The sequence below is a fragment of the Zosterops lateralis genome (genome assembly GCF_965231275.1).
Source record: "Zosterops lateralis genome assembly, chromosome: 3".
NCBI classification, from domain to species: Eukaryota; Metazoa; Chordata; class Aves; order Passeriformes; family Zosteropidae; genus Zosterops; species Zosterops lateralis.
The window spans coordinates 10,565,966-10,827,805 of NC_139764.1; the positions used below are offsets into that span (position 1 = coordinate 10,565,966).

The following is a 261,840-nucleotide window of genomic DNA, read 5'->3' on the forward strand; positions in this document are numbered from 1 at the left end:
TATTTTCTAGCCACACTTGAAAAAACCCATGCAACCTTATTCCCCTGAAAATTATGGTAACACATTTATTTTGGCATTTCTTCTCCCGCTTCTCTTTGCTCCACACCCAAATGTCAATATTAGAATTTACAACCTTTGCAAAACAAGGATTTCCCAGTGTTTTGCTGCTCTCTTAAACGAGCTTTTCAACCATGCATTGGCCTAAATACACCCTGATGGCTTTACAAAAGGATAGGGAAAAAACTAACTTTCTCTCATCTCTACCTACACATTTTTTGCTTAAACCAGCCAACAGCTTGAATGAAAAATGATGGCACATGAAATTATGAAAATAAGTGAAGTTCATATCAATTAACCTCAGGAGCAGGGAGAGGGAAAGAGAGAGAGAGAGAGAGTGTGTGTGTGTGTGTGTGTGTGTGTGTGTGTGTGCATGTTTTGGTGCACAGGCAGTGTTACAGTGAACAATTTCATTGCAACAGTAAAGTGGCACCAGGAGGTGTCCAAGGCAGGGTCACCTGGGCAAAAACTATTTGCCTTCCCTGCACATTTACTCTACAGCAGAGCTTCACATCCCAAACCATGTGCCATTTTTTCCAAACCAGATCATCCAGTGCTTAGCAGCAGTGTCACCTACTGAATAAAATGTTTATTAAACAGATTAAACTTTCCCTGTAACATCTAGAATGTTTTTTAGCGGGATGCAGGGTTCTAGTCAGAGCTGTGGACTGATAGAACTGAGATTTAACAGAGGATGATAGAGAGAAAGTGATATGAAGCCCTTTGCTCCCAGGGAAAAAGAGACCTCTGTTTCTTGAGGTGAAGATGATTTTGGAGATAGAGGAAAAAAAATCTTTGTTTTATATTAGAAGAGGCATCCTTAAATGGTACCCTGAAGAAGCTGATAAACCCATGAGTGCAGCTAGGGGGAAAGCTGCTAAATGGGAGGGATTTCCCAGTTTGCAGAGTTTTTATTTCTATTATTTTTATTTTGCCTGGTGCTGAGGTGGCTGTTCCCTCTCAGGAGCTGATTATCTCTGCCCCTGCATGGTCACCTCAGCCTGGGCTGCATCCAGCCACCCCTGTTAGCACAGCACATGGATGAGGGACAGCAGGCTGCACTTGCACTCCAGGCTCTGCCTTGGCTGCCAGTTTATTTATTTATGGATGAAATTCAGAATGATAATCTCAATCCACAAAGCCATTGCTCTGGGGTCAATTAGCTCTGCAGCTGCTTTGACCTGGATGCCCCAGAGCTTGGAAAACACTCGCCTGCCCCTGCCACAGATTTCCTGGGAGCAGGAGAATAAGCTCCTTTGCCCTCGGACTTGACTTCAGCTGAACTTCATTGCCTTTAGAGAGCCCTGGCAGAGCTGGCTCATCTCCAAACACCACTGAAATCAGCAGTCCCACTTCTTTTTCCCATGAATTTTGAGTCATGTTCCAATGTGGCCTTTCCCTTTGCCACCATATCCCATTCCTCACTAAGACATTCCAGGTGGAAGTTCAGCTGGGATGGAGCAGGCCATGCTGCTCCTGGGCTGGCACGAAACAACAGTCCCTAGACATTATCATGACGGACGTGTCGACACGGGGAAACGTATGGCACCAATTAAGACAGTATCAACAATTATGCAGAACACAGCTGAGTGGATTAATTTGTTGCCTGGAGTAAAGGCTGCCAGTACCAAGCTGGCTGTCAAGAGACACGCTTTCATCTTGCCTGCTGCCTCATGCCAAATATTACGAAGCCCATGTGCACTAAGGATGATCACTGGGTTTCTTTTTCCACCAGCACTCCTGGAGCAAGGAGAGCACAACCAATTAATGTCTCTACATGCTGACTTCTTTCTTCTTTGTAAGGGAAAAAAAAAAAAAACAAACCACCAAAACCAAACTCACACTTTAAAAGAAGTCCCCAAATGACCATTATTCCCAAAAGACTAAAGTAAGAACTACAAAGTAACTGGGATAGTTCTTTTCTTGCTCAGAAAGGTTTTCTTTCGCTGAGGGGCTGATGTGATAACTCATTTGTCAAACACACTTTTCCTCGGTTCTCTAAGCAGAGAGATGAAAAATGGTTAAATCATCTGTGGGACATTTTTTTTTCCAACTAGCTATTTCTACACTGACCAGAAGGATCCTGACACCCTCTCTGTCTCTTTCTTCCCAAGATCCAAGATTGCCTCTAGCAAGTTGTGACTAAGTTCTCCTGCCTTGCCAAACGCTGTAAGAACAAGCAGCTGATTTTTCCTAAAAATCCTTATGTTTGCAACATGCTACCTAGCTCTGTGGCTGTCAGAGTATTAAACAGCAAAGAAAAAACTAGGACTTGTAAATAATAATATATTATTATATTACATATAGTAAATAAGCTAGGGGTTGTAAATAATCACTTACTGCATTAATAAGCAGCAGCATTTCAATTTGTGCTAAAGCTTTGTACCAGCTGTGTTTGTCCCAAAATCAAATTTTAAAAAACCCAATTGCTTATGCTTGTTCCTGCAATATGAAGGATATTCACCTATTCTCCATAAACTCTGCTGTTGCTTCCAGTGTATCTGCTCCCACATCAGGCTTCCATTTGTCCATATTTAGCCTTGTTTAACTACAGCATGCCTACCTGAGACATAAATTACCTTGAGGCTTGGAGTGATGCCATCCCAAGTCAGGAAACTATTCTTAACACTGCACTCCTTAATTTAATGCAGGCAGAAGTCCCCTGCCCACTTCCAACACAGCACATGCTGATGACAGTTGTTGACGGAGAAATTCAGTTTTAATCCAACACTCCCAGTAAACACATTGTTCTTGGAGTAGCAGAGCCATGAAATCTTTTCTTTTTCAGACAGTTTATATCCTGTGTGCCTCAGTCCCTGGGACATTTATAGCATATTTGCAGCTTGGCAATATTCCCATCACAAAACCTTCCAGATCCTTTCTATTATCTACTTCCAACACCTCCACTGAACGCTAATGTATTTTTGGGTGCTTTGCCCCATTTTTCTAACTTAGTGCTCATTTTTCTTCACTTCAAGAGCCATGTATCCAGAGTTGTTCTCTTCAGGGATTTGCATAGCTCCAACATTCTCCAAACAAACAAACAAACAAACAAAGATAAAATCTCAAAAAGGGGCTTAGTGAAGAGTTATTTCTGCAGCCAGCAATCCTCCTGTGCTGCCAGGCACACCATCATGCTTGGAAACACCAGCCTGGATCTGTGCTGGATGGGTGATATCCCCTTCCATGGCCAAGAGAGGGGGGGAAAAATGTATTCTCTCATCTTTTTCCTCCTGCTAGCAACTTCAATAGGAACATTTCCTCCTAAACATCTTTTCACTGCCACCTTTTCCCTTTTCCACCGTTTTCTTTCATTTTGATTATTTTTGAGGTCTCACAACAGGAAATGTTTTCAGAAATGTCAAGATAATTAAACATCCACAAAACAATAAAAAATATGAGAGGAATAATAATAGCAAGACTTACTTTGGGACTTTAATTTCACTGTTTTTCTCCTCTAAATTATCTATAGATCACCTCCCTTTAAAGAAACTCCTAAATTTTATGTGAAAAAGTACTTCTCAATACACAGAGTTGGGCACCTTCTGAAAGAGAAGTCGGGTTTCAGTTTCTGCAGGAGTTAAGAAAAGGCCAGCTTATTATAATGTCATCAGCACCACATGATCAGTGATTAAGAGGAGCATGATTCCATGCAGACTGCTTCCCCAAGTCAGGGCACAGGGCAGCTTCAGGTGGCCTTGGATGATGGATGAAGATACAGGACAGTAAGGGCACTGCTAAAATTCTCATGAGCTTCTCACCCGCCCACAAGGAAGGAGAGGGTAGGGAGGAGTCTGTGACTTCTGCAGGGGTGGGAATAAGAGACAGCAAAACAATCTGATCCAGCCTGCTTTGAAAGAAATTACTCGGCCATTCAAACCTACTGAAATATTAAACATCATTTCTGTATTGAAGGACTCAAAAATTAAAAGTTTTCTTCACAAGGACTGGGAAGGGTGAGCTCAAAAACAAAGACTGTGAAGCTCCTCATGGGCACCTCCTGAGACGTTTCATCCTGCTCTGCACCTGCAGCTCCCACATCCAAAGGGAAGCCACCTCTCCATCCCCAAGTCTTCCCGAGCAGCGAGTCCCCTCGGGGAGCACTCACAGCCTCAGACTGCACTTCACAAGCCAAAAATCTGCAAATCCATGGCGCTCTCTAGTGTTTTGGTTCTGCTCGGGAGAAACTCGAGCATCCCAAGGCACTGACATCATTCCATAGAGTGTGGGAAAAACATCCAGGCAGAGGGATGCCCCAGGGCTGCCGTTCATTCGGATGAGTTTGCCAAGGTTCAGGTTTGTTGGGGTTGGACTGCACCTTCTGCTAGATGCTGCTCCACCTGCCTGGCTGTGGTCCCCACCTGCAGTGCCTCATCTAAGCAAAACCAGGATTTTAAGGCACATTGCTGATGGACAGAGCTATTTCAGGAAAGTCTCTGATTCCAGGATTAGGTCCCTGCAGACCTTCAGTGTGATCCTGTCAGCTCCCAAACTGGCCAGCAGTGATGTGTAACACAGGTTGTTGTCTCGGGCTGCAAACTCAGAGCAAAAACCCACATGGAAGAGCTGCCCCAGCGACAGGGACAGGCACAAGGCAGGCTGAGGGCTCCTCTGGGACCTGCAGGTGCCATCAGCCATGAAGAGCAGCAGCCTCCATGGACACACCAGTCCTTCCCTGATGTCTCACCTTACCCCATCACCACTCCATGGCAGAGGAGACGAGGACAAAGCACATTTGTAGCTCAGGAAGGCAAGCACAATCCAAAAATGCAACTGCTCTCTCTGATCTGCCATTAAACAGCTTGCTGGTCCCTTTGTAAATGGTTTTCTACTCTGATACCACGTCTCTCTTTCTCCTGAGCTTCTCTGAGGCTGACAATTCATGACAGAAATACAGCACATCCCACAGCCTCACAGCCTCACAGCCTCAGGTCCAACTGTGTCTGCCAAGTGACAAGATCGATGTGGCAATTTGCTGCAGAACATACGAGATTCCCTCTCCTCTCCCTCTTTCTCTTTCTCTCTCTCTCTCTCTCTCTCTCTCTCTTCCCTAATATACATTTCAAATTAAATCAGCATCCAAAGGGAGGAGTGCCCAGGAGAACATATTTCCTCTCAGCACTGGCTGGTGACAGGGGGAATACGCTCTCACCGTGTAATTGATTTGATGTGTGCCACGTTTCAGTGGGATAAACATCACCCTCTGGACTCCCAGCATCTCCAGCCTAAGCTCCTTGTTCCTGGCGTGCTGCGAGTCCAGGGAAGACACTGAGGAGTTTTGACACGGAGATAAATGCTCTTATCTTCAGCTCCCAACGTTGCTTCTTTGAATAAACGCTCTCGACAGTTTGCACTGTTCAAGCTGCTCTTCAGCAAGGGACATCAATAGGGGGAAGCTTTTTTAACCCAACTTATTTCAGCAAACTTCTCTGCTGGGAGAATAAGTCGGGCTTGCCATCAAACCAGAGCACTTTCAGTGGCACACATCATCACAATTCACTGGGAATAAATTAGGGCCCCCTCCAGGCAACACATTTAAGCACCTGAAAAAACCCCTCAGTTTAGATTTAACTGTTGCTTTGTGGGCTTAGCAAATCCCAGAGAGAGATTCATCTCCAGAACCCCACATACAACTGCAATATACCAGCAAAACTGCATTCAAACTGTGCTGTGCCACTGAGAAACCACCTTATTTTACAGCCAAAATGGGAGAACGTGAATTTTAAAGTATCTTTTACCAGAAGAAAACTTGGTCCTTCAAGTCCCTCACCTCTTGCTGTAGCACAGTGCCAGAATGTGGGAGTGAAAATCCTGCTTTGTGCTTCCTCTCTCCCCTTGCTGCAAGGCTGACTACAGACCACAAACCTGATCATTAAGCCACGACTCAGCTGGAGCTCAGGAAAAGCCCCACTGATTTCAATAGATTTAGGATTTTGCTCTCTGCTTCTCTACACAGGGATTAAACAAATATTCTCCTGCTAAAAAAGCACCACACATCTGCCTGAGCTCAATGGGTTCTTTACAGTAAAGGCACAGAAAAGTTGCAATAATTTCCAATGGTGTGGCAAAGAGTGAGTTCTAGGGCCAAAACAATATTTCAGGCATTGTAAATCCAGTTCATCTGTCTTTAATAGATGGAATGGACTGCGACAAAAGGAAAAATGAGAAACATATAATAAAGAAAAAATCCAGGACAATAAATTGCCAGAAGAAATATTTTAAAAATGCCTGAAATATATCAGGAGAGAGAAACAGTAGGTCCCTGATGGTCCCAGCAAGCAGAGGAAGCAATCAAATAGAGAGGTTATTTTACAACCAAGCCAAACAATGTCTTTGCAATCAGTATTCACACTGAAGGATGACTGGGGTTAGAAAAAGGCAGAAGAAAAATTATGTAGGTCACTGTCTATGCTGAGACACCACCTGACATACAGAAATAAAGTAATAAGAGCAGCACTGGAAAAAAAAAATCAAGATGTTCTGTGGAATTGAATCAGCCAGACTGACAGCAGCTTTCTAAATGCACTGGCCCAACAAAGTAAATGAGGTTCTGAACAGAATATGGAACTCATCTTCACACAGCTGTTACTGCAGAGGGACCTCAAGAAGGCCAAGATCACTGTGGGATGAGCCTAACAATTCTAAAATACCCATCCTAAGAAAAAACATCTGAGAAAAGTCATAGAGCTTGAAATGAAAGCCCCTCAGGCTAACTGCAGTTGTAATTTTTTTCTTGTAAGTCAGTGAAGTTACTCTGAATTTTTAGTGGAGGAATCCAGTTTTGGGTTACTGGCCAGAGCATTCTGGAAGAGTCTTAGAACTCTGGCAATGAAATATTCACCTGCACAAATCATAAAGCCTCCATCTATATCCAGTTCCTAGGGTGTAAGAGGGAAGAGTTTCAGAGCTGTCTAAAACAAACAATATTTTTGAATACTATCTGCTAAAATTACCAGAGAGGAAATAAACTCTGGGGGGGGGGGTTTGGGCTGAGTTGAAAAGCCACCTAGGCTATGTATGCACTTATATTTCAGGATGAAGTTTGCAATGCATCCCCTCTTTACCACACAAAATGCCAATCACAAAGGAATCCTGTGTCTGGATAACACAGGATTGCACACTAACCACGAAATTACCACCACAAGAGTGAGCACCCTGTGGATCCACATGGACTATTAGTGTTGCAAGTGAAGAAGAATAGACACAAACAGTAACCACAGCTGGTGCTCAAAGGCTCATTCAAGCTCCAGCTGTATAAATCACAACCTCTCACTGAGGAAGCTCGGTGATATATTCAAAAAGCAAAATAAGAAGGATGTTGCAATTGAAAGAAATCAACCAAATACCTGACTCCCACCAACCAAACTTTTCTCGCTCTCAGCAGGATCAGGATTTTAACTTAGAACAAACAATTGCTCCTAATTTGGCTTGAGTATGACAGAGATGTGTTAAGGCACCTTCTGGGAGATACCTGGGAAAAAAGACATAGATATCTTACAGATGTTAGATATAAATGTATCAGTCTTGACTTCTGGAGATATCCTACTATGTCACAAATTCTCAACTGTACAAATTATCTGAGAATCTGTGTTTCTATCAATTTAATAGCTGCAGAGACATTTCAGAAGGTGGGAACATGCAGAAAAGCCAGATCTTTTTAATGCATCTCTACTTGGGAGCCCCAAAGCAGCTGGATCACTTGCCATTTTCCATATGCTGGGGCAGAATTTGTCTGTGAAATGGACTATTGCAGTTTCCAGAGATCAGTGTGTGAAATTAATCAGCCCAAATATCAGCCAACGTTTACAAATCAAATAGCACTTAAATCTGATGAAAGTCATGATGAAAATTCAGAGGCAGTTAGAAAAGGATTTTTAAATTACAATTTCTCTGAAGTATTTGAGTCTAGAAAGACACACATAGGCAAAAAGGGACAAAACCCAAGTCAAAGAAATCTGATTAAAGATTCTACTTCAACTAAAGTCTACATCTCAACATCCTATTAATGTCAAAGCAATATGAGCTGAGGCTCACAAGGAGCAGGCTGAATGAAGCCTTTGCTAATTGTCATCATTATCCTTTCTGCAGCATTCCCACATGAAAAGTTATTTTTTCAGCCTAGACTCAGCAGAGCTCTTAAGCACATGCTGAACCCAGTCAAATCAAGAGTGGACACGAAATAAGTTCTCATTCCATCACGCCTTATGAAGCTCACTGCAGAAGTGCCCTAGTGAAGTTATATGGCTTGTTTCTCACGTGAGGTTAAAGCTCTTCCTTATCCAAAAAACCTCCAAACCATGTATTTAACCCACTCCAGCAGTACCTGGTGCTGTCAGGACCCTGACTGCACACAGGACTGAAGACAGGCCCACACTGCCTGTCTACTCTTAGCAGAACCAAGGAATTACAGCTTTTTACCCATTGCACTGAAAACCTCTCACAGATAACCTGGCATTCTAAAGCTCACTTTTACTGGGCACTGGTCCTTCTCTCTGCTCTGAAAGACACAGAATAAAAACAAAACTGCTCTAAGATATTCACCAGTGAAGTTCACTGTGGAATAGTAAAGGAACATTGAGATCAGAATGGAAATAACAGAAGGACAGGGTTTTTTTTTTTCATTGACTGACTCCACCCTTTGCCAGAATGAGATTTTGGGACATAATGGCTGAAATAAAGGGCTGTCAGTGCAGGCTCTGAGGCCACCCACTGCTGGCACAAGGCAGTTTGAAGACAGCTCTGTGCTCCTCTAACCTGATTTCACACTGGGGCAATGCATGAGCTCCTCTGTGCCATGTCTGCTGCCAAGAGATGCTCCTGCAAGCAAGGGATTCAGGAATAACTCATCCCCTTCTGCCAGGACACACCAACAAGAAGGGACTGTCTAGGAAAATTTTTTCAGTGGCTCTTACACGAGGATTTCTTGAGGCAAGGCTGAACACCATATATATATATGTGCTGGAAATACCAGCAGCTTTCAGGCTAATTTGCAAACTCAAGCAGCTAACCCAGATGTGATGTTAAAGGCCCTCCATGTCTGACAAGTGAGACTTTATTATAAACAGTCTTTATGAGGACTGCTTGAATTCACTCCCAGGGTTCTTTGGTCTCACAGTTTTATAGAAAAAAAATTATCTCCTTTATATTCTAACACTCAGAAATCCACTTTCAGCACAGGAGCAAATACTGACTTATACTCATGCTGTCTCAAGTAGGTGCTTGCCTTTTTATAAACAAATTCACCTGCAGTGACTTTAAAGCAGTAACAAGGCTCCCAGGGAATGCTGTATATGCATGTCATACATGCCAGTGCATTTTAGGAAAGTGATACAGATTTTGGAGATTAGAGGATAATAAAATGAAGAGAAATAACTCCTCATCTGAGTCTTCAAAGGAAAAGACTACTGAGGAAAAAAAAAAAAAGTGGATAGACTCCAGCCTCATAGTAACTCCCTTCCATTCTGCATTTGGCATCAAGTTCTTTCTGATTTCTTTGCTCAGGCATATTTTCCCTCAGGGGGAATTCATTACAGTTAGAACACTGCCCATGATTTCATAATACGTATTTATGGAGTTAATCATACTCACATCTCTCAAGGCATCTGTTGCTCTGCTTTGGTAAATTCCTAATTATCCCTGCAGGACAACAGTGTCAATCCTGAGCCCTCCTGCAGTGGGTTGCCACGTTTCATACCCAAGGAAAGGAGATGTTCTTTAGGTGTGATCAGCACAGGCTGCCTGGTACTACGGTGGGCAATTTGTAGTGTACAGCAGAACTCTTCTGGTGTATTCATCTCCTGAATCTTTTCCTCTGTGTGCCTGCTGGATTTCCTCACAAGGGAAGCAGGGGAGCCTTACTGTGAGAAACATCCAGCATCAGTCCACTTTAATTCCATTTTAATTACTCTTTACTGGCCACAGTGGCAAACTGAGCACACTGTAACACAAAGCTGAAGCTTTTAGCCTTGGTCTTCCCTCCCCACTAAACTGCTGCAACTCAGTAATGCCACCCAGGCAAAACTCTGTCTCAAACTGAGCTAATTCAAATTAAAGAAGTAAGAAACCACAGCACAGCAGCACTTCACAGCAGACTCCAGGGTTTTTTCCCACAGGTATCTCTGTTTGTCCATCCAACATGTATAAACTTGCCTCCTGATGTGGATGCTGCAATTTGGAAACAACACTTGGCCTGCACAGTGAGCTCAGGGCATTTCTAATTAGAGCTGCAGCAGCAGCAGAAGCAGCATGTGTTTTAAAATACTGTTGTAATAAATCCTACAGCTGCAGATTCAATATTTTATGAAGGCAGGCATGACCTTGTAAGACAGAGTTTGAGGGGGAAATTTACTATTAATTGAGTTCTGTAATAAAGCATTTCAGGGAGAAAAAGGACAAGCCTGCAAGCTGGATTTGATCCTTCAGTCCTGCCCTCCACTATGACTGGGAATAATTCAGCATGCAGGAAAGGAATTCCTTGATTTTAAGCAACATCTTTATAGTAAGAATTCCTCTAGACTTTCTCCAGTCTTAAGCACCACTTTATAGATTCTGGTACCATGAGGAACTCCATCTACAGAAGAAACATATAAATTTTACATTTCAAAGAGAACAGCTGGGGAATTCAAAATGATAATTTGTACTAGAGGGACTTTGTACTATTTGTACTGTAGGGACCTGTCAGCAGTGTGCAGCAGCAAAATCAATCCTGCCTTTGCACAGCTGATACAGATTGGAGGTAAATGTTTAAATACCATTCTGCAATAAAGAGAGAAAGCACTGGAACTTCCAGGATCCACATCCCAGGAAAGCCTTTTTGCAAGAGTTACACAGACTGCAGGTGAAGCATCTGGTGTGGTACCCAGGGAACACAAACAGCCTGACCATCTGGAGAAGCTCAGACACACGAAGCAACATCTGGGAGAGCTTACACCTCCGTGAAGAATCAAATTTTAAAACCTGTGTGCACCTTGAGTTAGCAAAACATGAGACTCCACCAGCAACCAGCAGAGAAGGACAGACACATTCAGCAAGCACATTGCTCCTTCCCATGAACAGCTTTCTGGGGGAACCCACCAGGAGGGAAGAGTTTGGACTGTACAAGTAATACTTAGTTAAAATTACTGCATGAAAGATCAGCTTGCCTATCCATGCAAAGATGAGACTAAGGCTGAAGCTCCATCAAGGATCTGTACTAAGAACCTGGCTCAAAATCCATCCACTCTCAGTAACCTTCTCTTGTACCATGAAAACCTTGAACACTTTTGCAACACAAACAGTAAAACTTGTTTAATTTCCATGCCAGCTTTCAGACTTTCCCAGCATGCTTGACAAAACTAGGAATCAATAAAATAAAACAAGCTAGGGAGTGGCTCTAACTAAATGCCAATTACAGCAAGAAGAAATTCAATCTGCAGGAGCAAGTAACTAAGTAACTGCCCTTTCTTCTTCTTCTTTTTTTTTTTTTAATTTTTTTTTTTATTATTTTTTTTATTTTATTTTATTTTATTTCCTGCTGGCTTTATGTTTAAGACTAAAACAGCCAATATATATTTAATGCATGGAATTCCTGCAGTGATATATACTTCATAATACTTGACACCAAGGGCCTGGACTGAGTCTCATCAGCAATAATAATTGTTTACTAGACAGAAATATCCCATAGGTGTGAAATTAAAACCTGCACAAGTGACACAGGAAAAACAAAAAACAAAAAACAAAAAAAAAAAAAAAAAAAAAAAAAAAAAAAAAAAAAAAAAAAAAAAAAAAAAAAAAACACCACTGACCTGGGGTATCACAAGGCAGAAGCACAACTGTGAAATCACTCTGGCAGACCCTGGCACAGCTAATAACATGATCCTTTCAATCACACATATTAGAGTCTTCGTGGCATCTGTAATTTGTTAAAACTCCCAATCTACCACTTCATTCTGAGGACACGAGGAGGAAGCAAGCCTGTACTCTGCCTGCCTGCACATACCTTGGCTCAGCAGCATTTTCCACATCTTTTCCAGCATTTTAGCTAAAATACCAGGCAGGTATTAGGGAACAAGCAAGGAGGAGAGTAATTTCTGTTGCTCACACACATCAGGGGACAGCAGCACAAGCATGCCAGGGAAAATAGCTTTTGTGAGATTCCACACCAACACCTCCAGAAATACAGCAATTGTGATTCAGGTGCAAAGGTAAACCACTGGAACCATTTAAATGAACCCTGCATTGCTGAAATGCCAGTTGTGCAAAACTGCTGATATTTCATTTCCATAGATACACTGCATCTGGTGTTTATGGCTTTGTGTTGTTGCCAGAGAGCCCCAGGAGCTTTGGTCTGGGAGCCAGGCCAGTGTCTACCAAGTTAGAGAGACTGCTGTGGATACACAAAGATCCAATATTTCTCTGATTTAAAGCTTTCAGGCAGATTTTTCAGAGGCTTTTGTTTTATTTATAGCTAGCACGTGTGGAAAGAAATAAAGCAATCCTTTAAAATGCTATGCCACTGTCAGCCTATTTCTTCCAGTTTCCTCTTTCAGTATCTTATTTTGAAGCAGAGAGAATTGGAAATCTGGTTATTTCTACATAAACATCCATTTGTGGATAGACAGAAGTTCAGTAAGGGAATGCCTCTCCATTAAGAAGGGAAAAGGCCAGATAGAGTTTTGTCACAAAAACGTGACACTGTTTATGCAGATTGGTCATTGTCTCTGTTACAGCCATGTAACATTTAAGTGTTTTTCCTTCTCCCATTTCTTATGGCACAGATTCTTGCCCTTCTGTTACAGAAAGCTCTGATGTGTCAATGGGGATGCCCCAGCTATTCTGATCCTTCAAGTTTTAAGGTTTTCTTCCGCTGGAAGGGATGCTCTCCATCCCTCCCTACAGAAAATCAAAAGAATTCTGATCATTAAATTGCTGAAAGAGATGAATTTTAAACTAGGAGACTGTAGTCTAACAAAAATCAAACAGAATTAGTAAAAACAAAGAGTTTTTCTTCAGGGAATATTTTAAGTGTCTGCTCAGAAAAAAATATTAAACAAAAGCATGCACAACTTCATTTTGTGGGGACATGCAGGATGCTGGGCCATCTGTTGAAAATGGAAGGCTGCCAAATATCACAGAGTCACACCTTGAGTCTGGAAGCTGAGCCTACATGGCAAATCCATACATTTCTTGTGATGCCTGCATGCCATCAGATCAGCCTTTCCTTTCCCTGCTCCTCGGTTTTACACTTTCCTGGCTGCTAAGCTGGATTGCTTCAGCTTTTACAAGGGCAGAGCCCAATTCTGCAAAATAGCTTTGGCTGCTGCAGAGCTGCTGGCAGGATACCTGGCTGCACGTTTGAAAGTTTTCATAACTGGGGAACAAGTAGTATTTGGAAGATCAGGGTCCCCACTCAAAGCCACTGGCATCAGGAAAAGGCATAACATTTTGTAGTTCAGAAAAAAATTCTTCCATCTTTCATTCAGAAAAAGTAAATCAAAAGGAAAATCCTTAAAGGCTGGACTTTTACATGCCACCAACTTATACCATGAAAAAAGCCTTGAGACTTCCATGAATATCTGACTTAATCAAAACCCTGCCATACTTTTAGTTCATATTTTAATTCATATGTGTCTAAGTAGTTGAGAGTATGGGATGAGTTTCCCTAACTTGAAGAGTGGCTAATCAGGTCAGGACCAAGGCAACAACAGTAAACCAAAATTCCTGGCAATCTCACTGAAAAATCTCATCCAGATTCCTCACCTTGCCTCTGTTTATATCAGAGAACTTTATGAAGAGATTGGCTAAACTGTGCAAAAGTCACCATTACAGTTGTTGAGCCCAAAAGGAAATAATTTCCAGCACCTACTGGCAATTGACAAGATAACTGATACAGACTGCACTTTTTTAAGTTCAGAAACCCATCCAACATTAATGCTGGCTTTCATAAAGTTTCCTCAAATATAAAAATGATCCTTAAACTCTTCCATAATTTCAGAGGGTTTTTTTAATGCAGATTCCTGCTGGCATACCCATGTTTGGCGAGGTCCGTAAGAAAACATCTGTTGTCAATACCACACCATTCATCATTTCAAAAGCCAAACGGATTTCTCAGAACTCCTGCCTGTTTAGCCATCTTTCTCTGTAGTCCTCCCAGCGGGATAGAATGAAATTAAATTTAAACTAGGAGGCTTTAAATTATTTAGTTGGAGATAATTGAGTTTGGAAAGTCACACTGGAGCATGGTCACCCCGGGAAGAAGCTGAACGTGATTTGAGGTGGGGGAGCAGGAGAAGTGAGCTGGCAACCCCGGCCCAGTGAAGGTGTCCCTGCCCATGGCAGGGGGCTTGGAACTCTGTGATCTTTGGGCTCCCTTCCCACCCAAATCATCCTATAATTCTATTTCTATTCTATTTACATTAAGTGCAGAAATTTTCTCCTAGTAAAAGGCTCTCTTTCATTCTGGTTGTGCAGAAAATAATTTCCTGCCCGCCTAAGGATAGCATTCCTTTTTTTTTTTCTCGAAGGAATGAGGCCCTAAGGTGATGGAAAAGGGGGCCTATATTTTCCAAATAAAAGAAGCACAAGAAGAAGCTGGGTTTACATTATTAACTTATTGTGATTCTATGAAACCTCCACTAAGGGACAAAGCTGACTTGGTTAGAACGGCTGCGCTGGTCTCACCACAGCTTTTAACTTCAGAGCAGCACAGAGAGATTTCCTTGAGGAAAAGGCATTTCCTGGCTCAGTTACACCTGCATCTCTGGTCAAATGAGTCATTCATACCCACTCTAAGGGGCAGCATTCTTTCACTCCCCCCTCACTCTCTGGCTGCCATCGAGGACCATCCTTCTCCCGCATTTATCTACATGGAAGCACAGCGGTTTTACAGCAGCTTCGCGGAAAATCACACCCTGCCCTCGCAGAGTAGAAGGAAAAAAAAAAAAAAATCCACTGTGACTGACCCAAAACTAAGCAAAGCGATGGCGGGTCTGAGAGGAGGCACTGGCAGCTCCGAGCACCGGGACTCGCTGCCGAGCGGGCTCCACCCTCAATGCCGCGTCCCGGAGTCTATTCCCGGGGCGGAGGCTCCGCTCCCCCCGCCCCAATCCCGGGATCTCCCCGGCCCCAATCCCGGGATCGCCCCCGCTCCAGTCCCGGGATCTCCCGGGCCCGTCCCGGCCGCTCTGCTCTGCTCTGCTCTCCCCGCGGGCCCAGCGCGCCTGCGCGGCTGGAGGCGCCATGGCGCGGGCGGAGGGGCCGCCGACGCTGCCCGAGCCCCTGAGGCGGCGCCTCGTCTCCTTCAGCAGCTCCGTCTTCAGCGACAGCGGCCGCTCCGCGCTCGGCGATGCTCCCCGAGCCCCCCCGGGCTTCCCGGGATACCGCGCAGGTACCGCAGGAGCGGGGCCGGGCCCGGGAGAGGCCGGAGCTTTGTGTTTATTCGGCTTTGTCTTTGTATCGAGCCGGCCTGTGGCGATGAGCGGCCGGTGGGACTCGCGCGCCCTTTTCCAGCCGGGAGTAGCCATGGAAATAAATGCGCCCACACAGAAAGGCCGCGTTGATTTCAGCCGATAAATCCATTCTAAGCCGGTCAAATCAATCAAAAAGACCTTCATATTTGAAAACAGGAGTTCCCACTTTGTGTAGTGACAATGCTAACGCTTACTAGTTCTTCATTTCATTTCATTTATCAAGCATTTCACAAATAGCTTTTATCTTTAGTCTTCTTTTTTTTCCCCTTCAGCTTCCTGTTTGGAGAATACTCCTATGTTAGTATCCAATCCACCAAATCCAATTGCAAATTATTGGACATCAGGATTTCAAAAATTAAGTTTTTACACGTACATATATATATATATTGGTGAGTTGCCATAGCAACTGGCCATTGCAGTACTGTCTGGCTTTTCCATTAATTTTAGCAATCCCAGAAAATAGGCGTTAATTTAATTTAGAGTTGGAAAAATTAATTAGAATTGGCTTGTGTTGCTTAAACATTCATCCAAACACGGCTTTAGAACTCGCACAGAATTTATAAATAGCAATGCCATACCTAAACATTGTGATCATGATTGAAATTAGACCTCTTGGCATCTCTGTTTTTAAGTAATTTTTTCCTTAAATCTGACCTTGTAAGTCTGTTATAATATCATAAGCACAGGATTTACTGCCCACATGTTGGAGTTTGAGACTTGCTTTCCTCTACACTGTGTGAATGCATTTTGTTCTCTACAGGCTTGAAAGGATGAGCTTTAGTTTGACACGTTTGAAATTGTTCTCTCTTAAGAATCAGACAAATTACTGGCTTCCATCCAAGTGCCTGTTTAAATAAAAGGTTGAAAATGAAGAGTGGGCCATGCAAGCCTGTTCTCTAGCAGCTCTCTTAGCTAACCTCAGTCAGAGATGGTGGATTTAGCCAAAAGCCACCAGGTAATCAACAATTGGACACTCAACTTGAATATATGACTAAATGATGAAAATGCTCAGTCCCAGGAACCAAAAGGTGCCTTCGATTCTAGGAAATTATGTAACTCCAGATAGGGTGTGAACATTTCCTCTGGACAAATAAAAATATTTTTCTTAACATTTAATTTGACTGGGAAGAGTGGAATTACTGCCCTGCACGAAGCTAAGATGGAGCTGTATCCTCCTGTCATATTTACAGCAGGCATGATAAAACCTTCTTTCTCTCTGTGCAGATTGTGAAATCCTTTCCAGTTTGCCACTGCAGATGTCCCTCTATTTCAATGTTTATTTCTTCCCGTTCTGGTGGCTCGTCACAGTCGCCATCCTCTACCTGAAGGTGAGAAGGAAGGAAAGTGCTGGGTTGTAAATGCACATTACATCAAACATGTCCTGGTGTGGGATACAGCTCACTGGAGCAAGAGGTTTTTACATTGATTTGGGAATTCATGGAAACTGGAGGCTCGGGAATGTTTGAATGCCACTGCTGTCAGCTGGCAGTAGCACAGAGTATCTTCATTTAATCACAGACAGCACAGCAGAAACTTTTCCATTCTTCTTCCCCTCCAGTATCCAGCCTTATCGGATTATTACAAGTTCATCCTGGTCACCATCATGATCCTGGTCTCTCTGACAGAGCTCATTCGACTCTACCTGGGATATGTGGGCAATCTCCTGGAGAAAGTAAGTTACCAGATGTACATAGCGATTGCTGCAAGAATTTCTGCTTTTGGGACTTGAACATTAACTGGCAGGCATTTTATTTCAGAGATTTAAGTTGGGGAGATGGTTATTTCTCTTCTGTAGCACTCTGCATCTTCTATTCCCTTGCCATTGGCTTCCACTTAATTTTGTGAATTCCAAGTAGTTTTCCCTCAGAAGAGCTCTCTCACTCCCTGAAATTGTTTTGTCAGAAAAAATAAATATTCTTAAAAACACAGGATATGAAAATACGAAGCCACCTCGCTTTGCCTTTCCACATTATCCGCTGGCTTTTGAAAAATTAATAAGAAATGTATTTTCTTCACAAGATTTTGAATTTTTTTCATCCCAGCTGTCGGGTTTTTAATAGCTGATGTCTCCCTGCTCTAGGTGCCTGAGCTGGCTGGGTTTTGGCTCCTGACTCTCCTCCCGCAGTTGCCTGTCATTCTCTTCTTGCTCTTTAACGAAGGGCTGAAAATCCACTCCCTGGAGCGAGCCGTGCACATCATCTTCGCCGCCTTCCTCTCCTTCCAAGTGGTGGCTGCCTTTTTCACCCTGAGGAGGATGGTGAACACTCTGGCCTCCCGATTCCGTCTGACGGAATTCCACCGCCTGGAGGAGCATCGGCCGGGGCTGGGTGTTCCCGGCCTGGCCACAGGGAGCGGCTCCCGGGACTGGTAGGGCCCCTGTGCCCGCCGGAGATCACACCCCGAGGGGCTTCGGGAGGGAACACGGCCCGGAACGATGTTGCCACACTTCTGTTGCCGTTTTGTTGGGTCATTCTTCGCCTTCTTGCCTCAGAGGTATTAAAAAAATGGATCTTGCTCAAGAGGCAACGTTAAACCTCAGAGGCTGGAGCTGCTTTCTGCAAGGAAAATCAAAGCCAGTTCCATAAGTGAATTAAGTGGACTGTTACTGAAAAAAACCCCTCGAAACTTCCATGAATATCTGACTTACTCAACACTTTGCCATACTTTTAGTTCATACTTTTAATTAATATGTTCCTTTCTGCGAGGAAAATCAAAGCCAGTTCCATAACTGACTTGAGTGGACTGGCTGTGGACTGTTACTGAAAAAAACCTTGAGACTTCCATGAATATCTGATTTAATCAAAACTCTGCCATACTTTTAGTTCATACTTTTAATTTATATGTGTCTAAGTAGTTGAGAGTATGGGATGAGTTTCCCTAACTTGAAGAGTGGTTAATCAGGTCAGGACCAAGGCAACAACAGTAAAACTAAATTCTGGCAATCTCACTGAAAATCTCATCCAGATTCCTCACCTTGCCCCTGTCTATAGCACAAACACCATTGGAGAGTTTTATGTGTTACAAAGTTGTGCCATTTTAAAAAAACAAGCCTTTTTTCCTCACTGTTTGCACAAAATTTCTTTTGTTTACAATAAATATTTTCTACACTTTTTTTGTGTTGGTACCAGTGTTGCCCATCTCCCAAGAGATCTTGAGGCTCAAAAAGTAGTTAGTGAACAAAGGCTACACTTTGAGACATGGTCTTCCAGGTAATTCCAGTACTTGGAAATTCCTTGCTGCTATATTAGTCATGTAATTTCAAAGGTATTCATTCCACAAAACTCTTAATGCTCATCTCTTTTGGCTTAGTTCCAGTTCTAGCTATCAAGTCAGTGTGGTATGATTTTCCCAGACAGAACAGAAACAAAATTATAGCCATTAAAAAAATAGGTTTACATCACTGAAAGGCAGAACTTTTTTTTTCCCCTCAAGCCAAGGCAAATACCAAGGTTCTGTCATTCCTGTTATGTGTATTAAATTCTAGACTATCTTCTGCATTTATGATAATGGCTAAAGTTCACTCCTTCTGTCAAGAAGTGATGGAAATCAAACATTAAAATAAATTTTTCATCCAAATCCTTGGAGTCCTTTGAGCAGGGCAAGAATTGTCACTTTTGAAAGCTGGCAAAACATGCAAACTGCTCAAAGGATTGGAAGGAAGATGAGTCTAACATGAAAAAGGCACATTATGCTTAAAGCTGTTGAATATTTAAAGTTTACAGAACCCCAAGTGAAAAAAAAAAGGCATTAGCTTTTGTTTTTACCAAAATGGTTCGTTTTCCTTTCAATCCATGAATGAATGGGAGAATGAATTACACTAAGTTTCCTTCTTCATTTAATTATTATACAGCATATGTTATCAGAGCACATACCCCTTTGTTTTTAAGCAAACAACCTTCTTGGATTGCCTTTTGCACAGAAAGAGAGGATTTATCTAAGAGTCTCTAAGAGTCTTTTAACAGTTAATATAAAACATTTAGAGCCCTGTAATCAGAGCCTAAGAGGGAGACAGGTTTAAGCAGAAGTTACATCAATTCAAAAATACTCTTCCAGCATTAGAAAATCCTTGACAAAACATTTTTAACTGATGCAAGGGGAATATTGGACATATTTTTAATGTCAACCACAGTTCCACTACCTGGAGAATGCTAAAAACAGGGCTGAAGGAAGGTTTTCAACACTAAGTACAGGTAATACAACATGAAGCTGAAAAAGTCAACCATGCACCAACGCTGGCTGCAAGGAACTGGCCTCCAGGCTAAATCCATAACTCAAAATCCTTACTTTAGTGGTAAGGAAATGATGCATTTGGAAGATCAAATTGCCATGCAAGACAACTGTCTGGAGCCAAAGGCACAAGGAAACACAGATCTTTGGGGATGGGGAGGAGGAGAGGAAAACAGAATTAAGAAAAACACTGTTAGAAGTGGAGTTGTCTGGAAATGCTAAAGGTAGAAACCAGCCTGTGAGGTAAATCTTCAGTAACATATTTGATAAACACAAGATTTCCACCTGCACTCTGCTCAGGCTTCCTAAAGATCTGCTAGTCTGTTTTTAATTTCATAATTATCAGTTTTAATTTCACAATGAAGCTTCCCTTCAGTTTCCAAATTTCTCAGGAACTAGTGAGGCATCAAGCAAGCAGAAAAAAAAAATACACAAGTAGAACATGAGAATTTAAGATTCAGCAGAGCAAGTATTTGGGCAGCGAGGGGCTTGGTGGTTTTCCTCTCCTCTGGAGAATAGATGGGAACCAAAATGAAAGGAAGGAACCCAAAACCACTGAGAGCACATGGGAGTTCAGAGCAGCATGCAGACAGTTCTGAACACAACCTGTACAACAGTGGCTTTCTGCCACGCTGCAGTTTGTGCCAAGAACATCCCAAAAAGTATTTTTTGATACTCTAGATTGCTACCAGCAGCTCTCCCTTCACAATCAAGATCTTTGAGTGGCTAAAGCCTAGGAACAGAAATCAGCTTCTTTCATTTCATGAAGTTTACTGTCAGGAAAGGCCAACAGCCAATTTTAAAGGAAACTTGTACCAATGTATTTCCTTTAACTGAATAAAAGAAATTAGGAATGGACACATTATCTTAAAATGCTCCATTTTAGGTTACTGATCAATTTGAAGATGAGAGGAGTATTTTGTGATCAAGGGCATAGTTGGCAAATGGGTAATACCTGAACTTGGCCTGTGTCCCTTGTCTGAAATAGACTTTGTAAAAGGATTTCTCTTTTTTTAATAGTTTCAAGACTTTCAAGAAATTAAATTTAGAAGAGGCTTCGACTGTGTACCTTACTTAAGCAGATCTGATAAAGCAGCCACAAGATAAGACTTAGATTTGATAGAAAACAGACAACTGATAAAAAAGAAGGTACAGCATTAACCTTTCCATATCAACAGCTCACTCTTTACAATTGCTGAAAGAATTACACCCACAGGAATAAGATCATGCATTTCACTCTTGCCTTTGTCTCTTACAAACTGGACTTGACTTAGTGTGGATCTTTAAAATAGTTGATGAAGCAGGGAGAATTGGCATCACTCCATAGTCTGATGAGATGGCTGATAGCTGGGAAAGGCTGCAGAGATCATTTATTTTGAAAACCAAATTTTGTTTCTCCAGGACAAAGGTCAGATAGCAACAATTAAAAAGAACTTTGTTCAGTGCTTCAAATAAAGCAAGGATAACAGAGGTTTGCTATAGGAGGCAGGCAGAGCTGTATGGAAGGGTCAGCTGATAAGAGCAAGAAGAATTTAAACTATAATGGAATAAATAGGTTCAAGAAGTGTAACGCTGAGAGAAAATGTGTATGTTGATGATTGGTGCCACCAAAGTTGCCCCCAGGGTACATGAAGGAGAGAATTTATTAAAAGAAAATAAATGTGAAAATTTACTAGCTTGAGATCTTTGGGGATTCAGCAGAAATGTTATTCCCCCAGCTAAGCAGCAGCCTAGAGCACACAGTTCCACATTCATTAAATACATGCAACTTTTGCAGTTTCTTATGGAAAAAAAAAAGGCACTTTTGCTTCTTGGGATGGCCCAAGGTTTGAAAGTAATATTGTCCCTGGGAAGCATTTACTGGCCAAGAGACAGGAGCACAACAGAGAAACTGCAGACAGAAATGAACAAATCTGCCAGGTAGCTGCAAGAACAGCCATTTCAAGGCTTGTGGCTTCCCTGGTGAATTTGGGAAGTATTAATGACTTCCTTGAGAGCTGCCTTGAGCATCCAGTATTAGGGCAGGAGTTCCTGCAGCCTGTGAAATAAGGCACTGTTGTTCTTTAAGGGATAGAAAAGAACCCCCTGTATTCACACTGGTAGCCCCCACGCTGTTCACAAATAAAATAATCAAGAAAAAAATGCCTGAGCACTCTTTAGTTACCACAATCCCAATGTGTTTAAAAATCTTTTAATAATAATTTAATTTAATAAATTTAATAATTTAATAAAAAATGTATTGAAAAATTGAAAATCAGCTGAATTCATGAAGGTGAGAAGAATATCAGAGATATTCTGATAATCACTTGTACTGCTGGAGCTTTGAACAGACTCTCTCAGCCCTGCCTATGTCAGTCCAGAGGAATTCCTACCCCTCAATGTGTTTGAGCTCCTGTTTCGATTCCAGAAAGGATTTTAGCATCTCTCCTCTCTTTGGCCTTTTGCACAGGAAATACAAAATCTGTCACAAGATTAAAGCTTGCAAAAGCAAGATGCTTGAGTACCCTCTGCAATATATAAATGTAATAGTCAACAATTAAAATATATAGCTAAAGGGCTCTGTATTTGATTTTTGTTGTTTGCTTTAAAAACACCTCAATTCAAAACAAATTCTTACCACAACCAGAAACCCAATGAAATCTTCCTTTTATAAAGAAGCTGGGAGTAGGTGAACAGCAAGTCTTTGAACATCTTCATTTTGCAAATCATGGAGGAACCTAAATCTGACTCCTTTTTTCTTTTTTTTTTTTTTTTTTTTTAATTTCCAAATGATTTGTCATGGTTAGCAGACCATGTAAAAAAACATGGGGTGGGGAAATATTTTGAAGCTGCTTCTTTTCCGTAAGTAAAACTGCATTAAAAAAAAAAATTCTCAAACCCCACCAGGCACTCAGGAGTGTCAAGGTGATAATAAAGGACAGTATCTTTTTTTAAGGACATACTGATAAGGCAGCAGCAAAAGGATTAGCCAGGCTGGCTGCAGTCAGGGACAGTGAAATGTGACACAATAAAAACTCAGTTATTGAGTTAAGGACAGCCCTTTGGACACAAAAGACTGAAATGAAGAAAAGCTGTGGGGTTGCTTTGTTCTTGAATATGACTTTTTATTTTGCAGAAGCATGAAATATTACAGTGATAACAGAGATTGGATAATAAGAATAAAAACCCAACCGAGGAAAATCCTCTGAGGGTTTATTTAGGATGCACTGAAAGAGTAATTTATTTCTAAACATAATCTGCTAATCTGCAACAAAGCAACCCCACAGGTGTGAGTAGGGTGGGGCACATTGGCCTGTGTTTGCATTTCTCAGTACAGCTTTCAATTAGAGAGTGACAAAATCACTGGGAAACACTGGAAAAGACCTCTGAGGTCATGGAGTCCAGCTGGCAACCCAGCACTGCCAGCCCCACCACTAACCCATGTCCCTAGGCAGCTTTTGTACCCTCCCAGGGACAATGACACCACCACTGTCCTGGGCAGCCTGTCCCACTGCCTGACCACCTTTTCAGGGAAGAGATTTGCCCCAATATCCGATCTGAACCTCCTCTGGCATCACCTGAGGCTTTTTCCTCTTGTCCTAACTCTTGCTACCTAGGAAAAGGGACTGACCCCCATCTCTTTCAGGCAAGAGCTTTGCCCATTGCCCTGCTGAACAAACCATTTGGGCTTGTAAAAGTAAAATAATCATTTCTTACTCTTCTTCAACTTATGAGTGGTCAGCATGTTCAGAGAAGCTGTGCAGTGCTTTAAGGACATGCAGAACAGAGATCTCACCACACTTTCTGGGAATCAGGCACTTCTCCAGACTCAGCCCTGCTGAAATCCCAGTGCTGTTTGTATGCAGAACAGGCACAAGCTGCTGGCTCAGTGCAGTGACAGCCCTGTTATTTACCACCCATTTAGTGTACATCATTAACACTCTCGAGCTCATTCCTGCTCTCCCTTCTGCGTGGCTTTGATGGGTTGGACACGGAAATGGTGCTTTTTGGGGCTGTGTTCACAGTTTGGTTTGTCTGCTGCTGCAGCAGTGGGAGCTGCAAACTAAGAAAAATGGAGGCACCGGCTTTGCTGACAGCAGCATGCACATGGATGCTGTTGCCTGGATCCTTTTAGGGGAAAAAAATTGAAAATATCCTCTGTGGTGTTTTCAGGCAGCAGAGGGGCAGGGCAGCTTTTCCCCTTTGCTAGCAATGCGAGAAATCCCCATTGTAATATCCAGTGCTTATTATCCTTGATAGCTTCCTGTTATCCCACATTTGTTGGCATAACCTAGTACATCTTTACTGCAATATATCTTTCACATGTGCAACCCACCCTTAAGAGAGCCATTTTGGCTGATCAAGTTCAAACTGCTGCACTTATTCAGTCATGTGCAGATATTTTTCTCCATCCCTTTCTCCTTCCACCTCTGAGCAAAGCCAGACCCATTTCCCAAAAAGCAGCTGAAAACACCCAAATGCACAATTACAGACCCCCACAGCCAACTGGTACCAGTCACACCAACAAGAACTAGGGGGAAAAGAATTAAAGTTCAAATGCCCAAAACAAACGAAGGCACAGCTAAGTTGAATAATTTCAAGGGCAAATCTAAAATACACATACCAGCACAAATATTTTGATGATCTCAGTTAAGAGACTCCACCTCTCTCCCTCTTCAGGGCCACAAACAAAGTTAGGTCACTGCAAAAACATTTTGGACTGAAGTACTCCAGCAGGAGAATGCACCCTTCCTTGGGGTTTTAACTGTTGAAGCCTTATAAAGCAAAAACACTTATAAACAAAACTGGGATGGGATCAGTGTGGGCAGCAGGAGGTTTTTTTTTAATATTCTCTTTTAAGGCTAACTATGAGAGCTTAACGTTTACTTCAGGGTGCTTTTAAGCCTGAGACACAGTTAATGCATAACTGAGGACAGATATAAACTTTTTTTTTCCTCCTATATATTGAATCCCAACATTCATTGGAAAACTGAAAGCAGGCTTGGAAGTGAGGAAAAAAGTGTCTGGTGGTGCACATCGCCCTGGCCCAAGTGCCCATGCCATGGCTGATGGACACACAAGAATTTGAGAGTGGAGGAGAGCTATAATTACATTTCTGTGACAGTAATTACATGTATTTCACACAGTTTAGCTGATGCCGCGTGGCACAATAGGTGTTGTGAAGAATACTCATTTATCAAGTAATTTATTGCATAATAATTAACAGCTAATCACTTGTGAGTTAAGATGCTCTGGGAACAGACCCAATTCACAGTCTGTGCTGCCTCCTTCCAGGAAATATGACTATTTAGAGAATGCTCCTCACCCCTCAAAAGCCTCCATCATCTCTGCAGAACCCCTGCTTGCATGCACAGACACCTGCAGGTGACAACTCTGTGTGTGGCAGCAGCTCCAGCAGAGAAATCAAACCCTCAGCTGATATCCTCTGGGATGGAGAACAGGCTTTTAGACCAGGCTAGAAGAAAAATGCCATCCCTGGGCCTCATTTCTCTGCTCTGCCTCATTAATTTGAAGCTGTCACAGATGTATCTCCACTTAATCACCAGTCACTCACTTGAGGAAGTATCACTGAGCCAGTCAACAAAATACTGCTAAAATTTTCTGCACTACGGCAAAACCCACTTTCTCCAGGGGTGATTGTCCCTGGTTTGTGGTTATATTACACATTAATGCCATTCAAACCACAGCATGGACCCACACTCCCACATTTTCACTCCAGTAGCCTGTGGCAGCACTCAGTTGGGGTGTCCTCCTAAACCCACCATTTCACACAAGGACATCTGAGCCCCTGGAGGACTCCCTCAGTGTGACAGTGACCTCAGCAATACCCCAGCTGCTGCCCACTGGCAGAGTTATGGGCAGGAAAGATAAAGGAGTGGTTGTGAGCACCCACATCCCTTTCCCAGCTCTCTTCTTGCTGTAGGAAAGAAAACCAAAGTTATGTCCACCATCTCCCATCACAGCCATTCTCCTCACACATTTTGTTGCTTTCTCTACTCAGGGTAAGGCACCAGCCACAGCCACCAGAGGTGGAATGAGATGTCTCCCATTTTTCTTGGCTTTTCTGATGAAGTGGGTGCAGAAAGAACAAGGGATCTCCCACAAGGAACTGCCTTCATATTTTCTGCCCTAGCTTGAGGGTTTGTGTCCAAGTGCTCTGGGGCCTGATGAGGTTTGCCCTGCCTGCTTCAAAATCAGTCAGATGAACTTGAAGGAGTTGGGGAGAATGTGTTCAACCAGGCTTAGTAAATGTATTTAAAAAGAAAAAAAAAAATAGCTGATGTACAAATACTGTTCTTCACCTGCAGTTCCTAGGGCCTGTCCTGATCTCCAAGTAAATCCTGGACCCTCTGAAACTTCTGCCCACACCTCAGTCACATAGCAATAATGCATGAGAGAACAGTTCCTACTGAAAAGAAAAAATAATTCGTGGTGGCCCATAAATCATCAGAGTGTGTCATTTCATATGGCCAAGGGCTGTGAGCAAGCAGAGCACTGCACAGCGAGGTGACACATTCATTTTAGATGTCAGAAACAGCAGAGCTTCCAGTCAATCTCTGGATTGACCAAATTCAGATTTACAGATCCAGCAGATTTGTCTCGCTTTATTGTCTATTAATTCATTCCACAGCAGATGAGAGAGAAGAGCAGATGCCAGTACCCTGACCTGCAGCAGAGGGAAGGAATTTTGTGACAGAGTCCTCAGCAAGTTCACTGGTGACACAAAGCTGGGACCAGTGGCTGACACCCCAGGATGCTGTGAGCCCTTCAGAGGCACCTGGACAGGCTGAGATGGGCAGGGAAGACCCTCCTGGAGTTCATCAAGGACAAGTTCAGGCTACTGCACCTGGGAAGGAACAAGCCCAGGCCCCAGCACAGGCTGGGGGTGCCCTGCTGGGCAGCAGCTCTGCAGAGAAGGACCTGGGGGTGCTGTGGACAAGGAGCTGTCCAGCTCTGCCCTGGGGGCAACAAGGCCAAAGGGATCCTGGGCTGCATCAGGAACTGCATTGGCAGCAGGGCAGGGAGGTGATGCTGCCCCTCTGCTCAGCCCTGGGGAGGCCAGTCTGGAGTGCTGTGTCCAGCTCTGGATCCTCAGGACAGGAGAGACAGGGAGCTCCTGCAGTGGGTCCAGCAGAGGGTGCAGATGGTGATGGAGGGCCTGGAGCAGCTCAGTTCTGGGGAAAGGCTGAGGGGGCTGGGGCTGTTCATCCTGGAGAAGAGACCCTGAGAGGGAACCTGCTCCATGTCTGTCAGTGCCTGCAGGGAGGGGTCACAGGAGGGACCAGGCTCTGCCCTGCGGGGCCGGGCAATGGGGCCAGAGTGAGAAACTGAGGCTCGGGAAGTTCCACATGGAGATGAGGAAGAGGCTCCTCACTGTGCAGTGCCCCAGCACTGGGACAGATTGCCAGGAGAGGGTGTGGAGTCTCCCTTGCTGGGGATATTCAAGAACCATCTGGACACCATCCTGTGCCGTGTGCTCTGCCATGACCCTGCCTGAGCAGGGAAGTTTGACCAGATGACCCCACTGTGATCCATTCCAACCTGACCTATCCTAGGATTCTAGGACATCAGCCCCTCTCAATTCAACTGAGAGAGCAGGAAAGAAGGGATGGGCTGTTGCTAAAGCCAGCCTGGAGCTCACAGGGCAAAAGTTTCTGTAGACACAGTGGAAAATAAAAAGCAACACTATTTGGGACTGAAATGGTGGATTTTTATAACAGGGGAAAGCCCTGCTAACTACTGTTCACAGTGGGCTCAGGCTCTGTCCTGCTGTTTCACACATAGGTCACACACATACCTTGGGCGCTTCCAGAGCATCCCTTCCAGGCACAGCCATGAGGGGCAGGTGCTGTCACTTCATGTATAAGGATAAGGAGGGGACAGCATGCCTTCACCTCCTGCATGCACCCAGAACCCAGATGGACCCAGGCACATCACTCCAGGCTTTCCTCTGTCCCCTGTGCATGAGCATCAGCAGGACATTCTGTCTGGATGAAAAGCTGCAGGGAAAGGTGATCCAATGGGAGGATCATCCATGGATGATGCATGGGTTACAGAGCAGACTACAGCTGTATTAAAGGAACTGGCTTTCAGCGAGGAGCACAGTGTGAGGCTCACCTTGCTCCTGGAAAAGATGGAAAGCAAGCAGAATCATCCATCTGCTTATCAGTTGCTTGGCTTTGGGATCCAAACCTTACCTAACTGGGAGGGAGAAGATTTGGCAACCTGAAGAGCCCCCAAGCCCTCTTTGTGGATCCAAGAAGGGAAAAGGGAGATGGTGACTGGCCAAATCCAAGGCCAGGATAATGACAGTATTATTTTAGCCCCTGCTGCCTTTCTTTTATCTCAGCGAGGAAACAAGCACACTCCGTGCAAACACATTAATGGTTTCCTTCTCTTCACAATGGAAAATTACACCCACTTATCTGCCTCCTAGGGAGATGTTTGCATTTAATTCTCTGCTATTTACAAAATACTTTGAAAGCCATGCATAGAAAATGGTTGGTAAGAGGTGATTGCTCCCCGTGTGTCAAAGGCAGTAATGATCAGGATGGCTTCGAGAGATCAATTTCTCTCTGTTTCGGTACCCAAAAGTGGATGGCACTGAACAGAGCAGAAGTGAGCTGCTGTCTGCCTCACCTATCTCTGCAGGCAGGAGAGCCCCATCAGCACCAGCTAATTTGGATGAGCCTGTTATGGGAGAGCAGCACAGCCACCCCTCGCCAGAGGGGCACGGCCGCTGCCAGCCAAGCGCGGAGGATGTTCGTTCCTTCATCACCTCAGTGCACACAACGTGCTCTCAACAACACCGGCATTTATAGTGCCCCAATCTGTGCTGAATCTCGCCAGTCACTCCTTTGGCAAATCCCCCTCCGCACTGCAAATGTTGCTTATTCGCCAGTTCGACAGCTGAGATAAAGGAACTGCCCCTTTCTTTTTTGGGAGGAGGACGGAAATGAGTTATTCTAAGGAAAGACCCCCAAATCCTCTTTTGACTTCTTCACCAGTATCCTCACCTGCAGCAAAACACAGCAGGGCATTCTCAGCCCCTCTAAGCTGACCCTGCAGAGCAAACCCTGAGCTGGGCACATCCACATGCAAAATCCGCTGCCTTCAGCCCTCACCCCCACAGCACATCCTGCCCAAAGCTGCTCGACAAGCGCCAGGAGACCATCCCCGAGCGGCACCGAGGGGACCTGCGGTATCCAGGGACCGCCAGCCCCACCTCGGGCAGCATCCCCGCATCCAGCGCCCTTCCCGGGCTTTTGGTGGCAGACAGCTCCCTCCAGTGGGGCATCCGCCACCGCACCGTGGAACTGCGCTGGAAACCCGCCTCAAAGAAAGACAAACGCAGAACTTACCAGGCTCCAGGAGAGGCTGGGAAGGCAGCTGTGCTTTACATCCGCGGTGATGGTGGATCTTTTTGCAGCCAGCATCCATGCAAGCAGCAAAAATGCTGTTCCCCATCCATTCACTGAGTGGGACCCCACCTGCCATAACCTGACCAGGCTTCTCACCAAAATTTTAAGTTGGATTCTGGAGATGTTTCCCAGCCTCCACAGATCCTCAAGTCATGCCAGGGCTTCCCATAGAACTCTGCCTCGGGGGCAGGAGAAAGCAGGCAGCACTGAGCAGGATGCAGAATAATTTTTAATTTCATATTAAGCACCAAAACATGTTATATCCTTTTTCCTTAAAATGAAAAAGAAAAGGTTTTTTAATTTTCCTGTGCAGATTTCAAGCATGGTAAATCAGATGTACAGTGGCATGGAGCAAACATTTTGTATGTTTGCTCAGCCCAAGCTGAGCAAGCATTAAAAAAATTAAATTATAACACGAGGAACACTGTCGTGGGATATTCACAGTCCATAAAACACAGCAGAGAAGGGTTGGCACAGCCAGAAACCCGGGGAAATGTGGGAGCAGAGATCACTGAGGCCTGGCACCCCCTCCGAGCTGGGGAAGCTGCTCTGGGCTGACCTGCCCTGCCTGGCCATGGGGGGCACGGACACTCCAGAGCCACTCCGGGGACCTGGCCCTCAGCTTCAGCTGGAAGGGGTCGAGCTGCAGGCACTCCCCCAGGCGGTGCAGCTCCATGGGCGGCTCCTCCACCGCCCTCACCGCCTCCTCCTGCTGCTCAAGGCTTGGGCTCCTCCTGCCGGGGGCCCGCCCGCACACCACAGTGACACACAGGACACCGAAGGCCACCAGCAGCACCAGGCCGGCCAGGAGGGCCGCCCCCACCAGCAGGTCGGCGTGCCGGAGGAAGGAGCTGATCCCTGCAAGAGAAAGACCAGGATAACCACAGTATTATTTTAGCGGCCCCATGCCGGTGCTTTTGCCCCAGGCAAAGCATCCCACAGATCCTTTGGGAAGTTCAGCGTCGCCCCTTGTTGGAGCCCTGGGCACTGGGAATTTCAGACTGTCTGTGCTGACAGGCACTGACCCCCAAGCAAACACTGCATTGGACCTGAGCCCGTGGAAAAGGCTTCCAAAATTGAGTGACAGCACTGGGATTGTGGGTGCGGAGTTTGAATAGAAGTGTGTGATGCCACAGGGTGGAAAACTTGGAGTTTAAGGGTTTAGAATATAGTAACATATACAAAAGTAGGATGGAGATTTTAGGGCATAGGCCAGTCCTTTTTCACCTTCTTCTCCATGGGTCTGGGTGGTGTTTTGTAATTGGGTAGAAAAATCCACATTGTGGGCTATGGGTGTTTGGTTATTGGGTTAAAAGTAAAAATAATTGAGGTGTCATTTCATAATTGGTTCATTTGGGCTTAAAAGACCTTGGAAAGAGATAGAGACAGAGCCATTTTCTACCTTTTTAGCCAGAACTCACAGCCTGTGAGACTGTAACATAGATAATAAACATAGACTTAATAAACATCTCAGTCCAAACACAAACCATGTCTCCTGAGCATTTAATCCCGGCTCTAACAGAAGAAAAGATAAAGCCACAGCCCCTTCCACCCTGCAGAAACCCTCACACCTGCCTCTAAGGCCAGAGCATGTCTCCCAAACTTCTGTCACAGAGAAATACTTAGATCAAGAGCCAGGAGCGGCACAAGGATGGTGCTACTGCAGAAGAACCCTGACAGAGCAAAGCCATTGCCCAACCTACATGCAGCTACACAGAGACTAAAAGATCTGCTGCTGTTCCCATCCAGGCTTGGAGGGACCCTCCCTATGGCCCAACAGATAAAGACTGATTTATAAAATTACCTGTATCACAATATAACAATAATCAGCTGATCTGTACAGGCTTAGACTGCTCAAGTTGTTAATTAACTTGGAGTTGAGAGGATGAGTGAGGAATTGTATTTGGCCATGAGCTCACATTAAGGTTGAAGCCATTGCAGGGATGTTAAAGTTGTTTAGGTAAAGCAGCCAAAGTGTTTGGAGCACATATTGCAGAATATTACTGTTTTCCAGCCTGTGAGGCCCCATTACTCTGCAAGATTGGATTAGCACCTCTGATTATAGTAAAGCACCACATGCCACCTGCTCAGCTGGGGTAAACACCAGGAACATCACTGTCCTTCTCACCAAGGTGCACACAGAGTGACAGGGGAACACAGTGCCCCTCACAGGAGCCACCAGGTTTGCTGATCACACCAGTTACAGCAGAGGTAGCTCATAAATCCCTCTTGGCCACACTTTGCTTATAACTTCAGGGCTCACATGTGCCAAGTTGTAACCCCAATGCAGAGAAAGCAGCAGACTGGGGGAAGGGAGGCTGAGACTCCTGGAGAGGTTGTATTCCCGGCTGGGAACTGCTTTTCAAAGACGCTACACATCCTTGCCACACCTGGCAGGGACACCTAAAGCCACTGCTGCGGTAATACCACACAGAACATGCATCAGCAGAGGTGCAGGGCCCCAGGCTAGGAGAGAGCCCCTTGTGCTGGCACCGGCAGCGACTCTCCTGCGCTCACACCGGGAAAACAGCAGACCGCGAGAGGGAGCAGGGCTGCAGCTCCGTCCTCTACCTGCTCGGGGAGTGCGGATGCAGAGCGTGCCGGCCTTGCTGGGAGAATGGTCCTCGTAGCCCTTCCTGCAGCGGCACAGGTAGGTGCCCACGCCGTTGAAGCACTCCGCCTCCTCCCCGCAGAGGCCAACCCCAGCCTGGCATTCATTCACGTCTGTAACGGGGAATCCGTGCCCTGAGTCAAGTCAGGTTTGGCATTAAAGGGTTTATACAAGGAAAAAAAAAATAAAATAGAGTGAAGTACCCACCTTCAACGAGCAGTGAGACAAGCTGCAGCTGCTCCACGCCCACCGAGGGGCTGAGCAGCTCCTTCAGCTGGGAGTGCAGGAGCACAGACACGTTCCTCTCCTCGGGCTCCAGGTGCAGCCAGAAGGTCAGCAGCAGGTTGGCATCACTCGTCCTGTGGGCAGGGGAGAGCCCAGGGTGGGGCAGGAGGAAAACACCACTGCAGGACCAGATCTGACAGCCCGTTTACACCCTCTGCCCTTGGCATGGGGTTTGGCTCCTGCAAAGATTGTCTGTGCCAACAGGCAGCTTTGGACTTGGGCCATGGGAAAAAGGAAAGCCCAGGGATGGCTCCTCATCTGGAGCCAGGCTGAAACGATCAGATATTTGTGTGGAGTGAATTGTAGTAGCAATCTGCAGTCCCACATCAGCCCCTGCTGACAGCTCCCAGCTTTCTCCAGCAGATGAGATTATCCTCCTTTTCCTCCAAAGTTTACATCTATCCTAGACCTGTATAGGCCCCAGATAATACTAAACATCAATTTTCACCATCTTTCCTCTAGGAAACAATTTTTTTTTCCACTTGTAGGACAAGTTACAGATCAAGGAAGAGGACAAGCATCTCTTCCTGGGGAAGGAAAGTGAGAAGACAAGACATTGCTAATCCAAGAAATATTACAGGTTATAGCAGTCACCTGCCAAACCAGCAGTACAGCATTAACCCTACCTTTTGAAATCCTTTAACTTTATTTCACTGACTCTACTGGCAGAAAGCTTCAGGTTCTTCTGGATCTGCAAAGGAACAGAGTGACCAGCACTGATTTGACATTCCACAAGCAGGACTATGGCAGCAAACAACTTCTTTTCTCACTGCAGCACCTCATCTTGCTCTCCCCCTTCACAAACCACCTGGCATGCAGAAGATGTCCCACAGCCCACTGCTCTGAGCCCTTTCTTTTGAGGAATATCAGTCATTCCCATCTGCTTAGCTCCAAGTCATCTCCCCCAAACACAAGAGCACAGTATGATGTCTTCTACAGGAAGGTTTGGGACATCCCATCTGTTTTTCTCCACCTCCCCATGCCCACACTTACATGATTCTTCAGAGACTCAAGGAGACCCTTCTGTAACTCACTTCCACCATGAGGAATCCAGTCCTTGGGTTTGATTTCAACAGTGACTTCAAACAGCACATCTACCCAGAAGACACAAGATCTTGGCATGTTCAAATGCACATAATACAAATAAGGCTCCCTAAATGAGTTAGCCCTTAAACATCAACACTAGAGCAGCTTGTTCAGGTCAGTGCCACATGGGTATTTCCAGGGGCTATGCATCAGGTAGGACAAGCTGTTGGGTAACTGGTGAACACAAACCTTAGTTAATGCTTGTTGATGAATACTAGAATTGATCTTTCAGTGAAAAACTGACACAAAGCAACACATCCAATACATATCCAATCACATTCACATGCCTTTAGCTCCTCTGTTTCCCAAAGGGGTTGTCATAATTATTGATGGAGTCTAAAAGCCAATTTCTCTTGGAATCCACACTGGCACAGATTTGCCAGTTGGCTGTTTAAAACCTACTTGTTCATCAATATTTCCCCTGTTCAGAGCTCAGGCTCCTTCTGTATTGACTCCTTTGTGCAGGCTGTTTCTGTGGCTTGCTGGGCCATACAAGCCCTGAATTTATATTGTTTAGTTGCTCTCCCATAAGAGCGTTTTCCTTCTCTCCCTGGTCTGAGAACAGGATTTCTGCACATTTATGATCCTGGTAGTCATGGGACATCCACTGGAGGAATTGAGGTTCATTCACCCCCATTCATCTTAGAAAAACCTTATTCAAATAGCCAACAAGTAATGCTTGGACTCAAGCCAGCATTTATATATTATTATTAATTTGTTCATTCAGAACAAACCTGAACTCAGGTTTCTCCAGGGGAGATACAAAGTGGCCAAAGCCAACTGTGGGATTGCAGTGACATCTTAAAAAAATAACATTTTCAGAGTGATAACTACTCAGAAACAACTCCCACTGCTTTCTAAAGGAGCAGGTGATGTCCAGCACAGCCTCAGGTGGGTCCCTGAGCTCAGGGCAGGGTTTTAAGACAAGCTTAGCTCTGCATGGCTCACCTCCAGGATGGTGCTGGGATTGCAGTCCTGTGCCATTCTCCACAGATGACATCAGACCTGCCAAAGCAAGGGAAAGCATCGGGCTGCTATCACTGATGCGCCAGGAATGGGGGAGGGAAAGTCTGTTAGGTCTGTGTCACTTTGCAAAAAGAGTGTCATGTGCCAGCTGCTTCCTCTGTTCTTCATGCTGAAATTAAATACCAGGCTCTGAAGACAATCTCTTCTCCTCTACAGTGGAAAGTGATCTTTAGAAAGAAATCACCCCAGTAAACCTCATTTCAATTCCTGGAAGCAGATCAACTGTTGTCCCTGTGAAGCCACCAGAGCTGCCTTGGATCCCAGTGGGGCAAAGCAGCTTGGGCATTACATGCCAGCAAATGCAAAAAATCTGAATAAAATCTACAGTGGAGGGGCAACAACAGTTTGGAGGTGAGGGAACACCAACTGATTTAATTTCTGCTTCCAGGCAGAAATTAAAACATATCAGTAGCTAAATATTGCATGTGTAAGTAATCTACCATCAACTCCTAAACTTTCTTAAGAGAGACAAAGGACTTTTTTAACCTTTATCCAGCTTCTGGAGCTCAGACTCAGTGATCATGCCTGGGAGCACTGACAGGCTACAGGGGAACCAATGCGAGACAAGGCTGTTTAAAACCAAGATAAGCATTCCCAGGCTGCTTTGGGGGTGAAGTCACAGCTGAGAAGTTGGCTCCTCCATGGATAACTCTAAACACCTCGATTAGAAACCAGCCTGTCCCTATTATGAGTATCATAATCCCATAGATGCCCATGTTACAACTGATAATCCTATTCTCAAATCTTCTCAAGTCCCTCCCTTCTTGGATACAGGAGTCAAGAGTGGCACCACAAGGCCCAGCTGAAGGTAACAGCCACGTCTACAAACAAAACCTCTTAAGAGAGTGCTGCACCACTGCAGGTGGATATTGCGCATGGCCAGGCATCAGTTCAGCCAGTAATAACCAAAAAAATCACCTTACCAAAGAGGTCTTCATTCCTTCCTCCCAGAGACGCCACATCAGCAGCAGTCACACCAGGAGAGGGGTAGAGAGGTGGTTTTGTGCTGGTGTTTAGTGGTGGCTCTGCCAGCACTGGTGTCTGTGTGTGATGTGCAGCAGCTGCCACTTCTGAGGGGCTGTCACTTGCCTGAGCCAGGACAGGTGATGTGTCAGAGACACCTGCACTGCTGCTGGGCATCTCTGAGCAAGGGGAACCAGCTGGGTGACATGGGACCCTGGTGACCAGAGCAGTCCTTCGCTCTGTGTCCTCTTTGGTCAGCCCCAAGGCAGATGGATCAGCTTTACCCCCAGTGCCTTGCCCAGCTGGAGCTGGCTCCACCAACATGTTATCCTCAGTTTTTCTGCCCTTGCTGCCACCATCCTTAAGGTTCCTTTCCAGCCTGGTTTCATCCTGACCACGCTCACTCAGGTTAGCACCAGACTGACCATCTTCTTCCATGGGATCAGGAGGACGTTGAGCCACTTCTTCTGGGATGACAATGTCAGGCTGGATCCTGCCCCCAGCAGGTGCAGGTGGTGGGCCTGGAGGAGCTGTCAGCATGGACAAGAAACCTTTGGTCACCGCTGTCCTCCAGCTCTCTTCTTTAGAGGTCTCCTGGGGAGCTGCTCTGCTATCACTTGAAGAGCCCACAGATTCAGGGTCTCTGAATACATAATACTGTCCTTTAAAATACCTGTATTCATGGCTTCTGGAACCCCTCCCTGACAGAAACAGCACCTGGACCTCTGTGGCTTGTGCAGCAAAGATCAGAGTGCCTCGGCTGTGGCAGGCAAACACCACTTGGGTTTCCACGCTCGACGAGACCCCCTGGAAGATGATCTTGTCCTGGTTGTTGCCACACCCATCACTGCCCTGGAACCCTTGGACATAGATGACAATGTGCTTCTGGGGGCCTGCCCAGATGGTCCAGTTGCACCAGATGTTGGGCTTGAGGTCAGCATGGGGCGGGAGGTGAAACACGCCAGACCCATCCCGGAAGATGCGGTGGCAGCTCCTGATGGGAAAGTACTCGGTTACCCAGGGAGGGCCCAGCTCTGACACATCAGGAACACCCGAAAGAAACATGTAATCAAAGGTTATTATATACACATATTATATCACATATTACAGTTTATATTACAGTATACATCAGGCTTTTAGGAGTGCTGCAAATTGCCATGGGAGAGGTGGAATTTCAGACCCTCTCCTGCTACAAGATTTCTGTAGTTTCAGGCCCTGGAGCCACATCTCCACACTTCAGCTGGAGCTAAGGCTCTGTGAGAGGCTGCATGAAGGAGAGCCAATGCCAGCCAGCTCCAAGATGGACCCAGCACTGGCCAGACCAGTGAGGAGTCCTCTCCTGAGAAGGGAGGAGTGGCAGACAGACAAGGTGTGATGAACTGACTGCAGGCCCCATTCCAGAGGCAGGGGAGGAGGTAGAGAAACCAGGAGTGAAGTTGAACCTGGGAAGAAGGGAGGAGTGGGGGGAGGTTGTTTTTAAGATTTGGGTTGATTTCTCATTATCCTGCTCTGATTTAATTGGCAAGAAATTAAACTGATTTCCCCAAGTCAAGTCTGTTTTGCCCATGATACTAGAGTGAGTGATCTCTCCCTGTCCTTATCTCACCTCACAAGCCTTTAATCACATTTTCTCTCCCCTGTCCTGCTGAGGAGCAGCTTTGGAGGGCACCTGGTGTCCAGCCAGGGTCACCCCAGCACAGTTCTCCTCATTCAGCAGGTTATGATTGCCAAGTGCAGACTGCAAGTGGAAGGCACAGCCTTGTCCTTGCCCCCACCAAGTACTTTGGACTTCTAAAGATGACTGATGCTGGGACACCTACCAGCATGTTTCCCTTGCTGTCCTTCTGGCTCTTGGATGTTCCTGGGTGCACCAGAGGGCTCCCAAGGCTTTTGGTCTCTTGGCAGTGTTTCTCCCCATGGAGCTGCAGGCAGAGCAGGGTGTGCAGGAGTGGTGCTGAAGGAGGCAGTTATCCTCTGTCCTGCACCCACTTGCACAGCTTCTGTGGTTCCCTGCATTTTAAATCCCCTGAGGTTGGAGACAGGAGCTGGTTTGTCACTGGCAGCACTGTCTTGGTGCTCCACAGGCACCGTGTGCTCATCTCTGGTGTCAGACAGGGGAGCTGGTGTCACCCCAGAGCCACTGCTGACATGGCCCTCAGGCTGGGGAAGCCTCACACCAGGCCCTGGGACAGTGGCAAACACTGGGGAGAGACTCCTGGCCATCAAGCCCACAGAGGCTGTGGTTTTGCCTCCCTGGCCACCTGCCTGTCCCAGCACCAACTTTTGCATCCTACATCTGGAGAATCTATCTGTGGCCACTTCAGAGGCTACTGATGGATGGCAAGGTGGTGAAGGGGAGCCCATCTCCTGTCCTCCTGGGCTAGCTGGGGAGGTGTCCCTTTGCCTGAGACTGACAGGGTCCCCATCCAGAGCAGCTGGTAGAGAGGACACCATGGACACAGACTCCACTTGTGGGGGAAGAGGTTCTTCAGGAATTAAATCCAGAGAGCCAAAGTCTGCAGGGACAAGTGCTGGGGAGGAGGTCACCAGCACAGGGATGGTTTCTGTCCCCAGGGCAGACACAGGTATAAGAGGATGCTCCAGCCCTGGTGCAGAGGGATGCAGCATTGTTCTCTTTCTGACAGCTCCCCTAAAACTTCCCAGCAGGAAAGTATCCATGAGTTTGGTATGTTGGAGGCCAGTTGTGCCTGGCTCAGGTTTAGGCATGGACAAATGCCCCAAACTGCTTTGGCTTCTCTCAGGTAGCAGCTGCAAGTGGTCCCTGGTGACCACCTCACTGGGGCTCCTCAGGCTGGGCATCAGGCCCTTGGCCAGGCCATCAGCTGGGACACTCAGCTGAGCATGGCTTCCATCCTTCTCCAGGCTGGCAGTGCTGAGCTGGCTGTCCCTGGTGCCACCTGTGCCCTCCTGGCTTTGTCCTGTGCCAGGGGACAGAGACTCAGAGTGTGCAGCCAAGTCCAGGCTCCCTGTGCCTGTTGGTTTAATGGTAAACTGCAGGTGGCTCAGACCTTTTGGCCTCAGGGTGGGGTTCAGGACAGGCTGGCTGCTCTCCAGGCTCACATCTGCTGGCTGCCAAAAATGTTCTGCTCCCTGGAAGGTACCAAGCAAAGGGGTTTCCAAAAGCACGCTCTGCACAGGACCAAGACTCCCAGCACTGTCCTCACCCGGGGAGGGATTCTGCCCCCAGATATCCTGTGCTGCAGTGGGGATTATTCCCTCAGGTGCTCCTATGCCTTGAGCTTCCTGAGCCCCCAGAGGCTCAGAGCCCAGCCCAAAATGAGCTTTTGTTTCCAGAGCCTGTGTCCTTGTACCTTCACACAGAATAAGCTCTGTAGGACTTCCCACAACTGTGGTGTCCAGGGAGATCCCTCTTCCCTTCATCGGCTCACTGGTGCTGCCATGTGTGTTTGCAAAGCCCAGTGCATCTCCAAGGTTTTCAACCCAGCCAGACTGAAAAACACCATCCTTCTTTGGCAGCTTTGGAGCAGAAATTCCAGAAATCACACCATCTTTGGAGGAAGATTCCCCTTGCTGGTCTTGGAAGATGTAGTACTTCCCTTTAAATCGTGCATCTCTCCGGTTTGGCAAGTGCCTCTTCAGCAGCACAACTTGGACAGCCTCAGCAAAGGTGGCAAAAACATGCATCTCCTTTTCCCAGCAGGCATAAACAACACTGTTCTCCACCAGGGAGGAGACTCCTTCAAACAGAATTTTGTCCTCATTTTTGTAGCAAGCCTCCTCAGTGGTAAATCCCCAGATATAAATCAGGATGTGCTTCCTGGAGCCTGCCCAGATTGTCCAGTTGCACCAAAAGGTTACAGGGAAATCAGCACGGAATGCTGGAGGAGAAAACTCCCCATATTTGTCCTTCAGCACTCTGTGGCAGCTTCTTATAGGCACATAGGCCAATAACCAAGGAGATTCTGGCTCTGGAAGACAGGAAGCAACAAACCAAGTTTTTCCTTAAAAAAACCCTCACATCCAAGCTAAACCACCAGAGTTGTTTATACACCTGCAGAGCTGGGAGACAAAGCTCTCCTGAAGGCATTTTCAATCTCTTTGGTTTAAAGGGCTCAGCCAAGCCCAAAGCCATTAGAGCCCCAACATTAATATCTCCCCATAGCCCTCAAAGTGGAAAGCAGCTTTCCTTAGGCAGGGAAAAGCGTTGTTTTCCAAAATCACTTTCTCAAAGCCAGGAGTGACAAGTTCACCATAGATTTACCCTACAGGAGCACAACTAAAGTTTGAGTTGAACTTTTGCCACTTGTTTTAATTGCTGCAGTGCTTTGCTCCTGCCTGCAGGACCTGCTCTGTGGCAGGGATTTGGCAGCCACAGGACAGTAGCACAGGTTATCTCCCACATCTGCACTGATTTTTTTCCCTATCCCAGCACTCAGGACTGATCAACCACATCCCACTCCCTCTCCACAGCCAGGCTGTCACTCCTGATTTTCCACACTACTTACTAGTGGCTTGAAGTACCTAGCCAATTCTAGGGAAAAAAAAATCATAATTAAAAAAAAAAAAAAAGCGGGGGGAAGTTTATCTCATCTGAGAGCTAATTCTTACCTGGTTTAACCGTCCAATATTCCTGAGAGGATCCCCTTGCCTATAAAAAGAGAAAATCATCCAATTGCAAGCCCAAATACCAATTCCCAGTATTTATAACACTGCTTAGAGAAATGCCAACACCAGCCCAGTGGGAAGGGAGAACCAAACCCAGCCTGGTGGATTGGGGTTTTGCCTGCACCTGGGCCAAATCCCAAGGTCATGTCACTTATTCCATTGTGATTATGTATTGTCTCTCCTCCCTAAATCCAGAAGCACTGCCCAGTTTGTGCTGTTGGACCACAACCAACAGCAAAACCAGCCCCCAAACACAGCAAGCAAAGTGCAGCCAGGTTTTAATCCCTCAGGGCTGTGCAGAAGAGAGAAGGATTTGTAAGCAGGCAGGACACTGCACCCAAGAGGAGGAGTTTCCTACAGGGAACCAAGTCCCCACTTCCCCTCACTCACCCCTGGAGCAGCAGCATCACAGCAGGGCCTCAGCATCACCCCAGGGCCCTGCCCAGCAGGAGCTGGCCCCAGCACCCAAGGCATCAAGAGCAGGGCCAGAATAAATGGGGAGGGTAAAGGCTTCATGGCAAAGGTCTACCACAGGCACAACATTAAATAAGACCAAAAAAAAAAAACCCCCAAAAAATCCAAAAGAGAAAACCTAACAAAACACACAAAAATTCCCTGTATCTCCCTAGAATAAACTCTCAGGCAGAGCAAATGCAGGATAACCACCTTTTCCCAACCCTCTCCAAAACACATCCCTACAGCAAAGGGGCTGGCCTAGCAGCCCAGCCACTCATATAGGGCCCTGCTTCACTGGTGAGAGCAATTAGCTAATGGCAATTAGTTAATCAATGAAATGAGGCCAGCTATAGCTTGTTAGGGACAGACTTGCCCTTTCAGTTTGCTGCCCAAGTGTTCAGTTTGCTGTGCTGGGTTTTTGGGTAAAAAGACATTTTTTCCATTTTTAACACACAATATTCTAACGTGAAATTCAAGTGGTGCTGATACCCTAATGTGACACAGAAGCAGAGCCCAAGCTGCTTGTTGTCTTCTAAAAGAAAAAGAAATATTGAACTACCAGAGTGGGGAAAGAGTCCTAATGCAAAAGTGAGTGTTTTCATCACATTTTAACCAGCTTCTGCTGAAGGCTGTGATTTCCCCCAGGGCTGCACCATCCTCAGACTGGACTGAGTGAAACAGGTGAAATTGCCTTGAAACACAAGCAGCTCCTCTCCTCATCTACATTTACTCAAGTGTGGAGAGCAAATAGCCCAGGTGATGATGTATAAATTATTAAATGCTTACAATTCTTTCAGCTGTAATAGTCTAACTTGTCATTAGGAGCCACACAGATTAGGCAATTAGGCTGTTTGACAGGCAGCTTTGACAACATTGCTTTTAAAATGTCAATCATTATTTAGAAAAATAAAATAATTTTTTTTTCTTTTTTCCAGCTCATTGCAGCCTGACAGGATGATGGGTGTTCAGGGGCAAACACCCCCATGGGTTTTTTGGGGGTCAAATCAAGCAATGCTTCAGACTGTCCCAGTTGCCTGGGTTTTCAGTGGTATTGGAGCGAGCAGCAGATCCCAGCTCCCAGTTTTTAAGCTTTTCCATCCACCCCATTGAGAGCCTGTAACTCTTGCAGCAGGACAAACCCCACCCTCCCACAGCCATCTGTCCATAACTCCACGTGTTCCAAGTGACCCCAAGCCCCCTCCTGCTGTCCAGGTGTGGACAGACCTGCAAAACCCCTTCCCCACTTACCACAGAAAGAGGGAATCATGGAAAATCCCTCTGAGAGGATGGAGTCCAACCATTAACCAAACACTGCCAGGCCCAACATGAAAGCCTGAGCACCACATCTTACATGACTGAAATCCCTCCAGATGGAGTCTTTGTCCTTATGGGAGACTTCAGGTTGCCAGATGTTGACAGGGTACATGGCACAGCTGGCACAAACAGGTTCAGAAGATTCCTAAAAGTCTTGGATGATGATTTCATGGTACAGGTACTAAAGAGAGCTGACTGGGCAAGATGCCCTCCTTGATTTGTTGCATGCTCACAAAGAGTGTGTCATGAGTGAAAGGGCCATTGGTGGCTGTCTTGGCCACGGTGATCACAAACCATCGAGTTTAAAGATCTCTGTGGACAGTGAGGAAAAGTGCCAGCAAAACTTCAACCCTGGACATGACTTCAGGCTGCTCAGGGAACTAGAGGGTAAGGTTCCCTGGGAAAATGTTTTACAGGTGCTGATGTCCATCAGTGCTGGTCACTTTCTAAGTATCACCTCCTAAAGGCACAGGAACAGGCAATTCCCAAATGTCAGAAGTCAGGCAGAGAAGATAAAAAGCTGGCTTGGCTGGGCAGGGATCTTCTTTTGGAACAATGGCAAAAAAGAAGGTGTATGCCCAGTGGAAGGTGAGATGGAAGGAATACAGAAATGCTATTCACCAGTGTAGGGAGAAAATTCATGTGGCTCAGCTGGAGCTGAAGCTGCCCAAAACTATGGGAGACCATGAAAACAGTTGTGGTTTTGTTGGGTTTTTTAAAATACATTAATAACAGAAGTTAGTGCAGCAATAGCATCAACCTGTTACAGGATGAGGATGGTCACCTCACAAACAGGGCAGTAAAGCAAAGATGTTTAATGCTTTCTTTGTCTCTGCCTTCAGCACCAGTGATGGGGTTGAGCCTTGAGGAGATTGAGGACAGATCTCGCTGCAGTTACAACTTCCTGTGAGGGGAAGCGGAGGGGCAGGCACTGAGCTCTTCTCTCTGGTGACAGTGACAGGACGTGAGGGAATGGCTCTGAAGCTGTATGAAGGGAGGTTTAGGTTGGATATGAGGAAAAGGTTCTTCATCCAGAGGGTGGTTGGGTGCTGGAACAGACTCTCCAGAGATCTGGTCACAGCCCTGAGCTGATGGGGTTCAGGAAGTGTTTGGACAACACTCACAGGCACTTGGTGGAATTTCTGGGGCTGTTCTGTGCAGGGCCAGGAGAGGGACTCTGATGATCCCTCTAAGTCCCTTCCAACTCAGGATATTCCATGGTGACTCCACCCCTCTTTTGGGCCCGGCCATGCAGTTTTTTACCCAGCAAAGAGTACCCCTGTCCGTACCAGGGGCAGCCAGTTCCTTCAAGGGAAAGCTCTGGGAAATGGAACCAAAGACTTTAATAAAGCTGAAGTAGACAACACCCATAGGTCCATAGACTGGTGTGTGTCCCAGTGGTGTAAACTCCATGTAAGGAGTTTACAGGTTTGCCCTCCTGAACATTGAACAGTATTGTGTTACCAGGCTGTAAACCCAAAAAGGGAACCCTGCTGCAAACAGGGAGGGCCCTAAGGTATCTTCTGGTTCCTGAAGGGAAGAGGAGCATTTGCTTCATTTGTGCTCAACAGGTGGTAGAGATGGTGAAATAAATCATAAAGACAACTTTATTTTTTATGTGCTGGTATGTAAATATTTGGGTAAGGAGTCTTAATGTGTTTGGTTGGTTTGTTTGTTTGGTGGCAAGTCTTTCTTTTCAGCCAATCTGCTCAACAACATACATTACCCATTAGGATGTTTGGCCCTTTTGACTAAATCTTCATGTTCAGCAGTTGCTGATTCTTATTTTAGGGTCACCTGGCCCAAGGGCATCTCTTGGAGATCTCGTGGACATGTCCACACTGGCCTGGGCCAAACTGCACAAATTCTACACCACATTTGGGCTAAAATCCCCACATGGAATGTCACAGCTTTTCCAGCAGCTCCTGCACCCCTGATTTCTCAGGAGGGGATTCAATCACCTCAGGATGAGCTGGGGAACCCAGTATGACCTTCAGAAGCCAAGCAGCTCCACAGCTGCTGAGCAGGACACAGCTGCCAGCGTGGACAGTCAACAAAATTAAGCTGATTTCAGCAAGTGTTCAAATTTCTCCCCCCGGGCAGCATGATATACCAGGAGCTCCTACTTACAACTGTTCTGCTGTCATTTATAAGGCACCACAGAGTGTCTGAGAGCTTAGGATGGATAAATTTACCATCTGCCTCCCTCTAGTGATTGCATGGCTGAATAAAGAGAAAGTGAAAATCACACTGGGCTGACATTCATAATTCTCTTATGCACCAAAAGCAAGCGGGAAGAGCTAAAGTAGGATGAGAAATTAGGATTTTGCTCATCACCTCACTAAATAGAATAGGGTCCAAAACAAGGGGTGACAACTAAAAGCTGTTTGCAAAACAAACATTTGTTTATCAAAGATGAGACTATTTTTTAGGGGAAATGGTAACATCACTGGTATTTTTTTTTAATAGGTTTCAAAAGCTGTGTTATTCTTTAGAGCTTAGCAATGTGCCCAGTGAAATTCCAGGGATAGATGCAGGGTGCTCCATCCCTCTGAGTGAGCTGGTGAGGGCTCTGCTTGCAGGGACTGCTCTATTATTTATATGTACATTATGTAGAACGAGATCCTGCATTCAGTGACCAGAGATAAGCATCAGTTTAGGTCCCATTTCTTTGTGTCACTCATTAAAGTCCTGTTTCCTTGTGTCATTCCTTAGCCAGATTGATTTTAGGTCTGTTGGGGACAAAGACACAATTACACTCTCAGACACAATTAAAGGTAAGGGATTTCTCAGGAGCTGATGTTTTCCTTAAATAGGGAGCTGGCTTTGCTTGATCACCAGTTGCTCTTCCTTGATGCAGCTGCTGATCCTCTGTTTTAATGTTTTAAATGAGTGATGCCATCATGCTCTGGTTTATCATGGGGAGTGTTTCACCCATGTTGATGGTGGGCTGTTAATATAACTGATATATCGTGTAAACTCTGCATTTTGTGGGATTTTTATAGATTAATAGCACAGATTGTACACCTGCAAGATTCGTGAAGTGACTAGTAGTGATTTTTCCCTGGGCTTTCAAGGCACCTATTTCTTCTTTATCCCAACATGGGCATCCTCAGGCACTATTATTTAACCTCAGTGAGAGAAGTTAGACCAACTGGTACATCCACAAACAAGAGCTGCTGGTCCTGATCCACTTCTGACCTCCCACCTCACCTTAAGGGATGCTCCTGCTCCCCAGAGAACCAAACTGATTGCAGCAACAGCCCCAGTCAACTCCCACTGCAGCTGGAAGGGAGAAATCTAGCTGAAAACAAGTATAAATAAAATAAAATAAAATAAAATAAAATAAAATAAAATAAAATAAAATAAAATAATAAAACCCACCAAGAAGTCCAAGTTCAACACCCAAGCTGCAATATCTTGTTTAGCCCATGAGGGCATCCTCAGATGTTGACAGGAATTCTTTTCCCAATGGGAAACCCAGGCTGCAGGCAGCTTTGTGTCCTGCAAAGCACTGCAGAACTGATTTCTATTAAAAATAAAGAGCACACAATGCTGAAGTGCTTGGGGTTTGTCTATTAATCTCTCAACAGTCAGCTGCAAAACTAACAAATCCTCTGAAATAGCAGCGGGGAGCCGCGTCCCAGCTCATTCCTCCCTGCCCCCTTTTCCAGCTAAAAATAATCAATGATGGCTCTCCAAAACAGGGAGACCAAAGGAATTTTACAGGCTGCGGGATCGTGACTCACGTCTTCACCACACACACACACACACACACACACACACACACACAAAAAAAAATCTTCGGGTCTGTGTCTCCCAGCAGCCACGGTGAAAATTCACCCCTGAACCACTGGCACCTGGATGGAGCTCCAGCATCCCCTCCTTTTGCCGTGCTGCTCTGCTGGGAAGAAATGAAAATAAAACTGATGCAGCCAGGGTGAGAGTGGTATTATCCTTCCCTGCTTTCTGCACCCAGGGCTAATTGAGCCCCCGGGAGGCAGCTGGGGTTGTTATTCTGCTGCTGATTGCTGTTTTCAGCACACGGGACTTGTGCAGGGTGGCCCGGGGTGATGGTGATGGGGGAGTTTTCCATCCTAGTCCCCATCCGAAGATGAGCAGCTCACCCTGCTCAGGAGGGTCCCTCCTCTCTCTCGTGCACATCTGCATGCAGCTGTTTCTCCTCAAAAAGCAGCAGCACTGAAGGAGAACGCAGCTGTTTCCCCCAAAAAAGCAGCAGCACTGAAGGAGAACCAGCAACACTCTGACCCATCCTAACAGTCTGACCATTCTCTCTGCAGCGACCACACTTCAGGATGACAAAACCCAGCATTTGCCACTTGGCTCCCATATCTGGGGGAGGGTATTTCCCCACCTTTTGGCTGTGGGAAAAGCTCTGGAGAACCTGAAGGACTTTCCCAGACTGGGGAAAAAAAAAAAAAAAAAAAAAAAAAAAAAAAAAAAAAAAAAAAGGCAGCCAGAAAACAGATAAAATAGATGCCACAAAGGCTGTGGGATTCCCACACTGATGGGATTTACTCCCTGTCTGCTCATGGACGAGGTGCTAAGGGGTCTGCTGCAGAGGGACTGAGCCAGCACAGCTTCACTGGGGCTGGGAGCCTGCCTGGTGCCATGGCAAACGTGCCAAGAGGCCCTAGAGGAGGGATTTTCCCAAAGGGCCTGGATAGATGAGCACAGCCCTGGTCAGACAAGCTCCCTGGGGTAACATTCCCCCCCATCCCCTCAGCAAGGGCTGGTACACACACTTTGGGGAGGTGGGGGTCTGATCCCATTGCTTTGATGTGTTTGGGATCCCAAACTTGGCCAGGTGTGTGCCCCAGGCTGGGGCTGGCACTGGCACTGGAGGCTGCTGGTGGTGACCAAGGGGTGGAGGTGAGCTCTGCCCGGGATGTTCACTGCTCCACACCAGACAGGCAGAGACACTGAGCCAACTGACTTCTTACCCACACCAGCTGCACTCAGACCTGCCTTATCTGGGCTGATAAGCCCAGATAAGGTTTATCTTCCCTTCTCCTTTAGCCTCACCACAGCCTCCAGGAGTCTGGTGGTGCCATAGCATTGCAACTCCCAGCCTGGGAAAAGGTTTCCATTCCAGTGTGCTGCTGCTGCCTTCACTGGGCACCCACCAAACCCGGAGTTGGAAGGCAGCAGGGATTGCTAGGGTATGAAAAGGGAAAAAACAAACAAACAAACAAACAAAAAAAACAACAAACAAACAAACAAAAAAACCAACCACCCTGATGTTTTCAGGATGGTACTGCAGTCAGGAAGTGGTTTAAGAACCAGTGCAGAAGCTCAAATCGAGAACGTGGCACCAGTTTTTCCTCTAGTGCTGTTAATTAATTACACGTGGCTCTGGAGCATGAGGATGGTGCAGAGCTATCACTTCCTGCTCTTGCTAGACTCTCACATAGAGGAGAAGTGAAGGCAAATGTTGAAAACACAACAAACAAATCATAAAAATGAGGACAGATCCCAGCTCTGAAAGGCTTCAGGAAGCTCTGCTCTGCACGCCCACGCCACGGAGCCGCTGGGAGACCACAGCAGCAAAGGTGATAAAAGAGATGGATTCTTCTTCCTGCTCTGTGCAGGCAGCAAATGGCTCCCAAACATTGTGCCTGGCAGCACGAAATCCTTCAAAATCACACAGCCAGACATGAGCCGTGGTGCCTCCAGCTCCAGACAGGAGTCAGGAGTTTTGATGGGAGCCCCTTGGGGAATGGGTTTTGCTCAGAAGCTGCTGCCTGTACTGAGGCTGTGCAACAAAGCCAGTGGAAAAGCCCTGCCTGAGTCCAGGGCAGACATGAGCTCAGCCTGAAAGGTCTAAATCCCAGCTGCTCTGTGCCTGCAGGGAGGATGACTGGGCCCATGCTGGCAGCTGCCATCACCCTCAACATCAGCTCTTGGAGGGAGAATCAGAAACACATCCAAGTCCCCCAGCAGGGTGTTCCAATGGCTGTGCCACAAACGTGAACATTCCCAAAGAACAGACTGAATGAGCTGTCCAAGGGGAATTTCCTCCCCCTTCAGCCTGAACTCTCTTTTACTTCTGTTAATGACTTCACATGAAGGAATCCAGATGTTAAAAACAGCAGCTAGGCCAAAAAGCTGGCCCATGTCTGTGTGTGACACTTCCCCTCTGTCCTGGCTGGCTGAGCTGGGAAGGAGCTTGGGAGCAAAAACCAACAGCTTGAATTGGCTGAACAACTGCCAGCAGCCACAGCAACTCACCAGCCAGAAAGAAAAATCCCACCTGGAATAAGCAAGAATTGTTGGTAAAAAAAAAAAAAAAAAAAAAAAAAAAAACAAACAAACAAACAAAAAAACTAAGCAAATATTGCAGCCCTTCGTGGCTCTGAAAATTAACATCAAATTTTTAATAAGGTAGTAAGAGGTGTGCTTGGAAAGGGGATTTGTAGAATGGTAACTTGGTCACTATTTCTTTGGGTCTCTGTCTAAAGCAATTGTGCTGTGAGTGCCACAAGGGAGTGCCACCCACAGTGAGCCAGGGAGGATCTTGTGCAATAGGTAATTCTGCAGGGCCCAGTTCATCTAGTAACACATTTATAGGGATTTTCAACAAATAGGTCTGTCTGCAGTGGAACAGGACCTTAATATCCCCTGGTGAGGCTGGTTGGTGGCTCTTAGCCACCAGCACCCATCAAAAACACTCCTGGCTGGAGTATCTGTGTTCAGCTGGGCTGATTTGTACAAGGTTTGAGGTGCCCAGCCCTGATTTGGATGGAAATGGTTCACCTGCTGCCACCCCTGCCCTGGCAGCCTGCTGGTCATAGAGCAGAGGGGCCGAGACAGTCATTCTTTAAATGCAGAAGTAATTTGGCAGCTGGGCTTATGGATAATGATCCTAATGAAAAACAGCTGCCTCATGCCTGTAAATAGGATTGTCTATGCAGCATTTTGCCCTAATAGAGTAAAATCAGAAGATAGGAATTTTATGTAGAAAAAGTCTTGCAGTCTCAAATCTAAGCTCTACTGACATGCCAGCATCATTGGTTAGAGGGGGAGGGTTTAGGGACAGCCAAAAAAAACCTCAGCAAAGAGAAGTCAGACTCCCTCAAACAGCTTTTAACACCCTCTCTTGCTTCCAGCCACTCTGTAAAACCCTCTAGCAAAAGAGAATTTTTATCCCACAAAACTCTCCAATCCCAACCTTCCCTTGCTCTCCCAGGCTGGTTTCTCTGCCAGGCCCTTGTTGGCCTCCCCAGGCTCTCACTGGTGGCTCATCCCCAGCTGGGTTTGTGCTGTGTGACGACAGAGGAACTCAGTTTAACTTTCCTTGTTGGAGCCCTGGGCACTGAGAATTTCAGACTGTCTGTGCTGACAGGCCCTGACCCCCAAGCAAACACTGCATTAGACCTGAGCCCGTGGAAAAGGCTTCCAAAATTGAGTGACAGCACTGGGATTGTGGGTGTGGAGTTTGAATAGAAGTGTGTGATATCACAGGGTGCAAAACTTAGAGTTGAAGGGTTTAGAATATAGTAATATATGTAAAGCAAGATGGAGGTTTTAGGGCATAGGCTGAATCCTTCTTTTTCACCTTCTTCTCCATGGGTCTGGGTGGTGTTTTGTAACTGGATAGAAAAATCCACATTGCAGGTGGTTGGTTATTGGGTTAAAAGTCAAAATAATTGAGGTGTCATTTCCTAATTGGACAGTTTATCCTTAAAAGGCCTTGTAGAGAGAGAGATATGGGCCATTTTTACCTTCTTAGCTAGAAGTGCTGTAGAACTCATGGTTTGTTAGACGGTAACACAGGTAAGAATTAATAAACACCTGAGTCTGATCACAAAATTCTGTCTGGAGCACTTAATCCCGACTCTGGCAGAAAAGAAGATAAAAAGCAACACTTGCTCACTGAGCAGGCACTGATCCAAATGAAAACCTGTCTGTGACACAAAGTGAGTGGAAGCTGGGGTGTCTCAGACTCTGCTGAGGGAAGGTGAAGGGTCTAGAGGAGAAGCTGTGTGAAGAGAAGCTGACATCCCTTGCTCTGATCAGCCTGGGGAAGAGGAGACTGAGGAGAAACTTCACTCTCAAGTGACAGTGACAGTGATCCCCAAATCTGCCAGAAAAGAAACCTTCCAACACAGTTTGAAGCATTAGAAAGCTGGCATTCTTTATCAGCACTGGACACACAGGATGTGTGACTTCCGTCTGAGGTGTGTGGTGAAACTTTGCAGCAGGGTTTATATTCCATCACAATCATACATATTCATTACAATGTGCCTCCTAGCCAATACATAAACATCCCTTTTCCTAGAACTCATTTGCATGCATCAGTCTCCTACTAGGAGGCCTTTTATGCTCCTGGGGGGGTCATCCAAAGGGGGCTCTGGTAGTTGTAGCCACTGAATCCTTCCATATTACAGGTGGTTTTTCCATGAACTTCTTCTTTGGGCAGGCACTGTTGCTTCTTGTTACATAACTTGCCAAAAACCTACTCTAGGCCTCATTATCTGTCTCTCCACACATACATTTCCAGCCACATTTATCACCCTGAGTGCTTACTTTTATATTTGTTCATCTTTTCTGCTAGTTAGTGTTTAGGCTCTGCCCAGCAACCTCAGGAGAACCGAAAATTTCTCTTCTCTCTGTTATTTATCAACAGGACCTGAGGAAATGGTATGAAGCTGTGCCAGGGGAGGTTTAGCTTGGTATCAGGAAGATCCAGTGCCTGCTGTGTGTAAAAAAAACTGTGAGCTTTTGCTGTGCTGCTGGCTCACTCCTGTTAAAAACCCTCATTTGCTTTTCCAGGCTACTCTTGATTGTGTAGCCCTCTCTCAGGCTTTTCTTCAGCCATTCCTTCCCAAATCCAAGACTCACACCTCACACAGACTGGAGCTGCCACGTGTGGGTCTCTGTGGTCTCCTGCACTTTCTGCAGTTCACCTCTGTCCTTTTGGGATGAGGAAACCCAAACAGTGTGCATTGAAAATATGGATGGACTGTGCCTTTACACTATGTCAGCCCAGTATGATATGACACAGCTGCTAAGAGCACTTTGAGCTCTTCTAACTCTTTATCCTTTATGCTTCTTGAATACCAAACTGTTTTTCCTCCAAGTGCATGTTTATTAAGATTTTCAGATCTTAACATGAACAAAAAATTCCCTGGAGTTGAGGTTGGCACCATGCCAAGCTATGTATCATTATAAAAGACACATTCCAGACCCTGGGATATTCAGAACAGACCAAAATAAAAGGAAAAGAAACTCGAGAGGAATTTAAAAAGAGGTAGGTGGGAGGAATGTTTAATGTAATGTTAAAGCAGCACCAGTTTATTCAAGCAGATGCCAGGTGACTAAATGAAATGCTGGTTGTTTTCTTCTGCAGTTTGAGCCCTTTCCTTTCACAGATCTCCCTTCTGGGGATAGAAACAATAACATCAGCTCTGGAGCACCATGTTTATCTGCTCACTCTCACAGAACTACACCCACATGGGTGATCTGGCATCTGTTTGCCCCCCCAGAGACATGCAAGGTGTAAACATGCATCTGGAAATAAGCTATCCACAGGTTTTTCCAAACCACCGTGCTTCATTTGAAATCACAGACAAGATACAGACACAGGGAAAGGAAAAAAAAGTCTCTTAGATATTTCTGTGCACCAGATACAGGCAGGTAGAGAAGGGCACCATTTACCACTTCAGCTGCTCCACAGGAGATTGGGCTTGGCACCATTCCTGCCCAGATTGCCAGGGAAGGGCACAACTGCTGGATCCCATGCATGATGCAGGTCTGGAATCACTGACCTCTGACACCTTTCTGCTGAAACTGGGACAGGTGATGACTTTATCACCTGTTTGCTGCAGTGCTCTGAGACACAGCCCTGCACATTCACCAGTTAGGAAGGTGTGGAGCAACCCGCCTGGGTTGTGCAGTGTTGGAGCCCTGGGCACTGAGAATTTCAGACTGTCTGTGCTCACAGGCACTGACCCCCAAGCAAACACTGCATTGAACCTGAGCCCGTGGAAAAGGCTTCCAAAATCGAGTGACAGCACTGGGATTGTGGGTGTGGAGTTTGAATAGAAGTGTGTGATATCACAGGGTGCAAAACTTAGAGTTGAAGGGTTTAGAATATAGTAATATATATAAAACAAGATGGAGGTTTCAGGGCAGAAGCTTAGTCCTCCTTTTTCACCTTTTTCTTTCTGGGTCTGGGTGATGTTTTGTAATTGGGTAGAAAAATCCATATTGTGGGCCACAGGTGGTTGGTTGCTGGGTTAAAAGTCAAAATAATTTAGGTGTCATTTTCTAATTGGACATTTTTTTCTTAAAGGGCCTTGTAGAAAGAGAGATAGGGGCCATTTTTACCTTCTTAGCTAGAAGTGCTGCAGAACTCATAGTTTGTTAGACTGTAATGTATTATCTAATAATTAACGAACATCTGAATCCCAACAAGAAACATGGTCTAGTGCATTTAATCCAACTCTGGCAGGAAAAAGAAGATGAAAAAGCAACAGTGCAGGAGCCTCCTCTCCAGACAGACACCATCCACAGGATGGAACACAAAGATGGATCTTCTCTAGCAGGCTTCCCCACTTAGCAAATGTGGCTTAAGGGTTTCCTGAGCAGAGCTGTGCTGAGAGTCTTCCTATCCTCATCTGACCTTGGCAACCTCCTACAGTTCATCCATATCCTGTTTGGATGAGTGACAATGGAGTGTCACTGGATTCAGCCACAGCTTTCTCCATGGAGAGATTAAACTGCAGCAGCTCCCTTTGCTTCTCCAGGCAGGAGGCACAGAGTTACCCAACACAAAATAAACAGGGAAGTAATTCCATCCAATGCCCTCGTTCTTTAAAGAAACACAAGGCAAAGGACTGAATCACAGACACAGGGAATGAAGGACACTTATAATTATTAAGTGCCATTAAAAATTCCAGTGCAAAACTCATCTGTGTAATTATGTCAGTATCAATTGCTCTAATAGAATGATTCAGGTCTCTCCAGCATTAAACACCAGCTACATACAACAAACATCCTCAAACAGGGAAAATCCAAAATGGACCAGCTGGGAACAAGCAAAAATAAATCTGGGAAAGGATGTCACACTCTTAACCACCCACACAGAGCAGCAGGTCCACATTCTCTCCTAAAGAGTATAGAAAAAGCACAGGCAGGCAGGAAGGACTCTCACAAGTGCTGGAACTGCCTGGAAAGTGTAATAAGGGACGAGGCATCATCTGAGATTCAGTGCATTGGCACTAGATGCCAAGTTCCTCCTCCCAAGACAGACACATATTTCACTTTCCAGCAGGCAGCTGCAGCTCCATCACACAGGATGGCTCAGGCAACGCAGAGGAGAGCTGGGAAATGTAACAAATTCTGGCACAAGCAAATGCTATTTCAGTGTAGTGAATGGAAGGATGTCAGTTCCAAACTTAGACTAAACGTGAATATTCTTGAAAAGTTTTGAGATGCTTTAATGAGAGGCCTAAAGACAACCCCTCCATAATGCCCCTACCATGGAATTCACTTTCTGGCAGCTCTGAACCCAATTTTCTCACATTTAGTATTATTCTACTTGTAGCTAAAATGGCTCATCTTGCTTTCCTGTGAGGAAGAAAGCACAGGAATGAAAAATTAGAAAGCTGGAGAAGAATAAATGGATCATCAGCATTAAGAACTGCTGACATGTATCACATAAAGATACACTCCGAGGAGGTAAAAAAACTCTGTTCAATGCATATTGAAGTAACCATTGCCTAGCTATAAACCTTCAATCTCTCCTGTCATACTTTGTTACTAAAAGATCACCAGGGCATCAGGTTGAAGTTCTATCACCGATGGCTGTACCAGCAACACTCCCTGGGGATGGTCCAGTCCAAAAAGATATTGAAGATATTCCCGGTGTTCACTGCAAACTGCAGTGCAGGGAGGAGGCAGCTGACTGACAATCTTCTCATTCTTGGAGCTCTGGATCCTGGATGTCCATAGGATTTGTTGTAGAGCTCTTTGCCAGTGAAAGTAAAAAACAAAACAAACCTGAATTCCTGGAAGATAATTTTGCTGCTTGTCACCAACCACTGTAGTCCAGAAGCAGCTTCTAACAATTAAAGGTTAAATTAAATGGTTAAAATCTCATGAGCTACCAGAAGTGTTTTGTTGTTCCTCTGAGGGGCTGGAGGGCCAATGGAACTCTGGGTAGGTCCAGCTCTTCCTTGAGTTTTTTTATCTTCTTTTTCCTGCTAGAGTTGGGATTAAAAGTTTGAGAGATGTTGTTTCATATTCCGACTCAGGTGTTTATTAATTCTTATCTATGTTACAGTCTCACAAGCTGTGAGTTCTAGCTAACAAAGTGAAAAATGGCTCTGTCTCTGTTTACAAGGCCTTTTAAGGACAAACTGTCCAATTATGAAATGACACCTCAATTATTTTGACTTTTAACCCAATAACCAACCACCCGTGGCCCACAATGCGGATTTTTCTACCCAATTACAAAACACCACCCAGACCCATGGAGAAGAAGGTGAAAAAGGACTCAGCCTCTGCCCTGAAACCTCCATCTTGCTTTGTATATATTACTATATTCTAAACCCTTCAACTCCAAGTTTTCCCCCCTGTGATATCACAGACTTCTATTCAAACTCCACACCCACAATCCCAGTGCTGTCACTCAATTTTGGAAGCCTTTTCCACGGGCTCAGGTCCAATGCAGTGTTTGCTTGGAGGTCAGTGCCTGTGAGCACAGACAGTCTGAAATTCCCAGTGCCCAGGGCTCCAACACTTGAGCACACATTAGAACAATCCAGGTTGTATTCATATAGAGAAGAGATGACAGCTCTAAGAACAAGGACAAATTCCCAGACCAGTTCCACAAGGAACCTCTCTGAAAAGTGAAGGGTACAAACAAAGCTCACCTCTCTTGAAAGTCATCCAGTTTTCCAGGTATCACAAAGCATGGCTTATGCTTCAACTTTCTTGATGGGGATACTCATCATTCTCTTCTGCTAAGCTTCATTGCTGCTGGTCACCTGGCACTGTATCAAAATCATGTAGGACAGGTCTAAGAAAAACAATTCACTGGCCTCTCTGGCATTTATGTTTTTATTTATCATCCTGCATCTCCAGGATGAAACTTTTAGGTCCCTTGGGCAGCAGCCAAACCTGCATCTAAAGCAGAAGTCTGTTTCCTCACATATTAGAAAGATTGAAAGGAAAGGAAAATGAGACAAATTTCTTTGGGTTTATATCTTTAAAAGATTTCTCCTACTTCCCACTGTGACTAAATAAGATACTCGCCAAAGTGAGGGTTCATTTTTTAGTTCATCTCAGCCTAGTACTTCCTACCCTGGCAAGATTTTGTAACATCTCTAAGTAGGGATTTCTTTCTACCCACTGCTGCCCTCCTCATTTGTTTCTCAAAAAGAATTTATATATGTTTGAATATAGAATGATAAGAAATGCAAACTGTTATGTAGATTTTGGAAAAGAAGAAAAGCACAAGGGGTCTCCAGGGACATAAACACACTTCTATTTTCTTCAATATTGCTGAAGAATAATTCAAATCTCAGTAAAATTTTGCTTTAATAGCAGGTGAGATTTCAAGTCTGATCTGCTAAAGACAGGTGAGAGCCTCCCCACTGGGCCAAGCAGTTCTGTAGACTGAACATAAACCACACAACTATTTCCAGCTCTATCACAATCTCATGTTAGAGGATACCAGGAAAACAAGAGCACACAATATTAAGACCCAGAATGATCCTGCAGGTAAGAAAACAGAGAAGTGACTTGAAGGATGAAGTTTTCTTCTTCTTTCTGAAGTCAAAACTCAAATTCCATGTAGGAATAAAGGGTCTGTGTTCTTAAAACTTGTGACTTTTAAATAATACTCATCACACACATAGGCATTCTGGCTGATCTGCCAGCACAGTGTGGATGCAATGTCACAAAAAGAGGCAAAATTTGGGCTGTCATGAGACACTGACTTTTCTGGAAGCAGGGGAGTATCAGTGATAGGAGTAGTGAGGAAAAAACATGACACGTTTAGGACAAATGAGGAAACACAAATGAATCATCTTTGCAGAACTCAGCCAAAATTTATCCAGAGGGATGGAGGAAGGGAAAAGGACACAAAAATACAGCCACAACAAATACTAAGCTGCAGCTCTAGTCTTAAAAATCTAACAGGGGATGTCTGGGGATTATTTCTAACCCCTGTAGAAACTCTCTCCAAATCTGTCCACAGCAGTTTTTCTTAAAGAAATCACAATGGTGGTGGCAGTAGAAAACCCAACTCCAAAATCAGGAAGTTTACAGCTTGTTTGGCAGCACAGCATTTTTCCTCCAGTTACTCTCATTTGAAACAGTTTGAAATCAGGCTCTGATAGAAGTGATTTTTGTAAATTTTTTGTGACTTTCTCAGAAAACCTTGAGGTTCACTGGAGAGGCAAGCACAGTGTCCACCAAGAGATGAGAGAGATGAGGGGACAGAGGGAACAAACACATAAGACATGGCAGGAAAAGTGGATTCATTTAGATGGAGAGCTCAGCAGGAATGACTGGAAATGACAGAGGTTGAACATGCAGAGGTAAATCTAGGAGCCTAGAAATTCGGAGACTGATTGGAATCCTCTCCATATAAAATTTGAGATTGTCAAATTTATCTTGATGTATTTCTGAGAGGAAACTCAGTGTGCACTCATCTGAAGCACATAAGCCACGTCTGAAGTCCTTAGGCTTAAAGACAACTTAAAAAAAATAATATATATATATATGTATATAACTGCAATAACATGAAAATACAGAAAACTTAGGTCACAGAGATTTGTTCCATATCTGCATAAATGTTAACAGAACCTGAAGTGATGACTGACACACCAAGACCAATCCAGCTCACCTGGTCCAGTCAGGTGTTATTAGACAGGATACAAATATTTTCATTGATAAATAGAAATGGACTCTCTTTTTCAAAAAGCTGGTGTGCAAACCCCACGAGGTGCTGCTCAGCCACCCCCAGCAGAATCCAGCCAGAGCTGTTTAAACACTACTTAGAGCAGGCTGAGCCAATATAAATAAAAATTGTGATAAGCAATCAAGTACCTGGTCTGAGCACAGCAACAGAAAAACTGACCTGCTCAGTATTTCATGACTCCTCACATCTTGAAAATTTGCTACCAGTTACTGCACTTTAATTCTCACTCCTTTATCCAGCAAGGAAGGGGGCAACAGCTTTTAAAAGTTAAGAGGAAGACAATGAAGAGAATTTGAGGAGTGTTTTGTGCTGAGGCTGATGGACAGACACTGCTCCATTCAGAACCACCTCTGTGATTACTGTCTGTGAAAGGGATCCATTAAGCAGCTCTCCCTGCCCTATTCGCTCGCTTGCCAGTCGGTGTCATGACTATTCTGAGAAGGAAATAGTTCAGCGCAGACATGAACTCCATTGGATTGGTGCCCTCGAGCAAAGGCAACTGGAGTGGAAACCTTACCCATATGAGGTGCAGTAAGGCAGAAGGGAAAGGAGGCCGCATTTCAGCGGGTGGATGGCTGATTATGGGCCAGATCACAACAGATAAGAGCTGGATCGCTCACTGCTGCATCACAAAGCCCCAAATTCAGCATCACCTGCATGAGGCTCCTTGCTGACTTGCATACCGAATGCAAACCTTCCACTGAATTCCAACCAGCCTCTTTCTTGTACTTTCCAGCCAAAACCCTTTTTGAAGTCTGGAGTTCTGTGCTCCCAACACTGAAAAGCAGAAAAGGACTGCCAGGAATTCTCTGATCATCAGCCCTGTTAAGTGCTACGTTTCACTCAATCCTACATAACAAAATAAAACTGGCTAGGGGAGGAAGGGATCCAAGTGTAAAATGCAGTCATGCCAAGCAATCAACCGGCAGAAAACAGGGACTCCATCCTCTGGAAGATAAACGTTAAAATTGGTGCATTAATTATAGCTCATTTTCACCTCCCTTATCCCGCATTTCCTCCTCCCAACTGGATTTCCCAACTGGAAGCAAGGGCCTGAGCCTTTAAACAAACAAGCTAATGGATTCTAATGGCTCACTCTGATGCAGTGTTATTTAATCACAGCAACACTTCATTTCCCCTGCTGTATTGAGGGAAGGAAAAAGAACAACGACTGCATCCACATTCAGCTGCCTCATCCAAACACATCCTTACTTCAGCTTTCATATTCCATTCTTTCCACTGTAGTCAAATATTGTCGTGCCTTCATCTTAGTAGAGTCTTTCCCTTTAATTTAAGAAAAAAAAAAAAAATACAACAGAAATTTAAGCATTTAACAGCATTTAAGAAAGATACAGTAGAATACAGCAGATACAGGTTGTTGCCCATACTTTTAAAAAGCCTTTTTATCTTCTGTGTCCCAACTGTCCCCAAATCCCATTCCCATGGTGCTTTTGGGATGCATTCTGTGCCTTTACCTCTGTAATTTATTTCCCTTACTCTTCACTCCGCACAGAATTGTCTTGGCAAATGATTTCCCCGTGGGAGTGGACCAGGCACGGGCACCAGAGCTCCTCCCCACTTGGAGTAAACAAAAGTGGGGTCTGTCACATTTCTCCCCCAGCACAGCCTGCTCAGCCCTGTCCTCCTCCCTTTCTGCTGACCCTTCAGAAGGTGAGAAAACGCTTTCTCACAGCATTTCTCCTCCCCAAGTGCCACCCAGCCTGTTTTTCCTTTCTACCAGGTGTGTCCCACGCAAGAGGCCTGGGTTTTATCTCATGATTGGAGGGAAGGGCATAAATTAAATAATTAATGCTGGCACTCCAATCACACCCGTTGTGTTCAAACAGCACATGGGCACTCCACCCTATCTTACTCACACCATTTAAGTCTTGGGCTCTTCTCCTGTCCTTTTTGCTGCAACCCTCCTGTTTGTGTTTGATCCTCCCGTGGACCTCAGCAGTTTGTCCAGTGCTCACTTGTCTCTGCCTCTCTTTCCCCTCCACGCCTCCCAGCACTCTCATTTTCATCTCTGCCTCACCTTTCCTCTCTCTCCCTTCCTCCTTCTCTCACACCAAAACTCTTAACATTTCATCTGTTCTTGCATCCCTCACCATCAGCCTAACTTATTTTCTTTCACTTGGCCCAAGTCATGAGGACAATTCCATGAATATTTAAAGGAACAGGGTAGGAAGTAACTCATGTAAAACTCAGAAAGGTGTCACCTCCCATGAGGAATGACAAAGCACAAGGGTCAAACCTCAGAGCACAACACCAGAGCACAGCCTGTCTTTTATCCAGGCTGGGGTCAACATGATCATCTACAGAACAAAGAGCTGGAAGACCAGAACAACTCACCTCTCTCTGAACAAATAAAGCACCACATTTGTTCCAGGTAAACGAAGCAAAAAGAAAGCAGGTGAAAAAGCAAAAAAAGAGGTGTTGCTGTCAAGTTGTTTCAATCAAAAATTCAAGTGCCAACCATTCAGTCCACTCCTCGACTCCTTTCAATTGCACCAGCAATGGTATTGTACAGACAATTATTTCTGCACATACTGTTTGTCCCAAGGCACTTAATGTCCCCCTTTCTTTCACCAGAGTTGTCCATCTATTCCAGCAACTAATAAATACAGATACAACTGTGACATTTTCTTGATAGTCTGCTACATAAGCTTGGAGAAATCTGTCAAATGAAACCTTTTGTTCCTGAACTTCTGAAACGTAGAATGCAACTCCTCTGCAAGTCAACCATGAAGCATTAACCGGAAATATTGAAATCACATTTTATTTTTCAAATTCAAAAATAACAATTAGCTTTATTTACCACGTTTACACATCTCAGATTTAAAATATCATGCTCTATTTAAATATCCGAGTGACAACACTATACAAATAAAATGTTACACAAAATATATATTTAAGAAAATGTTTTGGTCTTCCATCTGAACAATAAATAGACAGGCACTTCTACATATACAAAGAAAGCGACCACTATTTAGAGTAACTCTGATAAGCAAGATGTGGAAATAGAGGAGATCTGAGTTTTGAGGACACACATGTGACTCTACATGAGGCTTCATGCAAACTTCAGAGTTTGGTTGGGAATTCGAAGCTCTTGGGATCTGCACAGTTCTGGATTCAGGATACAGGAGACCCAAACCGTGCTCTCAAGAGGCAATGTGCAATTTCAGTCATTTCCATCAAAGCAAGATACCTGATCACTTCTAGTGCCCAAACCGAAACCAAGGATTGACCAGAGCAGCTTTCCACATGATTAACATGAGCAACAAATCAACCTCAATATGCAGGCTTGAGGCAGGGGCAGCCCTACCTGTCCAGCCCCGCAAAAAAAATATTTTTTTCCTTACACATTGATCTCTTAGGGGGCATTTCAACAAGAACTATGGAGGTTTTGTAAAAAACAAAACAAAAAAAAAGCTCCATCTAATAAAAAAAGTAAATCCTTCAGACACAGGTACACTTTGCACAAAGAATTGTAAGTAAAGGAAAAAAAAATACTGTTCCAGGGGGCAAAAGGACTGAAAACCATTTCAAATTAAAGTCTTGTCAACATATCATATCTAAAAGTAAAACTACCTTCCCCCAATTTGTGTACTTTCAATTTACAGTGGTTTCCACACACAAACATTGCTCAAGGGAAAATTATCTTCCACCATCACAATAAATGAAAGATGCACTGTGGTAGGCAATCCCTGTTTCCAGCACAGCTAACCAGTCACTGACAGCTAGTTATAGTTTCAAAGTCTTTTTTAAAATTAAGACCAATATTGAAACATAACGACCACCAAGACAGTGGAAAAGCCAGGACCAAGTCTTCAAGCCATCCCTTCAAATTTTAGTATTATTCTCATTTTCAGAAGTACAGGAAAAAGTTTACAGCGAAAATTCAGCTATTAAACAGAGCTTCAGTGATCCAAACTTGCCAAGTTTTTTGGACTTAAGACACTTATTTATGCACATTACCTTAACAATTTAAGTGTGGATCTTGCAAGCGTGTCCAAATCTTAATCATTTCTTGAGGTTTTCTACTATGCACTAACATTAAGTTTGTGTAGGAACAGATGTTATTCCTGTATTTCTCTTCGATATCAAATGTTTTGAAGCCTTTGTGTTTTTCTGGAGCAAGCCCAAGCTTCTGAAGGCACATTCCAGTATAAACATCATCAATGGGGTAGAGGAGTACCTGGTCAGATGCATTATTCAGTCTTAGTGCCAGATCACCAGAGTACAGGAACCCACCACCTCCTGCATATGGGGGATATGAACCTTCATAAACGCTTTCTGGGATATAGTACTTCAATTTTTTCTCTCTGTGAGGTCCAGCATCTTTGATCACATCACCTATAAATAAGTCTTTGGCTTTTTCCTTTGATAAGCTCTTCAAGTAATCCAGGATCTGATTGGTATTCACAAAAACATCATCATCACCCTTAAAAATAAACTGGGCGTTTGGGCAACTGCTGCTGACCCACTTCAGAAACAGCACCTCTTTCAGAGTCAGATTGAAGAAAGTGTCTCTGTAGTTCCAGAGGAGAATGTCTCCATGGGTGTCACTCTCAAATTTAATCATGTGTGAAAGGTCAGGAAAATTATCCTCTGGTGGGGTCTGCCCAAGTAAGAAGACCCTTCTGACTATCACATCCCCTGATTCTAGTTCCTTGCCCCAGGACTCCCTAATTGCTTGTCTTCTATCAAAATGGGGTATAAGTGACTTTATAGCCAACAGCAGGAAAGGTTTCTGTTCGCACTTGTTTGGCTGATCCATTAGCAATGAGTAATTTCTACACCTCAGATAGAGGAGGAAGTCTTTGAATCTGTCTGGCAGGTTTGCAAAGTCACTAACCTCTGAGTGCACCGAGGGGTCAGGGTCGCAGGAACTGAGAGCACTCAGGTTAGAAACTAAATTCTCTTCCACAGTCATATTGGAAAGCAAGGACAGAATGGGGTTGTAGAGCAGCTCAAGCTTCTGTTGCTGTTTGTTCCAATAAGCTTTGTGAGGAGTGTATTTCCTCCAGAATTTGCTACGTGGTATAACAACACGGCCCTTCGCATTCTTGTCTTGGCTGCCGCTCTTGGAGACTTCCACGATCACGTAAATAAAAATGTTTACCATCATCAGAATTCCCAGCAGCTTTAATCTTCTGCGTCCAACACTCATTTCTCATATCTAGAAATAAATAATAAAAAAAATTAGCTTTCTTCACAGCAAGTTTTCGATTTCAGTAAAAAATGCAAACTACTTTCAAATGCAAGTTAGTAGCCTAAAAAACCAAGGTTACTCACACCCCCGAAAGAGAAAAAGCTGATCTGTCTCTAATACACACACACAGATGGTTTGGGGTTTCATCAGCAAGCTGGTACAAATGGGAGGTTTCCATTTGCAGCTTAGGAAAGTTGCACAGCTTTTCGTGGTGAGTCTAAATTAGCCAGCAGTTTTTGCTTCTCATTTTGATCCCCTTTAAACACTTGACTGTATAATAATTAGAATGTGAGCCCTCAGCTTGGCAAAGGCAGGCTGAGAAACCTTTTTTTTTTCCTCCTGCTAGTAAGGTGAGCTGAAGGGTATAGAATAAATTGCTATATGATAAGGTCAGTTATTTTTAAATTAGGTTTCAAGCTTTTATACTTGCACTCTCACACCTGCCAAATAAGTAAGGAGCAGAGCCAAATTTTAAAGCACACAATCAGTTTCTGACAATTTCACTTGGCTGTTCCTTGGAAGAAAAGCTGACAAAACTTGCCAGCTGCATTGCTGATATTCGGACAGAAGAGAACATGAACTTGGAAATTTTTTCTCCACCAACTGGAAAAAGGAATTCAAACAGTAAATGAAAGCAGAAGTGTAATTATTACCAGGAAGGAAAAACCCTCGAAAATAAATAAAAAAAGGAGAGGTCTCCCATATATGCAAGACTTGGAACAGTATGTGTACATCTTTGTCATATGAAAAGTTCTATGATCCATTTTCAGTTTTTTACTGGGGGAGAAAATGTATCAATCCTGGGGGAGAAAATGGATCAATCCCTCTTTCTTCCACAGCTGTCAGAATGCAGGTACAAGGAGTACAGTACAAGGATCAAAAGGAAAACAGCGTGTTCCTCTGGAGCAGTGCTTGCCAAACTGTTTACTAGCCCTGGGCTACATCAGTGTCCAAGCTCCACAAATAATTCAGAATGAATAAGAAGGGTTACAAAGCTCACGCTGAAGTCACACACAGAACTCAGTGTCACAGACACTTTCATGCGCCAGGAGGACAAATGATTGTTGGAAGATCAGAAAAACCTAATGCAATAAAGAATTTGTCCTGACTGTTGAAAGCCCAGCTGTGAGCACTGCCTCAGGCCCTGAGGTCACAGAGCAACAGCAGCCAGGGAGGCAGACTGAGACGTACACCTTGTATTTGCTGCTCTTTTCTTCCTTTCAGCCATCCCCAGACACCCGAGCTACACTGACCCTTGGTCTCTTATGGTTTCATCAGTCTTACTTTTGTTTTACTCCTCAACAAGTTCAACACTAAACTACTAAAAATTTAGGAAGAAAGCAGCAAGTAAATAATCAGGGGTTTTTTTTCTCTTATTTGACCCATGACCATTATTAAATCCAAAAGGAGGTGTGTGGGTGTTTATCTGGACTGAAATCCAAAGCCACTCCTAGAAAAACGAACTTCTCAGAAAAATGACTGTGCCTCCTCATGTACCATCTGCATATTTATCTCTGGATATGCTCAAGCCAGATTTACTTTATCTCATATTCTACTCTCAGTCAGCTATGAAGTTTCTGTTCTAATTTCAAAGTAGTTTTCTTTTATATTTCAAAGACAAAACCACACTTGTCAGTGTCATCTTTAAAGATAAAGAGCTGAATTGTTAAGAAAAAACTGGGGTTGGTCACACAGACTTTAAAGAAACTTTATCTTCTTCTTTCAACTGCCACTAAAACCAGATAAATACACTGGTTTTCTACATTTCCCTTTCACTAGACACAAAAATACTGGAGAAGGAGCCAGCCCCTGGTTTGTGCCATTCCACAGAGCTCAGCATGAACGTCAGGGCTTATCCGCCCTGTCCTCTACAGCACTTCTCACTAAGCAACAAATGATGTGGAATCTGACCTGTGATCCCGGGGCTCCAGAGACAACAGGGTGACTGCTCCCTCCTAGGAACACCCAACAAACACGGGATTGTCAAGAGCTCAGCCAAAGCTTGATTTTTTCAGGATATACAGCACCACACAGCTCATCTGTCACAGCCCTCAGCTTACCAAGCTGAGAGCACTCAACACCTCTAAGGCATCTGGGTACTTGACCTGAGACTCTTCTGACACATTGGCAAAGACTTTATTTCAAACACTTCACAAAATCCTTCAATCCCCTGCAGCAAGTGAGACAGGAATCCTGAGCAGAAAAATCCTCATTTACTGTTAGATTAGGTAGAGCTTTGCAGCAGAAAAGGTGCAAGTCTGGTGAGTTGTCAGTGGTTGCATCTCCCAAAGCACATTAAACGGTATCATAGCACAAGCAAATACTCCCAACCCTGTTCCAGGCTGTAGATCCACAAACAGCTGGATCAATCTAATAATTCGTGCAGGCACAAGGTAAAACACCCAACTTTTCCACATCCTTCAAGCCTGACAGGAGCTTTCACTGTAAATACTTGTCTGAGAGCAGGAGTCAGGCTGTATTTTCTAAGTGGGCTGAGTACCACATCTTCATTATCTGACTGCCAAACCCAAAAATTAATAGTCCATTTACTTACTGGGGCTGACAAAAGATAAGATAATCCCTATTACCTGCAGCTACCACCCTGCTGGTCTAGGAACTAAACTATCAGGAACCTGGCAAAGCCAAGCTGTAATTCAGGTATCTGACAGACACAACCACCCTTCTCTCTTTGCTGAGACTGTATCTGGTGCTAGGGCAGACTTGGATGTTCCCACCTAACTTCAATTTAGGGCCTGGTATCCCTGTACACGCAGCACCACTGCTGACAGGGCCAGCAGCAGTGACACTGCTGCTTCTGAAATTAACTCTTTTAGCTCCTTAACACGCCAGAAGCCACACGGAGTCCTTCTGTGACTGTGAGATGCATCCTGTGAGTTGTCTTAACAGCTGGGCTCTGTTCAGTGAGTCAAGAGATTTCTGGACTGAGCAACAGCACAGTTTTGGAAGGAGAGGATGTTGAGAGCCCCGGGCTGCTGTAAGGAGCTGTTTCCAGCTTTAAGGAACTTGAATGCTGTTTATTTTCTCACTGCACACCGTCAAATCTCTTTCCCCCCCTCAGAATTTCACACAAATCCCCTTTCATATGACAGTAATTTAAAAAAATCTTAAGAACAGAATATTGGACAGATATCTGCATTGCCCCGCCCATCTCACAGTGGTTACCACTGGAAACAGACAATGTTTTCTGTGGTCTCCAACCAAGACAGCCGTTTTAAAACAATGTTTCAGCTGCAGGAAAGTAACCAGGATAACAACACCCTACCCAAAGCATCAACAACCGCACTCAAATTCAGAGCTGCTGATGTTTATTTCAACATTGCTTTTAATTATTTTTATATACCTGCTTTGGGATGTCTTTCAGCATATTATTTAGCTTTGGGAGAAATTCCAGTCTTGCAGTGTTTTAATACCAAAGGACACCAGTGAAACTCAGGCATGGAATTTCGAGATCTGAGTAAATATAGCAAGACTAGGGAAGGATGTGCATATATTTTCCTAAAACACAGCCCAAGGCATAAAGAACTATAAAGAGTTTGAATAACTGCCAAAGTAAACTCCACGTTCTGTCTCCCACTAGTTATCCTCAGCACATTTTTGCTCAAAAATGCCTCAAAAGCAACGCCAAAAAACCCAACAACTCCACCAAGACTCCCCCACAGCCAAGAGGCATTGTAGTGAGGCATTTGTCCAGAAATGCTCCCCTGGCTTTCTGTAATAAGGTTTTAGAGGGCCGAACCTGCATCTGAGCAATGTTTACTCATGTAGTTGAACTGAATCTCACTTTGTCCAATCATTTTTTGAATCTCTATATTTTCAATAATTCTGTGAATTATCCTGGTTCCTCAATTTTTCCCCACACCAAGAACTTGGAATGACTCATCATGCTATTAACACACAAGAGAGGAACTCTCTAAATTATTATTAAGAATAATATTAATAAAAACATTAATTAAAATAGACGACATTCTTGCTCTCTGACCTTATCCAAGTCACAACCACAGCCCAGCAGAGGAAACATGTCCCAGCAGGGCTCTTCTCCAGCACCAGCCACAAGTGACCACATTCCTGCTCTGGGTCTCACCTTTGTTAGGTTTCTACAAACCTGCAGAATTCCAGACTCTTCACAGTAAGTTTTACTGTGGTTCCTGTCACCGCTTGGACTAATTTCAGGTGTTCTCCTACCTCTAGCTCCTTCGGCAGTAAAGTGAAGCTACCAGAACCTTGCCTTTTAAGGTGTGCTATTTAAAATAACATCTAGGAAACAGAAGCTGACTTCATGTTGGTGCTTAGAAACACTGCAGCAACACCACAGAGTCTGCATCAAGTTATCTTTGCATCAAGTTATCTTTATAAAGTCATTCAACAGTAAAAACTTACTTTCAACTTCCTTAAAAAACCACCCTATGTGAAATTTCTGCTTGGCAGAACACTTAGAGAAGGAAGAGATAATCATCAGCTCACCACTGTCTCAAACTGAATACTTCCAACCCCAAACCAAACTGCTGAAATCCCCAAACCTCCAGCCAGAGAGTAATCTACTTCTTCAGCCTTTTTAAATAAGTCAGCTCACGGTAAATGACCAGATCATCCCAACCCTGTCTGTATTTTAAGTTATTTGCAGGTGTCTCTCACAAAAGCTCTGGGTTTGATTGAGAAAATATTTAAATATGGTGTATCTACTGAATTCACTGCAAGTTAGACCTAAATATTTTATTTTAGCTTGTTAAAATTAAATCCTTGGATTGGCTGAAAGAGTGTTCAGTTTCATATTTGAATTCTTTTGTTTCTATAGAAGATCAAGGCATATGCAAGAAAAGGCCATTATGAAAAATATTCTGTAAATTTAATCCTGAGTTTAAGGGATACTCCAATTTTTCTGCTGGTATAGACTACTTGAGTTTGGTCATGGTTTTCCACAGGGATGAACAAGCAGTGTAGCTGCACATGTACACCACACCTACACAAGTCAATTTAAACAATGGCAGTGTCTTAATAAATTAGTGCCTCATGCTAACATCACCATTCTACACTGGCATGCCTGCAGCCACACTAGACACCTGTGAAGGTGGTTCCTAACTGCTCATGACAAAAAAAAAAAAAAAAAAAAAAAAAAAAAAAAAAAAGTGATGAAAAAGGTTTTTTTGTTTAACAGTAAAAATGGTTTGGGGGTTGTGGTGGTTTTTTTTTTGGTTTTTTTTTGGTTTTTTTTTTTTTTTTGTTTTTTTTTTGTTGAGATTTCACACTGACAACAAAGGGTAAGAACTCAACTCACTATAAAAATGAATATTAAAGTTTAATATGCCAGTAGCTGAGGGCCTGTGGTAGCAGATGTTACTTGTTTTTTCCAATTTGTTAATACAAAAAACTCCTGTGTCATTCTAAGGTCAGTTCAAGCTTGAGAATGATGATGCTGTAAATTTGTTAGGAACAACCTGGAGCTGCCAGCTTCTGGTTTAAGAAGAACTTCAGTTTTCACTTGACAAGCTTCAGCTTGAATGAACAGTAAATTATAAAGAATCAAGAGAAGGGGGTTTAACTGAGTGTCAGCAGAGAAATATTTCCTGGAACAAAATTAATTGTCATTCATGACATCAATTAGAAGTTGGGGAGCAGAGTTCCATGGCAGTTTAAAAGAGTTTCAGTCAGAGCTGACTCATTCCTGTAATTTATTCCCTCCCTTGCATAAGCTGCACAGTCCCATCTACCTCTGCACAGATTTGATTGTGGTGAATCAGTTCAGGGAGCTGGAGGACGACAAAGAGCCTACAATAAAGCAGAATTAGCTTTCAGCCAGCTCACATCCCTCGATGATGTGCTGCAAGCAAACACCAGGAATGGTGCAGGAGAAGAGGGAATGCTCGCACAGCCCAGGCCACAGCAGAGCCCACGTGTCATCAGCCTCAGCTGCTGCTGCTGGTTCTGCTTTCATCCAGAGCTCCCTCGGCAGGGCCAGACACAACCAGCACTGCTCCAGCACAGGCAGGAGGAGTCTGGGACACCTATTCCAGGACAAGGGACACTCTGGGGCCCGAATTTCTCTGGCACTTTCTGTACCCAGGTCAGCGGGGCAGTGACTGACCCAGCGTGACCCACCCATGGCTGTTTGCTGTGAGGCCCCTTTCAGCTGCACTTTATCTGCCCAGAATTATTAGAAAGCCAAAGAATTGGATAAGGAACCACCTTCCCCTCAGACACCTCATAGGAGTGGTAGTTCTGGTGAGAAAGAATGGATAAAACACATTGCAGACCTGAGCAATGCCTTCAGCTGGCATGTAAAAAGAGAAAGTCTGCCAGACAGACACTGTTATTTCTTACTGTTGTGCTGTATTTGAAATAAAACTTATTGTTTAGAAAACCTATGCAAAATGCAGATAACCATAATTTCCACAAACGAGACAACTCACCTGCTCCTGCTATCTCTTCCAGTTTTATCTTAAAACCAGTAATTAATCCTGCCTCAACCATATTCCAACCATCTTTATGCCTGCATAGAGAGCAATCACCGTTTAGTCAACTAACAAAACCATCCTTCAAGCACCACACCTCAGGCCATCAACATTTTACCTCTGCTTTGTCCTCTTGCCCACGTTAGACACAAAACACACCACTAAAAACTATGATTCAAACACAAGAACACTGTAACTCGGCAGGGCTGATGAAGTCAACACCTAGCCCTGGTTACCACTGTCCCTTTGGGTTAAAAATTAACACTGGTTTTCAGTGTGACTTCCCCAAGCTGATGCCTCTGTGAGATGGGATACACAAGTGGGAGGGTGAAATTCCCAGCCATCTCAAGCCCTATGTCCCTGCCAGTGCTATGTGGTTACTCAGAAGTCAATTCAAACCAAATTCATGCCGTGAATATTCATGTCAGAATTCTGGGATCTGCCTCTGAACTCACAGTAATGAGCTAAACACTGCACAACCTACATTTTAAAATGCAAATGCATTAAAAATACTTTTGCCTTCAAACTGGTTTTTGTTTCAGGTGTAATTAACATTTACAGGAGAAGTTCTTCATCTTTCTGAATAATTCATTTAAAGTTCAGAAAAAATCAGTGGAGTTCATTGTCCTCCTTCAAAGTTGTAAAACCTAAGATACAGATCTCATTCCAGCCTATCAAGTTTATGGAAAAGGGAACATTTTCTCCAGCAGCTTTAGGCAGCTAAAGATGCATATAAGTACCAGGAGGATTTTGTAAAGGATCTTTAAGCCGGCTAGGCAGCTGACTCCCGTTTTTGTGAACGGCAGATAAGCATCTAACCCGATTAGAAACTTCTAAGTCCCAGTAGCACCTTCTGTACCTGTTACCTGCACACCAAAGCGAGCATCCACAAAGCTGGAGAGTGGTTTGAGTCATCAGCTCAAGGCTGTTCTGCATGGGGTTTGTTTTTATGCAAAAGCACATCAACAATAAGTTTGCAACAACAATTTCCACCCCAAAGGCAGCTTCCCATTAGCAGTTTCTAACTTTCAAACACCAGATTAAAAAATATAATTAATTGCTCGAGTAAGATAAACCAGCACTACATTCAGGATACAGTCGGGATTTCAGCAGCAGCTCTCCTCACACTCAATTACAAGAATTCCACCCTTTCCCAGGCCATAAATTCCCATATTTACATGGTTCACTTTGTGTTACATTATGTATAACCCTGAAGACAAGCAAACAGCAAAGGTTATTTCTCAACCCCCTTAGTTCCTCAATTCAGTTCACAATTCACAGTTCCAGCTGCACAAACAGCTACAGCAGCACCAGGCCGGGAGCACAGACACACATCCCAAAGTGCCCCAGGATACAGCAGGATGCTCCCGCAGGAATCTCGGGCAGGAGCCTGATCATCCCACAGCACACAAACCTTTAACACCACACCAAATTCTCCTGTAAATCCCACACCAACACGCCGGTAGTCTGCCGGTTCATAAACCACTGAGCCTCTGGGAATTACCCCTTTACGGGAAAATTCGTCATTCCCACCCACAAGTCAGGATTTCTTGCTCATTTGATCCAGATAGCTGGCGTACGATTGAAGGGATTCGGTCAATTCACTCTCACGACTTAACTCTTCTGAGTTAAAGAAGAGTTCAGCTGCTAAATTTCAGAAGTTATTTACAAAGACGAACAAATTAAATGCTTTTCAACCCTTACTGTTGTACTTCTCCCAAACAAAGCTTTCTTAACCAACCGCTGATGGAAATTGTTCCATCAATTCCCCCTTGAAAACTCTCAGCGCCACACCCATCACACACAGGGATTCTTTTCCTTGCTTAAATGCTAATTGCCTCTCACGGGGCACCAATTCAATCATTCTTCTGCGCAGTTTAAACCAGACAGTTCAATGAGCCAGCCTTTTCACTGGGTTTTACACGATCTGGAAACTGAGAGAGGTTTATACTCGGGCACCTTTGAAATCCCAAAAAGGGCAAGGAAATCAGCGAGAAAGATCCAGGCAAAGAGCAGGATCTAGTCCCAGGTACCTGTCAGTGCTTCTTATGTAAAAGCAAAATGTGACTGGACAGCTCTGACATTTATTCCCCAACTTCTGGTCGGTGACTTCTTCACTCTGTACTAAAACGACAGGAAGAGACTGTATTTCATTCTAGCATCGTCATCTTTTTTTTTTTTTTTTTTTTTTTTTTTTTTTTTTTTTTTGGCTGTTTCTAAGCACATCACAGTGCTTGGATACAACGGTGAACTGATGAAAACATTAAATATATCTCTGCGAGGTCAGACCATAGCAGAACAGGGATAACACATCAGGAATTTTTGTGAACCGCACTCACAGGCACAAATTCCTCTCCAAACCACATGAAGCGCTGTCCCGTGCAGGGCCAGGAGCTGGACTCCAATGATCCCTGTGGGGATTCCCTGGTCCAACTATGATTCCATAATAAGCACTCACATGAACACAGCCTGTGACACATCAGAAACACCGAACACTCATCCCGTGATTGCACATGCACCCAACCAGCCAACCCTCTTCCTAAATTAACTGTTAACATTTTGGTTAAAAAAGTATTAAGGACTAATATTGCATATACATGAAAAAAAATACATAAAGTTTGAGTTTAAAAAGTAAACAGATCCCTACTTGCTTCAAAATTACTGATGCATTTCTACCATAGAGTAATAGAAAATGTAATAAAGGGATATACTAAGAAAAAAATCCCAAACCAACAGCCCATGAGAGGACAAAGATGGTTTCAAGCTTTTGGAAGGCAATCAATTCTAATGGCCTTCAAGAAACATTAACATGAAACCCAGAAGTTAAAAATCTCATTATTTTGATTAAATACGTAAGGTTTTTCTATATTCTGTGCTTTCTAACGAAAACCTGTTGCCACAATAAGTTCACCCTTGCCAGTATCTTCCCTCCACGCTGCCTTTGGCCTACCCTTGACAAGTTTGAGAATTATACACTTTAAACTCCACCTACAAGGAACCTCCCAACCTCTCGTATGCAGACTGCAAATCCTCCAAAAAGAAGCAATTAATGGGTTCTTTACCGCAGGAAAGGTAACCAAATCCAGTGAAAGACGAGGAAGATCTGGAATGTCAGCCTTTGGAGCCTTCCCGACAGAGCCGCTTTAGTCACTCAGCAGCACAAGGCACAAGTGTGAGAGCACAGGAAGGAAAAGTCCACCGAGAAACCAACTCAGAGAAATTTCGCAACCCACACCAAGTCAAGATTTTGCAAGATCATCTGACACATTTGTCAAAAAGTCAGTGATCTGTTCAAGAAAGAACAAGTCACCGAAGAGCTTGGCTGAGGATTTTAATTGATACTGCTCAACCTTTTTTTCCCCTATCCTCTGGTTAATTTGGAGCAATATGACCATACATGTTTTTGGTGAAGTGCACAGACTGAGGACAAGCCAGCCCTGCTTCCTGACTGCCGTGATAAATAACAATATTGGCCGTGATAAATGACAGTCCTGGCTGTGGTAGGAGACACACAGTCACATCCGCTGTTTCAGACACGATCAGCACTGACACAGCCTTGTGTCACTACGGTTTTTTCCTCCTTCAGGTGGGTTTTACACGGCCGACAGGAAAAATCGCTGTCAGAGCTGGATCCGCTGTGGAAATAGCTGCACCAGGTGGCAGTAAAATGACAATTCCTCAGGGTCTCAGCGCTGACAAGTCACCATGGAGCAGCGCTCCTCTGAAAGACTTGATTCTCCAAGGAATCTTTGCCAGGGTAGGTAAGAAAATGAAGACTCACATTCTGCTTTTTCTTTTCCCCCCTTTATATACACCGTGACTTATTCATACAGACAATTGCTCATATTTGCCAGCACAGAATACGACACCACTTTTTCCATTCTCCTTTCTCATCAAACACTGCTGTTTCCCTGAGCAAACACCTCTTCTCCACTGATCTCCTCAGCACCATCATCCTTATCCAGAAGTATTTAAAAATTTCAGGAGCAGCTTCCAGGCAATAATAATAAATCTTTTGACTACCAGTGACACTGTGTTCATTAGGAGCATTCTCCGGAGAGATTAGTGAGTTTTACCTATTATGAAACAGGCCATCAGACAGTCAGCTAGCACTCCCTGCCATCTAAAGCACGACCTTCAAAAAAACCACAAGTCCCTTCAGCAGGGCTACCTTGCTGCATTTTCCTCATCGTGGGGAAAAGAAACGAGCACAAATCCAAGGAAAACCACTTTACAGGTGACAAGGGGACAGAATTACTTTAAATACATTCTATTTTTTATGCTCTATCCATAGCTTCCCTACGGCCATGCAGGTCAGTACTGCACAGAATCTCCTGGAGAAAGTCACACGTTGAAAGCAAGCAGCAAAACCAGGCTGGTTTCTTTTAAGCCAAAATATTTTCACTCTAGCTGACAGTATTACATTTTTAGGTACAAGACAAACATTCTGTATTATAATCCATCTCCAAGGTAGTATTGTTTGCTTAAAGATATCTATCTTCTCGAGTTGTTTACAGCCACGGGAAGAAGAAAAAAAAAAAAAAAAAAAAAAAAAACAACCAAAAAAGACCCCATAAAAACAAGAAAAAGCCCCAAACCATTACAAATTAAATCTGCCGAACGAGAAAAGCTGATTCTCCGTTTCGTTTCCTCCACGCATTTCGTAACAATTCAGTGCCCATTCAACTCCCCCGGTGGTTTATCAGGCATTTCACGGCCGGGTCACCGAGCAGCAGGGCAGGCTCTGCCAGCAGCCTTGGGCTCTCCATCCGAACCGAACCCCGAGTGTCACCTCCCTGAGTGTCACCTGCCACCCCTTCCCCCCCCAGTGTCACCTGCCCTCGGGGACAGCACCGGGAACTGCAACAAGAACACGAAACCGCTTTGAGCAGCCCGGGAAGAGAACCGGATTCCGGGCTGTTATGGGGGAATTCTCATTTATAACAGGGCTGTCTCCTCTCTTTAAGACGGTGAGCAATAATTTTACCAGAAATTTCCTCAAAGGACAAGGCTATAATCGTGTTTCCTCAGTAACTCGCAGATGACATGTCTAGTGTGTAATTTTGTGCACGCATCCTTCCACGGCCAGACTAAACTTCTTCTGTGCCCAAACTGAGTCTCTCTGTCCAAAATATATTAAAAAAAAAAGGAGGGGGGAGAGAATGGAAGGAGAAAACCCCACAAGGAAAATAAAAACAAACAACTGAACAACGCCAGCTCTTATTTTGCATAGTTAAAACTAACCGTGCGTATTTAATAATCAACCCCAACAGCACCGAGCATTTTGTGAAGCCGGATTAAAGGGTTACTCAAGTAACTTTCACCACAAATTTTTGCAGCATGACTAATGAGTCGCGAGCTGCAGTTCAGCCACAATCCCGGCGAGTAAACCCCAAGTCCCCCTCGCCTGACGGGGGGCACAGGGATGCATCGGGAAGTTTGAAGGACTACAAAGCATCACCTCGTGAAGGAGCACGTACATTCAGGCAAAACACACCATTTTCTCCCCTGTCAGGTCCACCCACACTTTAGCGCCACTGCCATAGCACTACGCTGCCTAGAATGCGGAGGCGGGTGTTAATGATTAACCCTGCGCGGGTTAATGAGGTGACCCCCATGAGGAGCGAGTGTCCCCGGCTCCCCCAGCCGTGTCCCTCCCTCCAGCCCAGGGGCGGATTGCAGCAGCTCCGCAGCCCCACGGCTGGGGCTGCCTCTGGGAAAACCCGCCGGCGCCAACACGCCGCCTTCCCCACCGTTAAATTCATTAAGATTTAAAAAAAAAAAATAGTTAAAAAGGGAGGACGAACATACGGAGGGCTGAGCTGGCCTGAGTTTCATCCCTGCCTCTTCTCCCCACTCGGGCTGCAACATGTGCCGGGGCAGGGAGCCGGCGGGGGCTGTGACCCCACCCCGCCCCGCCTGTCACCTCCCCGGCCGGGGAAAGGGAAAAACCCAGCCCAAAAAACCCCAGACATGTCATGTCTCCGGCTGCTCGCCCCCCGCGCCCGCCACGCAAATAAGCGAGAGGCGACGGGGAAGGGAAACCTCCTGAGGTGGAAGTGAAAATTAAGTTTAAAAAAATAGGTTTTTGGTTTTTTTTTTTTTTTTTTCCTCCCCGTCCCTCCTCAGCCGCCGGCAGCCGAGCCCCCCGCCCGTACCTTGCCCGGCTGCCGCGGGGCTCCGCCGGGGTTCCTGCTGCCGCCGCCTCCGCATCCACCATGCTTTGTCCGGCCGCGGGCTGCCCTCGCCGCGGGCTCCGGCCCACCGCCCCACCACGGCCCGAGCGGCCGCCGGAGCTCCGCACCTGAGGGCGATGCCGGGGCGGCGCCGAGGCGGCCGCGGGGAGGCTTGTCCCCTCGTCCCGCACCCCGCCGCTGTGTCCTCAGGGCCGGCCCGCGCCTGAGGTGCGCGGCTGCGGCGGGCGGGGAGGAGGATGAAGGGGAGGATGAGGAGGAGGGCTCAGAGGCGGCGGGGGCGGGAGCGCCTCTCACTTGTTGCCTGTGGCGGAGCCCCCGCGAGCGCGCACGCCGCGCTCCTCCCCGCCCGGCGCCGCCGCGCGCCGCAGGAGAGAGGCGGGGGCGAGGCGGGGGCGAGAGCGAGGCGGGCGGGGACGAGGCGCAGAGCGGGCCGGGCCGGGCCACGCCCCCCCCGCCCGGCCGCTGGCGCCGCGGGTTGGCGGGAGGCGCGGCGCGCGCCCCGCGGGGCCGGGCGGGGCGGCGGCGGGGGGTCCGCGCGCGCGCCGGGGCCGTCCCTACGGTTGGCGGAGCGCCGTGCCCCACCCGAGACCGCGCGGGCGGGCGGGGCCCCCTCCCTGTCCCCTTCTCTGTCCCCGTCCCCCCGTTCTCCCGGCGCCGCCTCCGAGCCCAGGCTGTAGAACTGGAAGGTATTTACCTCAGAAAAGGTGTCTGCGCTGTTGGAGGAGCGAGGGAAAGGGGGCGGGCACCCGCCGCGTTGCCGCCGTTCGCCTCCCTGGCGGGCCGGGTGCTGCTCCCTCGGTGTGGGGACGGCCCCAGAGCGGGCGGTGTCCTCCGGGGGTGGCCCGGGTGACAGCGGCTCCTGTGCTGTGCTGGCAGCGGGCGCCGTGTCCTCCGCCTGTGCGCGCCGGCCGTTCCCTCAGGACGGTTTTCCGTGGTTGTGGTGGGGTTGGTGTTTTTTTTTTTGTTTGTTTTGTTTGTTTTTTTTCCGCACGACATAAAGCGAAAGAGGAAACCCCCTCAGCCGTGCCGAGAAATGCTGCGCCACATCGCTTTTTAAAAATGTTTCTTCTTGGAAAGAGACGTTCTCCTTCGCACCTGGCTCAGCTTTTCGTGGAAATCTTCAAAGATTTTTGTTGCTGAGCCCGGCAGGGAGAAGCAAAGGGTTCCTTTAGGCTTCCCTTAGTAGTGAAGTTGGTGAGAAGTTCCGATTTTGGAAATCCGCCTCCCAGTGCTGACACTAAATCATGCATGACTCATTCATTAGTAACCCCTTTTGTTGTTGTTGTTTGCTTACTTGGTAGGCCGATGAGCCTACAAATCCTAGTCAGAAGTCCCTGTGGAAAACAAACCAAAGGAAACTCTCAGGATGCTTACTGGAATAAACCATTAAAAGAGAAAAGTGCTGCTGCAGCAAAGAGGGCACATCTTGTCGTGGACAGATCAATAGCAGCCAGCAGACAGATTTAGAGTTCCCACAGACTGTGAACCTCTCAGCTTTTCGTCCTACACAGGGTGAAAATGAACACAAGCCATTTGTTTCTATTTTTAGCACCTGCATTCTCAATCCAGTACAAGGAGAGGCCTGACCAAAGGAATTGTCTCAATGTCACCTGGAACAGTCACTTAAAAACTATTCTCATTGCGAAGGGAGGGGTAACTATGTCCCTGTGACCCTTGAAAACGCAGGTTATTCACTTCCATTTTACAGCACTCGTTTTTCACCAGTATTCAATAGCTGGTGTGCACAGCCCTAAACACAACTGGTTTGGGAAACAGCATCAATACCCACTGCACATCCCCAGCTCCCCATACTCCGTGTGTTAAATATTGGATTATTTCAATATTTCAATATTTAAATATTGGATTGCTTTCCCCCAGCAGACCTGAGGACTGTTGCCAATAGGAAACCTGCTGCAAGCGTCTTGGAGCTACCCTAAAATCTTCTCTCAGGAGTCTGGAAGAGATGTCCCCATTCACAGTGCATTGGTAGAGACGTTGCATATTTCATCCCTCTTGAAATATTTATATATGTACTTCACGTTTGAGTAAAGCTGTCCTTTTCATCAGAGCGGGAAGATTACAGCAAAGGGAGGAATTACCCTAAATCGGCAAACATCATTGCCCATTAAGTAAGACGAGGCTTTGAAAAGAGAATTGAGTGGCAGCCAGGAGCTTGGCTCCACTGCACAGGAGATTTCATAATGATATGTTTTGAGATCAACTGAAAAAGCAAAATAATAATAAATAAATAAAAAAAATCATCTAGAGCAGTGTGTCTCTTGACACTGGGTGCTAAGGAACTTGGAAAAAAACCGAAGGTAAAAGCGTTGGTCAATGGTGAAATGATCTGCTGTCTTTGGGGGAAAGGGAATTCTCCCTCCTCTCAGTCCCACACCCAGGCCGTGCCTGTTTTGTGACAGACAGAGCAGTAGATAATTGCACTTTTCTCCCCCGCCCCCCTTCCTGAGAAAGAGAGCAAGTCCTTTTGACTGCAGCAGCTTTAATTTGGTCTGAATCTGGAATAACATTTTTGGCTGCCTCTTCAAAAGCAGCACCTTCACTCGGCATCATGATGCAAATGATGAGCTGCAGTGTACAGCCCTTGTCAGGGAGTTGCAGAGCACCAAACATTTCCCAGGAGCTGGGTGCTGGGAAGTTGTGTGCTCAGGGCATCGGGGTCACATCACTCGATGGCACAAATTCTTGTTGAGTTCTTTTTCCATACGTAGCGTGGCATGCACGACAGCCAGAAAAGAGGATCTTTTAAAAAGATTCAACTCTCATTTTTATCAAGTTCAAAATAGTTTCTGGATTTTATTTCCCCCAGGCTATTTATTCACAGTATTTGGGTTCACTGTAATAAAAGCTGACCTGGGGACTGCTGCGTTTACATCAGTGGAAACGAGCTATGTACATTAGCCTTTTCTCTAGCATTTCGCCTGTTAATTAATAATTGGTACACTGCCAGGAGCAAAGGAGAGGTAGGAATGAGATTCAGGTTATAGAACCAGCAAGGTTATCTCGCTGTCCCTCAGCACAGGAGGAGCGAGAGGGGCGGGACAGGGCCGGGAGAAGGGGACGGACTTGGGGCCACTGGCCGCGGGGACCATGTGCTGCATTCCCGGGGGAGCCACACCCCAGCACTCGCGGTGGCTGCCGGCACGTCCTCCCCCAGTGCCGGGAAAGCAGCAGGAAATTCCCAGGAATTTGCTTGTCCCAGGATTCCTGGCTGGCTCATCTCCTCTCCCCCACTGCAGCTCAGCACGACACCCAGCCCTGCAGAAACACGGAGCACCTCCTGTCACCAGAGGACACGAAAGAACTGCACTCACCCGTCGGGTTGTGAGACGAGAAAGAAGAAGAAGGTTTATTTTGGGATTTCGGCTTATATAGTCTTTGGAATTTGATTAGGGATTGGGGGATGAGGGTTACATCTCTCTCACTCCAGTGGTCAACCTAAAAGTCCATAATTTTTTCCTTCCCCCTGGAAAGGAATGTATTATTTACCAAACATCGCTCTTTGTTTTTCTTACAATTCATGAGAAAGCTCTAGTAGAAATGTAAACTATCAGAAGGCTGAAGAATCAGGGGGACACGTTTCCCTGAGTGTGGCATGGCTGGCAGTCTGATATTATGGAAATACTTGTCCCAGAGCCCTCAAACTGCATCCAGACCATGCACCCACATCTCTCAACCCTTGCTCCAAAATGTGCATCCAGTCCCCTATGCTGAAAAGGCTGCAGGCACACAGGGACTGAAACATCTCCTCACCTGTGAACACTCCCATGGCTCTCCTGAATCAAAAAAAAACTGCTTCCATAAGGCCAGGACAGGTGGAATTCATTTTCTGTGCTGGACCAAAGCTTATCCAGCATAGATCTGCCTGATTTTTGTGGACAGTTTGGTGTGGCTAGAGGACACCTGGAAAGCACACTGTGCTTCTGTGACCAAACAGGATAAGAACAGGAGATAAGAGGTTAAAATGTAAATAATGACAAGAGACTAAAGATTTCTCCCGGGGCATGCAAGCACTTCAGCAGTAAGAAAAAAATTAGAAAGTAAAGATGACATGCAATGCAATTCAAGCTGGAGCACCTCAGCTCCTCCAGGAATAAACCTGTTTTTACCCACCCTAATGTTTGAGCCTGGAATTCAGACAGGCAAGGGTAGGCAGGGTCTGTCAGCAAGGCTTGCCAGCAACACCAGCACAACATTTAGTGCTCTCCTCGCACAGTCATTTCCCCACAGAGGTCTTCTGCTCCACTTCCCTTTGCTTTTGTACCTTGGTGATGTGGGGGAGCTGTGGCTGGCAGGTTCAGCTTTGACAAAACCACTCAAGTTGAAGAGATTGAGATTGGCCCATGTGCTTCAGAACACCACTTTTTTTTTTTCTTGTCTCTGGAACATTGCAGCTTTGCTCTTGCAGGCAAAGCAGGACAGGACAGAGACAGTGGAAAGAGAGTTGTCCCTGTCGTGTTGTGTGCTGCCATTTGCAAGCTGTGGGCAGAGCTGCACTGTGCTGGTATTGATTTGCATTTGCCAAGAATAATTATTCCCTGAGCTGCTTGGATTAAAATCAGTTTCCCTGCCCTGGAAGGACGTACCTGCCTATTTCAGACACAGGCTGCAGTAACTAACACTCTCTGCCTCCATGTGGGGCTCCTTTTCCTTGCAGACACAAGGCAGGCACAGCAATGCAGAGTGCAGGACCCAAGAGGATGGAGAAAAATCCACTTGAAATTCAATTTCTATAGTAACAGAAACTGGACTATAATTATTTTGCAAAAAACCCAAGAAGGCACCTGCTCTATACATCTTTTTTTGTCCCAGAAACATGAGCTCCTTGCACATCCCCTTACCTCTGTCCACAGGCATCTCACAGCATTTTGCAGCAAGACCTGAAGAGCTGCAAAACTGAAGAAGCTGCAGCCAAGACTCTTCAAAGGTGAAGAGTCAGAGTCACTTTTCTCCTTTCAAAGAAGAAAAACGTTTACACCAAGGGAAAATTGTACTGGACCCACTTCAACTAAACCCCTTCTGCTTGGCTTTTGCTTTTTAGCAGATGCAGTTTTAAGCACCAGCAAAATCCCAGCTGAGGGAAAACTGCCAGTCCTCACATGTCACTTAGATTTTTCCAAGCCATCTTGATTTCAGGCACCCCCTGGATGAGGCTCCCTTGGACTGTCACAGTGCCAGCTTGAGTAACTCCAGTTAAAACCAGTCCTCTGTCTTGGAGGGTGCTGGCTGATTCTGGGTGGCAAAGGAAACTGAGCCAACTCTGTGTGCAGGAGGTTTTCCAAGACACTCCCAACCTTGGGCAAAGCTCTCAGCTTTGAGCACAGCTGCTCCCACACAGTGAAATCCTGCTCAGCCCATGCACAGGCCTAGTGTGTTTTGCCACCAGGGCCTGGTGCTCCTGGCTCCTGAGGGCTCCTTCTTTGGGTGGCAGGAGCAGAAGGGTCACCAAAACCAGGGTGAAGAGAGTGGCCCTGGATTTTGGGCTCATTTTAATGGCAGCAGCATTGGGGTGGGACCTACCCGGGCTTCAAGGCACTCATGAATCCAGAAGGGGATTTGTGCCAGCTCTCTGGGCTCTGTCAGGACAGCAGTCACAAGCCCTGGGGACCTGCAGGGACCTGTCCAGCACTGTTGGTGCCCAGCTTGCAGACCCCCCAGGGGCCTCACCAGCTCCTGTCAGGCTGCTGGTGGCTTCCCCCAGGCGCTCACCTGGTTTCCCCCAGGACCTGCCCATTCTCCTGTAACCACTTCAGGTGGATTTGTGCTCGTAAAAGCCACCCCAGAGGCCGGGGCTGTTTGTCATGCCTCAGTGCTGACTTATACTCATTACTGCCCAGCCCAGCCCAGCCCATCAGAATTCCAACAGATCAAAGAAGGAGATCGCACAGCTTTTCTCCTGTTATTGTAGGATCTGCAGATAAACTGCAGAAATAAAAAAAAAAAAAAACAAAACAGGGCAGAGGGAAATTAAATAATCCACATATCAGGTTTTAATATCCAGTCATAGCTACAGGTTACTGAAGAATGCCATGGAGAGAAGATATCTCCTGATTAGGGACTGGGATCAGCAACATGATGGGAGTAGATGAAGGGTTTTCCTTGTTTTCCTTATGCTGCCTGAGGGAGAAATCCCCGTGATATGGATGTGCTCACCATAAAGAAGTAAAACTTCAGGAACCAGCAGAGATGAGATCTAGCCTTGTAAATCAGTAAACCACTGCCCTACGTTTGGAATCTCTGCAGGTTTTGTGCCTGTTCCTGTACACATTTAACCTCCCCCATGTAAACAGTCCTCTGGAGTTAATGGAGCTGTACTAATTTGCAGTGGCTGCAGATGAAGCCGTTGGGGTTAAGCATTTCAGGCAGCTCTGATTGCAGCACCCTGCAGTTACAGGGCTGTTGGATGGCTCCAAGGTGCTCCCGTGCTCGGGAATAAAAGCATCCTTGGCCATTACCCCACGTCTCCAGCAGCCCTGAAGCTACAGCACTGATCCTTCACAGGTTGTGTCTTCAGACAGAGAAATCCTGTCCTGCCCTACAGGGAATGGTGCAGACACTTTGCCCAGTGCTGCAATGTAAAGCTAATTTATTTCTTTCGTTCTCCCTGGGTATGTACCAATGTTTTCCAGACACTATTTCACTACTGTTGCACTGCTTGCAAGCATCTTAATTTAAATCCTATTATAGATGCACTAGGGAAAAATGATCTGTCCACAGCTGAAATAATAAACTGGGGTGAAAACATCCTTGGGCTGTGAAGAGGGTAGAACATGCTCTATCTGAAATGTATAAGCTTACATAACATTATTTACAGAAAGGAGCCCAATTGTCAAAGGCCCTAAGAGAGCTGGAACATGGGAATGTTTGTTCTCCTTGCAAAGAATAATTAATTATGCAAGTTTATAAATTCCAGTTGCTTTGCTTGCTCATCTCCTGATCTGCCTAAGGACTGCCTGGAAGGTATTTATGGTTCCCAGCCACTGGTTCTGGAGGCATTTTTTTAACCTTGTACTTCTGCATGCCATTGCCTCGCAGGATTATCTTTACACACCGCGTTCCTCGGCCACAGAAAAATGCAGATTTGTTCTGAGGTCCTGCAGGAATGAGTTTATTTCAGGGAGATGCCTGGAGGAGGCCACCAGAGGTTTTTCAGAGGGTGGTGGGGTGGCTGCTGCATTCTGTGAGTGCAGAGAGAGGCCCTGAGCCACGCACAGGTGGCTGGGACCAAGCAGACACCTCTCTCTGTGCCTGAGCCACCCATCCCCTCCTGACATGGCTTTGCTTATTTGTTCCTTTTGCTGCCAAGAGCAGAGATGCTGTGAAGGCTCTAATGCCCTCTGTGGTCTGATGTGCCAGGCAGGAGAAGTGCCACTAATTACTAAAATGCACTATATAGTTTCCCAGCAGTGCAGTGTTCAGCCAGGGCTGCCAACTGGCCAGAAAACTCAGGAAACGATTGTTGCCTCAGGAACACTATGGATTTGGATTTTGTGCTGCGATTGCTGTTTTTCTCCCATCCACTCCTGTAAAATGTCACTCCTCAAGGGTCTGAGGCACTTGCTGGCATCCAAAAATGCCATTTATGCAATTACCTGTTTTTATGTATTCTCCAATACCTTCCCATTACAAGAGCTAATGGCTGAGTGCTGGAGGTCCAGTGATGCTGACCACTAAGGGAATTAAAATCCAAGTGCCAAGTCACCTGTGTGCAGAGAAAATAATAAACAGGAAAACATCTTGGGGGAAACCTCTCTGGTGCCTCCTTGCTGACAGATGCCCTCTGACAGCTCTGCATTTCAGGGACCTCCCGTTGTTGCTGCAATAACCCTGCAAAATGCCCCAGGCTCAAAACCCCCAGGTGGGCTCTCCACCCTGACATGCCTTCAAACCTGTTCTCCTGCAAATTCTTGCACTGCAAGATCTGCTTTCCTACCACGAAAAGGAAGGAGGAAGGGCAGAGCGTTTGGGGGCTTGAGCTCGAGGCTGGGTCAGCCCCATCACACTGTGCTCCACAGCACCAAAATTTTGTGCTTGGAGAACAAGCTCAGGTGATATCCCAAAATAACCCTTCCCAAGTGGCACTGGCAGTTCACAGGTGAGGCTGCAGCTGCATCCCCCTGGCCACCTGTCCATGGGAGGTGACAAATCGTGTCCTCTGGGACTTCTTGTGGCCCTGGGGAATCACCACGGGATTCACTCTACTGGAAAAAGGCACCTTTGGTGCTGTGTGTCCTTTTTGAGGAGAGGGGATCTCTTCCACAGCTTTGGCAAAGATTGGCTAAACCAGTGTGACCTGGATGGATGGAAACAGCTCGATTTTGGTGCACTGAGGGGAGAAGGCACTGATGGTGATGGCTGCTTGTCTGGGCACAGTGAGGGAGACCATGGATTCACACTGGATTAAATGACAGACACCCCCAGCCACACTTCCCTGGGCTTTGGGAATCATTTTTTGAGGAGGATTTTAACAGGCCCACCTTCAAGGCAAGAAGCCCTGGCCTGTTTTTCCAGCCTCAAGCCACATGAAACACAACACATTAAAAAGTCATCGGTGGCTATTGCTGCAGGGCCACTGCCTTCCCCTTTTTCAAAAGGCTCCCTCTGTCCCCAGCACTGAGGACCTCTTCATAAATACTTGGAATGAATGAATAAACTGTTGAAACTCCCCAGAAGGAGAAAAAAACATTTCTGTGAGCAATCTATGGCCAGCGTGAGCCTTGGGGTAAAACTTCTCAGATGCTTGTTCACCCAAAAACCGTCAGCAAATACCTGAATCAGGAAAACTCCTCAGAAAAATGGTGAGCAATTTGTTTTATCAATAGGTGGCAAAGAATTGGCACACAGAAAAGAAAATCTCTCAAAATATCCATCAATTTATTAAAAAACTCCAGGCACAGTAAGATGTGGAGATTATGGACTCCTTCCCATTGTGTGAAACACAATGAGAGCACAAACACTACTATTTACACTTGCAAAAAGGGCCTGTAAGAAAGAAAGATTAAAAAAAAAAGTAAAATAAAATGAGACTAAGCAACCTGAATAATTGGAAAGTAAATCAACACCAACTTAAAATAAGTATATTGTAATCTACTGCTTTCCATGGCCCAGAACATTCTGAAATATAGCACTTGCTTGGCTTAGATTTGGAAAAACTGGTGTGCCTAAGCCTTTTTAATTATTATTTTTCAAGTACAGATATTCTAGAAGAACAGTTTAAAACCTTAGGAGTTCTGGGGATATGCAGAGCAAGAAAACAGAAACTTGCCCTAAGAGGAGGGGACTTGCCAAGCAGAGAGCGAGTGCGGGGCTTGCCAGCTGTGCAATGAGTGATTGAAGGCGGCAGCACTCGCAGGTGTGTCAGGGAGCTCCTGAGATCATCCAGCGAGCAGTAGCTCGGAAGAATCCCCAGCAAAAGCAGGAATAAAGCGCGGGGCATTACGGCAGAGCAGAGGGTGACACGGAAAGGAAGCTGGAGGCTGCAACAACGCGGGCGCTGCTTGTGCGCGTTCCGTGAGAGGCGGCGGGGCCGGGCCGGGCGCCACCAGCGGGCTGAGTCACCGGGACGGGGGCCAGGGCTGCGGCAGCTGCCTCTGCTCACCGCGGGGACTGTGCCCCTGGCCTCCGCAGCTGTCACCCGGGAAACGCCACCAAACTGGGCCAGCAGCGAAGGGCCCGGGCCGCCGGGGCCTCAGCAGCAGCCGCCCTGTCCCGCTCTCCTCTCCTCTCTCCTCTTTCCTCCTTCTTCCCCTGCTGTGAAGTGACACCTGCCTGCTTCCCTGAAGGAAGGTGGAGGAGGAGGAGGAGGAGGAGGAGGAGGAGGAGGAGGAGGAGGAGGAGGAGGCAGCCCTGGTGCCACACTGCTCGCCTGCCTTAGCACATGGACACAGGAGCTGGGGCCATGGCAGGAACCACACTGGTCTCCAAAGCTGGATGAGGACACTCACCAAGAAGAAAATGAGGACTGTTAGGTATCTGAGGAGGGAAGATTAGGGGAGAGAGAGATGTATCCAGCCATAAAAACACACCCTTCAGACCTCAACTGAGAAAGTATTCAATTATTTCTTAAATGTCCCCTAGACTGTTTGCCTCAGCTTCCTTGCCTTGTTAGCCATTCTACATATTTATTATTCTTTGCATGAAATAATACTTCCTGACATCTGTTCCCAGTTTGTTTCTCTTTAATTTCCATTTATAGCACATTTTCCTATCCTCTGACCATGTTAAAATGAAACAATAAGTATGTTTGACACAGTGCAAGTTACTTAAGATCATGATCCTTCCCTGACCTTGATTTTTCTTTAAATATGTCCTAAAACACAGAAAGCACTTGAATGAACTTAGTTGAAAAAGGCAACAGAAAGCTCAGAGAATCACAAAGCACTCATTTCACAGCAGTGCTGCAGCCAGTGACTCAGGAAGCAGCACGAGGAGCAGTTTGTGCTCACAGCCCAGTTCCTCTCTGACAAGGATCAGCTGAAGGCATCTGGGGAAACAGAAGTGCTGGGGGCTCCATGAGATGAGAGGTAGTAAGAGAAAAGGCAGCAATGGGACAGGCACGGCAAAGGAAATGTTAATTCCCTGTGCAGTGACACAAATTGGCTTGAGGGATGTTTTCCCTTCTGACCAGGCAGATGGGAAAAAGTGCCCTTCCCTTGCTCTGAAGAGATTTCTCATCCAAGTGCAATCTGGCAACTCCACAAGCAATAAATCCTCAAGGAGAAGCGATGAGGAGTGCTTTAGTTATGGCACGGGAACATTTGATGTTGTCATCTCTATATTGGGACAAGCCCTCAGTGTAATTTTAGCTCAGGGGGAGGTTGCTTATGAAGCAAATATAAAATGGCAAAGAGGCAATGTAGCCTCCAACCAAATGTGTGCAATGTAGCCTCCAACAAATGTGTGTATACCTTCCAGTCAAGTGACAGGGCAAAGCAGGATTGTCACCTCTTTCTGGAGCAGCTCTCCTCCAAGGAGAGCTTTCCATCCTGCTCTGTACAAGTGCTGGCCTGCTCCAGCTCCTGCTGAGCCACTTCAGTGTGCTGGGACATCCTGGGCAAGGTGACAGCTCTGAAGGGAAACACAGGGAGCTGGAAACCCTCCTGGGAGCCTCTGTCAGGGCAGGGGCAGCAGCTGCTCTGCACTTGAGTGTTCCAGCACAGATATGGGGCTCTGCAACAGCCAGGAGCCATCCCCTGCCCCTGAGCTGCCTCTGGCAGATTCCTTCACTCACACAAGGGTTTTCTGATAAGGGCTCAGCCAAGGACATTTTCTTTTACCACATTCTGAGCTGAGTGTGTACACACTTACAAACCTTGGATTCCTGTGGAGAGAGCCAGACCTGGCCTGGCATTGCTTCTAAGTGCAGCTAACAAGTAATCTTTAAGTTCTCATGTAAAACTATTTTAAAAATGAGAAGTTCCTTTAACACAAGGTTATTCTGAGGGTGAACAATAAACACACCTGTAAATAACAAGGCATTTGTCCCATGAGAATCAGTAAATATATAAACAATCCAAGGATAGATAGATTTGATAGACAAGTAAAATGTCTTTTACTACCCAATAGAATAATTAGCAAGAAAGCTGTTAACCAGTTAGAAGTTACCCTCGGGGTTTGTAAAGACTGTATAAAAGACAGCATGCCTTCCTACCACTAAAATAATAATGGTAGAATAATAATAATAAAGAATGGTATAATAATAGTAGTAAAGAGAAGCCTTTTGAACTTTTACTGAGAACCTCTGTGTCATGGCCACCTCAACAACGACAGGTTCCATGTGAGGCTTTCTCAGGTCAAACCAAAGCAGGAAAACCAGAACTAGGAGCAGCCAAGTTCAGCTGAGCTCTGACAAAGCACTGGCCCCTCCAACACACAAACCACTCCAGCCCAAGAGCCAGAGGGGATGAGGTGTTTGGGGAACCAGATGAGAGGTGGCTTTGAAGCAAATAGCTGGATCAGGTGCTCTGCACATGCAGGACTCTCCTTTTGGAAAACCAGCACCAGGAGATGCTCCCCTGATTGTCCCCTGGCTCCTGCAGCCCTTGGGAACCACCGAATCCTTGGCAGCTCACAGGTACAGAGAGGTGTGTTTGTGCCTCTGCACTGTATCTGCTTTCCTGGGCTTTAACTCCAAGCACACAGAGCTCACAGAGATGGATTTGTCCTATAAAGTCCATGGTTTGGAAGCATGAACATGAGTTCCACCTAATCAGCAACAATTGGCCAATTTACCTTTGCTGTTCATCCAGCCCAGCATTCACAGCACCTGGAAGACTCCAGAAATGACTGAGGGGGAAAAAGAAACGCTGTGCTACACTCCAAGGCCTGATTATGCAAAGCTTTGTGGAAACAGTGTTGCTGCTGCCTTGGAAAACAGGTTGGGAGGAGGGGATGAGAAAGCTTCACAGCGTGATTCAGCCCATTCTCGGGGTTATAATCTGGATTTAACCAGCACCACCTATTTTATGAGCTGAAATAGGAATTATGAAAAGGTACCAAGGGTCATTTGTTTGTAAGTTGCAATCTCTTTATTTGATTAAGTAGTCTGAGTCAACAAAGTCATACTTTCCTCTATTTCTGACAGTTTTTTCAGCATCTGGCTCACCTTGGCCTCATCAAACTCCAGGCAGAGAAACTCGGATTCCTACAAAAGAAGAGAGAACAATATTTGAGAAAAATGATTACATTTGATCCCTGTGCAGAAAGAAACATTTGGCGAGGAATTTGACAACTCAACTCCATTTGACAATGGATTTTCTTGCATTTTCCTGTCTGATTAGGAGTGCTAATTGGTATCAGTGATAAAAACGCGGGTGGGATCTGCCTGAAGCTGATGTGTTTGCAGGAGACTCATAAGAAAGTGCACAAGAAAATCTCTCACAGCATTCCTTGATTAGGAAGCACTGGAAAAGTCAGATCTGAAGCAATCTGAGTTAACTCCTGAGGCTTTGAGGAGCAGCATGCAGAAGACAGAGCACAGTTAACCTGAGTTAACTGTTAATTAAAGCTGAATTAACCATTCTCCATGGATACCAGCAGACCTGGACAGCAGCATCAGCCTACCCTGAGCAACTGCTGCAAACTGGGACTGCAAAGCCAATGCCTCTGCAGCTCTGCAGCTCCTGATGAATTTCCTCAGTTTTAGCATCCTGGCTTTTTTTCCAGACCTGACTAGGAAAGTCCTGAGCAGGTTTTCTCAGCAGCCCAAAACAATCCCGGTATCTGTAACAGGTTTCAATCGTTTCACAGACAAGGTGTGACAAGATCTCTCTGTAACCGGAGCTCTCACTGCTCCCGGTGTGTTCAGCCATGGGCTGGTTCTCTCTGTCCTCTGGGGAAGGAGTGGCAGTGCCATCCATGCAGGGACCTGGTTCTTCACACGGTCTTCACAGGCTCCAAGGCCAAGCTGCTGTTGACATCTCAGGGTTTCCAGCCTCTGCACCCCGAGCCGTGTGAGCCCATGCACAGATTTCACCAGGCCAGAGCTGCCTGGGCACTCCTGGAGATGTGCTGGAGCTGATTTCATGGCTAAATCACACGGGGAATGTGAGGGGACAGGAGGAGATGGAGGTGCCTACTTCTGGAGGAGATGTTTTTGCCTGAGCCTAATGCATAAAGACTTTGTTGTTCTGTTTTGGGTTGTGGGTTTTTTTTTTTTTTTTTTCTCCTCTCTTCAGGTTTTGTCAGTCCAAAGGAATGTAAGTTGATCAAAACAAAACTCTTTGATTACACAAAACTCTTTGATTACACAAAGACACTGCCACTTCATACAAGTGTAAGTGCACTCACCAAACATTCTTTTAAGCTATAAAGCAGCTAAAACTCTCCCATGTGGGCTGGATGGTGCCTGCTTATCCATTCTCATGAGGACCAACCTAAAACCTGAGCCAAGAGGGCTGCAAATCAGGCTGAGCTTCCATTTTATTTAATGCTTTGCTAGTTTATCGCCCCCATGAAAACTGGAACAAAAATTAAGATGGAATCATGAAATACAGAAATCCTTATTCCTTCCCTAAGGTGTCCTCCAGGAGCAGCACAAATGTGGTATCCCTGCTCATCCTCAGCAGGAAACAAGGCATCCCTTCTGATCCTTCCTGCTGCTAAAAAACAATTCAGCCCCCTTGGAGTAAAGCAAACCCAAAACCAGGCAGGGAAGCCGAGCTGGATGCCCTCAGGAAGGGGTGGGAATGGACGCCCTGCAGCAAAGTATCTGAATAATTCAGAATAAATACAAAACGTTCCAGCCAAACTACCACCTGTAAGTATTGGTTATTATTATCATCAGCACTTTGAGAATGTATCAAAGTTACAGGAACACAAACTGTTCTAAAAATAAGAAGAAGAGCCTGAGAAACTAAATACCAAGACAACAAAAGTGAGATAAAGGAGGCCGTAAAAGCTCAGGACAATCGAATTCCCTGAAAGACACGTGTTGAGCTCATAGACAAAGCAGAAGAGCCAATGTAGAAATGCGTGAACGCCTTAACAGGAGTCTTAAACTTTATAAATTAAATATAATGTCAACAATAAATGACTTCTGCTGAAATCGTATTCGTTCTGTCATTCCGAAGTCCTGAGCTCCCACAACACCCGTTTCCTGCAGCCGCCTTGGGTTTGTCCCTACACATTTTCCCACCCCTCCTCCCCTTTCACTCCCAAGCCCGGGCTATAAAAAGGACCTGCAAAACAAAACATCCAAGAAACACAAACTGCCCCAGCCTCGAATCGGGTTTTCTAGGAGCTGCAACAACACAGTGCTGCAAAAATATTTATATGAGACACTAAGAGAAGCACGACTTTTTCTGTCTCAGTAACTATACTTAAAAACCCCGTGTATTTTTAGAAAACCAACCCTCACAAATTGAAAACTTAAAAAAATTACAATTGTTCTCTATTGCACCCATTCGGCCAGTTACTTAAAACGCTTTCTAGCAACTCTGACACACGTCGTATTTTTAAGTTTTAGCCCCTACATTGAACAACAGAAAGGAACTCCTCAGAATTCTCGTCTCATTTTATTCCTGTTCCTTTCCCCTCGGTTTGGAGGCCTCTTACAACAACACTGAGCATTTCAAAGCCACCAGCCAAGGCGCCAGAGCCACTCTGAGAGTCTCAACTCCACAAGCGACAAGCGGTGCTTGTAAGATCATTAGTGCCGCTTTGTCAAGGAATTATCCCAGCTTGAATTACCAGGAAAAAGCTCTTCAGACAGCGCAAAACATCGGCTTGGGATGCCCGCGAGTGCAAACACAGCCAGCCAAGAGCTGCTGGAATAAACACCCTTTAAATAGTTTTTTTTTCCCTATCAGCCTGTTGCATATTCATAGACCATCATGCGTTATTCAGACATTCCTTTGAGTTTAGATGTTCTTCTGCTTGGTTTTAATCTTTGACTCGTCTTAGATTAAATCAATATATTTTATTTCTCCTCGTGGTTCCAGCCTGTTGTTTTTACTCTCCCTGATAATGGAGAGTCAATAAATGCTTCAAAAAGTTGCCACAAACCAACGCAGAACGACAGAAAGCACGAGATGCTGCATCGATTCTTCTCTCACATTGCATCAATTGTGATCCCAAACTACTTTTATATTCATTAATGTTCTGCAAGATATACTGGGGCATATGACAATGACAGCGAAATCTAGATAATTCCACAAAAAATGCAATGGATGGCAATCCATTGATTGCATACTCCCACATTTCTGACAATACTAAGTTCATTAGTTTTAATTCAATTCAGAGCTATTTTTGCTACATATCCACAATCTGCCCTTCAAAAATTCGAATATAAAGTGCAATTCATTTTCATAATACTGTATCAAATAAAGCACAAATATTTGTATCTGCAAGTGCCTTTTAATTCTCCATTATTCTGGTATTACATGAACCAGGAACCTCTTAAGCAAATTATTATTACATCCCCTTAAAAAAAAAAAGTTAACTTGATTGCAGATTTTTTAATACTTTTAATGTAACATCAAGCCTGTAATATCACAGATTAAGCAGATTAAGGATTGCAGAAAATGGAACAATTCCAGGGGATAAAAATAGGTCCCTGATACTGCACAGCAAATGTAATGTCATTCCTTTTACATTATCAGCCTCCTGAAAACAATCTATCTCATATTTTATATCCTCCATGAAAAATGAGCATTTCTGGATGCAGCTTTAACCTGCTGCTCTCTGTGCCTTTTGGAGGTGCAGCTTTCTTTTCAGGAAGTGCTGAAGAAAACACAAAGCCAAGCCATAATTAAATCAGTGTAACTAATTAGAAGGCAGCAAACTCTGTAGCTTTAATACATTTCATTTGAATTCCAGCATCTTTGAAAGCACAGCTGAGCTCCAGCTCTTTCCAACCCTAAAACAGTGAGTGTGGAATGTTTAATTTTTAACAGGAGCATTTTTTTCCTCTGCTGCCTGACTGGTTTGAGGTAAATAGGTGTAATGGCATGCCAAAATAAATCAATTAACCTGCTTAGGCTAATGACACTGTCTTAGGGACCCTGGGAGGCAACTCTGGTTGGGTCTTGAGTCAGCTGCTACTTGAACAAAGGTGTAAACAGAGCTAAAATCATTAACTGAGAAATGCATGAAGAAGTTTGAAAAGTTGAGTTTTTTCCCCTTTTTGAAAAAAGGAAACTTTGAATTGTATTAGAAATGCTCAGAATTGAATTAAAAATAATGAACTTAGTATTGTCAGAAATACGAGGAGTATGAAATCAATGGATTGCAATCCATTGAATTTTTTTTGTGGGATTATCTAGATTTTGCTGTCATTATCATATGCCCCAGAAAAAAACCCGAAAAACCTAAAAAACCCAGTGATATCTGCAAACTTCACCAAATCATACACGGAAGCACATAAAACCAGCATTAAAAAAAAAAAAATTAAATTACCTTTGTATCGCTGGAAGATTTGAAACAAAACACGTATTAAAAATTAAAATCTAAAATCAAAACTAAATTTAAAATAAAAACTACATATAACTATGTAAGAATATACATATATGTAGTTTATATAGTTATATCTATATTTTATTTATATCTATAAATCTATCTATCTATCTATCTATCATGGAAAACTATATAAAAACTATTTCAAAACTCCATTTCTGGCAGGGCACCAGGCTCTCTCTCTCACAAGGGTGATGAGACAGCTCCATCATCACTTATTCCAGGCCTGTTTGCTGTGTCAGCTCTGCACTTCCAGAGTCTCTCAGTGCAAGGTGAGGTGTTCTCCTCTCCCAGATCTCTGCAGGGACTTCAGAGGGTAAATGCCCTTCCTCATTTATCAGCTGCATTTTTCCACCTTGTTTGACAGCTGTCCTTGTTTTCTCAAGGCTAGGTTTGGTTTGGTTCGGGTTTTTAAGGCTGCTCATGAAGCTGGAATATTAATCTACAGCTTTCCCTGGATGTATTTTATCTCCCAATACCCAGGCTAACCTTTGTTTTCTCAATCTTGTAACAATTGCAGTGTGAAATTAATCTAAGAAAAAGAGTCCTCACTGATGCATCTTCTGCTTTTACACCAAATCCGGCTTTTCTAGTGAGAACATTCTTTAGATCTGGAATTAAGTTTCATTACACTTTAATCTACCTAGTACCTAACATGGGAATCATTCAGCAAGGCAAAAAAAAAATTTAAATCAAACATCACTCATTATCATAACTCCCCTCACACACTTTCTCAGAATTAAGTTTCAACGACTTTATGTTATTATTTAAAATATTTTGGGAAGTACCCTATGAGAGCATCAAACCCCCCTTGCCCCTGAGACATGTTTTTGTAACAGGGTATCAATCACCAAGACCATGCACTTGGTCCACTCCTAAGGACACAAGGAAATTTCTGTGCTTTTAATGTAACTTTTTATTTAAACAAATCAGTGCCAACCACATTCCTCTCTGTGACTGCAACATACAACACCAGGACAACAGGAATGAACTCTGGAGGTAAGAATTACTTTTACACCAAACCAATCAACACAGTTAAAATAATCTGCATTTAGAAATAGTCCCGCAGTTAAAGAATGCACTAAAAACCTGAGCAGAGGATTCCTGACCTTTAGGAGGCTGTGTGACCTGGGATTCTGGCATATTCTGGTTTGCAGGCTGAATAATTTGGTTAGCAGCCCCAAAACACATCAGTCTTGCTCCCCCACAGCTCCTTCATGTTTATGTGTTGCATAAATGGCTCAGGAATCCTGCCTCAAAGTATTATACCAAATATAAAAGCTGAGTAGAGATGAATATCCTCTTCCAACCCAAAGCATTCCATGGTTCTGTACCCCTAAAACAGTTTATTTTCCATGAGAGCAGACAATGCTGGCTCCTGCAGATGGCAAAGGCCAGAGGATCTTGGCTTTTCCACTCCAATCAGTCTCCAGTCTAGGCCATAAATGGTTTTCTCAGAGAGACCAAAGATTAGAATTACTCTGAGACAGCATTTTGGAGTAAGATGCGTCTAAAATCCCCTTTTCTGCTCCTTTCTGAACTCTGCACATTTGCCCTGTGGCCTGGATTGCCTGAAACAAGAGCACATGAGGAGTAAGCAGGTCCTGTTGCTGAAATGCTTCAACACCCAGAGCTGAACTAAAAGTACAAAGGTGTTTATTTTGGTTGCTGCAAGTTTTGCAAGCAGTGAGTTAAGCCCATGCAAATCCTCTGCTGATTTATGTCTCTTAATGGCACCTCAAAAAGCCTCATCTCAGAAAGTCCTTCTATTCTTCACCTAAGCTCTGAGATCAGCACGACCCAGCTGCAGCAAATACCTTTTGTGCCCACAAAATGGCATTTTTCAGAGCTAATTTTGGAAGGGCAGCTGTTTGAGCCCTTCCTTCTCTCCTGGCCACGTTCACAATGCCAGGCATCCATTTGCTCCAGGGCATTTTAGCATCAGAGGAGGGAGAGCACAAGGCTGGCAGGACAGACAGGCACACCCACACACCAGCAGCAGCATCCCCATCTCCTCCTAGAAACACTGACCCCCTGTCCCTGGCACACTGATCCCACACATCTGCAATTACAAGCAAATCCACCTTGAAATGGATGGGGAAAAGTCACTGGCATTTGGGCAGAACTGCTCATCTAAAAATACATAAACAGGGAACCAAAGGCTTGAAAATATGCCTGCAGTCCAGCATGCATTCAGCTGGGCTTTCCTTCTTAAAATATTTAACAAGACAAAGCAGTCAGACCAAACAGGCTTTTTCTTTTTGCTGCTTTTGTGGCATTTATCCATAACCTTTTTGATCTGAAAATACAACTTATCAAGACAAAAAAACCTACTCAGAGTTGTGTGGCCACTGCAAACACATCTCCTCAGTGAGACCAAAATAACTATAAATTGTTTCTTTTCTGCAATTTTAGTGTGTGAACTTACAAGGGAAAAAAAAAAAAAAAAAAAAAAAAAAAAAACCAAAAAAAAAAAAAACCAACCACAAAAACCTGGTCTAAATAATTTTGGGTTTTTTTTCCACATGACTTTTAGAATGCAAACTTTGCTGTCTTTCAATTCACCATGAGAAAACTCCCACAGAAAAAGGGGCAGCCACGTGTTCAGAGTCCAGCCTGGTTTACAGCCCCTCCAACACTGCTGCTCTTGCTGTTCCAGCCTCAGGACAAGCATCACACTCGGATTTATCAGCAAAAACAGCAGCTCCTGCTCAGTGTGGTGCAAAGTCCACTGAAGAGACTGAGAATCTCTGCACTGACCTCAGTGACCTTGGGATCAAATGCACAGAAATATCAGCATTTTGTGCCAGCAGGGAGACACCAGAGGAATACAGCTCTCTTCTGGAAATAAAGGAGAAGCTCCAGATTTGCATTTTTCTTTGCCTTTTTTTTTTAAACCACAGAACACGTCCTTGGTAATATTTGCTGCATAATACCCAAGTCCTTTTTCTTTTTTTTTTCAGCCTCTTTTCTCGTGTGAGGTGAAAAGCAAAGGCTCACAGTGAAAGCTGGAGGTGCAACCCTGAAGAGATGAGCGTGGGAGGACATTTCTGCCTGACAAAAATCTCACTGAAGCCAAGAGACTGCCCACACAGCTCTCCTTGCCTCAGTTAAAACTACAACTTTGTTTTATTCAATCTGGGATTTCATATTTCATTCTGGAAATGAATGTGGGCAATAGAATAGCAGCTCTGCACTACAGTCAACACCACACCTGGATTAATCTATTTAAAGGTCTCATCAGGACAGATCAGGACACCAGTTCTCAACATGATTCCCAAACCAGCTTGGCCACAAAGATTATTTTAAGGTTAGAACTTCACAGGCATCATGTTGAAGTGTATTTTTCTCCAGAAAGATAAAAGGTTTGAAGAGAAGTTATCTAATTTTGGTTGACCTCCATTCTCTAGTCAAGGGCAAGTGGTACTGAAGTACAAATCATTTCCATAACTGAATTGCAGAGCAGTCATTTAACAATTAATAAGCAATCCACTCAGCATATGGAAACTGAATAGGAAAATAAAGAGAATCAGAGAATCAGAGAAATCTCTGCACAAAGAAAGGCTTCTGCTCTTCCACATCAGATATTTCATTGGTTGTCTCTTTCTTTTTCTCATTGTGAACAAGGGGAGAAGAAGGCAATTAAATATAAAAGACCTGAAACAGTTCTCCGTAGGAAAATGGAGATGATGTGAATTGCTCATTTAGCTTTCTGTGCCTTCAAAGCAGAGGAGAAATCTCTTTATTTTTTTAATTCTCCACAACAGCAACCTGTCTTTTTCAGCCTGCACCCAGAGTTTGGACACCAGCCTTTAGCAGAGTGGGCAGGTGTAAATCGGGGGTAAATCTGCAATGCCACAGCCCATTTCTCCTGCGTCAGAAAAATGGCAGGTTTGTGACTGGCTCCCTTGGCTGATGGAAGGTCACTGCTCTCTCTGTAGGACTGTGAGAAATAGGAAGTATTTCACCTCCTCCCCATTCCTGGGACCAGGCTGAAGATGTCCTCCTGGGAGACCAACCTAAGCACCAAAGACTTTGCCTCATGGACATCATGGTGGCCTGGCACCTCATGAGGGCACTGGGACACCACTCCTGCAGCTCCTGAGGGGGAAAAGTCACAGAGCAGCTCTCAGATAAAGGAAACCTGACTGCTGCTGTGATTGCAGGCATGGAGATGAGCTGGAGAACAGCATCACAGAGCTCAAAGCCAGCCCTCCCTAAAGAAACAGGGAAGGGGAGGACGATGTGCAATGCCAAATGCTGTACCCTGGTTTAACACATCTGTCCTGAAGTGGGACTACAGTAAAATCTGTGTCCCTAAAATGCATCTGCTTCTTCTCTTTACAAGCATCAAAACACTGCACAGGATTTTTAATCCTGGAAATCTTTGGGATTTGTATCCATGGCTGTTCTTCCTGCTGCCCTCTTGACCAAAAGGTGCTAATAAAGGACTAAGTGCAGCATTGTGACAAAATATAATAAAATTGTGATAAATAACTGGGTTTGGTTTGAATATCTTGCTTTTCAAACACCCTGCCTCCTGGGAACGCTAAGCCCTTACCTGGCTGGGAGGCAGTGCATGGAAAGATTTGGATTATTTTGAGGGCTAGCAGGAAAAAAGGCATAGAAAGGCAAAGATACCAGTGAGAACAGGGAATGTCTGTCTGCCTTCCCTTCCTGCCTCCAGGATTTTCATGTTTCTCCTAACCATAGAGACAGGAGTTAGCACTTAAGTTGCAGCAGCAATAAATAATTCAATTTTCAGGTTTATTTCCTCCCATTCTTTAAGCTTGCTTTTATCTGCCCCCCTGCTGAATGCCCTACAGGGAGTTTCACTGACCAGCCAACAATTGCACCTGATTTTCCCTTCCTTCTCAAGCCTTTACAACATCCAGGGAGCTCAGGGTTTACAAAACCCAAATGACTTTGCTCCAAAGCATCATTTCATCTCCCTTCTGGAGACTTTTTTATTTAAAATCATACATTAATTAGCAAAGCTGGGTTCAAGTCATGTTAGTTGTTGTCATAAATATATATATATAAATAATTTGTAGGTATAATATATCATACTATATATTAGAGTGCTGGATGTTATAAAGTGTGCCTTAATTTCCGTGGAAAAAAAAAAAGGATTATCCTGAGATAAAGAGTGCTGGGAAGCAGTTTTACATTTGGAATGGCCTTTCAACCCACAAGCCCAATTAACATTTCTGGAAACAAGTTGTAGATATGTAAAGATATTTCTAAAATATCAGCCTGAATTATGAAAAAGGTATTGGTATTATGGAGCTCCTGAAATAACCAGGGAGAGAATTTGGCATTTCTGACCTCCTTTGACTGGATCTCCCAATAAACAAGTTCCTGAAGAGAACTCAGCATCACCATTGAATGGCTTTGTGCTACTTCTGTATGCAGCCACTTAAAGGACTGTAATTAAAAGCTGATAAAATACCTTAAATTGACATTACAGACCTCAGCTTCTCATTTTAAACCAATGCAGTGGCAGTGTTTGGTTGTGGTTTGGGATTTTTGTGGTTGTGCAGCACCAGAGCAGGGGAGGCACCACAAGCACCCCCTGCATCAAAAAAGCAACAAAAAAAGAGAAATTTTCGAAACAGGAACTCCCACTGTACCTTTTAAGAAAGCCAGCCAGCCACACAAAGAAATCAAATACATCTTTGGTGTGCTATAAAAGCAGAACAACACACCCTGGCTGCAAAACGTCCCAGAGGTGCTTCCCAGAAGAACACTGAGTCCACCCTCGGGATCCTGTGCTACTGCAAAGGGATTAATGCAACTTTCAGGCTGAATTTTAAACAAGAAAACAGGGACCGACAACAACAGATTTGGATTTTTGACCAAACCTCACTGTGTTTTTCCTATCACACCATCTTCCCAAGGGGAATGCAGTCACAGACCTCGGGCTGGAAAGAGTCAGTGGTGAATCCTCAGCAGCAGCCTCAGAGATGCACCTGCAGTTCCCTGCAGACACTGAGGGGCCCTGCATCACTTGTCCTCAGAAGAAAAAAAACAATACTTATGCATTTTCCCTGACCCAGTGAAGAGAGTTATAGCACTCAGAGGTTCTTCACTGATGGGTCAGGGAAAACACATCGATCAGTAATAGTATGGTTAAATCAAACAACTAAAACATGGGAATCAGACATCCATGAGAATGGAGCTGCCTGTGAACCACCTGAGAGGAGCCATGAGGGATTTCCCTTGCTGGAACCTCTCCTGAGGTTACTCCAGGTGGATAATGCACCCCCCTCCCCACCACTGTCCTCCAGAGCTCGCTTCAAGAACGTGTCTGATGAAATTTCCATCATGAGATCTCCAAGAAAGCCAAAGTCTTCCAGAACAGGGGATTAATTTTAGTGCTCTCACTGCAGATGAACCTCAAAAATATCAAGTGGTTCTTGCACTGCATTTCTCTGTAGAGGAGTTAAGGAGGAGGCAAGAGAGTCATTGGCCATGTCAAAAAAAAACCACCCCACAATATTTTTTATCTGCACCAGACCTATAATGCAACTCCTCTTTTTTTGCTAGTTTTTGGTTGCCTTGGATTCCATGCCTCAAAATGGTCATGAATAGAAAATGATAAGGAAATACATCTCCACTCACTCCCACCACACATTACATTGCTTCCTTTGTAAGCAAAACTTACCAGGACTTTTTCAAAGTGTGGAAAAACATATTTTTAACGGCTGCTGAAGATACAGTGAGTCATTAATGAGCTCAGTGCCAGGAGACCGTGCTTTGTGAAGTCACTAATGCTCATTATTTCAAGAAAACAATTAGTCAAAATGAAAAACTAAGCTCTAGAGCTTTCAGGAACTGGATACTGTTCTTTGGATCATTCATGAAGAGGATGAAGACAGTAACAGCTGTCTGGACCATCCCCTCACCCCTTTAAAATGGGTATAATAACTTGAGAGAACCTCATCCATAAGGGATAATAAAAATAGAGATCCCCTTCAGGAGCTCTGTATAGAGAAGATGGAGGGATAGAAATGCTGAAAAATTATTCTTATTTACTGACCTGGCTGCATTCAACTCCAAGCTACCTACTTTTTATTTTTAAACAAGAGCCTTAAGCATGTAAAAATAATAGCCTGGGAAGGATACTCATGGTGGAAATAAGTTCAAATAACAAACCCCACAGTGGTTAGAATTGGGATTAGACTTTCAAAAGACACCACGTTGCATAGAGACTGTATTACCAGAAACAGAACGTTTGAAACCCATTTTCTTGTCATTAAAAAAATGAATCACCATATTTTCCCCCAGCTAGCACCCATTTATCTGCCTATAATGAGGGGCTGGCATTTGATCTTTTATTTGATGTCTACAGATTCACCTACCAGGACATAACTACTGCAGGAGCAAAAAAAGGAGCCTGGCACCTAGGTCTGAAGCACCAGCAGCACTGTGAAAAGTTCTTTAGTCTCAGAATAGCCACATCCATATGGACAGATGCACTCAGCTCAATGAGATTTATTGCTATTAGATAAAGTGCTCAGAAAAGCAGCTTTCCTAATTTTTTGTCTTAGGTAAAAGCTCTAGTCACTGTCCTCTTAGTTTCCAGCTTTGAAGGGCAAAACAGAGTTGTTGGGTTGTTTTTCTCCCCTAAAAAAACCAAAACCAACAAAACCCAAACAAACCCCCAAAACCACAAACCCTTATTTTATTTTGGAGCCACCTCTGTGTGACACAGCCAGTGTCCAGCACTTCCAGCAAAATATTTCAGGCTTCACAACTCCAAAAAGATGATCCCATGCTACAGGCACTGTCCCAAGGCTGTATTAAATAGAAGGGGGTTTAATGTCCTTTCTCTCCTTAATTCTGCTGTACATTTTTTTGGGCCCATTATCCATGGGTTGAGCATCCTAAAGCGTGCAGCAACACACTCCTACCCCGCCCCAGCTGCAAATCTGGGGCATTTAATAGCAGCAGTATTTATCAAGTGGTGTCCCACAGGTACTGGTGGATGTGCTGCTCAGCTAAAAGCAGCTTTAAAAAGGCTATTTTTCAGCCACATGTACAAATGTTACTGATGAATGTGCTTTTGCACAAAGTGGGAAAGAGGAACAGATGCAGCAAAAAGAAAACAATAGCAGGGAAGTTTGTTGGGAAAGAATACGGTGTAGAAGGTGAGGAGGGGAGGAGTGGTCCATCCCTGGAGTTACCAAGTGTAGCAGCTCACAGTTTCATTTTAAGCAGAAGTTACCCTCAGTACAAATGCCTTCACAGGTGACACAACAGGCCAGCACTCTTTAAAGTGAATACAGAAATGTTTATTGCTGAGGGAGAAGAAACCCCTTCAAAACCTTTACAACAGACATAATCACCCAACACACACCATTTTTTCTGGCTGAAGAAATCAAAATTAGCTGTATTTTCTTACCTTTCCTTTCAGCAAACAATCAGATGTGCCAAGGCACATAACTAAGCACTCCGAAACTGAATTCCTGTGAAGCACAACACAACTCAGGATGGGAAAGTAAAATTTGAAGCAGCCTTTAAAGAAAATCTGTCTCAGAAATTGCTTCAATACTTTAGCATGATTTTGATGGTTTGCTCTTAGAAAAAGCCTGAAACACAATCAGACCTTTCAGGAGTTTGGCTCCCATGGTAATTAAAACACCACATCTGGCTGGGGAGCAGAGGGCTTCCTTTCCTGGGAAAGGGCCACCAGGAAGCTGCCACCTCTGACTGCATGAGGAGAGCCATGGCAATGAATTACTCTGCTTGAGATCCTTCTCACTCACCTGCTTCTTGGAAGTTTCCTCTTCCTCACCCTAACCAGTTGTTTCAATTACCCTGTCAAGTGCCTGAAGGGCTTAGGGAAAGCACACTCAGGAAGGCTGTAAAAGGACCCCACTCACATAAGGAGAACAGTAAGACAACCAGATATTTTAAATATCGGATCAAGGACTGGGTTTATTACCAGAATTTGATGTTCTGCAGTGTCTGTGTGGTCTGCACAAGAGAGCAAACAATCCCAATTCAATAATGGGAATCCCCTTGCAGCAAGGAAGTCCTCGCAAAGGTTTTCCTTTAATGCCTGAGCCAGGCTGGTTATCTGAAAGAGATGCCAGTTCACAGGGCAAGAGACCACACTGAGAGCTTCAAACCCTGAAATTCAGTAATCCATCAGTAGTCATTAGTCTCCATTTAGCCTCTAATGCCCTTACTGTTCTGTTGGATTACCCAGTTCTGCTTTAAAAATTGCAGAGATGACATAAGACTCCTGTTACACAAAGCTGTATCACATTCAGCATGGGAACAGTTTGTGTAAGGCTGCAAACCTGTTGCATAAGCTTTACAGAGAACCAGGTTGTATGTGGATTTTATCTTGCTCAATGTGTCTGGTCTATAATCTAGTTTCCAGAAATATCTTTATAGTTCCTTCTTGAAAGAAAAGAGACCTTGAAAAGGTTTGAGATGAGATGATGCTACCTATGGATCTTTATATTGGTGATGCTTTAATGTTTGCACAAATGCTCATGGGACACTTGCTTTTTATCCTTCAAAGTGAGCTTTACATGAATTCTAGATGTATTTACCTTCCATTAATGACAGTACCCATAAATCCAGACTGTTTTCCTTTGAAATAAAAAAAGGATTTTAAAGAAGCAGGAAAGAACCCCACAAATCAATTGCCTCTCACACAAATCAATTGCCTCTGTCAGATGACAACAACTGGACTTGTTTTTAAGTAAATGGACTTGTTTTTAAGCCATTGCTGAAAAAGAGATCAATACAAGCAGGAAGCTCACAGCCAAACTCAAGCTTGGATGAATTTTCAGAGCTGCAAGACAGGCTTTGTATCCTCAAACTTAGAGGAAGGTGATGGGATGTGAAAGACTCAAGATTATGACCAAGGAGTGTTTCAATCCTCAAATTCACAGAAAAAACCCCTGCATTGGAGACTTGCCACCTCAGAAACTGAAGCCTTGGCAGCAAGCAGTCCTACCTAGTCCTCCTCCCATCCAAAATGAGGAAAAAACAGTGTCTTTTGAAGACCTTTGAAGCTCCTTATGCTGGGAGAGGGCTGATAATTAATGAGCAGAGGAAACACCAGGCAGAACTAAAAACAATGGGACTGTCTCCTGTCTGCAACTCCAGACATTATTCCAGGAGCCTGAAGGATTTTTTCATCTGTATTTCAATTTTTTGTGTTTTTTAAAGGGATACTATCCAGGCATCCATCAAGAACTGAGGAAAGCATCTCACCTGACAAAGGCTTTTCTCCTGGTTTTCAGTTTTTTACAGTGTGTGCTTTGGAAATCACAGCTCTTAATCAGAGTTCCTTCCACATCCATAAAAGGCCAAACTACAACCCAAACCTGAGACTGCAAACTTCTGCTGTTACATCCAGCAACCTTGATTAATTCAAGGCTTGAATATTCTCAGTAGAGCAAAAGTGAGTGTAATGCCCTGTGCTGATGTCAAAGTGCCTTACTCAGCTGAATGCAGCTCCCATTTGAAGGTTTCATTAGCAATAATTACTTGTTTTTCTTAAGCCTTTACTTTGACATCTTGGAAAATCTAATGGGTTAAAGATGGACACAGCAAAACACTCAATACCCTTAATCAATACAGCATTCAGTGTGTTAACTTTCTAAAGGCTGGTAGTAAATTTATCTATAAAGAATCATTGGGGAATCTCAGTGCATGGGTTAAGAAGTGCAGCGGGAAGGGAGGGGTGGGGAAGAGAGAAGGGAAGGGAAGGGAAGGGAAGGGAAGGGAAGGGAAGGGAAGGGAAGGGAAGGGAAGGGAAGGGAAGGGAAGGGAAGGGAAGGGAAGGGAAGGGAAGGGAAGGGAAGGGAAGGGAAGGGAAGGGAAGGGAAGGGAAGGGAAGGGAAGAGAAATCTCCTGCTTTCATCTGAGGAGAGCACTTGTACTCCAGCCCACTGGCCCCTCCTGGTCCCAGCTGAGGACTTCATCCCTCTGCCAGTAAGAAATTAGCTTTGGATCACCAGAAAGTGTCAGCCTTTGCCTCTCATGACTTTGTTTATTGATATCCCTTATGAAGTTTGTCTCAAAAACTGCAAGAAAGGAAGGTCTGTGGAATCTGCTAATGAAAGGTTTAATTGAGGCTGATGCTGCATCTGGGTTGGGTTTATTAGTTTTTGCTGCTGAACACTGATGAGCTCATCAGCCAGTTATGTAAAACAATCCACATTCTGTGACATGAAAAGCAGTTATTTTCAGCAATCCATGTGAAAAAAAGCAAAATGGATCTCCAAAACTCTCTCAGTTTTGCTCCCTGGGTGCATTTGTTTCAGCAGCCTTGCTCCCTATCTATATCCTGAATCTTCTCACAACTGTGATCCACAAAAAAACCCCAACAAAACCACAAAAAAAAAAAAAAATCCCAACAAAAAAACAGGGACAGAGGAACTAAACACTGATTTCAACTTACAAAACAAAGTAGATCACATCTGCTGGTAAAACAATCCCTATTCCTGTTGGACTGAACTTCAAAACACCTTAACTCAGAGCACAGATAAAGCTCTAAAAATAGCTTGTTGCCCTTAAGACCAAAACAAATGATCCAGTTTAAAAGGCATCATCCCCTCCTTATCCCCTGAACCTTATGCATGCCAAAAGAATTAGGAAAAAAATAGAAAAAAATAGGGAAAAAAAAAAAGAAAATTAGTGCCTTTATCCTCTGTTTTCCTCAGAAGTACCAAACTTACAGGCTCCTGCTGGAGCTCCAGTGCACAGGAGTGCAAGAGCCTCAGCTCAGTCTCAGGAAAGAAAGCCAGAAAATGGTTACTCAGCTCTGCAGGTATGTGGAAGTGTAGGATGTGTTACAGTCAGCAACTCCCCAGGTTCAGCCTGAACTCCTGGTCCTGGATTAGCAGTTGTTGACACTCTCCCCAGGCCCCAGGATTACAAATATTCCCTCTGAAGCTTGTCATTAGGCATTCCAAATAAACTCCAGAACAACCTCAAACATGAATATATTTTAAGTAACAGATGACTGTGAAAAATACAAAGTGAAAGTCGGAAAAGACCATGACCTTCAACGAGGCTTTTTCTTAAACCATCCTTTTTTTGAACAAGCTGTTTTTCTCCCAAGTGTTTCTAAAAGTTCAATGAAAAGTTTAAAAAGTTAATAAAACCTGATGGTTTATTCATGCCAAAGAAAAACTTTAGTTATAGGTGGTTTTTCTAAGAGAAATTACAGGGGAAGCAGAGATGGCTTTAATTAAAACAATGTAAAATGGACTGTAAGTGATTATTTACATACGGTTTAAAGGACTTATGGGAGGAGTAGGAAGACAGCTGGACAAATACTGAACACTCTCAGCTTCTCCCTCCTTTAGGACAAAGAGTACTCACTCTTAGCTAATTCTAAGAACAACTATTATTTGAAGAATTACCAATTATTTCTGGAGCAAAGCTTAGTCATCAACTAAGAACAAAATACCAGAGTATTTTTCTATATGTATAATGAATTCCAGATTTCCTGAACAACAGCAATAATTAAGTATTTTTGTATTTTATGAGATTTAGCACTAAAATAACAAACAGTATTCTTAGAAATAGGCACTTTCATTTAGAATAAAACACAAATTCATTAAAATCCCCTCTTAGAAAATGAAGCTGAGCAGCTCAGGGATGGGTGATGGACATTTCACAGGGGTAATCTGAGGAGACAGCAGTATGTGTCTGCCCAATAAACTGGTCTCTTAAACCAAAGGACTCAGTGCATAAGTAACTTTATGAGGGAAAAGCAAATATGTAATTGCCAATAAAAGCCTCACCACACAATTGATGTGTATTGTCCACAAAACAAAGTCCAAACCAATTATGTTTATTTGAACAGCAGCTGATGTAAACCTTCCACCCTCAGCAGTGAACTTGGTGAACCTGACGGGGTGAGGGGCTGGGTTCGCACTCTGAGCACAGCTCCAGGTCACAAAGTGTCCCTAAAGATTTCCAGGTGACCTGGATATGCTGTGACTGAGGAGCTGTTGGTTTTCTTATCTTCTTTTCGTCTGTTACAGCCAGGATTTATTGCTCGGGAGACGCTGTTTCCGTGTCCGGACTCAGATGTTTATTAATTCTTATCTATGGGACAGTTTCGCAGGCTGTGAGCTCTAGCTAACAAGGTAGAAAATGGCTCTGTCTCTAACACTTTCCAAGGTCTTTTAAGCACAAATTGTCCAATTATGAGATGACACCTAAATTATTTTTACTTTTAACCCAATAACCAAACACCCATAGCCCACAATGCGGACTTTTCTATCCAATTACAAAACACCACCCAGACCCATGGAGAAGAAGGTGAAAAAGGAGGACTCAGCCTCTGCCCTAAATCCTCCATCTTGCTTTACATATATTATTGTATTCTAAACCCTTAAACTCTAAGTTTTCCCCCCTGTGATATCACACACTTCTATTCAAACTCCACACCCACAATCCCAGTGCTGTCACTCAATTTTGGAAGCCTTTTCCACGGGCTCAGGTCCAATGCAGTGTTTGCTTGGGGGTCAGTGCCTGTCAGCACTGAAAGTCTGAAATTCTCAGTGCCCAGGGTTCCACCAAGGAGGCACAGGGTGTTCTGACACAGGGATGTGTTCATCATCTTGAGGCATCGTCCAGAGCTCTGGTGCAACAGGATGGCAGGACACACCTTGGGTAAACAAGTCCTGTCCCTGGGAAAACATCCCCTGCCCCAAAAGCTTTTTCAAGCACCTATTTGTGAACAGTCAGGCATCAGCATCTTGGTGGTTAATGCCCTCCATCAGATCCCATTCCAGCCCAGCAGCAGAGCTGTGACAGTCCAAGTGCTGCCCAGCTGGGCAGACAGCGCCACTCGCCAACACTTGGCCACCAGCACTTCAGCCAGACAAAAACGCCTTTCTTGGGAGATGTGACTTTACAATCCTGCAACAAGGACTGCAATTCAGTGCCCAGAGAACAACAGAAGATTTGATCCTCCCCACATGAACAGGCCAAACAGCGATCTGAAGAAATAAAGCCTAAGGCAAGCTAAGCTTTAGCCGTGTTTTTTCATGGAGAAAAGCCTAAAGGTGCTAAACTGAAACACTGCTAATAAAGGGGGTGCTGTGTTGCTTCCTCTTTGTGAGGTGTCTCTCCCACTATTCATTGACCCAGCCAACATGAAAGAAAGAAGCTCAATTTTGTAGGGAAACACATCACAAGGCAAAAGGGCTTCTCCTCCCTGCAGTCCCTGCACAGGGGACAGAAGGCAGAATATCATGACAGAAATAGCCCTGTCTCCATCATTGTTTATGGTTTTTCTTTAATTTTCATTTCAAATACACTTTAGAGATAAGCATAAAAGACTTTTTTTTTTTTTTTTTTTTTTTCCCCAGGTCAGATACAATGAACTTGTGTTGAAAGAATTTAACCTTGTTCTCCAGAAACGGTATAAAAACAAAGTTTTCCGCACGCTGAGAAGAACAGAAACAAAACCATAACTTTAAAACTTTAAAATCTGGCTCCTGTGGGCTGAGCTCTCCTGTTCCAAAGCCAAACACTCTGCTCATCCTCACCAGCAGCACCCAACAGCTACAGCCCAGCACTTCAACACCATCTTCAACATATTTTTTTCTTTTGTCCATGTCAATACATGCAAGATTATCATAACACAGACAACTGATAGCATCAAAATGTGAGGATTTGGGAAGTCTTTTAAAGTTGGTATCAGCCACACGGCAGTGTTTGGCCAGACAGCTCCTTCCACAGAAAGCCACTCAGTGAAATACTGAGGTTTTTCCCTTAGCCATGAATTATCTGAGATGTAATTTCCAAGAGAAATATTTACAAATTTTCTAAGAAGCCAAGGAGCACAGCTCTTTTGCTGGTTTACAAGTACAACATATATTCCTGTAAAGGAATATTACAAATATTACCTTGACTATAAATTTTCCCTCCTTTTGACCTATGTATTTCCTGGTATATTTTTTTCAGGCGGTTTTTGAACTCTGAGTATCAGCAGGGCTGTTCCCTGGCACGAAACTCCCTCATCCAAGGAGTGCACAGGATATCCAGGGAAACAATCTAGAAGTTCAAGACACAGAGGTCAGCAGGCATTCATTCCTGTGGATTTCTCCCTGGTGAAAAAACTCCAGAGATAGTGCTGGCTGCTTCCTGCTCAATGTTACCATTGTGAGTGATGCTCCAACCTTGAATAAATGGTTGGTTTTCAGAACACAGTGGTATCTTCTAATGAAAAGATGAAACAACCTGGATTTAATTCTGTCTGCCTTCACAGCCAGTCCCTCCTGCTCCAAACACCACACACTCAGCAACTGGATACATAACAGTTTCCTACAGTTTTGTAAGGTACAATGTCTAAGTAATTTTATCAACCCTATGATAAATCTTTCATACTGTGACAGTATGAAAAATATTGAGATGATATTAAACTTAAATTATTCTATATTTTTTACGATATAAAGATACACTTATTAATGATTAATAAAGGCAAAACAGCCTCAGGCAAAAGAAAGAGAAAGGAAAGCAGAATGAAAGAGGTTTAATTGTTTTTGTTGAAGTGTTCACATCTTTGGTTGCAAATCTAGAAAACTACTCAGAGCCACACAGAAATATTTCTGTGGGCAACAGATGATCAGCTGGTGAATGAAGACTTTGTCTCATTTAGAGCATTAGAGGAATAAACTCCCTCTTTTTTAATCGATATAAAAGTATTTTTCCATTATTTGTATAACAGCTTTTATAAATGTGCAACGCTCACCAAAAATTGCAGTCACCTTGAATTTCCTTGTTTTAAAAACGGAGAAGTCAAAGTGTAAAAGACACAGGAAGGAACAGGACACCAGCTCTGGAGGGGAACAATCAGCAAACTCTCAGCTTTTACTTAAGGATAACGTTACAGGCACAGCTATTACAATGTCACCGAGTTAACAGGAGACAAACACCTCACTAAAAATCCCTTTCACAGCAAACCCTTGCTTTTCACTCCTTCTTACCACTGGAGACAAAAAAGATTAAACAGTGTGACCTCCCAAAAGAGGCAGGAGAATGCTGCCAGGTATCTGTGGTTTTCGAGGGATAAAGAAAAGATGATGATGATCAACAGTGGATGGACAGTGAACACGTGCATCGGTACTGTGAAATATGAGGTTAATTTTCTTGGTAAAATTTAAAAAGTTTAATAAAAAGACAATAGGAGACAGAGATAAAGCAAAGGGTTAAATGGCTGAGTGTCTGGCATTTGGTTAAGAGCACACATTATTTTTGGAGATATGTTTAAAATACTTTTTCTATTATATTAGCTTGGTGTATATTTATAGACTATTATGCAAATTTATATATTTTTATAAACTAGTTCTAGGAACTATTTTGTAGGGCTCTTCTTTGGGTTTGTCTTTTTAGAGTATATGTGCTTCTTGGTTGTGGTTTTGGTCTTTCTTTATTATAATTTTTAGTCTGGGCTTTGGTCTATTTTTCTACAGATGGCAGGTGCTTATAGTTAGCATGTCAGCAGCAGAGTCCTTATTATATGTTCAATGGATGTTATTTTAACTAAGCAGACAGTTTAATTATAAGTATAATTATACATTAACTATCCTATTACTATTTTTAACTTTTGTTAATAGCAGAAATAAAAACTATATTCATACAGTAAAGTTACTCTAATATTATACATATAATATTTATCTTAATATTTGCAAAAAGCCAATAACATAATATGCATTTATAACAGGTACCACAAACTTCTCTTTGCTGCATTAGTAACTTGGCAGGTAGCTTTTTGAGGTGCTGGCTGAGCAACCAACAGGCTTTTACAAATATTTGTGCAGTAAAGCACAGATACTGAGGAGTATTCACCCCAAGCCCCGGTAGCTGCAGCACTTAAAGCAGTTTTTGTCAGGCTGAATCTGCCCTGGAATCCACCTCAGGCTCTCTCTGGAGCAGCCTCTCCCTCCACTGACCACAGAAAGAACCTCCAGAGACAAGAGTCAACACACACCATTCTATTCTGACTGCCAAATATTAGGTGGGGAATAAATCTTCCCAGATTTATTGTTACTTCCTGGAGGCAGCCGTTGGAATTTTGTGTTCTGTTGTTTTCTTTGCTGTTTTTATTCTGGTCACATTAATTTTGTATCCCCCCTAGGGAAAAGATCTCTTCCAAGGATACTTTGGATACAAGCTCCAGGAAACTGTTCCCACTATTAACAAATTGGAAGAAATAGTCCAAAGGTGTGTATCAGGATCCATAGTCAAGAGGGGAAAAACCACCCTGCTTGCAGATTGAGACTCTGTGGGTCCAGCCAAGCTGAAAAAGAATGAAGCATTGCCATGTCTCAGGAGAACAGCATCTGTCAGAAATGTCACTGATGTTCTGGCACTGAACTTGGCAAACAAATCCTCTCCTTCAGCTGCCGGCAGGAGAGGGAACAAACTAAACCCTGAGTAATTCCATTCCTTTCACCGTAATTCACATTTTTTGACATCCTCCCAAGCCCCTGTGTAGCAGGAAAACAGGCAGCCCAGTGTACACAGGCTATGCTAGGGAAGATGAGCATCACACAGAAAAGCTGGAACTCAAGTCCTGATGGAAGTAAACAAACCCCTGCAATATTTTCAGAATTCCTGTTGCAACAACACCTCTTTGAGGCAGCGATATTGCCCCATTTCAGCTACATCCTCAGTGAAACACAAGCCATTAGCACAACAGTAATTCATCACCTCGAGCCTTATCTTGCTCTCTGAACTCTTTTTTTCAAAAAAACAAGGCCAGCTTAGAGACAGAGCTTCAGCTGAATGAACTCAAAACCCCAGGGATTTGCCCAAGGAATTTGCCTGACCTCAGGCAGGTGTTGCAAGGATCAGACCCAGGAAGAGCCTGTGCCCTTCTTTTTGAAGAGAAAAAAACCAACACAACAATTTTGAATCTCAAATCCTGAGATTAATAACAAATAACAAATAGATAGAAGTCTCCTTTTACTTTAGATGCTGAAAATCACCCTTTGTCAAGCCAACACAGCAAGTTATTTAGATAGAAACAGATTTTCTGCGTTTCGATGTTTATATTGGTAAAAGTTCTCCCAGAAGAAAGCTCTCCCACTCAAAGATTTATTTCCAGCCCCTGCCCCAGTTTTCCAGTAAGGTAGTTTCTGGTGCTTTTGGCCACTTGATCCTTATGTGAGCCATGAATTAGGAGAAAAAAAAGAAATAATTATGGTATGCTTATAGTTTAAGTTGTCATTAACTTGTTTGTTGGCTTTCTCAAACTTCCCAGCCCCTCAAAAGAAAGCTTTTTTCATTGCTTGCATACTTCAGGTTACGAAGAACTAGGAATTCCAACCTCAGTGGATTAGAGACAGCACAAACCCTTCCCAGCACCATCCCTCACAGGATGGTATCAGCTGGATCATGATGTTAACCACTCTCATACTCCCAGGGAGGAGGATTCTGTTGTTCCTTGGGCTCCAATATGGTTCTGGAATCACAGGGAAGGGAAATTGCATGGCCCTGGTGCCACAAGGGATGTCTAAACACAATTCTGAGTTGGTTCTGCTCTTCCACTTCTTGATTCTTCTGTGGTCATGGCCTTGAGGTCTGAGTGCAATGTGTTTTCCATGTCTAAGAAAATAATTTCAAGCCCAGAACAAGTCTGCTAAGAGTTGCTTCCTGACCAAGTTAAAGGCCAGGGAAGTTAGGAAAATATTGTTTTGTATTTCTGCTTTCAGAGAGTTCTTTACCAGTGTTCATTTGAAAGCCATGTCCAGAAGCAGAGCTCCATTTGTATTTCAGTTTTCAGCACTTTTACTCAGGCAGATCCCCATGTCAGAAGCTGTTCTTGTGCAGCTACAGCTGTACAAAGGAGTAAGGTGCTGACAAGCACTAAGCAAACCATTAAAAACGAGCTTCTTCTCAGGTAAATAGCATGACATTGTAGTGGGGATTAGATATTCCTCTTGTTTCAGCATTTTGGAATCAAAGTAATTAAAAAAACCCTCACAAAAATGATTTGACAAGTACATGCAGGCAGTGTGGCAGTGTTTAAGATCACCATGGTACCTGACTGCAGTGCTGTTCAATGATGATAGTGACAGCAAGCCAGAAATCTGGAGGTTTTTCAAACAACACAAGCTCCAAGGCTCCCTTTTAGATTCTGATTTCCTTGGGTGGAAAAAGAAAGGGGAGGCAAGTGCACCAAAAAAGATGTGATGATGATGATGATGATGATGATGATGATGATGATGATAGTGTTGAGGGATAAAACAACTCCAGGCTGATGCAGCTTCCACTAATAAGCAATTCAGAGGTTTAGAAGCAGCATGTATTCCCTCCCTTCCCCTTAAAGCATTTGCTTCATACAGGAATTATTAGAAATTAGATGCTAAAGGAGAAGCAAAACCTTTGAAGATACACAAATACAGTACAAAAAAGCATCTTTGTAAGGTTAGGATTGGGCCCATCCTTCAGAAGCATAACATATGGGATTAGCTCATAGAATTACAGAATGGATTGGGTTGGGAAAGACTTCTGGGATCATGGAGTCCAACCCATGAGCAAACACCATGATATCAGTCAGACCATGGCACTGAGTGCCACATTCAGTCTTTCCTGAAACACCTCCAGGGATGGTAACTCCACCACCTCCCTGGGCAGCCCATTCCAGTGCTTCATCGCCTTTTCAGGGAAAAATTCCAGAAAATACCTCAAAAAATACCTCAGTTCATCCCAATTTAGTTCCATCCGCAAACTTCCTTAGTATCCCTCTAAGACCTGTGTCCAAGGTGTTTATGGTGATGCTGAAACCCCACTGGTGACAGGCTGCCAGCCTGATGTCACTCCATGCTCTGCAACCCCCTGAAATAACCAGATTTCTATCCTTGCAGGAACCTCAGAAGAAACACTCTCTGGGTATCTCCAGGGCCTCCTCCACCCTGGAGATTTCTCTCCTTGTCAGTAATTGATAATTTGCTCCTGGCACACCCACACACAGCAAGTTGGCAGGGGTGCAGCCTTGTGAGTTTGAACACAAGTTTCCAAATAAAAAGCCCATGGCCATGGATGTTTGTGAGGGGGTGAGCTACACGAGTACCTAACACATTGCAGTGACTCAAATGGGAAAATTTCAGAGCTAAGAAGGAAGAGGAGACAAAGTGAAGAACAAAAAAAGCCAGAACAGCTTGTTTTAGCCAGCTGCTTGTGCAAAGGGAAGGCTGCACGTGAAACCAAACACACTGAGAATTTATCAGGGGGATGAAGATGTGCCATTAGCTCTGTAAAGTGTGAGCTTTTCAGCCTGTAACTTATAGTGCCACAACAGCAATTTCTTTAGTGGTGTAACATACCCACGATTGTAAAACGGTTTTGGTTTTTTCTGTTTAGGTTCTTATGTTATTACTTTAATACTTAAAAATACCCTGGCAGGACACAAAAATCTCCTCGTGCTTAACCAGAAATACAGATTGTACATGTAAAGCACTTTGCTTCAATAGAAAAAAGCCCGTATCTTTTCCTCAACATGACTCATTGTTTTTCACCTGATTTGTCTCTAATTAGTACCAGCCAAGTCTGAAGACTAAACACAAGCCTGAGAGATAAAGGTTTGCTTGTACAGAGGAGCGTGAAACCATGAACAAAACACATCTCCATAATTTCAAGTGTAAGAGATCTCCATGTCCTTGTTTTCAGCACAAGAAGTCATGTTCCATCCACTTGGCTGACCCAACCCTTGCCTTCATCAAAAATACCATTGAGTATCAAAAGGATGCTGGCATTTGCATTAACAATGCTCACACTGTGAGGGATGTTTACCACCGAGGAGAGGAAAAGAAAAAAATACTCATTTCCATGTGCAATGGACACATTTGTTCATACTCTGTTCTGTTGCTAGAGGACACAAAAGAATTACATTCACCTGTTAAGTTGAGAAGTGAGAAGAGAAAGTTTATTTTGGTTTGGGGTTTAAGTAGGGTTTGGAATTTGATCAGGGATTGGGAGATGAGAGTAACACCTCTCTGACCCCAGTGGTCAATTTAGAAGTTCATTAATGTGTTATTTACCAAACATCAGTCTTTGTTTTTCTAACAATTCGTGAGAAAGCTCCAGTCCAAGAATGAAAACATCAGAAGGCTGAAAAATCGGAGCGACACTGTTCCCAAAAATCTATTTTTCAAGTAAGGCCAAGTCACAATAAAGGCCTAAAGAGGGAGATTAGTGCAAGCTGCAAACAGATGACAGATGAGGTGAGGGGGGAGAGGGGAAAGGATAATGACCCTTTGGTTTGCTGATGCTCAATGAGGCATCTGAAGACTTCATCCGGCGTGTGCACAATCGATTCTCCTCATAAATCCATTCAAGCCCTTGACAGACAGCATCCTGTTTGAAGCTGGGATTGCCATATGATTCACTGCTCCAAAGGGGAAAAGCCATCGGGAAGAAGGAGCAGTGATGTCCTCACGTGCCCTGTCACCAGCCTGAGCTTCCACTGCTCCAGACTGAGGGACAATTCTCACTGACAGTGGTGTGCATGTCTTCACTGCAACTGCAGCTCACTTGAAATGCAAACAGGCTGCTTCCTTTCAAGCTGCCCTCTGCCCAATTCTAATCTAGTAAGCCTTGTTTGAGTTCATGTGCACCTCAGCTAGCAAAGCTGGTTCTTAGCATAATCATCACTGTGAACAAAATTTTACAGCTTAGCTACACAAATGTAACACATGAAGCTCATTACTACAAATATATTAGAAGATGCATGTGCCAAGTAATTCTTCTGCACTCCATCTTTGTTTCTAAAGCTCTGTTCACTAAACCCACAGAATTTTAGACAAGGAGTTTCACACAAAATTTCAAAATTTCACTGCTTTAAAAACCCCCCAACACCAAACCACACACAACCATAAGAATACAATCTATTCACAGCTTCCCAGAAAAATCAGCCGTGCCACAGAGCAAGAACCACCCACTGTTTCCATAACACAGCACTGGAGCTGACTAGGATAATGTAAAGCAACAGCACAGGGAGACATGCTGCAAAGCTAAACCTTCCCCAGGACAGCCTCTGCACCTTCATGTGCTCATGGGCAGCTTTAATTGGGACACTTTGTGTTGTCCTTTGCTGTGTTGCATGACTCCAATAAAGAAAAAAAATCCAGCAGCTCTGCTGATACAAAACAAGTGAGGAGTGAGGAGGAAGCCAGGGGAACAAAAAGGTGGAGGAAAGAGGGAGAACAGCAGCCTGAGGGGCAGAAGAGAAAAGAGGAGAGGCAAAAGAAATGAAACTATAACCAGCAGGGGAAGGTAGGAGAGAAAAGAGGCAGAAGAAATGAAAGCAGAGAAAGGTAGGAGGGAAAAGAGGAGAGGCAGAAGAAATGAAAGTAGAACCAGCAGACAACGGTAGGAGGGAAAAGAGGCAGAAGAAATGAAAGCAAAGAAAGGTAGGAGAGAAAAGAGGAACAAGAAATGAAAGCAGAACCAGCAGAGAAAGACATGAAGGAAAAGAGGAGAGGAGGAAGAAATGAAACTAGAACTAGCAGGGAAAAAAACTCCCACTAATATTTTCTCCAGTGGCTTACAGAGTGTTCTGCCATTATAATGCATGGAGCCATTAAATAAACTTCTTTGCCCACAGGGAAATGTTCCTGTGTGCACACAGGAGGCCCAAGCCAACATTTGTCCAGGTGATAAGTCACCCCAGGCTCAGTCAGAGGCACCTGGGGACTGGTTTGTGGGACTGATGTCCATCAATGCTGTGGCTGCACTGTCAGAAATGTTTCCTGGCAATACCACAAAGGCTCTGCACTCTGGGAACTTGGGTTGAGGGTTTTTCACACCAGCCACCAGAATTAATGGAAATCCGTGTGTTTATGTTCTCTGCCTTCAGATTGTATCCTTGAAATAGGAATTAAAATACCATCATAACTGATTATAAGTATTCATTTATGAGATTTTTATGGCAATAAGCGGGGTTGTGTAGGAGCCTCCACAATAATAAATACTATTGAAACAAACTACGATTAAATTAATAATTTTGCATTCAAAGCACAGCGAAAGCAAACATTAAACAAAGAGAGAATGAATGAAGAAGACAAATTACTTAGCAGCACCCTTTCAACAAACCTCTTATTATTCTGGGCAGTGAATGAAACAGAGTCAGTGTGGGAGAGAAAACAAACACACAACCAGAGGCGAGCAGAGGGCACAGAAAGAAGGAGGGTGTGGAAAAGCAGGGAATGCTGCCAAATGGGGAATGCGGTGAGGCAGCAAAAGGAGACGCCTGGTGACAACTCAGCCCTGCCCTCTGCGAGGACACAGGGCTGTTGTGATGCCTTAAGTTTGAGCTTTCAGGTATTTCAGATTCTGTGCTGCCCAGGGGTGCAGTGCTGAGCTCACATTCAGTGTCACTCAGCTCTGCACAGAGCAGGGACACAAAACAAATCCTTTTTCTGCTGCACACCAAGGACAACTTTCAGCCCTAAAAGCACAAACAAGGGTGGCTGAAGGGAGGAACAAGAAGGATGGGACCTCACAACCTGAAGCTGGAATTGGACAATTCAACCCCAAGATGCAAATGGACCAAAACTTATAAAAATGTAAGACCTTGTGACCATTCAGCCATTTTGTGACCATTTTGTGTCCACCTTGGGTGTAGCCCTGGTCAGGCCCTGTCCTGCCCAAGGTGGATCCTGGAGGCCTTTCAATAAATCCCTACTTTATTCTCCGGCTCTGTCCAGTCTCTGTTCCAGGTCAGCCTTCCCAAGGCAGCATTGGACACTGCTGTCGCTTCCTAGGACATGATGAGCCAGGCTGACCTGGAGGAGTATTTGAAGTCATGTGTAAATTCCTGGCTGGCAGCAAATCCCACATTCCCTATTGGCACATCAAAGCACCGGCCATCCTCAGCCCTCTGGCCAGGACCTCTGTGTGCTGCCCTGAGGGAAAGGCAGGAGCTGAAACCTCTCCTGGGAGCCAGAGGAGTTTGTGGAGAGCTCTACACAGTCATACAAACAAAGGGGCAGAAGGAAGGACCAGGCTTGGAGCACAGCATCCCACCTCTCTCAGCCCCTTCCAAAATCCTGTTCCAAAAAGCAATGCCAGAGAACAGCAACATTTGAAAGAAAGAACTTTCTTTGAAAGAAAGTACTGCCTGCTCAGACTGCCTGCTCAGAGCAAAAGTGGATGGTTTAGGACAAAATACAAAGATTTGCTGAACACAGTTTCCTTACCAGGTAGCTTCTGCATGAGGATCACAGCAAGCCAACATCTCTCAGACAACCCAAAGGCCACTGGGGTGTCCCTCAAACTCAGCCCTCCTCCAGCAGCTCTGGAGAACAGTCTCCTTCAGAGGTGAGCAAGTCCTTTTGATCTCCAAGCCCTGTGCCTGGAAAAACAAGCCTCTTCTTTTCTTCACTGCCTCCTTCCCCAGAGAGCAGCTTCAAGCCCTTGAAAGTGATCCATTTGTCCATCATCTTTCAAACCCTCTCTCTCAGCTGCAGGTGTTGTCTTTCTTCCCCCTCAGCATCCACCCAGGTTGACTTGGCGTGCTTGCAGAGGAAAGTGGTTCAGTCACACCTCACACCCAGACCATGACCTATCTCAGTGCTCCTGGATCACAGCTTATCCATGCTGTTAACATGGATAACACCAAAGCCTTTGGTGTGCTTAAACCTGTAAACTCTTCTGCTCAGTAAACTCACTGCTTGTTCAATACGACTTTAAAAAAGAAACTCCCATTTAAAGAGGTTTTCTTTATAGCTTCATTTATAACTTGCATTAATTTTTAGGCCAAGAGTTTTGATTTAATGCAAATACAGGTCTCTCACCCAGCAGCCTGCACTTCTTTGCCTGATAGTTTAATGACATTCACTCAACTACACTTCCCACAGAGTAATGGGAGGTGCTGCATTTCTTGTCTGCCTTTGCTTCCTAAAATACAAAGGCTGAGGCAGCTTGCCTCCACTGCCCTGAGCTGAACAAAGTGATGAGGTTTTATCCACACCACTCATTTGAGAGGAGTTGTCAAGCTACATTAATCACTAGGCAGTTCAGACAGAGAGTGGAATCTATCTCGCCAAACCTGAGGCTCCTAGAGTTGACCTAGTAATGCTTGCTTTCCTTTGGAGTCCATATTGTTTGAGGGAATAGCCCAAGGCAGAGAGATTTATCATTTCCCTCAAGCAGCCTGGGTTTCTCCATCTCTCCTCTGGTGAGCTCTGGGTGACCAGCAGGATGCAGATACAGCCCATTGTTCAATCTTCAGGGAGAAGGAGCATGTGAATCAACACCTCTTCTTCATGTTTCTCACAGCAGTAGCTATCACAAAAGCCAATTCTGTCAAGTGGTGTGTTTGTTCTCTTTGTGTATAATCACAATATCTGTAGGCAGGAACAGGTTCCAGTCTAATTAAATCTGATCAGACTTGAGCTTTCTCCCAGACAGTTGCACTTCATAGCTGTCTTGGAGCATCACGGTGATATTTACTGGGAAACATGAGAGCTCCATTTCTGTAAAAGCAGGCGCTTTACAATTAGCTGCAGATAACTCCAAACGACTGCTTAGAGCAGAAATGTAATTTTCTTAAAGGAGTTATTGGTCCTGACCATGATGCACTGCACTCATGATCTGTCACACCTCATTACTTCAGAGTAAGGAAGTCAGGCCAGTGTAACTGGCTGTAACTGGATATGTTAGAGACTCTCCTCAATGCTGAGTCCTTTTAAGATGCTGCCTTCCAGGCTGAAGTCTTCAAAAAAAAAAAAAAAAAAAAAAAAAGCAATTATCAAACTCATTTTCTCAAGTCCTGTGGTGTATTTACAGGTTAAATGGAATGAACATTTTTAATAGTCCTTAAAGCACAGCTTCACTTTTGAGGGTGATTCAACAGAAATGGAATCAATTGACTGAAAAGTTCATTGCCTGTAAGCATTCAAATACCACTTCAGGAGTTAAAAAAAAAATCTGGATATTATAGCAGCTTTGCATGTTCAACCAAGATTCAGAAGCTGTCTAATTCTAATTCCAGCAGTAATTTGTATCTCATTTAGTTAGGCCACTGCAAATGAAATACAGGGCAAGCACATCCCTGATTTGCATTGGTGGAGCCTGGCCATCTTTGAACACGAGGAAACTTTGCTCTTTTCATCTCCTATCTGCCTATCTGACTCCACCTCATGCAGTCTGGGAACTCAAATTACAACACCACAATCCTCACTAGGTCTCCACTGATGCAATTTATTACAATTCAATCATTAGGAAAGTGACAATGTGTACAAGGAGCACTGATTCCCAGCACAGAGGTCTTTTGGTTGTGTATGGTCAAGGTAAAAAGCACCACAAAGTCACTTCTGTACAAACAAGAGGTTTTATACTCTCCTTGTGATTTAAAAGGGAAAAAAACACTCTGAAAATTGGTATCAACTATGGCTACTTCTAAAATTGGGACTGTATTTCAAGCATTTATTAACCAAATTAAGCATATGCAATTTAAATTATGTTTTCCTTGTCATATTAACATATTAATGAATATACATCAGTGAGTTGAACTAAAAATATATTGAAGATTTGCATGTCTGATTATCTCTGTGGAGTTTTGCAACTGATAATTTGAAAGGAGAACAGAAAAAAAAGCCCCTTGTGTCAAGGTCTATGCAAAATTACAGCTGCAAGAGGTTTCTTAATCAAAGGATTGTCTTGTATCCTTTGTAAGTTAGAATCTCTTTTTAAATGAAGAGGATTTGCTCCAGGAATTATGTCCAAAGTAGTCATTTCCTCAACTAGTATATAGGACAATGATGGCTTAACCAAAAGCACTTGCCAGTGATCTCCGCCCAACCTTCTCCTTTCAGAGAAAAGCAGGGAAACTCGTGCTTCATTCCACTGCCTTGGTAAGGATTTTCAAAACAAGCAAAAAGAAAAAAAAAAAAAAAAAAAAAAAAAAAAAAAAAAAAAAAAAAAAAAAAATTGGACCAGATGCACACAAGGAAACAGAGAAAACTACTCTGAGGCTGAAATTGTCAACATCAACCAACTTCTTCTAACCATTGAATGAAAACAAAACCCCTGAACAATAAATGAGTTTATTTGTTAAAACTGTAAGTCAGGAGACTCTGTTGCTGCTCCCAGACTTACAGGATCACTTCAGGCTACTCAGCCAAGCTGTGGCTCAGCTCATCACATTTCCCACTAACACCAGACAAAATAACCAGGCAAGCAATAGGACCAGTATTTCAATGGTGTTTCCCATTACTGCTGTTACAAATCCATGGAGCTGAGAAACTTTCTAGAAACAAAGAATATCAATGCTGTTCAAGTACAAAGATTCCCCTGTTCTTGCAATCAGTGCAGATTCCCTCCTCCAGATACCCTTTTAGATCGTTTCTGTATCAGATACCTTTCCCATCCTTCTCCAGATGAACTCTACAATTCAAAATTCATTTAACAGCAGTGTCTCTCATTTTCTATTCCTCCTCCATTCTTGGAAGAAAAATTGGCACTTCAGAGGAGTTATCCTCAGCATTCAAGGAGAGCTGCTTCATTTCTGTTCAAGAGATCACTAGCTAGAATTTTAAATGGTGGCTCTTTCAACATGTATGCTTAAATTAGCTTTTTTTTTTCATGGCAAGGCTCTCAACTTATTTTGCTCAATTTTGCCCTCAACCTGTCCCTTCAACAAATCAATCCACACTAAAAATAATGTGGGTGAAAAAAAAAAACTAAAAGAGCAGGGAGGGAACAAAAAAATTTCATTTGGACTCACTCAGCCACTTTCAGCTCCATGAACTGGGGGCAGAACTAGGCTCAGGACAAGCAGAAAATGTCAGGAACTTTTCAAGTTCACCTTGCAGCAAAGAAAAGACCTGACACCAAACCCACCCTCTCAAACCCACATGTGATCTTCTGTGGCAGCTCCATTTACTGCCTTTCTTTCCATCTATATTTTGACAGGGTGAAGCCAGCATAGCAAGGAGCAGACAAGTCCATTTAATATGATAAGTAAATTAAGTGAACCTGCAAAAATAAAAAAGGTTTGTTTCCTAAAGTCTTCATCCACTTCCTTGGGAAAGGGAATGAGCCTCTCCCAAAACTTCTCTACTGGCCTCTAGAAGTCCCTAGGCAGCACTGCTGGTGGTTTGTAACAGCGAGAGAAAAGTGCAGCAGGAGTGAGAGCCTGCTTTTATCCAAACAAGGTGCTAGTATTGCAAGCACTTCACATGGTGATAAACTGCATTTCCGTGCGGGGAGCTCACAGCACCCCGGCATTAATGCTCAGCTATCAACTCCCAAGGACAGCTCTGCACACCACCAGAACCCAGCTGCCTGTGGAATCACTCCATCAAAAGTTTGGTAAACAGAGTGATAGGAAGAAAAAAATAAATTATCTTTTTTAATTTTTAACCAGGATGAGTAGAACCTCTACAAGGATGAAAAGCTCTAGTTTGCAGAAACTAGAATGGAAACATCTGCTCAATGAGAAATTACACTGAGAACCAGCCATGAGCTGAAGGGATTTTGCTTTGCCACTGTGGACTGTGTTGTTTCTTCTGCTGCATCAATTCTTGCACAGCACAAACTGGGAACCATTTTCTATGAAAAGCATATAAATATATATACATGCACACATATATTTAAAATAGAATAAAGAGAATCCAAAGGATTGAGCAGCAAAAAGTGTGTAATGCTCTACAAGTGTTTCTCCCCAGTTATGTACCAGCTGTCTCCTTTTGTATCTTCTAACGCTTTTTCCTGCAGTAGCTCTTCCTAATTAAAATAAATTAAGAACCTGTTCTTACTTACACCCCGAATGCCAATGCTCAGAGATCTCAAAAGAGATCATGGCAAAAGGATCTCAAAAGCACTGCTCAGCAGCAATGTGGCACAGCGTCAAGAGGGGCAAGGCTGGCCAACTGGCAAAACAACAATTTTAAATGTATTTGGCCAGGATAGGCCTGTAAAAACAAGATGCTTTGCCAGCCAATGCAGTGGGCACTTATGTTTATAACAACTTCTTTCTTTCCTAGAAAAAAAAAAAAAAAAGAACAAGATTTCCTTGCCAATGTTGACATCCAAGTCCTCTGAAGAACTGATGGACAACACCACCAGAACTAAGATGCAAAGAGGCTTTGATTTGCTGTACACAGGGTCTGCAGCAAAGAATTTTCTCCTTTTTAAAATGCTTTTTGAGAATCATGCAAAATTTTTGACTTCTGTTAAAAAGATGCTGGTGGAGATTATAAATGTTGGTCCTTCAATTAAATTTTGCCTCAGTTATAGACTGGATCTGATGCAAGGTCGTGCAGCCAAATGGTGCCAGTCTGCATGTGGCAAATTTAATTCTGTGCAAATGCAGGGCTTGAATTTGCATGTTTGCAGACACTCCCCACAGCCCCAAGTCCATGCTGGTGGGGAATTGCACACAGTGGGACATCCTGTGATGATTTACACACCATTAGTGCAAGTGTCACACAGAAACTGCTCTGCCAGCCTGCCTCAAACAGAACAATTCCTTTGGTGACAGGGGAGATACAATTTAGGGTCTCTGACTCTGTAGAGCCAACTCCAAGAACAGGTATGTGGTTGAACACTTTTCCTGGGACAATTTTCAACAGCCAGGTCTGCTGACCCCAGCTGCCCCTGTCCCAGCCTTGTTGCAATCTGTTTCTCAGGGCTGCAAGAGATGCTCTGGAGCACATTTCATCAAAGCCATCCCACATTTTATTGTTGTGTGTGAATGTCAGATTGATGTCAGATTGCAAAATATTTGCTGATATCATTGATATCATATATAACAGATTGCAAGTCCTCTGTCATAATGTGCAAGACCTGAGAAGGTAAAAATTTCAAAGGTCCAGGACTGAATGTGAATTTAGGGAGATGAAAGGCAGTAAATAGGCATCATTGCTGCCTTCATGCAGCTCACCTTCAATTAATGCAGAATTTCCCCTGTAATACCCTGAGCTCAGCTACAATCAAAACCACTTATATCTCAGTTAACTTATTCTATTTAATTACTTCAGCAAACCCAGTTCCAGAGTAAAGACAGGGAATAAATGAATATGTGTGCACTTGCACATCCACAGGGCACAAATAAACCAGCATGGAAACTTGTCAGCACTACTGATTACAGAATATCCTTGCTTTGTACAGGAATGTATACATGAGGTAAAAAATACTGTCAAATATACCCAGTGGAAAAGTTTGAGTTGGACAGTTATTTAATACCTCCATTTAATGCTTTTATCTCCTTAACATACTTAATACACTTCTACGTCCCAAGAACCACAAAAAACAAAATTCTCTTCTTGTTCCCCAAGTTTCTCTCTGCTCCAAGAAGGTGACAAAAATTGTGGAAGTAAAGGACTACAAAGAGTGCCATAGAGAGGATTAAGTAAATAACTGAGCTGAGTCAGTCAACTGTGTTCGTTTCCTCTGTGCTGAGTGACCTGCTGCCCTCTCCATTTTTTATTTGCTTTCGCACTGTACTGCCCTTATGTAACTGTTCCCTCCAGCTCATAAATTTCCAAGGTGAACAAAAGCTCAAATTATTATTTGGCCACAAAGGTGATTTTTTTTCTAACTGACTTGGACTTACCACATTCTATCATTTTAATCACATGAAAATACTAAGCCCATTGGGGTTAAGTTGATTAATTTGGCTTCTAAATGCCTGTGCTTTCCCATTTTTGACTGGAACATCGTTTCTGATGATGTTAATAGCTACAGATTAAGACAGATTATGACTGGAAAGGAAAAATGGTTTGGTGGTTGCTTTTCCTTCCTCTTTGCAGGCCAGGTTGGTGTTATTTTGGTTTGGGTACATGGAGCTGCTTTTCATCTTCCCATGCATTGCTTTGCCCACATTGATATCCTACAAAAAAGCAGTCTGCCTTTTCAAACAGATCCTTACATAAAAAAGACTGGAGATCCATTATCTGGGGCTATTTTCAGCCAGATCTCTGAAGCAGCCTGACCTGGAGTCACAGAGAGGAAAAAGCAGGAGCGGCCATAATCCTTCCTCCCCATGGCATGAGTTTATTCCTGATGTTCTCTGGGTCTGACCTCTCTGCAGCAGCAACAGCTCTGGCTGGGGATAACTGCAGCTGACAAAAGCCAAGAGGAAAATGACTTAGAAAGATGCACAAAACACCACTACATCCTCAGCAGAGTTTAGTCTGTATTCCCAGCAAGAGAATGAGTTTTATAGAAGGGAAATTCTAAGATTTTTTTATTGCATGGTGAAAGCATGGTTATGTGTGAATGCTGAAAATAAATGTAATTTGTTTGTGGCATAGATGATAGAAATTTCAGCCTAAATTCGTGTAGATATAATTAACAAGTCAGAAAAAAAATAATCTCCCAGAAGTTTTACTTTGAGACCTACTTCACTCCTTCCTAAGGCATTAATTAAATCTTTATAGTCATTGCAACTAAAACTTGACGAAATATCAAGCTCCAGACCTTCAAAATACTGGTAGCATTTTATCTCTTACATATAGCACATGACAACTGTCTATATTCCTTAAGAATTCTTTCCACACACAAACTAAGAGAATTATTACCTGAATTACTATTATTTGTAGTGTTTTTTCTGAATTACCAGGGTCTGGACCCAGCCTCTAGCAGACAGTAGGTAAACTGCCTGGTTTTTTTTAAAGCTGACAGTTCCTACTTTTTCAGCATCAAGTGTGCTGCTGCACTGGCAAAGGTGCATTTCACCCAGCAAGTCCTTTTATCAGAAAGTATTTTAGCTTCCTGGGGAGAGTTTAAAGTGACAATCAAAATATAGTCATAAGTATGGAATATTAGACTTTCACTCAAAAGCCCATTCATAATGCTTGCCTGTTCTTTAAAGAAAAACACTTGTTTTTTGTGAAGATACATAACCCTGGTGATTTCGGAGCAGAGAAAGTATATGGAATGAAAGGCTGTTTGCCCTTTAACTTTGAAAGAAATTATCCTAATTTCTTACCTTGTATGGAGCTTCTGGTATTTGCTACATTGTGGTATTTACTTACTGTCTATCATTAACTCTGTCAGGTAGATGGTTTTAGAAAAGGAAAGAGAAGAGAGATACAATATTTTGGGAAAAAAACCCTTTAATCCATAATCCTGATGCGATTATCTCAGGTCTTTCTGGGAAGAATCCTGCAGGAGAATCCCAGCTTCATGTTAAATCAGGGCAGAAAATACTCTTTGATCATAAAATATGCTTTACAATGCACCAAAGCTCCAACAGAAGGGATATTACATGGATTACTGGTATCTTAAACACTGAAAAGAAATGTATGTGGAAATACCCATTCTGTAAATAAGTTAAAGCAAAAAAAGCCAAGAACAACTTCTCAGCTAATCTGTAATATTTGATCAGTCTCAGACATTAAACTGCAAAATATATAATACTAAATATTTATATAAAGACAAACTTATTGGCAAGTCGGCCCACAGGAAGAACAGAGCCCCAGGGGAGAGGCACATCTCAGGAGGAAAATAACACCACAAAGTCCAGAAAAGAAGTTTAAATATAATCTTAGTGCCAAGCCAGGGTGGCCAACAGACATGCTCAGAGAGGGAGAACAAGATTAAAAAAAAAGACATAAAGAAGGGGACAGGTAGCTCTAGATGTTTTAAAAGAAAGGCAGCGAGGTAGATAAAAAACCCAAGAGGATAAAACCATTGTGTCAAAGAAAAGATGGGCTATTCAAATGGAAAAAATGAACCAGCAGTGATGAGCACTAAATATCACAAGATGAAGGTAAATGCAGGCTAAAGTGCAACTGCTTTATCATTTTATTTTTAGTCATATTGTTAAAGAAAATGGGCTTTCAAAGCTGATGGCTAGCATGTTCATCTGCCTTTAATCTTAATATAGATCTGCCAGGATCTATAAAGACTACAACACCAGCATAAAGGAAACTTTTAATGTTGCTGTAAAATCATTACTGAAAGAAGAGTTCAAACTGCAGTTTACAGATCCTGAATCATATTTTTCCAAGTTCAGAGCATGGTATTTTCAAATGTTCCTCAAAGAGCACTTAGGGGAAAGGGTTCATTTTTTTTCTCTGATCAGTAATGGCAAGGCTAGCAAGAATTAATGCATGCAAGTTGTGATGGATTCTCAAGCCCAGAAACATCTCTCTCCAGTCAGAAAACATTTACAAAATTTGACAAAATTCACAGAAAGTCAGTGTAGTGGCATTTATGAAGAAGTCACTTTCAAATCTCCATTCCCAACCATGTCAGGTCTCACACACAGAGTCCTCCCCTCATGAAAGAGCTGACTGACTAAAATTCAGAGAAGGCAAGCAGGAAGCCAAGTTATTTATTGAAGCAGAAGGAGCAGATGCTCCACCAAGCAGCCTGGCCTTCTGCTGGGCAGAGATCTAAACCCAAGCCAGAAACACTGAGAAGAATCAGAGTGACTTCTGGAAAAGTTCATTTTCTACAGAGCATTTCTTTGCTTCTGTTGAAGCATGAAATATTCATGTGGATTCATCACGTATCAATGCACTTGTATATTCCCCTGTTATCATGTGTCCAAATGAAAACAGTCTGCTGTGAATAATTTACTCCTGAATCATCAGCCAGCTTTCTTCTTCAAAGCCACATCTTCATTATTCATCAAATCCCATCTATGGCTGACAACTTCTTAGAAAATATGTTCTCTGCTAAACTTAAGAAAGGTACCAGTATATATGTATTTGATGTGCTACAAAGCTTGGTATTTAGAAGACATGCGCTAACAATAAAGTAAAAATACTTATAAAGACTGTAAAACATGACAGTTTCAAGTCAGTGGGCTGGATCCAGTGTGCAACAACTCATTCAACCTCCAGTAGGAGCCTCTGTGACCAATTTTGCCAAAAATCCCAATACTCATCCCATCACAGGAGCATGCAGCCTGATGCACAGTGCCTCAACCCAAAGATTTACAGCAGGGAATGAACTGAATCCACAGCTAAAGGCTATGTGAAACCAGAGCTCCTCAGAATAAACGCACACTGACTCAAGTGGTGACAATGTTAATTACTCCATGGTTGTTTTGGAAAGTATCAGTTTAACTCACACCAAGTGTCAGGCTTGCCACAGCTCACTGGTATCCTTAGGGAAGGAGGCAAAATTGTGTCTGATGGAAGTTCCAAAAATGCATTTACACAACCATTTCCCTTTGCAGCATGAAGGGGCATTGCTAAAATAATTCATTTGGATTTTGTTGTGGGGCTCTTCAGTAAGAGACATTACAGTGTCTCAGAAATGTGTGTTCCTCCTCCATGTTCACATCCCCTGACTCTCTCTGCAGAGGGTGAAAGAAATATAAATGTCCTTGCTGCTTGATGTTACTGTAAAAATCCATTACTGGGGGAAAAAACAGCTTCAAAACAGGAATCACTAACTACATAATCCCTTTATGAAACACAACAGCAATTCTGAGTAAAGGATGCATTTTTTAATGGATGTAGGTATTTCTCCCATTTGCTCACTAATGTACTCAATGTACTCATTACAATCTGCTCCCTGTAACCTTTTTGTACAAAGCAACCTTTTTCCATTTGCTGCTTATAGAACACAATCATTTTCAATCTCAAGATCCTGAGCAGAAAATTCCACTTCTGTGAGGTCAGGAAAAAAACTGAAGCCACACACCACGATTGTGTTGGTCACTGCAGAGATCCAGGAGTGGAAGGATCAGGGAAGATCAGCTTCCACTGGCTGCAAAGAAAGGTGAACCAACAGAATGACTCCAACAATACCTTCTGTCTCTGTAGGATCCCAGGTCACATGTATATTCATCCTGTGGCTTAGCCACACAGCTGGAATTCAATCATTCCTATGCACACATACATTCCAGGTGTGTGCACAGATGTATGGATTGAGGTATTCCTAATTCAGGTCCTCTTGCTATAAAAATACTATGAAATACAAGGAGCCTTGCTGAATGTTAACTATTAACATCAAAATGCCCAAATCAGCTCATGGCATGATTTGCAGTAGCTACTGCCAAGAAATGAGGTCTTAAAATTTATTAGAACATTGCAGAGAGAAAAGATACCAAATTGAAAAACATTTCCTGTTAGAAAACAACAGTAAATGTGAAGGTGGGAAGCTGTGCCTTTATCTGTACATTCCTATGGACTATAAAGATAAAAAAAGGAAGGTAGCATTCAGCACTGATAGAGCTATATATACAGAGATATCTTTCAGACAGATAAGACCAGATTGCATAATGTGACAGGTAATAAGGATGTAGTTCTAACATAAGAATGGGTGTTATGTAAAATAAAATAAAAAGGAGTCTTTCCCCTCATTTGTTCTAAAATGTAATTTGTGAACTTTACTCTTTTCCAGCTCCTACTTTGCATACTTGAACTAATTTTAGTGTTGAATTAAAAGGAAAAAAAGACTAATTGAATTTGCAGTGTGTGGTATACAAATGGAATTGTAAGATCGTGTTTGATTTCTACATCCTCTGATTTTTCAAGCTTAACATCAAGAGAGCTGTCAATACATATATGAAACTATGAAAAAAAACCCAAACCCAAGCAAAAATTGCATTCAGCACCCAGAATGTTTCTTTGTATGCAAAGATGGAGCCAAATTTCAGGTCCATTAAAGGCCCAGTGGTGATGAATCAACTGGCTTGCTTTGGACACAGTGAATTCAGCAATAGCTAATATGCCTCAGTGCATATGTACCTACACCAGGTTTAGGTATTTTGCAAAAGGAAGCTTACCTGCCCATTTTTTCCCAGTTCCATTTCAACTATTGCAACAGGAGTGTTTATCTGATCAATGTGCCTCAGCTGTGACTTCAGGTCCACTCTCCAGTTCATGTTTTTCAGGACGTGATCCCAGCGGCTCTGACTGATCAGGCTCTCGTGGATTTGAGTCCGGTGGTTCTTCCAGAATTTTGCAATGACTGCAGCCTGATCTGGCGTGATGCCACCTTGTTTCTTGGTTTGGGCAGTGAGGAAAGCTTCCAGCTGATTCAAATCCATGTCTGCTGAAGCAATTGACTGTAGGAAAACAAAGGGAGTACAACGGAAAAGCTTGTTTAACTGAGGACTTAAAAGGTCACACATTTAGGGTTTGAAAATATTGGACCTTAAAGGGTGGTACAAGCAAACAAACAAACAAACAAACAAACAAGGTTATGCAAATAACCTAACATCTTTTATTAAAACTCAATTTGCAAGTGTCCACTTCTTAGCCCAGATTCCTGCCCCACAGCAGCTGGAGGGGAGTGGGCTGGCTCCAGCAATTCCATTTGGGAATTCAGCCCTGGTGAGGGATAGCAAGGAGGCTTCTCCCTGTCTCCTGGCCCTTTCCCCAATGTCCCACAGGCATTCCCAAATGATGGACACTGCTACAAACACCATCACTGCTGCTCTGATGGGCCAGGGAACAGGAATGCTGGGACAAACAAGGCTGGGCTGAAACAAGGGAAGGGACAGCCCAGCTCATTGCAACATCCCCAGTTCCATCTGCCACCTCCACACCACACACAAGGAAGCAAAACTGGGAAATGCTGCTCCACTAAAGCAGGGCCTGCAGCAGCAAGAGCACAAGTCTTTCAAGGGAGAGTCAAAATGCAAAATGCAACTGCTTTTCTTCATCTGTATTATTCTACCCTTAAGGCACAAAAAGCCTTAACAATTCAACTCCAGCTTCTTTTAGAGCACTGATGGACTTTGTCAGGCTTTATTTGTATTTTGCAATGGAGTGGAAGGGGTAATTTACTCCTCCAAGAACGGAGTGGAAGGGATCATTTACTCCTCCAGCAACAGAGATTATTATTATTCCTAAAAACCCTTTTTATATAGATATCCAGTTTTCCCATCTATTTTTTTCAAAACTGATAAACCCTAAGCCTTGCATTTGCATTGCCTGAGTGGCAATAGCTGCTACTATATATGGCCATGCAAGGAGGATGGGAGGTGAAAAGAGGAAACTGTAGTTAAGTTTCCCCATCATCATTACAGGCAGATGCTTTTGCTTCATTTTCACACAAAATGGATGGAACTTCCCCAAAATGAACACAACACCCCCAAGCACAGGCTGACACTGAGCACAGCAAGGTGAAGTGCAGCCAGTCCTTGGGATTTGCCTCCATTTCACCTTCCTTGACATGGCACTGCTGCACTCCAGGCACTGGGGGAAAGCATAGCCTCGTTCCTTTAGCCAGGGGAGTGCAAAACTGGGCAGTGCTCATCTAAAAACTGAGGTGTTTGTAGCGGTTTTTGACAAGGGATGAGCTGCCTTGCCTTGCTTTCACAACAGATCAGCTGCCATCTGTTATGCGATTGAGAAAAGAAAGGGCAATCAACACTACAAGTAAACCCTCAGCTGTATTAAGGCTCCAGCTTAATAGGAGCATCTGTGATTTTATTCTAAAATCTGAGCTGCCTAGTGCACCATTCTGGCTTTTCTACAGGGCATTTGACATATTGGTACACACTGCTTGCTTTATATCAGAAATATTTAACTTAAGAGGTAATTATCCTGTACTAACTCATTATGCTGGAAGTGAAAACAGCACTTCTTTTCATTTCCAGAAGAAAAGCTATTCAGACTTCCAGTCCTTTCCTACACTGTCTACTAACAGCAGTGGGGAGTATTTTCTGCTTTAATGTTTTCCACAGCAGCTACTGCTCCTGTACTCCTCCTGTGCTGGCCTATGTGACTGTGGGGAGGAGTGCAGGTGAATGAACAAGCACAGACTCCAGCACCTTATGCAAGCCCTGTCAGGATCAAGTTCAGATGCAGACTTTCTCCTCAGTTCAGCTGTGCAGAAAATTGCCTTCTGTTTTATCCCTGTGCAGAAACCAAGAGCACAAACTGTGTCCTCTTGCACTGACTGAAGCAAAGGTGTCATGGCAAAACAGCTCATCTGTGTTAAATGTGAACCTAATGCAGGTTCATGGTGATACCAGGTACCCCTTTTCTAGGCTTCATTTCATACCCTTTCCAACACTTCACATTTTTAATCCCCTGGATTTTTTTTTTTAACCTCACTCTCTTCACAACAAGCCTTTTTGCAAGATGCAGCGAGATTTCTGGCAGTGCCCTTCTAAGCTGATCAAAAATTGCAAACACAAAGTTCCTTACTGTGCTTGACACGTGATACAAATCTGACTTTGAAGTGTAACCAGATGAGGAAGCTTATGACCAAACTTGAAATTTTAAGCACAAGGAACACAAACCAGTATCACTAGAGCATATACAGGACAGGTCAAGCTGGCTATCTGGTAAAGATCATCAAGAGACTGACAATTAATTAAGGTCTGGTGTGAGCTACATTTAAAAACTCCACACCTTTATGTATTATAAGCATCCTGATCTAGTTTGCTACCAAAATAGTGCCACATAAAACCAGAGGAAGGAAACCACGTATGATGATTAGCCATCATTTATACCTCCCTCACACATACATGTGCACACAGTATGGATGGTTTTCTACTTTACACATAAAAGAAACTTATTGCACACAGCCAAGAACCCAAAAGATAACAATTATACTGTATTTTGGAGGAGCATTTATCAGATAACATATACCTTAAATAATACAGCCTTGTAATCCATCATTCAGACTAGAAAATCTCTCTTCTTGGAAATATGACTACTACTTAAAAATTCCTTAAAAAATTTAACTGGAAGTGGGTACAAACAATCAATATTCTATATTTTGGTACAGCTCCATGAAGATATTAATTAATTTTATTAACTATTAATTAAAGACATATTTTCTTTGAAATTCCTCAACAAATCCCTCCAGCTATAATGGTTTTCAAGTCACATAAGAAGACTAACTCATTTTAGTATTCCTTTTCATCTTAACTTGGAAACATTTCACTGTGGACCAAAAAAGAAAGAATATTTAAAGTGTTTGCTGATCTTCTCAGTCAGTCTCTTGTTGCATGAACATTTACACAATTCATTTTTTAAACAAATGTAGTTCTACTCCATTGCTTATACGGAGGGCCTCAGTTCAGAATTTTCTTCAGCTTGGGGAAATGTTTTAATTTAACTTGGCAAAAAATTCTATTTCCAGTCATATTCTGCACAGCACTGCAAACAGTTCTTTCTATTACTTTTAACAATGCTCATTTATTACACAGAATATCAAATTATAGTGAATACATCTGACTGATATTTCTAAGGATTGATTTAAGTTAGAACACAAGCAGTTCTTCTGTGCTTATAACTAGAGACGGATAAAATATATCTGATTATGAGTCTCCTTCTCATGCTATTAAACCATTGGTTCTAGAGTGATACATCTTATTAATGCCAATTACTTAGTCCAGACAGACCTTAGAGTGCAGAATAACTCCCATACCTCCAGTCACCGTACTGTTGGAACACATCATTATGTTATAGAGACTTTATACTCTCAACTAATTTCAGTTTTTGTTGGTAATCACAAGTCATTTACCGTTTCAACATAAACATCTTTAACTAACAAAAAGCAGAAAAGTTCTCTTAAGGATGTATAGAATCACAGCTGTTCCATGCCAGTGCAAAATGTAAATTAACTTTACTATGACTATTCACTTAAATGTCTAAGTAAAAAGAAGCTTATTTCAAAACTAGTGTCTGTAAGACAACACCATTAAATATTAAAAATTTCCACATATTACGTATTTTGTGATTTGATAAAACATACTTTTTCTTTCTCCTCCTAGAAAGCACAGCTTATGGACAGTATGTCATATTACAGCACACAAATCCTGCCCACAGCAACTGGCAATACTTTCATCTCCAGAGGCTGGGCAGGTGCTTTTGAACAGCAAGAAACAGTTTTGGTTGTACTGAATTCCCCTTGTGTTCTCCTTCAACACGTACCCACTATGCCTTCAAACACAATTCAGCCAATAAAAATAGGACTTCAAATACCATTTCCTTAATGAAACAATATTTGATAATCTGGAGAGTTTTGTATTAGCCTAATTAGATCCATCAGACATGTGCCCTGGTACACAGAACAGGAAAACAGACTTCATTATCTCTTCTGAGAAATAAAGCCTGACAAGCACGCAATACTAGTGAGAAACAGCAATTGGTAAAACCCACTGGAAGAAAAAAGAACACGTTTCACTCTCAGAAATAAAACATTACTTGTCAACCCTCACAGAGGAGCTCTAAGAGCTGGACATTTCCTCCAGCTGCCCCTCACAACTGCAGCCTGCAGCACAAAGAAATCCCAAGCTCAAGGAAACAAACAAACAATCAACAAACTCTCCTCCTCATCTTGTGGGAGGTGGGGTAAAAGGCTGTTCCTGCATCACAGCCCTTCTCATCCATGTGCTTTTACAAACAGAACCTGACAGCCATTTCTCAGACCCCAGGAATGCATGCAGGGAGATGTGGAAGCAGCTGCAGACAGGAGGAACCTGTGGAAGCAGCTGCAGACAGGAGGAACATGCCAAGAAACCTCGCTCAGCCCAACGTCTTAACCACACAAAGATCATTCTGGGTAACACCAGTGTGGATGGAGCTCTTTCATTTATCAGCTTCAGAAGAAAACATTGACTGGATCTGGGGGCAAACAGCAGCTCAGAACAGCACACCAGTGCTGTTCATATTTGTCAGAGCCAGCTCAGCGCGCTCCTCTGCAAAGAGCAGCTCCTGACAGGAGGAATCCAACATCTTCCCAACCCTGTGGTTTCTGGGTCTTCCTTTCTATGTAGGAGCCTGACTCTCCCAAGGGCTACTGAGATATCCAGCCCTGGAATAAATGAGCTGTTCCCACAGATGTTCCCTGGATAGAAGGCCAGAAGACTTTCCCACGTTTCTGGAGACACTGGAGGTTTTCATCTAGTCGGTGCCTCACAAACACTGTTTATTACAGCCCAAGAGCTCTCCTGAGAATCACAATTAAGATAAAATTAGATACAACAGCCTGCAGATACAACTGTCTGCACTTGGAAATGGGGATTCATCTTTTGGGGGAAAAAAAAAACCAGAACTAAAGGCCTCTACATCTCCCACAAAATTCTAGGTGAGAAATCACAAGTGATCTTAGTACATGTAGTATTTTTACCACAAAGTAGGAAGATTTTAACTCATCTTTAAGTCTTCATTGAATCCATGGGAGATCACATGAATTCTTTTATTCACATCCCATACCATGTCCCAATATTACTTTCATTTGCCTCTTAGGGAGCTGTAGTGAAAGCTGAAAGTGAAATAAAACAGTTTGCTAAGAGAAAAACCCTGTTGTTGTTTAAACCCTGTAGCTTACTTTTCTCCTAGTATGTATCAGGTCTTCTGCAACAAAGATTTTTTTTTTTATTCCAACCTTTTGATTCCTTGCCAAGGAGGCACTCAGCAGGTCAACAGAGGCTGGTAAATATTTTTGAATTTGACTTCTGATTTTTATCAAGCTTTCTTTTTGGATGGGAAGACTCCCAACACACAACAACACAAAAATTACAGAACTGCTACTGCAGATGGGAAAAATGTGTTTGTGGATGATGAAGCTTCAGGCAAAATTACATCCTTCCTGTGTTCCTGATTTTATTAAGTTTGATTCCACATGGACTTGTCAATTGGGCACACGGAAGGGAAAAAACTCTTCTCAATGGGTCATTTCTATACTTCTTCACTGACTCCTCCAGCTTCACCCCCACAATTCCCAGGCTGCCACCAAGCAAAAATTCCCTAAACACCAACTTTGTTGTTGTTGTTGCTGCATACAAGCTCACCAAACTATGCTCTCTGTTAAAATTACTTTTTTTTGCTTGAAAGTTCAATCACAGGAGAGTGAATACTCGAGTGTTTTTCACCTAGCTTGCAACTGAACACAAAAGAGATCTCAGCATTAGTTTTTAAAAGCATTTTTTTTTCTCCAGCCTGCCCCTGCCAGGAGTCTGTGCAGCTGCTAGAAATGACCTGTTTGAACTCACCAACACCACAAAACACCACTTCCTCAATTGATTTGCAGAAGGTGTCATTTTCCTGCGGCGTGAAGACGCAGCTGATGACAAAGGAGGATGAAAGGCTGATGAAAGCAGGCAGCCACCAGAGGAGCTGCAACCCGAGCCGTGTTCACGTCCTGGAAACCTGCTGGGCTCAGCTCCAACAAGTGGCTCCCCCACCCCAGAAAACATCTTTAGCTGAAGGAAAACTGAGAATCATCGGGATTACTCAGTCTGGACCTAGGCTTTACAGCACTTACAAAACAAAAATAAACAATAATAACAAACCCAGAACAAGCCCACCCATGGATAACATCAGTCATAGGTAGATATCCAAACGATGACTGCAGACTCAGATTATGAGTAGATACTAAAAGCTTGGATTTTAAGAAATAAACATTAAAAAAAGCACCAGCCCTTCCTTCCTATGTCTTCAAACCACTTGTATTATTTAAAATAGAAAGAGGAAGAGTTATACAAGAAAAAAAAAAGGCAATGGAAAGTGCTTCTCAGCCAGCACAGATAGGTTGGACAGGCTGGAGGGAGATAAAACATGGAACAAAACAAAAGTTCTATTAATAGCAGATATACTTGCAACAACAAGGGTGAAACAGGAGAATTAAAAATATAAACATACTGAAATTAAAAATACAAACATAAACTGTCCAAGCTGACCTGTACTCTACTGAATTGCAGCAAAGAAAAAAACATCCCCAGACTCTGCCATCAGTTTTCTCCCCACTCACATCCAGTTCTTTGCTGTGGTTTAGAAAGCATTTTGCCACTTGGGGTGGAGGAAAAAAATGTCACATTTCCAGTAGTCCTTAAACATGTACTACAGACAAGTTGGAGAGGTTCAACCTCTTTCAAAATGAACGTGCACACACATGTGCTCTCTGAACTCTGCTTCAGCAGAAGGGAGCTGTTGGCTTGGAGAACATACAGATCTTTACATTATTCAGTCTAAAATGCTTTCCTCTTCAGTCCTGAAGGAGCTGGATTCAGAAGCAAGAACGCTCAAGAGACTAAAGCCATTTAATGAACTGTTGCTAAAGACAGAGAGGTAAATAAAAGGCAGAAAGAAATCCAGGTAGGACAGAAAATACCACATGGTAAATTAAAAAATACAAAAATTCAAGGGAGGGAGTAAAAGCAGGAAAAGAGAGACAGATACAGTGACACAGTCCTGGAACTGGTGACATGACCTGTCGTTCCCTTAGGAGACCACATGCTCAGCCTTTTCTTCTCCCCCTCTGTTCTCTTACAATAAAAGAGATCTGTGTTTATCAGGTTTCTATAATCATTCTGGGAAAATTACTTGCTGCTGTGGACTACTGCTTCACATTTAATCTCATTTCACTTAGGAGAGTTAAAAATAGAAGCTGGAGCACTTCACATTTTGAAGAAACAGAAAAGAAAAAAAAAAGAGTTGTAGCCCTACCCTGAGTGCAGTAATGGTGCAGACATTAGCAGGGTTTATTGGAGCTTTGCAAGCAGTGATCCTGACAGGGAAATCAGCACAAACTTGCTTTATTATCAGCCAAACACAGAAACAGAGTTAGTATCATTAATTAAATTCCTGCTTTTACTCCGAGTACCTTGATTGTCTCCATCTTAAAAGTTAATGGTAAACTCAGCTAATCTGTCCCTTGGCTGGCATTTGGACACAAAGCAGAGATGCTCCAGCAGTGAAAAACATCAACTCTATGGGTCTCATCCCTTCACAGTTGCCATCTACTCCCTTTTAGTGCCAAATTCTGACTCCAAGCTCTGCTTTCCCTCTTTCCCAGCACTATTGTGCATTACCTGTTATGGCCACTCTGAGCAGCAGTGGAGTTCCGTTCTTTTGATTTTTTTCAGCCTTCTGATGTTTGTATTTTTGTACTGAAGTTTTTTACAGACTTTTAAGTGATGTTATGGCAACTGTCTTTTTTGTTTTAGAAACTCTTCTTGATGTTTACATACCTCTTTAGAGGAAAAACAATTGATAGACTTTTAGTTTGACCAATGGGGTCAGAAAGGTGCCAACTTCATTATGCAATTCCTAATCAAACTCCAAAAACTACATAAATCGAAATCCTAAAACAAACGTCCTTCTTTTTTGCTCTGACACTGACTGTGTGAGTGTCCTTGTCTAGCGACAGAGTTCCATTCCCTACCTGGAAGGAGAAGGATTTCTGCACTCCCAGGCCAGGCTGGGAACACATCCCTGCCTCAGCCAGACCCCTGCAGACGTGTTTCAGAGCAGGGAATGGATCAGCCAGGAAAGGAGACAAGCTCACAGACCACACTGCTCCACAAGCAACAGTGCTCTGCCATCTGCTCCTTCACCACCTATTTTGACAACTCACGTTACACGCTGACAGAGCTGACAGGTGAGAGGGAAGCTCCCATTCTTAGGATCTCAGCCACCAGGGCTTCCTTTCAGCACAGGGAAAATGGTTTTCCCTCCTGTCAGCTCAGTGAAACTTGAAACATGTTCTCCAAACCAGCAGCAGCCATGGTGGCTATGAACAGCCATCAAGCAAAGTACTCTGCAATAGAATCCCCTTAAAGATTAATGACTGCTTTGATTAACCCAGTGATGCCTTGGGAAGGCTGACCTGGAACAGAGACTGGACAGAGCCAGAGAATAAAGTAGGGATTTATTGAAAGGCCTCCAGGATCCACCTTGGGCAGGACAGGACCTGACCAGGGCTACACCCAGGGTGGATCCAAAATGGTCACAAAATGGCTGAATGGTCACAAGGTCTCCTATTCTTATAAGTTTTGGTCCATTTGCATCTTGGTGTTTAACTCCAATTCCAGCTTCAGGTTGTGAGGTCCCATCCTTCTTGTTCCTCCCTTCAGCCACCCTTGTTTGTGCTTTTGGAGCTGAAAGTTGTTCTTGGTGGAAAAGGATTTGTTTTGTGTCCCTGCTCTGTGCAGAGCTGAGTGACACTGAGTGTGAGCTCAGAACTGCACCCCTGGGCAGCACAGAATCTGAAAATATGAAAACTCAAACTCAAGGCATCACCAGAGAGGGTGGTTCTCTATCACCAGAGCTGGCCAAGCCATCAGGTTTTCCCAGGCTTGTAGGATCCCCTTCTCACTGCCAGTGAGACCTGCTTGGTGCTGAAAAGCTCCTTTGAGATTTCACATTTTTAGGCCTCTATTGCTCCGGCAATCAATTGCTCCAAGACAGTGCCAAGCTGTGGCATCAAAAAGAATTCCATCAATTTTTCCCATGGCTTTTGTCTTTTAGTCAAATTGGGGGCTACTCGTGTTGAATAAACTCCCTGCCATTTGTCCACAATTTCATTAGAGCTTTCTATTCATTATGAGAGTTTTTATAGATTTCTTAACATGTCATAAAAAGAAAAAACCCACTCTCCTTGCCAAGCAAATGTAAATCGTAAGTGTACCATTTTTTCTTTGACAGAAAAAAGAGAGCTACATTTTTCTCACTTCAAAAATGTTAAAAAGTTGAGCTAAATGAAAAAAATAAAAAAGGAATCACAACTAATCCAAGTCCATAAAATATTTCTGCCATGTGTGACTGTGTAAAACTAAAAGGTACTTTTACAAACAGCTTGTCAGAAGAGAATAAAAACTACTCTTGAACCAGAAATGGCAAAAAGAGTCTGACAGAACAGCACATCTGATGTGACAGTCTGAGGAGAGACAACAAAGCCGTGTGTAAATGTCAGACAAGGAGTAAAAATGTCTGCTGATTACTTGCCTTTCACACAGATACTACTTCAGTGTATCTTCAAAACATATTTCATAATCCTGGCATCACAGCTCAGAGAGACTGCAAAGAAAGGAAAGGAAAAACTACCCACCAAGCTGAGGTAGAAATCTTTTGGCAGAGATCCCAAAACATCTCAACCAGAAAAAAAAATAATCTAACCTTATTTGGAAAAAAAACCCCACAGAATTCACTCGAACTATATTTGTATTGCCACTTTTTATTGTTAGGGAAGAGTGAGAGATGTGCAAAAACATGCTTTTGGAAATGTATTAACATATGCACAGTGACATGATTACAAAAATATTTCTAAAATAGTTAGAAAAACACTTAAGGCTAAAAACTGTTTGGACAAGTTGGCTATTATTTCACATTTTCTCTGAATAGTGTATTTTATGTCTTGTTTTCATGAGATTGTTGCAGTCTATTTTTACTTACATGAAATCACATATAAACCAGCATGGTAAAGAGGTAAATACAGAATATGTCAAAGAATTAGAGGGATAAAAGAAATGCATTCCAAGATCACTATCACCCTTAAAAATTATTCTTGTAGTCCTCAAGCACAGCAGATAAAGAGGTACTGAACTCCACTGGAAACTGAGAATGAGGAGGGAGTCCCAGGCTTGCTATACAGTTCTAAACCTACCAACTTTATAACAGATAGAATACTCTGAATTAGATCTTGGGCTATCAACCAGAACCAGGTGCTTGTGCACTGTAAATAAAGCAAAAGGCAAGTCCCACTCACCTAGTTCAAACACTCCTATTTTTAAGTCATTGGGTGGCTAAAATAAGTAAAGGAAGATTTGGTTTCCTGGTTTATGACTGGTAAATACAATGGTACAAAATGATGGAAAACTACTGTGCTTAAAGCTTCGGGTATTGAGAATACAAAACAAAAATGCCTTCCCCTCAAAACAAACAAACAAAACTAACAAAAACAACCACACAAAACAAACCAACCAACCAAAGGCCACAAACCAACCAAGCCAGTTTGGTTTTCCCAATCATAAACCCTTAATCCTTCACAATGGAGGCCATCAACGTTCCATTCATTCTTACTTATTCTAGAAATCTTTTCTTAAAATTTATAGTGTAAAAGCAGACATTTATAATGATAATTATAGAATTAAAACACAGCTATTTTAGACCCTGCTTTTAAATAAAGGCACTCAATTCACCTTGTTAGAAAATAAATCATCCCCCAGGGGTGACCTTGGAGCCCTCCCAGGCAGCTCCAGCTAATCCTAAACTATTGAAAAACAAAGGTCATCCAAACGAAGAAGCCTTGAAGAAGTCAGGCTCCATCATATTTGGTCACCAGACTGGAAGAAATCCAGAGCACAAGCTTCAAAACTGCAATAATTCCAGCCAGACAAGTAGATTTCAGCCATACCATACAAAATTTTTGGTCTTGTCTGCATGTTTCTCTTTTTAATAAGTTGCTGGATATACTGTAGCCAGATGCTACACACTAACATAGTCAAAAATCTAAATTACATCACACCAAGATTGTAGCTAACTGTTACAAGGAATGAAAAATTCCAGATGCTCAGCTTGTAGAAAGGTTGAGTTTTAAGTGTCATCCAAATTTCCTTTTCAAACGCTAGCTGTGAACTTCACTGGCTCAAATACACACCACAGCTCCAGCATCTTTGACAGAGTGTTATTCAATGTGTTAACCACTCTCTCTGAAGAAAGGAAGCAAGAAAGAAAGCAAGAAAAAAAGAAAGAAAGAAAGGTCTATTCTCTGCTCAGCTGTGTGGCAACCTCACATGATTCCAGTAAGGTTGAAATCAATATTTTTACTTCCTTGACACCATCAGTTGGATCCTGGGGCAAGCAAGAACTGATCCTTCCTTTTAGAGTACCATATAATAAAAATGAACAAAATTTCAGCATTGAGCCTTTCCTTTTAGTCTTTCTTTATGCATCAAATTAAAAAATGAGACAGCTCAAGTTCTCCCCTTTTCAGAGTCCCACATTTAAAAGAGGAAAGACAACTCAAAGTAGCCCAGAAAATCAGAAGTGCTGTGAGATGATGGCACTGAGCTTCATCACCCTCTTCAGCATTTCCCAGACACTTTGGAGAATAGGGAGTACTGAAATAAAGGCATGAAACTACACGTGAAGCCTATGGGAGCCCTTCTCCCTTTTCAAATATATTCCATACAGCATGTGTTTGATGGATATTAATTAACCAGAGTGGAAGCAGTTAATTTGGACTAATGATCTTCAAAGGCAAGATCTGAGTCCCTGCTCTTCAATCAGAGTAGACTCTTGTTAAGGTCAAGAGGAGCACTGTGGGGATCAGGTTGGAATAATGAATTTCATTATTATTATATTAAATATCTACACAGAATCTGCTGATCACAGACACACACACGTGTGTGTAACTTAGATCATCACACCTGCAGAGTTTGGGGGTTTTTTAGGGTTTTTTTTGAGAAATGGTGTCATTAATGATGAAAATGCTAAATACTTGCACAAGTCCTACAAATGCAACAAACTAAACCACACATTTGGGTGGGAAGGTGGCAATGAGAAGGACATGGAGCACTGCCACCACCAGGGAATCCAACTTTCTCAGCAGCACGCTGCTCTGGAAGTCCATTAAGTGGCAATTAGCAGATTTAAATGCAGTGGGGCATTCTAAAACTAGGAGGCATTAGCCAGTACTGACCTGCCTGCTCTAGAAACACATAGGGAGCATCAACCTCCACAGCTGGGGCAAAGCAACCAGATCTCTGCTTGCAGAGATATAATCTACATTTTAATTAGGAGAGAGAGAGAGAGATTTGCTTCTTGTTTGGGCAATACAGAGTCCACCACACCTATTTTAGATCAGTGACTCAGATCTGATGACGTTTCTTTAATTTACCATTTTTCTGTAGCTAATTTAAAAAAAAAAAAAAAAAGAAAAGCACTGCAAAAGGTCAGGTAAACCATTAAACTTCAGGCGAGCCATTTTCACTGAGGTAGCACAGAATATCAGCACTTCACGATCCCAAATAAAACAAGCCTTTCTATCTCACACGTGGTTTACAGAAATCATTAAACCACTCATGAAGTGAACGATGTCACAATGGTGGGAGCCCCTCTGTCTCTGTCTGCCCCGAGGATTTGCAGTTGTAGTGGAGGTTTGGAATGTCCCGGCTCCTTGTTCACACCCCGCTGTTTGAAACAATGCTGGTGGTGCAGGACACCATCACCCCCAAACCCCACAGCCAGCAGCGACACCACCACCTCCCACACATCTCCTCAGGGAGCACAGCACCAGTGAAAACAACACTGTGAATGTGACAGGCTTTAACAACACCAATCCCGACTTCTGCGACTTGAGAAATCAGGAAAAAAGTCGTTAACAAAAAAGCCAACCCTGTAACGATGCAGGCACATTGTTTTTTCTAGCTGACATACCTAAGCAACAAATTGCTGCTCCAGGCAGTGGAGCACTGATCTTATCACTCCTGGCAATGTTCTCCAACTCACCCAACCTTCCTCTCCACTTCATTGTTTTCAGGTATTTCCCCCCTCCACTTTATGTGACCAGCCAGCTGTGCTAGTCCCCTGTGCAGTGACAGCACGTACACCAACCTAAAAGCTAAAATAATTCACATTAAAAGCAGTGAAAATGCTTTGGGATAGTGCCCATGCACTTTTTCATCGCTGCAATACAGTTCCAGGAAACTTACATTTTCTACCCTCCTAAGGCAATGCTGAAAATGAGGGGAAAAAAGGAAGAGAAAAAAAAAAAAAAATAAAGCAACAACTGTGGGATTAGAGAAAATGAGAAAATTTTCTCATTTTATATGAGAAAATGCATGCTGCAACACCAGACACAGGTGAGCTGTGTTCACATTAGTGAGCTACATAATAGTGGTGTTTTGCTAAATTAAAAAAAACCCAACAAAACAGCTAGGATTTTTATTTAGTTGTTCCAGGCAAACATAAATTCAGATAATAATAATAATTTTCTCATCTATGTCCTATTATAACACTGTAAACACTCCCTCCCTCACAAAATTCTGTGCCATGTTATTAACGGATTTTCACCTAGCCCAATAACAAATAGAATTATCCATTAGAAGCCCAGTCATTCACTGGAGTGAAAAGTATAACACTACAAAGGACACATTTTTGGGTAGAAAATAGGGACACAGATCTATTTTTCTTTTTCCAGTACTATGTTTCCTTTTCCCTAAATGAAGAAGAATGAGCTTGCTTAAAAGATTTTTTTTTTTTTTAGTTAGTAGATGCAGGCAACAATTGCAAATCTCAGTGGCAGAAAGCAAGCAGTCTCTCCTGTTATCTCTTCCAAAATGATTTTATCTCAGTCTTCAGGCTGAAGCTGCTCTCCCTCTCAGCCTTCCAGAAGCTTGGACACAAGTGCAAAGTGCTCCTGAGTTTGTGACCCAGCCCCTACATTTCAGGGATCACAAGGGATCTGAGGAGAAAAGGAAGAATGGCAACTCTTTTCCCTTATTAGAAAATGCAAGAAGTGATTTATTTTCCACCAGATAGCAGGAACTGTGAGCAGAAATGTTTCTGTTAGCAGAAATCCTGCTGAAGGAGAAAGGCCTTTATCCTGCACAGCTGAGGGAACCTTACAACTGTTTTTCTGCTCTGAAAACAGAAAAACATAAGGGCAGGTCCCTGTTATGAAGATCGAGATGCCTCTTCTTTATCAAAGAGGGGTAAAAATGATTTGGAAACTCCTCTTGAGGTCACAACAGCAGCTTCACAGGGAAAGGCCTGCAGTCCCTAGCAGGAGGGTGACAATCTTTAGGGACAGCACATTTTATATGCTGGATATCAAGCCCTTATTATTGTTTATATAGTCTGATCAATACTTTACCTTTCAAACACCAGGGTACTTATTACAGATGGTAACCGCCTCAGTATTTGTGAAAAACAAAACAACCCACAAACCAGAACAAAACAACTCGTAAATAAAATATAATAAAATATTTCTACTCCTCATGCTGAAATGTTTATTATTATTTAGCCTACATAAAGTTTGTAACAAAGCAGAAGAGTGAAGGAGGACACCTCAAACCCAGCAGCAAAGGATCCCGTTCAATAAATGCAAGAGGTTGCTGCCACCAAAAGGAAAACAGTGGGATTACTCCACATGGAAAGGAACTAATACAGTAAATTAAACTTATGTAAGCAGCAGACACATGCAGTGTTTTAATCAGGACGAAATAACCTTTGAATACCCAAAAAAGCTGGGGGTGAGAATTCTCAAAAGCTGATTTCCCCCAGTTTCTCGATGTTTTGCAGCCTTAAGGGACAGGAGGCTGAGCAGGATGAAGGCACAGGACAAAAAACAATTAACAGAACAACACTGAAATCATATGGTTCTCCAGGGCCAGCCTTCCCAGGGCTTTGTTCTGCCTTACAGGATATTCCACACAAGAAATCAGATTTTTTTAAAAGTAAATTTAATAAAAAACCAAGATTTTGCTATAAAATAAAATTGGCATTTTAGAAAGTGGTCAGTTGATTCATGCATACTCAGTAGCTCAATGGGCAGCAAAGGAAATAGGTGGAAGAAGCAGATCATAACATCTTTTATAAATATGTCTTATAAACATAAACCCAGCACTACTCTCTATATAATCAGAAGATTATATAGAGAAATAAGTTTTCTTCCAGGGGAAGAAAAATTTAAATGTTTTATTGCTACAGTAAATATTATAGCCTTCTGTCTGGCATTTATTCACCTCCATGCTTTGCACAGGTGGAATGCAGAAAGGCACTGAGAAGTCCTTCACTTTATTTAAGCTCAGTGAAACCAAGATTTATGGCTGATTTATGGTCCAGATCCATGTTTACTGTTTAGAAGACATGAACTACCACAGCAGTGAAGTCACAGGGGCAATGAATCTCTCTGCTTCTGGGCTTTCTGTTGTCATCCTGCTGATTGCTCCCCTTCCTCCACCACCCAGAGGAGGAAGGAAAAAATAAAACCACAAAAAAGGTAACCAAGACATTTTTTCCACAGCTTTGGTAACTTTAATCACACAGATTTTTCAAAATAAATTAAGCATCAATAAAATATGGAATAAATATGCTCAAAAATCCACAAGGAAGGGAAAAAAGCAGGTCTTGCAGTAAGTTTCGCTGCTTCTTCAGGCGCTGAGGTGTGTCCAAAGACCAAGATGTTGTAAGCACAAAGGATCAGCAAACACAGTGTGACACAAAATCCCTCCACGTTTCAAGTCAGGGAAGTACTAAAAGAGGAAGGGAAGTTTAAACCTCCCAAAGCACAGTCCTAATATCAATCTTCCCCCCCAAAACTGGCAGGTGTGAAGGAAAGAGGGCCCTCAGAGCAACCAGAGGGCCAAGGGGTTCTTTTAGGATACTCCAGAGCAGAGATCCTATAAGGATTCACAGAACTGAGGTGTCGCTTCTTTAAGTTACCCAAGCCCACAGACAAAACCAGAGAGCCCTAAAGGAATCAGTCCTTAGGACTCAGCTTCCACTGTAGGCTTTTCAGGGCACCACATGGATCTGATCATTAAATAAACAATCAATCTTCATAAAGGCAGAAAGAGAGAGCCATCATCCTCATCGAATTCCAAATCTCTCAATTATATTTAAAACTACCGACCAGGTTTATAAATGTGGCCAAAGTCGCCGTGCATTTACCCACAAGGTGGCAGTGGCCATCCAGGGATTTAGCACCTGGAGGATCTCTGAGCCACAGGCAGCTGTCAGGAACTACTCTACGCTGTCCACTTTGATAGAAACAAAAAAAGCTCCATTATGGGAAAAAATATCTTCTCTCTTGCACAAAAAGAAAAAGGAAGTCAACTAGCTGGCGTCATAATTGGGGATGCTTTCCCCAAAACGCGGGTTTCTTACAAGAAAACCGCAGCTCTCCTCAGAAATAAGAGGTTGGTATTCCCAAGAGCAAAGATCCCAAATGTGCCGCCTTTCCCTGCACAGCCTGAGGGGAGCCCGAGGCACAGAACCACAGAACACGGCTCATGGTGATGCCTTCATTTTAACTTTCCTATGTTTCAGATTCTGTGCTGCCCAGGGTGCAGTTCTGAGCTCACAGTCAGTGTCACTCAGCTCTGCACAGAGCAGGGACACAAAACAATTCCTTTTCTTGCTGCACACCAAGGACAACTTTCAGCCCCAAAAGCACAAACAAGGGTGGCTGAAGGGAGGAACAAGAAGGATGGGACCTCACAACCTGGAGCTGGAATTGGACAATTCAACCCCAAGATGCAAATGGACCAAAACTTATAAGAATAGGAGACCTTGTGACCTGTTGGGCATTTTGTGACCATTTTGGGTCCACCCTGGGTGTAGCCCTGGTCAGGCCCTGTCCTGCCCAAGGTGGATCCTGGAGGCCTTTCAATAAATCCCTACTTTATTCTCTGGCTCTGTCCAGTCTCTGTTCCAGGTCAGCCTTCCCAAGGCATCAATCGAGTCCAACCCTCGCCCTGCCCAGAGCACCCCAGGAGTTACACCACAAAAAACACCCCTGGAGCTCTGTCAGGTTCAGTGACCACTGCCCTGGGGACCCTGCTCAGTGCCCAGCAACCCCTCTGCGTGAAGAACTTTATCCTAATATCCAACCTAAACCTCCCGAAACAGCTCCAGGCCATTCCCTGGGCTCCTGGGCTGTGCCCGCTCGGGGCTGGAGGTGTCGGACACTCGGTGTCCCCGCGGGCAGGGCAGGGCTGGGCAGGGCACCGCGGGCACCCGGCGGTGAGAGGCCGATAGAGCGGCTTCCCTCAGTCCGCGGCCCCTTCCCCTCCGCCGGTACCTGCAGGAGGCCGCCCATCTTGGCCCGCAGAGCGCGGAACTCCTCCGGCGGCGCCTCGGGGTAGAGCTGTGCGCGCAGCAGCTCCTCGGTGATGCCGGCGTTGCCGTGGAAGGCGGCCTGGGCGATGCCGCTCAGCAGCGCGCTCAGGGACCGGCTGCCCTCCGGCTGCGGCGGCGGATCGGGCGCCGCCATCGCGGGCAGGGCGCGCCCGGGGTACGGCGGCCGCGCGGGGCCACAAACGCTCCCCAAGCGAGCGCCAAATGCAGGAACCAGAACCAACCACCTGAGTGGGTACAATAAATGTCCCCTTTCTGAACTGGGTTTTCACGGAAAATACTCCACTACCCGTGTATTTTAAGGAATGATTTAAATACATGAGTATTTAATGCCCTCTACCCTTGGCTGAGAGATGCAGGGTTGAGGACAAAACGTGGGGCCAGATGAAATGTTTTCTCTGTGTAGCATTTTATACAGGTTTCAGTATTAAAAAAACATCAAAATGCTTTATATACATTAACCAGAACCAGACAGCAACCACTTTATTGAGTACAATAAATGTCCACTTTCTGAACTAGTTTTTCACGGAAAATACTCCACTACTCAGGTATTTTAAGGGATGATTTAAATACACAATTATTTAATCACAGGCTATGCACTCTAGCCTTTGCTGAGAGATGCAGGGTTGAGGACAAAACACGGGGCCAGATCGAGTGTTTTCTCTGTGCACTATTTTATACAGGCTTCAGTATTAAAAAAGCATTAAAAAGCTTTGTATAAATTAAGCAGAACTTGACAGCAACCACCTGAGTGGGTACAATAAATGTCTGCTCTCTGAATTGTGTTTTCATGGAAAATACTCCACTACTTATGTATTTTAAGGAAACTTCCATGGGATTTTCCCTCCATCCTTTGCTGAGAGATGCAGGGTTGAGGACAAAATATGGGCCAGATCAAGAGTTTTGTCTGTGCACTATTTTATACAGGTTTCAATATAAAAAAAAAAACATTAAAATGCTCTGTATACATTAACCAGAACCTGAGTGGGTGAAAGAAATATCTGCTTTCTGAATTATTTTTTCACGGAAAATACTCCACTACTCAGGTATTTTAAGGAATTATTTAAATACATGAGTATTTAATCACAAGCTATGCACTCCATCCTTTGCTGAGAGATGGAGGGTTGAGGACAAAACGTGGGGCCAGATAAAACAAAGATCAAGTGTTTTCTCTGTGCACCATTTTATACAGGTTTCAGTACTAAAAAAGCATCAAAATGCTTTGTCTAAATTAAGCAGAACCTGACAGCAACCACCTGACTGGGTACGTTAAATGTCTGCTCTCTGAACTGTTTTTCGTGGAAAATATTCCACCACTCATGTATTTTAAGGAAACTTTCACAGGCTTTGCCCTTTATCCTTTGCAGGGCTCAGGAGAAAACATAGAGCCAGTTAAAACAAGAATCAAGTGTTTTCTCTGTGCACCATTTTATACAGGTTTCAATATTAAAAAAAAAAAGCATTAAAATGCTTTGAATATACAAATACATTATCACAAAAGAAGACTGTGTGCTCTCCAAAGAGTTGCCTACAGGAAGTTTTGTTTGCACATAATACAATATTAACACAACAATTATTAATACAATTAATACAACGGTGGCATGATTTATCTCCTGATTTCAGTCATTGAAACCCCTCAAGAATTGCACTCTTATTTATAAAAAGAAAAGGAATGTTGCTCACAACAAAAAAAAAATGAATTTATAATCAACTTAACCTGTTCTGCCTTCTTTCTTTGGTTTTGTAGGTAGAGAACAGGCAAAGAATAAATTCCTTGCTTGGAGGGGGGAGCACAGACTAAATCTTGAAGCTAAAAGAATTAACAGCAAACACATCTAAAAGTTTCTTCCACTGTCTCTATTCATTTGGGCAGTATTTAAACATCCTCTTTAGCAAGTATTATTGGGATTAAACATATTTAAAAGCTTTAGAGCATCTGGAGACACAGGGATTTCTTTAAATCACTAGAAATGAATATATAGGATGAGGAACTTAAATCTGTTTGGGTGCAGGCTCCTCACAGCACCAGTGACCCTGCTCAAAAACTCTGAGTACAGTTCACCATTGCTCATCTTTAACAAGAAAAGGGAGCAGAGAGGGAACTCTTCATGGCTGATCTGTATCACTCATGGAAAATAAAGCAAAATTTCTTTCTGCTTGGAATTTCTGAAGATGCTGTCCCTTGAAGAAATGCTTTCCTGTGCTGCAACCTGAGGCGTGTCATTAAGTCCTAACGAGCAGTGCTGGTTTATTAACTTAGGCTGAGGCACAAAGACAAATTTGTTCTTGTAATTGCTTTTTTCTTCTCAGATCTCAGAGTACTCAGTGCCTTGCACAAATATGGCAAAACACATCTGGTGCCAAGTGTGTGTCCTGACTTCAAAAACAGCATAAAACTACTTAGGATGCACACAGCAGCAACAAGTAACCAGTCTTTTTAAGAATGTCATTTATTTGGTTTTGTAAACAACCTCATTTTTTTTAAAGAAATTAAAAATACATTGAAAAGTCTCTCTCTACATATATACACAGTACATGTTCAAATTTCACCTTCATTGTGATACCATGGTTTAAGCAGAGAAACAAAGAGTGCTTTGATCCAAAACTCAGCTGCAATACCACCACCTCTAGGGGGCACAGCACCTTTCTGCCCTTCCAGGAACACTTCACCTTTTTATCACAGGCAGAACTTCACTTGTTCTTGATCACCTGGACAGTTTTTCTGCCATAGTGGTAATAGCTGTAGGCAGATGTCACCGTTGTGAAAGCTGTGATGCACCTGTGGGGAGGAAGAGAGTTCCTGTAAGTTCTAGGGACAATATAAAAAGTGCTTTTTTTTTTTGCTTGTTTTATTTCTTAGCATCTGTTTTTAGCTACACAGTCAGGGACTACACTCCACAAAGTGCAGCTTACAGTTTCTAAGCTGAAATTCAGTGCCATGGGGAGGATTAGACAAACAAAGGGTCTGCCACCAGTGGTAAGCTGCATGTTTCAATGTAACTGCATACTGCATACTAGGAGCAATTTTCACCACACTAGCACTTGTTTAGAGAAGGGAAAACAAAAGTTTCAGCATTTGCAGCCTATATAACTTTTACCAGCTTGAGAACTAACAGATGTGAGAAACTATTCCTTGGCAGTATGGACAGGGAGCATTCAAACCACTCAGGACTTGAACTTTTCACAAAGCTCCAAACCTAAAGAACAAGCTCCAGCTTCAGCCTCTTGTTTCCTTCCCAGACCACAGATATCCCTAAATGAGCTCTGTGTGAAAGGCTGGCACTGGCCCTGAGGTGGGAGTCACTGCTACAGCCCTGCCTGCCGCTCTGCCTTCCCTGAGCACCCTGACAGGGAGTTTCACAGAGTAATCATAGTACAAATTACACCCAGAGGCAACTCTAGAATTTGTTTTACCATCAGGATAAAAAACCACAGACTGTTAAGATCAAGGTTCATTCATAGCACCTTAAACACTTCTTGGTTTGGGGTTGGTGGTTTTGGTTTCTTTGGTTTGGTTGGGTTTATTTCCTTGGAAGAAAAGCAACATTAGATTTTGCACAACTTTAAACTAAGTTACTAAGTAATTCTGAGATCTGCTGTTTAGAACTCTTAGCTAACAGCTCGGGAAAAACAACTCTATTTGTAACAGCTGCAGTTCAGATCTCTAAGGACAGTGGCAGGAACAGCATGACTCAAGGAGGGGAGCTCCTTTATGCCTGTTCTCATCCCATCCCTCCCCTTCCTCCCTAAAGCCTAGCAGGAATCATCATTTCTACATCTGCTTTTCAAAGAGGCTGCAGAAACCTGGATTTTGGGACAGCAGACACAGTACAAACCAAAAATAGGAATGGCTATTTTTACTGATCCCAAGGTTTCTTTTTCAAGGACACTTATGGCTTGAATAAATGAGGACTCCATACAGCCTTTCTTCCTGTTCCTTTCTTCTCCACTGACCTGAATTTATGTCTTGCCTGTGTACACTATGCCCACCCCAAAGACTTGTTCCTAAGTTATTATTCCTGGATCTTTAATAGTTTCATGTGACCACCTTTTGCTTGTATAGTGAATTAAGTACCAATAAATATCTAGTTCTGGTGTCATTCAAGACTAAAGGTGTAAAAATTCAGGTTTATTACATCCTCTGGGCACAGCTTTTTTGTTCCACACAAACTGATCTCAATTACCAGTTTCTTTAGAAGCACATTAAATTATCTGGGGAAAAAACAAATTAAGGTATTAATTACCATAATGTTTGCAGATATATGCTGTCCACATAATTGAAAACAGGAGCTGCTAAAGAAGCCGCCACCAAAATCAGCTGAACTGCTGTGTTCAACTGAGAAAAGAAACAAAAACAGGAACTGTGAGCAACAGCAAGAAGTACACTGCAAGGAATACCAACATACACTTTTATTACTGCTTTAAGAATTAGTCTACATGAGGAAAATTTATTTAGAAACCTTCTTAAAGTGAAGCATCTTACTCTCTCAAAATCAGCATGTGGTCTGTCTGACAGAGTATAGCTGAAAACCTTTCAGGGTCTGTGCATAGTTGGCACTATTTCAAAATAGTAATAATTTACCTGTATGATAATAATTTACCTGTACTCAGCAGTAGAGGTAAATTACCCCCACCCTCCAAACCACACAAAGCCCCAAGTACCAAGGAGTTGCCTTTTGTAATGACTGACTGCTCTTACCTTGCTAATGAACGTTGGTTTTAATTGTGCAGTAGCGTAACAGGGATTAAAATACCTACTCAGTGTTCTCTGTTGGGGGAGAGAAAAAGGAAAAAATAAATGCAACCCTTGTACATTCAGTCTGATATACCTGTTCACATGATAAAGAAAAGGCAACTGTAGCACTCAAGAATTACACTGCTCTTTCCTAAGATTTATTACTTATTACACATCACACACAGGAAAAAGGTTATCAGTAGTTCTGATGTATTTGTACAAACCATATTTTATTACACTGCTCTGCTCAGGAATCTATCTGGCCAAAAAAACCTGATGATTGAATCTCAAGGTGGCAAATCTCTGGGTCACAACTTTGCTAGGAGTTTGTCAGTCTATTTTTTTTTTTTTTTGTTATGATTCCATGATCTAAATGCTGTGCACTCACCGGTGGGGAGAGAGTTTTGTACCGCACGTAAAAAACCGCGGCGATGAGCGCCGCGTCCCGCAGGATGATCATGGAAGTCAGAGGAACTGCAAGACCAAAACAACAGCAGCCAGTGAAAACCTGTGCCCACGACTGAAGGCAAAACACACCCAAAAGAGCAGAAAAATTGGAAGCAAGACAAAATAATTCTCCTGAGTTCTCCTGAATGAGTTCTATGCATTACTGAGGATGTTTAACGCCAGCTCCCGAAAGGGTTTAAGCTGAAGTCTTAAAATTTCATGCATTTATTTAAAAAACTCTTTGAATCTTAAAAAGCTTTTACTCATTTATTTAAAAAACTCATTTACTCATAAAAAACTCTTTAATTACTCTTAAAACTTCATGTTCTATGCATTACTGAGGATGTTTAACACGACTCCTGAAAGGGTTTAAGGCAAAGTCTTAAAACAATCCGGTCCATTAGGAAAAACAACTTTATGGAGCTACTATAACTGCTTTAAAGAACGAGCACTTAAAAATGGCACCACATGCCAGTTGTTTTTGTATGTGGCAGCACTTCATTTCTGTGGGATTCCTTTGGACACGTTTATTGGGAGCAAAGAGCAACTGGGAAAGAGTTCCAAGAGTTGCACAGTTTTCCTTCTAGGAACACAAGGAATGTTGCTACACATAAACTGACCTCCTCTCCCTTATCTAGAACACACAACTGACATTTCCTCACCTGGGATAAGATTTGCACAGGTTAGGCTCACGTAGAGCACACTGATGAGGATTTTATCTGCCAGGGGATCGAGAGCACTTCCCAGCGCTGATTTCTGATTAGCCCAGTTCCGTGCAATAAATCCATCCAGCTGGCAAAACCAAAATTCAACAGCTCTCTGTTAGAAGAGTATGAACCAAAATAGCTCATGTATGCTGCTTTAGGGAGATATCTAGTGGATAACATCAGGAAAAACAGCGAGTTTAACTCTGATAAAAGGTGATACCTCTTAGCTGATACTTGTATCATTTATCAGACCACCAGATGCAGAGGCACTGAGGGGTCAAAGCCCACCTGGGGCTGCTCAGGGAGCCCTGACATTCCCCTTTCCTCCATCAGCATTAAGCCCCCTTCAGGCACCTGCAAACTCCCTTTGCAGCACCACAAAGGACAGATACAGCGTTCCTAGAAACCAACAGATCCAAAACCAAATCTGTTTCATCCATTTCCGTTCTGCACTGGAGTCTGTTCCAATGCATGCCCCCGGGATCACGGTGACCCCGGTGTCCCCAAAGTGATGCAGACCTACCAGGTCTGTCACTCCAGCCAGGACAAAGACACCCAGGGCGACGTTGAAATTCTCTTCAACAATCAAATAGCCCAAAACCGGCGCCAGACCCATTCTCGCCATGGACAGGATATTCGGGATGGTCCAGGGGTTTTCATACTGTAAACAAGAAATGACAAAACCACTTCAGGGCAGGAATGCAGACCCCACCTTGGCACGCAGCAGAGTTTCAATCGCGACAGACTCTTTTCCCAGCTGCACCAAAGCCTGGAAAGTTCCTGGGAACAGTTTGCGCAAGGTACACGGCCTCGACCTGCTAAACATTAACCTCAGCAGGAGAACACCCAGGAAAGGAGCCCGACCCGGGGCTCGGGGCTGTGCCACCTGTTCGCCCCCTCCCCTCCCGTCCCGGTGTCCCCGCTGTCCCTCACGTACCAGCTCGGCGTAGGGCCCCGCCGCCCCGCGCTCTCGGGGGGGCTCCGGCGGGGCGGCCCCGCCGCTGAGGAGGCGCCAGGCGGCGGCGGGAGCGCGCAGGAGCCGCGGGGGCCGCGCGCAGACGGGCACGCACCAGACGCCCCCGCCCGCCGCCGCCGAACCGGGCCGGCCGCCCAGAGGCCTCCGCGCCGCCCTGCGGAGGAGCCCCCCCCAGGAGCCCCTGGCCAGCCAGGCGGCGGCCAGCATGGCGCGGAGGGGCGGCGGGAGGAGCGCTGCGGGAGGAGCGGAGCGGAGCGGAGCGGGACGGGACGGGCGCTGCTGCCCGCGGCCCTACGCGCGCGGCCGCGCTGCCCGCGGGAGCGCGCCCGCCATCCGCCCCGCGGGACTGGGCACGGCGCGCCCGCCCCGCGCGCGCCGCCACTGCCGCCAGCCCCGCCGCCGACGCGCGACCTTTTTGCGGCGCTCGGCCTCAGCCCCGCCCCTCCCCCGGGGCTGCGCGCTTTACGGCAGGCGGCCGGCTGCCGGCAGTACCGGGAGAGCGCTTCCCGCACTTCCCGCGCTTCCCTGTCGCTTTCCCACCGCTCTCCCGCCTCCCGCCCAGCCCAGGCTCTCCCCCGGCCGTGTCCGTGACGGCTGCCCGTCCTCATCCCGCTCCTCCTCACGGCGGGCCCGCGACAAGCCCGTGAGGGAGGGAGAAGGTTCACTTTATCGTAAGAGACTTCTCAGAGGCCTCTCGTGCTCGGTGCTTGCCCGCGTTTACTTTGTCCCGAGGAGAAGCAGGAATGAGTTCACTTTCCCAGGTGCGGTGGTTGGTTTGCTCCCGAGGCGTGTTCCTGTCCCCCGGCACCGCACGGAGCCAAAATCAGTGTCCAACACCTACTCCCGACTTGTTGACCTTGCCCCTTAAGAGTTCAGACGTAGAAGTATAATTTCCTACTTAAAGCATTTCATCTGTCTGACCAGTTTTCAGTTTCAGCTATATTGAGTCCCTGATGTCCCTTAAATTAGAGGATGAAGCATTAAGCTTCAGTGTTTCTTATTTTTTTTTCATCTATTACACTTTAATAGAATAGCTGAATAGCTAAGAGATCTCTTAATAGATATCTTAACATCTGAGAAATGAAAGAGGGAAAACAGAAGAATCAGCACTGCAGTCTTGATTTTTTAAAATACTTTTCGAAAGTATTTTTAAAACTTTTTAAAGTTTTTCTTTAGGGAGGGGATGTCAGTGTTTGTGGTTTTTAAATTTTTCACCCTGAAAGCTTCTCTGGTGCTGTTTCATTGCACCAGAGCATGATTCTGATTTCATCAAAGTCAGGAAACATTCACTGGTGCTGAACACACATTTTTCTGTGTCAGGAACAGTGACACAGAAAACAATCAGAACCTCTTGGTGTCACAGAGCTTGTAGTGGCCATTAAACAGCCTTGAACAAATGATATTTCTCATATATAAAGTTTAATGAAAGTCAAAATCCAATCTCTGTCTTTACAAATTAAATATTGTAATAAGGACATTTCCTTAAATCAGACTAGGATTTCAAATAAAACCTTGGCTTCAAAGCAGAAAATCAAGTCAGTTTCAGTAAAGTATCATTTGGTAACAGCTGTAAAACAGTGTTGTCACAACCTTTTGGGAACATTTCTGGACTTGAAATGAACTCCAGTGCTGAAAGTACAGCTCCTGTCATCCTCCCATGAAAGATTCCTGGGCTGAAATCTGTGGGATTTCAGCATCTCTTTTAGAAGTGAAGTCCCTTGTGGCACTGTCAGAGTATAAAAACACACCTTGCACTCCTGGAGGATGATGATGAGGTACATCACAGCCCCTTTTGGAACAGCAGAGCTGTGGGATGAGCCAGGCAGCAACAGCACATGTCAGTCTGTCCTGGTGCAGCTTTGCAGTTTAATTCCTGCAGGGGACTCTCCAGCCCAGCAAAGCCCAGCCCAGCTCAGGATGGTCCTTCAGCCCAGGGGAATGATTATCCCAAGGAAATCCATCACAGTGACTCTTCTCTCACATGGTCTGAAGCTGATAAACCCTTGAACCTTTTTTCAAAAGGTAACCCTGGTCATTCAGGGATCCAATAAAGCTTTCAAAATCAGACACCTGGGAAAATAAAGACAAAAATATCAAACTGGAGAATGACATCTTACCTGATGTAAAGCAACATAAACCATTTGCAAGAACTTAGTGAAATAAAGTGGGCTAAGAATAGGTCAGTTTCCTTAGCAAATTTCACCTACCAGGTCTCACAGGATCAGTCCCCCTGTTTTGTGCTTTAATTACACACTGTTTTTACTGCAGGGTTACAAAGAAGCAGTATTCTCTCCTATACAGTTACAGATGTATAAATTCCAGGTCTGAAACACAAGTATCTACCACAGAAAACCAGGATTTCTACAACTCTCCCTGATTTCCAGGTATAAAAGTTTGGATGGGTAAAAATATTCTATATATGAAGGGAGAAGTAATTAAATTAACTTTAATAAGTAGTCAATGGAGCAAAAAGTAGAGTTAGCTATCAATAACTCAGTCTAGCTGAAGCCCCCACAAGTACAGAATACGTTTGTAGCCATGTGTCCTACATGATGTTCCTTTCAAAAAACAACTTTAGGATATCTGAGGCAGGAATGAAAACATGAAAGGCACATTTAATCCAGTGGAAGTCATGCAGAAACAGCACTGCACTGCTGAAATAGAGCACAGACAAGTCTAAATTTGGGATCAAAAATAGGTGTGTCTGTTGGAACCCTAGGCACTGGGAATTTCAGACTTTCTGTGCTGACAGGCACTGACCCCCAAGCAAACACTGCATTGGACCTGAGCCCGTGGAAAAGGCTTCCAAAACTGAGTGACAGCACTGGGATTGTGGGTGTGGAGTTTGAATAGAAGTCTGTGATATCACAAGGTGCAAAACTTAGAGTTTAAGGGTTTAGAATATAGTGATATATATAAAGCAAGATGGAAGTTTTAGGGTGTAGGTTCAGTCCTTCTTTTTCACATTCTTCTCCATGGGTCTGGGTGGTGTTTTGTAATTGGATGGAAAAGTCCGCATTGTGGGCTATGGGTGGTTGGGTTAAAAGTAAAAAAATTGAGGTGTCATTTCATAATTGGACAGTTTGTCCTTGAAAGGCCTTGTAGAGAAAGAGATAGGGGACATTTTTCAGTTTGCTAGCTAGAGGTGCTGTAGAACTCACCGCCTGAGAGACTGTAACATGGATAAGAATTAATAAACATCTGAGTCCGAACACGAACCACGTCTCTCGAGCATTTAATCCTGACTCTGGCAGAAAAGAAGATTAAGAAAGTAACATTTGGGGAGGCAGAGGGAGTGAAGCACTGACACCAACACTTCAGGAGCTCTGCTCAGCCCAACAGCAGCACACTGGTAATTCCTGGCATTGCAAAGAGGCAGAGATCTCTGTTTGGCAATAAGTAACTGTTGCTGAAGGAGGTGCTGACCCGTATGTGGAGCTCCCTGGCGATGTGGCGCAGCTGCTGCAGGTCGAAGAGGTTGTTGTAGGTGCTCTCTGCAATGCTGCTCAGGGCAGACACAAATCTCTTGGCCTGGGAGCGATTGCTCATCCCAGAGCCGTGCTGGGAGCGCTCGAAGTCCAGCTTCCCAAACTCATCCGAGTAGGTCCCCAGCATGCTGTAAACAGGTCACAAAGAGACATAAAACCCTCAACAGGAGATAAAAGCAAAGTGGATTTGATTCCCCAAACAGAACTGCTTGACAGAGCCTTCAGAAGCCATATAGAAAACCATCCGCTACCAAGTCACTCCCTAAGCTTTCATCCCAATCACTTTTAAACTTTAATTTTTCACCTGTGAGAGTAATAACAGAGGAGGAAAAACCCTTCCGCAGAGCCACATGTCTGCATTACTGTGCTCAGACACACAGAACCACTGTGATCACACAAGTCTAAGTTTGTATTTGACTTAGTGTTGTTGCCAGCTTTTAAAGAGCACCTAACAAACCCAAATATTACCATGAGCTTAAGCTTGATAAAGTGATTTCTTCACTGTGTTTGAATATGTAAAGAAAAGAAGCTTCAAATGAATAGCACTGTGATGCTTTATTTCTTTTTAAAGCAGTGTTTTCTATTACCTGTATTTCATTATCTCTATTACATCCTCAGCGTCTTCCTTGGTAGACTTCTCTCTTAATTCCAACCTTGATCGTGCCTTAAAACAGGAAAAAATACCCCCCAAAGGTTTAAGAATATCACAGCTGATGTGAAAAAGGGCTACAGTCACTCTACAAGGGCTACAAGGCACAAATTTTAGCAGCAGAGATAGAACCTAAGCCTACAGGATTAGAGGAAGATTTTTCCATTTTTTGTTTGTGTGTCAATGTCACCTCCTGCATACTTGCACTTTTGGGCTGTGGCTTGGGGTTTATTTGCTTTTTAGCAGCGTAGCCTTGTGAGGCAGCAGATCACAAATAGTGATTTCTTTAAGGGAAAACAAAAGGTGGGCAGCAGATTGTTCCTACCTCCACCTACTTTTCTTTCCTTTTGGGGAGGAGATAGATTTCTTTCCATCTCCTCAAGGGTTTTTTGCCTTATAAGAAGTTTTAAGGAACAGTAACTCTTAAGAACTTCTAAGTCTCTTGCATTCTTTTTTTTTTAACAAAACAAAAAAAGCTGTAGTGGTGAATAAGCTGTAAAAAATTATAGGATTTGGGTAGTACCTTAGGAGTAATCTCTCTGCTTTCTATCCCTTAAGCATCCCAGCTTGCATTTACCTCAGTCAGTCGAATGAGGGACTCCAGCTGCCTCGTGGTGATGGGGGTGCTGTCTGCTGCCTGGTTCTGTTTCCTGAGCTCCAGGTAGAATTCCTGCAGGACTTGTGCAGCCTCTGGGGATAAGGTTGGGTGCACGTACTGCCGAGCATACCCCACGTACTTCCTCAGCAGCTGATGGGGAATGGCATCAAAATTTTCTCCTGTTGAGATCTAGCACCATGAAAAAGAGGTAGGTTTCTGTCTGTCAGAATTCTATACAATAAACATTTTAATATCAAATCATCATCTTTATGCTTTGTCTGGTGAAGTCATCACTATAAGGGCTTTAGTGCTTTGTGTATGAACAGTGTACTTCAACTCCCCACACTATGCTCAGACATGTAAACACATACGCTTGGCCGTTTCAGAAAAGGCAGCCAGTGCTGCTCATCTGCAGTGTCAGGAAATGCCACACAGAATTTGTTATATAGTTAAATCCTTTCTCTAAAAGAGAAAATCCCAATTCCCAATTGTTCCAGCTCCAGAGAAGACTAAACTATCACTGCTGATATCCTGTTTCCAAAAGTGCGTGAGTTGACCTCCAGCAGGAGTACTTCTCCCAAGACCTGGCATTTCACAATACCAGTTCTCAAAGCCATCACTGAAGTCTAATGAGAAACATGCTTCCTCTCCTGTATTTCCCAAACCCATGGAGTTGCAGATACCTAGAGATTTGTTTCCACACTGCTTTATGTGGACTCAACACTCCATCACAGATCACATTATACCAAATTACTACACCCAATCCACTTCTGTAGCTCCTTCCTGAAACCCAACACAGCAAATTTCCTTTAAAGCACCTCATGCAGCAGCCCCAGCACAAGCCCCACCTTCAGCCTCTGGAGCAGGGGTCGGTCTGAGGTGGCCTGGAGCACAGAATGTTCCTGGGAGCCAGCCCGGGTGACGGTGGCGCTGCTGCAGGCGGCGCGCCGGCCGGCCCGCATGGCCATCACGTGCTCCGACAGCAGGTGGTCGTGGTCCTCGTTTGGAGTGTCCAGCAGGATGAACACCAGGTCAAACCTGGACAGCAGAGCACTCCCCATTCTGCAGGAAAGACAAAGAGCTTGGAGTGCTTGGAGAAGTGGAAAAATTAGGGCAACTTGTTGCTTTTTATCTTATTTTCTGCCAAAGTCGGGATTAAAAGCTCGAGAGACGGTATTTTGTGTTCAGACTCAGATGTTCATTAATTCTTATCTATAGCACAGTCCCACAAGCTGTGACTCCTAGCTAACAAAGTGAAAAATGGCCTCTATCTCTCGTTCTACAAGGCCTTTTAAGGATAAACTGTCCAATTAAGAAATGACACCTAAATTATTTTGACTTTTAACCCAAGAACCAACCACCTGTGGCCCACAATGTGGATTTTTCTACCAAATTACAAAATACCACCCAGATCCATGAAGAAGAAGGTGAAAAAGGAGGAGTCAGCCTCTGCCCTAAATCCTCCATCTTACTTTGTATATATTACTATATTCTAAACCCTTAAACTCTCAGTTTTGCACCCTGTGATATCACTTCTATTCAAACTTCTATTCAAACTCCACACCCACAATCCCAGTGCTGTCACTCAATTTTGGAAGCCTTTTCCACGGGCTCAGGTCCAATGCAGTGTTTGCTTGGGGGTCAGTGCCTGTGAGCACAGAAAGTCTGAAATTCTCAGTGCCCAGGGTTCCAACAGCAACTCTCTTCCACTTCAAACACAGGTAAAAGATCCTGCCCTCCTTATTCAGAATAAAGTACAACAGCAAGTTCCCTCTCAAAAGCCACTAAAAATTATTAAAGTTTGTGTACACAAAATTCTAGAAAGCAATTGTACATGAGCTACAAGACTGCCAGAAGCATCTACTCCTGGAAGTGAATCATAAAAGCAGAAAAGTGCTCACTTTAAGTTCTCAGACACAGTTTTGGCTTTGTTATAATGTCCTCCAACGGGGTTTGCTGCAGCAACAATGGATGTCCGAGCTGGCAGACTGCAAACAATGCCAGCCTTGGCCAGGCTGATGCTCTGCTGTTCCATGGCTTCCAACAGAGCCTGGTGCTGGTTTCCCATCTTATCAAATTCATCTATTCCACAAATTCCTGGAAGCAATTAGAACAGGACAAAGACTTATCAGACAGCACATTAACTGAAGGACAAGCATGTGCTACAATCCAGTGCTACATCAAAAGTCCAGCTCAGAACCCTAGGGACTGCAGGAGACATGGGAAAATCTCCATTTTGACCAGCTGTGTTTTCATTCCATGGTCATGCAACCAAACCACTATGAGCTCAGCCTGACCTGGGGATGCAGCATTTTGATTATTCATTAGGGTGATGAAACAAGCTTTTTTAAAAGAGACAATGTATCTCATAAGCAAGTTCCTTTTCAAAACCAGTAAGAGTCTAGCAGCTGCCATCAAGTCAGATTCCTGAACAAAAAAAATCCTAGTTCTTTGACACAGTAAGTCTGGTATATGAACTGGAAAACTGAAGTTTCTCTACACTCCAGGAAAGCAGGAACTGCCTCCAGAGCAGCCACTGGAGAAGCTCAGAACTTTCTATGGTGCGGAAAGCCAGTATTATGCTTCAAACAGATTTTTAGCCCACAGTTCAGCAAGCACTTTGGCTTGGCTGAACCTCAGCAGCACACACACTCCTGCCCCTCACACATGGCTACACAGAACCTGTGGCATTATATGGATTACCTTGGTCTCCAAGCACTAAGGCACCAGCTTCCAGGGCAAAATCTCCAGAGGTGCCATCTCTGGACAGTGTAACAGTCAGGCCAGAGGTGGTGGAAGTGTTCCCACAGACATACACACCTCGAGGAGCGATGTTACACACGGCCTAGAAGAGAAACAAAGGCTTTTTCTCTCCCCAAGTGAAGAATTTCATAATCCTCGTTCTTTTCAAAGTACCCCCAAATTTGTTTCCTTCTACTGAACACTACCCAACAGTAAAGCTGTTACTCCTTACAACTCCAAGACACATACTTCTGCAAAGCAGTAGGAGTAACTTTTCTTGGAGAGCATTCTTTTTTTAAGTAACAATGTGGAAAAAAAAATCAGTTACTCTGTGCTGGAGAGTCTCCATTCAATAAAAGAATAAATTAAAAAAAAATGTTTGCTAAGATTTGCATGTTTGCATATAAATCCAACACTTTGGGTAAGTTATTCCAAATCATAGCCTAATGCAACAGGTCCACATTAGAAAGACTTTCTAAAGAAGGTCTAGGTGAATTCTGTCCCTCCTTCACTTCATAGTAACCATGGAAAAAGACATGGAATTTAAAAATTGCTCAGTTTAAGGAAAAAAAATCTATTACTAACTGTCATAGTCATGCAGAAACACCTACCAAGATCAAAACCCAAAAGCAGCAGCAGGTCCCTTTCCCAAAAAGTCAAGATCTGTGCCAGCAACATAGAAACAGGGTTCAGAATCGAAGTAAATCTCACAGGAGGAGAGTTACATGGTATTTAAAGTTGCATTTGTTCAATGATTATTTCACAATGGACCAGCTAAATGAAGACACACAGGAGTGAACCTCCCCAGTCAACTCTTTGGTCTTAGCACAGTTATACTACCATACTTCCAAGTCAAGATAACAAGGAAATAGAGAAAAGCAGAAAACAGTAATCAAGGAAACCATACTTGCAACATCTGGCTTTTTCCTAATCCTGGATCTCCAACAACCAGAACATGTGGATCTCCTCGCACTGGGATCCTGTTCTTGTCATCCACAAACTTCTGGCATCCTCCAAACAGGGCCAGGGCCAGACCTGCCTTCACAATCTGTTGTGATACAAGCCAACACTGGTGAGTATTTGGTTGTGGTGACCATCACTGACAGCTCCCCAGAACTGGCTGCAGTAACCTTTCCTTCTGCATCACTGAACTTAAGGGTATTTGGCCGCCACTTCCCTGACACCGAAAGAGACTGTGAGCCACAACCACCTGTAAAAACAGTCCCTGCCCCTTCCCCCTGTCCCAGACAAGCTTTTTGAGTCCTTCAGGAGTTGAATGTGGCACAAATATTTCAAACTGGAATTGCAAGCAGAGTTTTTAAATTACTTACCTCGTGGCCATAGATTGCCGGACAAAGAGAGCTGAAAAGCAAAACATAAGTGGAAGGTAAATCATGTATTACTATAAACAATCACTTTTCCTCTCTCTCATCACAGACCACCTTAATAAACTTATAAAACTTTTTGGGTAGCTGTTGCTGACTTTCCACCAAAAATCATCATCAGCAAATTTCTTGACATTTTTTAGATAACCAGAAATGACCGAAATAAGAAAAGCTTTTCACCTGAGACCTCATAAAGACCTACTCTTGTCTTAATCAAGTAACCACCAGTAAGCCTCCTTTTAAGGCACTGTTTTTTTTTTGTTCTTGGACTCCACTGGGAGGGCCTGAGGGACATCCCAGGTAGAAGAATAATTTCTAGTCTGAGCTGAGGGTCTTTCACACCCTCTGCTCAGTTCTTACACCTCTTTCCTCTACTCCAGAAAAGCAGAGGACAAAATGATGCTTTGTAAGTTGAATTTACACGGAGAGGAACAAAATTAACTAATTGCTTTTTTACCCAGAGCTTTCTGTCTGAGGTTGAACTAGAACACAAATAACTTCTTGTATCCTTAAACCCCTCCCAAAGTCCCAACATTCCCACTGCAATACTTTCACTCCCTCCCCGTCCCTTAGCCATTGCAGTTTGTTAAATCTCTGTGGTTTCTATGGCACAAGGCTCAGACATTTCACAGCTTTAGGATGAAGGTGGTCACACTGATCCATGTCTAATCCTAAACCCAGTCTAGGTCTGACACAACTTACTTCACAATGAGCCTGAACAGATTTTCCTCAGCTTGAATCTCCTGGATAGCATAGAGGTCTTTAAGGGAAAATTCCATGAACGATCTCTGAAAAGTCTCATCATCAAAATTCTTCAGTTTTTGTCCTTTAGTGTTGCTGACAGAATTTGCCTCAATGTACAATAAGAACAGGCACTTGTCATTCTTATTTTTAGAAGCTCCTGTTAGAAAAATCCAGAAAGGATAATGGCATACAAATATGTACAAATGGTACAAAGTAATTCAGAAATACCATGTACAGTCATGATCATATTTAAGTACTGAACATCTGCACTTTGTAAAATTGATGCAAAGTCAGTTTCTAGTTACACTTGTTCTTTGAAGTTCCCTCCACTTACATACACAATAAAATATTTTGCTGAATTGGAGGGCATATGTTTAGAGAGAATTTTGTCCCAGAATAAATTATTTTTTCCAGGGATTTTAAATTATTACATTATTATAGTCAAATCAAGGTTGAATTTATAATGCTTCCACTCAATATTTTTAAGGGGAAAAAAGATGCATGGTGCAGAAGCATTAAACACGTAGCTTAGTAATTAATCAGCAATTACCGATTAATAATTAATAATTTTCAATTATTCAAAAATAAATAATAAATAATAATAATTAATATTTTCCTATACAGATTGATTACTGAGCAGAGAATGAAATTTCAGAGTAATCTTGCAGTTATCTGCAATGTATTCTTTCAGAGCAGTGCACAACATTATTTCTTCACTTTGGGGAAAAAAGAGGAAAAAAAAATGAAAAATTTCTCTAGGGAGACTAAACTAACATAACTCTCCTTCACAACAGTGTGACAGTTCTCCTAATGTCTGAAAGAGATAGTAAAGGAAAAACATTAAGCAAATAATGCCATAAAATAACTCTTCATTGTAAAAGTTTGGTAACTTCTGAAGAAATTCACACTTTATGCACTTACAACACTGAGAGCTCCAACGAAGGGGAGCAACTGCTGTTGTTCTCGTGTAAGTACTACCAAAACACCCCACCCTGGGAAAAAGAGTGCCCCTCACCTTCCTCAGTGCTGGACACCTTCACAATTCCTGTGATTGTGACCATGTCCCCTGGGACACAGCTGTCCACCAGGTCCTGCACCAGCTCACACTCGATGGTGCGCGGGATCCGTCCCGCTTCCCGCTGGTCATCCGACATCAGCTCCTGCACCCTGCAACACAACGAGGGGGAGCTGGGACACCACACAGCACCTGCCAGTCCAACTGTGGCACACAGCTCTGGGCATCATTGTCACCTCACACTTCACTAAATGAGTATAAACTACTCATAAACCCCCGAAAATGCAGTGACTATGAATTCTGAGTCGAAATTCAGATTTTCTACCACTGACGAGTACAGTACATGAAGTGAAAGGGATCCATATAAAAAAGAAAATTAGGAGCTCAGACATTATAGCCCTCATGAATTCTTAACAGGTATTCCAACACTGGAAAAGCCCAAGGAATTTTTCAGACCATAACAAGAAGAGTAAGTGACTCTCTGGTTGTGAGATTTCCAGCTCTGGCTCTGCACTTGGAGCCCTGAGATTTCCTGGAAGCAAAGCCAAGCTTTTCCAAAGCAGCTGTGATAAACAGCGCCCTCTGGAGCTGCTACCAACAGCACGAGTTTTTACATGAATATCACTTCAAACTAAGATTTTTAACCCTCCAGTTTACCTCCAGCTCATTCAGGTCAAGGGGCTGACCAATATAACCTAATTGGGCTTTTCTAGCTGATTTACAGCTCCTTAAAAGGGAACCATGAAATCACAGATACAATTAGAAATGATTGAGAAAAGCAAAGCAAAAAGCCCAAACTGAGCATCCCTCCAAGAGCTTGGCTGGGGAAGAAGGAATTTCCAGGAAACTATTACAGGGCAGGTTACAAAGTATACCAGTGCCTGGATAAAACAACAGCTTTGTGATACAAATGTTGGACAATGTTTGCTGCAAAAGAAAAAGATTACTAAAACCACACAGTTTAACACTCCTGTCACTTTTTGAGTGTCCTGTCATTTCACATTCTTGTGCTTACTTGACAGACTGCCAGTCCACGGTGGTGGTGAGAGGAGAGCTCCTGTCAGGTGTGAAGGACCTGCCCCGGCACTCGGGAACAAGGCACTGCAACAACAGGAATTCTGATTCATTCCCAGCCTTTTCTAAACTCCTAAGGTGAAATTGTCTTATTTGATTAAGAAAAACAAACAAAAAAAAAAACAAAAAACAAAAACAAAAACAAAAACAAACAAAAAAAAAAAAAAACAAAAACAAAAAAAAACCAAAAAAAAAAAAAAAAAAAAAAAACAAAAAAAAAAAAAAAAAAAAAAAAAAAACGAAGGAATATAATTCAGCATCATTCCAGGAAAAAAAAAGCCAGTTCAATTAGGGCTACAAATTAGGATGTACATAATTAATGAGCATCTATCGAGCACAGACACCTGAACTCTGACTCACAGCTGTTAGAGCAAATACAGTGAATTGTGTGATCCCCTCAGTGAACTGGTTTGAGAATAACCAGGCACTGTCCTGTATCTAATGACTTCTTAAGTCCAGATAACAAAAAGTAAAATTAAAATAGAAAGTTTTAAACAAAACAAAAACCAAAAACAACCCCAAAAAACCACCCACAACAACAACAAAAAAACCCAACAATGTAAGCACAGAAAACCACCACAGGAAGGCAGAAAGGTCTTTTTAAACATAACTGGTGAAATGGAAATGGAAATTAAAAAAGATAATATTTTTTTCCAGATTTCAGGGAATTTCTATGTATTTTTTCCCACATATCCTGTTCCAGCAGCATACATTTTTTTACAAGTAACAAGGGTCTGAAATAAGAAAAGCTGCATGGTATATTTAATTACGTTACAGTGTGTCAGCTGTTTAACCCAGCTTTAAAGACTTATTTTTTTACCACCAGCAGTGCTGTTTTCTGTCAGAAACACAACAAAAAGCAGGAAGTTCCATGGTTTTGGCTTACCTTGGTGGGAAGGGTGTACTTCCCATCAGGCAGAGGAACCCTCTGCACGTCCCCACAGGCTGCACAGACGAAGGCCAGGTTGGTGCAGAGGGGTTTGATGTTGCTCACCCTCACCACGGTGCCGCGCAGGGCGATGTATTTCCCGTAGCAGTTGGCCCTCACGTTCTTCAGCTGGGTTAGAGGCTCATAGTTGTACACCCTGCATCAACACACAGAAAATGAGGACAAAAACAACCCCCAAGCCCATCCAGCCATAAACAGACAAAAAAATTTCCTCCTCCCGTTTAAAAACAGTAATCCAGAAAAAAACAAAGTGGTTTTCTTGGCAGAGCCGTGGCACAGCCTTTGATTCTCGTTCCAGAAAGCAGCAGAATATACAATATTCTTCACATGAATTGACCTCAGCAGCCTCAAACAGTACAGTTTGTTTATGCAGTGACACCTCTGGCCTAGCAACACTTTAGTTTAGGATCATCCATAACTGTCTCTTTCCATAGTTTCAGATAAAAACTCAGACACGGAAGGGCCAAAGTTTTATTGCAGCTCTGCCACCCCCAGCAAGGAATTAAAAAGAAAATAGTTTTTTAAAATGCAATTTGAACTCCCATAGAGCTTACAGTTCCCTCAGACCCTTGAAGTGTGAGATACTATTAGTTATGATAAAGAAAAGAAGTTCTAAGGACTTGTTTCATTAAAAAGCTCTCCAGTCCACAGAAATTTAAATAATTCTGCTTTTAATCAACACACATTTTATAGAATAGTTGTTCTACTTATAAGCCACTTCTTTATCAACAAATTTTTCTAGTTCAAGCTTTTTGTTCAGCTTATAAGGAGGTTTCATTTCACTTTTTTCTTCACAAGGACATGAAGTCACAGTGAAGAAAATAGCAAAATAGGTAGAGGTGTTCTGGAAAAGCCTCACAGTTTTTCCATAAACATGTAAGCCTTCACCATGCATGGACACTGGCAGGGATTAGCCAGGAAACAAACAGGGAAAAAACTGTCTTCCTTGGGAAAGAAGTGCCCAGCAGCCCTTACCTGGCATGGATGAGAGGCACGTTTATGATGGGGTCCCCCTGCAGGGGCAGTCCCTCCTGCGCCTGCAGCTCTGCTGCGTGTCTCTCCAGGTCCTTGGTGAGCACCTGGGTGCAACAGGGACAGGAAAGGGGACACAGATACCCACAGGAGTTAGAGCTCCCAACAGGGAGAGACACACGTCAGAACCACATTTAGTTTTAGTCAATTTCTCCCGTGATGAATAAGCAAAATGCACCAAGACCAAAGCAGAAATGCAATTCAAAATGCGGTTTTGTAGGTCATGCAGGAAGGGGAGAGATTGAGGGATTTGAGTTTTAAATAAACAGTGATTCCCCTCAAGACAGAAAAGCACAAGAGATGTGGGGTTTGTAACATAACTGCCTCTAAGTGTCAGGGATTCTTCTTTGTTGTGAGGGTTCTGCTTCCATGTATGAGAAGCTGGTGTTTACCTGATGAATGGCCAGCCCCATGCACTGCAGTATTTTCTGAGGCATATCCCTCAGCTCTGCAGATATGTTTGGTATTGATTTAGTCAGCTCTCTGTCCTGGATGAGCTCCTTATAATCCACGAGGATGCTTCCTTTCCTTTCTATTTCATCCTGGGAAACATCATAAACGATAAAACACACTTCAAATTAGAATTCAAAATAGAAGCGAAACACCCAAATAATGTCCTGAATGTTTCAGGTCTCTGATGGAGGTTACAACCATTAAAAATCTGTAGTGTTCTTGTATCAACAACAGGTTGTTGGGGTGGGATATGTTTGGCTTTGTTTTTTTTACCTTGTCATAAAGCTCAATGCGCTGCATGAAAAACTTTTCAAAGGCTTGAGTCTTCTGGACAAAGGGAGACTTGTCATTGTAAACTAATTAGAAACACACCACGTTAGTGACAGAAAACAATCCTTTCCACTTCACAAAATACATGAACAGGTAATTTCTCTTCCATTGTTTTTCTGCATTGCAAAACTAAAGGAGATCATAGATCTCCACAGTATCCCAGTAATGATCACAAAGGTTGCAGCATATCACAAGAGTGAAATCTTTATTGTACTTATGTTTTTATATATGAAATTTTGGATCTTAAAATGAACTTTTAACTTTTTTGAACTTATAACTCTAACACTACGCATAAATAATTTTAGAAAAAAAATTAATTTAAATACTTGCTACATGTAATATCTAAAGATACCTTCAGAGAAATAAAGTTTCCAGCCCTTATAAGGAATAAATTGCTCCATCGTTGATTGGACTAGTCGAGATTTTGCTGGGGGAAGAAAACAAAAAAAAATAACGTGGGTTGAAAGAATACGGATAGTGAAATTTTTCAAGTTTTATTCTCAGTGATTCTTTTGCCCACTTGAGACAAACAGCAGTAATTGCACAGTGAGTTAAAAAGAAAAGCCTTGTGGCTTCAGAAAGCAGGTAGAAGGACAGGGGCTGGCTCACCAGGTTCGGGCATCCTTTTGGGCTCTCCCTTCTGTCCTCTGCCTCGCCATCCTCCTCCTCCTCCTCTCCATCCTCCTCCTCTCCATCCTCCTCTCCACCCCTGGAATCCTCTGCCCCGGGCGCATCCCCTGCCTCTGACCTCCCTACTCATCTCCCACAGCAAACCGAGGCGAGGAAAATAATTTCACCAGGCGATATTTAATTTAAACCAGCGCCGTTTGCCCAGAGAGGCAGAGCCTGGCGGGAGCAGGTCCCCTCTCTCTCTCTCCCCTACCCCGTGGCCGGGGTCAGGCGCGGGCCGGGGGCGGCCATGGCCGCGCTCCCTCAGCGCCGCTCCCGCCTCCCGCACCGCGCATGCGCGGCCGCCCCGGCGCCTGCGCAGAGCGGGCCGTGCCCGGGTCCGGAGCGGCGGCCATGGAGGGTGGCCCGGGCCCGCGCATCCGTGAGGGGGACTGCGCCGTGCTCAAGCGGGGCGACGTCTTCAAGGCCGTGTCGGTGCTGCGCCGCAGGTGAGCAGCCTCCCGGCACCGCCCGGAGCTTCGGCCGAGCTCTGTGCCGTCCGCCCTCGCCTCCCCCGGTGCCGGTCCCGGTGCCGCCGCGCCAGGCAGGACCAGCGGCCTCGCAAGGCTCCTGTGATGGGTTGCTTTAGTGTTGCCTCGGTTCCTGTGGCAAAACCCCCTCCCTTAAACCCGGAAGGTGTCCTGGTCGCGTTTTATAAGACTTTGAAAGAGCCTTAGGAGGGGTTTGCGCTGTGGGTGTCGCGCTGGTGCCGCCACAGGCGATTTCCTGCCCCGATAATGGGAGTGATAATTGTCCCGGGCGGGCTCGGCCCTGTGCCTGTGCCTGGGCAGGAGGGAGCTGGCACTCCCCTCCGGGTGTTCCTGCTGTGCAAAGTCTCCCGTGTGCTTCTCCCAGACAGAAATCTGGCACAGCAATGTTATAAGTGCGTATTATAAAGCTGGCTTTTCGCGAATGTTAGAGTGAATACTGTATGTATAATTGTACTGTGTTGTGTTTTATTAATAGAGTTTAGAAAAGTGATGAATGTATTTTCCGATTGTGACATGGTGTAAATAGTAAAAAGACTGTTTTTTTTTTTTCTTCTTTGTAACATCTAAACTGACCAAGCCAGAAGGTGTGTGGGAGGAAGAGTCATCACCTTGTAACCCTGCATAAAAACTACTAACTTTCTGGTTTTTTGTTTTTTTTTTAATCAAAATGAAAACAGTCAAAAACCTCAAGAGAAAGATTTATGAGACCCATGTTACCAGACAGAGTGGAGCCACCCACAAATAAATCCATCAGATAAGATGACTGGGGATACTTGAAACAGATAAAAACTCAAAAAGAATGGATTACTATTATTGAATATGTAAACCAGCAATCCTTAAAACACAGTAATTGAAAGAGAAGTGTGTGCTCTCTGGTGAGCCACCCCAGCTGGAACTTTTGCTCTTCTGTCTCCCAATTGTCTATTTTATTTTTTTATTAAACTTATAAATTTCTCCAAGAGAGTGGAACTCGTTTTTCACAGCAAGAAAGCTCCTGTAGCCCAGCAGGGAATGGCAGAATCCTTGGGCACAGCCTGGGCTCTTCCCCTGGCAGCAGACAGTTTTATAGACCAGTGTGTGCAAAAGTTGGGAAATGTGGCCAAATGTCTGATTCACAGGATGGAGATCTAAAGGGGCTGTTCTTGAAAGGGACTGGCTTGAAAATTCTGCAGTTCAGAATTAGTGATGAGTATAATTTGCATAATTAGGGCTCCTGTTGGCAAGTTTTGATTTGAATGTGGCTTAGAGCCTGTTTCATTTGCCAAGGTTGGTGTTTCCAGTGCAGGAATAGCAAGGCAGCCTTTGTTGGTCAGGGTGAAAGTTAAAGGCTTTGTGGATCCTGGTTTTTGTGAGGAAAGAAAAAAATGTACACCTGCCTTGGTGCAATCCAAATGAAAGGGATGGTAAATTTTAATTTTTCTTAAACAAAACATTTCCAGGATTACTGGACACACTCTGCTGTCTGTTTTCTTCACAACAACAGTCTTTTGGCAAATGTTATTTCAGAGGAGCTTTGCAAAATACAGGATCATGCTCATCTTTTTTGCTACTATTCTGTGTGACCCAGCTTGGATTTAATATATTTCTGACCTTCTCTGTCAACAAATGATGCTGAAAAGTGCCACAGCCTTGAGAATTCTTTCAAACAGAAAAAAGAGGTTCCTCCCATATGGTCTGTTCGAGGTCTTTGTCCTTTTTCTGACCAGTTTAATGTGAGTTTTGTGGTTAATTTCACTCTTTGTGCTTGTCCTGCTTTTCTTCCGGGATATAGATGAAAAAGTCCTATATAAAGCTATAGTTTAGGCTCAAGTGTAATGGGTTTCAGATACAATAAAAAGAATGCTTTAAGTATTAATCACTTTTCTATCATTTCAGAAAAATCATTTTTGAGAAGCAGTGGTTCTACCTGGACAATGCCATTGGACACATTTATGGGACCACGTTTGAAGTGACCAATGGTGGAAACCTCCAGCCAAAGCAAGAGGTGGAAGAGACCACCACAGGTATCCCAGAGGATTGACAGCTGGAAAAACTATTTCAAATTGATTTGTCTCTTTGATGATACCAGAGAAATTGGGAAAGATTTCTGTTAATAATTTGTGGACTTCATACTGCTTGTATTCTTTCTGTCACGAAAGTGCATGGTTTTGTCTTGAGCAGTGGTTTCACCACTCCTGTAACAAATCATCTTTTTTAATGTGGGAGAAAATTTGAACCTTAGTCTGAGTGATTGAGTTTTACCTCACCTATTACATTTCCTTGCTTAGGCTGCACTTTTCAAGGCCATGAAAAATGTGTGTTCAACCACGAGAAATCTGCTTTCTGTGACACTAAAATCATGTGTTTCTCCCACTTATTTGGAGGTAGATTTGACAAGCCTGTGTCCTTTTCCTTTAGAAACAAAGGAAGCAGGGACAGACAATCGTAACATAGTTGACGATGGGAAGTCTCAGAAACTGACTCATGATGACATAAAGGCTTTGAAGGACAAGGGTATTAAAGGACAGGTAAAAACAAGGTTTTGGTGTCATTTCTGTGCTACCTCGATGGTTCTATTTTAGTTTCTGAAAAAAAAAAAAATTTTATCTGTGCATTGATTTCGGTGCTTTTTCTTTGTTCTTCTGGTCAATTTTTTGGTTTTACAAAAATGGAGAGGCTGTTTTCAGAGAAAACTTTATGTAAGGTTGGCAACTTTGTCAGAGGAGAGTAAAGAACAAATGTTTATGGCATCAGAAGTCGTAACAGATAAAAAAAGTACAGCTCACATAATCATAATTCAGTTTTGCTTGTGTATAAGTTTCAAAACACTATTTCTGTATTACAGAGGTATGAAAATTGTGCAATGATTAAACTGTCAAAGGTGTAGGAAAAGATTATGGCCAAACAAAAGCCTTAACAAAGAACACTGTGTAACAAATGTATCTGTAGCAGTGCCTGCCAGACCAGGGTGATGCTGCTGCTTTATCTGTATCTGGAAAACTGAGAGTATTCCCAAAAAACCAGTTCTGTTCTCTTAGAAAAGGGCTTAGTATTTAAGCCTGCACCTTTCAGAAAGCAAGGGATCTTTAATCCATTTAAAATTTTTCCTAAATCACTGCAGCCAGCTCTGTTCTGCTGTCAGGCAAAATCCTTTCTCATCTTTGGTTGACCCTTTCTAATAAAGCCAGGAAATTGCTCCTGCTTACATCAAGTTCATCTCCTGTTTGCAGCTTGCTCTTTAGAGCAGCTTTTCTGCTTTTGCCTGCTGCCTCCAGGGAGTTGGGGATGGTTCTTCTGTTTCCATGGTTGTGTTATCTCTTGGAAAAGAATGTGTTAATCAGCTGTGATGGGTTTTGTTTTCCCTGTCCATGGCAGAAGATCCCTCTGACTTTCCTCAGCATGCCTGTGCATCTCCTGTGCTTTATTAACTCTGCTTTCTGGACTGTACCTGAATATTCATTTTAAGCTACGTTAGCAGCAATAGAAATTATTCCTTCCTAAATGTCTGTTAAAGTCTGAATTCCTGATTCTGAATTTGCGAATGGCCTGTCTTGGTGATGCAGGATACTTCCCTGTTTCCTCACTGTAAATTTTACTGGAACATAAAAAAAAAAACAACAACCAACCCTCTACAGAACAACCTAAACAACCCAGACACTGAATTTATTTTTTTCCTAGAATAAGGCAAAAAAAGGAAGAAATTCTGTTTCAAATCATTAATAACAGATGTTAAGTGTTGGAAGGAATGATGACCTGAAGAGCAGCAATAGGAAATGAGGAGCACTTGCACCACTCTAATTTTTGAGCAGCTTTTTAAAGCACAAGGGGAGCTGCAGTGTCCAAATTGAAAATAATCTTTTTTTCATTTGTCCCCTCCATGTTTAATAGAACCCATAATTTTAGTAGTTAAACTACTTGGATCACAGAACCCAAAATAGCAACATTTTTTGTTCTCGTGTTGCTGGTGTGGAGCAAGGAGAGTCCTGTTTGATTGGTTTGGTTTTGCTGGAAGTCCTAATGATCCCTCCAGCTGGAATCTGAAAGCAGGAGAAAGAATTGGGTTGGCAAAGGGGACCAAAGAGACCAAGAAACCCAAACTGGAATTCTGGGAAGACCTGGGAGCTAGAGAAGGAAAAAATCAGGAGGAGCATTGCAGGAAGTAACAGATGCTAAGGAGTTTGGTACAGTAGTGTGGCAACATCTGTGAGGCTGAAAAAATTATTGGAATGAAAGAGATGTCTGGTGATTAACCAGAGCAGAGGGGAGGAACTCCATGAAACAGGGAAAAAAGAGAAAACCCTCAGGAAAGCTGGAATCAGACCCAAAGAAGGAGTTGGAATAAAGGAAATATTACTGAATATTCCAGGATAAACATTCTCAGTTCTAGGATTTTTATGCAAAAGTATGTGATTAAACTCCCACCCATCAGTGTCAGCAGAAGTTCATGGTGTACATGCCTCTACTGGAAGGAAATATTTTCAGTGTTTGTTTTAAAAAAATACTGTCTATGAAGTGAATGAGAAATAAATGCTAGCTGTAACAAAAATGAATTGTCTCTTCCAAGGAAATAGTTCAACAGTTAATAGAGAACAGTACAACATTCAGAGACAAAACAGAATTTGCTCAAGATAAATACATAAAGAAGAAGAAAAAAAAGTAAGTGGATTTAAGAATGTGAAAAAATACTTGTTAATTCCCTAAATTGTTGAGACTAAAATAAGACCATTTCTATGTTTTTTTACAGATATGAGGCAATTATTACAATTGTGAAACCATCCACTCGCATCCTTTCAACCATGTATTATGCAAGGGAACCTGGAAAAATTAAGTGAGTTTTCATTAAGTTTCTTTTTTCAAATGATAACAGAAAGATCCTTTAATACTTTTTAAATACCTGCAATGGACCAAAGTGTACAAAACTCACTTTTCTTCTCTTTCTTATACGCTTTAACATCTGTTTATTATCCAAAAGACATGTTGTCACTTCAAGATCCTTCCTTTTTATTTTCTAGCTGCTTAAGCATTTCATAACTACTGTTGGAGTTATGAAAATTCAAATTCAGGGATTCAAAATCTTCAATGAGAAGTCTCCAGAGTTTATTTAAAAACCTGTGGGTAACTTTGGGGTTGGAGTCAGATGGGGCCATGACTGCAGAGATCTGACCCTGGTTGATTTTCACTCACCTAACCTAAGATACATTGTAACATGTTAAAGCTGGATTGATACATTATTTAATGTAGGAATAGTAGCTCTAAGATGCTGAGATTTAAAACCTTCAAATATATGTTATTTAAGGCTTCTCAAACCTTTTTCCTTCTCCTTCCACCATCTCTGTCACTTGGCTGCTTTTACTGTTAAAGATTAGTTGTAATTTGTGTAGCTGTCCCTACAAGGGTTTTGGTGCTGGCTCCTGCAAAACAGGTGAAAACCACAAAGGGTTCATTATTGGATCAAGAAATGCATTTGTTCTTTACAAAGCTGACATGCCAGAGGAAAAAACAAACAAAAGATTAAAAAAAATACTTTCTCTGACTGGCACAGCATACGATGTCCACTGATATGTGCACCCTACTGCATATCCTGCTTTTGCTTTTCCTGGCTGATTTCCTGCTGGCTCCAGTTCTAGTTCTTCATTATCAGAAGAACTTCATTATATATGAACTTCACATATAGTAAATAATTTATGTTTACTAGAACTTCATAATCAGATATTTAATTATAAGTTTGTGTGCTGACAATAAGGGTCACTGATGCTTTTTTTTTTAATCTACCTGTAATCCAGCTTTTTTTTGGCATGCTCCTGGGCTAGTGAGGCAGCATCTCTAAGCAAACTGATGTTTGTTCAATCCTTTTTGTGTTCCAGCCACCTGAGGTACGACACCCTGGCTCAGATGCTGACTCTGGGGAACATCCATGCTGGCACCAAGATGATTGTGATGGAAACGTGTGCAGGGCTGGTGCTGGGGGCTGTGATGGAGAGAATGGGAGGTGAGCTGCACCTCAGTCATACAAGGATGGGAAACACACCTGCTGAAAGGCAGGGCTCCAAAATGTTCCTTCAGCTTTGGAAAGCTGGGCTTAACACCTCCAGCATTCCAGCAGAAACTTGGTTTCCCACTGGGGAAAGGTTTTGCATCAGTTGGATTGTATTTTTTAAAAACCGTAAAAAAGTTGAGATTTAAATTAGATATAATTGTTTATAGAATTGTGATTAAATTGATAGCCTTGTGTGTAGATCTGTTGTAGTTTCTCTCTTCACATTGAGTTCAGCAAAAGCTGTAAGGAGCTTGTGTGGATATTCTTCCCAGACACCAGGAAGTCCAGGAAGGTGAATGGCAGAAAACAGGAATAATGCCACTGGAATTCTGACAGCACTGGAAATGTTCCTCTTGTTCAGTGCACCAGATTTAGTGTGTGTGTTGTGCAAAATGTGTCTTTTGAGAGTCTGTGATATTTCCTTGAGCACATTCCAGGAGAAGTTTGACTCCTGATTTTCCAAACTCAGTTCATCAGTTTCATTATTTTAAGACAGCAGGTAGAGGTGACAATTCATTCCAGAAGCCTGGAAAGGCAGGCAGTGAAGTGAAAACTGTGTGCTGGCTGGTGTCTTGGTTTTGTTTAGGCAACTTTTGGCCACAGGGCTGCTCCTTGGAGTAAATAAGATACAATTTCAGTGAACTATTGAAAAGTTATTTCTTGTGGTTTAACATCTCACAGTTTTTCCTTTAGCTCTTTCCTTCTTTATTGAAAAAAATCTTTGCCTAATAAAGCTCTTTAAATTCACTTTTGGGTTTTATCCAAGCAACTCCATAAATAAGTAACAGAAAGTGTACCAAATTTGTCTTTTAATTCTTTATGAAATTAGCTTTTTCTAGCAATTGGTCACTGCTTGTATGTTCTGAGCTAATCCTAAATAAGTGTTTACTACACAAATACTCCATGATATGGAATATCATATCATATTTGTGTATTAAACAAATATTTATGGATTGATGGAGTTTTATGGGGAATTTTTTTTCCATATGGAAAAAATACAGGTTTTTTCCATATCATGATATAGAAAAAACCCCAAAAACAACAAACTTCTGCATTTCAGTAACTTGTCCTTTTAATAAAGGTTTTCCACCTTGAGGCAAATTTCCACAGCTTGTTCAATTTGATGGTTTGATTAAGAGCAGGCAATTTACTTCCTTTTTCTTAACTGGAGCCTTCATTTATGCATTTTAGAATTTTAAAATTTTAAGAATTCTGCTTTTCCAATGTGTTTTTATTCTTTCTGTCCCACAGGCTATGGCTCCATCATTCAGATGTACCCAGGAGGGGGCCCTGTTAGAGCTGCCACCAGTTGTTTTGGATTCCCCAAAGCTTTTTTTGATAATCTTCATGAATTTCCTCTGAGCAAAGTGCAGAGTCTCCTGTGTGGGACATTCAGTGCAGAGCCTGAGGAGATTCCACTGCTGGAAGAGGAGAGCAATGGACTGAGTGAGGAGAAACAGCAGGAAACAGAGGAGGAACCTGCTGCTGAAACAGCCATGGAGATGAACCCAGCAGAAGAGCAAGACACGATGGACATCGGTGCCGAAGAGGTGGAGTTTAAAGAGAACAAAGAAAAAGAAAATAAAGAAAATGTAAGAATGTTTATTGTGGCTGTTCAAGTTCAGTTTTATGTCTGTGGACGTAAAATTCTGCTGTCTGAATGCAGCTTAGTCAGGAACTCTGGGAGTTGTTTTTTGTCTTACCTTAAGATTCAAAAAAAAAGAAAATGCAGTCCAGATAATAATGATTGGATAAATAATTAGCAATTTAAGTGCCAACTGTTTGTTTTGTTGTTCAAAGGTTCGGGAAAAGCAAATTAAACAGTGGGAGAGAAGGAAAAAGCTGAAAGAAGCTGCAGCTTTGCTGAGAGAGAAGGATGCTGATGGGTGAGTCTGTCACAGTTTGGGAATAATAATCCCAGTTTAGTGCTCCCACTGAAACTCTCCAGACCATGGGATGCAGCAGAGACCTGGGGGCACAAAAGGCACTGCTTGAGATTTTTTTCTTTCATTTAAATGGTTTGAAATTATCTGCAAGTCAACTAAACACAAGGAAATATTAAAAAAAAAAAAATCAAAATCTATCCAAAGAAAACCAGAATCTGGGTAGAATCTAATTCAAAGTGACTGCCAAAAAAATCACAGGATTCTAATTGGGAAAATAGGACCTGAGGTTTTAAGTTCATTAAAGTGGAACTAAATTTGTTGTTCTCGGGTTTTGGGTTTGGTGTTTGGTTGTTGGTTTGTTTTTTTTTTTTTGTGGGTTTGTTTTTTTTTGTTTGTTTTTTTTTTTTTTTTTTTGGTTCTTATGTTTTTAAATACTCATTTCCTTTTCACACAGGAAAATAAAAACACATAACTTTTTTTTACCTGCTTTAGCCAGGATCAGTTACTCCTGAGGAACAATTCAGCACACAGATTTAATACCATAAATTTAAAACAAGTACAGTGAATACATTCCTAGAAATTGAGCTCCAAAATAGTGTAAGAGCACTTGGTGGGTGTGACTTTTCCCCTGTGTTCTTAGCAAATGCTGAAGTGATTCAAGTTAACCAGGTAACATTAATTTAGTTAATTTAATGACATTCCTATTAATTTTTTTTTCCTCCAAAGAATATTGGTTCACTGGGATGAAGCTGTTTTGCTTGGATAAATTTTACTGCACATTTACTGGTTCTTTTAAAATGCTTGTAGATAATGTTTGGGGTTTTGTTGCTATGAAATGTTTTAATTCATGCTCCTCATGTAGCAGATTTATAAAGATGCAGAACCAGGTTATTGTTCTCTGAAGCACCAAAATGGTCAAGGAGGTTTGTAAAAAAATCTGCACATGTGTCTGGCAGTGCCTGTGACCACTGAGCTCCCTGAACAGTGGCAGTGTTTGGGTCTGGTTTCTATTAATTAATTCTATTTGGGTCTATTTTTTCTATTAATATTAAATAATTAATATTTATTAGCTGCACCATCACTGGAATTAATGTCCGTCCATGATCTGCCAAAGGAAAAGGAATATTTAACTTCACTTGTCATTTCCTTCTGTGTAAAATAATACATTCAGTTATTCATTGAGTTCAAGGAGGCCTGATTAATCTTTGTCTCTTGTTTATTTGTTTTCAATCCCTTTTATCCTCCTTTGGAAGCTGTGACAAATGACATTCCTGAAGGGATGAGTGACTCCTGGCTTTAGGAACGCTCCAGCAGGATGGGGATAAACAGAATTTATGGTCTCAGCCCTGATCCCCTTTTCCTCAATCATCTGCCTTTTTTAGCCACTGCTCCTTGAGATCAGGAGCCACAGAAAACTTGGCATGGAATAAAGAAATGCTTCAAATTAACCACTCTGTACCTGAGCAGAAACAGACAGGAAAAAAAGGGTTTGGGGACTTTTTGCAGGAGAGAAGCAGGGAAAGGACAGGGGAAAAGGTGCTCAGCAATGGAGGTGGGGAGAAAGACTGGGACTTCCTGGCAGAGTAAAGAAAAGCTGTTCATTAGATGAAAGTAGGTACCAACTTCAGGAGAAATCTGAATTTAAATCTGAAAGTCCTGAATTTAACAGTATTTATTACTGAATGTAGAAGATATCATTTCGGTTAAATTTATACCCTCTGTGCTGTTGTGTGGTAAAACATTGTATGGGATCTGTTTGTTCAATTCCTTTTATGAGAGTCGAGGTCTGATGTCAGGCCACTGAGGGGGAAAAGAAAGATATTCTTTGGGTATTTGGTATTCTTTTAAATAAGGCTTCAGAGATAGACTATTCCATTTTCCTGGCACTGTGGAAACAGAAATTTGTTCCTGGACATGCCAGAATTAGACCATCTCCTCCCTCTGCCCTTCCTCTGCCTCTTCCTGTCCTTCCTCACCCACTCATCCATCCTGTGCCTGGCCAGGCTCCTGCTGGCAGCAATCTGTGCTGCCATATGAAAGAGCAACATTTGATTTTCCCCAACCTGGAGCCCCTGGCAGTGCCAGGGCAGCATTCCAGACCTTCCAAGGCACTGCTGGCTTCATTTTGGAGCACAATTCTGAGTTTTCTACTTGAAATAAATGGTCTGCAAGGCCATGGCTGGCAAACAACCCAAGTGGGAACAACTGAAAAAGAGTCATCTCACCTCCCTGTCTCTGTTGTATTTACAAAATTGAGCATCAGTTTCTTACCTCCCTTTTGCCAGGCAAGTTTAACTCTGCCCCAGTGCTGCACATCCCCCTGGAGAACAAATGTTAATGGATGGGGCATCTCAGCAGTGTCTGTGCATTGTGACAAAGGAGTTTAATTAGCCTGTTCTTTCTGCACAAGCACAACTTAATAACTAATTCACTAATTATCAACCATTTCTTGCAGTGTAGTTCAGCAGTGATTTTTTTTTTTTTTAATTAAAACTGGAGATAGTGGTAGAGAATCTCAAGCATCTGTAGATCCAAGTTATTGTCTTATGTTGGAATGAGGATGGAGATAAGATATTAAGCTTTTAGGTTGTCAAGGAAATAGTTCCTTTTTAAAAGATTTTTAGTTATGCCTGTTAAGGATTTGTTCTCTCTTTATATACTTTCATATAAAACTATTAAATGAAGGCTACTCAGTCTAAAGAGTCACAACTGAGGTTACATTCTAAGGAACATTTGGCAGTCACAAAACTTAAATTGTATTTGGAAAATACAGAGCAAGCAACAGGACATTTCTTAGATTACTGTGGAGCCTGACACAGCTGAAGTGAGTGCTCCTGCAATGCTTTTAATATTCTGCACCTTGGGGAGCAATGCTTCAGCCTCTTAATTAGGCCAGTAGGAAGTCATGATTGTTTTTTCCATTTGGGGAGTTGTCAGAGCAGTGAAAACATGCTGATGAGACACTTCCAAGCTGTAATTGATTGCTGTGTGCTAAGCAGGAGGAAATGTCACTAGCTGAGTAGGTTTCAGAAGCAGAAAATTAACACGCATGAAACTTTTTTTTTGCAGCTTAATTGTAGCCAGCAAGTTTCATCCCACACCCTTGTTACTTTCTTTATTGGAATTTGTTGCTCCTTCGAGGCCTTTTGTTGTCTACTGCCAATACAAAGAGGTAAATCAGGATGTTCCTTCAGCTGTTACAGTTCGGTGTGGTGCCAATTCTGCTGTGTAACCTCCTCTCTGCTCTTTCTAAGCCACTGTTAGACTGTTACACCAAGCTGAGAGAAAGAGGTGGAGTCATCAACCTGAAACTGTCTGAGAGCTGGCTGAGGAACTACCAGGTAAGGATCTGCCCAAACCATGGCAATTCCTGGGAGCAAAACATTCCCTGAAAACAGGATTGACTGCAACAATGTGTAAACTCAGGCATTTGCTCCACCCAAGAGCAGTGAGTATTCTGAAGTGCTTTAATGCTTCACTGGAGCAATTTCCAATGGAAAGACTCGACTTCCTTGCGTTTTACTAAACATTTGTTGAAATATTTGTAGGAAAGTGGCAGGGTTAATAATTCCTGAGCAGGAGTCCTGTGTCCATCTGCAGAGAGAACAGCTCTGCAGTGTCTTGGACATGAGGGGGAGGCACAGCTGAAGGGACAGTCCTTCCAAAAAGGTGTGATGTGCTGAAAGGGAAGGCCCAGTGCTGTGTCTGACCCTGAGGGTGGCTGGAAGGTGAAATCACAGAATCCCTTCAGGCTGCTTTGCACAGCAGCTGTGGTTTCTTGCAGAGCACCTCACTCCTGAGCACTTCCATGGGTCTCAAACCTTGGCTTTATAATTTTGCTGGCAATGCCATGGAGCACTAACATTATTATGGATTTCTACAACTGGATTCTCCTCTGCAGATAAAGATAATTTCACTTCCCAAATGGCTGTTGGTTGTTGTGGCTGGGGAAAAAAATCTCCATCCTATCCTGTAAGCTGAAATTGCTCCACATGCTGTGCACACAGAGGGTGGATTTTTGCAGGTGCTGGTTGTGGGGAGTGTTCAGGGTGTGTTTTATTGTTTGTCTGTTTGTTTTAAAGGTGCTGCCGGATCGCAGCCACCCAAAGCTGACCATGAGTGGAGGTGGGGGGTACCTCCTGTCTGGCATCACTGTAATCCTGGAGCAGGGCAGGAACCCAGAGGTACTAAAGGTGGAGGAACCATCATCTAAAAGATGCAAACTTCAAGACCTTCCCTGTTAACATCTGGAGAAGTGACTTTGTGGGTTAGATCTCAGGAGTTTAGTGAAATGGCAAGTCCTTTGTGTGCTGTTGGCAGCACAGGGCTGTGCATCTGTCAGAGAAAGCAGCAGGGGAGGGAGGAGCTGCTCCTCAGCACTTCCCATCATCTGAATGCCAAGGGGAGCAAACATCCCCCTCAACTCACAGGAACTTCAAGGAGGAGAGAAGATCAAGAGAAGACAAAGCCTCAGTGCAGACATTCATTATTTGGTGCCAAATCTGAATATGAGGAGGTTTTTTAAAACACATCCAGCTTAGCTTTCCATTCTCCCAGCAAGGCATCAGAGGATTCCCCTCAGGATTCCACGTGCTGCTCTGCTCCCACTTGGGACACAGAACTCTGCTCTGTTCAATAACTGAAGAAAGTAGAGTGAACAACAAAAATAATACACTTTTTTTTTTTTTTTCCAAAGGAACAAAGAAAAGAGAAATCTAATAGTAGAGATGACCCCATGCTTACAGCATGACTCCACATTTTCCTGAAATAAATACAGAGGAGAAAGTGCATGTTCTTAAATTAAAATACTAAATATTTTAATGGTGTCGGTATTGTCTGTCATTTTCTGAGACATTTTCTGAGAATTGCTGTATGTTTTTAAGATATTCCTATTTTGAGAACTGCTGTATGTATATTTATTTATTCTACTGTTGGATCTTTCAGATGTCGGGGTTTTTTTTATTCGTTTTTTTAAACTTTGCATTTGCCATTCCAATTAAACTACAGGGTGTTGTCCCTAAAGAGATTTATCTTCTTTTCCTTGCTTTTCCTTCTTTTTGGTAGTAAAGGTCCAGCATAGGCTTTGCTCTGCCCTCGACAGTGTCTGGACTGACTGCACAGGACCTGGAGCTTTGTGATCAAGTGCTGAGACTTGATAAAGCTGTAAAATTCAGTGTTTGGAGAAGAGTGATGCTCTTTCAGGGCAGCATTAGCTCAAAGCAGGGGTTGTATTTCATGGAAAGAAGCAGTTAATGGTTTCTCTTGGGAGAACAGCTACACTGCATCTTCAGGTTTTATCTACCTCTGCTTTCTTAAACTTCCCAGGGCTGTTTTTCTACTGTTTGGGAAGTTTCTCTTCTATTTTCTTCTCTTCCTTATGTGAACAACCCATAAAAGGAGAGGATGTAGATTTCACCATCTCTTCATTCTAGATGGTTGCTTATCCCAGATATGTGACAATAAAAACAATAACATGGGAAAAACATATTTGCATAGATCAGTTTGAGAAATAAACAGTGTTGGAAAGATGAGGAGATAATTTGGATCAAACTGGCTCCAGCAGTGCCACTGACACAGTCTCAACACTGAATCCCATTTTTCAAATGTGCCATAATCCTTGTAAAATGAGGAAGGAAACAAGAAATAAATCATTATTGAGATTTCAGATTCCTTTTTCCCTCTCAGGCAAACAAAATGCACAGATGGCCTCCTTGTAACTTTTAAAACTTAAAATCTCAGCTCACTCTGAGATCACCCCATCAGCCACATGAACCAGGAGAAGGTTTGGTCCAAGATCAATGGTTTTTATTATTGCAAACTCAGACAAATATATTCCTGAAGAACACTAACACAATTATCTCCAAAAGCATATTAAAAATACCTGCCCACAGGAGAGGTTATGTCACTAAAATTCATGCCATTCAGGTCTCAGGAGCATAACAGCAAATGAAAGACACTTTCAGCTGTGTAAATCACTACACGAGAGTGGACAGTGGATAGAATTTCCTGGGTTTGGGGCAAACAAGGATCCAGTGGCAGTGAAATCATCACAGAGCACAGGCATTGAGTGCCAGGACACCTTCAGCCTCTCCTCAGGCTGTTGATCTTCTCTGCGATGTTCTGCAGCTCCAGATCCATGGTGGCCAAGTTTTCCAGCTGCTTTTCCTGTGAAAACACAGTATTTTACACATCATTATTTATTAACAGTGGAAAATGTTTTGTTCCACGGGAAGGAGAGAAAAGCCCATTTCTAAGGCAGGTTCTGCCCTGCCACTTCCCAGTCCCTGAGCAGAGCAGGTGTGAACAGCAGGGCAGCTCATTCTTGGGAGATTGGTGAAATTCCCTGCTCTGGACTGAGCTGAGGATGAGGAAAGCAGCGAAATTTTAATTCTGGGAGCTGCCTGTAGTTCCAGCCTGGCCTTGGTAGATCTAAATCTACAATCTTTGTGGATTTAAAGCTCCATTACCCAGGGGTGGCCTCCTGGTGTGTCACAGCTGCAGGTGCTGTCCCTGGGAGGTGCCACAGCGAGGGCACAGAGAGCAGGAGAAGCTTTATGCAGCCAATTCTTTACCACGATGACTTGTTAACACCAATTAACACCTGTGTTAATCAGTGCCCAGCCTCCACTGTGGACAGACACAGTGACACACACAGGAGGATGTAGCTGATGGGAGCAGGCTCAGTTTTCCTGGACACTGGAGTAGAACACGAAATTCAACAAAAAAAAAGAGGATTCATTAGGTGTGAATTACACACAGGAATTGGACTTAGAGGTGCAATGTGGGTTCTGCTCTGCAATTCCAGCTGGGAAGTCCATGGGCAGCTGATTTCCCTCTAAACACCCAACTCGCTTTTCAGCTCTGTATTTTAAAGAGCCCAAGTGGTGCTGTCAGTTCCCCCTCTGCTCCTGCTGCAATGGCACTTTGTTTTTGTCACTCTGTAGAGCCTCGAGGGCCCAAAGAGGAATAAAATCTTTCCCTCCCTGCCTTGCAGCAGACAGGAGCTGTGTCTTTATCCCACAAACCGTGTCCTGGGATAGTTCAGTAAACTCAAAGTTCCACCCTTCAAAAAACGGCAAATTTTTAAATCACTGAAGATCCTCTCTCAAAACGTGACTTAATCTTGGTTGTGTTTTTCTAGGCAGTTTCCCAGCTGCCTTGGGAATGGATTTGAAGCTTTTCAGAGAAGCTGCTGTGCACTTACCTCCTCTTCTGTCAGGGGCCTCTGCCTTAGGCTCCTTCTGTCATTCCCAGCCACGTGACGTTTCTTGAGGTCTTCTCCAGAGCTGTAGAGCTCTGGGAGCTCAGCTGACTTCTTCCTGTAGTTCAGGAGTTGTGCAAGTTGATCCATCTTGTTGTACTGCCTTTCCACATCGTACCTGTTTGTCTTGCCAGGATTCCTCTTCTCGCTGCGCCTGTGCTTCAGAGCACTCTGGATTTGCTTCTCTGACCACCACTCATAGTCATTGTAGTCAGGGAAGAGTCTCTTCTCACCCAGGCCAGGCCTGCCTTCCTCCCTGCCCTCCAGGAGCTGCTCCCCTGCACTGTCCCTTTTGTCCAAGTCTTGACTTTTCCACCACAGCAGTGGGTAGAAAGACCTGTAGGACGCTGCAGTTCTCTTCTCTTTCTCTGCAGGGACCTGGCCTCTGTACTCTTCTCTCTCTGCAAATCTCTCCTCCTCCTCATCTTCCTCCTGGTCACTGCTGTGATGCTTCTTGTGCACCTCCTCCTCCTCCTCCAGGCTGTCCTCAGTGCTGTGGTGCCTCCTGGCCTGTCCCTTGTGGGACCCTTCCCTTTCCTTGTTCCACAGGTGGGATTTTCCTCCTACACGGCGCTGCCTCTCCTTGCTGAGGTACCTGTCCAGCTCTTCCTCATTGGCATTGGCAAGGAACATCCTCCCCTCAGAATGGTGAGACTCCTCGTGCTGTCTCCTCTCCTCGCTGTGCTGATGCCTCTTGTTTTCCCTGCTCTCCTGGCTGTGCTGCCAGCTGTCCCTGTGCTCCTCACTGCCCTGCTCTGCACGCCTCTCCTCCTCCTGCATCTCCTCAGGCCTCCCAGGAGAGCCTCCCTTCTCCTCAGACTCCTCCTGGTGCTTCTGGTGGTGCTTCCACTGCTCCCAGCGATCAGCCTGCCCTGGCTGTGACCCCCTCTCACCACCATGGCCCCTCTTCTCTTCAGAGGAGTCACCTGCTCTGTGCTTCCCATGAGAACCTTTGGCTTTGTAGGGCTCCTTTCTCTCCTCTATTTCTTCACTCTCCTCAGACTCTTCCCGCTCCTGCTGGTGGGAGAAGCCACGTTCCTGAGCCTCCTGCTGGTATTTCTCTCTCCTTTTTTTCTCTCCCTCTTCACCCTCCCCAGTTTGTTTGGAGGGACTCTGCATTATTCCTTCCTCCAGCTGCCAGTGGCCCCTGGGGCTCTGCTCACTCCCAGCACGGAGCTCCTCCACGCTCACACCCTCAGAGTGGGACTTCTTGGTGACAACAGCAGCCTCCACATCCTCACAGCACCTGCCCTCTTTGCTTTCCTCCTCACTGTGGAAATCCCTCTCCTCCTCCCTCCCAGTTTCGTGGTACTGCTTTTTTTCTTCTGTGTGAAGTGTCTCCTCCTGAGCAGGTATGTGCTGCCCAGCCTCCTCTTCCTTGCTTTTACCTCCCTCACTAGCAAGTTTCTCCTCATCACCTTCTTCCAGGTACTTTTTATTTTCCTCTTCTGCCTGCCTTTGTTCTTTCTCCACACTCCCAGCAGGATGAGTTTGGGTCTCTGCTGCCTCTTTGGGATGCCTCACTTCAGGCTGTTTGTTTTCACTTCTCTCTCTGTCATTTTTATCACCTACAAGAGCAAAAGCAGCACCATGGAGTAATCCAACCCTCCACTGAAGTGTTATTTCAAAGAGATGACTGGCTTCCCAAAGTACCGAGGAAATTTGGACAGAATTGATTTCTTAATTCTGCTTTTAAAATCATTAGTTTGCTACTATTTTGTATGCTTGCCTGGAAAAGGATTAGCTAACTAATTAACTCGACTTAATTAGGCATTTTACAAGTTCCCCTGGAATTTCTGGAATAATTTTCCTTCTTTGGCTTTTTTTTTTTTTTTTTTTTTTTTTTTTTTTTTTGTGATCACATTTTTAGTATTGAATCAAGCCAGAAAAATCAACCAAATTTTCATTAAAAATCAATGGAATCTGGAGCTGTGTTCAGTTCTTTGAATGTCAGACCTGGCCCAACACAGATGCTTATTCCCAATAAAAAGACAACCCCAAAAACACCAGGGATTTTAAAAGCAAACTTTAAAAGTTTTTTTTTTAAATTAACAGGAAAAAAAATCAAAGAAATCTGATGCTTCGCAATAGTTCTGCTTCATCTTCTCAGGCTACCTAAGGAGTTTGTCAAATCCTCTGAGACTCCAGGTGGTTCAAGGAAAGAGTCACAAGGATCAGCCAAGAATCCCTGACAATTCCCAGCTCAGGCTGTTTGTTCCCTGAGACAGAAGGAAATCAGAATTCTGGCACTGAAATTTGGATTCACCAATTTCACACAGGCTGAGACAGAAGGAAATCAGAATTCTGGCACTGAAATTTGGATTCACCAATTTCACACAGGCTGATGTGACAGTTCACCAGAGAAAAACCACGCCCCAAACTCCTTTCCCAAGTTCAGATAATGCTGTACTTACTTCTCCTCAGGATTTGTTTGCATTCAGGATTAATGGGGGGAGCATTTGGCTTGGACAGAGCATTGGACAGAACCTCCACTATGCACCGGGTCACCTGGAGGAGAGAAAAAAGCACAGAAAACCCTCAGGGCAAAAACAGAAACTGGGCTTCTGACTCAGATGGAAGAAAAGCCCCTTTGAGATTGGAGTTCAGGCTACTGAACCTGTTTGAGATGGAGTTCAGGCATTTGGGCTTTGCCCCTCACTTCTGTACCTCTCTCTTTTTATCTCCCCTTTTGTTTGCAGAGGTAAGGGGGTTCTTTTGTAGCGTCTTAAATATTCAATACCCTAGTCAGTGCAAAGGTGAGTCAAACAATATATGGTAACACCCCCTAGAAAATAAACAGACACTTTCAAAGGATGAGGATTATCCTGTGGGATCTGTCCAAAGGCACTTTGGACTGCCAAGACACTAAAACACCTCTCTGTCCTCTTCTCACTTGTGTATGCTCAAAATCCTGCCTGGTTTTCAGCACTGAACATTCAAGTGGATGGTGTGGAAGCAGAGAAAATGGATTGATTTAGGGAAGTCCCACAATGTGCTCAAATTCTAAGCATCTCCTCTGTATAAAATGATTTTCAGGTGCTGAAGTTGTTGGTGGGAACAAGTGCTCCTCTCTGCTGAGGGTACAGGAGCCTCAGGCTGACCACCTGTGAGGAGACCATGAAACACTTATAGAGTCATTTGTCTTTTAACTCCTTTTGGTTATTACCAGGACTTTGCTGATTTAAATGATCACAGTAACCAGTGCAGGGGCTCTGGGGTCAGGTTGAAGGGTCCGGGAGTTGGTGATGACATTTATTTAATCACACAGGAAAAAAATGAAGCCTTGCTCTGAGAGTTTAAAGCAATGGAGAACACATCACTGATATTTTTCTGAGGTTGGTTTGGCAAGAAGCTACTCACCATTTCTTCAGTGTGGTCTTTTTCCACTGGAACTGTGCTGGCACCTGGAAGAAAACACAATTATTAGAGACTCATTAATACAAGCATCACTGTCAGGAGTCCTCAGTCATACTGGTCTGATAAGACAGCTCAAGTTTTGGGTTGGCAGTCAACTAAGCCAGGCACATTCCACATGAAATCCTTCCTTATTTGGATGGAAAAGCCATGTCAAATTGAGAGAAGAGGCATGGTAACACTTGCAGCACTAAAATAAAACACACCACCCACGAAAAACGCAACACCAAAGAAATTCCAAAATGGAACTTTACTTCAAATTAGCTCCTAATGTAGTTGCACCACCTGTTTGATGGTAAAAAATAATAAATCAAACCCCACAAGCAAGGCCTGTTTGCACCCCAAGAATCTTCCGGCTTCTTGAAGAAGCTCTAGGTGCAACCCCTGCCAAGAGCAGAGCATTTTTCAGGACTTTAAAGCAGGAATTTCTGCTGGAGAAATGCTGTCTCACTTGGAGGTGGCTCCTGGAAGGATGGAGAGAGCCAGAAGGCATAGGAAAATTTCCATTCCCTGAGTGGTCCATTATCATTCCAAGAAATAAACAAAAGCCCCTCCAATCTCAGTGGAAAACTACTCTGGAAGGAAGCAGCACAATCCATCCCTGTCTCTCTGCCCTGAGGACACGTGGGATAACTCACACCTCCTCCTTACACCAGTTCTCCTGTACCTGGGCCAAGGAATTTGCTTTTGGAAAAAAGCTGCTGCAAATAAATCCTCTGTTCTGCCTTATTCTGCCATCCCTGCTGCAATGTCTCCAGCTGGTTAATGAGCTTGGCTGCTGTGTGTTATTAATAAACTGTGGCAATTCCCCTCCACCTGGAGATTTGCAGGAGTGAGGTTAAGCACCTGTGCCAGCCACAGGAGTGTGAGGAACCAGGGCCTGCTGAATCCTGGCTTTGCAGGCCTCTCACACGGGGCAGAATCACACAAACACAGCTTGGGGTGCAGCTCTGAACTCCTTACAGGGGTCAGCAGAGTCCTGAGCACAACCACGACCTCTCTGTGGCTGGGTCAGTGAGACACCTCCTGAAATGGATGAACACACAGCACATCATGAAGATAAAGGAGGTCAGTTTTACCTCTCACCATCGGGAGGATGAACATTGCCCCAAGGAAGGCAGGAGCAGGTAGCCTTGCACTATTTAAAGCAACACAACCTTTATTCTGTGTGCTGGCAGAGGAAGCAGACATCCCCTGGAGCACTGACTCAGTGCAATACAATAATAATACAATAATAACTGCTGATATTTCTGTGCCCTCCCCCAAACACAGATGTAGGGGTGTGCTTCTGCAGCCCCCAGCCCTTCCCTGTGTCTGCAAGCGCCAGCAGAGAAGGGAACCCACACAAGGAGAGCACAGAAGGGATTCCCCTAAAATAGCACAGCTTCCCTCCCCCAGCATTCCCGGAGTGCCAGGTGCTGTGTGAGGGGAGCTGGTGCTGCACAGAGCCAACCCTCTCCCCAGCTCTGCTGTTCAGGGCTCACTGAGGCAGGCTCCGAGTTCCTGCAGTCATTATGCAAATAATCATCACCCTGCTCTGTGCATGGAGGGAGCAGGATGGACACACCTGGGGGCAGGAGACAAAGCCCCTGGCACTAAAACAAAGTGCTGTTCTTAAAAAGACATTTCTCTCAATCCCACAGGTGCTGGGGATGCTGCTCCTACAGCAGGAGTTGATCCCAGTCTCCCCTCACATGAAAGCACAGGTATGAGCCTCTTCCCTGCCTCTTTTTGGGAAAAGCACAGGTATGAGCCCCTTCCCTGCCTCTTTTTGGGGAGGCTCCTCTGCTCCTCCAGCCCCTGAGCAAACCTGGCAGGCACCAGGGCAAACATCTGATTTTATCCTTTTGATGACACAGCCACAGCTTATCTCCTGTGAGTGATGAGATAAAGCACAGAGCACACAAACTCCTGCACATCTCCTACTCCAGGCCACCCCTGAGTGCTGTCAGGGGCACAGGAAGACAAAGGCAGGTTGTACCCACTGCCTGTGCTGTGTCATTCAAAAGGTTAACAGTGAAAGGCAGCATGAACAAAGAGGGAGCATCACAACAACGTCAGGAGAACCAAATGGCATTGGACATGTGTCATATTAACCTGCCTGGAGAAACAGGATGAGCCTCCAATCCATGCCAGAGCCTGAAATACCACAGTGAGGCAGCTGCTGTGGCAGGGCTGAGCCAGGCAGACAGTGGGGAGCCAGCAATGCCCCACTTTAGCAGTGCCAGCCCACCTGGGGCCACCTGGCAGCTGAAGGGGCTGGCCAACATCCCTGCCCAGGTGTGCCCAGGAGGGGAGAGGCCACCACCCTGCCAGGGACAGCAGGGCAGATGCCCTTTGGCTCACAGGGACACAGCAGAGGGGAGCACTGTGGGGTTCCAGAGCACGGGCCAGCATGGAAACCTTGCACCTGAACACCAAGCTAGAAACAAACCACAGCCCCACTAAATAAAGCCAAACCCTGGATCTGCTTTACCCTCCCGAGCCAAGTCTGCCCAGGCAGTTATGAGCAGGTGATTTTGTTTTGTCTAAGTGCTGAGAGTTGATGAATCTCAGGAAAAATGATGATAAATGCAGGACAAATTCACACGGTTTTTGGTTGCATCTCCAAGGTTAGAACAGATCTTCGGGTGGGTCCCTAATGACATCCCCACATGGCTTTGTCTCATCAGTGCAGATGACTCAGTGCAGTGTCATTCCTCATCAAAATGTCACAGTGGCTTCCTAGGCAGGATCACTGAAATTTAGGCAAATCGATTTGCGTGAGTACCAGAAAGTTCTTGAAGTTAATGTTTAACCAATTTAACATCTGAAAGCACGACAGCCACAAAGGATGTAAAGAACTACCTGATCTGTTTGATGGCATAAACAGGAAAAAAAAAACATTTGGTAATAAACCCCCATAGAATCTATGGTTGTAAGTGTGGTGAGCTTCCCTGTGTTGGGGTCCCTCCCTCCCGTATTCCACTCTCCCTCTTTGATTCCAATAGAGGCACCTGAAGGCACTCAACTTCCTCACAGTCTCAGGACAAGTCCCAGAAGTGTGGAGACTTCTAACGGACCCAAAGCCAAAACACTCAACCCACAACGACACCGACTCTTTCAAGCAATGATGTAAGTATGCATGAACCACTACAGAGCCAAGCCACCACCTCGCTCTATTGTGAGGTTTAAGCTTCGTTTCACCGCGGGGTTTTAGGATTTAATGCCGCGTGCAAAATAAATAAATAAATCCTGTTAGTTCAACCTGCAGAGCCGCTGGGCACAAACCCAGCAGCACCCTCGGAAGGAGACGGCAGCGAGAAGTCTTTGTGCGAAGATGCTGCACTGGGATAAAAATAAAGGCGGAGCAGCCGCGGAGCTCTCGCCCAGCGCCATCCCCGCGCCCCATGGCCCCTTCCCGAGGGGTGACCCCGGAGCGAGCCCCTCCATCCCTCCATCCTCCATCCCTGTGGGGCTGTTCCCGGCCGTTCCCAGCGGGATGTGCCCGCTCCCCGCTCACCTGCCAGGGCGGCCAGCAGGGCGAGCAGCGCCCGCGGCCCCATGCTCGGCTCGGCTCGGCTCGGCTCGGCTCGGCTCGGTTCGGCTGGGCTGCGCTCGGCGGCTCCGGCGCGGTTTAAATGGGGAGTGGGGGCGGAGGAGACGGGCGGGGGGCCCGGGGAGCTGCGTCACTGCGAGCCCATGGCTGTGCCGCCCCCGGCATCGGCACCGGCCCCGGCCGCCCCCTCCCCTCCCCTCCCCTCCCGAGCACGGCAACTTTCTCACAAGCCGAGCTCGTCTTCCTTCCCTCGGCAACTACCGCAGCCACCCTTCCGAGACCCCTGTGCATCCCCCCGTGCCTCGGGAAAGGGGGAAGGAGCGGCTTCCCTGCCTCTTTCTGCAGCTCAGAGGATGCGGTATCATCCTTTCCCACCTTTCCCACCGTCAGAGGATGCCTAAGGGAGGAGGTGAGGTAACCTATCCCTCCTAAACAGCTTCCACAAGGAATCACCGCCGCGCTTCCACACTCCTTTCCGACCAAAGCCCCTTCAGGTGCTGCTGCTGCTGCAGCCTTTTCTTCCTGCAAGGCTTTTGTCCCTTCCCCTCCTCTCACAGCCTCCCCCCATCCCCTATCCAGGACACCCGCACCCAGAGAAGGAGTAATCTCGTGTCACCTGGGGAGGGAATACACGCAGTATTCCCCGAGAGTTCTGCCAGGGAAATCTCTGCCCTCAGCATCCATCTCCACAGGCAAAGCTCTTATTTACTGTGATGATGCTCTGGGGAGCCAGAGGAAGTGTAGTGTACACAGATCAAGTTTTACATCGTTTCCTTTAACAGCCCCCGCTGTCCCAATTAGTCCTTAGCGGAATTAAAAAGCTCGAATGACAAGTTAAAACGAGGTCTCAGTAGAGGAAGTCTGAACATTCCACCGTGTTCCCTTCAGAGCCAGGCAAGAGCAGAACTCCTTTTGGTTTTCATTAACCCTCAGAGGGCCATCTCCAATTTTACGTGTATTTTCAGTTTTGTCTTTTGTCTGTCCTCAGAGCCAAGCAGATGGCCCTCTAATTGCCAGTGCTCCTGGAGGACAATGGATCCATACATCACGCTGGCAGTTCCCTCTGTTCTCATCCTGTGTGCCATTCTATTGTCCATTGACAATGGCAGCCCCTAAGGACAGAAAACAGGACACAAGCACAGGGCTCCAATCAAACTCGCCATCGGTGCACAAGGGAAGCAGGAATGTGAAGCCTGTTTCAGGAGACACCAGGAGGCAAAGCCAGACACCTTCTTCACCCTGCATTCAGTTCACAATTTCTGCAAAAGAACAGAACCTGGCCACTGTGGAAAATAAACCATTTGCAGCATCTCTCCATCTCCCCTCTTGCCTGCTGGTCCTGTACTGCCCAGGCCAGCCCCATCTCCCCACAGGCAGATGTTTCTTTGGAAATGCCCGGCCTTGGCTTTGGGAAGTCAAGAGCCTGTTTCAAAAGACTGACAAACTTCCCTGGCTCCAAGGCCCCCCTGTGTGAGTGAGGATTCAGCCTGGTCTCAGCCTCTTCAGCTGCTCATGAGAAATTTAAGTGAAACATTTGCCTTTTATGTGTTCCCTGCTCCTGCAGGTATATAAATAGCATGTTTTGCCATCAGTTACATCAAGGTCTACCTGGGAGCACCTTCACACCTTCAGATTCCATCAGGTTCGAGGTTACAAAGATTTGCAAGTGTTGCAGGAGGTCCCTGACAGGAGTAGCGACAGAACTGGCTGGAGCATACCCAACTGTATCTTCAGGGTAGGATTCCAAAACAGGATCCCACAGACATTTCTGCCACCACTGGAAAACCAGAGCATCCAAGCATCTTGCCAACAGCCTCGATTTTCAGAGCAGTGTCACTTCACATGGGCTTTTCCAGGCAGGTATCAGCTGGGGTGAGTTTCTCTGCAGATGAGGAGAGAGCTGTGACTGCACTAAATCAGGATTACTGCAGTAAGTGACACATTTCATTGGATCAGCTGTGAGTGGCACCCCTCAACCTCCTTTGTCAGCTGTGTCAGGACTCTGCAGTGACATCCACTCCTCCCAATGTTGTGGCAATCTATTGCTCTATGAATAAACACTATTTATCCTGGGGGATTCTCTCAAATACAAATGCTGAAGAAAAATTACACATTTGGCTCATGCTAGAAGCTGGAATTTCAAAGGATGACAAGCAAATTTCTTGTGCCTGAGCTCCTTCTAAATTGAGAGGAGACTACATGAGGAATATGAGGATTGCTCTTCTAATTAGATGTGCTAGTGGAGGTTATTTTCATTCTTGGATGCCAATTAAGTTTTCATGGCATTAAAATACAGCCCATTTCATGAACAAATTCACCTCTTCCATTCAGGAGGTGCTAAGAGGATGGGTCTGGAGAAAGACAATTGTACCTAAAGGCCACCATCCATCCAATTCCACTAACAGAACCAAATTCCTCCCAGAAACCTTGCCCACAATGCAGTGCTCATTGCAACATAAGGGATGACAGAGCTGCACAGCTGATACATTTTGGGTCATCCTTCCACAAAAGTGAAACGTGACTGGAACATGACACCTGTGGCCTTAGCACATGGTACCAGGGATGATTTCTGTAGCATGGGCAAATCTCTTTTTATTTCTTTTCTGTATTTATATAGCACCTCACACTGTGGGGTTTTGTTCATGCCATATGCTCTTAGGCAGTGCAGAAACAGCTGCTACAAACTGATTTCTAGTCTTTAGTGTCAAAAGACTTTCTTCATTAAAAAATCCAAAGAATTTACAAGGTATTTTTGCTTAAGAACCTTTGAAGTTCAGTCCAATTCTCCTTGAACTGTCTTTCTTAATCTTCATTAAAAAAAAAAAAATAGAATTTTCTTCACTTGTAAATCTCTCCTCTTCCATGCAGGATCCTTCTAGCTCCTGTTTTTCAGTGATGTATCTATCCCACAGAAATTAGGTCAAATATTATATGAAAACTGAAAAGAGGTTTAAAATAAGCCTACAAGGCACATCATAACTGTGAAGTGACATGAAAAATACATGCACAGACTCTGCTGTGGTCTTCTGGAAGAAATCCCTGTGCTACCTGATATAAATCCTCAGGGCTTCTGGACACACTGACAGGCTACAGAATGACAGAAAAGAAACCACCAAACCCAAAACAGAGGTCAGAGAGGGAAGACCAAGTATAAACACAACCATTTCTCCAACATGCCAGGTTTTCTGTGGAACATTTTCCCATTTGGCTGCTCACACCTACCTACCTCTCTTCTTCCCCAGACAACTTTCTCTCAGTTTGTCAGCTCTGATGGCAGAATACTTGATTATGCTGTGATAGAAAAAGAAGTTTAAAATAATAAAGTTATTTTTAAATAAAAAAAGTTCAAAATGAATAGATAAATGATTAAACAAATAAATAAATAGCATACTTTGGAGCCTAGGGGACAAAAGTCAGCATGAAGTGCCACTTCCTAGGTCCTTCCCCAGTGGCAACTCGCTGGCATTGCTTTCTCCAGGCATTAAATGCAACTTTAGCTCCTGCAATTCCATCAGTAAATGTGTCCATGAGAAAGATGACACCGATGGGAAACAACAGGCACATCTCCTCCTAGAAGGGAAAGTTGGAATTTGCCTAACAATGTGGGGATCACTAGGATTTTTAGTCATGAGACTTCATTTTTTTCCTGTGCTGCCACTTCTCACCTGGTTCTGTCAGAAAATGATCTGCAGGACCCCAAGTCAAAACTGATCACTGCAGGTGAATTAGTCATGAAGCTCAAATGCGGCTTTTGGACCTTGGGCAGGGGCACAAGAAGCCCTGACACGATTACTCATAGCTTTACAAATTTGGCTATGACTAAACCTTCTCCCAGCCTCAGCTGCCACCAAATTGCCTTGTGACAACAGAAACAACAAAACAACATAACAACATTGTTGTTGCTGACAACAGCAGAACCTCCACAGCTCCGGGCTCCCCAACACCCTCCTGACCAGAGCAGGAATCCTGGGCAATGAACAGTGCCCAAAAGCTGCCAACACATCTCTCTGGACTGGCCTTTGGAGGATTAGCATCACTGCAGGACTGGAGTTCCCTGTTGCTTGTTATCTTCCTTTCTGCCAGAGTTGGGATTAAACGCTCGAGACGGTGTTTCTTGTTTGGACTCAGATGTTTATTAATTCTTATCTACATTACGGTCACACAAGCTTTGAGTTCTAGCTAACAAAGTGAAAAATGGCTCTGTCTCTCTACAAGGCCTTTTAAGGATAAACTGTCCAATTATGAAATGACACCTCAATTATTTTGACTTTTAACCCAATAACCAACCACCCGTGGCCCACAATGCAGAGTTTTCTAACCAGTTACAAAACACCACCCAGACCCATGGAGAAGAAGGTGAAAAAGAAGGACTCAGCCTCTGCCCTAAAACCTCCATCTTGCTTTATATATATTACTATATTCTAAACCCTTAAACTCTAAGTTTTGCACCCTGTGATATCACACACTTCTATTCAAACTCCACACCCACAATCCCAGTGCTGTCATTCAATTTTGGAAGCCTTTTCCATGGGCTCAGTTCAATGCAGTGTTTGCTTGGGGGTCAGTGCCTGTGAGCACAGAAACTCTGAAATTCTCAGTGCCCAGGGCTCCAGCAGTTCCCAGGCAGTTGATGGCCACAGAGCATTTGGAGATTGCTGGAGGATCTCACCCTGCAGGCTGGGCAGGGCTGAGCTGCTCACCCAGGAGCTGCCCCAAAGAAAACCCATCATGAAACAACCCCTGCCAACTCCCCCTGCCCTTTTTTCACCCACACTGGTTAATTAACCTCCTTGGTGAACTCTGGGGCCTCTGTAGTAGAATAGAAAACAAAACAGAAATTTCTTTCAGCAACCAAAACATGGACTTAAGCCCTCGTATTTTGAGTACTGCTTGTCATTAAGCCAAAATGACTTTAATAGTTGCCTTTGCACTGCAAATAATTACATTTAGGCCATTAAATTGCCCCGTTCAGTGTTCCTGCCTGCTTTTTGTCAACCCTGTATGTTCCATTTAATATTTAAAGACTGGGGCACTACTCTGGCTTATTTAGTAATTAATTCCTTTAAATATTTATAGCACTTTGACTCTCAGCAAGGGTTCTGTTTGGTAAGAACAATACTCTTCTGTGGTTGATAGTGTCACGGAAATTTCAGAGGCAAATTTCCATTTTGTAACATAAAAAACATATAGATTTCTGCAACACTGTAATGACTTCAGAATAAAGTTTTTATTACTGAACAATGTATGCACTAAAAAAAAAATCCAATTATGCCCTTGCACATAATTGCAGACTGAAAACACAGTGTTGAGAGATCTATTTTATGATAGTAGTATTCACACAGCAAAAATCACTAGAAATTTTCCATCACCTTTTCTTGAATTGCCACAGGCACAAAGAACAAAACACCATTGAAAAAAAAAAAAAAAAAAAAAAAAAAAAAAAAAAAGAAAAAGAAAAAAGCCTGTGAAAGAGAGAGCAAACCCTACAAAATGCAGGAGGATATTTTATTAGCATCTCTTCCCCTTAGAAAATCCTTTTTCCTGTTGCACACCCCAATTTGAAAACTTTTAGGCCCTTTGTGTGAAATGCTGTGTGCTTATCAACAAAGCCTAAAAGGCTGAAGCTTAAAGGCAGCCTTGGGAAATGAAAATAGCAGGAAGATGCTCCAGCTGTGTAAATTTGTCTGGTAACCCTGATGGTGGGAAGGAGATCCAAAGAGGAAAAGTAGGAAAAAAAGACCTTGGAAGAGACTCTGCTACCCTGGTTATGAGAAGTACTTGGCAGAACTCAGTTGAGGCACTCTGAGCCGGCAGGGTGTCATACCCTGATTTTTTTGGGAAAAATCAGCTGCAGAGACAACCCCTGGCAATGGGAACAGGAGGAAGTGGGACAGGAATCAGTCTGAGCCCTGTCCAGCACACCACTGCATTTCAGCCTAATTCACTGCTGCCTTTGGAAAGACTCCCCCAGTCTGTCTCCTCATCCCAGAAGGATTATTTTTTCCTCAGTAATTCACGTGCAAGCTGTCTATTCCTGAACTGCAGCCAGGCAGCATTAACACTCCCAGAGACAGAAGCCAGCCAAGGGACTTGTCTGCACTCACACCTTCATCATGTGCTGCTCAGCTTGTCTCAGGTGTTACAGGTCTGGTTTCTTTTCCTCTGCCAAGGTCAGGATGAATAACCCACAGGAAACGTAGATTTTGACTTGGAAGTTTATTATTTCTTATCTATTTACAGTATTTACAGACTCACGAGCCATGAGCTGAACTAGCAGGCTGGAAAAACAAAGTAAAATGGAGAGCTTCTAACTCTTCCCAAGGTTATTTAAGTGATAATTCCCCCAATAACGAGGTGACATATTATTTATACTTTTGACCCAATAATGACCACTCAAGGCCCACAGTGCAAATCTTTTTCACCCAATTACAGAAAACCCCCTAAACCCATGAAGAAGAAGAAGGACTTAGACAACACCCAAAATCCTCCATCTTGACTCACACACATAAATATACACTAAAATCCCCAAATCCGGGTCTCCAGAATTCCAACATCAGGGACCAGCCATGGGGAAAGATGCAAAAACAAGGATCACAACCAAGCTGGCCTCACAGAACATGCTTCTTAACCAGGGGGGAAAATGTCTGTTATTGTTTGAACCTCTAATTGCAGGGGCTTGAGGGGAATTGCTGTTAGAGACGTGGGTGTAAATGCTCTGCCCTTTCACTCTTTCTCTGAAGCTCTCAGATATCCAAAACAAGCCGCTGAAAAAACTAATTGGTGGAAATCACATTGAAAATGTGTTGCAGGGCACAGCATCCTCACCTCAGTATTTAATTACAGAATCATCCTGCCTCTCTGGCCGGGAGGTGCTGATTTTAGCACCCATTTAGCACCATTCCTGCCTCACCTCTCACAGCAATGCAGATAAAACTGGGAAGTGATCCCTGCCCTAAGGCTGACTGACATTTCCCATGACAAGAACCTACCTTCCAATGCAAGTGAAAGTTTGTTTGGCTCCAACCGATGGTGAAATGTTCTCTGACAGTTGTTCTTTCATTACCAGACTTTCCCTCCCTAGTCCCAGCATCTGCAAACAAACAGGCCATTGCAAAGGCAATTTAAAAAAAGGATTTGACCTTTCAGCCACACGTTTTCTGGCTTTGCTTAGCTCCAGCTACTGCTTTAATCACATCTTATTATTTCATGCTCCGTGTGCTGTGTGCCAGATTTTACTTTTAAGGAAGAAATGCTGGCATATGTTGTTGCCTAATCAATGTGTGGGGGAAAATAGTCATTAGGGAAAGCCTACAGAGCAGGGTATTTTTAAAATGAACTCCTGTGTTGTGGGAAAACATATGCCCCACACAAAACCACCAGTGCTCAATAGTGAAATGGCCACATTTGTACAGGATGTATAGTGCCTGTCATATACCAGTTTTAACAACCATATGTCCTGATTTATGCAGGCATACCAAAGCACCTTCAACTCCTGGGGGAGAATCTCCTGCTGGTGTAAACTCCATTTCACTGAGAGCTGTTTCAGCACCTGTGGCAGGAGCTCAGCTCTCCCTGGCTGCCTTTGGGCTCCAGGACTGGCAGGGTAGGTCTCTGGCATGAATCAGCACCTCCCACCAGCAGCCGTGTGGGAGGGAAAATAAAAATGCTGTCGGAGTAAGCAGCAGAGAGGCCATTGATACCAAACGTCCTGGAGCAGCTCCCAGCCCAGGGAATGATTTAACAGCAGTAGGATTGGGCAAGGATGATAAAAGAGCTTGGATCAGGCATTTGTGTAAGGCAATAGAGGCAGCACTCAGCCTGACAGACCTGTCCTAGGCTGAGCCCACTCCAGGGGCACAGACACCCCTCTGGGACACTGGGGATGCTGCTCCAGCCGAGGGACAAAACACCCAACCTGCTGGAGCCCTGGGCACTGAGAATTTCAGACTTTCTGTGCTGACAGGCCCTGACCCCAAAGCAAACACTGCATTGGACCTGAGCCCGTGGAAAAGGCTTCCAAAATTGAGTGACAGCACTGGGATTGTGGGTGTGGAGTTTGAATAGAAGTGTGTGATATCGCAGGGTGGAAAACTGAGAGTTTAAGGCTTTAGAATATAGTAATAAATATAAAGCAAGATGGAGGTTTCAGGGCAGAGGCTGAGTCCTCCTTTTTCACCTTCTTCTCCACGGGTCTGGGTGGTGTTTTGTAATTGGGTAGAAAAGTCCACATTGTGGGCCACGGGTGGTTGGTTATTGGGTTAAAAGTCAAAATAATTTAGGTGTCATTTCTTAATTGGACAATTCATCCCTAAAAGGCCTTGTAGAGAGAGAGATAAGGGCCATTTTCTACTTTGTTAACTTGAAGCGCTGTAGAACTCATGGTTTGTGAGACTGTAACAGACAAGAATTAATAAACATCTGAGTCCGAACAAGAAATACCATCTCGAGCATTTAATCCCAACTGTGGCAAAAAGAAGATAAAACACAACACCAACCCAAAAGCACAGACACCTCTAACAGACCTTGGGTGGGATCTGGATCTGGACTGTGGCACAGGGAAACCCCTGGGCCATGTCAAGTCCTCACCATGTCCTCCTGCTTGGCAACTGGGGATCAATTTTGGCTGTGCTTGTCTTACCCTTTGGGACTGATTGCCCATAGGCATCAGTCTTTTACTGATCTCACATCTTTTACTTCACTTACACACTTTTCTTGAGGATCTTGTGTGATCTTGTATATCCAAAGCCCTGAAAGGTGCTGGAGGTTTTCAGGTGTTGTCCTAAGTCAGGCTCAGAGAGCTGCTCTTCAGCTGTGAGCCTTGAACAAAAAGGAAAAAAACCCTTGGATTTGTTCTGCAGTGTAAGGTCACAAATGTCTTTGCTAAAGGAGCCCCCACACACTGGGGATGAAGAGAGGTGAGAAGCACCAGTGCTGGGGAGGCCAACAAGTTGAGGAGACAGGGTGAGCTGACACTACAGAAGTGTCAAAGCTAAGCCAAGTGCAAGCCAGGGAGAGAGGAAGGCACTTCACCTCCCAGGAATAAACTCAGTTTCTCAGATTATTGCACAGGCGGGGGGGAAATGGACAGAACATGTGGCATTTGTGTCAGGGTTTCATACCACTTTTGGTACCTGCCATGCACAAAGACTGTCCCTTTACCTTGAGGAAGCCAGGGATAGTCCATGGATATCCATGATCCACTGGAAGTGAGCAGCACACAGAAGAACTGCAGCACTCTTGATTCTGAGGGGTGCAAACTTCTCAAAAGACTGCACGTTTCAGCATTACCATGTCCTCTGCAAGATGCCAGCCAAGATTTGTAGATATGAGTCATAATCCAAATTTTTCAGCTGCATCCAGCCTGCTCTGCCTACGTTGGTCCTTAAAATTGAACAGTTTCTTGCTCTCCTCTGCCAGCATCTCTCTTCACATTCTTTCAGCAGTCACCTTTTCTCTATTTTGTCATTCCAAGCTTCTTTTCCATCAAAACCCAGTAGGGATGTCTCAAACATCATCATCAGCAGGTCTCTCCTGAGAAGCAGGAACTTTTTATTTTTCTGCAAGCTTTCTTTGTGGAAATTGCATGGTTTTGGCTCTTTTTTTATTAAAATAATTTTTTAAAAAGTCTGAATAGGAGACCAGATAGTTTTAGAGCTAACCCAAAGCACTGACCAATTTATCAACAAACCAAATACAGCAACTAAAGGGATTCAGATGCAGACCTCTGATTTCTCCATCTCTTTCTTCACAGGAGCTTATTTTCCTTAAAATGGCAGTTAAGAGGTTTTGCACAGCAGCTGATTTAACTGTGTGGAACAGCAAAAACACTGGCAAAACCTAAAATCAACAACATCTGATTCACACTGAAGACCTTCCTTCTTCCCTGTACATCCTCAGCAGTATCTCCCTACATTTGTCAACAGAGCACACTCAGGAGCATGTTTGCTTTTTCCAGCTGTATCTGTGGCTAAACTAGCTGATATTCCCATTCTCTAGTTTTTGCCAGCAGGATGCTTTCATTTGGATTGTGATACACAAGCACCTGTGGATTTGTTTGCTACCAGAGAAATGCTGCTGCATCCTCAACTCCTTTTTTCTTCCCCAGCACCATTATTGAGTAATGCTGGGGGAGCAGCAGAAGGTCTGCTCCAATATTCTGTGTGTCCTTTCAGCACCTGTACAACATCTCTGCCATAAAAGCAAGTGAGCAACACACCCATCAGGACCAGCAAAAGCCAAATGTATTGGTTCCATGATGACTCAAGGACTCAAGAAACTAAACCCAGGCACTTCCAATATAAAACTATTTGCAAAGAGATTACACCAAGTCCTAAGATTTTGGCCAGAACTTGCCGCCAGCTGGGCTTCCTCCTGCTCTGACTGAAGGCAGCAGCCAAATTTCCATTGCCTTTGCTGGAAACACCTGCAGAGCACAGGAGCTGTGCCAATCTGCCAGGGGCAGCAAGGCAGGAATAGGGGACTGCAGGAGGGAATGTGAAAGGCAGGAACACCAACACCCACTCTGAGATCTGGCCAGTTTGGGCAGGGAGTGATGAGAGGTCTCAGCAGCTGGGCTGGCAAACACTGGATATCAAACACCAAAACTGCTGTGAGCACTGTAGCTGGAGTGACCACACCGATAGTGACCTTTTCCTTCCCTTTCCCCTTTGTCCATCTGCTGTCACCTTCAACACATCCTTTCCTCTGGCACTCTGTGCTTCCCTGCTCACACCCACACTGGAGAATTGCCTCCCCAGTCAGCAAACAACATCACCACAGCAAACTGCTCTTCCAGTGGACAGGCCAGTGGGCGGAAAACATGCACAAAGACATTTATCTGCCTGGCAGAGGCAGTAAAGCTACAAAGAAGTAATCCAGCCAGGAGAGAAACCTCTAAGTGGCTGTGTGTGGGCTCATTGCTCTGTTGCTGACTGACATCAGCCTCTTCGGGCTCAGAGAGATCCCTTTCATTTTAAAGGGAACATTCCCCCTGGGATCTCATTAGCACCATCATGAAAGTCAGAAAGGAACTGAAGGTTGTTGGGGAGGGAGATAAACAGGACAGAAGCACTGTCAGAGAACATACCCAGAGCTGTATTTTCTCTTTCTCATGCACACACACACTTTTTCTGTTAGAAAAACTCATCTGGCATTGAAATCATCATTTGTGGGGTAATATATCTGTAGGTAAAAACACAGAGCTAACAGGCACTCTGTGGAGGCAAATGTACAGAATAAAATCTCAACTTTCCCTCTGGAGGGCTGGGGTACACCATGCCAAGGTCATTCCAACAGTCTGTTACAGCCAAGAGCACTTGGACAGCCATGCCCAGCCAGGGGCTGAATTTGGGCTGGACCACTGTTAACCTAGGGTAAGGATAACCTGGGGGAAGGATCCAGGGAAATTTAAAAGCCTGGTAGATATAAATGATGATGTTTGATGTCCCAGCAACAAACACTGCATGATTAGTCACCAATTAGTCACCACATCCCAAGCAGGTACACAGATGCTCCTGATGCAGTGCTGCCCTTCAGAGAGCAAGGTGCCAGGTGTGCTGTAGGTGAAGCTCTCCGTGGAGCAGCTGCTCCTGAGGGCGGTCCTTGGAGGACAATGTCTAAGAAAGTCTCTTCTTTCTGGAGTGGAAGCAAAGCTTTGATGACAGAAACAAACTACTGTTTTGCTCACTTGTCCTGTGACCCATCAGGGCTACGTTGCTCCTGTGTTTGTTTCAAGAGGAGCTGCAGGATGTCATCTGAGAGCCCAGGTATCCTCCTCCTGTTCTCCAACAAGACTTCTCCTTCAGCTGGCTTTGAAAAACAAGCAGAAGAGGGGTGGTTTGGAAAGATCTTACATCCATCTCTGTTCAAGACCAACTGCGCCATTTGCAGACAACGTGATACATATTTTGTCCCCTCCTTTTGTTCCAGCTCTGAAATCTTCTGTGACAGACACTGTGAGGCAGCCTTGTAGGTTGGATCCTCTCTCTCTGGCTGCTTTCTGCAATACATTTTGTAGAAATCATCCAGAGAGTCCCTGATGCTGGGATTTTCTGCACGATCACGTTCCAACATCCATGAGAGCACAGAGTCATTAGGTTCAGAGGGCTCACACAGCCCTGCTTTTGGGTAACACCTCACGTTTGCTCCCTCAGAGCCTTCAGCAGAGGAGCCTGCAGGAGCTGTGGATGATGAATTGCTCTCTCCTGCAAGCAGAGGATCAATGAAACTCATTAGTCACCAGGTCATCCCTGTGGCAAAGTCTTTTTCTGTCCCCCTCCCACTGCAGTCTGGCAAACAGGCTCTTTGCATGAGCAAAGTAAGTGCTGCTCTAACACAGCTGGGCTGCCCCAGGGCCCTCCTGCACAGACTGGTGTAAGATGGGCTGATTTGGGCACCTCACTGTCATCCCAGCCTTGACACTGCAGTGACTGGACCTACGTGGTGGTAACAGATCTCCTGGCTCCTCTCAGTTACACTTCCAAAGAGGTGGAAATTGGGATCTGCTGCTCCTGGAGATGACAGCTATCCCACAAGGAAGTCTGGTTTGCAGCTGACACAGTTTTGCATCTGTTTCAGCTTTTTCCCTCATCTCTGGGTCTAATCCTTACTTTTCACAGTTCTCAATTTTACTCCTACAGCCCAATGTGCAGTCCTGACCTCCAGCTTTCAGGCAGATTCACATCCTCCAAACCAACACTGCTCTGGAAACTGTGTGGAGTTTCAGAATGGGGACTGCAAAGGGGGACTCTGGGCTTCCCCATGAAGTCCCACTTTTGCAGCCACTTCTGCACTAAATGCTCTCCCCACATCCTGACGGAATTTCTATGGATAAAATGTTTGCAAAGGCCAAGGACTCATTCTTGCTCTTCTCCCCCTTTTTTCTGACCCACATCTCTAGATAACAGTCAGGGCTGTGCTTTAAAGCAATCAAGGGAGATGCTTTGCACTAATTAATACAGCACAACAGGGACACTTGGCAGTGACTAGAGCAGGATGATCAGGGAGCTTCTAGGAGGAAGCAGTTCCATAAAGAGACCTTGAAATGTGCTCAGGTAGCCAGGCAGTGTCTGTGAGTGCATTCTCATCTCTGAGCCCACTGCACCAGACAGTTTGCCAAGCACCTGACTCACCAACAATGAAAAAGGAAATTTTCCAGGGCTCAGCCAGAGGTTGCACAGTCTCATCTGCAAGTTACATAAGCAGGATGCAGGCAGGCAGAAAGCAGCTTGGTCTTTTCTAATTCTGTGAGAGGTTGTAAAGCAGAGTGCAGCCTTTCATTTTGGTAGGAGAGCACGTGCAAAGGGAGTCTCAGTGTGGTGGCAGAAGGATGTTTTTCTCTCTTGGTACACAAAGAGCCACCCTTCCCTTCCTAAGCAGGGATCCATTAACATGAAATTAGGCTATCTGTGCAGCCACACTGTACCTCATCTCTTTCTTCCTGTCCCCACTTCCTGTCTTTGATCTTTCTCCGCAATTGCACTTCATCTCTGATTTTGCAATTTTAAATAGAACTTTCCCTCCCCTTGCAATGTGTCACTTCCAATGCAGTACAAAGAGAAGCTTGGTGGCCTTGTTTTCACAGTGAGCTATGGCATCAGAACAGCAGATCAGAGAACAGGTCCATTTTTCCTCAGTAACCCCTAAGTTAGAATTGAAGCCTCATGCATCTCTGACAATTCAATCAAGTGGCACTTGGACTCCTGTGGCAATTGCAGCCCCCTTGTTGTGCTGGCTTTTTGCTGCCTCCTGCTCACAGCCACATTTTGTGACAGAGCAGCAGCTGCCTCCAGCTCCACTTACCAAGCCTGAATGACTCGGGAAATGAAAAATTCTGTTGGCTTCCTGTCGTCAGGGGAGACTTTAGCAATGCTGCTTTGCCTTTCTCCTACCACCTCAGTTTGGATATTAGGACAGATTTCTTCACAGAAAGGGTTGTCAAGCACTGGAACAGGCTGCCCAGGGAAGTGGTTGAGTCACCATCTCTGGAGGTGTTGAACACAAAGATATAGCACTTGGGAACATGGTTCAGTGGTGGACTTGGCAGTGTGAGGTTTATGGTTGGACTCAATGATTTTAAAGTCTTTTCCAACTTCAGAGATTCTACTGCATTCTATTCCAAGGTCAGTATGGTCCATAAAGCTGACATCCTTATGCTGAAGCACAACCCACGAGAGATAGATAGTGAGTGTCTCAGGGATATATTCTGGGGTTTGATTACTCAGAACATATTCTATCATTATTATTATTATTGTGAGAACAGTTCTCTTTCAGTGACTGGTTCAGATTTATGCATCTCCATTTCCCAACAGTAGGCCCTATCCTCTTAGTGGATTACTTTTCCAGCAAAGTCTTTTTAAGGCAAGACAGCCAACAGGTTGGATGCCCCAGCCCTGGGAGTGCTCAAAGCCAGGTTGGGTAAGGCCCTGATGAGCACCTTGATCTAGGGGTGGTGTCCCTGTCCATGGCAGAGGGTTTTGGACTATGTGGTCTTTAAGGTCCATTCCAACCTCACAGCATTCTATGACATGAAAAGTTGAATGCAGAATTCCCAGAACCCATCTACGGTTGGTGCAAAGTGGTGCCTTTCCTCAGTTTTCCTGACAATTTTCCAACACATTCTCAAACTGTGTGCCAAGACTGATGGTTGAAAATCCACCCGAACCTTTTCCTGCCTAGGAGTTACCAGTTAATGCAGAGATCCTTCCTCAATGCCCTCTAAAGAGCTGGAGCTGCTGTTGAAAGGTGCAAATCTCCTGAATGATTTATGAACCACAGGGAACAAGCAGAGTAGCTGGAGGCCTGCAGGCTCCAGAAAGAGCTTCTCAGCTGGGGCACACACAGAGCACATGTTGTAGGGCAGTAAACATGCTGCTAAAGGCAAAGACAGCATTCAATTCATCAATCCCTTTGCCTCTCCATGCACCTGCACCCCTCAGAAAAACTGGGATTTTCCTCTCATCACATACAGCAGTGTTGCTTCAAAGCTCTGGCCACCTCCCAGCAGCAGGAAAAAGTGGTTTTATAAATGCCTTTGTAAAATCTTTCCTCAGCTCTCACACATCCTTGTGTTGCCTTGGCCCAACACCTACAGGAGTCAAGGCAAAGATGAGCAAGACTGAAAACTCTCACTCTTTGCCTGTAATAGAATTTCATCACCAGAGAATCTGGCTCATTATTTTTAGCTATTTTCACTCATTTATACTACTGAGTATTTATTGGGGGGGGGGGGAAAGCACCAATACAAAAGCCCTAAAAAACTGAAACAATTATTAATGTCTATTTCATTCTCACGTGATGGATAATCATGAGTAAAGGATGTTTATTATTTCATCTGTTCCTCCACTCCATGCTAATTGAAGTTCAGCATTTGCAGCTAATTAGTAAAAGAGCTGGGCACAGATAAAAGGATATTCTTGTGTTTATAAACCTGCTGATGAAAATTTAAAAGCTCCATCTGGTCCAAGCACGTAACCCTACTGCCTGAAGCACATAACCAAACCCTGCTTTGTACCTGGGCCACTTTCAGTGAGGCGACAACGTAGCAATATTATCATTTGCACTTACAGAAAATGCAGCTGTTTGAGTTTCTCTAGAACTGTGTTCAAGCACAGAGAAGCTCTCACAGACTGCATTATTCCTCTCTTCCCACCAGCCTGTCAGGATCTACCTGGGGTGACTGCAACCATCCCTAAGGAAGGCTCTGTGGTTGCCATGAAGTGCTACAACAAGTAAACACTGATGCCATCCCTGAGAGCTGCTCCAGTCCTCACCCTGCTCTTAGAAAATCCCTTCTTGCTTCTCCATCAGACATGTCCACATGGCATGGGAAAGCCTAAGGAGCAAATCCCTCCTTCCTTGTCCATCAGACATGTCCACATGGCATGGGAAAGCCCAAGGAGAGGTGATACTACTTGGATAGAGCAGAGCTCCCAAGTGACACCCAAGCTGTGCCAATTCACACGAGGTCAGGGATGCATCCCTACGAGCAGGAGGTGAGAACAGCTCCCTTGTCACAGCTGAACTCCCTACATGCACTGAGCACTTGAGACACTTATAAAAGCATATTTTGTAGGTTTTTTTTTTTTTTCTTTCCACCTGGCTGCTTTCCAGAGTGCATGTACCATTATGGGAATGCAATTCCTCTCTGCTCAGGGAAGAAAGAAGAAATTTTAGGAGAATTTGGTAAGAGCTCTTTCTACCCCAATCTCACAAAGCACTTTAGCCTGCCAGGAATCACACACCTGAGTACTCAGAAATTGCAAATCTGGACATTTGAGGATCGATTTCTATTGCCTTTGCTTGCATTAAGAACATTTCCTCTGATTACAACAGTTAAAAACCCATGTGTGAACTGCTGATCACATTCCTTTACGTGAGCTGAAATACATTTCCATTGTAGGATTGTTATTACCACATTTGAACTGGAATAGCACCAAAAAGACAAGTATGAAGAAAACAAGCATCAATCTACTAAATACTGCACAAACACTTATATCACATTGAGTAAATGACAGACCCTAAAGCCTTTGGTGCACAGTATTGAATCATTGTAGAGATTACAATTTCTCTGCCTTGCAGAAAACAGCTGTTGACTTCCTGGGCAAAGGCAAAATGAAATTTCCAATGACATTATCATTCAAAAAGACTGTTATGAGCAAAGCAAATCTGTTCCTCGTGGGTATTTAAATTGTGAACTGAAAGTGAAAATAAGAGTATCATATGCCTTGCTACTTTGCTGTTTCCCTGGTGCAAAGACACCACAGTATCACCAGGATAGCATTGGATATGGCCCAGTACTGAGTCAGGCTCTGCTTTTTTTTTTTTCTTTCTGCTGCACATTTGTGGTGTGAAAAGTTGGTGGGGGGGGTTCAATTTGCGTGGAATGAGATGTAAAGCAGTTATTTTTAGGGAAGCAGAAAAACTCTTCCCTTTCAGTCTAACCCCCTTAGGAATCTGAAATTCAAGAAAAATAAAAAGGCTGGCAAACGGTAAAGTGCTCTTGAAAGGCAGCATGCAGGCAGAGAGCATTCCCCTAGACACTGTTCCAAATGTCACTCTGGTATTCAACCCTGCCCTGCTCTCATCCAGTGCTGGCTGTGCTGAGCTTTTAATTCAGCTGGGAACCTCAGCTCAGTGAAAGCTCTCAGAGAACACACAGCTTAAACACTCTGGATTTAATAAACCACGGAGAAAATCAGCTACAATATGAACTACAAATTAACACTCCTTATCTGCTGAAGGCCAAGAGACAAACACCACTGCCACCTCACAGAGCTGTCTCTAAGCAACCAGGCCCCACAGGCCAGGGCAGTAGGAATGGGCAGAAGCAGGAGGAGAACATAAACAGCATCACTTAGAGCTGTGCCCCAAGAGCCTGAGGGTGATGATACATCCTCAGCCAGGCCCCAGAGCAATGGGCTTTGGATGTAACTGTGAGCAGCTGCTGCAAGTGCAGCAGCACACAGGGAATTCTGTCACTGCAAAGATCACAGGTGTCTTTGAAGGGATGGGCAGCAACCTAACACTGGGGTGCCTGAGATGTTATTTTCACCAGGTAACTCCTTCCCTTGGAGCTCCTAATTATTCTAACAATACAAACAGCAAATTCAACAACTCTTCAAATAGGTATACTTAGAGTGGTTTAACTTATATGATTCTCGAGGCAGTAAGAAACGTTAACTATTTGTCTCAAACATTGCTTAAGATCTAAGGTTAAAGATTCTATTATTTAGGGGAAACCTTATTTGAAACATAAATAATGATTTTTTAAAAATTTACACAGCTGAAAATATCAACTGTCAATTGAAGTTATTATTCAGCAGATAAGGGCATCCGGGGGCTTTATTAAACTGCAATTATCTGCTGCTTTCCTGTTATACACAAAGCCTTGGGAACTCAGCCTGACTCACCGTGTCTGTGCAAAGGCACCAATTTCCCAGAGGAAACTCTGCTAAGGCTTCTGGAGCTAATTGCTCAGCTGCTATTTAGGCATTAGGAGAGCACAGGGAGGTGACTGTAAGAACAGCAGTGTGCAAACTCACGTGCACAGACAGTGCTGGGCTGGAGCACCCTCTCCTCACCCACAGCCAAACATCCCAATGGGCTTCCAAGCTCTGACAGACAGAATCCAACAGCAGCATCCCCAAGCCAAGCCTCTGCCTTCTCTTGGTGAAAATCAGAACTGTCCACCCATGCCAAGTCCCTTATCAGCACTGCTCTGCCCACAGGGAAGACTCACCAGAATCAGATTTTCTTCCTGTGAGCAGGAGGGTTTTTTAGTAAAATGAGGGATTTTTCCTTCTTTGAATCTGTGACGTGCAGTATTGGGTTTTTTATACATGGATAGCTCTAATTTAGCCCCAGATCGTATTTGTCTTTAAGCTCATCCTATTTCAGAATAAAAGCTTCAAACAGGTGAGAAACAATCTTGCCAACCTGATTTTCACTGTTTAACATTTGTAAAAATTTTATGGAGGAAGTCTGTGTTCTGTGGTGCCTGAAGAGGCTTTCTCACTTAAGTTACATTGCACAGATGAAATAAATTATAGTTATTTCTGTTTATATTTTTTTTCCAGCCTAGAAATTGTCAATTCCAGTCTTGTCTATACTTATTTTTCCCCCAGCTGAATCTGCAGAGTTTGCTCTTCCTGACCCAAGAAGCATTTCCTAAGGAACTCTATTTTACTAAGAGGGATGAAACTCCAGAATTCAGAATAGGATTTTGCTGTGCCCACCTCTTCAGTCAAGAACCGAGAAAGACCCTTGGGAACCTGAGTCATCCAAGGCTACCACTCCTAGAGAGGAAGAGGGTCTGAAGACAATGTTCTTCATGGTTCTAAGATGAAAAACAAGCAGGGAGAAATCCTTCCCATTTATGGCAAGGCTCACCAAGGAAATATACAAAATTTTTAGACATTTTGTTGATGTGGTCATTCAGAACACAAAGTTGTGAGCTAAAATTAAAAGAGGACTTCAAAATCTATCTGGATGAGAATTAGTGATCATAGACCAGATTAACAAAAAAAAAAAAAAAAAAAATCTGGGAGAGTTATTAAATCCCATTTTTCAGGGCTTTAACAAACCATTTAATACAGGCAAGAATGGGGCCCAACAGGCAGTACATTGAATGCTGTAAACACCATTTTGAGGATGGGGCTGACATAAAAAGAGGAAAACTGCCACTTATTCTGAAATATTCAGTAATGGCCACTGGCAATGACAGGAAACAGCCCTAGATTACAAGTATTATTGAGGAAGTATCACACTACTTGCAATTATTGAAAGGAAAACTCAAAGCAATATCCTTTCTTTATGTGCTAAATACTTGGTCTCTCACTCAGTCACACATTTTCAGCAATCAAGAGGACCAATAATCTCCAGCTAATGCCTTTGGCAAGAATAAGCAGACAGCTCTCACTGGAGATAAATCGCTCCAGTCCCAACATCAGTTTACAAACATTCCACATTCTGCATCTCCTTGGAGAGTGATGTTTATGACAGTTTGCTTGGAAAAAACAGGAAATGATGCTATTCATACAGCTAAAATACAAGGGGAAGAGCCTGCCATGACAGTGTTTCTTTCATAATAAGAACAGACTAGAAGGCTGATATATTATATAAAATTTAGCAAAATATTTGCTTTATTTCCAGATAGTGTGAACTTGGAAAAGGAGGTGGGTTGAGGGGTTGTTCAGTGTACTCTGCCTTCCCTTGCCATTACAGCACTTGAAAGTCCAACTCATTAATCTGAACACCCACAAACACCCACAGAGGTTACACTGCAGAGATTCACAGGCATTTCAGCCCTGCACACCTGTGGACATCAGTGACTTGAGAATCACAGACAGAAATGCAGTTTCTTGACCAAGAAACTTCTGCAAAACAAGGCATTTTTCAAGCATCTCTCTTGACTTGTAGGTGAAATTATAAAAATTGTGAACACTTCTGAGAACAAAAGAGTTATGAGCTGTAATATTGTCATTGCTCATCTTCATGGGAAGTCCTGCTCTTGGAGACCTGAATCCTGATGTAGAATTGATGCCTGGGTACCACAAATGACCTATTGTTAAACAGCTGCTATGGGGAAGGGAAAACACTGCAAAAATTAGAAGAGGTAGAGAACTGAGTGAAGTAAGGCAGAGGAAGGTGAAAACTTGGTTAAAAACAACTTCATCTCAAATTTTCACCCCTGCAACCTACAGACTTGTATGTCTCCTAGGTGCATTTGTGTGAATATGTTCAACTTTGTACCAACTTAGGTTCAGATCTCAGATTGGGGCATTGATTTTCAGGAGTGCTGAATACACAGATGCTGTCATACCAAATTTAAAAGAAGACACAGAGATTTTAGCTCTGTGGAAAACAATGCCATCTAAGCTTTAACTTGACTAATTTTTCAGGAGCAGATCATTGCAAGCTCTCCAGCAGAAGAACAAGAGGGTACATTGTGGTTATCAGACAAAAACGAAAGATCAGGATCTTAAAATCTAAGGGCAGAAGCAGAATACTGCAAGAAATGCTCAGAGATCGACTGATTCTCTCTAGATGGGAGTGAAACAGCTGAATGCGTGCAGCCTGTACCTCTTCACACCAAAGCTCTTTACCTCCAGTCAGGACTGACCTTTCACAAGGAACAGCAGAGGAACATTTGCAGAGATGATTTCCTGAATTTACTTGTAATAAGATGGCTTTGAAACCACGATTCTTGTCTGTGTCAAGCTCCTGGAAATATGCTGCACCTCAGACAAACACAGAAAGGCTCACTCTCCTTTTAGTAGGAATACAAGAACAAAACCAACAAATAATCTCAAAATGTACCTGCTATTTGCCCGCACTAAGGTAAAGAAAATTACTGATATCCTGGTGAAATGAGGCATTTTCCCGGTCTCCCTGCAGGCCTGGTTGTGGCTGTGAGCACTGAACAGGCTGTGCAGAGATGTAGAGAAAAGAGCAGACCCTCATCCTCTCCAGCCATGAGGGCTGTGGGATCACACAGCTTGGGGCTTCCTTCTTCTGCATTGCCAGTGCGAGCTTGTGCAGCGGACATTGATTAAAAATGAAAAAACAGACTCAAAAATAAGAATGGAAGCAAGATACCAATCTCCACCTATCAGCTTTGCACAGGCTAATAAATGAAATAGCCTGACACTGAAAAAAATCAGTGTCAGATACATCAAATAGTCATCAAGGAAATTTCCAAGAGACAGAAAACTCAAACTGCATAGACTACAATGAAAAGCAAACAAGATATACAAGTTTAATAACTTGGGAGACATTTTCTCATCACTAGTCTGTGACATTTTGGCTTGCTGCTTTAAAGGTATATATTGAATAAATATTTGAGCTATCTAATTTTGCTGCAGTATTACTAAAAATCAGGTACAGAACAGAAATTGGACAAGAGCAATGGGCACATTTATAGACTATTCACAAATGCTGGAGGCTTGAGAACCATAAGGGCTTTTGCTTAATTATCTACATGCTGTTTTGGGAATTACAGAAAATCCCTTCCATCAGAAGTAGCTTGAGAGAAAACTGGGCTTTGAACAGAATTGTTCTGCCATTTAATCAACCAGCTTTCTGCAGGAATTGCTCTGTGCCTAATAAACCAAGCAGCTGAAAAGTGAAATTGGAAATGGTTCTAACATAAAGGACATGAGGAGTGAATCCTCAGGGCTGCACTTGCCTACCCAACTTTTTCTAGGTGGTGCCATGGCTGTGATACTCTGTGCTTCTGAATGGACTGAGAAAACCTGAAGTACAGAGCAGAAGGGAGAAAGTCCTTGACAAGGAGCATGACTTTATACCACTTGTAAATGCTTCTGAGAGCAAAAGAGTTATGAGCTGTAATGCTGTCATTACCCATCTTCATGGGAAGTCCTGCTCTTGGAGACCTGAATCCTGATGTGGAGTTGATGCCTGGGTACCACAGATGATCTATTGTAATACAGCTGCTGTGGGGAAGGGAAAAGGCTGCAAAAACGAGAAGAGGTAGAGAACTGAGTCAAGTAAGGCAGAAGAAGGTGAAAACTGAGTTAAATACAACTCCCTCTGATACTCTGTGCTTCGGAAGGGACTGAGAAAACCTAAGTACAGAGCAGAAGGGAGAAGGTCCTCGATAAGGAGTATGACTTTAAAAGCTATAAAGAAGAAAAAAACAACGAGCAGGCAAGTTTCTATGCCCATCTTCTGACTGTGTCCTCTCGGGCAGTCACAAGGAAGGCTTGGCAAGGCAGGCATTTCCCACCTTGGCAAAAAAGGGCAAACAGCAAAGGGGTTCAGTCACTGCAGACTTGCTTACATCTTTTTACCTGGCTCTACAGCCTATGAGCCCTGCTTTTTATGAAAACTTCTTAGCCATGAGCAGATCTGGGTGCACCCAAACCTCTCAGTTCTGCCCCAAATCAAACATTTCACCTGAATTAACTGCAGACACAACTCTGGGCAAACTGTGAAGGCAAGTGAGAGCCAAACTCCTGTTTACAAAGCAAACAAAATAAAACAAAACTTATGTTGTCCATCCCATATTATTCTCACACAGCACCAGGATGCCTCTCTAGGAGGACACTCCATCAGGAAAGAGCCTGGTGCTGTGTGTGAAGCACTTGCTCGGAGCTCTTTAGCAACTCCTTCAACTACTGACGAACTGTGGTTAGTGATAGTTACTGCAACCAAATACTTGGGAACAGAAAAATTCATTAATTCCTGCAAAATAAGGTGAATAGGAGGACAGGTAAACCAGAGCTAGTTAGGACAACTCCACTATTCCTTTATTAAATGAAACATTTTTCACCCTAACTGAAAATACCTACTTCATTCAAAAATAATCACACAAGGTAGGGAAAGGAGGAGAAATATTAAAAACTTAACCCATCTGATCTTCGCAGGCATAGATATTTTTATCATTTACAAATAAGAAACAACCACTCTCCAGCTATTTTTCAAGGTGATGTGGGAGTCTTTGTACGACTTTTACAGAGCAGGGAGATGAATAATGCTTGTGTTTGTTTAGAATTTGTTCTCTGAGTAAGGGCTAGAGAGGCTGCAGAAGCAGATATGAGGAAACACCAGCAAGTTCAGAATTTATGGTCAGACTCCCAAAACTGCACAGCTCTTTTTTTTTTTTAATGTGAAGCAACCAATGTAACTGGGGCATTTAGCAATTCCCATTGCTCTTCTGTCATCGTGATGAGAACACAGGTGCAACCACATTCAAAAATGAATTAATGATACTGATTAGCACTCCTGGTAAACATAAATACAAACAGAATTATTAGTATTTACTGTATTAATATGGCCATTCACCTATCCAAAGGAAAAAACAAATATTTAACATAGTGAATGCCTGTAAATTTATATTTTTATTCAGTGATAAAACTGTGTAATGATCACATTTAATAATAATATTGTGTAATATGTGTATGATATAAAACAGATCCTTAACAGTGAAGGTAGAGTCCATTTTTCAAATCAAAAGGAAAGTTTACCACTGGGCAATTCCTATATCTAAGCTGGAGATCCTCCTGCCAGCTGTGTCCCAGTACAAGCTCAAGTCTCCTGGTTCTTATTTGACACTGGCTGGTGGGTGGGATCTGACAGCCCACATAATTTAGCAGATCATACCTTGGGGTAATTTTCTTTTAACTTTTTTTAAATCTCAAGAAGTTCATGATCAGCTGAAGAATTATGTTTTAAAAGGCCTAAGAGTAGGCAGTTCAAACAGATTTGATTCTGTGATTGCAGCAAATACATCTGGTTTATTTCTAAATAAAATGGAATTCTGAAAGAAAGGCTTCAGTGAACCTTTTCAGCTCAAATTTTGGGATTTGTCTTCAAAGGCTACTTAATAGGGGTTTTTTTAGATCACATGTGGGCAATGTGAGGACATTAGTAAATTTGTGTTCCACTACCTTGACAACTTGCTACTTTAATTTCTTTCATTTCCTCACAAGCCATCTGAAAGGCTCAGCACCTCTGCAAGGAGACATTTCTGCACAAAATAGACACCTGAGCCTCTTAAAGAAGGTGCAGCTGCACATATGAAAGAGTACCAGAAAATGCTCATATTCAAAAGTGACTTGGACTTCAACATTATTAAATTACAAGAAAGGTGTCTTATGTGCATTTCCCATTAATTAAACTAAGTCTGGAACAGCTGTGAGAAAATAAAACTGATATTCAGGAGACTCCTCAGCTTTGAGGTTTTAAAACCTTTATGTTTATAGCAGGAGTTTTTTATTCTCTCCACTCTACAGATGAATCCACTTCCCACTTCTACGTTCTCCCACTTCCCCTTGGCCACATTCACTGCTGAAGTTTAGTCGTGACTCTTAAGACAATGGAAAATATATCTGATGCCTCCTTGATCTGGAAAAATGTTTAATGCATAAAGGGCACACATGAAAAAAAAAAACCTGGTGCCCTTGGGTAAGCAATTGAATCAAGACAGAACAAAGGTTCACTGAGGATTTAAATAAAACAAATATATCTATCTGCTGCCCTCTCTGCAGCTGCTGTCACTCTTACTTTAGAACAAAAAAATGAGGCCAGTCTGCTGCAGCACAGCCTTGCCACGGGTCAGAGATTAAGGGACTCACACAGAGGTGGAGACAAAAGGTAGATTTTAGTGACACAGCACTTGTGATCTAATGCCAAAATCTAAACCACAAGCAGAGCACAGAGAGCAAAGGGAAGCCATCCTAAAGGAGGCATGCAAGGTTAATCGTGGGGTGTGCTCTTGTCACTTCTTTTTTTAGGAGTCTACCATCACTACCATGTACTACAGAGTTTAAAACACCTTGAGGTTTTTGGGGGGGTTTAGAGCTTTTTCTTTTTTCAACATTTGGTTCAACAATTCAGGCTCCTGCCAAGCCATGAGGAAAAGAAGGCACAGGAGAAGTTGTTTAAATCCACTCATGGTCAACGAAACAGACATTACAGGTTTTCTTGCGATTGTACAAAGAGCCCTAAGCTTTTTAAATGCAATTTACATGAGAGGAGACAAAAGGATTTTGAACTCTTTAGCAAAAGCCATCCCAAGGAAAAAAAAAAGTGACTGAAAAGAAATTACATCCTGGCTACAAGTAAATGATATTACAGACAGCTAGTTGTCCAACAGGAACACTTTGGACTGTGATACACATCAAAATAAATCTAATTAACCCTAAAAAATCAGAGAAACTCTAGGTTTACCTAAAAACCAGGAAATGAGCTTTTAATTGTTTTCACTGCAGACACAAACAGAAGACACTGATTAACTTACTGGGCTCAAGAGAGGTAATTATTTGCAGCAGACACATCCGTAAGAGCAATTCTGTGACAGCTCCAGATTTAATCTGTCTTTGTTTTATGAAGACCATCTGCACAAATTACTTTTTACCTCAGATCTTAGGTTTTGAGGAGAACTCTGCTCAGACAGAATGCAAAAAGTCAATTATAGCCCAGTATCAGGCTGATCCTGATGCTAGAGACACATGCTGCAGACTCAGTCTAATGAAAAGCCCCTAGCTGAAAACAGAATTTAATTTCCTTTAAAAAAAACCTCAAACACTCACCAGCTTTGTAAAAATATTAAAAATACTATGAAAAAAGATGGACAGATTATTGAGTGCATATGAAAGGGAGAATATCTGAAAAGTTTCTTGCCAGGAAAGAAGCTAAGAAGTATTTTAATAAAACACTCCCTTACAGCTAATGCGCTGTTTTATTGTGCAATATCACCCCAAGAGCAGAACACTTAGGTAACAATATTCTGAAATACTCTAAATCCACAGACTTGAAAAAGTGTTTACCAAGAGATGCCAACACCTCCATGCTAACTTTCCCAATGCCATTTCCCAGGTTACTCCTGACTAGAACAAGGCTTCAACTCTTGTCCCAGCATCACACCCCTCACCTGCAGTGCTTTTAGTGTCTGGAGCTCCGGAGAGATAGAAAAAGTGCCTCAGGTTTTATTTATTTATTCCAATTAATCCTCTGAATGAACTATATCCTCCACATCAAGGGCCATGAGCAGTAGATTTCAGGAGCTGTCCAGAGAGTAAGAAGCCACACAAACTGTAGCTCCTTTGGATGCACCTGCTCTCCCCAAGAGAGCTCTTTAGACCAAGCTTTAGTGCACTGCCTTTGTCTTAGTTTTTTTGCCTTTAAGCAGGACTTAACGTGCACCAAAGCACATTTTGGACAGGGACATGCTCTAAAGACTGCACTGAGCTTTAAGGAATAGTCACATGAATGTTAATGAGACCAGAGACGTTCCCACAAACACTCACAGAGGGAGAACAAGGATGGGTTTGGGCAAAGTGCTTTATAAGAAGACAAGCCAAGAGTCAAATCAGGATAGTCACTTCTGTCACTTCATTTGTCACTACAGCAAGAGCCATCAGGGATGCTATGGTATCTTGATGAAAAGTAAAATCCACAGGAACCCACTGGTCCCAGAAATAACTGTTTTCAAATTGGCAATCAGCAGTGTTTTGCAAAACGGAAACCCCAGACACATTACCAGATGTAATAGCTTCCAAAGCAGCAGCCAAGCCTGATTGTTTTCTCATGCAATAATCAAGTGAGGGAAGCAGATTGCTGCAGCAGGATAATGACTTACTGGCTGAGAAAAGCTCCTGAGCTCTGTTTGAGAGGTGAGGAGAAAGGGAGGGCCCAGCTATTGCCTGGCAGGGCTGCAGGAAGCTTGGAAGGCTCAAGTAAAAACCTTCACTGAGGCTGCTAAAGCAAAGAAAGTCTCCTGTCTTCCCTCAAATTTGGCCACCACACTGTTTTTGGGATCACTCTTGCCTTAATACCTGCCCCGAAACCCCACAGGAACTGAGATGAGCAGGATCTTGTGGTACATAGAATTGTGCCACTTCAAAACACCTGAAATAATGTGTTTTGTTCCATGGCTTTGCTGCAAGAGCATTCAGCTCAGTTTGATCCCCACACATTCATTTAGTACTGCTATGGAAAGGCAAATCCTGGTTGTAGTCACCAGGTGAGAGACTCCTACCAGATCCTCTCTGAAGGATTCCCTTCTGAAATCATATTAAGAAGTGGTTAAAGTGGTTTGTTGGTTTGTTTACTTGACAGGAGGATCAAGAGAGGGGGGAAACCATCAGTATAATCCCAGCAAGCACAGGCTTCTACACTTCAACACACAGCTGGGCACTGGCATCTACAAACAGCACAGTGCCTTTGTTCTGTGAAGGGGAAGAAACATTTTGGAAAACAAAAGATGTAACAAAGCAGCTTATTAGACTGAAGTATTTAAACTAGCCACGTGCACTTTTTAAAGAGGGATTATTGCCTGAAAGACACCATTAGGTTTTATATCCCTTCATCTTATCTCTTAAGCAGCTGCAGAAATAGCAGTTAATTAATCCATAACCAAATGTTCATCTACAAATATTTCATTGCCAGGTGTTGTCAATAAAACAGAAGTCCTGGAGAATTTAGGTGAGTGACTATTTTGTGCAGTGTGTGGGAACAGCACAGGCAAAGCCAGCATTTTGTTTTCTGCATGAAGAATCTAATTTGCCAACAACACACAACCAACCCTCTTTCATCACAGGGTCTAACTCACCCTGGTGGGTTTGCAGCTCACAGTTGTTAATTGTGCAGCAAGAAGCCTTCATTCTGAGTATCACATCGCTATCAGCCTCATTTTTGCTTTAATCTTCTGCAAAAGAATGATTCTTCAAAATCAAAAAAAAATCCCAGCTAGAGTTACATCAGAAATAAATCACTGTCTCCATTAACAGGTTGTTGAAAGCTAATAGCAATAGGTGATTTCTTAACAATATATTTCCCTTTATATTCCAAGATTGCTGGGCTTAAGAATCCTAGTATTTCCTTCCATTCAATCCAACCTAGGCATGAAAGCCACTGGCACAAACTCAGTGTCTCAGGCACTGGAGTTAACTTCACTTCTGGAATTCTGTCACAGGCTCTGCACATGATTCACACACACACACACACACACACACACACACACACACAAATGCTACTGGCCAAGTGCTTCACACAAAATAATAATTAGCAGCTGTAACAAACCTCCTACCACAAAGCACTGGTGTAGCACGAAATGGATCTTCTTAAGTTATTTTATTTTGCAACTTCTGCTGCCTTCATTACATTTTAATGAAGGCTGCACCAGGAGAAAAATTAACCTAGTAATAACCTCATCAGACATCCAGAGAAGCAGCAATGTAGAGCAATGTTAAATTCAGCTGAGATTGCAGATGGCAGCTCTGTAAATCAGGTTCTGCTTCAATTCAGCACTTCAGCAGAATGCTCATCCTTCCAAGAAATTGCAATTGAATGGTAAGATATCATGAAACAGATCCCACTTGTGCTATCATGACCAGAAGTAGAGATGATACATTTCTTTGCAATCTTCACAGACAATAACTGCTTAAATAATTGAATTCAGAATAAATTTGTATTATCAATAGTACAGAAAGAGTTGGGCTAGGCATTGGGTCAGCATATTAAGGATGAGTCTTCCTTAGGTCTGTACCAGTTACTGTACTTTTGGTTTATCTATTGGTTATTTATTAATAAAGTAAAATACCACTGCAAAATTTACACATACACAAATACAATCCACGCTCTGGACCCCAAAAAAGTTTGTTCCCTCCTTCAACTCTGCCTTGGCTGCTTTTCTAGTCCAACGATCCCCTCCTGCTCCTGATTCAGGGCATCATATCCAAGGATTTATTTTCAGAGGTACAGTCTAATGAAGGCAAGAGTTGTACCTAGTGAAGTATTGGCACCAGCTTTGCCACCTGCCGAACAGGAAAACTCTTTTCTAAAGGGGAAAGGAAGGAGGGGCCAGGCAGGATTAGATCAGTTTCTAGCCTGGTATATCACCTCCACTTGTGCTCTGTTTTAGGTGGCAATGTCGTGGTGGGGATATGTGGATGTGAGCTGACACTGGGAATTAGCCAGCAATTAATTAATAAAAGCCTTGTTGGTGATTGGTAGAGATGAGACTCCATTGCTTGCATGTGAGAAGCCACTTTAATGATTCCAGAGCTCACTTTATATACTCTCACAGCTTTAGGTACAATTTTCCACTGCCAAGCAATAATCACATTATAATGTTTCTCAGCAATATTGCTTAACCACAATCTTACAGCTGCAGTCATATATGATTTTGCTAAAATAAAATACCACATTCCTTTTCACTTCCTCCCTTACATTCCTACTTTATGTTCCCATGGTTTCTGGCCTACCAGGGCCAGGATGTTCCACATCCATCATCTCCACAGTACTCCCTGTTCCACTGCCCAGCTGCTCCCTCACAGCCTTGAAACACCATCAGATGTATTCAATATCTCAGCAGCATTTGTATCAGCCAGAACTACTGACTGAGCTTGCTCTTATTACCCAAATCAGTGCATAGTTCCCTTTATTTCACTGCCAAGCTCTTTGCCTCAATGATTTCCTGTTGCACTGAGTTTTATAATCTAATTACCTGCTGTGTAAGAAGTGACTGATTTTGATTCTGCTGCCTTTCCTTTTCATCTAACAGACGCAGAACCAACATTCAGATTCCTCTCGAGATCGTTACTGGCTTAAATTTAATTTTAAAAATAGAAGAAAGAAAAGGTTTGCATCATTCTTTGAGATAGAAATTGTCTTAGTTTGAAAAGACAGGAGTCTGTAAAGGAAGGCAAAAGCCTCCTGTGAAGTGGGAAAGGTAAACCCCCTCCCTCCCTCCGAATTACCACAATTTCAAAATAAAAAAAAACAGCTCTCAGGCAAAGGTATGGGAATGGGAATAATAGTTATTTACTAGAAAAAACTAAAATAGAAAAAAAAGAACAACAAATGTAATTAGTACAAACAAAACTACTGATACAGTCAGAAAACCTGACACCCTGAGGAGTCAGGGTGTTGGTAAAAGTCCAGTTGGATGGTGGCTGTGCCTCCTGCAGTGGCAGATGAAATGCTGCTGAAGCAGAGATCCTGTAGAAGGGTATAGTTCTCTGTGAGGGTCTGGTGATAGAGTAGATGGGCCTGGTCCTCCTCTGGGAATCCAGCAGGGAAGAAGCTGCTTCTCTGGGAATCCAGCGAAGATGGCTGCTCCTCTGGGAATCCAGTGAAAAAACTGGGCCGATGGCTTAGACCAAGCTTATTTTATGCAGGTAGGAATACTTGGTTCCTCCTTCTGGGTGGAGCATCTCACAATGGGATGATGTACCTTATCAGTCATGCAGTGAGTCACTTAATGGCCCATTAGCAGGAGACATCTCCCCGGAGGGAGACATTGTTCTTGGAAGAGATAAGATAACTGCCCCCCACCTCCAACAGATGGCAAATAGAATACATTCTTATCTCACAAATCCAGGACATTATCCACCCCTTATTCTATTTCCATCTGCATCACAATGAAATCTTACACCCATTTCTCACTTAAGACTAGGTTTCCTTGTGGTACACAACGGGTTTCTCCATCTTTCTGCATTACCCACCAAGTATAACCAGGTCCTTGAGCAAAAACAATCCCACGGATGGGTTTGTCTTTGCCTGAGGTGGGATTAATCCAAACAGTTTTTCCTAAAATACCTTTCATATGTACCACAGGGACTTTATCTCCATCTACTGTGTGCACGGGTTCAGACTGGGCAGGACCAGCTCGATTGATGGACCCTCGGGTGTTGACCATCCAGGTTGCTTTTGCCAGGTTCATTTCCCAGTTTCTAAAAGTTCCACCACCAAGTGCCTTCAGGGTGGTCTTAAGGAGTCCGTTGCACCGTTCAACTTTGCCGGCAGCTGGAGCATGATAGGGAATATGATATATCCATTCGATACCATGTTCTCTGGCCCAGGTGTTGATAAGGCCGTTCTTGAAATGGGTTCCGTTGTCCGACTCTATTCTCTCAGGGGTGCCATGTCTCCACAGGACTTGCTTTTCCAGGCCTAAGATGGTGTTCCGGGCGGTGGCATGAGGCACAGGGTAGGTCTCCAGCCATCCAGTGGTGGCTTCCACCATGGTCAGCACGTAGCGCTTGCCTTGGCGTGTCTGGGGCAGTGTGATGTAGTCTATCTGCCAGGCCTCCCCATATTTGTACTTGGACCACCGTCCACCATACCATAGGGGCTTCACCCGCTTGGCCTGTTTGATGGCAGCACACGTCTCACAGTCATGGATAACCTGAGAAATGCTGTCCATGGTTAGGTCCACCCCTCGGTCTCGTGCCCACTTGTAGGTGGCATCTCTGCCCTGATGACCTGACGCATCATGGGCCCATCGAGCCAGGAACAACTCCCCCTTATGGTGCCAATCTAGGTCTATCTTTGACACCTCTATTCTTGCTGCCTGATCTACTTGCTCGTTGTTTCGGTGCTCCTCATCAGCCCGACTTTTGGGGACATGGGCATCTACATGACGGACTTTCACTGTTAGTTTCTCCACTCGAGAGGCAATGTCTTTCCATATATCAGCAGCCCAGATGGGTTTTCCTCTGCGCTGCCAGTTGGCCTTTCTCCACCTTCCCAGCCACCCCCACAGAGCATTGGCTACCATCCACGAATCGGTGTAAAGGTAGAGCCTTGGCCACTTCTCCCTTTCAGCAATGTCCAGGGCCAGCTGAACAGCCTTGAGCTCAGCAAGTTGGCTCGATCCACCTTCTCCTTCGGTAGCCTGTGCAACCTGTCGTGTGGGGCTCCATACGGCTGCTTTCCACTTTCGGTTTATCCCTACGATGCGACAAGAACCGTCAGTGAAAAGAGCGTAGCATGTTTCCTCTGCTGGTAGTTGGTTATATGGTGGCGCTTCTTCAGCCCTTGTCACTTGTTCCTGTTCCTCATCATCAGTGAGACCGAAGTTTTCACCTTCCGGCCAGTTCGTAATTATCTCCAAAATCCCAGGGCGATTCGGATTTCCAATACGGGCACGCTGGGTGATAAGGGCAATCCATTTGCTCCATGTAGCATCAGTGGCATGGTGGGTAGTGGGAACCTTTCCTTTGAACATCCAGCCCAGCACCGGGAGTCGGGGTGCCAGGAGGAGTTGTGCTTCCGTGCCAATCACCTCCGAGGCGGCTTGAACTCCTTCATAGGCAGCCAAGATTTCTTTCTCTGTTGGGGTGTAGTTGGCTTCGGACCCTCTGTAACCTCGGCTCCAGAATCCCAAGGGTCGGCCTCGAGTCTCACCAGGCACCTTCTGCCAAAGGCTCCAGGACAAGCCATTGTTCCCGGCTGCAGAGTAGAGCACGTTCTTCACCTCTGGTCCCGTCCTGACTGGGCCAAGGGCTACCGCATGAGCAATCTCCTGCTTGATCTGGGTGAAGGCTTGCTGCTGTTCAGGGCCCCAGTGGAAGTCGTTCTTCTTGCGGGTAACCAGGTAGAGAGGGCTCACAATCTGGCTATACTCGGGAATGTGCATTCTCCAAAATCCTATGGCACCCAGGAAAGCTTGTGTTTCCTTTTTGCTGGTCGGTGGAGACATCGCTGTGATCTTGTTGATGACCTCAGTGGGAATCTGGCGGCGTCCATCTTGCCATTTCACTCCAAGGAACTGGATCTCTCGGGCAGGTCCTTTGACTTTGCTCTTCTTAATGGCGAAACCGGCTTTCAGGAGAATCTGGATGATTTTTTCTCCTTTCTCAAACACCTCTGCCACTGTGCTCCCCCACACAATGATGTCATCGATGTATTGCAGGTGTTCTGGAGCCTCACCCTTTTCCAGTGCAGTCTGGATCAGTCCATGGCAGATGGTGGGGCTGTGTTTCCACCCCTGGGGCAGTCGGTTCCAGGTGTACTGCACACCTCTCCACGTGAAAGCAAACTGAGGCCTGCATTCTGCTGCCAGAGGAATGGAGAAAAACGCGTTAGCAATGTCAATAGTGGCATACCACTTTGCTGCTTTGGACTCCAGCTCGTACTGGAGTTCCAGCATGTCCGGCACGGCAGCGCTCAGCGGTGGAGTCACTTCATTCAAGCCACGGTAGTCCACAGTCAATCTCCATTCTCTGTCGGATTTGCGCACAGGCCAGATGGGGCTGTTGAAGGGTGAGTGAGTTTTGCTGACCACCCCTTGGCTCTCCAGCTCACGAATCATCCGGTGGATGGGGATCACAGCATCTCGATCTGTCCGATATTGCCGGCGGTGCACTGTCGAGGTCGCAATTGGCACACGTTGCTCTTCCACCCTCAGGAGTCCTACTGCAGACGGGTTCTCTGATAATCCAGGCAAGGTGTTCAACTGCTTAATGTTCTCTGCCTCTACAGCAGCTATTCCAAAAGCCCACCTGAGTCCCTTTGGGTCTTTGTAATAGCCGTTCCGGAGAAAGTCTATGCCTAGAATACATGGAGCGTCTGGGCCGGTCACAATAGAATGTTTCTTCCACTCCTTCCCGGTCAGGCTCACCTCGGCCTCCACCAGGGTCAGTTGCTGAGATCCCCCTGTCACACCAGCAATGGAAACAGCCTCTGCCCCCACCTGTCCCGATGGTATTAAAGTACACTGCGCACCAGTATCAACTAAAGCATCATATTTTTGTGGCTCTGATGTGCCAGGCCATCGGATCCACACTGTCCAGAAGATCCGGTTTTCCCGTGCCTCTCCCTGGCTAGAGACAGGGCACCTCTAACACTGGTTATTATTCCCTTCCTGGGCATACATACTAGAGGTTCCTTCAAGGGGATCTGACACATCATACCCGGCAGCTCGGTCATGGGAGGTCGAGGCTACCTTCACCTTGGTGGAAGTTCCTCGGTTAGAGTTTCCCTCTTTGAGCTGACGCACCCGTGCTGCCAGGACAGAAGTGGGTTTCCCATCCCACCTACCCATGTCTTCCCCATGGTCACGCAGGAAGAACCACAAATTGGCCCTTGGGGTGTACCCTCTGTCTCTAGCTGGGGAATGTTGGGCACTGAATTTGGGGCCTGTAACTCGCACAGGGGCTGCATTAACTTTCTTCATCTCCTCCCTTATCTCCCTCATCTCCTCTTTGAACTCCTTAATCACAGCTGAGATATGAGCCTGCATTGGGCCATTGATCATGCTCTCATAATTCCTCAGCTTGTTGGCAACAGAACCCACGGTCTCTCGGTTAGTATCTGCATCAATTGTTGCAATAAAAGTGGTGTATTGAGATGGCCCAAGGTTTGCTAGGCTCCACAGCATTTGCCCTGTGCACCTGACTTTGTCGGGGTCATTGTCATGCTGTCCATCCCTCCCGAAGAGTACCTCCAATATTGCTACTTCCCTCAGCTGTTGGATCCCTTCCTCAAGGGTCTTCCAGCGCATCCTATGGTGGTGCTCCTGCATTCTTTCCCTGTGGACAAACCTCTCTCTGACACTCATTAAAAGCCGCTCCCAGAGAGAAAGAGACCCTGGCTCCCTTACAAAAATCTGATTCATACCTGAGTCCTGGGTCAAGGGTCCCAAGTTCCTTGCCTCACCACCATCCAGCTGCACGCCTGTACCCATAAGATCCCAGACCCGGAGTAACCAGGTAGTATAAGCCTCACGTCCCCGTCGCACAATGTCTTTGTGCAGGTTACGGAGACTTTCGTACCTCAGGGACTCGGTGATGATTGCAACCTCTGGCTCCCCTGTGGGTTGTGAGGTTCCTCCATTCCTATCCTTATCTGGGTGCTCAGCTTTCATCTTAGACCTCCTTGTTTCTACCGGGGCAACTGCTGCTGGCTGTGACTGCCTTTGTGGTTCGGCTGGACCCTGGACAGTTGTAACACCTGTGGGTTCCACTGCTGTACTATTTGGCTGTCCCTCTTGAAGGCAAAGTGAGGGTTTCTCAATAGCTGGGGAAATGCACTCCTTCAGCATTTGACTCATCTCCTTAACTAGAACCCCCACCCAATCTGGGTGGTTCATTTCTGAGACAGACTGTGGGGCAGGGTCAGGCTCTGGAACAGCAGCATCTCTAGTCTCTGGGGCAGGTGTCAGGGTAGTTCTCCATGTTAATCTTCCCTTATCTCTGAGTGCTAAATATAACAGGCATATCAACAACACCACCCATTGTATGACATCATTAGCATTCAGAGTGGATCTTAACCTTTCAAAAACTGGTGGAGCAGACCCAAAAAGATGGTTAAAAGGTTGGGAGAAAATCTCCCCTGGTGTCATTTCTTCACAATAGGTACCATTATTAAGGTAACCCCAAGAACACACAGTTAGTGTATGATAGCTCTGAATCCATGTACCTGCCTTCCAGAGGAAGTTAAAGATCCATGAATTCCTCACCTTATTAACCCATAAGCCAAACTGGATAACAGCCACAGTAGCCTTAGTTATAGGACCCATATCTAGATAAGGGCCTGCAAATGGGAGAAATACAGCCACGATCACGTGCCACCCAAACCAAGGTAAGCTAGACCACATGGTGACACTCAAAGATGTTTCTATATCAGTACACACAATTAGATTACTTAAGAACTATTATTCCCTTTTTCCTTTCAATGCCCTCGAGCCCCACGTTGGGCGCCAAGATCTGTCTTAGTTTGAAAAGACAGGAGTCTGTAAAGGAAGGCAAAAGCCTCCTGTGAAGTGGGAAAGGTAAACCCCCTCCCTCCCTCCGAATTACCACAATTTCAAAATAAAAAAAAACAGCTCTCAGGCAAAGGTATGGGAATGGGAATAATAGTTATTTACTAGAAAAAACTAAAATAGAAAAAAAAGAACAACAAATGTAATTAGTACAAACAAAACTACTGATACAGTCAGAAAACCTGACACCCTGAGGAGTCAGGGTGTTGGTAAAAGTCCAGTTGGATGGTGGCTGTGCCTCCTGCAGTGGCAGATGAAATGCTGCTGAAGCAGAGATCCTGTAGAAGGGTATAGTTCTCTGTGAGGGTCTGGTGATAGAGTAGATGGGCCTGGTCCTCCTCTGGGAATCCAGCAGGGAAGAAGCTGCTTCTCTGGGAATCCAGCGAAGATGGCTGCTCCTCTGGGAATCCAGTGAAAAAACTGGGCCGATGGCTTAGACCAAGCTTATTTTATGCAGGTAGGAATACTTGGTTCCTCCTTCTGGGTGGAGCATCTCACAATGGGATGATGTACCTTATCAGTCATGCAGTGAGTCACTTAATGGCCCATTAGCAGGAGACATCTCCCCGGAGGGAGACATTGTTCTTGGAAGAGATAAGATAACTGCCCCCCACCTCCAACAGATGGCAAATAGAATACATTCTTATCTCACAAATCCAGGACAGAAATACACGTATAAAAACAAACTACTGTGAGAGTACCAAAGCCTCCATTCATCTAGAAGACATTATAGTATAATTTTCTGTTTTCCCATGTTTATTCTTTCAGGTTCTTTTTGTCTCCTTTTTACAGATTAAGAAACCAAAAAAAATCCCCCAAAAAACCCAACAAACAAACTAACTAAAAAGCACGACAGCAACACCAAAAAAACCACACAGAAAACCCCAAAATTTTTCCTGTCAGGCACTGCAGCCTGTACAAAGCTGGGCCTTCCTTTAGGACTAACACCCACCATTGTATTACTTAGAGCTGTATAAAACAGCCTGTAGGCACCTATGGAAGGCAGGAATGCATGGCTTTACCTTCTTCACAAACCCAAATAACTTTTAGAGTAAGATAACCTCTCTGCTACATTTACAGAACACAGTGAACTTGAAAAACTCCAGCCCTCACCTGCTTCCACCTCTACCCAGAGAGAACACCAACAGAGCAGAGCCAGAAATCCCTCAACAGACTGAAAAGAACAGCAAAACAGCTCAAAATATTGTCATTTGCTTGCCAGTGCTTATTGCAGCAATAAATAACCAGCTGCCTGCCACCACCCTTCACAGAGAAGCCCTAAGCATGGAGGCTGGCTGGAAAGGCAGCAGCATTGCTCATCCTGAGAGCATTCCATCTGTCTGTCCACAGGCACAGAGATGTGCATGCACATGAGGCCCAGTTTCTATGGAATCTACACAACAGAAAGAAGGGAGGGCAGTGGGCTGGGGGAGTTGTTAAACTTCATGAAATGAAGGAAGAAACCAGATGCAGGAAGGCTCCAGGACAAACTTCATGTACTGCAACCCACACTGATGCTGAATCACTGGCCTGTGTTGTTTTGTTTCAAAAACTCTTGTGGATGATGATGCTGTGCTGTATTTTATACTTGCAGACTGCTACTAAGGGGCTATGACTCACTATTTTTTATGCTGCAGCCTCATCAGTTGCACACCAGTGAGCTCAGTGAAGTAAACCAGAGGAAGAGAGAAGAAAAATGAGACCTGAATGAAGACAAAGATGTAATTTAAATTCAGTGCCAGATGCCCCACAGGTAAGTGGTGATAGGAGTCTGAGCTGTGAGGCTTCAGGAGCACTTCACTGGGCTCGATCCAAGCCAGATGTTACAGAGGGGAAACCAGCAAACATTGAGAGCAGCACGTGAATGCAAAGGGACCCAATAACTGCACACAAATCCAGGGAAAACTCCACAAAGACCTCCACAACCCTGGCATTAATCCAAGCCATGCAAGGCCCTGCAGTCAGAGGAGGGTACTGGCAGGCAGCGCTGCTTAGTGCTCATCCTCATCCTCAACTCATCTCTGGAGCAGCCCCTGGAGCACTCCAAACCCTCCATCCATCCTGAGCTCCGCTCAGGTACATGGAACAAAGGCACCCTGCCCACAGCTCCTGCTCAGCTCACTCCAAATTTTCCATGGCAAAACTGGATAGGAAAAATCTGCATCCTTTCACAGCAGCAGGTCTGGCCTCTACACTAAGCAGCCTCCTGGGAGCACAGCTTCTCATTTAAACAGCACCAGTATAACTTTCTTGTCCTCCTCCCTGCCACTAGGCACAGGGGATTCCCTGAAATGTGTTCTTCTGTTGCCAATTCACAGCAGCTCCTAAAGAAGCTTCAAATTCAGGGAATAAATTCAGAGGCAATAAGGGACCACAGCAATCAGGGCAGATGTATCTTGTTTTCTGTTGCTAAATTTCAACAACTGCCAGTGCAGGGCCTCATGGGTCCAATAAACTCCAGATGATTGTCCTACCACACAGTCACAGGCTGAAAAAACATTTGAATGACTGAGGGCTAAACGTAAGGAAAGCTTCCCAGTGAAAATAAAAGTCAGGCTGTGCATATTTGATCACTGGCGCCCAAAATTAGGGTCCCCCAAAGTGTTTTGCGTATCAGGACAGCTGATTCTGATAAATTACAAGACAAAACCCTTACATTTAGAATCAGATCAGGAGAAAAAAAAAAAAAGTAGAAATCTTACTAATAAGAAAACAAGAGGTTTTAAAGAGATTTGAGGAGTGATATTTCTTATTTCTGTGTTGTGTATAAGCAGAGCATTAAATTGCCCTCTAAACCACAAACACCACTCACAACTGGACTGAAGGTGAGATGTCCCAGAGCATCTGAACAAATGTGTGAACCTCAGATTTTATTGGAAGCTCTGTACCATCATTTACCTGGGCTCTCTACCTGGAGCACAGCTGCACTTCAGGTCAATGCAAACCGTACTTCTTTCCTCCAAGCACTGATGCTAATGTGGGTGACTCCACAGCACAAAGAAATATCCCTGAGAGCTGGCACAGACTGGCCTCTACACGGCATTCCAAGGCAATCTGCCCTTTTCTTCTGCCCTAGCTCGACATCCCCCGTCATTTAAATCGCCATTTTTAAGGGACTTTCACAGATCTTTACCACCCACACCAAAGTGAGAGAGCTGAGACACCCAGGCAGGTTCTGCAGACTGCAGGGAAGGGCAGTGCTGCTTTTACATAACGATGTTGTCACAGGCATTCCATGTTTTGCCACTTGCTGGCTGCTCAGCACAGACACCCAAGGATCATCCTGGGTCATTCTTGCATCATCTACACTACAACAAAACCAGAACACCAAGCTTCAAAGAGCAACTCTGTTATACAAGAAAGGAGCCAACATCTTGGGAGCCCCAAACAAAATTTAAAATTGACAGAAAGATGCCATGAACACACGTCCAGGGAACGGGAACAGCCACAGCCTTTTGCAGCTTTCCATTATTATTTCAATTACTAAAGATTCATAGCATTTTCTTCCAACAAAAAAATAAAGCATTTTGTGGAGGTGTTTCAGCTCTACAGCAGTTCTTACCCTCCAAAGTAAACAGAACAATTCATGCACACATGAGGATGTTTCACAACTGCCATTACTACATTATTGAAGCACTTTGTTAGAAAAATTACTACCCTGGGCTCACAGGCCTCAAGATTTGCTTTGTAGCTTCTCTTCTCCAGCTGTTCAGGAAAATTGGGAATTTCACTGAAATTGTTTCCTACAAAAGATGCTTTTCTTTCTAAAAACAGAAAGAAAAATGGGACAAGTCTAACCTGGACACTACAGGAGGCTCTGCAGGAGCCACAGTCCAACCCCTTGATGTTCCCATTCTCCTCTGTGGTCTTTGTCCCCTGTGTAACTTTCATGTCTGTCAATCTTGTAATGCAAACTTCTTGCATGGTTTTAAAGCTAAAAATACATCCTAAAGCTTTGGGTTTGTTTTGGGGTTTTTTTAAGGAAACCAAACCTTTTTCTCCACAGTAGTAAAGTGAACTTCTTTGGCTCTCAAGGTTCCAAACACTGAGCACTGATTGCTCAGATACATTGAAATCTGGTTCATATTACCCTTGTTTAGACACAAGTGCACACAAATTCACCACTACAACAGGAAAGCAGGGGGCACTGCTTGCTGAAATACTTTATGGACACCTGGACCCAACACAACACAACTACACTTATCAATAGTCACTTCTCAAGGGTAAGAAGCATCTATGGCAGGTTATCTTGGAATTCAGCATATAAAAGCATCCCTTGCCCAAAAAAGAGGAAATGTATTGAAGTTAACATGGTAACCCAAGGTGGTGGGTGGGTAAAGAGCTCACATCCACATGCAGAATATTCTCTGCATCAATGGAGATGTCATTGCTACCCATCTTCCCATACCCTTCCAGCCCCACAGTTACATCAGGGATTGTTCCCATGGCTCCTGAGCTTCAACATAACAACAGACTTCATGAAAACTTAGTGATTAGACAATATAACCCCTTCTGCACAGGATTTCTGATCTCCCCCTTGACCTGACAGCTTAATTTCATCTCTCCCTTTGCTGAATCCTGCACTTTCATTCAACCCATATCCTTTCTATTGGCACTTCAGCAGCTTTGCACAGAGCCACAACAATGCTCAAGGCAGCTGAGCTGGGCAGTGAAGCAGATGAGGATCTCTGCAAGATCAGATGTGCTTCCAAATCTGATTGTGAGAAGGAAATGGCTCAAGGCCAGCACCTGAGCAAAAAGGAGGTGGTAAAAGCAGTCCCTGGGCAAGATGGCACAGATGAGTCTAAACAAGGCATTTATCTGTTTCAGAAAAGAATGGAACTTGAGGAATGGGGAAGCACTCATTAAGGAGAAACCCAAGCAAGGAGCAGCTTTTCAGCCACATCTGTAATGTATTTTGCAGCTTCACAGAGACTCTGATTTTGCAGCATCCTTGGTCAGAAAGAACTCCTGAGGTCTTCCTTTAGTAGCTTAGAAATTGTTCTTTGCTCCCATAATATTTAATGGCATTGTAGGGGTTGCAAATGATGTCTCAATTTGCTTATTATTCCCCTTTAAACACCATATTTGAACAGCTTCTGTTCCCAATTATAATTTTCCATCTCAAAGGACTCCCCATCTATATTTCAGAGGATGAAAAATGATTCATAAAGAATTTAACAAACTCTCATCCACTCTTGCCCATTGATCAAATTCTTGATATTTATTTACAGGATTTAGTTCCTTCTCATGTAAATGATTAAAGCTCATGGCCTGGTAAGATAAAACAACATTTGCACAATGATGTACAAAGCTGCCTCACAGCTACCTTAGGAACAATTGCCATGATGACATGACTGCAGTCTGGATTGGATTAGGTCACAGCAATAGACAAACACTGATAATTGTGATGATAGAACTGAAAAGTCCAGGCTGGAATGACACTTTAGATAAAGGTAAGGAAGAAATGGGGCAGAACAGGGTGATATTAAAAGCTCCCAGCCCCACCAGAGGGCAGACAAAGCTCTACACACCTGACAGGACCCCACTGTCTGGCACTGATGGGGTGACCACAGGTGTCCCCAAAGCCACACTCCCCTCCACAACTGGACAGGGGCAAAGAAATACAGCAAAAGGTTCATGAGTTGAAATAAGGACAGGGAGAGAGCACTCACCAAATACAATCATGGTAGATTCAGCTTGGGGAAATTCAATTAATTTATTACCAATCAAAATCAGAGCAGGTAATAAGACGCAAAACAAATTCTCCTTCCCAAGGGACAAACTCCCAAGCTCCTCTTCGTGCACAGAAACACAGAATCCCATCTGACAACATCAGTGCAGCAGTACAACTCCTTGTCTCTGTCACTGAGGCATTTCCTCAGTAGCTGATTTCTAATTATGATGGTTCAATACAAACTGTTCACTTCCCTAGAACACAGAGGTACTCTGAAGCATTAAAGTAATTTTTTCCCTTACTGATGTATGTACAGTGCTCTAATTCTCCCCAAAAAGGACCAGTTTTCTTCCTCAGACTGTGAAGAATAAAGCATTGCCTTTTTCAGTTCTAGGATTTATTTTTGGCTGGATGCTTTATATAGCACATCCCTGAAAAATTAAATTACACCAGAGTTAAGACATACAGTGACCCAGTAGAGTCCAGGGCTTCCTTTTGTGTGCTGTGCAGTTTCCCTGTATTCCTTTTATGTCAGTGGGCATAAATTCCACCTTGCCTTTTCACCCAGTACTCAACACAACTGGAGCACAAAGAGATTCCTGGAAGGTTCGTGATGCCAAATTCACCAGAGCCATGGAGTCACCCACTGAAGGGCGTGCCCAGACCCTCAGTGGAGCTGCACAACTTCAAGCCCACTGTCCCACATCAACTATAGAAAATTAACAGCGTTGAAACATTTTGCCTTTCTTTTTCCTCTTGATAAGACTCGAGTCTAAGAAAAATCTAGCATTTTGGTCACACTTGATTAAAAACAATCATTTAAAAAACCCACCAGCCCTCTGAGGTTTTAAGCCTGACAGGCTGGTGGAATCAGAAATAGGAAACATTGAGCACTAGAGGGCAGCAGGAAACAAACCAAAACCGGTAAAAATCCACCAATTCCCAAAACAGGGACTATGTTCTTCAACAAGGCCACTGTGCTTAACCAATTTCAAGCCAACAAACTGGTTTAAAAACAAAAACAATTCTGTTGTTCTATGGTTAATAATGATTAGTTCTGTTGTTTGGGACCACTGTTCAAACTGACGTGGGTTTGCATGTTAACTTCCCACAGTCAAAGAAGACTCTTCACATCACAAAGCACCTTTGAACAGCAGCCTTCCCTTCACCATCAGAGCAAACCAAAAAGTTAAATATTCTCTGTGCGATGTGTATCTCTTAGGCAAAGGGGACTATCAGGAGTTTCTGTATCTAACCTGGAGTGCAGTTAGAAGTCCTTTCTAGCTCAGCTTCAGCTCAGTCTGAAAGTGATTTAAAATATCATACACATTTTGGATTTACAAAGTTACACAGACCTCTTGAAGAGACTACATATAAAAGTTTTTAGCCAGACAAAAAAAACATTTTGGAAGTTTGGCAACTCTTGGCAGCAGTGGCAGCTCAGAGAGCCAAGCTGTAATTTCTACACCAAGTAATGAGCACTGAGTTCTGGGATGAACTGAACCTCCCAAGAGCCAGCCCTGAAAGGTTGCTGCTGGTGTGACAAAACGCACTCCTTTCATTTTCAGCCTCTACATCAACACTTGGGAACAACTCCTGGACAGGAAAAGCACAAGCCATGCTAGATCTCTTCAGGAAACATAAACCCACTATTGCAAAACAGATTAAGTAACACTTGACAGGCCAGAGGACGTGGAAGAGAGGAGAGAGCATTTAAGGACAAGTCAGAACACGTGTACCAACACTAGCACCACTCCTCAGCTGCTAAGAGAAGACACAACAAAACTGGGCACCTAAATTCACTGGGAATAGGTAACATTCTTTTTTTCCAGAGAAATCTAAATTGCCTGTAAAACTGACAGCTTTCAAATTCAGTAGAATTCCTCCAGGGCTGCACTAGCAAATCCAGTCCTGCCTGAACACAGAGCCCTGTGCTCTACCAATTTGTAGACCACGTCAGTTTTTTATTCTCTAATGCTTTCTTAGGTTGCAGTTTTTCCAGGTAAAATAGTAGTTTTCCACTGTCCCTGGTACTCTCTGGTTCAGTGCCCTACATGAAAAGTCACATTGCCAGTGATTTATTTCTTTGGAAACAACCTTTATTAGCTTCCTATGAAATATTAATCTAAACAACTGAAGGCTTTCCCACACATACATTTGAGTGCTGCCTGCCAAGTAGGAACTTTTGCTGGCAACTTTTCTTAATCCAGAGGAAGTGGTAAGGTCTTCCTGGTGTATTAAGCAAACTGAGTAATGCAGATTAAAAATGATAAACAATTAGATTTTTTAAAACATTATCTTCCAGTATGAGGCAAAAAAAGATGAAGCATACTGAAGTGTTTACTGATCCCATTTAATTTTCTCAGCCTACCACCACTTAGACCCTGGAACTCACTATGACAATAAGCTAAAGGTATGAATGGCTGTTGCAAGAGCAGAACCCTCATTTCCACACAAATATTTAGTAATATTCCAACAGCACTACTGTTTTCTTGCCTGGGGATGCCTGATTTCAGGAGGCCCTATACTCATGGCTAATGACTACTCTGCTATTAAAAGTGATGGAGCCTCTCCAGACTAATCAAACCTGTCACTGGTGCCTCAGGCAGCAGGAATAGCCCATAACCATTTCCACCTCCTGAGGCATGGATGGTGTGGGAATTCAGTCAGTCTCAGGCCAGTTCATGCTGCAGATGGCAGAAAACACAGCCCATCCTGCCAGTGAGTTGCATTCCTAAGGAAACTGCCACATCCCCAGAGACCTGTGGGCCTCTTGGAAATGCTTTTGAATCACTGAGGAGGAAGATCCTCATCCATCCTACCCAAGCCCCAGGATCCAATCTGGTGGTCATACTGTGGGGTGAAACCCAGAGCCACTCCTCTCTCACTCACAGGGTGCCACAGCAGCTCTCAATGTCTCCTGACAAAACAAACAAGCAAAGGAGCGCCTTTCCCAGGATACATTTGTCAGAAGCTGCTTTTCCAAGAATATCTGATGTGGGCAGACTGCTTCTGAAACCATCTTCCTGTCTCTTCTGCCACAGTGACCAAACTCAATGGGTTGGGATGTTGAAGTTGCATCAAAAGAGAGAGTTTAAGTGGGTATGTATATTGGTTTGGTACTGTTATGAGCAGAAAAGAACCAAGATGTTCAGAGCATGAGTTAGTTATCCTGTGACACTTGGATTATTTCACTCCAGGAGCATCCCACAATTATTGCTAAGTGGTTTCAGTTGTGAGCAGTCCCCACAATAAGCAATGAAGGGGAGGTTCATGGGTCTCACTGCCCTCCTCAGCACACCTGGAATCCCCACTGGCACCAGGAGGTGTTGGGGACAGCCAGGAGGCAGGATGTGACCTCTCAGCATACCTTGGTGCTGAGCTCCAGCTGCCTGCTCCACACAGACACCACAAACCCTTCCCCAGTGCTGTCATTTCCTCCTGCTTTGCTCCCACCAAGCCTCAGACATTCCTGGGACTGCCAAGTGTTCATGCAGTTATTCCATGTGTCCCATCCAACACAGCAATCAAAGTCAGCTGCCCTGAGCCACACTAAATGGTGTTTGAGCAACACATCCCAGGAACTGCCCCACAGCTCCCAGGATTGCTTCATACCTGTGGCACAGAGCTTGTGAAACCTGAGCAGGCAAATGCCTCCCAGCCTGTCTCACTGCCAGAGGAGCTTCTCCATCCTCCTCTCCCATGACAGTGCGAAAGGTCGGCTCAGGACATTCCTTGCAGTGCTGGTCACTTCTCTTACACACAAAAATAAAGCAGAACCTCAAACCAAACATGTTATTGCTCCAGTGCAATGTGGACCATGGAATGTGAGACATGTTGTGGTTTAAAGCAGAGGTTAACGGCAGAAGGTTCCCATCATTAACATAAGACATGTGATTTCCTGGTCTGTGTGGAAAACCAAAGCAGGACTTGGTTTTTACTGCTGGCAGATCCCATTACAGTTCTGAATGTCCCACACTTAGAGCTGAAGGCAACTGCACAGGCAATCAGTCAACATCAGTTGGCAGATCCCATTGCTTACCTGTTTAGCACAAAAATAATGGAATTCCCACTGAAAGTAACTCATCTGTTGAATTTCAAGCTAATTTCTTGGAAGCAGGCCACAGAAAACCACTTTAGATAAAGACGAGTACTTTGACATTACTCCAGAAATGTTGTCAGTGACCTTTCACATGCTCAGGTGTCTTGACAAATCCTCTCCACAAATTATTTGTTGACCAGAACTTACTTCCCCCTCACAATATTAAAGATAATTACTAGAACCTTAATTCCAGCCAGCATGAATATGTGGCAACAAGTACCACTGCACCAGCACATTTTGATTTCACATTCCTTGCCAGCTGTGCCTTATCTTCCCAAATATATGATTTATACCATTACTTCTAAGAATCTGGAGTAGTGGCTGACCTAAAATGCCACTTCTGTAGAAGCCAGTCTTCTTTCAAGTCAGGAAACTGCTGTCTCACTAGAGTTGAACTGAAGCAGTCTTCACACTACTGTCATTAACACAAGCAAAGACTCAGTTATTATTATTATTAAAATAATGGGGTAATGAGGCCACATCCTGAGCTCGTGAGGAGCACATGAAAAACATAAAGAAAAGTTTAAAAACTCTTCCTACTGACTATGGAAATTTGAGACAGCGTTTACTCCTGGTGTCTGAATGACTACTCTATTAGTTGTCCTGAGAACACACTAAACATGAAGAGTATTGCAGAACATGAGCAGCTGACAGCATCCTGTGAGCTGCTTTCCTGTGTCCCATCAATCCACAGGCCCCACAGGACCTGCCCAGCTAAATCTGGATTTACCAGACTGCAGCTCTGGTAAAATTGTGTTTTATGACAGGCAGGTGCACCAGGGCCAGCCTGCAGTGACTCAGTCAAACAACACTCTGCCCACACAGATGAAGCACTGGCTAAAGAAAAAGCATGTGGAGAGGGAGAAGCTGTTACCTGTGGGTGGAGAGGGAAAAATATCCTCAGAAGGATAAAGCTCCTGGCTGTTTTCAGAGCTGTGTGGAGGCAGAAAGTGCTCTGCTAGGTCACAGCCAGAGGGGAGGTCCAATGTGCTGCTTCCTGAAGTGTGACATGGTGATGTCTCCTTTCCTTCCATGGTCCCACACTGCAGACAGAAATGAGACTCAGATGGGTTTCTAGAGCACGAAAATCTAAGCAGAAGTTCAACACAAATGATCTGGCTTTTATGAGCTCACAGGAGGGGTTCCAGTATAATCATACTTTAATTAAGAAAATAAAAACAAATTTAAGGTATAAAGAAGGAACAACAGCAAGCCCCATACATAACAGCCCTCAGCCTTAAGTAGGATAACTAGGAGACCACAATAAATCTGAATTTCCAGAAGTACAGCCTCAGGCTACAGATCTGGTGGTCAGGCAATGGCCTGTGACCCTACAGGCTCACATTTATCTTCTTTTCTATAAAATTAAGATAATAAATGCTTGTCTGGAGGGTATTACCCTTAAGGAATGTGATGGCCACAGTGGGCAAGGAAACCTCCAGAATACATTAGGAGTGAAAAATAAATACCCCCAGGCAGATTTTTTTAAAAAATAACACAATTCCTTAGGTGCTTTTGTGCAGAGTAAACTTTTAGCTGAGATACACCTCTGACTTTTGCAACTGGCCAACTCACTAATGAAGGGAGGGGAGATGATGGCTGGGATACCAGAGAAGAACAGCTGCCTTACCTTGGAAGGAAAAGGTCTCACTCATAGAAAGTTTCCAGACAAAAAGAAGTGGAAGGTTAAAAACAAAAAGTACACAACCATCTTCCCCCAACAGAAGGAAACTTCTCCTCTGTTGCTCTTTATGCACCAAAACATACATGATCCATGCATAAGGAACACAGAGAAGGAAAACTTTCCTCAAATATTGTGTTTATGATGTGTGCTACTTTTAAGCAGAATAGTATTTTAGAGAACTAAACTACCTATTCCCTTCATTGGTCTGGAAAAACCCCATAAACACAGACCACAAGCCCAATGAATTCTATCCCTCCAGGGCCAAATCACAGCAATAGGAGTTGCTGGTGTGATACCACTGATGGGAGCTGCAGTAGCCCTGGATGTCTCTACCAGCTGCCTGTGCTGCTCCCGTTCCTTCTCTTGCCACAACAAGATTAACAACATGTGCAACCGTGTTTTGATCAGGCTGAGATTAAAACAAAGCAGTTTAAAAAAAACATACAGTTTTCCTCTGGATTAGCTCCCTCTAGTCCTATCCCCAAAACTTATGATGAGATCACAACTGATGGTGTTTGTGAGAAAAGGCTCAGCCCCGGGCCTTCAGACAAATGAAAGAGATTCACTAATTCCTCTGTGCCATACCTGATGTGCAAACAGTCCCTTTGGACAAAGTCCAGGAGCAAACAGTCTGGTGCTGCTTCAGGATTCCCTTAATCTTTCTTCATGGTTTGCCAAGCCCAGACTGCTGGAACGAAACAAACAGGTCAGTTAGATGCTTTGCACCAGCTGATGTGGCAGATGGACAGGGTGACCTTTCAAAGTGCATATGCTAGCCAGTGTCAACAGCCAGTCATCACGTATTCCACTGTTTGCTGGGTCAGGTACAGAGGAACATTTTTTTCTAGGAAGCAGAGCACATCTAGTTATGCCTTTGAACCTCCTGACAGCAGTGGACACCTCCTGGAAAGGGGCTGGTACATCCTAGAAGTAAAAGCAAGATTTTCTTTACAAGAAGCTGCCAGATGGGCTGTTTATTCAAAACCCATTAAGCAGAGAAGCAAGTAATAGCTGGCAGCCTTCCCTCCATCCTGTGGAGAGCAGGTATTTCCCCACCAGGCTTATCTAGAGGTGTCTTGACGTCAACAGCCTGTTCTGTCAAACCTCAGCCAGGAAACATGTTTTAAGAGAGCCACAAAACCCAAATACTATTTCCTTTGCCATTATCTCGATTATTTTTACTAAGCAACCAGGACAGACATACTTTCATGCAGAAACTGGATATTTTTTGGGCCACCCTCACCCCTTGGCACTGCACAGCCGCCAACACTCCAAAGGCCAGTCCTGCACAGGCCTGCCCAGCTGGCAGAACGTGATGGACACAGCAGCGTGTGAGGCACTGCCCTGCTCAGCAGCTCAGGGGGGTTCTCTTCCTCCCGGCCTCGTTTCTTTCCCCTTTTCCTGCCGGCAACATTCACGCGTTATTCCAAAACCCCCTCCCTTGGCACTGAACTGCAATAAGAGTGACACCGGGCACGGTGCGAGCCCGAAGAGCGGTGCGGGCCAAAGCCGGAGCCCACCCCTCACCGCCTCCTGAGGGGAAACACCGCTGCAGGAACCCAAGAGCAGCCAGAGCTCGGGGGAGGAGGGAGCAGGATTACAGGAAAAGGCAAAAGCGCGGCAGGGCTGCCCCGGGCCCGCACAGCCGCCCCGGGCCCAGCGAGGGCCCGCCCGCCCCGAGGCCGCCCAAGGGCCGGGGGAAGCGGGCAGAAGCCTCAGGGCTGGGGCAGACGTGACCGGAGAGCCCCGAGCACGGCGTTTGCGGGGAGAGGAGCCCCAGCAGCGAAACGCACAGGGACAGGAACCCGGACACGGCGGTAGCGGTGCCGCCCAGAGCGGCTGCGCAGGGCCCGGGCCCGCCCCCGCCGCGCTGCGGGTGGATTTCAAAATGTTTCCAGCTGGGTTTGGGTTAAAACGCGTTTAGCTCGGGTTTATCCCCCTGGAGACAGAGGGGAGGGGTCTTGGCGAGGTTGGGCAGGGGCGCTGTCCCGTGCCTGGCACACGGGGGGCTTTAGGCCGCCGCCAGCAGAGGTGCAGCGTGGCCGAGGCCCGAGCGGCGATGAGCCTGCGGCTGCGGAGTGCAAACACCATAGCGGGGGCTGAGGGAAAACCAACACCATTCCCAGGCGGGACATGAGCCGCCAGCCTTCCCCCGAGGGACATGCACCGAGGAGTTTGAACAGGCGGCGGAGGGAAGCTCGGCACACCCTGCGGAGCAGCGGGATGCAAACCACGCTGATCTGGGGCACCCGGCGCCTTCGGCCTGTGCAGCCACAGCTGCAACAGGCCTAGCGACAAGGACATTTGCCGACACAGACATCCTGGCTGTTCCCCAGGGCTGCAGGGAGTGTGGTGGACAGGTGCTGGATGCTTGTGGAGCACAGAGAATGTAGCGCCGCCGCCTGAGAGCGCGGCTCGGCACAGGGCAGAGGGCGAGGAGGATTCGCGCTGGCACCATCTGGGCAGGCAGTCGGAAGGAAAGCTGCCAGGGCAGGGAGAGGGAGCTGCCTGGGCTCTTTGGCAGGTCTGCTGTGGGAGAGACTGGGTGTGGAAGCCTGGGAATTACCTGGATGAGCCAGATGAAAGCTTAGCCCGGGTTCACTACACGGAGGGAATAAACCTGAGACCTTGGCAGGTGGGGCAGTAGGAAGATGCTAACAGAGTAAGCCCCGTTGGTTCAAGACCTTGGACTTATGAGGTCAAGCCCCTGCCCTGTAACCAAGTTTGGGCACCTGCCCTCAGGTAAAACCCTATAAAATGCCAGGCTAACCACACCCCTATGGTCTGTGCATTAAATCCTGTCTTTGAGCTATCCATCGTACCCATCTCAGTTATTAGCCATGTGCAACCCAGCCAAACCAGGACTGGGGTCATGGGGATCCCCCCGCCTTGAAAAAGCTGGGAGTTTTTTCCAAGAGCCTTTGGACTTCAGAGTAGTGAGGGCAAACTGATGTGTTTAGGAGGAAGTCACTAAAAGGAAGAAAATCAGTTTGAAGTCCCGCGGCTGCCAAGAGGGCTTTGTTTTTCTCGCAGTTGAGGTGGGAAAGGTCTCCACAGGGAGAGCCTTTGGCTCTGTGTTTCAGGCACAGCAGTGACTCTGCCTCGCCCTTACAGTGTCTCCTGAGCCAGGCTTGGGCATTTGGGGTCACTGCACAATTGGAGATGCAAACCTAGCTACACCCTGAGCTGGAACTAACCCTGAACTCTAGTACTAGGCTACCTCTTGCCAGTCGTATCTGTCCCCAAGAACTCCCCATCACTCTCTGGGGGCCTTCTGTGACCTGGAAAGGCAACACTTCATTTCCTTGCAGGGATTGAAGCTGGAGCTGAGGTGTGGAATGCCAAACATCAGCAGATCTGCTTTATTTAGCAGTGGGAGCACATGCAATATTACAGCATCCAGAAAACAGTCATCTCTGTGACTTCACCCCACTGGATCATGCCAAGTCCCTGCCACTAGAAAAGCTCTGTCAATGGGAAACACCACTGGCTCCTGGAAAAGCAAAGGAGCTCCAGCAAACAGAACTGCCAAGGAAGCTGTAGGACTTACTAACCAACATACACAGCTTAGCAGTTTCTATTTATTATACTAGGTGAGCAGCTGAATATTTGAACTGCATTTCCCTCCTCTCCCTCACCAGAATGAGGAGGTCCTGCAGAGCTGGCACCCCCACCATTGTAGCCTACACATTGTAATCTTTATTCCTTGTGAACTGCATTATCAGCAAGATGATTAAGTTTGCCTGTAGTATTTAGGGCAAGTCTCTAAGTGTGTACTACGCTCCCTTTTATCAGCATCTCATTGTTAGCACATGATAAAACTCTACCAGCAGTCATTTCTGAAGCTGGTTAAAACAGAAGGTCCGTGAGAGCCAGGAAACTCAGAATTAACCCTACACATGACATTTAACAAAGATCAGACTACTGAGAGTCTGCTGGGGAAAAGGAAATACATTTTGACTATTGCATCTGTGTCACAGTGAGATTTTTCTCATTGAGAAATGAGAAATGACTGTCTTGCTGACAGTCTCAGGGCCAGATTGTACAAGCTAGGTGGTTCCAAGTCATTGAAGATAATGTGTAACTGCCAACTAACCATCTTAAATACTTCATACATAACATGGAGAAAAAGAGTCTGTTTCCACAAACAGCAGAACTTGTTCATGTCTTTTCAGTCCTTTCCCACTGTCACACCACAGGGGAGCCTGCCTACTTCCTTCTTTCTTACACAATAGCTCAAAGTTAATTTAGTACCTCAAAGTGGAGTAACAGCTGGATGAATAGAAACTAATCCAGGAAGTAGGCTGAAGGGATGCTAAGGAAATGTGAACAAGATTGATTTTTACACTGCTGAATTTACAAAGATTGTTCTGTTGATTGACAGAAATGATTAAACTAAAGTTTGTAGTCTGTACTTCAGTGTTTTGAGTTCACTCCTCACCATGAAGTAGTCCTTTGTTATTAGAACTAAAAAAATAAATTAAATTTATTAATTTCATGCATTTAATAATTAAATTTATTAAATAAATTATAAAAATACTTAAATTTATTAATTGCATGCATTTTACTTCTCAGCTTGAGACACTGTTACTAAAACAGATGGGAGTATCAGGCTCCATCCTAGTTCCCATTCTGAAGCTTTCCCCAAGCACTGCAGACAGTTTTAGTGGCCTTTGCTCTGGAAAATCCTCTTGTGGTTACCCCGGGAATGTTTATAGGCTTCAGGCCAGTGTGAGGGACAAACAGCTCTTCAAACCCACGAGATGAGAAACAGCAACTGGCAACTCATCTCTACTCCTTCCAAACCAGTGAGGTTTGCTGACAACACTGCAAGGAGCAAAAAGCAAAGGAAGGCTATTTCACCACTCCACTGTTCCATAAAATGTCAGACACCTGGCATTCTCCAGGAGCTTTTTGCATGATCATCATTCCTTCACCTAGAGCTGTGAGCTAGAGCTTCACCTGGAGCTTTGTGTGCACACACCACAGTACAGCTTTGAAAGTGCAGCTCAGCTGCAGAGGCAAAACACGTTTAGAGCTGATTCCTACCAAGGCTAGAACAGGGTTAGCATGCTTGTGGGAATATATTTGCTTACCTGGGAAAAATAACAGAGGTTGGTTACCCTAAAACTCATTGATTTATTCATCTGTGTTAGCTGATCAGGTAAAGAGCATTATAGTCCCTCCAAATTTGCCAAAGTTAAGTTTTCAGGTGCACCTAAAAAAAACTTTGTGTGTTTCATGTTCTGTCACATCAAAGGCAATCACTCAAAGCAGCAAACCTCCCTCTAAAGGGTCACTTCCACTTAAATTGAAATACCCCTCCTGGTCATTACTATCTCCAAGCAGTGAGGACTCTGCCTTTCAGAGTTTGGACTGGGCTATGACAGAGAACTGATTGCTGGCTCAAGGTCCTGGTTAACTCTAGGGTTAACATGTAAGCTATTTTACCTGTCTTTCTAGCTTATAAGCTAATCTACCTGTCTTTCTCACCCACAGTCAAGGAGGCATCTCCCAAGCTCCTCCAACCTCATAAGCTCTGTTCTGACAGGTGAAGTTTGTGAGCAGTCATCTGCATTACAAAACCTGGGTCAGCCAGACAATCAAAAACATTCTTGGCCTTCTCTTCCCTGGCCATAAGACAAGTAATGCTTTTTGCTTCCTCCTTCAGTAACAAGAGGTTTAAGCCTTTTGCTTGCTGCAGTCAACACCCTGAGGTACTGGAAGTTTCCAAGACCAAATGTTCGTTTCTGGTGTACCACATGCCAGTAAATTGACTTCTATTTTTTTTCTCCCTTTTCTTATGAATCTCTTGTTGTGGCTGTGACTTGCTTTTTCTGTTATCTGACTTTTTAAGGTGCCACTTCTAAACCAAACACGAAATCATGGTAGCCAGTTCATGTATTAATACTATGTCTTAAAATTTTGTGATTCCAGGAGAAACTGGTTTTCTCTTCAAAAAGTAGTTTACTGTGGCAAAGGTTTGACAATGTGAATGTTGAAGATATTTCAGTACGAGCAAGAGCAGGGTTTTTTTTTTTTCTTACACTTCTGTACCAAATCACACCTCTCTCCTGTGAGATGCTAGAATGAGTGCAGTGGCATGCCTTCCAGTGCTCTGAGTGATATTACCGCTCCTCTTTTTTGGGCTACCTCCTTGGCTGCTTCTTGAACACACTTTGTATGAGAGGTTTTTAGGACCTAACACTATGATGCTTGTTCTGTACAAGATTTTAGCACTGTGGATGTTGATGTAGGGCTCTGTGGGGCCTCATTTCCTCTCGTCTGCATCACAATTCACTAAAATAAAACAAACCATTACATGACTCAGGAGTGGGCACGAAGCACACTATAACTTAGCTTTTACCTAAGCACAACGTGGGTCTCCCTTAACCAGCATTCTGTTTCTTTCTGCCAGACTTCTTCTCTTGCACTGCATTCCTATTTAAGTCTCCACACCTACACCCTTGCGTTCCTGCTGCCCAGGAGTTCTGTTCATCCCTATGGCTCTGCCTGGCTGTGACACAGCTGCTGCCCATGGCAATGCACGTAAAGCAGAGACATTTGGAGTTCCTAAGCTCATGGTTTAGTCTCCCTCTGGGGCAGAATCACCCTTTAACCATTGGTTTATCCTCTGCTGTTTATCCCCTTGCACTCTCGGAGTGATCACCAGTCTCTTCAGCTTCCCAGTCGCTGTACACACAGCAAGCAACAGGACTCCTTGAATTCTGGCACGGAGCATGTGCCTGAGTTTCCAGTTCTTGTATTCCTGGGATCTGGATGGAAATTGTTACAGCTGGACCTTCTTCATCCCTCTATACACACATAAATATCCCCCAGGGATATGTCATGTTCTCATGCTGTTGAGCCTTCAGGGAATTTCCAAAAGATGCTTCCAGCCTCACTTGAAGTAAACAGTCACAGGAGAACAGTCACTGTCTGGCTTCTTGCCTGGATCTTCCAGTGCCTGATACAGCATGGAGGTAGAACAAGAAGTGTCAATTGCAGTAATTATGCACTTCTCTCTACTGTGTTTAGCAGCTGAGCTCATTTCCTTGCCTTTCTGCACTGCGAGGGTGTCTCCCCTGTCCAGTAGCAGGGTTTTGTTACCACCAGCACACCATCTCTGAGCTCATTACCTACCAATCTGTTAGATTGGATCAAAGAGTTCAAAAGTAACCTGAGATAAACACGTCCACGTTGACCCTGTTTTTCCTAGAAGCCAGATCAAAGTAGAGTCAGGTATGTCAGCTAAAGGGCTGGTGTTCTGTAGATGGCTGATGATGAATAGTGAAACTAAAGGGCAGAGATTGTGGAGTGCCCAAGGAAATCACCCTCTGCTCTCACACAGTATTAATCTGTTCCCTCAGCAGCTGTATTGTTTTAGGGAATTTCTGAGTAGTTTTTGCAGTTGTGAGCACATAATCTTACTTTAATTGAGTTTCCACTCATAGGACATGACAATGGACATGACACAGGACTTGACAATGGCTTTGGCATTAATTTCGCCCACTAGTTCTAGGAGAGCATCTCTATAACTTAAAACTGAGGCTCCATTCTGATCCTATTCAGAGTTTTTTGATTTGAGATGACAGTCTTATTGCCTGCCCCATATATTGTAGTGGGGAACATTGGGGCTTTTGGAGTTCTTTTTTTGAGTAGTTATATATTTTCCTATAATTTCTGAATATGCACTAACTGTAGGGCTAATGCCTTTCAGAGTTTGGACTGGGCTGTGACAGAGAACTGATTGCTGATTCAGGTTCCTGGTTAACTCCAGGATTTCCCAGACTTTCTGGATAAAATCTGGCCCTCTGTGAGATTTGTTCAAGGTGTGTCTACCTCTAACCCCTGCATTCTGTGTGAGTCACAGCTAAAGGATTAAGCCCACCAAAAGTCAGGCCGGTGTCAGTGCTCCTACATGGGAGGGACACTGCTGAGCTGCAGCTCTCTGCAGAGACATGCTGCTCATGGAAAGTGGCAAGAATATGCTCAGAGACATGTTGGCTTCCAGCTATTTTCCAGGAATCCACCTGGGCAGGGCAGGGCACAGCAGGGCAGGGCAGGGCAAGGCAGGGCTTTTTCCTGAGCTGTGAAATGCTCACAAAGTCCTGGTGGTTTCCTTGGAAGGCCTGGCAGTAATACCAGAACAAAAGGAAAAGTTTCTCTTTACTGCTTGTGGCTATCAGCAGTGAGAGGGTGGGTTTGAGCTTTCTTTTTCTGAGCTGTCAGCAGAGCAGGGTGGAAATTGTCCCCCAGGCTGAAGATCAAGAGAGGGGCAAAGTTAAACCTGGCAGTGAAGTTCTAATGCATAAACTCATCTTCCCCTCAACCTGGTCAGCCTTCAGCTGCATTTTGAGTATCCACATGAGCTGCCCTGACCCAGTGTCACCAGGACTGAGAACGTGCTGCTGTGCAATGAATCAATGTGAGCACCTCAGAAGGAAGAGCAAACTGTCCTTCTGGCCTCCCACTTCACTCTTCACACCTCCAAAAGCCCCCACTACTACTGGAAGGTTTAAACCAACTTTTTTGTTGTTGTTGTTGTTTAAAGAGATTGTAGCCTTGTTGCTGGCTTTAGGCTGCTGTTGCTGGTGTCCTTCTAGTTGAATTTATCCATGACCTCCCACGAGAATGGAGGAGAGTCCATCCCTTAGGAATGGGAAGAGCCATGCAGCTTCTAGGGTTGGCCCTGCTGCAGCTCAGCCTGCTGCTCCATTCGTAGGGCTCACACAGCTCAGGAGAAGGAAAACAGGAGCCTTGGGCTTGCCCTGAGGCAGGAAAACCCCACAAGACCTCTGCCCTGCTGGAGCAGGATTTTATACACTGCGTTCCTGAGTCAGCTAAATCAGCCTTGAGTTCCTTGGATGAGAGCATCAGACTACGACTGCCTTAAGTCCTGGAAGTGAGCAGATACAGAGGAGACCCTGCCTCTGGCCTGAGGCTTATTTATTGCCTAAAGGCAAAGACACTTTGCAGACAGAGAGCTGTTCTTAGTCTCCAATGTAAGCTCCTTAACTGCTCTTCTGCAGTGCGCCCTCCTGATTCTTTTATTTTTAGATTAGCTATTTTTAAGAGATTGCTTGCTGCCTACTTAGAGGTTTTTGATGCTCACATTTCTCAGTACTGAACGCTGTTTTATTTGCAGTTACATCACACCAATTATTTATCTACTGTCTGGATCACAAAGGCCTCTAATTAAAAAAACCAAGTTACTAAAAGAAAAAAAAAAGAAAGAAAAATCAAAGCTGCAATGACTCAGTCACTGATTCACATTATACTGAGAACACAGCAGATTATCAGGGTGGAGACCTCTTTTCCAAGGGTGATGCAATCTGTGAGTACTAACCTCTCAGCACTTTTAAAACCAGGGTGCAATACATAGAATTTGTCAATGCACTTCAGGGCTGTTACGCTGACAGATATTCCCCTCTTATATTTTCAATCTTCAAACTTTCAATTTTCCCCCCTAAAAAGCAGGGGAAGGGGCAGCAGAGAGAACCCTGATCCCCTCAGAAAAAAAATAAAATTAAAATCCTATGTTTTACCAATTGCAGTAACCTACTGGAACAGCATCCTCAGCTCCCATGGCTAACTGTAGTGGGAGGCTCCTCAGCCTGGGGAATTTCTGTTCCCCTTTATAGAAAAAAAGGGAAGATCAGTGAAGATCAGTGTGTCTAAGTATGGATAGCACTGTGATTTTAGTAAGGGATCACCTGGTTGGGAATGAGAAGTTTGTGACCCTTTTTGCCCCAAGAGGGCATCCCAAGTATTCTGTAATGCAGGCTTGTGTTTTGCTGAAGGTTTCTATGAGTTGTCACCAAGTCCCTGATCCCAAGACAGCAACAGGCCCAATGTTTGTCAACTACCACTTTTTTTTTTTCTTTTTTTTTTTTTTTTTTTTTTTTTTTTTAGTTATGGAGGAAAAAATGTCAGCACACATGAACATAGCTTGAAATCTGAGCTGCCTGTGTCTCTGATTTTGATCAGGCCTTCAAAATCAAGGGATGGCAGGTCCAGGACCTGTCAAACCACACCTCCTCTCCAACAATAAATAGAGGTTTGGGGGTATTTGTGTGTAGAGACATCAGAAACAGCTGAGAAGTAGAACACATCTGTCTGCTACTCAGCTACCTGAGCAACAGAAATCCCTGTGTGCCCATGTAATACTCTCTTGGCTTGTTACAAGCCCACAAAACCCCTTCAGGCTGTTACTACCAATTTTTCCTCCTGATGGAGACAACTGCACTTGGATCCCAAGTGCTCAGATTCACTGAAATCTGTTTTTGTGTGGAGAAAGCAGCAGCTTTGTGCCTGTTCTGCACCACAGTCCTGTCTGGAATTCACACAGCTACCAAACCACACTTTCAGTCACTGTGGCTTTGCACTGCAAGGCTTTCAGCTCCAAAGCCAAAGGATGGAAGTCAAATGTTTCCAAGTCACATGATGACTGAGCTGATAAGAAGTATTGAATTTCTGGAATGCAGGCATTTTGGAGGAAAATGTATCACTTTTCAGTGGCTATTAGAGTAGATGAACTTCTCTATGCAAGTCATACATATTCAACCTGACAAAGGTAAGCTTAGCAGCTTTTGGCTGATCATCTCTAGGGAAAACAGCACACAAGGAGGGCTTCTGATGCATGACCACAGCATCAATAATGAATCTCTGTTAAAAAAAAAAAAAATAAAAATAAATCCCTGTTCCCCAAGTACAAAGAGAAAACTGAAAAGGCTTCATTATACCCCAGAAGCTGCAGCTGGTCCTATTCCTCTGACCCAGGTTACTCAGAGCAGATGCTGCCCAAAGCAATTTTTGCTGCAGCTCCGAAGGATTCAAGCCAGGAGTACATTCCAAACAGCAGCAGCAGGATAGACAAGTCAGCCAAGACATTTGTAGTGTGTTTTTGAAGACCAATGAGGAGCTAACCAGTAGCTGCACTTAGGCCTCTAAATCACTGCTGAACCTTGTATGTAAACAGCACAGAGGGTGGTTTTTTTATATTTTTAATGCTAAAAGCAAGGACTGGAATGCTTTCTATACAGTATCTACCTTTACTTTCATGCCGTTGTTTCGTCTTGCTAGAGGTCATGCACCTTCCTTCCTTCCTTCCTTCCTTCCTTCCTTCCTTCCTTCCTTCCTTCCTTCCTTCCTTCCTTCCTTCCTTCCTTCCTTCCTTCCTTCCTTCCTTCCTTCCTTCCTTCCTTCCTTCCTTCCTTCCTTCCTTCCTTCCTTCCTTCCTTCCTTCCTTCCTTCCTTCCTTCCTTCCTTCCTTCCTTCCTTCCTTCCTTCCTTCCTTCCTTCCTTCCTTCCTTCCTTCCTTCCTTCCTTCCTTCCTTCTCTCCCCAGCTGGAGTTTGAATACACACACAGCAGCTCAAGTCCCTGGAAGCTGGGAGAGGCTGATCAGTTCCTGCTTTGGCCACAGGGATGTCTGTGCCTTCCTTTCCAGTGTCACAAGGATGTTTAGAAGGCAAGCCAGCCCCTCACCCTGCTGCATCAAGTGGTTGTACCTGCTATGGCAAAACTGTCAGTCAAACTGAGTGTCTGTAGCTTAGAAGTACTAAACAAATGTTTTTACCTGCGTTTGACCTTTTAAATCAGAAATGAGAGCAAAGATATATTTAATATTTCAGTGGGATCTGTTACTGAATCTAATCTGCTGCTCTCTCACCATCAGGGTAACACGGAATTACTAAATAATAGCAAGTTCCCATAGATTGGAATGAAATCTTGTCTTTTTCAAGTACAGCATGTTCCATGTCCCAGAAATTAAAGCAGCTACGTGATCCTTGTGAGATCGTTGTTCTGGCAATAGATGCATCCTCCTATCCTGCTTTTCCTCCTCCTTCGGGTTTGTATGAAACGAATTCCACATTGCCTCGTAAACATCACGTCTATTGATGCTTCCCTCGCCCTCATAAACTCTGCATTGGTATTTGCTTAGCAATTCCCTGGCACTACTTACCAGTTTCCATAGCAAAGGATGGTAAATGAGACTGTAATCACAAACTCGAGGAACTGCCAAGGACTGAAAGTCAACCAAGCCACACATGAAGCAGCACAAAAATGCAAAATATCCTTGGAATAGCCCTACTGGGAACTTCCTGAGAGATAGTGGGAAAATATTCCTTTTGGAAATCCTGTCCTGAGTAGAGCATCCAGAGCCTTTGAGAGACTGAGCTAAAAATGCCAGACTAGATCTGATGTCCAAAACGGAACTGTCCCAGGTAGGGCAGGGAATACATCACAGCCAAATCTGCCCCTTCTGCCCTAAAATGGCTGGGGATGGAACAGCACAGACAAGGCCAAACAAGGGCAAGCTGCTCCTGCTGCCTGGCAGGGGTGTCTGCTCCAGAGGCCACACAGGCAGCTGCCCTGTGCCAACAAGGGAGCAAAGGATGGGCTCCCACAGCCCAAAAGCCTCTGCCCAGCCATCTCCTTGCACTGTCAATGGATACCCGAGCAGCCCAAATCTGCCCTTCTCACCTGGGGTACAGTCAGAGGGACAGAAATTCACAGTGCAAAGATTGCTCCTTGTTCCTGCTGTCTGTCACTATCTCTGAGCAGGAAAAGCATTACCTCATTCAGGATAAGGATGGATATTGATTCATTCATTTGACACTTTTTAGTGCTAATGGTACATTAAGGTGCCCCTTGAATCATGTCAAGTGCATTTTTGCATTAGCACTAATAACAATTATCCATCCAGCTGCCAAGATGCAGGATTAATCTGAATTTTCCCCTTGAAAACACTTTTTTTGGTGTTATGTAAGCCTTTAAAATGACACATAAGGTTCAATCTGCCCAAACCAAGGACTAGAATGCAGCTGCCTCTTTGTAACACATGCAGCCTCTGTAGTGCTCCAATTTCTTCCTCAAAGGCCTAGCATGCTTTAAACTAAATTATGCCACCTCCCCTGCTCCCCACCACCCCAAAAAACAGAGATGTTGTTTACATGGTCTCCTGCTCATTTAGCTTTTAGGTTGTACATGCTGTTTTCTTTCAATATTTCTCAATACAGTAATTTTTACTTCCCTGCCAAGAAATAACTGACCACTGATTCATCACAACAAATGCCAGAGACTAGAGATCTGACATATTAGCTATTTTTAAAAATGCATTTAAATACATTTTGTGGACAAAAATTTATGTCCAGCATAGTTCCTAAATGCCATGCTATATGCCTTTAGGGATGGCAGTCCATTTCTGCAGGTAATACAGCTTCTCAGTTACTGCTGCCTTGAGCAGCTAGAGAAGTTAATGTCACATTTCTGCACAAACTTCAAGCAAGTACATCTGCATAAGCTCTGGACAGACTTAGGTAAGATATGGACAGGGAGCATATGGGGTTTAATCAACACTTGGGCTTTCACACTGATTTTTAACTAGCACAGAAAGTCTGGCTCACTGGCCACAAGGCTTTCAGCTCTTTCTTCCCCCTGCCAACATTAGAAGTGGGCAAATGTCTGTCTGCTTGTGTCTTTAGTGGGTCCTCTGCTGCAAGGAGTGTTTTCACAGCACAGAACTGTCCATGCAGCTGCCCTGTGTCTGGAGAAAGGCCAGAGGGGTCACTTGTTGGTGGAACAGCATGAGAGGCGCCATGGAGCCAGCTGGTCCATCTGCTACCATTTGGGTTTTCCTTCCTCACAGTGCATGGTCAGCCCCACAGTTACAAATCCAGAGGCTTTGGATTCCCCACAGCAAATGCCAACAGGGAGATTGTCATCCCATGAGGATTTGGCTGGAAGGGACTTTTGGAAGTCACTCTCTATCTCATCCTCCTGGATGATTCCCAGTGCTAAATCAGGGCTGCTGTGGTTTGTCCAGCAGAAAGTTGAACCCCCCTCCAAGCATGGAGGTTCCCTCAATCCCTCTGGTGATCTGCCCTTGGGCTGCACATTTTCCCCACGATGAAATTTTTCCCAACATCCCACAATTTGTGATCTTTGCCCCTTATTGCACCACCTCTGATCACCAAGAAGAGTTTGGCTCTGTCATCTTTACAGCTGCCCTTCAAGAGACTGGTGGCTGCTATTACATTTACCTCCTGGTCATGCCAGTCCTCTGTTGCTGGCACTAAAGATGTGACACTCTCCACAAGGGAGGTCACCAAGAGGATCCTGCTGGACGGTTGTGAGCACTTGGCACCTCTCAGCTGGAGTTGCCAGTATTTGCAAACAAGCCACGTAACATCCATGCCAGTGGGTGTGTTACACCATCATGTGCCTTGAGTCAGAGTGCCAAGGGCAAGATTCTCTGCCAGGAGTCTCTAAGCAGCTGCTCCATCAGTCCCCCTGCATCCCTCGTGGAGGGGAGGGCTAGCAGATCATATTGCCTTGAGCTCAGAGGTTCATCCAGCACCACCATGTAAACAAAAAATACAAAACTTGTGAAAAAGACGAGAAGAATCGCTGAAGGATGTTTATTTCCAGGACAAGGCTCAGCCATATTCATAAAAATCTTGTGCAAGGACAAGCTAAGTCAAAACAAGCATCACCGTCCAGTGTTCAGGGAGTGCCCATGTGGACGTAATCACCATCAGTCAGTGCTCTCCAATTTTAGTGACAGAGCTCAATTCCTGTACATCCTGTATTCAGTACAGAGGGGGGAAAGGGAACGTCAGCAATATTTAAAATAAAAACAAAATAGATCACTGAAGGTGGGCAGCCTAGCTTCCCTATAAGCCAGCACCTAAATCCCTTAGGCTCTTCTTTGAAAGCCATTGGTGCCTTATTTAGGACAAAATCACAGCAGCAAGAAGCTCAAGCTTCCCCCACACCCAAAGCTACACACGAACACTGATCAATTCCTAATGACAGCTGTACCTGGCTCTCCCTTCTCTTGTATGTACAAACTGCCTCCTCACCCCAAATCAGGTGCTGGAGGAAGGGCCACAGTTCATTAATCCTTTCCAGCCCTGACTTTCAGTACTTGAATGCCTTATTTACTTGTTCCTGCAGAAGGGGAAAATAGGTATTTGGTGTGTCCTTGACAAAAAGAGGTTTTAATAGGATTCAGAAAGGTTTAAACATATTCCCCATACAGGATTTGGCTGCATTTTATGGAGAAGTCAGATCCCAAGGGTATGGAATTCCTCCCTCCCAGAGAGTAGTTGTCTTGGGCTTCCAACAAAACATTATGCTTGATTTGCAGAGGATGAATTTTACAGGGTTTTAGTGAAGTGACCTGGAAAAGGGTGTGAGGCTTCACTTACCTCTGGATACCTAAACAGGGATGTGATATTCAGCTGCCAGATAAGAGTTTGCTTAAGTGAGTCATTGATTTGCAGTGACTTAAACAGAGCTGCTTGCTTTGTGAGTCAACATTTCACAATATTTGGGTGAAGGACCTGACTCCCAACCACCCTGACAAAGTTGTTTATGGAAAGGAAGATATTCTTACAAGACTGGAGTTCACCTGATACACTCATTTTAAAATGGTGTCTTTCTGTGACCTTCTACCTGCAATAATCCTAACTGCACTTTACCAGCTGAGAGGAAGGTGTTACAATGCTGGCAAATAGGGAAAGGATGGGATGGTTTGACTGCATCTGGTAAATTAATTTCACGTACTTGTGCCTTGTATTCCTGCTTGTGAAAGCAGGGAGGAACTAAAACCTCATTTCTTCCCCAATGTGGTTATGCTGCCTGTTCAGATGATAACTTTTCAAGACAGCACAATGCAAAGCAAAGCACAACCCATGAAGAATACTAAAGCAATAATCGATGTCATGCATTTTTTGATCTCAGTTTGCAAAAGTGATTTGGTGGTTATAAATTGCTGTGGGCCCATGGCAAGAACTGCAGAGAAACCTGCAGGTTTTCAGAAACGAGGCAAAATCTGCTTTTATAGGAAGAATTTACAGATGATCAGTAAGTGAAATCATCTTTTACTTCCCAAACAGAAGCAGAAAGATTAAATAAAATCCTGAAGTGCCTTATTTTCAGCACTGGGAAAATAAATTGAAGTGAGAGTTATTAATCTGAGATATGTAGGGTTAAAACAAATTTGAGAAGACAAAAGGAAGAAACACAGAGATAGTTATAATTTGGTTAAAACAGCAGAGCTACTATTACTCATCACATGCTCTGAGGTCAGCAATAAACCAGAGGCTTGGTTTGAGAAAGAAAGACTTTTTCCTTTTCTAACTCAGGTGTGTTCATAAAGAAGAAATTATGTTTGCCTTGGGAATTACTTATTTCTGGTGTGTTCACTAAATTCTTTTAGGTTGCCAATTGAAGTGCTGTGGGTCACATTGGAAGACTCATTACTTGACCAGTAGAAAGGATGTGAAAAGATCCATAACTGATTGATGTCAGCTTCCCCCCAATTTTCACTCAAGCAACATTTTAAACTAGGTCAGAGCATTAATTAATTTTTGTATGAAATCTCTCCTCAGTCCATCCAGCCTCCCATTGGCTAGTTAATTAAAATCAGCACCATTATTTGGCTGCTACTTTGCAGCAAGAAAAAGAAAAAAAGCTAGTAATTATCCACTGGGGGAATAAATTAATTGGGTTACTATGTGTTAATGCTCAGCAGCTCTCTTGTAGCCAGAAGCCAGAGTTCTTTCTGTCCTGCCTGGGTTTCTGGAAGGTAACTGGGTCACAGGAACACGTGCATTGGCTTCAGCCTTCCCTGTATTTCCTCTTGACAAATCTTTGTGGGAGATAATCTCCTTTAAAATAGAGGCTGTTTCTTCCTGCCCTCTTGTTGGGAACCAGCTCCCTGAGAACCTTACAAGGACCTTGGAAAAGTCTGACTTCATGCTGGGTTTTCCATCCACAGAGCAGCCTCCAGAAAGCCAGGAGAGGCTTCTGCTGAGGTTTTGCTGGCCACCCACTGCAGGTTCCTGTGCCACAAATGCAGGTGCACAGATGCAGCTTTGCAGGTTCCTGCACAGGTGTGCCTCAGATCCCTATCGCTCACATTATTATTATTATCGCTATCTCTCACAGGTATTATCACATCCAGCTAACACCCAGCACACCTTGCCAGTGTGGAGTTGGAAACTTCTGTGCAGCAATATTTTAGCAAGAATCTGATTCCTATTTTGGGGTAGGTCTGTGCCACTCAACTGGCAAAAAAGTGCTGATGCTCACTAGTTGTTTAAAAGAGAATCCAATGCCAATGAAATCACTTCTATCCTGATTGGTGAATGTATACTATGAAAATGCAATTTCATGCTTTGGATGTGTGAGGAAGAGCTGAAGAGATCAAACAAGATAGTTGCCAAGGCAGTAAAGTCAGGGAGACCACGGCAAGCAGATGGGTTGAATTAGGGATTAAGGGGACAGAGGCTCTCCCCTAGCTGGCCACCAGCACAGTTTCCCTGCAACTGAACAAACTTGCCTGTGCTGCACCAGAAAACTCCTGGTGTTTGAAGCTGTGCATTTTGTGCTGACAATACACGTTGTCCTAAAACCAAGAGGCGTTTTCTCAGTTATTCACATCACACCAGCAGTATCCATAGGGATATGCCTTTGTGCAGCATCACTGAGACTGAGTGCCACAAACTTTCAAGGAAATCCTATATTTCTGTGTTTGTAAAAACTTTCCCACTGATAACTGAATCCTTAATGCCAACATTCTTTCTTCCTCCTTTGTAGGGAAAATTGTTGGCAGCTTTTCTCAAGTCTTCATAGCCCAAGGTTCCATTGCTATCTCTATCCAAGGTGCTGCTGTTGTTAGAGGTGCCAAATATGGTGCAGTATTTTGTCTGGAAAAAATAACAGTCATGCCTACTCTTTGCAATCTGAGTATGATTAAAGACAAATGAGGCTCCTTCCAAGCCCTTGGCTCTCATGAACTCTTCACCTGTCTTCCAATTTTAAGATTTTGTCTTCTAGATTTTATCTGTATCTATATCTAAAGTTTATCTGCACTTTGTGCAAGATGCAATCACACCATGAGATAAAGAAGAGATAATGATTATATACCTCAGAAGGAAAAAATACTGATTTATTCCTATTTTCACTCTAAAAATACTGATTTATCCTAGAATTGTCTTAACACAATAGTTGAAAGACAATGTCTGATGTAAACAATGGCAATTACTTCCTCTTGCCTTTTGAATTCTGGCAATGACAGCAAAAGAGGTGTTTTATTCCTCATAAAGTAGTGCCTAGTAGTTTATGGTCATAAAGTAGCTTTGCACACTGAGATATAAACCAGCCAAACATCACAAAATAGAGTTAAGATCTCAAATCTTCTGAATTTGTAGGGTTACACACTTATACTGGCCCGGTAGGCTTTGCTGACCTACAATGAGGACTTGGTCCTTCCCTTTTCCTCAGACTAAAATCTATAATGTTCCAAACCACTGCCCTCCTTTAAAGAGGCATTCAGTGGAGAATCATTGATAGATACAGATGATGGATCAGGCCTTCAGCAAATAAAAAAATTACTTCTTGAGCTGGGGACAGCTGAGTGGAGTGTAGAGGACATGTGGACACGTTTCCAGATAATAATTTATTCCCATAGATAATCCTCCACTGTGCAAACAGTCCCACTGAACACAGGGATTACAAAACAGTTAAGGGCAGGAGGATGAAACCCTGAGATAAGATGCAGAGTAAACAAAGTATGATATTACAGCTATTAATTAATGTGTACTAATAGGCAGGTAATGAAGTCAGGATGGCCATGAGTCACAAAGCTTCACTGGTTCCTGAGCTTATCAGCAAAACTGTTCTCAGTGCAAAGCCAGAGTGCCATTTTTAAATATAGCTACTGTCCAGAAGCTGAGGCTGTGACCTATTTGTGACTAGGCAAGTAGAGGTGACAAATCACCCAGGGAGTAAAGTTTCAACAGGAGCTCAGTGGTTTCTGTTCAAGTCACTCTCCCTGCTATCCTCTCAGCTAGAGATAATTTTGCTTTATTTTTTTAAACAGGATTAATTTCTTTTGCCCAGTACCCTGAGAAAAGTCAAGGTTTACTTATCTAAGCAGTGTGTTTATATTTTCCTGCTTTCCAGTACATTCTGAATCAGTACACTGGTTTTGGACTATATTGACAAAGGGAAATTTTCTACTCCAGAACCTCTAATATTTAATTTTAAAACATTTTGTGAAAGGTGCTGCAAGTCAGTTAATAAATATAAAACCACCTCTGAGTGGTGCAGGTGTTTTGTGCAAGTGCATCAGTTGGAAAAACGAGATATCTTTGTTTTGTTTCTACAGTAGTTTGGAAAACTTTCCTTGTTGAAACAAAAAGGATTTTCTGAATACTTATTTTTGTAGAAACATCTGCTGTGTGGGAAGTTATTTGACCCAAAAAACCATACCTCTTTATTTATATCAGAAAATTCTCAAAGTCTGGAGTATGTTGCAAAACAAAGCAAATAGAAATAAACAGGAAATAAGTGACCAAGTAGTCACAACATTTTAAGGTCAGTTTCCCTTGCTTTGGATTTGTGCTGTACACTTTCCCAATGTGTATTTTTTTTCAAGGAATTTTCTCTCTCTGTCTCTCTTATGTCTTCTTCTTTTTTTTTTTTTTTTTTTTTTTGGGACTCCTTTTCCTTTCCTTCTTTAATTGAATTATTCCTTTTGGTCCTCTAGAGGGTTTGAAAACAAACTTTATTTCTACTTCACACTGGGTGTGATAATTTCTATGTACAACTTACAAACTGTGCTTCAGAATACGTAAACCCCCGGTTCATTTACTGTCTTTTCAATTGCTTTGATTTGATTCAGCCTGATCCTTGGTGTGGTTCAGAATCCTTTGCAGAAGATCCACTGGATAAAGGAATTTAAAAGCTCACCTAACAGTCTGTTGAGGCAAGGCAGTCTCCTGTCTCAGAATCAGCCTGCTCCATTCAAAATCCTCCCAGTAATTCCATCCCTGGGATTTTGCAGGTGCCTCACACCCATTCCCTACAAGAGTCCTCATTTCAGTCAGCATCTAAGGATCTCCACAGGTATTGTGTGCATGCACACAGTCCTGAGATCTGCTGAAAAAGAGGTTTCTGCTCCTGGATCCTCAGTGTTCATTAATCTGAAAGGCCGCATTGTGCCCTTTCAATACTTCAAGGAGGTTTGTAAGAAACATGGAGAGAGGCCTTTTACCAGGGCCTGTAATAACAGGGCACAGGGTAATGGTTTTAAACTGAAGGATGGTAGGCTTAGATTGGACATCAAGAATTAGTGAGGCCCTGGAGCAAGCTGGCCAGAGAAATTGTGGATGCCCCATCCCTGGAAGTGTTCAAGGCCAAATTGGATGGAGCTCTGAGAACCTTGATCTAGTGCAAGGTGCTCCCGATTCTGTGTTCTTTAAAGCTTCCCTCCAATCCAAATCATCCTGTGATTCTAGTTCCAGTGAACAAGGGTCAATGTTTAGTCTCCAAAAACAGCCTTTGGAGTTTCTTATTATCCTTTTACACAACTTATGTTCTGAGCCCACAGGACACCAGAACTCTGGTTTAGTAGTGTTAAAAACTGGTTCAGTTCTTGAGGGCCAAAGCTATTTGTGGATCAATACTTAGAATGAAAAGAGCAGAAATAATTAGAGCTGCATTTTGTTCTAGAAGAGAGCAGAAAAACACCACAGGCATGCCATTGACACTGAGATAATTTCTGTGCTCTCATTTTGCTACTCAATGCTACCCATTCATCCATACTTTGGAAATATGAAAGTTTTGTATGGTGCCTAACTGGTCATAATTCAATACTATCAGAATTTAAAGGTAAATATTATTTCACCTTGGGAGTAGGTGGGTGCTGTTTCTGGAGCAGCCTCTCTGCAACACAAGTCAATTGCTAACAAAATCGGTGGGTGCCTCAGATCACCTCCCTGCAAATTAGAGAAGGTTTTTTGGCAGCCCAGAGAATTGCAAGGTGCAACAAAAAGATGCTCTCTGCCACCTCAAAACCCTCTTTCCTGCCAGGAGCACCCACAGGGAATCTGCTGCATTCTGTGGGGTGCTGCTCTGGGTTCAGGATGACAAGTCAGCCTGGGACAGCAGCCCTGCTCTTCCTCACTGGGAGCCTTTCCCATGGACTCTTTTAAACATTGTCTCACCTGACTCCTCAGCAGGGTCAGATCCCTTGAGGAAGAGCTGCAGTACAGCACGGAGGTTTGGTCTTTCTGCAGTTTTTCCAGCAAAAAGCAGTTTCCCTGTACTGTGAGCAGCAGCTGAGCTCTGCAGCTGCAATCTCACTGGCAGAGCTGCCAGCAGCAGCAGGACAGAAGCTCACACATTTGAGTTAATCAGTCATTTATCTGAGGGCTGTCTGTGCTTTATCAGTGCTGCCCATGCACACAGCCTTGGGATCAGGCCAGTACTCCAGCACACTCGGATGTCTTTTGCTCCCATGGCTGAGAGCAGCTGGCCAGGATTTTCAGTGCTTTTCTGTGCGGTTTTTTAGCCGCATAAAAGAGTGTTCACATCAAGCAGCAGGCTGGCTTTGAGTTCTCACTGCCTCATGCCAGCTACAGCCTAGACTTCACAGCTCTTATTTTGCTGCCTTAGGTCCTGTTGGGTCAGTATCCATCCAATACTGCAATAAACTTTGCAGTGTTTCAAGAGTTCACCTGTACTTGTCTGAGGTAAACCTGATAAACCAGTTTTTGCTGCCAGACAAATGCCACACATTGTTCAGCTGCACAATGTGTCTTTTATCACTGATCTTGCATTTTCATACTGCCTGCTCTTAACTTTGAAAGCTTTGACTAAAAGGTAAATGGCAAAGTTGTGAACAGCTTCACATGGGGAGCTGTCAGACTCAGCAAAGGATGTTGTCATCTTTAGAATTACATATACCTGTATCTATCCCCAGAAGTTTGAAAATGAGAGTTCTTTCTTCTTCCCAGCAAGAAGAATAAGAGTCAGAATTACTTAGAAAGCTTTCTTGGTTGTATCTTATGAATCTTATTACATTAAAAAAATAATTATTTTTTTATATTTCCAATGCTGTGGGCAGAATAGAAATGTTTTCTTAACAAGAGTTACTGGCTGAGTACAACAGAGAGAGCTAAGAATACAGAATAAGTGTAAGTGACATGTTCTCACATTTCCCCTCAGAAGTCCACTTTGAGGTGGGTCACCCTCTGTTTTAAACATCAAGTGATAAATCAGCTCGAGCTGCTCTTTGTCACAAAAAGCAGATCCCTAAGAGCTAAGGACAACTCAGCTTCTGCCTGCTGATGCCCTCACTTAAACCAAGACAGCTCCAACATTCATCCAAACTGAATCTGAATTTTCAGCCCACTGACTCAACAGAGCTAATTTCATTAAAAACCAACCAAGTAACCAGCAACAAAACAAAACCCAAAGCAAATAAATCCCGCCCCCCCCCCCCCCACTTTCTGACAGAGAACTGTCCTAGTTCAGTGAACTGTTAGACAAGAGAGAGTACAAAGGGCAGGAGCAGGTTTAGTAGAGTCAAAATGCCACAGCTACATGTTAGGCTGGCTTAAGGCAGGGACACGCTCAACTTCTCCTCAGACTGACCTTTGCTCCTAAGAAAGAAACTGTCTCTGTGGTATGCCTGCATTTCCAGGAACAGCAGTGTGGTAAGCCTTTGGTGTTGCAGTAAACATGGGAATTAATACTTACTTAACTACCATAGGAAGGAGGATGATATTTCAGTCTACTTTTAAAGACTTTGATGTCAATAACAAACTGAAAACTCATTTCTCTGTCATTAGGAGTGTGTGTGGCAGATGGAGGAGAAATGCAAGGGGTGGAGAATGAAAAGGTAACATTTTCCCCTGACTGGATTTGTCCCGTTTACTTTCTTCATATTGGTATATTCAGTAGAGGCATACCTCAAGAAATGTTGAGTCTGGAAGCATAGAGACCCAAGGAACAATAAGTAGCAAATTTCAGGCCCTGTTGGTGTTCACACAGGTCACTGAGGACATCATTTTCTTTTCCCCTGCAAAACATGGGGCACCATCACACCACATTGTAGCTACTCCTTACCTGCAGGATTCAAAGGAAGAACTTGCATCACCACTACTGTTATCTGTCTGAGCATAAAGTTCAACCTCACATTTCATTTAAAACACAAACATGACCTTTGAGAGGGGATTTTAAGTGACAGCACAGTCAAACCTTCCTGCTGTCATAGGAAGCTGTCTCTCCTTATCTTAAGGTGTTCCTCCCAGTTCTTGAGATAAGAAAAAAAGAAGAAATAACATTATCTGTGTCATATTCCACAACTGCTCTTCATTTTCTGACCCTTTTCACTGTCTCTTACATAGTGAAATGAGTACTACTGGTAAAACTGGCATAGGAGTGCAGTTCCAGAGGTAACAAAATGGAGATAGGAACACAGGAAGATTTGTGCAAGAACACAAGAGAACAGCTTATAACTGACATGTAAACAGAGCTAGGAGTTCACAGAACACCAAATATACATGCTAAATGCTCTCATCACCCACCTTACAAAGCTCTAGAGAAGATGACAAAAGCATTAATTCTCACTGAAGAATGTCTTAACTTTCACTTCCACATAAAAATTGGGACTGGGACAATGAAAGGGAGGGCAGAGAAGAAAAATCAAAACTGGGAAAAAAAAAAACAAACCCTAAACAATGCATAAATCAATGTCCCAGCCCTAGAATGGTTTTGGCTGTGAGCCCTTCCAGGGACATCCACAGCTTCCCCCAGCATACAGTGTCCTGCTAACCTCCAGGTAAAGAATCCCCTCCTAACATTTGGTCTAAATTTCCCCTCTTTCAGTTTCAAACCATCCCACCATCACAAAATGCCCTTGTAAAAACTTCCTCTCCAGCGGCTCTGAAGTCCCTAAGGACTGAAAGGGAGTCCAGAGTCTCCTTTAAACCTTATTTTCTCCAAGCTGAAGAATTTCAGCTCTCCCATCTTGTCTCCATAGCAGAGGTGCTCCAGTCTTGTGAGTACCTTCACAGCCTTCTGGACGTGTTCCAACAGGAATTTCTCCCTTTTTCTGTTGGGGACCCCAGAGCTGGACACAGCACTGCAGATGAGGTCTCTGCTGACTCCTCCACAGAAAAAATTTCATTATTCTACACCACAGTAAACATTACAGACAAAATGCCATTGTACAATGAGCAATTTTTCTAATAATCTTTTCTCATCAGTCTCCCTGAGACCAGGAGGTTTTTGTTATGCTGACAGCATGGCTCTTTCTTGATATTTTTCACATCCCTTAGCATCACTTTTCTTTAGTGCCCATAAACTGTTCAGATTTCACATTAGGTAGTGATACAGCAATATTCTCAGTGCCACAGAAAAGGTCAGAAGTGTATTTTCAACCCTAAGTGATTCTACAAAAGATTAAAGCACATTAATTTGACACTGCATGCCTGATGCTGTGCCTTCATTTGCACAGTTTCACCAGCTATTTTTATTCACAATTACCCACCAGACCCAGAACAACTGCAGAACAATCAAGTGCAGTAAAATAAGGAGCAAAATTCATCTGAATATTCAGCTGTCATCAGCAAAACCAGATTGCTAGAACCCAATGCATAGTGTGAAAGAGGAGGCACAGCTGTAATTTGATGTTCACAATCTCTATTCTAATTCTAATCTCTATAGCTACTTGCAGTATCAATGAAGCTTGATTATAGGTTGAATCTATAATTCTGGCAGCTGAAGAAAATATTCCATTGGCTGCAGAAATAGACAAAAAATCTTCAAGGCATTTACTAGTGCCTTTTTAGTATATCATATTAACCATATCATATTAACCACATCAATAATAACTTATGTTATATATTATATAATTTATATAATATAAAATACATTTAATATATATTCTATATGTAATATATATACCATAAACTATATATTTTATATATATGAATAAATTTTAATATAGAAATATACTTCGTATATAAAATATATCTTTTGTATTTTATATACTTTACATATAAAATATATTTTATATATTTTATATTATATGCTTTGCCAGTGTATTGTAAACATCAACCCCAACCACTTATTTCCTCCACTTGGGCAAGTATTTTTCCCATTATTTATCAAAATCACTGCAGTCCCACCGGGATCCACATCTCAGCAAGGGAACAGCTAGAGGGCAGGTTGTCCATGAACCTTTAGCAGCTTCTTTTGGCTCTTTCACTCCTGTTTTGGGACTTCATCACTACAGCATCACTGCCAGAACAAAGACAGAACGTTTTACCCTCTGGTTAAGTATTAGCAATTCTCATTCACCTTGTTATTTTTTATTGAATAAGAAAACACATTTTCCAACAGGTGCACACAGGGTTTAAATAGAATTTGTGCTTGGCCACTGGAAACAGATCTCATAACCTTGTCTTTCTTGTCTTTTGCAAACAGCACCTCAATTCAATGCAGGTTTTAGAATATAAAACCCATTTCCCTTGGGTTTTAAAATTTTTTTCTTTTTTTTTTAATGACAGAAGATCATCCACCTTAACTTTTCAGACAGACATTCAAGAAGAGTTCTATAAATTGATCCACGTGCTCTAATTACTGTACA

The 261,840-nt window shown here is 43.8% G+C and overlaps 8 protein-coding genes across 16 annotated transcripts; 2 read left to right on the top strand and 6 right to left on the bottom strand.

The window, feature by feature from the left end:
* Positions 1–14,872: 14,872 nt before the first annotated feature.
* On the top strand, positions 14,873–18,125 carry TMEM17 (transmembrane protein 17). The gene is made up of 4 exons (XM_083857774.1): positions 14,873–15,421; positions 16,728–16,831; positions 17,062–17,175; positions 17,584–18,125. The coding sequence occupies exons 1-4, from the start codon at positions 15,274–15,276 to the stop codon at positions 17,872–17,874; spliced, it is 657 nt and encodes a 218-aa protein (XP_083713900.1). The 5' UTR covers positions 14,873–15,273; the 3' UTR covers positions 17,875–18,125.
* A 41,137-nt stretch (positions 18,126–59,262) lies between these two features.
* Positions 59,263–75,585, bottom strand: B3GNT2 (UDP-GlcNAc:betaGal beta-1,3-N-acetylglucosaminyltransferase 2). 4 transcript variants are annotated; one of them, XM_083858382.1, is made up of 2 exons: positions 75,073–75,585; positions 59,263–61,681 (listed from the first exon to the last, which is right to left on the bottom strand). In XM_083858382.1, exon 2 carries the CDS (start codon positions 61,670–61,672, stop codon positions 60,479–60,481), a length of 1,194 nt encoding a protein of 397 aa, XP_083714508.1. In that variant the 5' UTR covers positions 61,673–61,681; positions 75,073–75,585; the 3' UTR covers positions 59,263–60,478. The 4 variants fall into 4 exon arrangements, with proteins under 4 accessions (XP_083714508.1, XP_083714506.1, XP_083714505.1 ...); XM_083858380.1 differs by lacking the exon at positions 75,073–75,585 and adding an exon at positions 74,340–74,444; XM_083858379.1 differs by lacking the exon at positions 75,073–75,585 and adding an exon at positions 73,993–74,293.
* Positions 75,586–86,808: 11,223 nt separating this feature from the next.
* On the bottom strand, positions 86,809–144,944 carry COMMD1 (copper metabolism domain containing 1; the record flags this gene model as incomplete). The annotated part of the gene is made up of 3 exons (XM_083858560.1): positions 86,809–87,039; positions 127,045–127,326; positions 144,753–144,944. 3 exons carry the CDS (start codon positions 144,942–144,944, stop codon positions 86,932–86,934), a joined length of 582 nt encoding a protein of 193 aa, XP_083714686.1. The 3' UTR covers positions 86,809–86,931.
* A 2,296-nt stretch (positions 144,945–147,240) lies between these two features.
* On the bottom strand, positions 147,241–151,880 carry CRLS1 (cardiolipin synthase 1; the record flags this gene model as incomplete). The annotated part of the gene is made up of 7 exons (XM_083857813.1): positions 147,241–147,587; positions 149,053–149,144; positions 149,508–149,576; positions 149,932–150,017; positions 150,653–150,782; positions 151,221–151,358; positions 151,635–151,880. 7 exons carry the CDS (start codon positions 151,878–151,880, stop codon positions 147,500–147,502), a joined length of 849 nt encoding a protein of 282 aa, XP_083713939.1. The 3' UTR covers positions 147,241–147,499.
* Positions 151,881–153,084: 1,204 nt separating this feature from the next.
* On the bottom strand, positions 153,085–167,076 carry MCM8 (minichromosome maintenance 8 homologous recombination repair factor). 2 transcript variants are annotated; one of them, XM_083857812.1, is made up of 18 exons: positions 166,742–167,076; positions 166,485–166,559; positions 166,076–166,158; positions 165,742–165,891; positions 165,293–165,396; positions 164,255–164,453; positions 163,310–163,395; positions 162,295–162,446; positions 161,238–161,436; positions 160,482–160,512; positions 160,058–160,198; positions 159,112–159,253; positions 158,310–158,505; positions 157,257–157,470; positions 156,388–156,597; positions 155,749–155,825; positions 155,100–155,289; positions 153,085–153,743 (listed from the first exon to the last, which is right to left on the bottom strand). In XM_083857812.1, exons 1-18 carry the CDS (start codon positions 166,890–166,892, stop codon positions 153,651–153,653), a joined length of 2,493 nt encoding a protein of 830 aa, XP_083713938.1. In that variant the 5' UTR covers positions 166,893–167,076; the 3' UTR covers positions 153,085–153,650. The 2 variants fall into 2 exon arrangements, with proteins under 2 accessions (XP_083713938.1, XP_083713937.1); XM_083857811.1 differs by having other exon boundaries at positions 157,227–157,470.
* A 59-nt stretch (positions 167,077–167,135) lies between these two features.
* Positions 167,136–179,888, top strand: TRMT6 (tRNA methyltransferase 6 non-catalytic subunit). Its single transcript, XM_083857888.1, has 11 exons — positions 167,136–167,250; positions 169,168–169,295; positions 169,690–169,799; positions 171,836–171,927; positions 172,016–172,099; positions 173,136–173,260; positions 174,560–174,900; positions 175,109–175,194; positions 178,264–178,366; positions 178,449–178,535; positions 179,277–179,888. The coding sequence occupies exons 1-11, from the start codon at positions 167,156–167,158 to the stop codon at positions 179,436–179,438; spliced, it is 1,413 nt and encodes a 470-aa protein (XP_083714014.1). The 5' UTR covers positions 167,136–167,155; the 3' UTR covers positions 179,439–179,888.
* A 1,099-nt stretch (positions 179,889–180,987) lies between these two features.
* On the bottom strand, positions 180,988–196,542 carry CHGB (chromogranin B). Of its 3 annotated transcripts, XM_083856685.1 has the most exons (6): positions 196,397–196,542; positions 192,630–192,698; positions 185,816–185,859; positions 184,870–184,963; positions 182,399–184,023; positions 180,988–181,359 (listed from the first exon to the last, which is right to left on the bottom strand). In XM_083856685.1, the coding sequence occupies exons 3-6, from the start codon at positions 185,816–185,818 to the stop codon at positions 181,276–181,278; spliced, it is 1,806 nt and encodes a 601-aa protein (XP_083712811.1). In that variant the 5' UTR covers positions 185,819–185,859; positions 192,630–192,698; positions 196,397–196,542; the 3' UTR covers positions 180,988–181,275. The 3 variants fall into 3 exon arrangements, with proteins under 3 accessions (XP_083712811.1, XP_083712809.1, XP_083712810.1); XM_083856683.1 differs by lacking the exons at positions 192,630–192,698; positions 196,397–196,542 and adding an exon at positions 190,024–190,111; XM_083856684.1 differs by lacking the exons at positions 192,630–192,698; positions 196,397–196,542 and adding an exon at positions 189,372–189,435.
* SHLD1 (shieldin complex subunit 1) lies at positions 192,904–238,218 on the bottom strand. Of its 3 annotated transcripts, none has more exons than XM_083856689.1 (6): positions 238,176–238,218; positions 236,968–237,067; positions 235,573–235,741; positions 198,567–201,610; positions 198,111–198,224; positions 192,904–192,977 (listed from the first exon to the last, which is right to left on the bottom strand). In XM_083856689.1, exons 3-4 carry the CDS (start codon positions 235,730–235,732, stop codon positions 201,090–201,092), a joined length of 681 nt encoding a protein of 226 aa, XP_083712815.1. In that variant the 5' UTR covers positions 235,733–235,741; positions 236,968–237,067; positions 238,176–238,218; the 3' UTR covers positions 192,904–192,977; positions 198,111–198,224; positions 198,567–201,089. The 3 variants fall into 3 exon arrangements, with proteins under 3 accessions (XP_083712815.1, XP_083712814.1, XP_083712813.1); XM_083856688.1 differs by having other exon boundaries at positions 236,968–237,070; positions 238,176–238,213; XM_083856687.1 differs by lacking the exon at positions 238,176–238,218 and having other exon boundaries at positions 236,968–237,171.
* Positions 238,219–261,840: the final 23,622 nt, after the last annotated feature.

Excerpts from the sequence above, each read along its gene's own strand:
- SHLD1 (XM_083856689.1), bottom strand. The coding sequence starts at position 235,732 with ATGGAAGGAAAGGAGACATCACCATGTCACACTTCAGGAAGCAGCACA. Across the intron at positions 201,611-235,572 it reads TTTTCCCTCTCCACCCACAG|GAGAGAGCAATTCATCATCC; the intron begins GTAACAGCTTCT and ends CTCTGCTTGCAG.
- CHGB (XM_083856683.1), bottom strand. The coding sequence starts at position 190,087 with ATGCTGAGGGCAGAGATTTCCCTGGCAGAACTCTCGGGGAATACTGCG. Across the intron at positions 184,024-184,869 it reads CAAACAAATCCTGAGGAGAA|GTGATAAAAATGACAGAGAG; the intron begins GTAAGTACAGCA and ends TTGCTCTTGTAG. Across the intron at positions 181,360-182,398 it reads GGCCCCTGACAGAAGAGGAG|GAAAAGCAGCTGGAAAACTT; the intron begins GTAAGTGCACAG and ends GTGTTTTCACAG.
- TMEM17 (XM_083857774.1), top strand. The coding sequence starts at position 15,274 with ATGGCGCGGGCGGAGGGGCCGCCGACGCTGCCCGAGCCCCTGAGGCGG. Across the intron at positions 16,832-17,061 it reads TCGCCATCCTCTACCTGAAG|TATCCAGCCTTATCGGATTA; the intron begins GTGAGAAGGAAG and ends CTTCCCCTCCAG. Across the intron at positions 17,176-17,583 it reads TGGGCAATCTCCTGGAGAAA|GTGCCTGAGCTGGCTGGGTT; the intron begins GTAAGTTACCAG and ends TCCCTGCTCTAG.
- TRMT6 (XM_083857888.1), top strand. The coding sequence starts at position 167,156 with ATGGAGGGTGGCCCGGGCCCGCGCATCCGTGAGGGGGACTGCGCCGTG. Across the intron at positions 173,261-174,559 it reads TGTGATGGAGAGAATGGGAG|GCTATGGCTCCATCATTCAG; the intron begins GTGAGCTGCACC and ends TCTGTCCCACAG. Across the intron at positions 175,195-178,263 it reads AGAGAGAAGGATGCTGATGG|CTTAATTGTAGCCAGCAAGT; the intron begins GTGAGTCTGTCA and ends TTTTTTTTGCAG.
- MCM8 (XM_083857811.1), bottom strand. The coding sequence starts at position 166,892 with ATGAGTAGGGAGGTCAGAGGCAGGGGATGCGCCCGGGGCAGAGGATTC. Across the intron at positions 166,560-166,741 it reads CAAAAGGATGCCCGAACCTG|CAAAATCTCGACTAGTCCAA; the intron begins GTGAGCCAGCCC and ends TTCTTCCCCCAG. Across the intron at positions 164,454-165,292 it reads GTGCCTCTCATCCATGCCAG|GGTGTACAACTATGAGCCTC; the intron begins GTAAGGGCTGCT and ends GTGTTGATGCAG.
- B3GNT2 (XM_083858382.1), bottom strand. The coding sequence starts at position 61,672 with ATGAGTGTTGGACGCAGAAGATTAAAGCTGCTGGGAATTCTGATGATG.